At 41.3% G+C, this 219,564-nt stretch overlaps 7 protein-coding genes and 1 long non-coding RNA gene across 9 annotated transcripts; 5 read left to right on the forward strand and 3 right to left on the reverse strand.

Moving 5' to 3' along the window:
• Positions 1-4,486: 4,486 nt before the first annotated feature.
• Positions 4,487-9,040, reverse strand: LOC135454157 (parvalbumin, thymic-like). Its single transcript, XM_064726026.1, is given in 7 exon segments — positions 4,487-4,611; positions 5,883-5,992; positions 6,214-6,346; positions 7,127-7,194; positions 8,929-8,963; positions 8,965-9,010; positions 9,012-9,040. Coding segments are annotated over 7 exon segments (447 nt in total). The 3' UTR covers positions 4,487-4,585.
• Positions 9,041-42,377: 33,337 nt separating this feature from the next.
• On the forward strand, positions 42,378-83,897 carry LMTK2 (lemur tyrosine kinase 2). The gene is made up of 14 exons (XM_064725842.1): positions 42,378-42,637; positions 56,708-56,832; positions 57,621-57,765; positions 59,503-59,576; positions 60,065-60,183; positions 60,892-60,979; positions 67,558-67,691; positions 70,804-70,888; positions 71,539-71,660; positions 73,150-73,299; positions 73,550-76,457; positions 78,019-78,154; positions 78,569-78,817; positions 79,939-83,897. The coding sequence occupies exons 1-14, from the start codon at positions 42,484-42,486 to the stop codon at positions 79,965-79,967; spliced, it is 4,518 nt and encodes a 1,505-aa protein (XP_064581912.1). The 5' UTR covers positions 42,378-42,483; the 3' UTR covers positions 79,968-83,897.
• A 1,443-nt stretch (positions 83,898-85,340) lies between these two features.
• BHLHA15 (basic helix-loop-helix family member a15) lies at positions 85,341-88,857 on the forward strand. Its single transcript, XM_064726046.1, has 2 exons — positions 85,341-85,580; positions 87,522-88,857. Exon 2 carries the CDS (start codon positions 87,558-87,560, stop codon positions 88,056-88,058), a length of 501 nt encoding a protein of 166 aa, XP_064582116.1. The 5' UTR covers positions 85,341-85,580; positions 87,522-87,557; the 3' UTR covers positions 88,059-88,857.
• Positions 88,858-90,396: 1,539 nt separating this feature from the next.
• TECPR1 (tectonin beta-propeller repeat containing 1) lies at positions 90,397-115,151 on the reverse strand. The gene is made up of 25 exons (XM_064726335.1): positions 115,025-115,151; positions 111,807-112,039; positions 109,955-110,137; positions 109,351-109,473; positions 108,554-108,679; positions 106,886-107,060; positions 106,692-106,792; positions 105,291-105,392; positions 104,714-104,859; positions 103,381-103,889; positions 102,479-102,624; positions 101,404-101,559; positions 100,749-100,898; positions 99,960-100,117; positions 99,181-99,308; positions 98,994-99,096; positions 98,208-98,304; positions 97,753-97,832; positions 97,395-97,451; positions 95,785-95,959; positions 94,765-94,900; positions 94,366-94,458; positions 93,630-93,736; positions 93,053-93,172; positions 90,397-92,383 (listed from the first exon to the last, which is right to left on the reverse strand). Exons 1-25 carry the CDS (start codon positions 115,146-115,148, stop codon positions 92,186-92,188), a joined length of 3,726 nt encoding a protein of 1,241 aa, XP_064582405.1. The 5' UTR covers positions 115,149-115,151; the 3' UTR covers positions 90,397-92,185.
• Positions 115,152-117,441: 2,290 nt separating this feature from the next.
• Positions 117,442-127,010, forward strand: BRI3 (brain protein I3). Its single transcript, XM_064726338.1, has 3 exons — positions 117,442-117,750; positions 119,216-119,330; positions 126,622-127,010. Exons 1-3 carry the CDS (start codon positions 117,582-117,584, stop codon positions 126,752-126,754), a joined length of 417 nt encoding a protein of 138 aa, XP_064582408.1. The 5' UTR covers positions 117,442-117,581; the 3' UTR covers positions 126,755-127,010.
• A 907-nt stretch (positions 127,011-127,917) lies between these two features.
• BAIAP2L1 (BAR/IMD domain containing adaptor protein 2 like 1) lies at positions 127,918-160,909 on the reverse strand. Its single transcript, XM_064726337.1, has 14 exons — positions 160,679-160,909; positions 152,558-152,633; positions 149,783-149,869; positions 137,423-137,484; positions 137,256-137,327; positions 136,789-136,926; positions 135,576-135,728; positions 134,986-135,153; positions 134,155-134,302; positions 132,948-133,155; positions 132,584-132,661; positions 132,076-132,241; positions 129,224-129,264; positions 127,918-128,694 (listed from the first exon to the last, which is right to left on the reverse strand). Exons 1-14 carry the CDS (start codon positions 160,727-160,729, stop codon positions 128,619-128,621), a joined length of 1,524 nt encoding a protein of 507 aa, XP_064582407.1. The 5' UTR covers positions 160,730-160,909; the 3' UTR covers positions 127,918-128,618.
• A 108-nt stretch (positions 160,910-161,017) lies between these two features.
• LOC135454357 (uncharacterized) lies at positions 161,018-201,277 on the forward strand. Of its 2 annotated transcripts, none has more exons than XR_010442094.1 (5): positions 161,018-161,157; positions 163,774-163,907; positions 181,469-181,584; positions 182,324-182,524; positions 200,948-201,277. It is a non-coding gene; the product is annotated as an uncharacterized LOC135454357 (long non-coding RNA). The 2 variants fall into 2 exon arrangements; XR_010442093.1 differs by lacking the exon at positions 200,948-201,277 and adding an exon at positions 184,208-184,297.
• Positions 201,278-209,299: 8,022 nt separating this feature from the next.
• Positions 209,300-219,193, forward strand: NPTX2 (neuronal pentraxin 2). Its single transcript, XM_064726165.1, has 5 exons — positions 209,300-209,848; positions 211,194-211,410; positions 214,519-214,763; positions 216,198-216,377; positions 217,557-219,193. Exons 1-5 carry the CDS (start codon positions 209,396-209,398, stop codon positions 217,782-217,784), a joined length of 1,323 nt encoding a protein of 440 aa, XP_064582235.1. The 5' UTR covers positions 209,300-209,395; the 3' UTR covers positions 217,785-219,193.
• Positions 219,194-219,564: the final 371 nt, after the last annotated feature.

Raw genomic sequence — 219,564 nt, forward strand, 5'->3', positions numbered from 1 at the left:
GTATGGGAATTAATGAATGAGTAATCCTTTTGAGGAGCCCATACTGAGATTACAAAGCATTTATTATGAAGAGTTTTGGAGTATTTCTGTGGCAAACCAGCACTTGCCCGAAGGTGGCACCAAAGACAGGCAAGTCCAGCCCTGACAGCTCTGTGGAACTGAGGGTGAGGGAAAACCGAGGACCAGGATGAGAACAGGGTAACAGGAGGCTGTTCATCAGAGGGAGAGAGAAGAGGGAACAGGTATTTAAAAGAAAATAATCTAGCCTAGGAAATCACTTGAAAGAACAGGACTATAAACAGACTAGACTGATAAATCTGAGATAATTCCTGAGGACTTTCCTTTCATGATGATTAGAAGAACGTGTTACTTCATCTGCCTAACAAAATCAGGGTTTACTGTTTATTTTTATGTTGGCTAAATTTTACAGTCCATTATGGACATCATTGCAAACATAAAATCCATTTGTTCTGGAAGCCTGGGAGTTAAAGCAGGAAGTCAGTGTCTAGGAAATACAGCTGATCAATACATCATTGTGATGGAACTGATGTGATTCCTGTTGAGTCAAATATTTGTATATTCTATATTCTTCTTGGACAGAAGTTCCTTTTGAATTAAGGGTCAATAATTTGTAACTTCAGGGAAAGGCATTGTCCAAGGGTACCTTCTTTTTCTATTGTAACTGGAATGGTGATCTGTTTTTCTCTTTTGAAGCTTGATATATAAGACTGATTTTCTTGTTTTCACGAGTGTAGGACATGCTGACAAACAAAAGTTCTGGAGTAGCCATATCTCAGCTGCTGATGAGCTCTGTAGATATTTGTGCAGAAAGTTTACCACAAAGGCCAGACCAATATAATGGTATCTTTCTGTGCTTATGATCAAAACTAATGGGGAAATTACGTTTAATAAAATGTGAACACTTTATGTCATGCTCCCCAGTATCCTCTTATTAAAATGTTTTATAATATGTGAAAAACTGAGCATGAAAATGTTAGGTATGTGTCTGTTCAGGGATTTAATCAAGATGTGTCTATTTCAGTAGACTCATTCCAGGAAATTAATCCAGCCTTGGCCCCCTCTGCCCACACTGTTTGTGTGAAGAGTTCCAGGCACCTCTGATGATGCTGCATCAAAGATTTTCCACATGGGCTGGCTGCTAACTCAAAGAAGAAACTGTACCAGCCTATGTGTGCAATGAATGTTCTGACATCCCCTTGCCCTTTCTGTGCTCTCTACTTGTTAGAAGATGACTGAGATTTCAAGCAGTTGGAGAGCTGAAATTGAATCTCAAGTTTACAAATGGCTTTTGGACTGGGATGTCCAAAGGAACATGAAGTTAGGGGCAGCCAGCTTCCACTAAACACCAGGAGGTTTTATCTCATGCATGGTTCTGCTCCTCTTTCAGGGCAACCCAAAATTTTGGTTTAAGACAGATAGTGAATTCAGTGGCTGGAGCACTAGGGTGGGTTTGGGATCTTTACCCTGGCCCTCTGTATCCTTTTTCCAGGAACTCATGTAGGACGGTAGATTTCTTTGTGCTTTGTTCCTGCTTAAAGGGATCATGGCACATCTTTATTTCATAAGAAGTATAGGGAGGATTAGAGATTAAACTGCTCCCACAGGGTGAGCAAGGGACTGAAGTGTCTGAGAAATCACAGTCCTAGTGGAGTTCAGATCTACCACTCACAATTTGGGTTGCTCTTTAATTGCCTTAAGTGAAGGTAAAACATACAAACCATGTTTCCTTTATGCTGGGAACTGTGAAGCAGTTTTATACTGAGTATTACTATAGTGAGTAGGATGCTCTCTGGTTCAGGATGCTCTCTGAACATGAGAGCAGGTGATCAATGTGAAAATACCAGGGGTTGCTAGATTCTTTCTGATTTGATGTAGCATAAACCATTTCTAACAGAATTTTAGTTTTTAACTGTGTACTCAGCAGTGTTTTATTTATTTAATTCATTCATAGCAGCTTGATGCAGAGAATTTAATCCTTATTTATCAGATGACCAGGGAGGTTATAGAACCTGTATCCCTGATGATACTCAAACTCATCTTAGTCCTTCCATCCCTCCCTTCTGAGGGAGTGACTGGACCAGAGACCTCCAGACCTTTCCATCAGGAATTACTCTCTGGTTCTGTACCTTAATTATGGTAACATTGTGATACCAACCATGTGTCTCTTTGGTACTTCAGTTGGCATTCACACAGACATCCTGCAATTGAAGTTTTTCTCTAGCATGATTGCATTGTCAAATTCACAGAACACTCCATGATGTTCCATAAAAAACTGAAAGCTGCCACTGACTTAAGTTAATTAAAATGAACCTTGCCAGAAAACATCACATTTTTTGAATTTGTTTCCTTTAGTTGAAAAATGTTCTTTTCTAATTTGGTTAAAATGTGGATCCTAATGCCAAAAGAAGCTTTAATAGAGAGTAGGTGGTATTTTTGCTGAAGCCTATGGGCTTTTTTTTTTAATTGGGGACTTCTTGGATTTTTATTATAAGTCCTTCAAATGAAATGGCTGGATAATTTTAATAAGATTTAAAACACATCTTCTTGCCACTATTTAAGAAGAATGGATTTTCTTATAAGCATAGGTGAAGTTGCAGCACACACAAGGATTTCCTGACTCTTGAGAGTGTTTCATTCCCCTGTGGCAGCACCAGGCAGTGATGTGCAGTTGTTCAGCATCTCTGGAATACAGGATGGGCCACTGAGCAGTCTTGCATTTCTTGCATTCCACATGAGAGTCTCAGAGGTGCAAGGAATGCAGTGTCAGGTCTGTCACCTCTGGTACTGCATGTGCCATCTGCTCATACAGTGAAGGATAGTTTAGTGATCAGCAGTGTGGAGAGCCAATGTATATATTACATCTGGGTAATGCTGCAGATCTGGGTTGCCCCAGGTTTTTTCTTCAACAGGGAAATAATTAAGGTAAAAAAGAACCAGAGTCTCATCATTATGCAAAATATTTCAGTGCTGCAATTAACAGCAGCTACAATTTAAGCCCAGATTTAACATCAAAGGCAGTGGGGATAGAATTAGGATTTATATTCATTATAATTCTGCCAAGGCTTCAGTGAGTCTGATTGCTAGTATTCCTCTTTTGCATTTACCATCTTAAATCGGTCGACCGATTCTCTTACATGCCTGGGAATGAGGGAGCTGTGCTTGCCTCACATAATCATCGTGCAATTCATGGAAATGCCAACACTGGCTGTTACATAAAAGTTCCAAAGGCTTTGTTTCTGCTCTTCTTCAAAACAGCTGCCAAATCATAATTATCATTCAGTTTTAGTGAAGAGCAATAAAACTACAGTCTGCTTGTGAGCTGGAGCCACAGCATGGGACATGGGGAAGGAAACAGCTAAATCAGGGTGGGGAAATTTCTGACACACTCAGCCAGAGATGCACAACATCTACTCAGCCTGCTGACATCTGCATTTAGCCATGAACAATATTTACTTTGTCCATTAATGAAGACAATGCTATAATCAACTCTAAATCCTGAAGACACTTCTCAAGGGCAGATGAGTTCTTAGTTTTCAGACTGAAGAAAACTGCTGATATTATGGAACACATAGATAATAATTCATATAATAAATGAAAGACTTGAGTAATGGCCATTATTTAACAATGTAAGAGCTTTAGGATAACCAAACAGCAAGATTGGCTGTAGTTTCATCCATAGGAAACGCAGAAATTCACAGATGAGGCAAATATTATTGTTTTGTCCATTTTAAGAGACAATAAGCAACAGGCTCATGATTCATGGAAAAACCTCCAGGCCTGTGGCCCAGGTTGTCAGGGGACCATGACTTGTGACAGTGTCAAAGTAGGATTAGACCCTTCTCCTCTATCTCACAGCTGCCTTAGATTTCATGAAAGATAAATCTTCTTAAGGGAGAGACACATTTTAGGCCATAAACACTTTCTGGTGATACGATTATGCTGTGGTCTACCTCTTTATTTTGGAAAATTACCCACAAACTTATTCTGTGCTTCGAGCTAGGTGTGAACTCCTCTGAAATGTCTTAATTTTTTCTCGTATTCTCAGGGTTGGGACTTAATATGAATTATTTTTAGCTATCTTTTCAGCATTGCTTTTCCTCAAGTATCAGAGAATTAAACAGAAATAAACCTCAATTAAATCAGTACAATTAAGCCTGAGAAGATATGATATGGTTTAAGATCATCAAAACTGTGTCTGGTGAGTCAGCATGCTCAAGCGTGAGGATGGAGAACCTAAATAAAATTTTTAAAAGCAGCTTTTTCTCCCGAGGGTCTTTTTGTTTAGTTGATTTTTTAATTGTCTTCTCCCCTCTCCCAGCCACAATATCAACATTATCAGTGGTGGAAAATCACAAAGTGCCTTCTTTACAATGGAAATGTAACAATGCCATGTGACCAAAACATTGCAAGGTTTCTCAGCAATCCGGTGTGTGAGCTTCACGTGTGGGGAACTGTTAATGCCTGAAACAATATAAAAATGTACAAACACATGCTGAGTGCGAAGTGCTTGCTGGACGAGGTAATTGGCAGAGTCAGTCCAAGGTTGCCTTTGGTCTAATGCTGTTTATGCCTTCACCAGAGACTGGAATTCTGTCAAGGAAGAAAGTGAAAAAAGCAGGGAATAAAACTTGTTGAAAGTAGTTTCTTGACATCTTTAAAAAGATAGATAGAAATGACTAAAACTCCTAGGCATGGAGGGCTCCCAAAGTTATTATAACACTGCACAAGCTACTGCTAAACTGAGATTCTGGGGGCGTAACAGATTTTTCACTCCTTAAAAAGAGTAAGTGCAGGGAGGAGGAGTGTGTCTGTAAATTTGTATTTGTGGGAAATCCTGACTTAAAGGTAAACTATCTTTACCCCATTACAAACTCTGATAATAGCCAAGGAAGAGGAGCCTGTAGCTCTCAGTGAGAGTTTTTATTATTCCAAATAGAAAATATCTGTAGTGAAGTAATTCCAGAATGGGAGATTCAATGGCCAAGATCTGCAAAATACAATGCCCTATTTGGGGCTCATAAACAGAAGCTGCTAAAGCTGCTGCTAAAGCAAATTCCTCCAACAGTGGATCTCTCTCTCCTCCCAAATCTGGCTAAGATTAGCACGTGTGTCTGTTGGAGTTATTGCCACCTGTCCTAGTTCAGCTGAGACAGCCCTGTTTTCAGTGACTTCATCTCTAATACATGATGCATAATGTCCTATTTTTCTGTGCTGCAGTTTCTAAAAGAAATATCCTGACTAGTTCACATCATCCCTGTGAGGTTTTCTTCAGGAATTTGATTGAGTTTCTCAGAGGAAACTGCCCAGTGACATGTTAACTTATCAGATAATTTTCCAGCAGAAAATCCTGTGCTGCACTGCTGCAGTTGCAGCCTTGAGAAACAATACCAGTCATATTTTACATTAGTGCATTAAGCACCCAGTAATAGAGGCCAATGTTTGAGAGGAGACAAAGAAATCAGTTTTTTTAGTCAGACATGTGTTTAAAAATGGAAATATTGTATGGCCAGAAGTGCAGAACATCTACTGCTGTAATAGAAAATCGGAGACTTCCAGGTGTTCTGAATCTTTTAAGAATCTGACACATTGAGTCTATGGGTCAGAAACACTGCAGGATTAACCCCAAAGCTCTTATCATTGATTGGAAGACCAGACTTTACACTGGGCTTAAATATTCTGTTGCTACGACAGAGATCAAATGGGAATAAAGCTATGAAAATAAAAGAGTATTTGCTCATAGAAAAATTGTGGCAGAAAGTATCAGGCCAAAGTACTCGTGTGAATTCTGCATGCCCCAGTTTAAATGCAGCCTGAAATGTGTGCATTTTAAACCACAAAGTTTATCAATTTTCCAGTCTTACCTTCCACTCCAATTTTGCCATCACCATCGGTGTCCCCTGCAGCCAGGAAAGCCTTGGTCTCTGCCGAGGTGAGGGCTCTGGCGTTTGAGGAGAAATTCTTCAGGAACAGCCTGAAATATAACAGGGTGCTGTGCTTGAGTTTTCCTCTCTGAAACGTCCCATAAGGTAATGTCTGCTCTTATTATCTGAGGGATTCCACACAGATTCAAGAAACTACCAGAATTTGTGTTTTATTTTTAAAATAAAACCAAGGGTTTCTTCAAGGACACCAAATAAGTACTAAGGTTTTTGTTTGTTGTTTAAAGAAATAGAGCAGCTGAACAGTACTTACTGCAGCTCCTCCTCTTCAATGAAACCACTCTTGTCCTGATCAAGGATTCCAAAAACTTTCTTTATCTGATCAGGAGTTTTGCTGGATAAACCAACCATGGAGAAGAAAGACTTGTAGTTGAAAGAATCATCAGCTGGAAGAAACAGAAGTTGTTAAATATTCTCCTTTGAAGTTGCTACTACTGTGTGTATTCCTTGTGAATATGTATGTCTTTTTTAAAGCATCAGCCTGCTCTCTTTCTCTTGTTCCCTGGTGTAGCAAAAGAGAAGATGCAGTGGGTAATAATTTCCCTTTTTAATCACTCTGTGCCCGTGGTCATGTTTCCTTTCAGCCAGTTTGAAGTTTTCTGCTACAGTGCACATTCTGCTAAATCAGGATTTATGCAATGTGTCACATGCAATTAATAATAAATATTGAGAAGGTGCTGCTGTGACTTACAAACAACTCCTGTAATTCTTCATTAATTTTCACAGAGTTCTTACTTAGGTGAAGAATTTGATAGAAGAGTAAGTAATTCACAGACAAACCAGATCTTTGAGTATTTGGAAAATTGGCTTGGTCTTACTGAACAGTTCTTAAGAGAAGTGAGACTGATAATTGCTTCACAAACAACACTCTCATTCTGCGAGCTGAGGCTTTTTCTGAAATTTTGAAGGACAAGGCCAACTTTAAATTTAAGTCTTTAACAGGTTTAGACACTGACAGCTTAGTGTGAAGGCAGCCCTAACTGAAATGGTGGTCATTTAATTGCTGTTCACCACTTGTGAGACCTTTTGAATTTAAGGGACTATACTGTAATGCAGCTTAGAAAGAGATCTCACAGGGAAGGAATCTGAGGGGAAAATGATAGGCATGTCATCTTAAGACATAAAAATGATATGCATCTTCTGTCTGCAGAGCAACCATTCCTTACCCTGGCAGCTGGAGAGAGCAGATTCAATATCTTTAGCAGAGAGGATGTCAGTGATGGCCATTGTTGAACTGTAAAATAAATTAAATGTGAGCTACTTAGTCATTAAAATGACTTCTGTCCTACTTTCATGGCTCTATTTGAAGTTCTGCAGTGACAGTGTGTGATAGGGGAGACATTATTCATCTGATGGCAAGTGGAGCAGGCTGTAACAGATGTCTGGAGCAGGTGCCTCCACTGAAAGCTGGGAATGAGGGAGGAATTCTGCACGCGGGAGCGTGGGGCTCCGGAGGATCTGCTGCACTGAGAGAGCACATCCAGGGTGTCCAGCACCACACAACTTCATGGCTTCTGTGTGGGTTTTCCTGGAGGTGGATTATTGCTCAGTAAAACCCAGAGTAAAATCCTGAGTAAAACACTGAGTGTTTTACTTTACACTCAGTAAAACCCAGAGTGTATTTACAGCACACAAGAGGTAGGGCTGGTATGTCCCCTAGAACTGTACCTGGAGTAATTGGAATGTGAAAAATCTAGTGTTATTATCAACAGATGTAGTGATTTTCACAAAGAATGAAAATATTAGTGTAGAATTAGTAATAGTAATTTTACTCATGTAAATTTGGAGGGTAAGTTCCTCTCCTGTTTAGTTGCAATGATAAATGTGTCTTGTTGGGCTACTGCATCACTGAAATACTACATTTCATGAGAGCTCTGTAAAAAAGGTTTTTGCCAGTATTTTCTGAGGTAATTTTCTTTTTGCATTCCATATAAGTTATAATAAACCATATTTTTGCCCAGATTTTGGCATTTTTAGTAGATTGTTGTCTTTAGAACAGAAGTATCATGACTTAATATTCATTCTTAGTAGAGTGGAGGAGGTGTTTTCTTCTGACACAGCGGCTTTTCATGTGAGAAAAATACTCTGTCCCATTCAGCCACCAACAGCTGCAAGAGTTTGTCGGTGCAATGTGTATCACTTAACAAAATGCTATAATGCCTAAATTTCTAATCAATTTTTAATGTGTTGATGCAGTTAGACTTTAGTAAACTGCACACACCAGTGCAGACCGGTTACAGTTTAAAACTTGCAATGTTACTCTTGATTCATTTTAGTGAAAGAAGGGGACTAAGGCATAGAAAAGTGATTCTTGAAAGCCAGGAGAGAATAGAAATATATTTTCATTAATCCCTAAGTGGTCTTCAGCAACATCATTCTTCCTGTCTAAGCACGGACTGAGAAGGAATCAACTAGTGATACCCATTTGTAGTCTGTGCACTGGTTTGAGATCTAAACACAGGTTTAAACTTTCTCTAAAATATGAAATGGCTGCCTCTCTACCTGTTGGTTTGCAGCAGAAGAAATTGTCAATCATTTTAATTCCTTTCTGAATATCTCTGAAATGGTTAAGAAAGTGATGGCATACGTTCCCACTGATGGCAATGGATCCTTCCCCAGCTCAGGCAGCTGGGTTACTTCTCTTTTACTACTGAATTACTTTGTCCCAGTGGGTTCTTGTGCAAAATACTTCCCCCTCTCAGCATTAGGCAATGTAACTTTGAGCTCATCCGTTCACCTAATTCTCACTGCCAACAGGATTAAAAAGGGGAAGAGTTGAAAGGTAACCTAAAAATCACAGCATTTTTGTCACGGGACATCGTTCCTGCCTGTTCCATCCTCTGATCCAAATTCTGATTCTATTCTATGTTAGCTTGTAAAGATACAGCATCCTGGAAGCTGAAATAAGTATAGATTCTTTAATTTTGCTTTTGTGTTTCTTTGAAAGCAGAAGATGTAATCAGCTTACCTTTGTGGTCTTCTTGACTGGGTAAGGAAGCAGTCAGGTTGGGAGGAAGGTACTTGCAGTGTGTCTCCAGCAGAGCTGAGCTTGCATATATATACTTTAAGTTGTATACCATATACAGATTTTAGATTTCAGCGTCACGAAGGGGGAATGGTGTCAAATGAACTTGCCTAACTAATCATCTTGCACTATTTTTATCTCAAGAGAATACATATGATATTTGCAAACGAAACAAGATAAGTGGCCAGATAGGCAAAAAGAACAGAGTCATGTCAAATTTCCTCTGATTTAAGCAGAAAACACCAGCTTCTTCATGTGATGTAGGGCAAGACAAAAGTCCCCACTATCTGATATGCTTGATCTGAAGAGTCAGATGAAATGAAGCACAATAACTTCTGAAGAAGTGTCTTTAATGACTGTTTAAATGCAATAACTTGTTATCTTACCTGTAGACACTCTCTGTGATAGAATTTCATCATTGGAGCACTAAACAAAAAGAAAAAAATTAAAAGTATCCTTTTAACTGCTCAGGTATTGTTTGCATAGCAAACCAATCAGGGAAAATAATAGCCATGTTATCTCCAGAATATCTGATCTGTTGTTGTTTGGAAAAAAAAACACACAGTGAATTTGTTGCTATAGGAGGTAAAATAATATTATGTCAATCCATCAGAACAGTTGGTTGGGGGAGGGTATTTCATCTGCTCTGTTTCCAGAGAAAATCTTACAATTCTGCAAGATTCTGACAACCTGTTTAGTTGGGTATGTATGAAGTAAAGGGGTTGTGATCTGCCCAGCTGTCTCTGAGACAAAAGCCCCTGAGCCCTACATGAAAGATCGATCTTTGCTTTCAGAATAGAGAGGAAAATTTCAATAGCAACATCATAGCTGTAGCAATTTCTGAAGAGTGTCTTTTCCCTTTTCAGCCTGTCTAGAATCCCTTTCAGAGGAGTGATTATTTTCTAGAATTGTTTGGCCAGTGCTGTTTCCCCGTGTTCCTTTGTGCTAGTTACTTTTTTCATGGATATTATCTGATCATCTCAATTTTCTTCCACGAACGTTGTAGCCTAGCTGGGTGAGGAGCCTGTCAGCTTGGATCTCACTTGTGCCTTGAGGTAGCAGAACAGTGAAAGACAAGTCATATGGATGACAGCACAAGGTGTCATTATGGCCAGGATTAAGGGATGGCAAGGGATGACAGTGCAAGTGGCATCACAGCTTGAGGTGGTGGCACAGTAAGAGGTGGCGGTGCAGAGACTGTCCTAATGTCAGAGAGAGCACCAAGGCATCTTTTTTCCAAAGCATTTCCCTCTAAGATGGAAGACAAACTTAACCAGTCACTGAAGCCAGTCACTAATAAATCAGGGTGCCAGACAGAAAAGTGACAAATGGAGAGCACCTACTGAACCTTAGTGCACCCAGCAATGGCAGCAGCTGATCAAAAGGCAACAAAAGACCATTGCAAAAGATCCTCTCAGTGGAGGAGGTGCTATTTAATTTGCAGTATATAAATGTAAGAAAAATTACTGCTACAAGTTTTTTTCTTATTAAATATTCTGCAAGTCTGTCCTCCGCAGATAATTGTTTTGCAGAGAAGATAATTTGTTTGTTGGCTAAGAATGGCTGTGGAAGATTTCAGCTTTCCCTGTTTTTTGAATGGTTTCTTGACCAGCTGGCACTGAAAAATTTCAAGAAGAATTTGATGGAGAGATATTTAATACTGGCTCTTGTTGTCAGTGGTGACATCTGGTAGAAGGGTACAAATACCACTTTCTGCCTTGAACTCTTCTTAGAAATCATTTTTATTCTAAATGGGAAAAAATTCCTCTCCCTTTTACACACACCACCCTTTCCTCCCCCTCCAATTTGGAAAATTGTTTACATAGTGCCAACAACTGATGTGCAGTACGTAGGGTGTCCAACATAAAAACTGATGGCATGAAATGACCTAATGAAGCTAAGTTAAGAGGAAGGCCAAATTCTGCTGAAACTCTTGGACTGCAGGAGTCTGCACGGGAATTTGGTCCCTGGTGTCTATTTCAGAGAATGCATTTGATTTTAGATGCAATGGCTTCTCATTTTGCCCAGAGCTAATTCCACATATGTTAACCCCTCGCCCCCACTCTTCCCTTTAAAAATAGCATTGATTGCTGTTATTTCTCTTAATGCCTGTGGGCTGTTGCCATTAGTTTGAACTTTATGTGAAGCACATAAGGATGCAGTCTTTAAAAGTGTGCTCTGTTTTCTAAGAGGCTTTGACAAGGTAATTTCTTTTGTGCCCTACGATTTTAAGGGTAAAGCATGCAGTCAAATGATTTATGGCTCTGGTCTGTTCAGCTGTATTCAGACTCCAGCAAGTTTTGGAGTCACTTTTGCAGTAAGATTGGAGGCACTAGAGACCCAGAACATGTGCACTGATGAAATGCACGGGGATCATGTAACTATTTACAACCAGCCTCCAACAACCATTTTCTTTTCAAGCCCTAAATTAGAGATTGCATACACATCTGTCTAGTCACTTTTGCTTTCTTAAATCAAATACTGTTAGGAACTTTGCAGCTGCCATCCAGCTTCACAGGGGAAGAACTGAGGAAGTATGAAAAAGTAAGGAAAAGATATTCCTTTCAGCCTGTCAGGCTGCCACTAAAAGCAGTTTTAAACCCTTGGGCTTGAGCATTTCTCTTTGCTCAAGGCTCTTCCTTCTGGAGGCATGGAATTGTTTTATTCTTCCAATTTTTAACCTTAATTCTTTTAGCATCTGAAGCTGAAGCTACCTCCCCAGTTTGAAAAGCTGTATTTTAAGTCATCATAAGTTCTGTGATTGCTCTATAATCTATTCCTGTCATTCTACTTTGAGTGCTAATATGAATTGCGTGCAAGAGAGCAACAAGAGTTGTGTGAGTGCCTGCTTTAATTTAAATAAATGTGATTTAGGGCCTCTTACATGCCTGAGATAATTTTCAGATGGATGAGATGAATGCCTCTGATAGGGGTATCCATGGTCACGAGTCAGGGAACAGGAATCACCTGACAAAATGTGTGTAACCTATTGTTAAATGGCTTGTGAGCAGTGAGAGTGGAATATTCATTCAGCTTGTAATTTGCTTGGGGAATCTATGAGATGAAAGAAGCTGTGTAGATGTAATTTAGTGTAATTATATTAATGCATCATGCTCCAGTCATTTGAGGAATGTAACTCCTGGAGAGATCTGGGAATATCTGAGAGGGGTTTTAGGTTTTATTACTTAACCTACTATCGATAGACACCTCATAACTACTCCCCACCCCGTAAAATATTGAATAAAGGAAAATGCTGGAAGGACTGCTATGAGGGGAGGAGGCTGTATGTGGGAAATACACCAAATAACATCTGGTTTATTCTTGCAAACTTGAATGAATCACAAACTTTAAGTAATTTATTTTTCACCAGCTATCATTCTAATGTCATGTGGGTTCAGCCTCTGAGGTAGATTTTCAGAGGTGCTAAAACTTTACAATGCAGCTTTTCAATTCCTGGTGCCCTGTAAAATGTTAATGTACAAAACTTTTTCAGTTATATTTTTCCAACATGCAGAAAACATAATTTTTAAGCCAAGTAGATTGTTTACATAAATCAGACAATTTGTGGTCCTCCACATCTGAAATGGGAATTTCAATCCTGATTCCAGCATTTGAAAGGAATATGGGCCAGATGTAAATTCTATGTGATTTCTGAAGCTGTAGTTCAAAACTTTTATTCCTGAATTTAACCTTTCCAGTTCACTTCCATTTCTGTTTCTTTCTAAAAATGTTCATTCAGTGGTACAGAAAGAAAAAGGCCTTTTTTTAAAGAAAGAAATTCTCATAGTCTGATTTCTGAAATGGTAGAGTTTTGGGTCTGTTAAATCTGATACAATCATTCATAAACAGACAAGATACTTGAACCTCCAGATGACTCCATCCCTAGGTTTAAATTACCTGCAGTAAGTGTAAAAAAAATAGAATAAATTTTCTTGCCTTAATTCTGAAGCAAAAAGCTTATTATTTTTGAAAGTGTCCAAACAGAAATGGCAATAACAAGGTGTGTGTAGGAATATAATGGGTTTTGTGTGGAAAATAAAATCAATTCTTGCAATCTTCTCTAGCTAAGCTGGAAGCAAAGACATATGCTGAAAACAGAACTTCTATTCAATATTTCATCTACCATATTCTGTTCTTGAGCTGTGTTCTTCAAATCCCGTGTGGTAAAATCCCTCCCCATCCTTGTTACAGGAGTTGTAACTTTACTCTGTGTGTTTACACTACGTAGCCTGGTGCAGTCCTGCTCCATGACTATGGTTTATAAGCACTATAAATAATCCTCAGTTGCAGCAAGCTCTCAAATATAGATGTGTTTGAAATGAACTCAGATGTTTTTCAGCCTGTCTGTATGTTCTTGTAGAGTCCTTATCCCAGTGTGTAAACAACAGGTCCCACTATAAACAGAAACAGCTCCTTGGCTTGTGTAACTGCAGGAGCACCAAGTAAGAACCGAGTCAAACTGGGTCACTATCTGTGCTTTGCTGATCTGGTATCCACAGTGCTGAATAAAGCAGGGCCTTTGATTCTTTTGGCAGAATTGCTTTTCAAGGAGGTGTGTGTATATATATATATATATATATTTTGCAAGGATACACAGGTTTCAAAATCCCAGATGCTGACTCAGAGATGTTTTCTCTGTGCATAAAGCTGAGCTCCAATCTGACTTAAAGGTGCCCAGTGAGGTGTGACTTAATTCCCTCCTCCTCCATTTGCTGAGACGGGGAAATGGTCAGGACTTGTCTGGGGTGCTGGGCTGCTTTTCTATGCAAATTAGAGCACGATAAGGGGCTGGTGTGTGTTTGGGTGTTATCCAAATGTGGAGTTCATGGCTCCAGGGCACAGCACCCGGACCCAGGAACTCAGAAACATTTCTTCATCCCTCATTAGACGTTGCCAACAGCACTGACAATAATTAGAATGAGGACTATAGAGAAGTAAGCTGAATGAATATGGAAATGGGTACTAGAGACATAACAGCATCGGATATGAAAGCATCAAGTCTCTACAAACAAGAATCCATTGAGCATTTGAGAGCTAAGCCCTGGTTTAACCAAATGGTGCATCAATGAAGTGATTCCACTGTTCAAATATTTGAAGGATCAGTGGGATGAAAAGACAGAAGCAGGCATTGTTCTTCCCATACAGTGCTGCATTTGTGCTGTAGTTCCTGAGTGATATCAGTGTCCAGATAATCCAGTGATTTCAAGCCTTATTGTATAGCATAGGACAACCCATACAGCAAATGCAAGTTCTTCTTTTCCATTTATGAACAAACCACATTATATTCACTGTGGATTTCATTGGCAAATTGCTGCAGTCAGGTGTAAAGTAAATTACTTCAAGTCTCTTGCTCTGAATGAAAAATTAAATTTATTGTATTCAAGTTATAAATTCACTTAACAGTCTTTCCTTGAATTGTAATGGCTTTCATCTGAGCTGAATTATAGTAATGACTGCACCTTGCTAAAAAGGATACATTTAAAAAGGAATTTGACTAAACAGGAAGCTTAATGAGAAAAAGGCTAGAAAAGGCCAGGTGAATCTCTAGAGCAGGAGGCCTGTCTCCCTTGGAACAGGAATTCAGCCTGGCTGTGCCTGGTTCATTGTTACAGCAGAAAATGCCCTTGAACTGCAGAGGAATTGAGCTTGAGCTCCTGCTCACACAGGAGGAGGTAAATGGGGAAGTGCTTGATGCACTTTTGATTCTCTGAGAGAACTCACAATTTTTGAAGGATTTCACTTATTATTTTATTTGACTTTTGCATTTGGTATACCATACAGCAACATCCATATTTAAAAATCCAGATGGCGAGAGCAGAAGGTGTCTTGCTGATTCCCAAATTCTCCATCTTGGCTTGTCCTTTTCTGAGTAGGGGTGGATGAAAGAAGCTGATAAGGACAATAAATGCCTAAGAACTTTGCTGAATTTGAGAAGTAAGAACATTTTGCAAATGTATTCTATGTCCTACTCTATGCTGAGCTGGGCTGTACAAGCTGTAGTTCTGGGCAAAATTTGTCACGTAGAATTTTTTCTGGAAAGTTAATTACTTCTGTGGCCAATGTGATGTTACTGAAATTTGATTCTTAAATGAAATGTGAAGCCTTTACTAAGAAATGCTCCAAAGCTGTTATCTCAGAATACCATGGCAAGGTAATTTCAGAATACCAGATCCCAGCTACTTCCTGAAAGTTGCAGCTATATAAAACCTTCCTGAGCAGTGATGTTGAAAAATGCATGTTAATCAGTGCAGATCTTCCCCATCACCTAAGCCTGTAATTGATGGTGCCATCAACAGCAGAGACAGTCATTTAAATTATGAATGCTTCTGGTTATGAATGATGGATTTTTTTGGCATAGGAATTAAAGAGTATGCATTATTAGAACTGGTAGAAGAATTCAAGTCATGCTTTGGAGAAAAGTACAAAGTTAGGCATGGTTTAACATTCATGAATATTTGGTGAACAAGCAGATTTTTCTATTAAAGATGTAGGTATTACAAAATGGATAGAGAAGCATCCATTGAAATAAGGTTTGAAAGTTGTTCTAAGCCTTGTTGAAATTGATGCATAAGGCCACCACTCTTAAATTAAAACCTCTATAAGAAGTTCTCTATAAAATCTCTAAAAGTCAGTGCCTTTATGGATGCAAACAACTGAAATGACCAGCCTGATCTTTGTCAATTTATTCCATTTTGATGGAGGCAGTGCTGGGAGTTTCTGGGCAGTGACTCTGCTGGGTCTGAGGGCAGTGACTCAGTGTGACCCACTGCTCTGGGACATTTGCTTGGACATAATCCATAATCTGAATTATACTTATTTGCAGAGTACATTTCTATTAAGCCCCAAGCATATGGACTGCTCAGTGTTATTAACAAAAGGAAAACATGTAAACTTCTCTTCTGCTGAAATGGCCAGCAGGTCATCTTCCAAGAGGAGGATTTCCTTTGATTGAGTGGAATTGGATTTCACCCAGTTTTAAAACCAGAAGTATAAAAAACACAATCTGATAATCAGGCAGCACTTGTATCTTGGTGTCCTAATTCTGCCAGTTCTGTAGCAACCCCTTAGAGTTTTTCAAGGAAAACTGCATAAACAACAACAATGGCAAAAATAGCAAGGCTGCTCTTAGAGAAACAAACACAATTAGTAAAATGGAAAATAAAGGTGCAATCTTTAGAGGTTAAAAAAAAATCTATAAACCTCCTGGAGACTGCAGTCTGTGTAGGGACATTGCCAGAGAGGTGGGATTTGAGAGGACAGACCTGGGAATGAGGCCGTGGTGCTTTGGTTTGTGTTAGCTCAGGTTCTCCAGGAAGCCCAGTTGAAGGCCATGGCTCAGAAGGTCTCAGCTGTCCCTGGGCAGTGAGGAGCCAGCACTGCACAGCACGCTCAGCTGAGCCTCTGCGGAGGAAAACAGCCTGAAATTCAGCTTTGCCAAGAGAGCAAAACCTGTCTGGAGACACTGTCTCATGGCTGGGCAGAGCTTGAGATTTTTCTGGCTTAATTAAAGTAATCTGGGTAAGCCCCACTGCAATGGAGCAGCCATTTGTTCCCTGAGGGGATCTGACATTGTCCCAAGTGTGAGCAGTGCCCGTGGGTCTGGTCCTACAACAGATTTACAACCCTGCCACAAGCAGCAGGAGCAAGGCTGAGTATCCCATGCTTGCTTGGCATGACATGGCTTGATGTGAGAAACACAGAATGGAGCTGATATAGTTACTAAACTGTTTGTGTCCAGGGAATGCTGAGCACATGTGGAGCAGATGGAAGAGATTAAAAAACCATAGAATTATAGATGAGAAATGTTAACAATTAAAGCAACAAACATGAGATTTCTCTGTAGTCTCTTTCCTGATTATTTTGAAGGGTGTTTAGGTGAAAAAGGCTTGACATACAAAAGCTATTGTTAAGTCAATTTACAATCAAATTAATTCAACTCAAACAATACTTTTCAAAATGATCTTTCTTTCCATTCACTCCAACCTAGCAAAGGAAAATCAATGTGTTTAACCATCATTTAATTTAGAACATTTTAAGTTTTCTGATGAATCTGATAATTCAGCTTGTCCTCTACTGTTTCAGCTACTAAGGAAATTCCAACTAAGGAGCTGCTAGATCAGATATCCTGTGTCTCAGGCGACCCAAGATCCCCATGATGGTTTTAGCACCATTCTTAAGAGAACCTTGCAGACTTAGTGAATAAGAGACTTGTTTACCTGAATATGGCAGAGCATTTAGTTTAAGGGATATTGGCATCAGTATTAGAAAACTCAGAAGTAAAGGATGATGTATTGAATATTCTTTGTTTTTGCTGCTAGTAGTGCAATTCATTAATAACTATTCAGTAGAAAACAAAAGAAAAAAGAAGCTTGATAGTTCCTTCTTGGTGGGAAGTCCACCAAAATCATGAAGTATATGTAATATGACCCTTAAATGCTTTTTTTCCCCTAAATTCTAGTTTCTAAGGTTCATGTCTGTTCCTCCCACTCTGCTCATAACTGAGCAAAGCTGAATAATCCTGCAGCAAGAACTTGTGCTTGTGCTGCTGCTCACAAGCCTCGTGGTGTGATCTTGGCACAAAAGCAACAGTACAAAATTGAAAAAGACCATGAATTTTACTCTAGCCCCAGGGTTTTCTAAAAGCACAGGCTCTCAGCCTAGTTTGTGCTAAGACTGTTTTTTCAGATCACTGACAGGGTGTAAAATTACAGACTGGTCAATGCAGATAAAGCTGACACATATTTTCAAGCACAGTGAGAGTTTAGGGCTATATTTAACAAAAACACTGAGTTCTGTGTTTGGGGAATACACTCAGCCTCCATACCCAAAAGAGTCCCCAGAACCCAAATTCTCTCTAGCTTCTGTTGATCACATCCCACACACTGGTTTCAAATTTTATCAGATTGTGCCTGTTTAGGGAAAGAGATATGTTTTTGAGGTAAATACATGGAAGATGGGTTTTTAAAATGCATCCAATTTTTAACTCTCAAGGACTTAGTGTCTTTTCTCTATAGTGCTGCTAAAAATGCAGCCTTGGATTTCCTTTTCATGCAAGGGAAAACGTGCAGTCTTGACAAGCTTGAGAGAAGGGACATATTTTCTGATGTTGCCTAGAGCACATCTGTGCACAGAGCTATTTCTGCCTTTATCTCACTGATAACATTAGACTTCTAGAGTTAGGAAGGAGCTGCAGACCAAATGCTGAGTTTTACAAATGTGTCTGTAAATATCATAGTGGAACTCCTGGTACAGTGGAAAACCTGGGCAAAATGACTCTTCTTAACACTGATAATTAGCTTCCCTCCCCACACAAATATACTGCCTGTATTTTATTGACTTCTAAATATTTGCAATTAATATTATAAAGTCCATTTCTTTGAATCATATGTGACAGGAATCTTTCCTTGGTGGTAAAGGCTATTTCTGTTCTGGGGAGCACAGAGCACTTTCCAGATCTTTCTGAGATATTTTGTATTATCTGACATTTCTGCAGGCAACATTTGCTTAGTGGTGAATTGGATTGTAAATTCTACAGCTGTGAAGTTGTAGGAAACGAGTCTTGGCAAATTTCTAAATAAAGCTCTGGTAAGGAGTGATTGGGAATTTAATGAATACAGATTGTGGAATCAATCTCTCAATGTGTTTTGATTAGGGTAAAGTGCATATATAATAGGGGTTTTTATTGCACCACTAAATATGACAACACTGAAATTTATTATGTGCTCCTATTTATATTACTTTCTTTTGCTTTTCATTCTTATAAAACCTTTCAAATACAAAAGATTGTTTGTCTTAAGTTCTTCAGCTGGGAGGATTTAAATATAAATAAAAAGTTAAGAGGCCACAATACCAATGCTGAGAAACTCAAAGGTTTTATAAGAATGAAAAGCAAATAAAGATAATTTTTTCCCTGTGCATGGGAAGACAGGCTCTGTATGTGTGTGGCACGTCAGACTTTACTTTATGATTTTTGTATTTATAGCTTTATAAAAGAGGATGCTCAGAGAATTGCTCTGGTGGTTTTATTCTGCATTGAGGAGTCTCTCTGATAAGGAGATTTTCTGGGCAAATGAATGAAGTTGAAATCTCAGCACATGTGATCCTGGGCAGCCCCACAGTCCGTGTGGGCCCAGCCATGTCCCTGTGTCCTTCTCCTCACCCAGCACAGTCACATCCCTGTAAATGCTGAGGGTGGACACAGAGGCTGCTGCTGTTGTTCCTCTGTTGTCTGAAGAGCAGATTGCGGAATGAAATTAACGTTCCCTGACAGAAATAAATACAAAACACAGAAAACACAATGTTCCTGGGTCCAAAAGAAAGAAATTCCATGGATTTCTACTGGGAGTGGAGTAAGATTTATTCTTGAAAGCAACATCATCATTTATTAATTATGGGGACAAATATCTGAAATTTATAAATGCCTACTGTATGAGACTTCCTGTTTCCATTGAGGTCAATGGAAAAATTCCCATTTAGTTGAGTGCCAACATGATCTGGACCACAATAAGCCATGTTTCCCATCAAAATTATGTTATAATTAACATTTGGAAATTGCTTAACAAGGTGGAAGTGATAGCTACAGAAGATGTGGGCCATTAGAATGAATTGAAATTGAGAGATTTGTTTCTCTACTACTGAAAATTAAGTAATGTCCTTGTTTTTACCAAGATCTGTAAATTTTTCATTCTGTACCTCATCATGGTTAAAGCCATCTTAGTATACTTTGTGACCATTGTCAAAACACATGGAAGTTTCTCTTCAAGTGATGTGGTCATTATCAGCCATATTCTTAAATTTACTTCCCAGTCAAAAGAGGAACATTTCAACATTTCAAAAAAGATGGTAATTGTCACTAGAAGGAGGAACCAGCCCCTCCTCAGGCAGCAATGGCTGCAGGATGGCCAGGAATGGCAGCAGGCATTTATTTGGCTGAATTGTTCTCATGGCTGAGTTCAGGAGCCCTGGCAGGATCAGCAGGACTGGGCCCACTCCTGCACCTCTGCAGTTCTGCCTCCAGGGAACCCCTGCCTGTGTATGGAAATTGTTTCTGCTTTTCAGAGAGAGAAATGCAAAACCCTGGATGCACTATCTGAATTCTAATTCTGAGGTGGATGTTGAGCCTCCCTGGACAGCTGATATTTATTGTGTGCTTTGTGCCAGTTTGCCACAGGCCTTTAAGTGACAGGCTTTGTCTTTAAAAAAGGGTCAAAGGAAGAGGTCAAAGCTGAAAGGGAAAATTGTTGATACTGTCTCAGTGTATGTTGAACAGATTCTTATGCTACAAACTGCTCAATTGCAAGACAGATGATTCCAGGAATCAGATCCTACTCAGTGTAAATGTATCACAAAGATGCTGTTTCCATCACTTAAGATGCTGTTTCCCCATAAGCAAAACTTGGCTAATCTCTTTGATGGCTGAAAGGTTTGTGTGAACTCCACAGTTACTATCTATGATTTCTGGACATGAAAAATTGTACTGGAATACAGGCTAGTTGGTTTTGTTGTCAGGGTGGGTTTGGTTTGGTTTATCTTTTAGCTTTTCTGTAAGTTCTTTAGTTTAGTAGAAATGGAATTTCAGTTACATTGGTCATGAGTCTTTGCTTATCCCTATATTGACAAAGTTTCAGCTTCTGCCTGATTAAGGGCTGCCTTATGGTAGATTTGGTCCATGCATGAATTTTCCCAGCTATCAAGATGGTATTTTATTTTAAACTGAAATAGTCCCATCTGATCTGCTCTGCAAGCCAATAATAAATGGCAAAGTACTCAATTCAGAAAAATAAAATAGTGGGGATTTTTTCTGTACTTCATTTTGTTCTGTGCAGTTCATCTTGGGCTGGGGAGAGAAACAAATTTTGTTATGGAGAGCAAAGAGCAGCAAATATGTTTATGTATTTCTAATTTTGTCTTGGGTGTTGAATTGCCCTGGGTTCAGTTGCATAATGATAAGTAAAGCAACTGGACACAATCCAGTGCAAAGTGATGCATGAAACCAGCACTTTTCCCCCCTAGTGTGTGAAAATTTGTATCAGCAAGAAACAGATAGTCTAACTTGTATGTAGCTGGAGAAGTGCCTGCATTTTGATACCTACATTCTTTTAAAATGACTCATTCTTGGGTGCAGACACCAGATCCTGGTGCTGACACTGGGCTTCATTAACCCTCCATCCTCGGCCTGCACTGGTGTGACCCCAGCAGGGCCACCAGGGAAACTGTGGGCAAGGCTGGGGGAGAGGCTCCTTGGCTGGGGATAAAGCTCAAAATTCCACCTCACAAATCCATGCTGGAGTCAGGGTTAGGTCTGAACTCCGCTACCTTCTTGTCACAGCCCTGCACACCAGATCCTCTCCCCTTGAACTTCACTGTGTGACTGCCTGGGGTGGTCTGGCTGCAAAACCCAACATCCTGGCCAGCCACCTTCTGTCCAGGAGATGGGACAAGGTGCTGCCTTTCTAAAGAAAAGGCCAGTCATTGCTTTTCTGCTGCTAATCAAATATATTGGTTGTTACAGGATCAACAATTATTTTTAAAATCTCCACCTGTGGTATTGATTTTGTTCTTTCAGCCTGTTTCACCAGGAAAACCTGATATGTGACTTTCTGTGAACTGTGTAACAGGAAAGACTCATTAAAAAAAAGCCTGTAGTGTTTAAAGGAAATTATATTTTAAATAAATAAATTACCTTTAAAGCAACCCTCAAGCATGAGACAGAGTAATCAAAGAATAATTTCTCTGTTTTGCCTTTTTTAAGAAAAGTAAGAAATATAAAGCATTCTGGTTTTCACACAGCACCCCAACAGGTACTGGGATATGGCATAGAATAATAGTATTTGTGTGAAAGGTGGAGGGGGAAGTTCAATTCTAGAATGAATCTCCTGTTTGGTTCTGGGTTTATATTGTTTTTTCCAAATCCACATCCAGTTTCTGGGAGGTAGATCTTGTAGCAGGATTTGAAGCAGTGCAAGAATAAGTATGTAAATAAGTCAGATTAGTGTCAGGAGTGGGGAATGTTTTAAGTAATGTTGCAGACTAAGCTGGTGTAAAAATGTGAGTAAAGATCACACAGATTTGGGCTGTTGCTAATCAGCCAGTCAGCAACCCTGCACTTTGGTTTTTCACTCTGTGACTCTTTCAAATAAGACACAAACATACAAACACATTGCAGATTTATCTGTGGTAGGTGAAGATCTGGAGCTTAATTGTAATTAGCAGTAGCTGTTTGTGGCTGGCTTACACACCTCCCAAGGCTGAATTAGCAGTGGCAGAGCGAGCACATCTTCCCCACTGTGAGAGACAGCTCTGACCTTTGAGAGTTCAGCAGGCCTTTGTGAAACTGCTGGGATTTATTAATCACTTGGATTGTTTGGATTGACAGAAGGACAACTCAAAAGATGGTAAGTCATCATGAATGTGGGAGTTCATCTCTGTGATCTCTGAATGGTGTTTAAAGGTTCATGATTTATTCCCAAGGGACTGAAGCAGCAGGGTGGGAGCTGAGGTCTTCCCATGGCTTTTTTTTTGTTGTTTTTTTTTTTTAAATGCATAGTATTTCTCTTTTGGGTGAGGTGTAACTTAAACTGTGCTGTTGGAGCAGTCAGCTGTGGAGTATTCTGCTCTTACAATGGTCCAAGGAGTGCTGTATGCTGGAAGTCATTGATGCAGCAGTAGAGGGATCAAGCTGGGCAATTGCTCTAACTAAAACCAAAGCAGAAGGATGAACACTGTCTCCTCCAGCTCAGCTGAGCTATTCAGCAGTGGCTAAAACTTGTCATCAAGGCTGAGGGGCACAGTGCCATCCAAGGCTTTGTAATGGCTTTGGTGCTGCTGTGGGGCTCCTGGAGGGTGATGCAGAGCAGTGCATTGTTATTAATCCCAAACAAGCACCTTGCACTCCATGACACATTCTGGGTATGCAGCAGTCAACAAACATGGAGCTAGTCTGTGCTAACTGTGTGTAAACTCATTGAATTCTGCACATACTTGACAGCCAGTCCTTGCAGATTAGATTATTTTTCTTGGAGCAGGCAAGATTTGCCTAAGAGGAAATGTCATAAGAATGGGATGGAAAAGAAGAGTGAATTCTGTTGCTTAAAGGCTGGTCCTGCTAGAATAGAAGGGATAATGCACTAATCAAATTTTGACAAGGTATTAAGGAGAAAAGATGGGAAAGCATTTTTGAACCGCTTGCACTAAAGCTGGATGCCTGAAAAAATAAAGCAGTTCTTATGCATAAACATAATTTTGATTTAGTTGGCATTACCCAGGGATAAGTCATACATCTATAGCAGCCATAAACGTCAGTGCATGAAAGAATGGGCCTCACACATGCTGGTGATGCCAAGAAATCAGGGAGACCACCTGTTCCAAGATGAAGTACAATATAAATAAATACAGATACCTCATCTCGCCCAGCTGGTACCAGCACAGGTAGCACGTGTTGCATGTGATGCATGTGGACATGAGTGTGTGACTGAAACACACATGGCCTGACCTGCTTGTACAGGACAAAGAGAAGTAACAGAGGAATTATCATAATAAAGAACTGTTCTGGGAGAATGTTTCACTGTGATCAGCCTCCTTCAAAAAAAGGCTGCTTTTCAGACTGCAGGGAAGGACAGGTGACCCATGAATTGCACTCAGAAGTGGGGCTCTGGTGCAGTCATGGTGGCAAGGATGGGGAGATGAAAGTATTGGACTTGTCAGGGCTTGGCTTGTTGAGTCCTCTTCCTTTGTGCTTTCTGAGAGACAATACAGCCAAAGCAGGGAATGGAAACTGAAGAGAAATAAATAGGCAGGGAGCGGAGAATGACCAAAAGACAGAAAAATAATGAGAGTGAAAAGGTGAGCAAGATGTTGTTCTGTAGTACATGGTGGAGGTGATTTTGTCTTTCTCCTTTCAGCTGCTGTTGTCCGAGCCTGGCAGGAAGAACAGGACAAGGCTGGTAGCCTGCAAACACTGACTTACAGGCTCTGGCAGGATTGACATCAGTGTGTTAAGATGTCTCTTGCCTCCCCCAATTTTCCTTCTCTTGCTCTGTTTCCTTAATATATTTGTTACATTTCATAAGACTTTTTAAAACCTAAAGCCTTTAGTCGTGGAGGATTTGCATTGATGTAGGAAACACTTGTTCAAGGGCTAAGAGTGTGCAGCCCTTACCCAGCTTGGCTCCTGGCCTCTGGCCTGTCCCCAGCCTAGTTCTGCATCGCTTTGGAATGGCCAGCCCTGCATCCTGCCCTTGGGAATGCCCAGTTCCATATCCTGGTGCTGGGAATGCACAATTTACACAGATGGGAATGCACAATTCCACATCCTTGTGCTGGGAATGCCCAGCTCCCATCCCGCTGTTGGGAATGCCCATCTCCCATCCCGGTGTTGGGAATGCCCAGCTCCCATCCCGCTGTTGGGAATGCCCAGCTCCCATCCCGGTGCTGGGAATGCCCAGCTCCCATCCCGGTGTTGGGAATGCCCAGCTCCCATCCCGCCTTTAGGAACACAGCGTTCCCGCAGTCGGAGTGCCCCGCTCCCCGCGCAGGGAGGCTGCTGAGCGCCACCTCGTGTCTGCCGTGCTGGGGCCGCGGGGTTTTTGGGAAGGGAGGATGGTTGGGGGTCCCTCGGGGCCGGGAAGCAGCAGGATCAGGCAGCGGGATCAGGTGCTGGGCTCTGCCTTCCCACAGAACACTCGGCAGCCGCCGGGCTCTGCGTGCGAGCGGCACAGAGCAGCTGAGGTCGTCATCAGGTAAAAAAAAATTGAGCTTCTAAAATTATTTGAAAATATTTTATGGAAAAGGCTGCCCCTCTTACACTGCTGAGTCAGCCAGGAGGATGGATATGAGGATTTATTGATAGGACACTAAATTCTGCTCTGCAGCGCAAAAAACAAGGAACAAAATATCAGCAGCAAGGTCAAGGAAGCTTCCGGGGCTGCCCCTTCCAGCTGCTCTGCTGTTTTGTGTCCTCTCTGTCTGTGACTCCTCTGGCTCCCTCAGGTGAGCACAGAGCTGCTCTGACATAACCCAGACCCTTTCCATCCTGTCAGAGTGTCTTGTACATGATCTTTCCTAGAGAATTTCTCCGCCGTGGAGGTTCAGCTTTCCAGAAAGATTTTTCCCTAAGGTCCTGGTTCTCTCATCAAGCTGTGAAAAGCTCCCATTGGCATCAGTACCTGAATCACATCACCCATGCTAAACCTTATGTAGATGCCTTCTATTGTGTAGACAAACATTGGATCCTCAAATCAATGAAGAACCCCATTTCAAACAAAGCAGTTCTTGGGGATTTGAAATATCCTGCAGTGTCATATCCACTGGGACACAGGAGTGTCTAAGTGCACAGGCAGGGCTTATTGGAATTGTGCTTATTCTAAGAGAAAAAATCCCCTTACTCTGACAGGCTACAACTTACACAGGATTTTGTGATTAAATCAGAATTATTCATACCAATTTCATGTTCAAAACTCCAGAAAAATAAGAAATTATTTAATGTGGTGGAAAACCCAGGCAGAATGTGTGAGAGCCCCAGAGTCAGATTATGATATCATTGGGAAGGGGCTGAAAAGCAACATAACAGAGTGAGATCAAACCATGGCACGTGTTGTTGCTGCTGTTACTAATACTCTTTCCACAAATGTTTGAGATGTTGTAGTATTTCTCAGACATAAAAGAAAGAATTACATTTGGCCAGGTAGTTCACAGTGGGATATGAGCTTTTTTTCCAGCTTGACATGGAAACAAATAAAACAAACACGCATTAGCAATTATTTGGCTTCCTGTTGAGAACATGTTATGTAACTACTCTGGCTTTCCTCATAACACAGGGTGGGGAAGATGATAACTGTAGAGAAAGGAATAATGCAGACAAACACCCTGCAGTATTTCAGGGAATCACCCTTGGCAGGTGCAGAAATGTGTCCTTGAACTTCCGCAGCGTCACAGCTTTATCACATTCCAAACTGTGATAAAAGAGCAGAATCAATAACTCAGGGAATGGGGACTGGGCAGCTGATGCTGAATAGAAGTCTTAGAAGGTAAAGAGTATTTAATCCTGTGTTTAATTTCAGTTAGCAGGCGCCAGCCTACAGGAAAGTTACTCCAGATTTATACCAATATAAGTGAGAATGGAAAAACAGGCACCTGAGAAATGAAAATTCAGCAACAAGATTGTACAGAATAAAATGTTATCCAATGATTAGTTTGGGCAATGGAATAGAGTGCATTATGTTTGAAAAGGGAGAACCACACTGCACTAGCAGGTGCTCCAGTGCTGCAGAAGGGGTCTGGAGAGGAGGAGTTGGTCCATCTACACACCTACACAAATCCTTCTGCACATCAGTGCAGCCAGGTGCAAATCCCAGCTGCCTGGGAGGAGAAGTACATCATTTGGCTATGTGTCATCCAATGTACTCTGCACTTCCCAGGCAGATGTAATTTTTTGGAGGTGAAGTTGAATAACTGGCAAAGGCCCAGTATGTGAAAAAATCCCAGAAACTAACTTGTGCAGCAATGAGGATGTGCTGGGAGGAGCCTGCTGCTCCCCTGCTGGTGAAACACTTTGGGAATCAGAAAACTCTGTGGTGAAGCATGGGATCCACACACAAGAAATACAGAACAAGAGAGATCAAGCCTTCTTTCAAGCCTCTCTTGGTATATCCCAAATACTGATTGCCCACAGACTCATTTTCTTAGTCGTGAAACTCTTCTCTCAGATTACCAAGTTCCATGTTAAGATTGCTTAGGTTCTTTGCCCTTATTCTCTCTTTGAAACACTATGCAAGAGTGTGCTCTCCTTCAATAGCTAGAGGAGTTTTCTGTAGTTTTCAGTCTAAACATTTTGTTGATCAGATTATAACAATTTTATCTCACAGTCATGTTAACCTTTAACTTAGTTCTTTTCCCACTCTATTTATCATAAGATCTATTTATAAAAGACTTGCATATTGTTCCTCCACTGTCACACTGAAGAAGTTCATGTTCTTTTTATCTCTCCCTAAGACTGCTAATTCTGTAATTGCTTTAATAGCCAGTCTGCACTGATTCCAGTTTAAGCTAATCTTTTTCAACACTGTTGACAGGAACTGTATAAATATTTCACACAAAATCTTACCAGCGCCTCGTCTAAAAGTGCCAATATTTCCTTCTCTGCTAAAAATCTCACCTAACCCATCTGAACACTACATTATCTGTTTCCACAGCTGTGTTGTGCTGGCAGATTTGGCACACTGTCGGTCTATCAGAACACTCGGATCTTTTTCCTTCTCTGTTGCTTCCAGCTGATGAATCCCAAGAACATGACTTTGCAGTTCACATTATTAAATTTCTATCACTGCAGGCAAGAAGGTCATCTAATTCCAGTGTGGTGATCTGGTCCTCCTCAGGACTGGCAATACCCTCCAGCTTTTTATCACATGACAGTTTTTGAGGCTGGGCCTGATGATGTTCCTAGTTCATGGAAATGTGCATTATATGGTGTTGCTCCAAAGAGTGATCCCTAAGGAATCTGTTGGGTAATTTGCTCCATTCTTGTAACTCCTGTTTTATTATAACCTGTTGCTCCTTCTTCACATTGTTTTTATATTAATCCCTATCACCTCCACTTTCAGTAATGAATTCCTGCAGAGCACTGTATCAAAGGATCTGTTTGAACTTCAATAGACTGAGTTCACTGCATTATTTCATTCCAGAGAGACAATTATCTTACTCATGATACACCAGCTCAGTCTGATATCCTCTGCTCTGGTAAACCATGTATGTTTTCTCACATTCTGTTTGCCTCCCTACAATTAATTTGTTCTAAGACTTGGCATTATACTGAATTTTTAAAATACATTTTAGAATATGTATACTTTCTAAAAATACACTTCAGAATATAAACATTGCATTTGCTATGCTGAAGTCCTAGGCAAGCTTTCATTGAAATTCATTAAACACTGGTTGCTTTTACTTGTAAATTCATATACCAGTCATTTCAGTATGCTAGGGAGGAGATTGTATGTATTCCTCAATAGTTTTTTGCATGAAGAAATATACTCTATTTTTCCTAAGACTTGTAATTTCTGTTAGACTACTGCTTCCTTTATATGTCAAACCCATCTGTTATTAGCCTAATGTCAAAGCAAAGGATCATTGCTTATTCTCAAGCAACACCATGTCTTGTTTGCTGATTTATTATTTAAGAAAACCACTTTATACCATCTCTGTGTCTTTGATGGAGCTTTGCTATCACTGGTGGCATTAATTTTCTGCTTTAGGTCTGGGAAGTGAAAGTCTTCCTTAAGCAAGGAATTGCAGTTCTTACTTTCCTGTAATTTTACCTCTCTTATGATTTATATTCAAGTTTGAATAGAGGAAAGAGGCTGTAAAAGATCCCCAGCACTGTCCTGCTGGGGCAGTTTTTGTCATCCCTAGTCCGAGTTATTTCCACCAAACAGAATTTGTTTGGTCAGTGTGATCACAGATTTCTTTAATACTCTGTCATTTCCTCAACATTCAGTGACAGCCTCCCTCTCCTCTCATTTCTGTCTTACTTAGTAAACTCTCTACATACTGCATTAGTGGGAGTTTTTTGTTCTCAGCAGAAATGCAGAAGAGCTCTCCATGCTCCAGCAGAGTCACTGATGAGCTCCTGATACCTCACCTTGCCTTTGGCATTGCCATTCTGTCTTGCAAGGCAACTTCCAAGGGAGACAGGGCATGTCCTGTGTGAGGCCCAGGGGGAGGCTGTGCCCTGCCATGCCCAGATGATAACCAAACACTTTTCACAACCAAAGACGACCTGAAAATAGACATTTGATAGCTTAGCTGCCTGTGTGAACCTCCTGACTCCACAGGCCCTCAGGCCCTGACTACACCCTCAGGATTGTCATAGAGAAGTATTAATATGAAGAAAGAGTACAGACACACTGATTTTTCTGCTTATAGATTTGTTCCTCTGTGGATGTCATATTTCCAGTATTTTTCTGGCATTCACAGCCAATGAGAATAGTCAGAGCACCTCCTATGGAGAGAGGAGCCATCACAAAGCCATTCACTGAGGTTATAAATTTCAGCAGAGCCAGGGGACAAATATGCTCCTACATACTTGATCTCCTGAATGTATCAGAGATTTGCTTCTTGGCACTGACTGCAAGATCAAACAAAAAATAAAGGACTTGTTGAGAAATACCATTGCTGGAGTTCTTTTGGCCCAGTCACTTGTGTCTGCACACACCCAGCTGCTGTGGCTGGGAGTGCCTCCAGACAGAGCTGGGTGATGCAAAGCATTTTCCAAATGTTTGCACAATGAAGAATTGCCATGATAGGCTCAGGAGCAACTGTTTTCAGAAAGTAAATATTGTGCATTTCTAGATTAGATAATAGCTAAGGGCAGCACGCCTTGTGGCTGGAGCCTGGAGGCAAAGCACAGCAGCAAGTGAAGAGCAATTCTTGTCTCCTACAGGAGGATGAGACTGGGGCTGTGCAGCCCAAGGAATGCTCTCCCTTTCAGCCATTACCAGTGGCTGCAATGCATCATGCCTAATTTTTCAGAGATGTAAAATTAAATTAGACAGGAGGACAGCAGTAAAAGGTTCGGTGAATTGGAGGAAGAGTAATAAGTTTGTATCTGATTCATCTTCAAGCCATTCCATCAGAGCAAAAGTAGCCCAGGTCTCTTCAAAGTGCCAGCAGTTTCACAGTGTTCACAGTTGAGCAGCTCTGGTCAGAACTTCTGCCTTTCTCCATGTAGCAAGAACAGTTCTTTAACTGCAACATTATTAATTCAGATACAATAGCTCTCCTGTTGTCTGGTAACATTTTCTGACTATGTTTCCTTATTACTGTTCTCATGCCATTCCATTGTAGTATGTTTCAGAAAGGATTGGCATTTACCTGGCATATTGTATCTGCAAAACAATTTAGTAGCTCTTAATTAGTAGTTCTCAGAGAGTATTAGGGGGTAATTTCTCAATAGAGAGGATAGGAACAGCAATTTCTGTATTGAAATGTCCCATTGGTATTTCTGTGGGCTGATGCTCAGAATATTTTTTTATTCTCAGAATATTTTTTAAAGAGATATTTGGTCAGAGGCACATCTTCAGAAGAGTTTGGGGATTGAATGCTGCAAAAGGACAATATGGTTTAAAGTCACACCACCAGTGCAGTAGTTTCTAAGATAGAATGTTTGGCAAAGAATTTTTGGTCTACTGGTAACAAAGTGTACAGGCATTCTTCCCATCAGCAGAATGTCAGGAAACAATCTGAAATTTCTTGTCTTGGCAGGGCACCTGCATCTCTAAGAGTTCTTTTTGCTTGTCTATGTGGAAAGGTGGCTGAGACAGGAGGTTGTTTCACCTGGGGGAAAAATTGCACGTGGGAAGTGGCTGCTAAAATAAACACTTGATCTTGTGTCTGCAGTTTTAGGATGGAGAGTGAGCAGGAGTCTTACCTAAAGCTGGTCAAACAGCCCAGCTTGTGGGATTCATAGCAGCAATTCCATGCAGGAGTTCTGTGCTGCCTGTACAATGCTACCTGGGCTGGAACCCCCGTTGGGTAGACGGGGTTTTGTCCATGATTTCAGCTCTTAGGCAGAGTGTCACTGCAAATACTACCAGAACTGAAAATTGGGCAAATGTGTGCTCTGTTTCTGAACATCATCTTTCAGCTCCAGCTCAGGGGGAGTTTTGCACATGCAGCAGTATGTGTGACAGCTTAATAGAGATGGCAAGGATACAACAGTATTAATGACACTGTAATTAATACCAGCAGTATTTTAATAGTACCTAACTGCCAATATATGTCCCAGGTCCAATTCAGGGTGACTGATTGGTTTAGAAAAGCATGTTGTTTTGGTGCCTCTACAGTCAAGGCAATTACTAGTTCAGCTTGTAGTCTGCAGCATCAGTCCAGCTCTTTTCAAGGCATTATATTCACATTGGTTTTTTGATAAAATGAACTTTGCAATGGAAACTCTTGTTCTGGCTGCCAGGCAGTATTAGCAATTCAGGGCTGTGACCCTGTGAGATGCACATGAGTCAGCATTGGGTTCAAGTCCTGACTGCAGAATCAAAGTGCAAAGACTTATTTGGCTTGTGGGAGAGAGAAGCCTTATTCAATATCTCACATCTCATTCTGTAACCTGAAGATGCACAATGTGAGTTTCCAGGGGATGATTGCTTGAGGGTTAAGCAGAAAGCAAGGTCCCAGCATCTTTGCCTGTTTTTTTTTCACCACAGGTTCATTAGCATTTAGGGAAAATGCTTTATGAGTGATCACACACTTCTTTGTTCCAAACTGTATTGTAATGTGAACTACATGTCACAGAAAATACAGAATAATCTTTTTTGTTTACAGAACTAGACAGTCTAGACTTCAATTTATTTATGGTATTTATTTAAAGCTTCAGTTTTGACCTAGATCCAGTTCTCATGTCTGAAAGATACATAAGTTCTGACTTTTTTCAGCAGCAATTTTCTTCTTAAGGCTGTTAATGTATATTTATGTAGAATCAAGAGTTCCAACCTCTTATTACATGAACCATGTAGTATTTTTAACAAGAGTCAATTGATTCTATGTAAAATTATGCACAGGATACTGCAGTCAGGGGGAAAAACCTTCTGGTCCACATATATTTGTTATTAACTGCTTTAATTTGACCTACCTGGTTTTAATAGCAGCAGTGTCAGGGGAATTATTTGCATCAGAGTCTGTGGAGAGAAAAATCAAGGAGGAATTCTATTCACCCCAAATTAAGCTTTAATACTGCAAAGCTGTCATTATGTGTATCAAAGGCTGTTGAAAGTCATGTTGCTGGGAATAACTAGGGGGCTTGTTAATGCAGTCATGATCATCTTTCTGACAGAAGCTCACTTTCAGGAAACGTGATATGAAATTTTCCTTAGGTTCTCATCTCATTCCCATACTGTGTTTATTTCACTCTTAGTGTGCTTCATCTTTAATTTCTCAGTTAGGAGCTAATTATCTACAAAACTGTATAAGGAAAGATGAGCAAATCTGAAAGGAGTCTTAAGTGAATGCAAGTTACATTTTCTTTTCCTAATTTTGGGAATGGGAATTTCCTCAACTTATTTGGGTTGAGGCCCTTGCATAAATAGGATCATATTGTGCTTCTAAACATAGCCAGAGATTCTGATTTCTGCTCCTTGTAGTTCCACTTGAAAGGCACTGTTTTCTTCCATGTTCTTTCTAAGTGGGTGTATTTCTTCCTTTCAGTAATCTCTGCAGTATCTTATCAGTCTCGGGGCTGACCCTTCCCTGGGTGAATGGCCGGAACTGCTGTGGAGTCTGCAGCATTAAACAAAGGGCACAATCAATGAGGGATTCTCCTGGCAGCTTAAAGGCTTACAGAACTTGTAGCACTAATGTAGACATTGTTTCATTGGGATTTTGAATGCATTCTTACACATGTATGTCTATCCTGTGCAAATCTATCCGTGCAATTCTGTTCCATCCTTCCTCAGTAATTTTAAATTTTTTTAAGATCAGGCAGGAGCCTGAGTTCTTCTGCTAAATATAGTTCCATGAAGCAAAAAGCAAAAGCATATCAATAATAATGCAGTAGACAGAGAACACAGGAATGACTGTTCTATTTCACATCCATTTGACATTTGACTGTGTCTCCTTTATGCTGAAATTACTGCACAAAACAATCAGTTGCAGTGTAAGAGTCTCTTTCTGCAAATAAATGTGGCTATATATGATCACTGTTCCCAGGCCAGATGATGAATTACACTCAAAATTACATACACAAAATGCATGACCAATTGCATATTTTAATTTGTAATTATCACAAGTGCTTATGCTAATTGCTTGTTGTGCAGTAGCAATAAAATAAAACATAACTGGGTTAGTGTTTGCTGTCAAGCCATTTTCAGTGTATAACAACTGATTTATTGGTCCTCTGAACCAATGAATATTCTTTCTCTATGTGAATGATCTATATATATCTAGAAATCATTAAATGCAAGATTCCTTCATCATATAATCAGAAAATCTGTAAGTTACTATCTACATGCTGTGTTCCAAATGGTGACCTTTGTATCTATGTCTTATTTAGATTTTTGCCTCTAACAGGGAGCATTGTGTTTTCATTGCACAGCACTAAACACACTTTCCCTCATATTCTGTAATGTCATGCAGTTCTATGCAGCAGCACAAAACTCTGCTTAAGGGAAGAAAATGGCCAGAGCCATCTGGAGAGCACTGAATTTCTCAGTAGTGGACAAAGTGCATCCCAGACAAGGACAGGAAAGAGCAGAAAAGAAGTTACAGCACATATGGGAACAATATTCCTTGGTGAGCTCTTTGGACATTAAACCAACCTGTGGCAGAGCTCCTGAGCGTTTCTCACCCAGAGTTTGCTCTCTAAGGAGAGCTGTGTGCATGAATTGAGCCACCTGCATGAGTGTCACAGCACCAGAGCAGAGGTGAGCTGGGGCTCAGGCTGGAGCTGGTGCTGCCCAGATCTCTCTGGGAGTCACTGGCAGGTGATGGTGGGGCACAGACAGGATCTGCTGCCTTGCAGTGATCAGCTTGATGTTCTACAGACCTTCCTTCTCATTGTGGTTTGACCCCAGATGGAAACTCAGCCCCATGCAGCCACTCACTCACACCTGCCTGGTGGCATGGGGAGAGAATTGAAAGGGTGAAATTGAGGAAATTCCTGAGCTGATATAAAAGGCAGTTTAATGGGTAAAGCAAAGCAAAGCAAAACAAGGAATTCATCATGGGCAGTCAGGTTCAGCCACCCCAGGAAAGCAGAGCTCCATCACATGTAACAGTGATTTGGGAAAGCAAATGACACCACTCTGAAAGTCCCTTCTTGTCTATTCTTCCACCAGCTTTAGACATGGAACATGGAGCCTTGTGATCTGGGACATCCCTTGGATCAGTGGGGTCACCTGTCCTGGCCGTGTCCCCTCCCAGCCCCTCGTGCACCCCATTCTCCTGGCAGGTGTGTGGGGAGAGGAGCAGCAAAGGCACTGACTCTGTGTGAGCTCTGCTCTGCAATAACAAAAACATCTCGTGCTATCAACACTGTTTCCAGAACAAACACAAAACACAGCCCCATACCAGCTACCGTGATGAAAATTAACTCTATCCCAGCCAAACCAGAACACTTCTCCCCTTTCTCTCCCATTAGCACCTTGTCTGCAGGATAAGGCTCACAGCACATGAGACCAGGAATCCCAGAGTGGATTTCCTCTGCAGTGGGTCTGCCCAGGCAGGGAATCTAGATCAGCAAGGAGAATGTTAACAGATGGCTGCCAGGCTCGTGTTTGCCAGCTGGAGAAAAGCACAATGCAGCAGGGATGTGTGTCCAAGCCCTTTGCCAGTGGTGGGACCAGCCAGTGAGGAGCAAAGCTCTTGTAACTGTCCTGATCTCCAACAAATATAAGCAAATCTAGGCAGAGGAAAAATCAGATATCACACACTGATGTTACTGCTTCTGCACAGAGAGCATTGCAATATTTTCTAGTACAACAGGAGTATTTAATGTGTAGGAATTTAATATGACTTGTGTTAATTTGTTGGATAAAAATAATATTTTCTATACCTACGTTCAGAGAATCAGCTTTTTGAGACATGTCTTTAAGAAAAATAAATATATCTAGTGGTTTGTGTGGAATGAAGATTATATTTGTGTCAAATAAAAAGTGGTCTATACTTTGGTGGGTAGTTAAGCTGTAAAATTTAACCAATGAAAGGATAAAAGTGATAATCTTGCTTTTACCAGCTCAGCAGTAAGCAGAGCAGGTGCAAGCCATGTTTAATCCATGACCCCTGGGAAATGGTAATGTTCATTTCTGTTGTGTTCCTGTGCCAGATGCCAGGCTCTCCAAATTTCTAATTGAGAGCACTGACTAGAGAGAATGACAGGACACAACCGAGCACCTGGGTCACATCAAAATGAGAAAAGCTCTTTAACTGCTGCTTATTGTAATGTGCCACCGTAGGCAACACCTGTGGTGGGACTTTATAAATAGATAACCTGAGCTGTGCTCACACAAGGGCGATTCAGAAGCTGTCAGCTTGTTAGGCAGTTTTCCAGCAGTGTGCTGATGGCACAAGCCCATAATCCAAGAGGAAATAATTCCTCATGTTTATATGGCACATCATGACACAAAGTTGTGGGGGTTTTGTTATCTTTAAAATTCCCAGTCTGCTTTGGCATTAAAGGAAGTTCCAAGCAGATGTGTCATGAGCATTCCTAATGTGTTGGTGCAGGTATGTCACCTCCCATGTTCTAAAATATTTGTGTGGTCAAAATTACTTAGCCATGGTAGCACACACTTGCAGAGGAATTAAACCTTTGGCAAAGGTGCTGATAACTGTTTTCATATGTAGTTTAATCTCTTACAATATTTTTTCTCAATTTGCAGTGGTAGTCACTGTACCCTCGAGTTCACAGCACTGAACTTCACATCCCTTTTGTATAGTGTACAGATATGAAAGAGATCCTCCTGCTGAACATTCTACAGCCCCTGGGCTTTGATTAGCTTTAGACCTTTAGATTGAATTTTCTTCATATTCAAATAATTTACATTTGAATATACGAAGAATAAAATGCATTTTTCAGCTACCATTGATTGCTGATTACTCAGTGTATATAGAGTGTATATTAGAGATTCATATATAGTCAGCAAATTATCATCAAACTCCTTTCTACTCTTCAGAAGTCATTTAGATTCTGTATTGTCTGACACACCAGAAACACCCCACTAAGGTATATTTGTTGGTTTTTACATTGCTTTGATATCAAAGGGAAACACCAGCTCCCTGTGAAGATAAATGCACTTTTTTATCTGGACCAATTTTTCTTTTATGGCACTGGAGAGGAAAATTGTTAAATTGACATTTAATGAATAAGATTAGACCTTTTCACTTTGGTCAAAGCTTTGAAAAGCAGCTTCATCTGTAAGACTACAAAATGTAAATAATTTTGTAAACCTGTTTCTGTTGAATTAGCTTTATTAAAAAGATAAAGGGATTGTGGAAGATAGAAGGCCTTTGGTTCTTGGATGATCTTTGGACTCTCAGACTGCAAGGATAAGGAAAATGAGCTAAATATTTCAGGTTTGTTTTTGTAAGTAACCAGTTAATAAGTAAACTTTTAAACTAAACTTTATAAAATGGGCAAGGTTTTTTAAAATGCATCTGATATTTGGTTTTAGTGAGTTGTTCCTTGTCTGTGGCATAACCTTTGCTCATTAGCTTTTATTGCTTTCTCTAATAAATTTGCACTGAAGTATATTATACCTCTTTCTCTTCTGATTAACAAATAGCACAGACATTTATAACCAATTGTTACCTTCTGTAAATGGTTCTTGTTCTGAATATGGTCTTTTGAACCAATAATTATTAAAAATAATGAAAATATTGAAAATATTGTTTTCCAGTTTACATGTGCAGGATATATTGGTTTGTGCTCCTTCCTCAATTTACAAGATTCTTCCTGATCCTGTTTAAGTTGTCTTGGTTCACCTCTGTGAATCCTCTGTGTAATTGTTCATGTTGAAATGTCAGTGCTCTGGAAGACAGCATTCATTAATATAAGAAAAATACATAAGAAAGCATAAAATTTCAGTACAAGGTACATCCTTCCCTTGCAGTGCAGCAATGAGCTGCACCTTCCTTTAAATCCTGGATCCTTGTGCTTTTCTTGCAGGTGAGCACTCCAGCTGAAGGCATTGAGACACCAATTGTCTCTGTTAGCAGCTTCCTTCCTCTCTTCTTTTATCCTTTTCTGGATCTGCCCTCCACATCCAAGTGCTTCTGTTAAAAATTCCTTTTGTCAGTATTACAAATGATTTTCAAATTGGGATGAGCTTCCCCCCCATACACAGGGGGTCCTCAGCCTGAACTCTTTGCTTGTGCTTTCACTAAAACTGAGTGTGGAAGTCAGTGAGAGACTTTTGAAAGGAAATGCAAGTGCTCTAAGGTAATTTCTGTTTAATTTTAGAGCACTTGCATAGGATTGGGTTATAAAGGCTATTGAAAATGAAAGGTGAGTGCCTGCATATGTAAAAAAAGTCCTTTAATCTTCAGTGAATTTCAGCTTGCTCAATGTTAATGAGTACTTGTATGAGACTTTTTCTTGATTGTTTTCTATAGTTAGGTACAAAGTGGTATGGAAATGGAAAAGACTACCTTAATAGACAGGCTGATCAAGAATTCCCTGTTTGGTAGGACTCCAAAGTATTCTTGGCTTTCAGTAGGTGACAAATTCAAGTAGTGACATATAACACTGATCAAAATTTAGTAGTAGAATTCCTGTTTAGACAGACATGCAAATCATGTTTTATCTTGCACTCAAAAGTTTGCCTTCCTTCATTGGAAGGATTTGTGATGAAGAGATTCCTGCTGTTCAAGAGGTCTAGAAGCAGATAATGCTTTTTTGGCATTTTGTAAGCAGAGTTTACATCAGCAAATACTTAGTTGAACATGGCTGATGACAGGAGCACTGCAGCCTGGGGATGGTTTGTTCCTCAGAGGCACTGCCTGGTTCTGTACCCTGTGGGCAGCTTTACTCAACCCTTACACTGAGGCAGAAGTGGTGCTGAGCTGCTCCTTTGCAGAAGCGCTGTTGTTGTCACCTACACCTCCAGTGTAAAACACCCCGAGCCCCACGAGGTGACATTTGCTTTTCTGAGCCAGCTCACACAGGACAAGTTCCTGAGAGCTGCTGAGCACCTTCCCAGCTCTTGCCTTCATGCATGAGGAGATGCTGAACTGCAACCTCCTTGTTTGATCTCCTGCTTCTTACTTGGGCTGTTTGTGAGAATATTCTTTCTGCTTTGCTTTTTTTTTTTTTTTCCCTTGACACACATACAATGTATATTTAGATCAGGGCTGCATTAGGTATTCATTTGGTTAAATGGTTTCTCACTCTATTCAGTCCTGCTTTGCTGCATCTGGAGCAAAATGTAATAGTCCACAGAGTTTAATATTTGCTAAAAATAAATAGGAGAGGGTGGAAGGAATTTCTAATGTAGCTGAGAAAGTTTTACAACAGCTTCTTTACACAAAAATCAAAACTTTGCATTTCCTTTTGTGTAATGGAAATTAATTAAACCTCCTGTACATGAGGAGGGAATAGTCACATATAATTTCTCTCTTACAATTTTGGAGGAAGCTTTAAAATAGAGATTTATCACCACAGACATATCTTTTTATTTCAGCATTAGGTAGTTGTCAGTGGCATAAAAAACAGCTTCAAAATTGGCATGAATTGACAGTTTGGATGGTAACATCATGAGAATAACATGTGGGGAAATAAATTTACCCACTTGTGACTGTTTTTTGTAAATCAGGATGGAATCTTGTTGAGAATAAATTTATACTGATGTTGGCACTTATACTTTTTTGAGGGAGTACTTAAGTTCTCCTTCACAAAAATTAATTCTTTTGACTAACTACATTGATTCCATATAATGGTTCACTGGACTAAAGTGAAATGAATATAATTTAATAAAGTAAATAAAGTAAATTTAAATTAATTGAATGAGACACATTTACAATTATAATCCATTTTCATATCTTAATGTTAAAACTTACTGAAAGTCTACCTGTTTGAAGTCAAAGGAAGCAGAACCTTCCTAATCCAGCTCATAAAAATCTACTAGGTATTCCTGAGTCGACATACATGAAATCTGTACGAAATTTTGCTGGATGTTAGTGGCAGATGCAAGTCCAAATATTAAATATTTCCCAAGAAGAATGTAATTCCTTAATGATTTATAAGGAATGGATTTAAAAAGAGCTGTTTTATCTTTATTTAACACATTTTAAAATTAATGCAAACTGAATTTTCTACCAGCAATTGAAAATATGCAATATCATATAATCCAGAGGTTTGTTTCTCCATATGCAAGTTTAATCCTTTGTGGGAAGAAATTCAGGGTGTTCTGACCTAGACCCATTTTAGAATGACAGATAGATACAAAGGGAAAACAATTGACTCAAATGGGAAGATTTCTTTTACTGTGGAACTTTTAAATGAAGTTTTCTTCAGCCAATTTTCCTTAAAATGTGAAATTCTGGATGCTGGATTTTGAAATGGAGAAAAAAGCCTCCAGTTATATAAAAAAACTATTAGTTCACTGATGACTGAAGGTGGAGGTTAAAACCACTGATATTTATTTTGTCTCTGTCAGGTGGAGAAGCAAATCACTTTGTTAAATACAAAAAGACAGCACTGACAGGGAAAGAAAGGTTATATTTGAAAGCAGGAGATGTGATTCTTTTGTGGGGAGGGAGAGCAGAGTGTGTCTCTCAACATTCCCAAATGGAGAAGCCAATCTTTGTGCTTAAAACAGTGATCTGGAACAGGAGCTGGGCCCTGTGATCAGCTCAGCTCCTGGTGCTTGGGGATGCTGTTTTGTAGTAAATGAATTGTGATTTTGTGATTCTTTTGGGGCTTTGTTCACAGTTACACCGAGGACCTTTAACACCCCTCTGGCAGCTCACCGAGCCCACCAGACAAATATTCCTTCTGCATGAATAATGTTATCAAAAATATTGAAGAAAACCAACAGAAAATCAAACTATCAACATCCTCTCCTTGATCCAATTATCTGTCTCTAAAAAAAGGTTTTAACACCTCCCACGCTGAACAGCAGCTTCAGTAATTTGGCCATGATAACAGTGCATAATGAAGAGACACGAGGCAGTGATACGTGGTGACACGTCCCATTTTGTGTACAGGAAGAGTTTGGTTGAAGTAAATATCTTTTCTTTGTAGGTACCTTTCAGATTACTCACTATTATGTTGCTCATCCCATTAGTCTCGTGTAGTTACCACAGATGTTTAATTGCAGAAATTGTAAATGAGTGAATCTAGCATTCCTGAGGATGGAGATAGGAGATGAGGCTTTGCATCCTTGGATTTTTTTTGATGTTTGTGGTGTATTTGAAGATGGGGAGTAAACTGTGACTAAGGTGTAGAACAAAGGATTGGAAGGTTTGGTTATTTAACTTCTACCAGTGACTAATTCACAGCCAACCTTAAGTGTCCCTTCATTATAGAACAGTGCTCTAACAAGTCCCTGTAATGATATGCTGCCATAATGCCCCAGATGATATTACAACACGATGTTTTATCAGAAAATTACATCAAAGGCCCAGCATTCAATTATGATAGGCTGGGTTGGGAAATCAAGCAGCCTGCTGTGCTGAGGTGCAATGAATTGTTTTCAGCAGTGAAATGAGAACACCCTTGCACTGTAGACCTGCTGGGAGGCTACAAAGGAAGGTTTAAACTTCATGTCTGTAGCTGCTATCAATCTCAACAGTTTTCTGTGTGGAGTTTGCATGAGGTCAGTGGCAGAGCTCAGAAGTAGCTCAGGCCCAAGGCTCTGCAAGGATCAGGGCATGGGATCTACCTGTGTTACACCACAGGAACACAGTGTTTGTTTGGTGTTGTTTGAATAACCATCTCTACAAAGTGTGGCTCTGACCTCAGCTGCAAGGAGCCACACTGTCCCCATGCCATGGTGTCCATGCTCATGGGAGATGGCATAGAGTGAAGGATAAATTACTAACTTTGATGTTTCCACTGGATATTTACAGCACATACAGAAAAAGACCCAGCTTTGTCATCACCAGCCTCAGTACTACAACAGCAAGGAGCTATTTAAATGGACATGGTGGCTGTTTGTACATGAAAAAATTATGTCATACATATTATGTATTGTATATAACATATCACTAATTTTAAAGGGAAGGGATCACATTTTGCCTGCCATCCATGACATCCACATACAACCAGACAAACAATATTCTGGGATTATTTTAGAGAGTAATTCATTATAAATAGGATAATGAATTAGTAATAATTTACTAAAGCAACAAAAGAGATGATTGTATTCAATTTATTATTCAAGTAAAATATTTCCTTTGGAAGGAAAACTAATTAGAATGTTTCAAAAAATATGGGTCATTTGGTAACATAATTAGTGTCTTCAACCAGACAGAAGATAGCAGACTGAGGTTACCACACACTTGGTAAGAATAGTTTGATTCAAGTATATCCCCATGGTAGAACAAATTCAGAGGGACAGCGGGGATTTAGGTTTGTGTTTTGTCTTCCTGGACACCATGTTCCAAATACTGCTTTGAACACAAAACTTTTCTTTCATGTATTCCCAGGGGTGCACTCATTGTACATTTATCTGGACAATCTGTGCTCCCAAAGTCATTATATAATCTTGACATAATTAGCCTTTTTGTTAAATTATTTGGAAAACGGAAATCAGGTTTGTTAGTCATATGGTATTTCCCTGTTTCCTCACTGCAGAGAGCTCTGATTGCTTAGGATTAACACTTGCATTTATGCTGCTTAGAGCTGACACCTCATTTTCATGTACTCCAAGTTCAGCATAATCACAGACCTAAACGAGAATAATCTTTATTTCTAAACCCCGCTGGTATCAATAATTCAACAAGGTCACCTCCAGCCTTGGAAACGCTCGGGCTGCAGAGGGAGGGTGGTGTGCCCGTCCCAGTGTCTGACCTGGGGCTCATCAGCCCCGCAGAGCAGCGGGAACGGGCCGAGCTCATCCCGAGGGATGGAGCAGGGGCTGCGCTTCCCATGGCTGATCCCAAGGGATGGAGCAGGGGCTGTGCCCTGCAGGGCTGATCCCGAGGGATGGAGCAGGGGCTGTGCTCCTAAGGCTGATCCCAAGGGATGGAGCAGGGGCTCTGTGCTCCCCATGGCTGATCCCGAGGGATGGAGCAGGGGCTCTGTGCTCCCCATGGCTGATCCCGAGGGATGGAGCAGGCTCTGTGCTCCCCAAAGCTGATCCCGAGGGATGGAGCAGAGGCTGTGCTCCCCATGGCTGATCCCGAGGGATGGCAGCAGTGGTTCTGTGCTCCGTAGGGCTGATCCCAAGGGCTGCCCGGGCTCTCTGCTCCCGCAGGGCCGGTCCCGGGGCAGCTCTGAGGGGCTCCACGCCCGCCCCGGCCCTGAGGAGACACTCAGCCGCCAGGGGGAGCCGCTCCCGCTGCGCCCTCGAGTCCTGCGCGCGGGCTTGGCCAAGTCCCGCCTTTCCCGCACCGCCCCCCCAGCCGGTTGGCGGAGCGAGCCGTCAATCCGAGGGACGCCCCGCCCCCCTCCAGCCGTTCCGAGCGCGGATTGATTGGCAACCGCGAGCCGCTGCTCTCGCGCCGCAGCCTTCCCCCGCCCTAGCTCGTCCTCTGCAGATCGATTGGCTGATATGGCTGTCAATCACGGGTTAGCTCCTTCCCAACCAGTGGAGCCGCCTCCTGAGAGCGAGGCGCGGTTTGATTGGTGCTTCGGGCTGTCAATCAGCGGCGCGCCCCGCCCCGTCGCGGTCAGGTAGCCCGGAAGATGGCGGCGGCGGCGGCCGGTGGGGCTCTGTGAGAGGAGCGGCGGCGGGGCCGATGCCGCGGAGTCGAGGGGCGGCGGCTGCCGCGGGGGCTCCCCGGAGTCGCTGAGAACCTCGAGCCCCTCGTTCGGCGCCGGGCCTCGGTCCGGGAGCGGACGGCATGCGGCAGCGCGGGGGGCTCGGCGGGAGCGCCGGGCGGCGGGGGGGCGGTGGCCCGCGGCTCCTCGGGCCGCGACACCTGCTCGGGCTCGTCCTTCTGCTGTGGCCGCTCGCGGGGAGCGGCGAGGCGGCTCCGCTGCCGCCAGCAGGTGCAGGTGAGCGCGGGGGAGCGGGGCCGGGGGCGCGGCTCCGCGGCGGGGCCCGGGAGCGGCGGCACTGCGGGTTTCCGAGCCCCCGTCCCTCCCCCGTGCTGCGGGCACGGCTCCGCCGAAGCGTCGGGAAGGGCACGGCGGGCGGATGGGGCTCCCCGGCTGTAGGTCACGGCTGTGCCGCTGGCAGCGGGCGATATCCCGCTGTGGATCGCTCAGAGCCTGACACTGAGCTGCGGGATTGTTCTGTCTGTGTTTACCGCAGACCTTCTGCCCGTGGTGCTGCTGCTTTCGCCTGCTCTGGGCTCGGCGGGGTTTTTCTGTTTTCTGGCTCTGCCTGTGAATCACCGGGACTCCCGTTCCTGGGTGGAGGCTCCTCGGGGCAGACGGCACTTCCCTGTTTTCCGGTCAGATTAGTCGGATTCCCCCCCGGCCCCCCCGGGCCCGGCTCTCTAAATAGTCCTGTAGTTCACATTTATTTCTCTCGTATGTCAGGTAACGCTGAGTTCCTTCGATTTTCCTGCTTATTTTCCTGTTTGTCTTAAAGGCACAAACTAAACAATATGTCCTCGCAGTCGTAGGACTGACTGATCAGAGGTTTATTAGGATTCACAGGTACCAGCTATGTGTTTGATTAATTTTTATTGTTGGTGTTTCATTGGGACTTGGAAACATAACATTGTATTGGGACTGAATTTTGTGAGGGCTGGGTTGGTTGCAGTGTGTGCTGAGATTCCCTTTTAGCCGTGAGGAGTTGTACAGCTTAACTAGACAAGATGTTGAGGGAGGAGCAGGAGCAGTGGGGAGGGAAAGATACGAAGCACAAAGATTAGGTAATTTGGCTGCTCTTCCACACCAAGTATCAGAACTGGGAGTGGAACCCATACTTCCTTTATTTTTGGACCTGTGTCTCTTTCCCAGTTTTTCCTTCCCAGAACATTTATGAATTCATAAGTCACTCCCTCCATCAGCTGGCTTTGAGCTCTTTCATGCTTTGTGTAAAAGTGGACTTCTGAAAAAGAGAAAACTGTCAGTCAAATCTTTATTTCCTTTGATCCTACATGATAATATTTTCATTTATAAAATACTTCAGGTTTATCCAAATAATATTAATTTGGAAATAATATTAATAAGGGAAGACAGCAGAATCAGTTCTGTATGAAGGTTTTTATAATGTCTTTCCTGGGTCTTACTTTCCTTGAAATGCAGTTAATTTTCCTATTTAAAGGGAAATGTCAAATGTCAATTTTTTTTAAATACAATTTTCTCTTTTCTATGAGGACTATGCATGTACCTTACACAGATGGGAGAACAAAGCATAACTTCCATGGCAGTGGTAAAAAGCTTTATTCTCAAAATAAAAAGCTAATTGGACAAATTGCAGGACATAGTATTAAAGTGTTGTTGTTGTTTTTTTTTTTAATTCTATAATTTAAAAGGTGTGCTGACTGCAGTACTGCTAAGAGAAATATTTCTGATGCTGTGATATTGGGCTCATACAACATGAATGAGACCCTGTAATTTTATCCGTAGGTTTTGGTTATATTTAGGCCACAGCATGTATACATGGGATGTTAGCTCAGGTTCAGCCAACTGTCCAGATGCTGTCATGGGAAACCCAGTGAGCTCCAGGAAATGAAGCTGCTGCTTTCTCCTGTGTCTTTGCCATGTAAGAGACCATGTATTTGGGTTATTTTATTGATGGATATTTAGGATTGAAACTTTAGGGCTTCATTAGGTGCCTTTTCCAGTTTCACTGGCATCACTTCTGCTGGGAGGATTTCCTCCTGCCTGAGATAATGTGTGCCTGGTGGCTTTGAGTGCAACAGGTTCTTAGGCTGCAGCATGTCCTGTACCATCACCTGTGTGAGCAGCAGGAAGTGGGGAAAGCTACAAGGCCTTTGTTTTTCTTCCTTCCTGAGAATGACAATGAGACTGGTTCAGCTTGAACCTTCTCTGTCATTCTGGGCAGGTTTTAAACCTGTCTGAAGACAAACCTGTGGTGTTATTTTGCAGGGTTAGGAGTCATGGGTTGTGTTTAGAAACAATTCAGCCACGTTGTGAATGTCTCTCCTGTGTCCCATGACAGGCTGCTTTGATTTCCTCTGCTGGGGCTGGCAGGGGGTGGTGGGCTCCGTTCTGGACCTTGGCAGTTCTTGCAGTTGACTGTGACACTTGGTCTGAGACACAGGGATTGGAAACTTGAGAGGAAATTAATGGGCTTTTCATAGAATGATTACTAACTGGTTTCAAAATTGCTTTAGAATCCCACAATTCTTCACCTAGCAAGAATGGCTGCTTCTTTGGCAATGGAGAAACATTTTTGTGTGTTGCTTGTAATAGGAAAGATGGGATCCACAGAAAAGGGAGGAAAGTGCCTGTAGTTATTGTAAGGAATTTTATAGAATCTTTCATGAAGTATACCTGTAATAAATTCTCCTGTGGGGAGGAAGCTGGAATGCTGGAAGTGGTGATGGGCAGGTTCTAGCAAGACTAGATTGGATTCCTTGAGCAAAACTGCTCCAGTTTGTGGGCATGCAGTGGAAGTTTGCCAGCCTGGGTGCCTGGGAGCTGTCAGGTGCCAGGGCCCTGATGGAGAGGAATGATGCTGCTCTTCTCAAGTGTGGCTTCAAATTGCTTGCATTGACAAGGTGTTCTGTAATTTTTTTTTTTATCCAACAATAAGGAGAGAAGGTAAAGGAAATCAAGCTTGAACTGTTTCCTTGGTAAGGTTCATAGCAATTGTTTAGGAAATATGAAAAAACAAGCTGTTGGAGATGCTGCTGCCTAAAAATACTTTACCCAACTTAGATTTAATTTATTCTGGGAGTGGAAAAAAAGGATACTGATATGTACTGTGCTAGTTCTGAACTTAGGGTTTGACCTTATCCTGGAGGTAAGAGCTGGGGCAGTTGTGCTGGAAAGGAGTTTCAAGGCTGAGGTGTTGAAGTTGGCTTTCACCTGCAGAGCATTGGGGATTTTCCCCAAGTGCCTCAGCCTAACGTGGCTCCCAGTCCCAGCTGTGTGGCTGCAGGAAGGACATTCGGGCACTGCCTTCCTGCAGCAGTGTTTAGCAGCATCACAAACTGCCATGGCTGCTTTGCTGTGCTAAAGCTGCACATGTACATTCAGGCTCCCAGTTCTGACTTGGATTTCCATACTTGACCTTAATTCCACTGAGCATCTGAATCAAGTGTGTGTGTGATGTCAGACTAAGTGTTTTCATCATCTCTGTGCTCAATGAAGTCTTTGCAAATACAAAGAAGAGGGACTCAAAAATACTTTTATTATCTTGTAGAACTTGAATAGGTGGTGGCATTTTAACAGGTGTGTTCAGTTTCACACTTGTGATGACTGCACAGTCTGATCAGTTGAGTGAGGAGCTGGACTTGGTGCCTGCATCATTGCTTTTTGAGAGCCTTGGCCAGTTGGGTGTCAGTGGCAGGGAGTCTCTGCTGGTGGACTTGGTCATGCAGGATCCAAGAAGAGATTATTAGAATTTGGTATATAATATCCAGAGATGTTCATCTGGAGTATCTAAATATTCATGCAGCTGTATGAATCTGAAGTGTCTAAATATTCAGTCAGCTGGCCTCAGATGACAAGTAAAAACTTTGAGATGAAGTCACATTTTTTTGTTTTGCATGAAGATGAGCTCTGTAGTACATACATACTCCTGGGAAAATTGTTGCTTTTGAGTTGCTTTGGCTTGATGTTTTACTTGGAGCTCTGTCAGACTGGGGCCAAGTTGCAGTTGTGGCCTGTGGTTTGGTACAGTGTAAAATGTCTGTGACTTGCACACAATGAGAAAAGCCCTTTTCCAAGTGTATGCAAGTTAGCAACTCAAATCACTGGAAGTTAAGAAGAGTCTTGCTTTTACAGTGGGGATTTTAATTGTGGTCTGTGCCTTTCATGGGAATTGTCTATGCTTCCTCCCTTTCAAGCTGAATTTGTTTACTTGGCCCTGTATTTCATTTTATAGTTTCTGTCCCAGGAACTAAATAATCATAGAACTAAACAAATTGAACTGGAAATTTGTCTTTTATCTTTCATTTGTATCTGTGAGGTTGAGGTAAGAAGCCAGCCCTGACTCTGGCCTGCAGGGATGTTCCATGCAGAGCTTTGTTCACAGCCTTGCTTTGCTTTCTCTGCCTGTGGCTGTAAAGTGTCTGGACTTTGCTACAACTAAAGAGTCCTCATAGCACGAGGTCACTTTCTGAAGCAATTTCTCATGTCTTGAATGCTTGGGTGTATTTAGTAATTCCCCAGGTATCATTGCAGCATATTAAGATAGCGATGATCAGAGAGTGTTTGAAGGTTTGTTGGCACAGCATCAGGTGCTGGGCATTGGTTTGAAAGGGCCCATTGCTGGCTGCTGGTTGTGCCCCTGCATAAAAATATAAAAGATCCACCATTCTGGATAGGTAAATATGATTGGGAGTAATTTTCTGGGTGCTTGCTGTAGTCTGGTTCCAGTCACTGTTCACACACAGTTTATCTGCGTGGGATAAAGGGACCTCAGGCTGTGTAATGCCAGAGCTGCAAAAATCCCAGTTCTGTTTCAGCACTAACACTGCAGCTCTGCAGCAGAAGGACAGCACATGGAGTACTGGAGTCGTCCTTAGCTTTTATTTTGGGGCTGCCTTCCTGTTTGGTCTGGGCACTTAATGTCTGGGGCTTGATACAGTTCTGGATACAATTTGCAAAAGCTTCAATGCTTTTGTTACTCTGTATGAGCTCTTTGTTTTCATTGTTCTGCTGTTATGAAAGGTCTTGAGCAACGTCTAGATACAAGAAACATTTTGTCAGCTTTTATAAGCAGAAATGTGCAAAATGTGTCAGGATAGTCCTTTCAGGCTGCACGTGTGCTTTAAGTGCTGTCTGTAGCAAGGTGCCATATACAGCTTAGGCAAGGTAGTGGTGGGGAGCACATTGTCAGGAAAATGTCTTCTGAGTGATTTTCAGCATGAAATGCTGTGCAAAGTAACACCTTGTCCAACACTGCTGCACTTACAAAAGTTTCCTTCCTGATAAGAAAACATCTCTGTAGTGACTTAACAGTGACATGACTCTTTTGGGACTGCCACTGCAGCGTGGTATGAAAGATGTGTAGAAAATAGTAACAGGAGATTTTTTTAGTGCTGACTTTTAAGCTTTCAGCCTGTAGAGCAGATCCAGTTCTCCAAAATCAATCACTTTCTCGATGGCCTCTTCTGCCCAGGGATCCTTTAGCAATGAATAGGGATGAGAAATAGATCTAATAAGCTCTTTTTACAAAATGCTGCTGCTTCCTTTCTCTCCTGCATTTCTTAACTCAGCTGTACTTGGAGTTGGAAAGGCATCAGCTATAAAATCAAGATTCTGGAAAATCCCATCACATGAAAGTTGCATTTATGGATTTCTTTCCCGTGAACTGAAATTAGTCTCTTCAAAGGCATTGTATCTTAATGGCTTGTGTTGCTGTCACATGGTAGGAGAAAGAGATACTGTCCTTTTGGTTTCCATGCTGCAGATAATGCTTTTCTGGTGCTTGGAGGAACCATGATGTGTGATCATCTCATGCTACTTTGAATTATTATGGTCTATCCTGTGTTAAAAAAACCCCAAACTGCAACTCCTGTGCCTTGTTGTATAGCAGATGAAAAATAAAAAAAGTACTTGAGAAGGAATTGTCAAAACCATCATCTAGCAGTACAGAATAAAGTGTGCTCAGCAGAATTTTGTGAGTGTATGTACATGTATGCACATACATGCAATTAAGAGTCAGTGATACATTTGCAAGAGGATAATGCTACCCAGATTTTCCAGAAACACTGCCATGAAGGCATAAGGCACATAATTATTTAACATGGATATTTTTTGCCTTGTCTTAAGATGCCTTTGTGCAAACATGAGATTCTAGCACTGAAACTTCAAACAGATCTCACTCTGTAAACACTTGAAGTAGCAGCCTATATTTAGTGCTTATTAAAATTGAGCAGTATGCTGTTATGTGAGTAATTCTCTGCCATTACTGGGAAGACTTGTAGGATAATAGAATAAGGTCAGTAATGTAAAACTAATCCCAGCTCAGAGTTGTGCTGGTTACTGACTGTTCAGCCAATATGCAGGCCAGGACAAGTGCTCAGGAGCAGGAGGAGCAGAGCAGTGCAGTTCTGGGATGCTGTGCTCCAGGAGATCCAGCATTGCCCTGGATATTCTTGCCTTAGGATATGGAGCATGTGCCACCCTAACACACTCCGTGGATTTAAGCACATGCAGAAGAAACTCATTTGAAGCACATTGTAAAAGCATTTAGGGGAACATGGGGTAAAGTAGTTTGAAAAAAATATTGGCTTATACTGCAGGATATACTCCTGTTCTTTTTAAGGACAAAAGGACAGAAATAATTTGCCAAGAATTCTTGACGTAGAATTACACATCCAATTGTGATATGAAGTAGCTAAGGTTTCTTCTTGAAAATATTGTAACTTATTACATAGGACAGTGATATTTCAGGGTCATGTGTCCACAAAACACATTTAACTGTGCAACTGGCTTTTGGCACTATAGAAATATATCCAGAACTCAGGATAGGCTGGAGGAGTGTCAGAGGCGTTTTTATTGTTTCATGGGGAACACTCTGTAAGAAATGGCCTTGTTGCTGTCTTTGTTACTCTTTTTGCTGATGGTTAATTGTTGTAAAGAAGAAAAGCTGTTGGCTTTTCAGGAGAATTGTCTCTGCCTGTGCCTTGGCCTTTCATCCCACCCACCTGCCCATGAGGGTCCTGGTGGAGTTCCAGGGTAAGGGAGGGATTGTCATGGACAGGTTGAGTAGAGGGATGAAATGTCTCAATTTCTGTCTAGAGGAATATGGGAACAGACTTGTATTTGACTTTTGAGTTTTTCCCCACACTACTGCTGAAGTCTTGTCATTTTACTTGTATCTTTCCAAGTGCCAGACTTTGATTTGGGCCATGTGGCACAATTCAGGTTTAGCCAGGAAATTGTTTTATTGACAAGCTGTTAGTTACGGCTTCTTGTTTTCAGAGAGGAAGCACAATTGTGCACAAGTAACTTGGATAGCTGTAGCTATAAGTCCCTAAGAGTTTTTTTTTTCCTTGAGACTATATCTAGAAGTAGAATTTTTCATAGAAAGAAGAATAAAATCAGTGATAAAGTGCTTTTGCAAAAGGGTACATAATAGTGAGGGTTACTGTTATTAGTAATGCATTAGACATTTGCATTATCCAATGTAAGGGTAGCAATAATGTCATGGGAAGACAGACTTTTGAAACAACTCTTCAGTTAATAATATTTTCAACAGTTTGTTCTAGGTTATTGTTGTAAGATAATAAACATTTGTGCTTTAGTTGAGTGTCTTAAGTACTAAGGATGTGAATGCTGAAAATTCCAGGTGTAGACTGAGAAATGTTAAAGTTCCTTTAGCAGTGTTGTGTGTCTGTTCTTAGAGATTTGCTCACTGAAGGAACATTTCCAGTCTATTCCTGAAATACTCTGGGCATTTGGAACCATTTTAGATTTCACTAAGGTGCTGCCATTGTGTTGAGGACAGCAAGCCAGTGAATATCTGAGATCCTGGGAATGTTTCTTCCTGTAGTACTGGTACTGTACTGGTAATGGCCATTCAAAGCAAAGGGCTGATTGGAATTTGGAGTGTCTTTCTCACACTAAAATTCTCTTCATTTTCTTTTCAAAAGAATGTCTGAAATGCAAATACCACTCCTTCAAAACTTCTGTTTGCTTGTGTTGTATCTCAGCTGAAGGTTGGTGATTTAAATGCCCTTCTAATGTGTTTTAAAGCCCATTGTGCTATAGCATTGCACAACTAAATAATGGTACTGCACCCATTTCTTCAGAAACTTAATCTTGAAAATGATGCTTTTTTTGGCTCAGTTGTTAAATGGAGCATAGCAGGAAAAAATTGAGATTACAGGAATGTGGTAACGAATGGAATGTGCTTGAGTTTGGTTGGGTTTTTTTTGTTGTGAAATGGAGGAGTTGCAGTGTCTGTTGTGCTTTACCTTGTCATACAAATCAGGCATTACACAATAGATGTGTCTAAAATAATTTTGAGTAGAGGTTTGGCTCAGTATTCTGCCTGTTACCTGCAGGCCATCTGAATTTATAAGCCTGGTTCTGTCTGTATGGTTTTGTGCTTATTAGTAGCAAACCTCTGAAGACTTCAGGGTGTAAATAAATGCAGGAGAAACTCTTTATGAGGGAAAGATAATGATCTGCATCTGACTTGTGGAGAGCTGGGTAGGAGTTGATAGCACTTTCCCACTTAATTGCTGGCGTAGAACAGAATGACAGCATTATTTAGGAAAGTTGGGATAGCTTTTAAAATCACATTTGTCAAAACCACTATAAATTAGGGTGATATTACACTTTTAAATGTGGTTGCTTTAATATTTGTTAAAAGCAGAGTAAGTAAACTGACAAAGTTTATGAAAGATGCCCTGGGTTCAGCTAGGGAACAGAATTAGATTTGGTCATTCATTAGTATTTTAAAGACTGTGCTGTTCTGACTTGGTGTCATAAAACAGCATCTTAGTTCATGATCATATAATTTGAGTGTGTCCAAGAGACAGTTTAAGTGACTGCTGTCATGCTGGATTTGTGCTGGAAATAGTTCTAGCTATTAGTGCCAGTTATATAGCTGCTCTTGAAAGGAAATGGGCTCTTGCTTATGCAGTGGGACTGTTGTTGCATAGCAACTACTGTGCTGAAAGCTTAAAATCAGATGCTCCCTTGAAGTTCACAGTGCCCCAATAATGCTTAATTTATCTGTGCCTGACGCTGCCTTTGTGGCAGTGGGGAACGCCTTTATGAGGGCACTGCTCCTGTCTGCAATGTGCATTTACTGCTCTTTCTCCCTGTGCTTACAACTCTGCAATCATGCATTTCTAGCCCAGTTTTCTGAAGGTGGAGACCTTAATAATGTGATTACTCACATTGAACCAAAATCAAGAGTTGAGGCATCCTGGCCTTTCCTAATCTGTGAAAGAAAGGCAAGCCCAGCATCCCTCATGCATGGGCAGCTCCACCTGGTCCTGTGTTGTCCTGAGTGGAGGCTGTTGCTTGACAAGTAACAGTAGATGGAATATTTGGCTAAGTTGGCACACTCATTACTTGTAATTAATGATACCAAAGGATGGTACAGGTGGATGACATGAGGGTATCTGAGTATCGGGGACAGACTGAAAAATGGGATAGAGAAGGGAAACAATCATGGAAAAAGAACCTGGGTTTCCTTAGGTGTTGCATTTGGTGGTTGGAGATCTGTCCTATGAAGAATGGAGATGTAAAAGAAAGGAAGGTATAGGGAACCCTGGCCTATGGAAGTTACTTTGAAATGCTTTGTATGAAAATAACATTTTCCAGCCCTTGAAACGTTGCAATAAACCCTGCTGGGTGTGCTCTCAGGTCTGTACTTGATCCTGAGAATGGCAGCACAGTTCATCATGGCTGTTTCCTCAGTGAGCCCCTTGGTGTGCTTGCCTGTGTGCTGCCTTTGACTTCTCATGTGCTGTGCTCAAATTTAGGCTGTAGTGAAGAGCTTGCTTGGGAAATGGCATCTTCAGAGGTGCTGAGGAATGTGCTTCAGTAGCTGCTAATTAAATATCTGCCTCAGCCAGGGCTTTCACTTGTTTATGATACTGTGTACTTCTAAAATGTGGGTAAATAACATAAATACATTTATTTAATCCTGTATAGCTTTGAAAGAACACCTGATTTTCTGTGCTGCTAATTCAGGACCATCTAGGTGCCATTTTGGGATGGACACGTGCTGCACAGAGCTTTGTGGAGCATTCTGTGGTGCTCACCTTGCAGTAACACAGTGACGCAGCTGCATCATCTCCTGCTTATTTTAATACAGGGCTGATACAATCCAGGCCTCTTCCTCTGCCTTAAGTGGTTTGGATAGAGCAAAGCAAACCAGTCTAGACTGTTTGTATTAGCTGACTGGAAGCCTTTTACTGTTGGCATGTTAGAGAGAGTATTTTTTAATCTGTTTGGTGGTTCCTTTCCTAAAGAACAGATTCTCACTTCTGGGTGGATATTAAGATGCCTTAAGTTGTTACTGTATAGGGTTACAGTAAATATGGCAGGGTTTTAAACTACTGTGCTAAGTAAATCTCTTAACTTCTCCAGAATATGTGATATTAAGAGTCTTAACTTCTGCAATAATTATGAAATTAAGTGTTTATTGGAGTTTATCCAGGTTTATATTAAAGTTATTTCAATTTACAATGTTTGTTAACAGGTTTTTTAATTTAGGAACATTCCTGTGTGATGACTTTATAAAATGGTCCCCTGCATTCATTAGAATGGATTTCTTGCTGGTTGCTTTTTTCAGTCAGGACCATAAAATAAATGTCATTGCTTCATACTTCCACAATTTACAAACAAAAGGGTGTATTAAACATCTTCTATTTCCAAGTCATTTTCCCAAGCTCCAGTGAATTAATCATTGGATGGAAATAGTTGAAAAATGCAAATGAGGTTATACTGCAGCAGATTTTCAGCACTTTGTCACAAAGACCAGTTCCAATACTTAATCAGTAACTTCTGTCACTGAATATGTATTCATGCAAGCTATTAAAATAGCTTCACTTAAAATAAATTTTAGCCCAATTACAGGTTGCCATAATTTAATACTTAACTTTACATTAATTTTTAAAAAAAACCTGCAAATTAAAAATATTACTTATTAATTACTATGTAAGAAACTTCAAAGTTTATCCAAACAGAGATGCGTTCTGTAATTCTTAGTAAATGGCTTTTACTTGTGTGAGTCATCAGGAATGCTGTTCTGTAACTGTTGCAGAAACTTGCCCAGGATAATTGGCATTTTTCTTGTATTAAAGCTTCTGTTCATAATTTTCTATGTGAAAATTGCCTTGTGCTTTTGGAAGTTTAGATGACTTCCATCTTACCAGGCCATTAATGAATTAATGATTAGCTCCCTTTTCAAAGGTGATCTTTGCTTTAAAAAAAAATAAAATCATTACTTTCTCCAGTTAATTGCTGCTCCTTCACACAGTTTCATTTCTAGGGAATTATGAAAGGTTAGGAGGTAGCATAATGAATATTTTTCTTTTCTGTATTCTTTCCAGGACACTTAAAAGAGATGGTTACATTATGGGGAGCAGTGTAACTTGCATGAAAGGCTTGGACTTTAGGCTTGATAAATGTGTAGTTTCTTTCACAGAAGGAATTCCAGCAAAAAATCTTATCTTTTTCATATACAGTGTCTGAATACATGTGCAGTGTATCTAACATGTGCAATAAATGCAGCTTGTGATTGATAGTGCTCATTATGTCTCACTTTGAGTTAAATAAATATCTCACTTTATTGTACATAGGATCATCAGGAGCTTGAATCCTGCTAGCTGGATTTGCTGTGGTAACTTGTAACTGCTGGGGGTCAGAAGTGGGGATCCATGGGAGTGAGCATGGCAATATTTCTGTTCATTCCATCTGTGCTTGTGCTGCTGGAGCTGGGATAGAGCAGGGCTGAGGGTTTGTGGGTAGAGGGGCCATCATGGCCAGCTGATGAACTTCTGGGGCACAAACCCCTGGCCAGGTATTGAACACAACCAGCAGAACTGAGGGAAGGAAAGCAGCTTGAAGGCTGCTTCAGGTTTTGGTAGGGGCTGCTCAGAAAGGCCACCTGGAAGGTGATGTGGTGTTTGGAGCAGAAGGTTCTGCTGAGAAGGGAAACGTCCCCTCAGTTTGTGTGGGGAACAGGAAGTCACTGTAAAATTCATGTTAGCCAAAAGAGTGACTAGAAACCCAAAATAAAGTTTGATAGCATTTTTTGGTGTTTTATACACTTGGTGCTTTACACGTGCTCTCAAGGAGCTGCTCTGAGGGCCTCAGACAGCAGGAATGCTTTGTGTGAGTGGTGACAGAGCTTGTGAGCCTGAGCTCAGTGTGCAGGGACTGCCTTGGCCAGCTCTGCCAGTGCATGGAACATTTGAGGGGCTTCAGGAGTCTTGATCTTTACTGGGAGGAGTATATTGGGATTGTGGTGGTGTTAGGGGAAATCTGCATCTGTTCATTAGGTAGTCTGAGGTGAGCTGACTTCTTGTTTCAGTGAAATTGCTGGTGAGGAAGTTGTTTGGAAATAAAGTGTGGTGGGTTTGGAAAAATGTCTGAGAACTTCTAATTTGTAATAGCTGGTAATGTAATTTTAGTTGGTGGTGTTTTTTGGTCTTTTTTTGTTATTTGGTTTCAATTAGGAGTTGAAAGGAATTCCTTAAATTTTTTCTGCAGCTATATTACCTGTGTCTGTTTGTTACAGTAATTTAGGTAATTAATGACTTCACAGAATGTTTATATTTATAACAGTATATATATATAACAGTTCAGGTGATTTTTAATCTCCTAATTAAGGCTACTGAACACCTGGAGGAAGTAAACACATGTCAGTTGTTATCTCCCCTTTTTTCTTCTTGATGCTTAGAAATGGGAAAATATCCATTGTGTTACATAGAAGACTTGATTTAAATGGATATAAATTGTTCAATTAAGAGCCCTCTTCAGAGATACTTTGTTCTGCTCAGAATTATGACTAAAAGCTGGTGAGTGGCCTCACATTGTTGTTGATCTGTGGTTGAACAATGCTCAGTATCTGCAGTGAAGTATTCCCAGTCCCTAATGGAGTTAGAATGCCAAAGCTATTGTGGGAACTAGAAACAGAAACACTTGTTTGAAAACCTTCCATTTTTGCTAACTTTTATTTTTGTTGTATAGGTAATAGTCCTAATTGTGCAGAAAATGTGACCTTCTGCAAGTGTGCTGACACACTTTAAAGCAGGATTTTCATTATGTCAGTTTAGTCTTTGCATGTAATTAAAATAAGTAAATATTCTATAAGTGTTCAGTGAAACATGATGAAAAGCTTTTTCTGCAAATCTCTCATTTTTTGCAGTTTTTTGAAGGTTTAAGAGGTAGGTGGCCAAGTTTGTGTCCCTTGACAAGTGATCAATTTCTGCTTTTCTTGTTTTTGAGGCTTCATTTACACCCTGTCCTGTTGCCAGACGTTCCCATTGATACTCAAATGCTCTCCTGAAATCCAGTCAGTCCAGGTCACCTGACATTGTTGCACTCTGGCAGTGATGTAATAGCGAAATGCATTTTAATCAGGTGTGGTCCAACTGCTCCTGTGATCCCTGTGGCAGTACCTGTTTGATAAGAAACAGCAACAGCAAAAACAACTCCTCCAGATGTGTGCTCTGGTCTCCTAGGGAACCACATGTCTTTGTTCTCTGCTGAAGATGAAAACAGGAATGAAAATAGGTTTAATACCCCTGGCAATAACTTAAGATTTTCCTAAAATGCCATTTGAGGCTTTTGATCCCATGAGTAATAACCTGGCTTAATATCAGGAAATGTGTTGTAGGATGTTTATGTATAAAATTTTGGGAAATTATTTGAAGTGTTTGTAAAACAGCTGGAAATCTAAAGTTCCTGAAATGAAGGCAATCACCTGGTGAATCACAAAGACCAGAAATGGTGTGGAGCTGATTCCATCCATTGCTCTTGTGACAGCAGCTTGTGTGTTTGGCAGGCTGTCACAAATGCATCTATTGAAAGAGAGAATACTGTCCTGTAGTGATATATTTTACATTTTGTGCAGTTTAAGTGAGGATTTCTTCTAGCTGCCTCTTCCTGTAGGTCATGTGTTTTAGCTCTTGGGAAATATCTTCCAAAAGACCAGATTTCTACTCTCTGTGTTTGGATATTTGTATTAATTTATTGAGTTAAACATAATCCCAAGACTTGGTGCTATCACTGTTCATCATAAACTTCAGCAAATCACTTTGGCTGAGGCCTCTTAGCTGGGAACAAGTGAGTCCAGAATGGTGCAGGAGGTGGTGAAGCACAGATGTATTTTGCCAGTTTGTCCTCTCTGTTCAGTTTCTTCTTAGCTTTGATCACATCCATGGGATTCAATGTTCAGACTCCCATTTTTAAATAAATGCAGGTGGATATGATGTTTTGAAGGAACTTGTTGGGGTGCTAAACATATTTATATAATACTGTATACATGTTTATTTCTAGGAGAAGGAGCTACAGCAGAAGTTCCTTCATCTTTTGTGATTCTGTCTCTGTGCACTCTGGTAGTCCTGGTCATTCTGCTGGCAAACTGTGTCTCCTGCTGTAAAGACCCTGAGATAGATTTCAAGGTAAGGCCTGAAGTGATCAGGGTGTGTACAGGTGATGTTCTCAGCTGCATCCTGCTACCCAGAGCACTTGATGAGAGTTCTCTCACTCTGCAGTGTCCCTGTGCATCCGGGAACAGCCAGTGCCTGTGTCCCTACAGCCTGTGGGTTTTAACTAACTGCTCCCTGCTGCACTAAGGATCTTTAATGCCTTTCCAAAGTAATAACTAGCTATCAGAATTAGTAATAAAAGTTACACCTTTGAGGCAATCTGCTGTAAATAACCTTTTTGTTGTTTTTCTGAGTTTTGTTTTTTCTTAGTCTGCAGATTGGGTTTGTCAAATAAGAACACTGAAGATGCATATCCACTGTAGCAAAACTCTTGAGAAATTGTCATCAGAGAATTGTTACTTTTGGAACATCTGTAATCAGTGTTCTTAAAATTGAGTTTTGCTCTTGTTACTAAATGGAGAATATTTGGCCTCAGCAGTCATGGTAATTCATGCAAAGCCAGGGCTAGCATTTCAAGTGAAAACAAAACAAAGCAAAAAAACCAACAACACCAACAAAACCCAAACCACCAAACCCACAAAAACCCAACTAAGCAAAAACCCCTTGATTATTAAAAGCAATGCTTTAATATCCTAAAGACAGCAATTAATGGAAAGTAAGGAATAGAACACTAAATATCTGTCACCATTCTTGGAAAAAAGCTCAACTTCCTTAGCAGTGCTCCTTCAAACTGAAAGAAATGTATTAGTGCTTATTTAAAGGCAAGGATCAGCTTGTTTACTAAGGCTTCTTTTGTTTAGGAATTTGAAGATAACTTTGATGATGAAATAGATTTTACACCTCCAGCAGAAGATACTCCATCTGTGCAGTCTCCAGCAGAAGTGTTTACTCTTTCAGTTCCCAATATTGCTTTACCAACTCCCTCCCAGTTTCCATCTCGTACAGGTAAAATTCTGGGTTGCAGTGCAAAAACAAAAGTAAGCATTTCAGTGTCTAAAATGGAGTGTGGCTGTTTGTTTGATTTTACTGTAATAAATAACTTGTTAAGAATTTCCATAAACTGAGCCAATGTATTTTGTAGGGTAAATGATATAAGGGACCTATTAGTTGTAAGACCTTAACCTGTGGCAGGGTAAGAGAGCTTAAGAGAACAAAACTGCCTTAAAAGCCCCTCTCTAGATTGCTGTCATTATATCTCTATGTACCTAAAGGGTTTGAGGTACCTTGGGACATTAGTGACTGCTCTTTAGTGCTTTTCTTCATGGCTAAGTTGTCATTGGATTTTAACCACCACCCTTAAATAGAAATAAGAGTGAATCCTTTGCTTGACAGCAGTGCTGCTGCTCAGCTGCATCCCTTCCTTGATGTCACTGGAGGCTATTTGTGCAGTAAATGTGATCTGGGTAGGACGGAGCATTAGGTTTCATCCCCCTGTGTGGAAGGGGTTTTGGAATGTATTCTTTAAAATATAATTTTTGTAAAAGGAAACTTAAGCATCTTATCGTATTATAAGCAGAGTTTAGCCTAAAGTACTTACTCTCATTTTGTGCTATTTCACATAATTTTACATACTCCTTGTGTTGCTTGATCATTACATGTCCAGGGAAGCTTCTAGTAAAATTCCTGTACAAATTTCAAGAAACAGTGTGCCTTTAATACAAATGGCACAGTTGTACAAATGACTCAGTATTCAAAGAGCTGGGGAAAATTGAGTGAAAAATTTTGTCAGCTCTCTGTGTAGCCATAATTGTTCCAATGAAGCTGTCACAATGAGTGTTTTGCCAGAAGGAGGGCAATGTGCCTGAGTACTTGGATAAAATGTGGTTGCACTGCTGGGGCCTTCACCATGCTTAGGAGCACATTTCCAGTGATTTATACAACTCTGCTCTTCCAGTACCACAATTCTGCTCTAAATGGAGTTTATGGAAATAAATTGTGGGCCAGAGTTCTCAGACAAGAAAAGGTTTTTTTAAAATCAATTAGTGCTCCTCACCAATTGCCAGCAGAGGGATCAACACTGCTGAATCTCTTCTGGTGAATGAGGTCTGCCATTGTTACTGCCCATCCTCTGCCAAGATCTGGGTTTCTTTTCTGTCCTCCTCTCTGGGCTCTTATGTGAAGTATTTTTAGTTGAAAAATGTCCTCCTTCCAGATGGCAGCTACAAATAGGGCAGTTGGGCTGAAGAATAAAGCAGGCAAACCTTTTCTCTTGAAATGGTAACTCTGTATAACTATAGTTAAGATATACAAACAATGAGTTTTGTCTTGGTTTTCTATTTTATTTACATAGGAGACTTTTGTAAGTAGGTTATTTTCTCTACCCTGATACAGGCAATAGTACAGTTTTATATTGGAAGCAGAACTTGGCCCTTTTGCTTTCTTGCTGAGTATGTTAAAAACCTAAATTCATGTTAAAAACATGTAAATTGACATTTCATCAGGACAGTTGCTGTGGTTTTGTTGGGGATGTGTTCTGGTGGAGTTTAGAAGCTGGACCTGAGAAAAGTTTCACTTGAGTGCTGTTGTCACAACATTACCTTCCTATTTTATCTACATCTGACTGGGGTTTGGTGCTCCCAGCTGGGTATAAATCCTGCAGAAGCTTGCACTGCTTCCTCAGCAGTTGCCAGCTTTGCCCATCTGAGTGTTTGATAGTGTTACCTTTGTTTCCTTGTGTGACAGATGGAACAAAGTCTCAAGTTGCACGTCAGAGTCTAAACTACATCCAGGAAATTGGAAATGGCTGGTTTGGAAAGGTGAGGAGTTATCTCTTCATATTGCACAGATTCTCAGGTGACTAGGCCTCTGTATTTATTTTAAAATGCTACTCAAGAAAGAAAAAACCATAAAAAATTTTAGTTGAAATTTAGATATTTCCTTGCATGCATTTTTTAGCTGTAATCACGGCACTAATCTGTGCTTTTTAAATTTACCTGTAGATTCTTACTAGACAGTAGTTAGACGTTTCATTTCCATGGATTTGATTTCATACACTCCTGTTTTTACCAATTCTTTTTAGAAAAAAAAAAGTAAATAAGTGGTCTTCACTAGAAAATGTTTTCTGAAAGCTGTCTTGTAGATTAGCTGTCAAGATTAAAGTCTGTGTATTTAATTATCAAAGTTCTGTTTGTGTTTGTAAAAAAGCCAGGAAATCTTTCCTGCAACATGTTTTTAGCTCTTGTTTTTCTTTAAAGGAAGACTACAAATGTTTTTCCCCTCTGATTTAAGACAAAATCTCTTTCAGGTTCTCCTTGGAGAGATCTACACAGGCACTAGTGTAGCAAGGGTAATAGTGAAGGAGTTAAAGGCAAGTGCAGGTCCCAAGGAGCAAGAACAATTCTTAAGAAATGGAGAACCATATTAGTAAGTAATGTTTCACAGCTTTATTCTGCTGCAGATAAATTATGGATATTGCTTTTGTTCAGTGTTATTGTCTCTACTTGCCCTCCCATATAACTGTAATGTTTTTCTTTAAAATGTGAAATGCACTCAACCCAAAGTGAGCAGAAGTTGTGTTCACATAACTCAGTGTGCTTTACCTTGCCTGGGTGTGCTGTAAAGGCTTGGTCAGTGAGGAGCTTTCTCTTCTTGGTGCTTTCTGACATCCTGGCTGTATTTGCATTTAGGCTTAGGCTGTTGGCATTTGTCAGGAGAAACTTCATGCCTTCTGCTGCATTGGCACAAGGGGTTTTGGAGCAATTTTGGAAAAGTAACTGATCTGGCTGGGAACTAAGCTGGCTAAAAGAAGGTTTATCTTGTAGCCAGCTCTGTACCTTGGTGTAGTTCATGAGTTGCATGCTTTTATTTTTGGTATGAGGGGTTGTGGGAGGATGAGTGTGACTCTCATGTGGCAATCCTGGCTTTTGTGGGATTGAGATCCTGTGAGTTTTGGCTGCTGTCAGTGATACGCTTCAGCAACACCAAGGTACAAATGGGATCTGTGCCTTTGGTACTTGCACCTTCTGTTCCTGCCACCCCTTCCCATGTAATGTGTTGAAACTTCTGGTAGGGATTTCAGTGTGTTGCATTCTCTGTGATCTTCCTGGCTTTAACTGTATTTTTTCCCTCCAGCATTCTTCAGCATCCAAATGTTCTCCAGTGTATTGGGCAATGTGTGGAAGCCATTCCTTATCTCCTAGTTTTTGAGTTCTGTGACTTGGTAAGTGCACTTCCACTGGTGTAAATTGTGTGTGGTATATTTACTGCCCTTTGCTCATGAAATTATTCTTTTGCTTTCTTGTTTTTTGATTAACCAGAATTTTAAAAGTCTTTTGTTTGTTTATTTTTAGAGGAACCACGATTACAATTTTTTGTTTGTACTCTTTTCAGTTCATCATGTATGTTCTAAGTGCTTGTGGAGGCAAATTGTTGTTCTTTGATAATGGAGTTACCAGTGTCTGTCTGCCTTCAGCAAGGAGCTTGGAGGGCAGAGGGGTCATAGCAGGGAGCTTTTTATCACAGTCCAGTATCACATGCACATCCAAAATATTTGCTGTCTGCAGTCTTGATGTGCTTTTATTACCATTTCTGTGAAAATGTTAATTTAGGAAAATGGAAGGATTTCTTCCCTTCTGCCTTCTCCCCCATCTCCAGAGTGCCCAAATTTTACCCATGCTGTGCTGCTTTGTGCTAAAATGCAGTGGAGGGCTCACTTCTGATATCAGTCATGGATTCTAATAGCTGGAATTTTCAGTTTGTCTTCATTCTCTTCCTGATCCTTTCTCTTATGGTACTCTATTTTCCCTGCATTCTTATCCTTTTATTTCCTTTCTCATGCCCTTTTTACCCCCCAAGCAGCTGCCTTGTGCCTCCAGGGCACCAAAAGAAAAGCCAGGAGCCCACTGAAGGGTGAGGCCACTGCTGTCAGTGCCACATGGTCCCTGCAATGGGAGGCACAGCTCAAAGCCTTGCTCAGCCACTGCAGTCCTTGGAATGTTCCTGAATGTTGGGAGGAAGGGGGAGCATGTACAGAGCCTTTGAACTGTGCCCAGAGTGCAGAGCCATGAGAGGTGAAAATTTGGATCCATGGGCTGGAAAGACTTGAATTGTTTTCTTGTGGCATAACACATCACTAAAACCAGACAAACCCCAGAGCCCAAGTGTTTGTCTAAACATTGGCTCAGTGGCTGCCTTTAAGGTTTGGTGTGCAGATGTCACCCAAAACAGAGTTCCTTGGGAAATGTCAAGACAGAAATGATGTCAGAAGTGCACAGGTGTTAGCAAGGAATGAGTCTTTCAGAAATGAGACAGTTTGCATTTATAAATTTCAGCAAGATCTTTTTTAGCAGTTTCACTACTGCAGAATTTCCCTTTAAACTCAGGTGCAAAAATCTGTTTCTAGTTGCCTCAGGCAATTTAAATTACTTAGCATGAACTTGAGTTTTTGGAGAAATATCAATTAATCTGTTACCTTAAATAACTATATTTTTCCATGCTGCTCTTTTGCTAAATGTATTAGCTGTGGTAAATTAATGAGGCAGAAGTGCTGATAAAATCCTTCTTTTCCAAATGGAAGAAATGTCTGAACTTTTTAAGTGACTGATCAAAGTGAAATGTTCTGGGTTTGCTAACAATTAAAAACTCTGTGCCTAAGGTTAACAGATAAGATTTTCATAGTTTTTCAGTGTAGAAATAGAATACTACTTGCTGGTTTTTAAACCTGCTATTCAAATTGGAACTTCTTTAAAAGGATCCTGGAAAGTGAGTTGCATTTTATAGAGTCTATCAGATATACATCCAAATCAGATTTCATTGCTGCCATGTTTTCAAATAGTTATGTGATTTAATCCAACTTTAAATTTGAAGATGGAGTAGCTTTTAAAGATTGCCCTACTTTAGGTGCACAGGAAAAAATAATATCCTTGTTTGATTCATCATTTTTATGTGAGAAGTTGTCATGATCCTGCAGAGTAATCTGGAAAGGATTTTATTTAAGGGGATAAAATAGATTTTCACTTTAACTGGGGGCAGTAAGCTTGACAGTTAAAGTGGTAGTTTTACAAATTTGAGTGTAGTTAGGTAATTTCTGCGGAATGGAAAATAAATGTCTGTGTTCATTATTCTATTCCAAGTGAACTAAAACTTGGTTTTAGAAAATTATATATTACAGTCAGTTAAACATAACTTTCATATTAAAGTCTGGCTCACTTAAATAATTCTTACTTGGTAGCACTGAGTATCTCCTAGGCATGATGGAGTGAGTTTGTGCACACAAATGCTCAGGGGCTGGGCACACAGGGCAGTGCTCCCTTTGCAGGCTGGTGCAGAGCCTGGGCCCAGAGAGCAGCTCAGTCCAACTCTGATTCTTGTTGTGGGCCAGGACTGGCAGGGGGCAATGTTGGAGTAAGTGCAGAGAAGAGACAGAAGAAAGGAAAGTAAGGGAAGCATGATGGAATAGAAGATATGGCTAAATAGGTTTTTTTAGTAAAAAGGCTTTTAGGGGAGTGTCAGGAAGTTTTTTATCACTGCAGTTGGAATGGCAATTATTTTGGTTTTTTGGACTTCTAGTAATTGATCTCAAAGCTCTGTTTGTATTTTTTCCCCTGAAATTGGGTGAGTTGGGGTGCATGGAGGTACTTCCAAAACACACAGGAGTGATTCTTCAGCAGAAAAAGCTTAAGGGCAGGTGGAACTGAAGTGGTGGACTAAAGGTTCCAGTGGCTGTGGTGACTTGTTCAGGTGGGGAGGGTGAGAGCCGTGGTCCTGTTCAGCTGTCCGTGCTTTAATGCTCAGCTAAAGCTCTTTCCCCTGTGTTATGGTGGTGTCTGTGTATATCCAGCAAAGTCAACTTGTTTTAATCCCCTGTGTATTCAAGAATTCAGTAGTTCTGGAAAAACATGGCAAGAAAATGAGCTGTGTTGGATAGGAAATTTCAGTATTTTCAGGTGATAAGTTCTTGTGAGGCTCACGTGGCACTGTTGACCTTGTTTAGCAAATTTGGCATACTGAGTAACAAAAATGTGGCTGTTCTGCTGACCAACTCAGTCTGGAGGGTACAGAGGTTGTTTTATTCACACTCCTTCAAACTCATAGCTTATCACAGTGTCCTCCTGTGAGTGATTGCTGCTTCTCTTGCTTGGATTTGTAGCCTTTTTAGGGCCAGCTGACCTTGTCTGGCTGCTCAGGCAGCCCTGTTGGATTATCAGTTCCCAGACTCCTTGGCATTGGAAGGTTTTGATCAGAGGCACTGGAAACTGTAGTGCAGAGACACCACAGCTGTCAGGGTGGCAATGCTGAATGTCAGGCAGGCTGGCTGGCTTGTTTTCTTGGCCACAGAAACTCCTGATCCATTTCTGTTACACAAGATTGCTGGTTGCATGTGCAAGAACTGTTTTGGCTACCATTAAGTCTATTTTATAATGTAACCCAAGTTGCTCTGTATCCCTTGCTTTGCAGAGCTGGGAAAGAAACAAGAGAAGTCAGTTGCACATAAGTGATTTAAGCTGTTAAATTCTATGCTTTGCCTGTGCTAAAATTATTTAGAAAATAGTAAATGTAAAAAGAAATGCTCAAAAAGGTCTAACAGCCCCTTTGCCCATATTAGTTGTGTTGTATGTTGGTGCAGCCTGCTATGAATAGTTAACTGTTCACTGTTAAACATTGCAGAATGATGCCAGGTTAAAAATAGTGGTTGCTGTCTTATTAACTTTAATATATTACTCAGCCCTGAGTGTGGCCAGCATTTTGTCAGCACAGCAAATCCTCTAATGGATTGACATAATTTATGAGTAAAAGGAAAGTTATTCAAATGTGGAAGTTGCATGTATATTGGGAGGCTGATTTGCCTATCAAATTCTTACAGAAATTCTTCAAGACTTGCAATTCCCTGGGCAGATGAGATCAGCAGCATGCAGTATTTGCCTGGAATGCTCTGTAGCTTACTTTAGGGATGTTGCTGTTAGGGGAAGTGATTGGTTCTTTTTTTAATTACTGCTCCTTGAAAGCATGTTCTAATCAAAAAAGAATCTTTGCAATGAAAACATCATAATCAAAGAGTTCAGTGAATCTATTTAATGATCATGGCCAGTATGGGTATGAGCCAAAGAGCAGATTTATCAGTGGTGTGTGGTTTAACAATAAAGGGGGGACGTGTCAGTTTATGACAATTTGGTAGAATGTGTTCAGTAGATGTAGTTTGGTAACTGCTTCACATTTTTAAAACCATCAGTTTTAAAACTGTCAGTGCCTCTGGTTAGAAAGTCATGTCAGCATTTGAGTGTTCACATGAACCCAGTATGGAATTTGCACAAACAAAAAGCTGCCAGAGAACACTGACTGTAAGTGTGCCCCAGCTGCTGGCTGTTACAGAGAAAAACTGTATTAAAATTTACAAAAATGGCTGAACAGAGAAGGATGGGAAGAAAGGCAAAATTTAGTTCTTCATGGAATCCCAGGAGAGGAGGGGAAAGGCAGAGTGGCAGAGGAGGTTGGAGAGAAAGTAGAGCCTTCCTCAAGCATGATTATTGAGCTTTTTATATTTAGACATCTCTGCAGTGAATTTTGCAGAACTGCATTTATTCAGATATATATAACCTTTGATATTTACTGTGTTGAAAAGTCTGTCAATAAAGGGCCATTTTGTGGCTCTCAAAATAGTGCAGGGATAATGTTGCTGTTTTGCTACTGTCTGCTTTTAGGCAGGGAAGCATCATAGGGTAATTCAGGCTAGCAAGGAGCTCAGGAGGTCTCCAGCCTCCTCCTCAAAGCAATATCATCCTGAGGTCAGACTGGATTTCTCTGACTTTGTCCAGCTGAATCCTGGGAACATCCAGGGATGGAAACTGTATGTTCTTTCTGGGCAGCCTGCACTTCTGTTCATGTCCTTATGTGAAAAATTCTTTTCTTTACACTCAGTCTGAGCTGTCCATGTTTCAGCTCATGCCTGATCTCTCTCATCCTCCATCCATGGAGGAGCCTGGCTTAATAACTTCTGTTGGGCAGTCATTGTGCTGAAGTCTTTGTCCATGAGTGAGCCTGGTTCCCTCAGCCTCCCCTCATGGGGAAATGCTCTGAGCCCTGACTTGTGGTGGCTTTTTGCTGAACCTGCTCCAGTTTGTCTGTTCTGGGGCAGCCAGCTCTGAGCACAGGCTCTGTGTGATCTGGGGAGGTGCTGAGAGCTCCCCTGGGCCTGGCCCTGCCTGTGCAGCCCAGGAGCTGCTGCCAGGGCACTCAGGGCTCTTTGGAGCTCCCAGCTCCCTTCCTGCAGAGCTGCTGCCCAGCTGCCTCTGCTCACTGTATGCTGTTGCAGGGGATTTTTCCTTCCCAGCTGTGAGAGTTTGCATTTGTCTTTCTGGATTTTCATAAGGTCTCTGTTGGAACATTCTTCAGCTTCTCCAGGACCTTCTGAAGGGCAGTTCAGCCCCTGAGTGTGAGCATTGGTTCACCCCAGTTTGGTACAAGCAATGTTACCAAAAGTTCCTATTTTATATTTTTAACCTTGATTGTAGCCTTAATAAGACCAGAATGGGAACATATAGCCAGTATGTTTCAAGGTGCTGGATTTAATAAAAGTTGGTTTTCCTACAAAAATATGTGCCTGCATGAATAATTTACTAAATAAGGGATGTCACACAGCACTGCTGTTGCTAATGTATTTAAAAATTAAAAAGTAATTCCTGGGTGCATTTCAGGCATCCTAGGAACTTAATCCACCTGGGACAAGCCCTAAGCAAGCAGTTGCTGTTTTAATGAATGACAATTTCAGAGTCTGACTTTCTTCAGGCTCTTGCTGCCACCTACAGTCAGCCCAGCTGGGAGTTCAGGGCTTGTGTTCCTTGGGTCTGTCATTTGGAACCCGTGTGTGTCACAAACACTGTTCCTTTCCTGATTGTTTGGAACTCTGCTCTGGCAAGAGCTTCCTGGCCCAGGATTTGGGAAGACAATGGACATGGACAAAGCCCAGGATGTTCTGCTGGTGAAACAAGCATGATATACATTGTGCAGTCTCAATACAGAAATGTCTTTAAAATAATTTGCTAACCTTTCAGAAAGTCTATATTTTAAATAACAAAAATACAGGACTGGTGGATTGAAAATCAAACTGTGAGAAAATGAACAACAGTGGCATCAGAAATTTGTTTTTTTCCCTTGCTTGAATTCTCTTACTACATAAGTCTTCCATTTCCTGAGTGTTTGGACAGTATTCAATTATTTTCCTCTATTTCAAAGCTTTTTTTTTTAGTAATTTATGGAGTGCTTCTGTGGGCTCATTAATTACATATCTATTGCTCAGCATTGCCTGGGTTCAGTAAAAGTGCTGCCATCATCAGAATTCTCTGACTGGAATGGGCTCTATTACCATGCTTTTTATACAGAGAGCTGGTGAGCTGGCAATGTCTGAAACTCTTCTCCAGTCTCTCCCTTCCAGCCCCTTACAAATTTCCAGACAGACAGCTTTGCTGATTTGGAGCACTTGAAAACTCATCTCATTTAAAAGCAGAGGCTCATCAAACTCTGTTTTTTTTAATGGAAGTTATTAATGCATGACAGGCTTTATGTGGCAGTCTGATTTAGGATGTTAATTACTAAATGATTAGATTAAAAACCCTTAAGGACAATACCAAATGCCTTAGATGACTTTTGTAAGATCCTTTATGGAGACTGGAAACTTGGAGCTTTATTTTATTGGGCATAAATGTGATAAATAAGTAATGTGGTCAGTTGGATCTTTATTAAAAATAATTTTTTTCAATTCAACCACCATATAAGGCTAATAAATATCTTCAACTTCTTTTACAGGGTGACCTGAAAACTTACATCTGCAATGAGCAGGAGCCCATTAGGGGAGAGTCTCAGATAATGCTGCTGCAGAGGATGGCGTGTGAGATTGCTGCTGGCCTGGCTGTAATGCACAAACACAACTTTGTGCACAGGTAGGCTCAGAGAAATGCCTCAGTCCAGTGCACTCTGAAACTCAGCTGGGTGTTTTCATTAAATCCGGGGTGTTGAAGGCTGTGTTTGCACAAACTGTGAAATAGCCTGAGGCACGAGGTGTGATGCTGGTGAAGGTGCTGCCTGAGCTGCAGGGCTGTGGTGTTCAGCTCCACCTGCCTGAAAGCTGAGCAGCTGCTCTTTGGGTTTGCAGCCCATCCAACACAACCTGGTGCCAGGCCAGTCCACATGGAGTTGTTTGATTAATTCTTGGCCAAGTCAAATTAATTTCATTTATTGTGAAAGGAGGAATGTTAAAATTCAGTTACAGTGAATCTTATGGGCTGTGAATTTTTATTAGATTGTAGAAATTTAGAACTTCTTTGGTAATGTTACCTGTGTTACTAAAAATGGGAAAAAAATCCCTTTCTAATGCAGTAAGGAGGAAACTGAGTTTAGAAGGAAAATCTGACTGAAAGGGGAATTCTCTCACTGATGTTGTTCATGTAACATTTAAAGCTTCACTAAAGGAAGTAGGCACATTTCAAAGCAATCATGCTAGGAGAAAAATCTTGTTCCCATCAGGGGAAATGCCTAGATTTATTTTTAATTAATATAATTATTTTAAATTAAAGTTAATGTAGTGAATACTGAAAGGATGGCAGTAGTTGCAAAAGGCTGAGAAAATTCATTCATGGAACAAGTTGCCCAAAAAAATACAAAAATTTTTTTTGCTTTAAATGTAAAGGTATTAAGGAACTGGAAGTTATTAACCTCTGAGATTACTAAAATATCAAAGAGTATTTGTTCTCCAAATGTGGCTTTTGTGGTGAAACCTTGGGTGCCACAAGACAGTTACTTTGTCAGTCTGTTCTCTGCTGTGAACCAGCACTTGCATCGCCCTTTCAGCAAGGCAGGAGCTTTGTGTTGGAGCTTGTTAATGAGCCCCTTGCTGCTTAGGGAAGGCAGAGGTCTTGTTCAGGGAGAAATGAACTCTCAAACCTAAGTCTTAAAAGTTGCAGGTTTAAAACAGCAGCAAAACCCTGAAAAAGCCCCAAAGCCTGGACTCAACTGGTGGCTGATGAACAGAACTCTTCTTTTAACCTATTTAACATTTTCAAATGACTTGAAGGTAATACCAGTTGTACCTGTCTAACAGAGGGATCAGTTGCTTGTCTTGCAGCAGCATGGCTCTGTAGGTATTCAATTTAACAGTACATTCTTAGTGAAATACAGATAAACTTGGTAAATAATTAATCTGTGGATCTGCAAGATTCTCATTGCAATGTTTACTTCTAGCAACACTATCCTGATGCTGTCAGAGTAAGTGGTAAAGCTCCAGCATCAGTGATTTTGTTGTTAGTGGTAAATTCAAGCAGCCAACAATTTTTCTCTTCCAGGATATTTATTTAAATAGTATAAAACAATTTGGCAAGCTCTGGGACATACTTGAAGGTTATAGATGTGTTTCTGACCTGTGTAGTTCAATGACTCTGGAAAGGAAAACATCATCATCTGTCTTTGTAGCAGACAAGCTGTGGCTTTCAGACCATTTGTAGCTCAGAGACTTTTTTTAAGCCAACAGAAGGAAAGGTAGAGTTCTTCCAGGGCACTTAATTGCCTAGTCCCCTCTGTGAAACTGAAAAGTGAAATATTTGAGCAATTAGTCTGCTGAGCTCTTTGCTGTCGCAGCCACAGTTCCAGCTTCATTAAACTTGCATAAATTTCTGAGTTTGCATGATGGGTTTCCTAAAACTGTCTCTTTGTATTATTACAGCAGCAGTGCTGGTTCATGAGCTTTTGTGATCTGGTTTATGGTAGAAGCTGGAAGCAAATTCTGGGTCTATTCAAGAGCTTTGTGATTTGTTTATTGGAGGACTTCTATGAAATATATTATTTTTTCTGTTGGTCTTTTTCAAAGACTGACTGTAGTTCTGGCTCACATGTAATGTATGGGTTTGTTACTTGAGGAACTTAACTGCAGATGTAAGATATTACTGGTTGCTCAGCATGATATTGTAATTATTATTTCATCTGGGTTGCTGATAGATTTTGCTTATGGCAGTTAAAATGCAAGCCATGCAGTGCTAGGGGGTGACATCACTGGAGCATGTGAACAGCCCACGTAATCTCCAGGAGAGGATTGGGAGCAGAATGCAATAACTGCATGGAAATGCTCTGTGTGGTTTGAATGCTTGAGAGTCTGCACCACTGCTCTAGAGAAGTGACTGCAGCTTGAGCTTTTTTCTACAGGACAGCACAATAGTCCAGGGTTTTTGTATGAAAGCTTTAAATGGGATTGCCTTGTCACTGTGTTTAGTTTTCTTTGGGTTCCAGAATGCAGAGTGGCTCTGTGGCTCTAAACTGATTCTCCTTTGAAGCAGTGGGAGTGCCCAAGGGAAATCACAGCCTTTTGACCAGAAAATAAATCTTGTCCAATACATCCTCTCTAAGGAGAAACCCTATCAGTGTTTGTTTTTTCTGGAGGTGATGAGTGTTTGTATAGAACTGTAGTGACCACAGTATTCCAGTGAGATAGGGAATCAATTGTTGGCATGTGTAGGTTCTAAAACTTAATAAAAATACAAGCAACAAAAAAACTGTCTTGATGTTTGGTTTAGATCACAGTTGTACTTTAGAAATTCCTTTCCCCAGCTCCTGTGCTTGGGTTTGCAGTGCATGTGAGTTGGTTTTTCAGAGTGCAGGGACTGGTTTCATTTGCTCAGAAGAGGAGCAGGGAGCTGCAGGAGCTCCAGGAGCACACCTTGCTTGCCCCCAGCTTGCCTCAGCCTCCAGCAGGGTTTGGTCTGTGGGATCAGCCCTTAGCTCAGGCACAGAGATTGCTGAACTGTGTCTGGAGTGGATGCTGAGTGCTCAGCACTGTTTGTGTTACTGATCTGCTCCTGGTACTTGCAACTCTAACCTGTAACTCTGCATAAGTCCTTGACTTTTAGATTGTAAGTCTCTGAAAAATCATTTTTTTTCATTTGATTTTCATTTGATACTTCAAACTGTGACCTGACTGTTCTAAGAATTGAAACTTCTGCTAAGCCATTTGAGTTTGCCTTGAAGACCTCCTGGTTTGTCTCACTGGTTGTTTGTTTGCATTTGCAGTGACTTGGCCTTACGGAATTGCTTCCTCACATCCGACTTAAATGTCAAAGTAGGAGATTATGGTATAGGATTCAGTAGGTATAAGGTGAGTTAATCTTGTCATGGACCACTTTTTTAAAGGATTCAGGGGCCAAGGTTACAGCAAGTGTGCTTGAAAGTTGTGAACTGCTTCTAGCTTGTCCTTTATTTGAATAATGAACTTTGAAAGTATTGCTGGCAAATAACTGTAGTGAGTTCATGTACCAGAATAGGTACCTTTCTAGAGAGGAGTAGAGTTTTTGCTTCTGGAATCTTCTGCTAAATCTACCCTTTTTTGGTCCTATTTACAGTGGTCCTACAATATGAACAAAGTAATTTTAATGTGTTTTAAGGACACATTTGAAAGAAAAGTTAATGTTAAAGTTAATGTTTCTTAATGAAAATATTCAAAATATTAAAGTATATCAATAAAGTGAAAAATTAAGGCCATTATTTAAAACGTTTTGTAAGTACCAAACCTTAAACAATAAATTGGCATTCAATGTTCTGCTATGCAGTGACCAGTGAATGACTTTCCTCCATAGCATTATTCTCTGCTACATGGGGAAAACAGGATTATTTTTTTTAATTATAATTTTTTTTACATAGGCATCACTGAAAAATGTATTAAGGAAAGGATTGTCACTGTCTGGAACTTAATCCAATATATGTTCAGCCTTTTTATGTTTTTTTTCTTCATTTTCATCAATAATTTAGGAAGATTATATAGAGACAGATGAGAAGAAACTTGTTCCTCTACGATGGACTGCACCTGAGTTAGTAACAAGTTTTCAAGACAGACTGTTATCAGCAGAGCAAAATAAATACAGTAACATATGGTATGTAGAAGGCTTTAAGAAATTTCTATGAGACATCTGTGAACATATTTTCAAATGTTACATGAAGGAGTAAATAATATTTGAATTAGCCTGATGCATCAGATGTACAGTAGGTGAATCACTGTAAACCTGAAACTATATCCTGCTTTGGAAAGATGCTTAGAAATCTGTTGAGAGAAAGCTGGAGCAAGCAAAAATGTTTAGCAGAATAATAGGTGTTTATAGTAATAAACATAAACATTTTGTAGTCATTAATAAACAGAATTTGTAATTATATTAATTAATTGTTATTAATTAATAAACATTTTATATTAATAAAAATACCTTCAGATATTTATAAAGAAATGGTAAATGATTTTTCCAAGAATAAGTAGCTCTGAGTGACATAAAAAGATGATCCCACTAGAGCCTGATGAGGTTAAATTGGTAGAACATTTTAATTAAAATGCTGTGTTCTTGCTGCAGCTTTTGAGAGCAGCAATTAACTGATGGTTTCTGCTGCCAAAGGGCTGACAGACAATGGCTGGTGAACTCTTGAGGATGAACATTTTTGCAATAACCAAGTTCCACTTCAGTTCTCAAGCCCCAAGAAATTTGGATAATGGAAATTGTGGATTAGGCTAACATTTCTGAAAACATTATAGTTAATTCCTGCTTTATATTTGAAGGATATTAAATAGTAAACTTGGGTTTGTTTGGTGTTTTAAAAGTAGGGTTGCAGAAAGCAAGTGGGGTATATAGAAATGATATAAAAACTTCCTCAGCTCATACTGTTCATCTGGACTGCAAGCAGCCAGGGCCTTTAGGTTTCCAGTTTGTGTTTCAGTGCCTCTTATGCTGAGCTGCTTTGAACAGGTTTGAACTCTGTGATTCCAGACCCCCCTTCCAATCTAAGTTATTCTATGTGCAGAGTCAGTTACTTTGCATTTTGAGCCTAGAAGGATTCCCCAAAGATTAGCATTGACTGTACTCAGTGAAAATGTGGTTAGTGTTGGATACAGTACAGAGGCAGCTTTTGACCACTGCAGCGTGACAATAAAGAATTCTATGAACTCTGGAAGAAAGATGAGTTTTCTAGCAGTTTGACCTATAACTGCAATTTTTATGAAAAGAAAATGAAAGCTTTTTCTCTTCTATTGGACTAACTGTAAGGTTTTTTAATCTCATTTCTATACACTATAGTAAAAAAAATATATTTTTTATTTTTAAATTGTTGAAAAGATAATGTTTTATTATATGTAGACATTTTCCATGATCAAATAATTTGAGACCTTCTACATTTTGTTGTCTTCATTGTTGTTGCTTTCAAGCAACTTTTTTCTTCAGGGTTTTAGCATTCTGTCAAACTGAAATAAGTTCTGAAGTTATTCTAGAGACAATGGGGAGTAGTATTTATTTCTCCTTGCCAGCTATGCTTTGCATATCCTTTCTGAGAAAAGCCACTCTGCAGTAGTTCTGAGAGTGCCCATCCTGTGCTGCTCTTTTGCAGGTCCCTGGGTGTGACGCTGTGGGAGCTGTTTGAGAGCGGCGCTCGGCCTTACTCAGACTTCTCTGACAGGGAGGTCCTGACCCATGTCATCAAGGAGAAGCAGGTTAAACCCTTCAAGCCACGGCTGGAGCAGCCATACTCTGATAGATGGTAAACTTGAAGTGTTTCTATTTATTCTTAAAGCTGCTGAAGAAGTTTCTGAAATGACTCAGTTCTCTTAAACATGTTGAAATTGCTACATGGGAACTCAGCAAACAAACCCTAGGTAAAGGGAGTAAGGGGATGTGCTGGAGATGGAAGTTCTGCCAGTGATACTGGTGCTCTGAGGCATGTTAGGTATCTGAATTCTATAAATTCCTTTTCAGTGTGAAACCTATTGAACATGTTTTTATTTGTGTAGGTATGAAGTTCTGCAGTTCTGTTGGCTGCCCCCAGAAAAGAGACCGACGGCAGAAGAAGTGCACAGACTCTTAACTTACCTCCGCATGCAGAGCCAGAGGGACTCAGAGATTGACTTTGAGCAGCAGTGGAATGCTCTGAAACCAAACACCTCAAACAGAGAAGCAAGTAATTCTGCATTCCCAATCTTGGATCACTTCACAGGAGATAGACTTGGCCACGAGCTGGAGGAGGTTCTGACAGTAACTGAAACAAGCCATGGGCTGAGCTTTGAGTACATCTGGGAGGCAGCTAAACATGATCACTTTGATGAATGTGGTCATGTGAATCCTGATGAAGCCATGAACTACACAAGTATTTTCTATCCAGTGGAGGTTTTTGAGAGGTCACTTTCAGAGCAAGGACCAGGAGCACAGGATGGAAGTGGTCAAGAGGCATCGCTTGCTGTCCCTGGGGTGTTACCTGTGTTTGATGCACACAAACTTTCTGTTGGAAATGACTACTATATCCAGTTAGAGGAGAAAGGAAGTGGCTGCAGCATGAATTTTGATAACCAATCAGTTGTGTTAACCACAGAAGTTGATCATCAAGAAGCTGTACAAGAAAAAAGTTCTCATTTCACGGTTCTCAGGGATCTTGATGTTGAAGAATCTAGTACTGATGGGGACTTCTTCCACTACAATACAGATCCTAAAGAGGAATTTTTGACTGCTGCCAATAGTCCAGAAAGTCCTTTCCAGAGTATATTTAATGATATTGATAGAGCAGAAGAATTGACAAATAGAAAAATACTTGGGTTTTCTGAAACAAATGATTCTCCTAAAGACTTTAAACCAGCTGTTTTGAACTCTAACACAGATGCTAGAAAGGCAGTGGGCTCTTCTGAGAAGGAGCATTCTAATCATGCTTCTGAAAATGAAACTGTTTCCTTATGTGAAAATATCTCTAACCAGTCAGAGCTGGTAACTTTAGAAGAACTTTCTGATAACTTCTTATTTCTTCAAGAGAAAAACTTATTAACAGGGTTATTGCCTAAAAAAGACAGCAGTGACTTTGGGCAGTACTCAGAAGATGTTCTAAGAAATATATTAGAAACCTCAAAAAGAAACTCTGTAGAGCCCGACCCTGTGCTGGCTGAAAATGCACAGGTCTTTTCTTTAATACATGAAAGTCTTAGAACAGTGAAAGATGAAAATTTTAACCCAGTGACAATGAGTAAAGATCCCATTTCCCAGTCTCAGACTCCTGTAAAAATGCAGGCATCCTCTAGTCCACCCACTGCACATAATTCATCTGATAGCTGTGCAAATCTTCCTATTTTGAAGGATGAGGAGACATTTCTAAATGTAGAAGTGAATGAAGTCATGTCCTGCAACACCGATGTTCTCTGTCAGGAAGAGCTGTCTTATAATGCCAAAAATAATAATGTTGGAAACAGTCCATACAGTGTTGCTATTGAAACAGAGGAGTGTGATGCACAGATAAAACAGGGAATGCTCTTCAAGTCTGATGAAACAACATTTAACAAACAAAAATGTAGTGATCAGGAAGATAGAAAAAGAAATGTGCAAGATAGTTCTCCCATAATTAAAAAGAATGAATGTTTATTGGAGGAAATACAAGAAACATCAAATAATTTTGAGAACTGTAAGGATATTCCAGAAGAGGTGACCTCAATTTCTGTTGCTGCTTCAGATTGTACCAGTCAGGACAGTCTTTTGGAGGACAGCCCATCTCCTATACAAACTGTAGAACCAGCCTTAGAGACTCCTGATTCTTTGGATTCTTTAGATGTAAATGAGGTTTTAGAATCTTTACAGGCTCAAAGTCCTCAGAAACTTTTGCCACCAGATAAACCTGCTGACAGTGGCTATGAAACAGAAAACCTGGAATCTCCAGAATGGACTTCCCATGTTCCTGTTGAGGACACTTCCAATGTGGAAACTGCTCTGTGTGTGAATGAGAACAGTGTCAGTGCTTTGCCTTCTAATCCAGTCATCATTGTGTCAGAAGCAGCAGCTTGTTTGGATGCAGTGAACAGCAATTTAGAAATAACCCCAGTGGTTTTTCTGAGTGGAAATCAAAACTCTTATAGAGACTCAGCCTATTTCTCTGATAATGATTCTGAGCCAGATAAAAAACCAGAAGAGTCTGTAAATCTGTCCAGAGAGACTGTGTGTGTTATTTCCTCCAACAGAGGAGACAATCACACTGAAGAGGTTTGTGGTTTTGAAGAGAGACAGCAAGCGTGTGATGTGAGGAATTACCAGAGTGATGATAATCAAAACTCAAAACTGGAACTAAACCACAATTTAGAGATCCAAGAGATGGATGAAAGGATGCAGGGGTGTCCTGATGAGTGGGCTGAGGCAGCTCTGACTTCCCTGGAAATAGTGATGGAAGGTAACCTGAGGGATGAAATAAAACTATCTGAGACTTCCCATAAAAGTGTCTCTTGTGTTGGCACGAACACTTCAGAGCTCCTTTCACACAGAGACTTAAAGCCTGTGCACAACATGGCTTTAGATCTGAGTAACAGTGAGAAGTCCTTCTATCACATGGAAGGACAAAAGCTGAAAGAGCCAGATATTGAAGGAAAATACCTCGGCAAGCTCAGCGTGGCTGGGATGCTGGATTTAGAGGACGGTGATGATGCAGATGAGGAAGATGAAAACAGTGATTCTGAGGATGACATGAGGACTTTTCATATGCATAGTCTGAGTTCTGACAGTGAAGATGAAACTGTTCATCAAGTACCTGAGATAGTTACTGAAAAAGATGATGGAAAACATTTGAGAAGCTTGTTGAAACTTCCAAAACCTCTTAATGAAAGGCAGCCTGAACTTTGGAAAGATGAGAAAAAGGCTGTAACATTCTTTGATGATGTGACAGTCTATTTGTTTGATCAGGTACCTTTCTTTTTAATTACTAAGTAAAATTTTTGTTGTCTTGCCTTTTTTTTTTTGTTTAAACAAGGAGAAATTGAATGAATTGCTTAATATTTGGAAAACCTTGTTACAAAAGCACCTTTCTTCTTCTTGTTTTGGCAGGGTTACAGCTTGTTCATGATGTAGGTTATTTTTTCTTAATATATAAAGGCTTTGTAAGAATTTATGAATGTAAAAGAATGATATTTATATATAAAGAAAAAATAACTTTGTGACTTGGCTAGGTGCAGTTTAGTGCTGCTAAACTGTAGAATATCTGCACTAATCTGAATTGAAGGTGGATTTTGCTTTGGTTTCCAAATCATGAGTCTCCTTTGCTGTTGGACCCTTGACTGCATGTGCTGAATGAAACAAATTTTAGTGATGTTTTCCTGCTGTTTATAACACGTATTTAATTTGAATATGCAAGACAGCATTGCTATGGACAATATTTAATTATTTTATTTTGACAGAATATTGTTGCAGCTTTATAAAAACGGCTTATCTGTTTAATGAGTTTGAAGTCTTTAAGATGCTTTATAGAAGAAAAGAAGAAAGAAAAAAATCAGTAATTAAATTTAAAAAAACAACCCCAAAACTCAAACTGAAACCTAACTCTGAATCTTGTTAGTTAGCACTAAGGTAAATTTATCTAAGATCATAATCAAAGATAAGAACAGTATTTAGATGGTAATGCTAATTTTTATTAATCCTGTGGAATTCATGTTCAGTGACACAGTGATCTGCTTATAAAATTCAAGGTTACTTTTGTTTCCCTATCAGCTTTATCAATTTTTAACTTCTGTAACTGGATACAGAGGGGATTGTATTTTAGCATTATGGCAACTGAACTAGTCCAGTGAGTTTAAAAGAACAGTCACATTGTCAAGCTTGGGAAATGTTGCTTATGATGACGCACTTTAATATTATAGTTAACTGTGTTTTGGAATAGAAAACATGGTTTTCTGTTTGATTTATTTGTGTTTAGGCAGGCTGTAGAATAGTAATCCTTTTGTCAGAGGGGAAGGAAAAAATCAGCTGTGTTTAAACTGTTCTTAGTTGTTGAACTCTTTACTTTTTATTACAATAACTGATAAAATGTTGGCTGCTTCCAATACCGGCTGTACAAAGTCTGGCTCTTTATCCTGAACATGATTAGGGGATTAAAAAAAAAAATAAAATGTTGGGATAAGGCTTTATTAAAGAGTCAAAAAAACCCCTACCCACATTAAACTGATATGGGAACTGTTTTCAGCTGGAAGGTATTTGCTCCTACAAATATGAAACCATTTGATAGAGTAAATAATATTTAAATAGTAGTTTCCTGTGTGCATTTTAGCATAGATTTGATGCAGCTTTCTTTAGAAGTACTTGCATGTGCTAATCTGTAACTCAGAGTCTTGTTGTGTTGTTGTAACAGTTTACAGACCTTTTGATTCCATTTGATGGCAGGATGGGGAAGTGTATCTGTGGGTGCTGGCATCTGAAGGCATGGAGACATTGTGTGTAAAAAGAGTTCAAAAAGTGGCTTTGTTTGCCTTAGGAAACACCAACGAAGGAGCTGGGAAGCCACGGGACAGACGTGAACGGGGAAGGTGCTGGCAGCTCTCCTGTTCCATCTACCAGCCCTGGTTACTTAAACAGATTTGCAAATTCAGAAAGCTCAACAGATGAAGAAGGTACATGAATATATTTATGCACAGCAGGGGCTGGGACTGTTTGATGCAGAGCCTTTTATGAGAAGTCATTAAACTCTGTGTGATCTGTAAATTCACTGGACCATGTTGGCTTCAATCTTGCATCCTAAGCACACACTGCAGCTGGGCTCAGATTCCCTTGGTCCTGAGGAGCAAAGCTGGGATGTGATACTGGTTCTTTATATATTGATGTGTCCAGGGTTGCCTGAGAGGCAGCCAAACTGGGTGACAAATGTTTGTGACTCCCTGGGCTAGAACCCTGCCCAGGGACACAGGTTTTGTTTGGGGTTAATGCAATCTTCCAGTCTCCTTGTACAACTCTGGGTGACCTTACATGACATTACTGTAATGCTGCTTTTTTCTTCTTTCTTACTTTTTTTTTCTCCCCTCCCCAAGGTGGAGGTTTTGAGTGGGATGATGACTTCTCTTCTCCAGAGCCATCCTTTATCTCCAAGGCAGCTAACAGTCTCATTGGTTCTAAAGCACCCCTGCAGCCATCCAAGTACTTCTCTCCACCTCCACCGTCCCGGACTCTCGATCAGAACTGGTCACATTCATCCCCTTATTCCAGATTCTCCATTTCTCCTGCAAACATGGCAAGCTTTTCTCTTACACATCTTACAGATTCAGATATAGAGCAAGGAGGTAAGTGATTTAGTCATAATAATTACTTTAAAGATAAAAATTAAAATCGTTATGTAAAGATAAAGGAACAAATACAAGTTTTGTTCTATTTAAATACCAAATGTAGAAGTACATTTTTAACACTACGAAAGTTCATGTCTGGTCTTGTGTTTCAGTTAAGACATAGTTTTCCGTGGAGATTGAGATTATTTGTGTCCAAGTTGTTACAAAATTGTGGTAGAACATTTACAGGACAAGCTCTCAGTTTTTGTGTTAAAAACCCAAGAGCTGTATTTGGATGAATGAACCCTCTGCAGTCCTGCAGCACTGCTGTTGCACCTGCCACACTATGGCAGTTATTAATTCTGGTTATTGCACTGTCTTAAGTCACAATTGTGTTTTCATTGCACAGGATGAGGATGCCAGGAACATAATGTTTCTGCTATTATTGTGTAAGCTTATTTTACAGTTTAGTTTTCTTTTCATATTGCTTTTTAGACATTGCATTCTTGACATTCTCTCAAGAACTGCAGCATGTTTTCTAGAGCTGTGAATAGGATAGCTTTTGTTAGGAGACCCAAACAATCCGTTCAGAGCAATATTGAGTACTAGCAGTGTTTATTAACAAGCCTTCTTGTCAATAACCAAAAACTTTTTTAACCTTTGATATGTTTTGAGGGTTAAGAGAAGCAAAAATAACCACACTTGAATTGGTCTGGCATATTATTAATCTTGATAACACATTGCATTATTAAAAATAAATATTACTGATAGCAGAGCCTTGCTTATGGTCAATGTCTATAAATATGTAATCAGTGTTATATAGAGTTGTATTGTTCTTGTATTGTGCTTATTGATTAGATAATATTTGCTGCTTAGTAACTTACAGATAAGAGAGATTATTTTGGAGAGCCTACGTTGCCTTATGTGTCCTAAGAAGTGACATTGAACTGTGTGATTGAGGCAGATGTCTATGAATAAATGAACCAAATGTTTACAGTAGTTGAAGGTGTAGGGAAAAATTAACCAAAACTTGGAAGGGCAAAACAGCAGAATGCCAAGTTCTAGCAAGGGTCTTACAAAGAAGTGAGGGTTGTGCAGAAGAATCTCACTGTATCTTATGACCTTTCCTTTACTAATAGGAAGCAGTGAAGATGGAGAAAAAGATTAAATCAATTTAAATGTGCTTGGACTCCATACATAAAACACATAGACTTTGTGTTTGAGACTTCTTTATCTAAACTCTGGATCCTCCTGGAGTAACACAGGTAATCAAGAAGTACTGAGAACTGGAAGTAAACACTGAAAGCAATGTTAAATCAGGACATTAATTTGAATGTGTATTTAACTTTGTAATGTATTTTTAAATCAGTGCAATTTTGCTTTTCATTGAAAGACGATTCTGCCGCTGTTTTCAAGTACTTGAAGTATTTTTCAGATAACTTAAACAAGTAAAGCAATTACACTACAGTCTGGTTTATGTATGAGATTGTATAATATTCTTTTTATATTTTTCCATGTAGTTCATTATCTATTTGAACATACACCTGTTGTAGAATTGTGTATACCTGTCCTGTGCAACAGGTGGCTGTGTTGATGGAACTGTTTGAATGATAGTTGATCAGTAGTGAGCCATATTTATTCAAAAAGATATCACTACATATTACTTTGCTTATTACAATTGCACTATGGATTATTCTTCCTTTATTTCCTGATGATGTACAGAATCAAAATCTTAAATCTTTCAAGGAAAACAAGACAAGTTGAATTGGCCCAGTTATCCAGTTTAATTTGTCCTTTTTGTAGCCTTTTGCTATGCACGGTACTCGTAAAACGTACATAACTTCTGAGTATTATGTTAGACTTGCTGAAATCTTATATTCAGTACCATTTCTAAAATGATAATGGTTATAGAATGGTTGTTAGTGTTCATGTTTTATAGGAAACTGGAAAAGAATATATGATATACTCTGGAATTTTTAGATGAAAGAGATAATGTCTCTTAATTCCTACATATGATCCTACTGACTGCTTAAACTGTAATAGCATCTGACTATATCAAAGTTAAGGGCCTTCCAGTTTTTACTACAATTTCTGCCTTGGAGAAAGAAGAGGGAAAATTGGTTGTACAAAACTCTGGAATTTATGAATCTTACATAAAGACTAATTTCAATAGACTGGATTTGGGTACACTTGGCCCTTTAGTTGTACATTCTGTGAATTTTGAAGCTCATTCTTCTGCTGACTGCAGATCTGGGCTCCATTCAGAGGCCTGTGGTAAATCTACCTCTTGGTGATGTTATGACAATTTTGATTAATGGTTAATGCCCAGTTCTGCACCCGTTATAGGGCCAGATCCATTTTAAGATGTCTGCAGAGCTCCATGGTACATCTTGAAATGCATTCTGAACAAAGGCTGCAGTGCAATAGGTTTGCTCTGAAGCCTGTAGGGAAGGGAAGACAGTGGGGGGCTTCACCTTCCTGCTGTACCATGCATTTAGCTGATTTAATCCTCTAAACTGCTTGGAAAAAGATATCCTTGATTATTACTCCAAAGTGAGTTCAGTTGAGACACAAATCCCTGACTTCTTGGAATGCCTTATGCAGTTCAGATCTGTAGGAAACACTGATAGAAGCAGTTTACCTGGCTTTGTATTTGTTTACTTGTACTAAAATACAAATGCACTGAAATCTGAAGTACTTTGTATTTTAGTGGCTGTTTTGGCAGGGCTTGAGATTATGGTGGTCCAAGTGCTCTGTGTCCAGATCCAGTCACCAGAGAATTTTCATCATATGGAGATGGGAGGACTAGATATTTTCAGATGTTTTCTTTTTTTGTATACCTCTGTGTTAATTTTGATTTTTAAGTCTGTTTTAAAAATGACAAGAATATGTTAACTGTTTTTTTTCCAATGTTATTTAGCCCTTAAACCAGAATGGCTTCCATACTGATTAAAAGGGAATGATTTAGTTAATAATGTTGTTTGAAGTTGCCAATGAATTGAGATATCTTTTTCTGATGAGGCACTCAGGTTCAGAGTTAGTCAGAACTGTTCTTCAGTATGAAGTGAGGAACTGAATTTTCCTATGGACCTTTCCCAAAACATTATTTAGAAGGCAAAGTCAAGTAGTTCTTAATACAGGCTTACAGTATATACTGTAGAGGGTTTAAGGAAGCTGTGCGCGACTGAAAATATTTTAAAATGTTGGTAATAGACCTTGTGCACAAACTATTGCTTAGGAACTCCATAATTCCAACATTACACTCCTTGATACAGCTAGATTTAGGGTACCTCATCTGTCTTTAAATTTTCACCATAGTAAGAATGAAACTCCATAATGGTCTGCAGGGAACACGTGGGCTTGTCTGCCTTATGTGGTGAAAAACTTGTCAGACCTGGAGTTCAGCCTTAATTTTGAATCATTTTATTTAAAAAATAATTCTGGGTTAAATAAAAGCTTATGCTCCAGAATGTTGTCATTTGGTTGTGCATTTTGTTCCTTGTAATTCTGGAAAATCAGATGTTTATCTTGCACATCAGGAATTTCCTTTGCTTGACGGAAATCTAAGATGCTTTAACTGGGTTTAAAGAAAAGCTTACACAGGAAGTAAAAGTTTACTCCTTTGTCCAAATGGACTCATTGCTAATGAATTGCCAAAGGAGCATTTTTTTCCAAAACAAGATGTGTATGATATTAAGCAAGGTAATGTCCTTTTTAGCTGTACAATGAAGAGAAAGAAATATTTAAAGTTAACTCAGATCACTTAAATTTTAATTTCAGTAATCCAGTAGGCTGGATTGCAATAATATAAACTATCTTTTGGGGTAAAAAAATAACACTTAAAGATCTGATCAACTACTAGCAATACTTAAATATCTGCCTGGCAGTTAAGTGGCACAATGAAGATGAATCAGTAATTCCAACATGTTACATTATAATGAGGGGATTTGTTCCAAATCATTCATTACATTCTATGTAATTTCTTGCACTAGCTACTTAAGCCTGGTCTCCATTTTAGAAGTACATGTATCTATTTTCAATGGTTTATTATGAGGACTGGTTACAGCTTAATTCCTTCTCTAGTAGAATACCTGGATTGTTTGAATAATGAAGGCATTGTCTCAATTTGGCTACTAAAGGTATTTAAAAGATCTGGTTTTTCCCACCTAAAGAGGTTTATTTGAACATCAGGATCTGTAGTGAGAAGCCAAGAGAGCAACAAGTGTGTCCAGTTTCAGTGGGAACACCTGTACTCTCCCAAATGCCCCAGCTGCAGATACACTGTGTATAACTGCATTTATGGAAATGAGCAGATTTAAATGTTTTTTCATATCCTTGTTGATGCACTACTGAAAGCCATTTAAGCCTCATTCTTTTTATCAGTATTTTTAGCAGATTTTTATGTAATACTCAATCTTTCATGAGGAGGCTGGTTGGTAGAAAGAGGTTTTTTTCACAATTAAGCACTATCCTAAAATGTCAGCATTGTCAAGTGTCAGTGACTTGGCTATTTGTGTTGGAGTTGGTGAAAGGTGGAATTCAAGTACATTAGCCTTATAAGAAATAGCCTTAAATAAGAATGGAGTTACTTCAAAAAAATTACTTCAGCTTTAAGTCATACATGTTAATGGTTTTGGTACAAAATGGGAAGAAATCTAGAGGAGAGTCAAACATCATATAAACTTATTGAAAATAAGTATTTGTAATACCAGCAGCCTGTTTTTCAGAAACTTGAATATGACTTACAGTTAGTTTTGTTTATGAAATTGTTTGAACTTGCACAGATGTAGGTGTAACTTAAATGATAAATGGTACTGATGTGTGTGTATATATAATGTTCAATTCTATTTGTAAATGAGAAACTATGTAACAAAATCATAGGTATGAGGTTTTCCTATTGTAATTTAATACAGGTATGAGGTTTATGGCAATATATCATAGTTAATGAACTTTCAGGTCAAAATGTCTTTAAATTGTGTACATTTTTAAATTGTAATTTCTACTGTATATTGATTATCATGCATAGTGTGATTCAAGAAACTGCTTGTAATTTAAAAATATTTAATATTAAAAATAAAATACAGTTATATATTTATAATCTCTTTGTCTGTTTGTTCATTTTTAAACAGATGCCAGCAGTGTAGTTCTACTGTAAGATATATTTATTAGTCTCCTGAGGTTGAGAAAGTTCCAAAAGTTCAAAGCCACAGTCCCAGCAGATGAGCCCGTGCTAAATAGCGTAGTCACCTTTAAAGTCTTCCAGTATCATCAACCTTGTGAGAATTTCAGGTAAAGTGTGTACACAGTCAGTAGAGAAGCAATAATTAAAAAAGAAACAGTGTCATTCTGAATACTGAATTTTGCTTTCAATCATAGAATTAGAAATCTGTAGGAAGAATGGGAATTTTTGAAATTTATAACTTCAGAAAACAGGTTAATGATGTTTTCTCAGTGTTCACTGAATTTCTTCAGAGTTGCTTGGTTTTTTCCATCTAAGTGCATGTGCTGAATGGACCAAAAATCACCAGGTAAATAAATGAAGTGCTGGTGTTCCCTGGGAGCTGCCTTGGTGAGATGCTGTGGCTGTTCTGGGTTGGGCAGGAGGAGAGGGCAGTGCTGGTGTTCCCTGGGAGCTGCTGTGGCTGTTCTGGGCTGGGCAGGAGGAGAGGGCAGTGCTGGTGTTCCCTGGGAGCTGCTGTGGCTGTTCCGGGCTGGGCAGGAGGAGAGGGCAGTGCTGGTGTTCCCTGGGAGCTGCTGTGGCTGTTCCAGGCCGGGCAGGAGGAGAGGGCAGTGCTGGTGTTCCCTGGGAGCTGCTGTGGCTGTCCCAGGCCGGGCAGGAGGAGAGGGCAGTGCTGGTGTTCCCTGCTCTCCGGGAAGGAGGGGACAGCCCAGGCAGCCCTGGCAGTGTGGATGGAGGCTCTTGTGGAAGCCCCCACCTCTCACGGCAGCTGTTGAGTGCTGGCACCTGTTGTGACCTGGGAATGAGAAACTGATATCAAGATGACTTAACTTCATTAGGTAAAATATAACTACTGGGCTGAAATTTGACCAAGGCAGTGGTCATTAATGAGAACAGATGCAAAAGATCCCATGGCACTAAATTGGTCACCTTATATAGAACTTATTATCAAAGAATTTGAGAACTTGCAGTCTTTATGAGCAGCAAGTTCTCAAAGAGATGGCAGTGCTGTGTCTGTGGGGCTGTGTCACACGGGTGCTGTGACAGCATGCAGAGCAGAGCTGGGACAGACCTTGTCCTGCAGCCGGGGACACCCCACCTGCTGAGGAGGCCTGGGCCGGCCCTCCCGCGGTGACAGCGCTGTGCCTGCCCCAGTGTGGGTGACACCCGCGCCGCCTCCCCATGCCGTGTGTCCCCCGTCCCTGTGTCTCCCGTGTCACCGCTCACGCTGGAGCCGTGAGCGGGGCGCTGCGGCCGTGCCCGGCCCCTCGGCGCGGTGTGCGGGTCCCTGCCCGCCGAGGCACCGGAGCTCCCGCCCGCCGGGCCCGCCCCCGCCGCTAAAGCGACGTGTCCGGGACAGCGCCGGCCGAGCTGCGGCTGCCTCCGCCGGCGGGGCTCGGGCAGCGCTGCCCGGGGCTCCTCGGGCCGGGGCAGGGCCAGGCCCCTCGCACGCTCCTGCTGACAGAGCCTGCCTCCCTCAGAGCACACGCCGCGTTCCCTCCCTGTTGTCCCCGCAGCCCTTGCTGCTGTTCCTGGCTTCCCCTGGGTCTCAGCCGCGTTGCCCTTTGGGCCCCAGGCACCTTCTCAGCAGCGGGTGGAGTGGTAAGTCACAGAAGAGGGATGCCAGCCCTGTGGATGGCTGCACAGGGTGTTAAATGTGTTGGTATTTGGCTGCTCTCTTTGGTTTCTCTTCACCACTCCAGTCTGTTGCTCCTGATCCCCTCACAATCTGTTTGCTCCTTGCACACTCTGATAACACCTTCTTGGGACTCCCAGCAGCTGAGCTGGGGCTCTTTAAGGTTACTTCTCCAGATTACAGCAGTCTAAGAACAAGCCTATCAGCTAGTTACCTTGTTATCCCATTATTCCCCATTTGCTTTTGCCCAGCCTGTAGTTTTCAAGACTACTTTACTCTCGCAGTTTGCTGAAGCTTCCCTTCTCTTGGATCTTCTTCCAGTGTTCTCTCCTGGCTGTGTCCATGAGCCTCCTCTTCACCAAGTCCTGTGGGCCGTTTTCTTCCAAACAGCAGCACTCCCCAGCAGTGCTTCTTGTGCTTGGGCAGGGAAGCTCCCACTGCTCTGTGCTCTACTGTAGCTGTGCCTTTTCTGCCAAGTGAGTTACACAGAGGCTGCAGAACAAACTGGTGCTTGCCTTTGGACCTGTTTTCCTCTCTGAAGATAGCTGTGTGTCTCCAGCATTTTTTAGGCTCCGACAACACAAGCTGCTTGGTGCTATCTTAGAGCTGTCATCACCTGGGTGCTACCCTAACCCAGCTGCTTTGTGAATTCCTGTCCTGTTTGGTAAAGTTGCCTCTTTGGTAGTAAGGAACCTGGGGATGGCCAGGATGTCCTCCCAGGCAGAGAACTGAGTCAGTGTGCAAGGCCAGCAGCTAAACATGGCTTTCAAGAAATGAGAAACGAGACAGGAGGGGCTGTTTACCACAGCACAGCCGGGACCTGCCAGACATAGCCACCACCTGCTGCAGCTAAGGTTGAGGTTGTGCTGGGACAGTCTCACATCTGGGGTTAGCATTTTTGTTCTTTTTCCTTCATTTTTTATTGGCTCACTAACTCTCAAACTGCTCCTACACAGTAGTATCGGCATAAAAATATATTTTGTTTGCAGCAAACCTTTGACTACATGAACTGGAAGGCTGTGGAAAGAACATGTTTTGGGAGTGTCTCTTAGTAACACTGATCGTTGGTGTTAGAGGCAGGGTTGCTGTAGTGCTGTTGTATTCAGATGTAAAAAAATGTGGGCACAGAATATGGGCTGAGGGAGGTAAAATATCAGTGCTGTCACCTAATGCAGAGGAAGGAACATTGCTGTGTCTTTTTGGATAACTTGGAAAATAGCCTGCTCTGCTGCTGTTGATCTGGGGCAGTAACTGCAGTTAAGCCTTGACATTACTGGATTTTTGTTGGAAGAGGGAAGTCCTTTTTTGTGTGTGTGTGTGTGTGTTGAGGACAAGCCCACAACACAGAAATGCTGCAGCTGAAAACACGTGGCTGGCTCCGAGCTTCTCCCTGAGAGTGTGCCATGTTTCCCTCTAGTGGACTCCTCCTCTCACAGTGGAAACCTGTGCCTACAAAAACCAATTACCAGGAGTTTAAGGAGAAATTACTTTGAGTAAGAGCCTGAGGGTCTGTCTAATACCCACCTAAGCCAGCACATGTACATGGAAGCTGCCTGGCTTTGTTATAACATGGGGGAGTGAGGAACTGGGAGACAACAGCAGCAAAAGAGATCAAAGAGAAGTGATGTGTAACCAAACCTCACTGACTGTTGTATTCTGCATGGTTTTTGAGCTGTGGTTCACTTTTCTACAGAAAGACTGAATCGACTTGGATACCACTTTCTCTTATGTCCAGGGACAAAGGAAAAACCTCTCTGCTTTGAGGCCTGTTTCTAAGAAAGCAGAGGCATCTGTTTTTCACCAGTAGGTGATTCACTGCATCCTTGTTTCACTGGTTCCATTCACTTGCCCTCTGTTCCCTCTGCAAGCCCTCCTCCCAGCTGAATATTGGTGTTATGTTTTTACAGCACACTGACCATTAATACCAGTCCATCCAACACAACATGAAGACTAAAACCAAAGGAAAGAAACAAAGGCAAACCGCTGACAAAGAAGCGTTTTCCGAAGAGCCAGCAATGAGAAAAAAGGAACTGGTGAAATGTCTGCGGCGCAAAGAAAGGAGGAATGGGGGGAACAAGGAGAGCAGCAAGAGCCCCCCAGGCAGAGGCAGGCGTGCTTGGAGCAGCAAGGACAGGCTGCTGAGGAGGCTGGAGAGCAACGAGCGCGAGAGGCAGAGGATGCACAAGCTCAACAACGCCTTCCAGGCCCTGCGCGAGGTCATCCCTCACGTGAGGGCCGAGAACAAACTGTCCAAAATAGAGACTCTCACTCTGGCCAAAAACTACATCAAATCCTTGACCTCCATTATACTCAATATGTCCAACGGACACTTCCCAGCAGTAGAAGGGATGGGGGGAGCCTGGGGATCCAAATTGTACCAGCATTATCAACAGCAGCATGGGGAGGATGACCATGAGGAAAATCTACAGAAATATTCCACATAGATTCATAACTTCAGCCAAAACACCAACTGCCAGCTGCTACTGTCATTGTTTTTCCTTCTTACATCATAATACGTGTCATTACCTAGAGGTTTAAAAAGATTATTTTGGCCTCCAGTCTCTCCTTTTTTTTTTTTTCCCCTTAAAAAGACAAACAGGTAACACTCGTGACTGTAGTTTACATGGCACATTAAAAAATTACCTTAAACCCTCAGAATTTTTCAGAGCATAATGAATGTGTTTGTGTGGTGTGCCAGGGTCTGGAGACCTATCCTGTAACACTGGAGTTGACTTGAAAATGTGATTTAGTAACTTCTGAAAATTATCCCACCTGGAGTAGAGTGAGTTGAACCTTTAAGGTCTGTGTCATCTCAGTTCCTTGGAGTTGAGAATCTTGGCTGTAGTTCTGTTCACCAGCCTTTCAGTGACTCATCTGCTGTGCTAAAGAGAAGATTAAAATTGATGACAGCATCTGACTTGGTGACTGAAGTGGCACATAGGGGAAACTGGTCACCAAATCTGAATATTCATCTTGATCTTTAGCTTTGGTGGATCTGCCCTGGTAATCTTGAACATTGCAAGGCATAAAAGCATCTGTTGATGCAAACATCTGCAAAGCTTTCTTAGATTGTAAGCTCTCTAGAGTAAGGACAGTTCTGATCTGTGTTCCAGAGCATCTGGCCTCACAGAGATTTTCTCTAGTGGGTGTCTGGGTGCCATTCTAATACAAATAATGAATAAGGAACAAATTACTTACTTTTGCCAAGACGATAAAAATGCTTTCATGTAGTCTTAAGTTAGACAATGCTCTGGCCAGTTTAAATTACTTCCTAATGAAACCTGTGATGTGATCAGGTTCTTTCTGGGTTAGTGTTAGATTCTGATACTGTAAAGCAATAAATGAAGCAGAAACTCTTCAAAAGGAAAATAAGCTCTTTTTTTCCCCTCCCTCTATCCCCTTCTGTGGTAAAAAGTTTTATGTCACTGAGGAACTCTCATTTCCTCCTGTATTCTCTTACCTGGAGCACCTGAGGCTGGAGTGGCCTCAGTTGGAAGTGTGGTGCCCACAGAGCCCCCATGTCCCTGCTCCCCCTCCCCACATGCCCCATGAACAGGAGCTGCTGCTCTGTGCTCTGAGGGCACAGGAAACATTTGGCACCTCGTGCATCACTAGGATTGATAATGGTTTGTGGCCTGGTCCTTTTCCAGCAGAGAAGGGTGTCCAAGGAGGAGTGGGGGCTGAGGAAGCATTTATCAGATCCATCACAAAAGGATCGTGCTGCTCTGTGCAGTTTGGAATGTGTTTGTAGTTTGCTGCAGCACAGCTGAGGGGATGACAATGTAATTGAGAGTGAAAGGTGAGGATTCCCACACAGGCTGGTAAGGGATGTGAAATGTGAATTCTCTTTCTCCACCACAGCAATCCACAGCTATGATGTAGAACAACACAACAGTTTATACATGTGGTTGCCTTACTGGATCCTGCCTCAACTGGAATTTTCCTAGTTGTCGAACTTGATTCACATTAAAATAAATGTGATTTAGCCCTTCTCATACTCAAGTGTTAATGAAAGAATTGCAGAGTCTCTTAGAGATTTAACTTGTCATTACAGTGCTGGATCTTACTCCATTCACCAGCAGCTCTGTGTGGGTAAATGAATCCTCACTGTGTTTGTGCACTGATCACAATGGGTCAGTCAGTAACACCAAGGCCTTTTCTTCCAGTTATTCCACTCAGCACCTCCTCAGGTAAGAGATGTTGATGTTGTTTGGTTATTTCTCACCCTAGGTCACTGCAAACTGTGGCTCTGTGTGCCACACAGTCAGCTATGACCAAGCACTTGTAGATTATGGTAATTTTTTTGGTAGGATTCTTTAAAGGTCATTGTCTGAGAGCTTCCAGCCAGTAAACATCCCTGGAATGCTTTTGTGGGATAGTTATGTTTGAATTGCTGTTTGGCTGCATTGGTGGAAAGAGGGAACCAGCAAGTTTAAAATCCAGTATTTTAACAGTGCTCTTGATGAAGAATTGCACTTTAAGAACCAAGTATGCAGGTATTGCTCCTAAATATACAGAGTTTAATGCTTGGGCTGTGTATTTTTGACTTTCTGCAACCAGAAGCATTTCAAATATTAAGCCCAGAATGGCACATCATATCTGGCTATAAATACAGCAGCCAAGGAGGCAGGTGAGAGTCACCCCTTCCCTGAACATATTCCCTGAACATATTCCCAAGGGACAGTCAGGCATTTTTTGGACAAAGGTATTTTTATGGAATTACAGCTGCTAGTTCCACTGCGTAGCAAAGTACAAAGTGCTCTGTTCTTGGACATGTCAGAAGGGATTAAGAAGCATGTTTTTCTGATAAATTACTTTTATTTTTCAAAATTGCTTCAGTTTAAAGTCACTTTTCCATACATTAACTAGCCACAACAATGACATTATATTTTTAAATTAAATAATTTTCTAAATAATATTTTAGAAGGCAAATACTTAGTACTCAAACATAAACAACTTATAACTTTTTTTTTTCACTTAAACCCAAAGTGAAACTTGGCAATGTAGGGAAAAATGCAAAGGTACATTATAAAGCTTATTGTATGCAATCAGGTTGATTGTTGGAGATGTAAACACTGACTATTAACAGGAAAAATCTTGATACAATGCAGAGAAAAATACAATCCTAATAATTCTCTAAAAATACATGTAATAAAGTTATTTATTTGGACAAGATACTGTGCAAGTTATGCAAAACCAATTATGGTAATTAATGCAACACATGATTTATGCTTCTCCCACAGTGAATGTATAAACCAGAAATCTCTAATCACATACTGGAAAGATCAACAGGTTCTTTTTTTAACAGTAAAGCATCTTCAATCTTCATTCACATTTGGACTTGGAAACAGTGCTTTCCTTGGCATTAAATACCAAATATATTCCTTAAATACGTGCAAACATAAGTTTTACTTCTACAAATACAGTACTGAGACCACACCAAACTGTTCATCATATAAAAATAGCTTCATGTGGAGTCACACACACAGAGGAGAAATGAATGTAAACTGTCCAATCATGATAAATAAGTCAGGAAAAAAAAAGCTTTTTCTTGAGAATAGAAAGTGATTTCATGTTGGAAAAAGGGATGGATAAATCACTTACTCAAAATGAAGAGCAGAGCTTCATCATTCTGAACTGCCATCTGTGTACACTGGCAAACTCCACTGCTGTCAGTACAGTTGTTTTGCATTCCTACCACTGTAGAGTCACCTTAAGACCTTCCTTTACCTTCTACAGTAGGAGAGCATAATTTGCAATGATCTGGAACAGCCTCCAGAGCCCTGTCCCTTGCAGCCTCCTTAGGAAGGCATCTGTGTCCCTCACCTGCCCCAATTTCAGTTCAGCTGAAGACAGAACACGATTTCCCAGTGCCTGCAGTGACAGTTCAGAGCTGAGCCCCACTGAGCAGGCCTGGGCTCTCCAGTGGCTCCCTGAATCCAGGGGTTCTGCTGCCTCATTAACACACTGTGAGAAAAGACAGCAAAAACTGGCCCTGCCCGCTAACTGCAGCCTAAGCAGAGTTGTGCAGAATTTGATTTTGCTGCTGGGAGCAAGAACAGCCTGAGCCAAGTCTGTCCTTAGACATGGAGCCCTCCCTGAGCAGAGCTCTGTGCCTGTGTAAGGGCTCTACAAACAGGACCAGCTGTGTTTGCCTGCATTCATTCAAATTGAAACAACATTTTCATCTGTGCTCAAAGATGAATCTCAAGGACAGTGTGCAAGATGTGTGAATATGAGAGAAATGTAGGGAGCACAAAAAATAGAAGTAAATGCAGTGATCATGGGAGCAGATATTCACATTTGCATGGTGTGTAGCAGCTATGACAAAGGGTCAGAAATACATTATGGTTAAAAACCTTGCCTGCTTTGACAAAAGTATGAACTCTATCAAGTCACATTTTACACAAGATGCATTAGAAGGATTCAGTACTTAAAATACCCCATTGCAAAATCCAGTTCAGTCAAACATATTAGTAGCACAAAAATGTTTTTCTCTCCAAGCAGTAGACATCTATTTCTTTTCCAACTATTGCCTACTGCTTGTTAGCAACACATAGATGGCAACAATTTAACAGTTAACAGAATTTCTGTCCAACTCTTGACTTTCACTGACCATCAGAGGGGTCTTGGAGTGTTCTGTTTTCCCTTTACTCTCCTCATCTTCTCCCTCCTTTGGTGCTGTGGGGTTTTCCTCTGCAGTGTCAGGCACAGCACCCCGAGATGCTTCTGTTGCATTTCCTCTGACTGTAATGTGCTCCCACCCACCCTGTGAAAAAGGGACACAGAAACTCAAAAGGAGAAATATCACCCTGTCAGTGCTGGATGTGATGCTTTATGTGCACTGCTATTGTTCTATTTGTTCATGAGGAAAGTAATCCTGCTCTGAATCAGAAAAAAGGCTCTTTGTAAAATGAAACAAAACACAGCAAACCTCCCTGACAGGGAGTTATAGTGGCAAACTTGAGGATTGTTTTTTATCACATTGAGAATTGAGATTAGTAGGGTCAGGCATTCATAACAGAGCCACTGCAGATGTTCCACCAATTTGAAAGGTGGCAAAACATTGAAATAGCCTTTCTCAAAACATTGAGAATATTACAGGGTACAACAATGAGGAGTATTCATGTGCAGACTAGGAAGGAATCCACTTTCTTTTAAATGGCTCTTACTCCACTAGTTTTTTCATTGTAACTTTTAAATTACCTATTTAAAATGAATACTTATCAAATGCAAATAAAAAACTTCCCAGCTATGACTGCACAACCCATTATAATAACTTCATTATAATAAACCTGGAGGAAAATATCAGTTTCCTACAGGTATATCCAAGCTTTCCCATGCTGCCCAGCTGGGCAGGATGGCACTTCCCTTTCTCTGTGAGCCTGCAGACATTGGGATGTACAACTTGAGGCTGCTGTGTGCCCCCAGCACTTACCCCAATACCATAATCCCAGGAGAGGCCTTTGGGCTCCAGGGGCTGGACACCAGTCCGGTGGCAGACGGTCCCACAGCTCAGGCTGTGGCTGCCCTGCACTTTGTCAGCTATCACCCACACCTCAAGGAAGCAGAGAGAGGCAGTCAAATGTGCTGCTCTTCCCAGATGTCAAATCTCTGTCTGACCCCTTTCAAAAATCAGGCTTTTTCTTCAATAGGCTGAAAATGCTTTCATTTAGGCAGAGAGACACTCAGACAAACTATAGAGCAGTGTTGTAATTAAAACATTGCCAGATAAGACTTGGCAGGAAATAGATTAAATATATAAAAGCCTTTTTAAAATATATAGCCTTGTTAAAAAAATGGGAAAATATAGTGAGGCTTTTTACAGCAGAAGGCTTGGCTGTATCACTATTCCACTGGTATGATTTTTTCTCTTTTTATCATATTCCAACATTTAGACCAACATTTGTATAATGAAGTTAAACAAAACTAAGACTGAAGAACATTGAATTATTAAAGTATATTCTACATAATTTTTAATAAACTCATGAGATACAAGGAAGCTTAATACACACCTGGTCCAGGGGCCCCACAGACATTTTACGGATATTGTTGGAAACGTGATCCCAGGTGGATCCTTGAGGGTAGCTGGGAGTGATTCCCTGCCTGTACCAGAGATTGCCTGGGAAACAGAGAGTGCTGGTTACAGCCCAGCATGGCTGCTTGTCTGAAGTGCTGCCAACAACATCAATAAGGAATTAATTCTTTCTGAGTTCCAGGGAAATGCAGTTTTGGCTAAGGCGTTACAGAGATGGACAAAATGAAGCTCCCACTTTGGAATTTGTATTTCTGTAGTTATTGCTTATAAAAAATAGCAAATCCTCTGTTGTAAAACTTCTTAGGGAAGAATGCTCATATAAGGAACTAGGCACTAGAAAACAAAATGAGATGAAGATCCCTGAATCTGTTGTTAAAGGCTTGTTTCTTGTACAAAAGATGCTTCATGATTTATCTGCTTTGGAGTCCAGACAAAACCCAGCCATGCAATTCTCTGCCATTCATCTGTGTCTTCCCCCCCCAGAGCAGATGCTGGATTGTTGTTACCCAGAGCACTGTCAGATACAACAGCCAAGCCTTCAGAAGCAGAACTTAATGCACTGCTACTCCACATCCTTCAGTATGAAATATTGCTCCCTTTGGAGCACCAGTATTCATCTGTCCAGTTCTAACTTAACCTCTTCTTTTTAAATCACTCTGGTACAGACTGATGTACTTTTTGTAGCACTGACTAATAGTTTTTTAAATCCTTACCATTTTTATCCAAGACAAACACAGATGTTCGTCCCACTGAGACTTGTTTTAGCTTCTGTTTTTGAGGTGAAGGGATATGGTACCAACAGTCACCTAAAGGTCACAAATCTTGAGTTAAGCATTGCAAAAATAGAATTAGGTATGGAAATGTCTGCAGCTGAAATCCATTGCTGTGCAGGAAAGCTGTGAATGACATCACACTTCATATATTTTTAACAGATTAATTTTTACAAATGAACACTTTCAATTACACAAGTGCATAGCAAATGAGCTGCTATAATTATTGCATTATTTGTATGCACTGTTTTGCACAGCCATGGGAAAGGCCTCTGTGAAACAGATTGGACTTTTTCAGACATGGCAGTGGAGCAGAGCAAAAGCCAAAGTCCGAGTTCTTACCTGCAGGCTTGTTTGGAGACACTGAACCCCGGTAGAAGGCAGAACCATCTCTGGCAATAGCCCACACTTGGTAAAATGCTCCAATGGAGATGGAAATGAAGGGCTGATCTGTTCCCACGTGCAGCCAGGATGTTCCCTAACAAATCATGGGAAATTAATTGTGAAGCAGTGCTTAAAACCTCCATGACAAAATATTGTTGACTATTACCAAATGAGAAAAAACCCACACGGTGAAAAATGTTCTGGAGAATAAATCTTACATAACTTTATGACTGAACAGAAATGATCCTCAAAGATATTTGGATATACAACTCTTTGAAACTAACTAAGTTGGACCATGGCCTTTTATATTAAAATCACTGCATTTTAGGCATCTACATGTCTCTGAACAGCTGGACTAGAGTCTTCTTTTTTTTTCTTTAATTCCTCACAAAAATCAGCTGATACAGGATTTCATATTCCAGACACAGTATTCCAGTTCTCAGTGCTGCACAGCCTAACAGATCAGGAAGGAAAAAAAGAATTAATTATTTTTCAATTTCTTGTAGTTTTTCTCCAAATTCTACTAAAGCATTTTCTTTGATGTTTTTCCTGGTTTTTATCCTACTGATATTGAGGTCCTAGAGTGGGACCATGCTTCACAGAGTCCATTCCTCAGCAATTCCTTTCAGTGGGATACACCTGTTATCAACCATTTCAAAAAACAAACAAAAAAAGAAGAACTAAGCTGCCAGGGCAGAAAGTGGAAGTAAAATGCTTCATGAGGAGATGGCCAGGAGCTGAGAGAGGCTCCTGCAGGTGGTGTGGCACAAGCTCAGGTGGATTATGCAAGAGAAGCACTATTATAAGGAACGTGGGCAGCAAACTGTGCTACAGCTGATGGACAGGCATGTGAAAATCTGGGACACATAGGGATGAAAAATCACAAGGTGCTTTGAGAGAGGGCTCTGTGTGACTGTATGTACTTGCATATCACATTAAATACATCAATAAGCAGTAAAAACAAACAGGGAGCCTTACAGCTGGATTTTGCTGTGTCACTCCAAGCCTGCAGAGCACGTCTCCTTTGTCACTGATTGCCCACAGTGCTACTGATTCTTCATCGTCTGCATCTGAACTGGGAATTATGGAGATGTCCCACAGGGTAACAGGAGGCACTTCCAGCCATGGCCCGTTGGTGACTATCTTACATTTTCTGAAGCAGAAAAAGCCCAAACCTGTCAGAAGTATGTACTTTCTATAACTGGTTTCCCAGTTTATTGTTGACTTCCAGTCCTAAAGTTTTTTTCATTAGGTAGTGCTTTTCATTAAATATTAGTATTTTTAATTTGAAAGAGGTTTTTAACAATTAATTAGGTTTTTAAATTTGAGCTAATTTTGATTTCTCGGGGTTTTTTTTAAGTTACTTTATAAAACCAGGACCACCCAAGAAGTCTGCAACTGGTGCTACACTGCTCCATCGCTCTCTCAGACTCACTGGGCAGCAGCAGGATTGTAAGTTCCAGAGAGAGCTCCACACCCAGCTCATTCCTTCCTCTGTCTTGGTCAAAAGAATAACTTTACAATTCTTTTGTGGTTGGTCTGTTAAAAAGGTTATGTAGCATCTTGAGGTAGGCAGAGGTAAAGCAGCTCTAAATGACAGACTTGGTAAGTCATGCTGGGACTTTGTGTACTTCTTCTGCGGAAACTGCACCAAAGTAGTGCTGTCAATTATTATGTTAGACTCTATCCTCACCACAACAATTTCATGTATGAATAATGCTCAAAAAACATCAGGACATTCCTCTGTTTTCTAGTTCTGAAAAACCACATCCAACCCTGAGCCAATTTGTTTTCAAATTTCAATTGGTAGTTAAAACAAGAGGAAGTATTTAGACTAGAGAGTATTTCTAAGTTGCAAATTTTATTTCAATAATAATATATTGATTTACTGGGTTTGTTTTGCCGCATATCCTGAAATAACACTTTTGATACTCCAGAACCTCACTCACTGCAGAGCTTTTTGTACAGGGGGCAAAATACTTTGTAGCACCAATACTAAACCCAGCAGTGTGTGAGTTCACGGCAATTAATTAGTACAGCTATTAAATGCTCTAGTATAGAAAGCACAGAAAAGTTGGAAAAACAAGGAATGCACAGACTTCCTCAGCTTATAGAATACAGTGGCAGTTTGCTGTTTTCTGGGTTCCACCTGGACATTTCCTCTGACTGAAATGGAGTTGGAGTATCTGTGGCCCAGCATTCAGTATGTGGAATTCATAAATTGAAACTATTAATATAGAAGGCCTATTAGCAGCAGTTACAAGTGATGTAATATATACTGAGATACCCAGTGCCTACTATTCCTCAATCATTTACCATAAGGAAAATCAGATATAGAGAAGAACTGTCTGACTTTATTATCTACAGATCCCACAAAATCCAAGAGGGTAACTACCCATAGAGACTTACAATTAGATACATAATGTTAAAGGTCATCAGTTTCTCTGCTGGGTTATTTATTTCAGGTTTATTTACTTTTTCTTTTGTTGATTGGGTTTTGTTGACAAGACTCTTGACCTCATAACAAAAGTAGACTTAGTGAGCAATTAGATTCAACTTCAAATCTTATTTATATTGAGGTTCCTCACCTGGCCCAGCGCCTCCGTCGGACAAAGTCTTTCATTGTCTTGTGCCCATGGTAGGACCTACCAAAACAGATTTAAACAATGTTCATGAGGATGTCAGAGCATCTCCAGTGTCAGTGCCAGCCTGAGAGCACTGCCTCCATCTGCCCACCAGGCACAACTGCTGATTTTAAAATTCTTCAAGTCACAGTTTGCCAAGTTCACCTTGCTGCCCTCCCTCCCTGCAAATATCAGCATGGCCACAAAAAGGGGGAAATGAGGCAGTGTTGTGTCTCTGGCAGAGGGCAGTTAATGTGCAAACCAGAAACAAGAAGGAGTGAGGACTGGAGCCTGGGATTTGGCAGAAGAGGAGTTTGCTTACGCTGGGAAGTCAGCTGCATACTGCCAGCCCTCCCGGTCCGTGCCGCCCGCCGGGCTGAAGTCGATGTACCAATCTGAGACCTGTGGGCAAACAGGGACACTGGCAGTAACAATCAACACCTAATGCATCATGAACACCCCTTCTTCTATTTACCTCCCCCTTTTGGAGAGCAATGACTTGCTAGAAACCTTCTAACACTTGAAATACTTTTTAATTTTTTACCCAAATCTTTTAATTCAGCGGAGGAGAAAATTATCTAAGTCACATTAAACAAACACCTCACTAAATGCTTAACATTCTTTTGACTATGGAAGATTATTGCTAGCTATTAATGGGAAAACAAGGTTAAATGTTACAACAAATAACAGAAGAAAATCTGGGCCCCTTGAACTCAAGTCTTATATCCTACTTCCTAAGCCTGGACTTTGTAAAAAAATTTGTAAGCCAAAACTTACCCAAGACCACTGTGGAGAAGGAGGCTTGGTATTGGTCTTTGTACATTCCTGCAGGCCAGAGGCATCACTCCACATGTATCTGTCTGTGGGCAGACCTCTGTGGTGGTGGAACAGTGCACAAGGAATGCAAGGTCATTTACAACAGGGAGTTTAAAAGGCAAGGGAAGAAAAGCCTTTTTGTAGCACTTTCTGCTTTCACACACAAAACACTGCCATCATTAATCTCTATTTAGAAATATCATGTGAGTGATGAGCACAGTGGGAAAGAATCTGTGCAATTGCTTCCAGTTATAGCAAACTTGAGGACCTTGTAAATGTTTTCTCTGTAGAGTGATATTCCTCACTACCATATAGAACTGGAACGTGAATGCCATATAATTGGATATATATTTTTCTATACTTTTGGTCAAATATCCTATTCAAGGACACAGTGTATTTAGCACAATATGTACAGGAATATACAGATCCTAATAACTTTTCTGTCTGGTCTTAATAGTGAAAGACACTGCAAGTAGGCACACTTTGTGCAATCACAAAGCACAAATCTGTAACACTTTGCCATAATGGCATTTTGACATTTTTGATAATTACAAATTAGAAAATTGAGAAATGCTGCTCCTGCCATCACAGGTTAACTATGAATGTTGGAAGAGACAGAAGACAGAGTAAGTGTAATACAGTATTACACAGTAAGTGTAATAATTCTTCCAAGCTAGAACAAAGCCCTTGTTTCATTTGACAGTAGTAGTGTTAAAGTAAATAAATGCAATAAATGGAGTAAATAACCTGCTGCTGTATCCAGTGACAGGGTTCCACCGTTGGTTCTCATAGATGTAAACACATTTCACATCTGACTGTGTGTAAATGTTATCAGCACTACTGGCCAGTCCTGTGAGAAATAAACAATGTGGATTAGAATAAAGCCAAAGCTCGAAGACATTACATTTTAAACTCCATCACTGCCAAGCTGTACCTTGGATGAAGCCTCCTCCATATCCACCAGTGTAAGCCCAGGCTGTGTGGTCGTAGCCGATGCCCCACACCACGCCCCGGCTGTTGCTCTCCACCAGCCGCAGGTGCCCTCCCACCTGGCGCCAGAACCTGCCAGGAAGGACACTGCACTCAGCACCACATCCTGCAGGGATGCTGCTTTCCCACCAACAACCCCATGATCTTCAGCACAGGCAACTGCTCTGCTCACTTGTCCAACCACTGAGCAATCTCTAAGTGAAAGCAGCTGCCAGCTGAAAGCATTTCCCTCTGAACAGCTCCCAAAAAGCAGATGGCATTGTTCTGCTTGAGGAGTTTGCAGTTCCATATTGCCACAGTTGTCATAAAAACTGTCAAGAAACTGCTCCTGGACTGCAGTGTCTATGGAAGACTGAGAATTTCGGATTTCTTGACTCAGATAAAACTGAATGCTCAAATTATATTCTAATTACAGCGATTAAATTTACTTTCAGTTTAGGCTATCTCTTATGACATTAAAGATACAATTTTAAAAATTGGGATCTCAGTGAGAAAGGCTTTTGAAATCACAAGGATATCTCCAGCATCCAAGAATTAAAAAATATGATTTGGTGAATTTCTTCACATGCAATCAAGAGTAGAAAGGCAGCCATTAACCCTGTCAGTGAGAGACATCTGCAGTGTACTACACCCACCAAGAGCCCACCAAAGCCACTGAACTGACAGGACATTCTTTGCTGGATGGCATCCCATGCAGAAAGAACAGCTTCAGAAGCCTCTTACATTTGGTCACATGGCATCAACTGGGGTCCAGCCTCCAGCTCAGGACTTGGCTCACTAACAAAGATGTCTCCTTTACAAGTGACTGACCAAATGGCATGGTGAGAAGGAGGGCCTTGAATCCGTCTGCTTTCACAGCAAGACATGTTCAGCAAAGACAGCTATAAAACAAGAAGCAAAAAAAGCTTCCATTTGCAGCGAGAACAAAAATTCCCATAGAGATGGTCAGTACTGCAAAACAGAATTTTACCTCTGTACATTCTTGCCAATCATCAAAGTGAATTTGCAGGTTTTTCTCAAAAGGCACTAGAATTCAGTGGTTCAGAAATTATTATACAACCACTGGGACTGCTGTGGTTTGCAGGAGCTGATCAGGATGAAGCATCTCTCAGGTTTGCCCCTACTCCAGTGTATCTATGCCTGTCTGCCTGTACAAAAGACTGCAGCAATGAAAACAGAGAATGGTTCTTCTACCAATGCAGACGAACACAATAACTTCATTCAACTCCTATTTCATTCCTACCCTAATCTATGTCCAGAGATAGGAAGAGAATGTAAAGCAATATTGGTGTTGCTGTGGATAACTGCAGCACGAGAAAGCAAACAGGCTTCAGAGGAGATAACAAGCCTCAGGTGCCTTTAAATAAGATTGATCAGATGGTTTAAATACCTACACTTAAAAACCAGATGAGTAGCCCCAAGAGTTTAAATGTAATGCTGACATTCCAGAGACTGGATTCTATGTTTAGTTGCAGATACTGCCAGCCTGAAATGAGAGATGCCCAGCATTACCCAGTCGTGCATTTCTTGCTCTGTTGCGGCTGCCAGGCGGATTGGCCATCGCTGCTTCGTCCTCTCAGGTGTGTACAGGGCAAAGGAATGCTTGGCTTCATTCAGCACTTCAACTATTATGGTCACTTCATTCAGGAACACATGGATGTACTAAGACAAGAGAAAAAACACCTGTGACTAAGGCAAACCTTCCACAGAGCCAGCATTTTCACACTTCTGGTCTACAAACAAGGCATTCCTGCCAAGGACAGCAAAGAATCAATTCTTGGCGCAGAGGGAATGAGACTCCACTTCCAGCCTCCCCCTACCTCTGATTCCTATTGCCTGCAGGCATTAACCCTACTTGGGAAGACTCTATCCAGCCAAGCTGGGTTCTTCACAGTCAAGAACACTTTGAATTTTCAGAAGAATTCCTAATTAGTGCAGAACTGATAGTTTAAGCAATGTGAGTGGTTTGTGACTGGGTTTTTCTGACACAGCACTGACACAGCCCAGAAAAACTTGGGGTTTGCTGGTACCTGGAGTTACCTTTGAATTGGCTGCCAAACCTCAGAGCAGCAGGTGCCATAGTCTGCCTCCTTAAAGAAACTGTTTCCCTTTCAGAGGCTTCCCTTTGCCAAAAGCAGCTCTCCCAGGGGCCTGCAGCTGAACACACCTTTTTCTCCTCGTGGTACATGTAATAGATGAACAGGATGCTGTCACGCATCCCATCACTCCCCGTGAACTGCTCCAGTGCTACTCGAACATCCATCCACTTATGAGGCTTCCAGTTCCTCCACCACTGCAAGGCTCCAGTTTTAACCCAAACTGACTGCAAGGCAAACACAAAAGGAATAAAGAAACTGCATGACTCTTTTTCTTTCTCCCAAATGCTGGGTTTGTGCCCACAAGTTGTGTCTGCTGCAGGTTAGTCTGTATCACACCTTATCACACATTCATACACCTGTATCACACATTCCCATATGGAAACAGTGGATAAAAAGATACTGAGTAGCACATGTACAACAGTAGTAACATTTTTACCCTGCAAGAATGCAGTAGCACACAGGTAATAACTGACTCAAGTCTGCTCTTGTTATAACACAACCTCTCTTTGGAATTTAAAGGTTTTTGATATAATTTTTTTAAACATGATCAAACCCCAGGACTCCAAATGTTTTTAATCAAATAATTCTAGATGTCATTTGGCAATTAACAATGAAGGGACCAACAATATGAATGAATCTGAAAAGAGCCAAGGAGTCATAACAAAGGGAACATCAAACAAAACTGCTGCTATTTATGTGCTGCCATTGACGTTTGCACCATTTATTTACGCAAGTTGAATTAGTCCTAATGGCCACAGAGAGGGAAGCTCACCTCCTTGAGTCACTGTTTCAATTAAGATGCCTCATCTTGTGGTGGAATAATTCATACAATGTTCTGCTGTTGCAACCATTTCTCTGAGGATTTGAGGTCTCACAGTACCCAAATAATGCTGATCAATGCTTTGTTTCTTCCTCAACAAAACTATCTGATAATGCTTTTAGATGAATACTGCTGCTCCATCTTTGACAAGCTGTTAATTTCCCACAGGGAGCTCAGACATTAATAATCCAGGAAAGTTGTCACAGACAGAAATAAGGGCAAGAATATAAAGCTGACAGTAAGCTCAAATCAGTATGTCAGAAATGTATTATTGATTGCCAGATGTGTTTAGAAGATAAGAGATAAATGTCCTCACTGCTTACCTGCTCAATAGCCTGCTCATAGTGCCTGAAATTCTCCAGTTCCCGCTTTGTCCTTTCACTGAGCTGCTGAAAAATCTGCTTCCTCCAGGCTGCTGTCTGTGCAGGAGTGATGGACAGGGACAGAGACTGCACAGATGATGACAAACCTGGGACAGAACCAAACCCAATAAACTCCAGTGAGCTTTGAGCACAGTTCTGTGAAAGGTAATACACGGTGCTCCTTAGAACACCAGACTGGAGCAACCCAGTCTAACACCATTTTAATAATAATTTGGAATCAATGTATTACAGTCAAACTCTGTAAATGATTAATAGAAAAAGGATCACTAGATAGATTATATAGCTTTTAAAGCCATAACCTTGTAAAAATGAGAGATTTGTCACTAAACTGTAAGATAATTAGATAATATACTGCAAGATAATTAGATAATATACTGCATCACCAGTTAGACTGTTAAATACTGGGATGCCACAGTTCATGGTTTATTTTACCCATTTCAGTAGGAATGGCAGAGTGAAGCAGTTATTGCCAGCATCTGCACCTCCCAAGAGAGCCCTTTTCACTCCTTCCTGTTACTGCTCAGTGATATTATGTGTTTTGCCTGAAGCTGCAGTTTCAGTACAATTAAAAATGAGATGGAGATCCAGCACAGATTACTTTATGAAATTGCTACAGGAACTCAAGAGAAAATATCAGATTTACATTTATTTATCTCAAGCCCAAAGTGCTCTACAGCTAAATACTGCAGCACTATGCTCAGACATGAACCCATTAACAAACTGCAGTAAGAGAAAGTGGGTTAGCACAAGTGGCTTTGCTCAGAAAAAAACCCAACATTTTTCTTAAAGAGCATACTGAGCTGTGAGTGGAACTGGGGTGTGCTGTGGTGACTGGCCAGTACCTGATGGAGCAGTGAACCACTTCAGTGGGCTGTGCAGATCCACCAGGCAGCCTCCCCCAGACACCCAGGCCCACAGCGGGTGCTCATCGGCTCCGTACTGGTCCTCAGCTGCCACCGAGAAGGCGCCCAGGGAGGAGAGGCTGGATGTGTCTGCAAAGCTGCTCACAGACAGCACTGGATGCTTCTGAGCCTCCTTCAAGTCAATGTTTATCCACTGCAGTTCTGCAGAAGGATTTGGGTTTGCAGGAGATTTATTCATTTCAAGGTTATCTTTGCCATTACTAGCTGAGGCAGCAGTGGCTTCTCCTTGCTCAGAGTGCAGAGGATCCACAGGCAGCTGTGCAGATGTTTCAGCCTGGCTGGCTGGGCCACTCCCAGCAGCTGCAGCTCCCAGCAGGGCAGGGCTGGCAGGGCTCGTGGGCAGCTCTGTATCAGAGGAAGGATCTGCATCACCCTGAATGACCGCGCTTGTTTGGTTCTGAATATCATCAGTAAAGAAACAGCCAGCACTGAAGGACAAATAGATAATTAATTATCATCCAAAGCATTGTAAATCAGCACAGGCCTTAGATTGCACACACACAGAAACTGACTTAGTGTTTCACTGCAGGAGAGAAACAGCAGACTTCTCTTTTAAATGTCAAATTGTATCATCAGAGGAACAAGTCCAACACAAACCTGGCAAACTGGTCTAGTAAATCTGAAACATAGGAAGGAATTGTACTGATCTTTTCAAACAATTGGTGGTGTTGGCTGCCTACAACTCTCAGGAAAACACATCTCATTTTCTGAATACAAAATAACAAATGGGATTTTTTAAAGCCCATTATTAACTTTATGATTTGTCTTTGCCAAAAGGAACTTCTCAGCACACACTCTGGCTCAAACAAGTCAGATCCATTGGTATGTGTGGTACAGCCTAGAGGCCAGCAGACAGGGGGAGTAACTGACTGAACCTCCCTAGGAAAAGAAACATACAGTGACACTCAGGATAATTCCTAAGTGGAGTTGACACTCCTTCATGGTATTTCATAAACAACATCTTCTCTTACTAGAGACTACTTCCAGATAGAGCTAGTAAAGCCAGAGGAACATGCTTTACTGCAAGCATGCAGTGAATTCCAATGTGGGAGCTTCAGATTCTTCTCTGAGTGCAACAACTGCTGCTTATTGTTAATTTTAATGGCAAAAATGCAATTTCCTTTTGGCATACATAATTTTTAGAGATGTCTTCCCCACTCCTCCTTGTCTGTACCCCTTGCATGTAAAGAAATATCTCCTAGCATTGAAACCCTTGCTGTACAAAGTCTTGAGCAGGTATTTCATGAAGTACCTGAGCAGACTTGTTGAGCTCCCAGTCTGAGATCTGTCACTCTCCCTGCCAGACACAATTGCCTTCCACGTCTTCCCACTGAGCTCACTTGGTGTGACACCTTGACGGAAATAAATCGCTCTGTCATCGCAGCCGATTCCCCAGACCTAGGGAGGAAAGGGCTTGGTGAGGGAAGTGGCTTGCAATGCAGCAGGTATCAGATACAAGAAAGGTGCAGTGGAGCAGAACTGAGCACAGAAAACTGCTGGACACAGAATTTTCCTTTTGTGTTCTTCCTTAATGCTGACACTGTAGATGCAGAACAAAATTCTGTACCAAAACCAGTCTGCACCTCCCTGTGCCATACAAGACGTGCTGGCTGTCACCTTCAGGTCACAACTGCAGAATTCAGCCTCTTTCCCTCCCAGCAGTTTAAGCCCAGGGTCCCTTTGTCCAGCCAGCCCTACTGGCACTGCTGAGAGCCCTCCTCACTGTGAACAGCTCCTGCACTAGAAGGAACATGCCCCTTAGAGGTAACATTCCTTTAGAGGGGAATGTAAATATAAATACTCTCTCAGCTGCTCCCCTGCTCTCTTACCTGGTTGTTTAAGCCTACAGTTACCATCATCATTTCTCCAACCATTTCAATCCAACTTGTCCCACAAGGATTATGTGAGTTCACTCCTCTTCTAAACCACACCTACAACAACAACAGAAAGTAAATTTTTGTCCTTCTGCTCTAGCAGGAATTTAGTTTCTTTAGTGGATTAGTCTTAACCTCTAAGACTGACTTGCCACATTGTCTTAAGAAATCAATTACTTCCTTGATTCTTTATCAGATAAACAGTTCACCCAATAGTACCCACATTGTGTGTCCACCTGCAGCCAGAAAAGCCAAAAAAGGAGACATTTTGTAGGACTTCCTGTGGCAGAGTTAGCTTTTATGCTCTTGGAAAAATACTTTCTATTACTATCACCACATAGGCTGGTTTTGATCACTCTGAATGGACTCCTAAATAGTGTTCTTACATTCAAACCCTAGAAGCAGAGCTGCCAGAGGGAACTGTCAGGAGGATGTCTTTAGCAGTACAGCTCTTGACTTTACCAATCTGAAAGTGTCTGTGGGCTGGGCACCTGGAAGAAGTTCCCTGTGTATGTAGCATGCATCCATACAGTCACAGCAGCAAGCAGCTCCCTTAAAGCTGTTGGCTGAATCCCATAACGTCAGGATGCTTGACTGCCCTGTGGCAGATCTGAAGGAAAATGCAGCAGCCTATCTCCATTTATTACAGTGGATTTATGTGGCAGATGGAGCAGGCTGGGCACAGCCTGTTACCATGGCTCAGCTGGCAAGTATTGACTCACTAAAGCAGAGAAACTCAACAGAAGTGCTGCACAAGCACAGAGCTCAGGCCTGGCTTTGAATTCAGTGTGAAGGAGCAGGGAGTGGGACTCCATCATCTTTATGGGTCCCTTCCAACTTAAGACATTCCATCATTCTAAGTTAAAACTCTGGTAAGAAAGTAATCACACATCCACATAAGAGATATCTCACCTAATTAAATACCAAAACCCCCACATTAAAAGACTGATGAAGAGGGAACAGTTGCAGTAGGAAGACATGCAGGAGAGTGTAGATGAGAATACTCCCCCTGCTGCTTTTGATGAAAAATTCAGTCTTTGTGGAAACAGGAGTCACTTCAATTTTGATGCTTAATATTCCTTAGAAGAGGCTCCTCATCCAATCCCCACCCACATCTCCATCCACCTGCCAAATCTGTCTGACTTGGGTTTAGAAAATTCCTTCCAAAAGAAAAGAAACCACAGAGTCACAAACCACAAAGCATTCCCATAACAGCAAGGGGAGCCAGAATTCCCCAAACCATGGGGACAGAGAGTTCAAATCACCAATGCTTCCTGTGCAAGTTACACTCCTGTTTGAGAGCAGCAGACAGGGAAAGGGAAGGAAAAAGCAAAAGCAGACCATGAGCCCTCTTACTTTTCTGTCCTTTGTGACACACCACACCACATCAACACCCACAGAGACGTGCATGATCCCATTTTCAGAGCTTGGAGACTCCACAGTGCTCCAGGAAACTCCTGCAAAGACAGAACCCAGAAGGCACTGTAGGTTAGTTTCTTATCCAACACTACAAATCAAAGGGGTTTCCAGCCAGATTTAAGAAATTTTACCTTGAGGGTTATTCCTGTCAATTCCTTCTCTCACAATAGCTTGCCCTTCCCAGAGAGTTGCCCAGAGGAGGTCATAGGGTCCACAGCTGATCTGCACAACTTCACCAGGAGTGGTGACTAAGGACCATGTGGAACCTTCTGGATTGTGATGGCAGACATTTTCTCTGTACCATACCTAGACACGTTTAAAAAAACAAAACCAATTAAAATAAGGAAAAAATATCACTACAACAATGAAACCATTGAGACAAGAGTAAAGACAAACTGGAAAGAACAGCTCTCCTTTAACAAGAGGATTGTTTTATGTAGTGTATGGCACTCTGACCTTTAAAGGTATGTTTTCTTAAATGTTGATTATGCAGTTGAAGCTATTTCCTTATGTACTAAGGGAGGAGGCTGTTCTACAGAGCAGCTTTTGTCATGGAACTACATCTGGATTGGGTGCAGTAACCTATTGCTACAAGTTCTGTGTATATTTCAACATTTAAACCACTTCAGTGTATTTCAGGGCATGTTATATAAACCTAGAGTGAACAAATACATAACAAAAATGTTACTGTTAGCTGAGAGCCTGGCCTCACTTTCACTGAACACAGCTTGTCACAATATGGGGGAAAAATTCCATTCTCTGTGCAGCCTTTGGTGACATTCAGCCATTTGTTAGTCTTGGACTGCAATTTTCTGTAGATCACAGTCAAAATAGAAAGGTCAAACATAGAAAGTATCCTGTGGCAGTCATATAAATGCTCCACAGCATGACTGCTGAGTGCTGAATCTTCGTTTTTAGGAATACTTTATTTCCCTGGGGACTTCCACTTGGGAAATAAAAGCATTTTACAGTGGCAGTCAAGTAAGGCTTTACACTGGGATGCTTGTCATGTATTACTAGAAAGTATGAGCAATAGGGAGTTTTATTTTAAACAATGTAAGCAGGATTGCTTGCCTCTCCAGGCTGTGCCATATGTGACTGAAAGCTATGGTTAAATAGTATTACATTCTGAGACCACAAGTTAGAAAGTGTCTAGACACAAAGGAATATTAGATACATGCTGTATGAAGGAAGAAAGAAGGAAGAAAAGTAAGAGTCAAATCTTCACAGGATTGAGCAAAAGAGGAGACCCCATGGAGGCTTAAAACCAACAACCACAGAGAAAGATATATAGTTTTCAATAGAAAATAAAATGAAAACATGTCAGAGCTGGATGCCACATTGCTAGGTCAGGAGGTGATCACTTTCCAATCAGTGTCTTTGCAAACCATTTTGTAAACTCTTGAATCATCCCTGTCTCTCCACCCCAAAGGCACAGCCCAATGCTCACCAGAACCTCTGTCAGGCTCCTTCTCCTGGTTCCCAGCACCACAGTCAGCATTCTGGGCATTTTTCAAGACATAATACACTACTACTGAGACCCAGTTTTTAAGGTTCACCTGTTCATAGAGGTTAAAGGCTTCCATAAAACAACAACCCTAGAAGTACTAAGCCTTTCCATTTACAACACAAGTTGTTACATAATGTAGCCCCAAAGCAGCTTTTCATCCTCTGCCAGATGCACAAGCAGTGCATTTCCTTACCAGTGTAAGACAATAACAACCCTGCCTTGCTATACAAGTATTTTCACTCCTTTTAACTAGTAATTTTATTAGAAAACTTAGGGAACACACACATACCCTTCCTTGCAAAGAAACTGCCCACACGGAGAGGCGGCCGAGAGGCTCGTCCGTGATCTCCCAGCCTCCGATGGAGATGTCATTGAAGGGGTCTGGCAGCTGGTCTGGTTCATCATGGGACACGATCTGCAGCAAAGGGAAGGAAGGTTGGAGGAGAGGAGACACTGCAAAAGGCTGGCTTGGCTGGTGGCATGACCTGTGTCTTGCAGATTGGTTCTGTATCACCCCTAGAGTGGCTGAGCAGGGAGATTCTCCCTCTCACTCAAGGCCTCCATATGCAGAGAGGGGAAATGCTGCTAAGGCAGCATGGAGAAATCTGTGTTTTGCACCTTAACTAAAGGAAGTTTTTATTCACAGAACAGTGCATACAGAATTAGAAAGCTGAAAGATCACAAATTACAAATTTTGAATGTTCTTAGAATGGAACAACAATTATTAAAGAACACTTATTCACACAGATAAAGCATGTAGCTTGTGAATGATGCAAGGCAGGTACCACCTTAAACGAGAGTGCCTTGTCACAAAACCAAAGGAAGTTAAAAAGTTGATCTGAAATTTGCAAAGGAGCTGAGCATCCATCTCTAATTGCATCACATAGGATTTGGCACCTTATTACCACAGGTTTCCATGAAAAGTCCCAGCCTGCCATTTATGCTTACAAGAATTGCAAGTTGGAAGTGGAAGAATCCAAGTCTAGCTATGACTTCCAGAGAAGTCATAAAAAATTAACTTCCCCGCACTTCTAATTGATTATTTCAGACAATCCGTTTATTTAGTATGTAAAAGAGATCCAGAACCTTTGCCCAAACGTCCCGTGATTTGTATCTCCTGTATCTGATCCATCTCCTGCGTCTGACACAAGAATTCCATCTCTTATCCTTTGTGTAGGTGCTGGGGAAGTCTATGGCATAAGTCCAGCCCTGCAAACAGAGGTTTCCTTGTATGAAAAACAGGATCAAGGGAAAGCTTGAAGTCATAACTCAGAGCAATTCTGCACAAGAGTCACAGCACAAGTCACTCTGTGTGTCTCTAGAGCCCTGATTAACAGATCAGCTAATTCCATGAATGATTTATGAATCATGCCCAAATTCCTCTGGGTGATATACACACAACAAACAAGACAATAAACATTTTACTTTCTTCATATAAAGACCTTAAATAACAATGGCATTCAGTTGCCAGGATTTTGTGGCCTGATCAAAAGTAAAAAGCTTCTATAGAACTTCAAAATTCTTCAAACAAGATCCTTCTTTCTGTTGTATTAGAGTTGAGCTATTTCCCAGAAAGAAGTATCTATGGCAAGTTTTATTTTTACAGACTTTTTTACACTTCTATAAGTTCCTTCCATTTTACAGAGTAAGGATTCCCAGAATAGATCTCTTTTTGGTATTGTTCACCTACCCCTTTCTCTGTTGGTTCCCCTCCAATATTTTCATCCACATACCAGTCAGACTCCCACTCCCAGTGTGGTGAAGGCAGTGTGAAACTATCGAGCTGCTGGTGTTTTAGCCCGCTCACATCACTCCACTGCCAGCGGTCACTGGGCAGTAATTTCTCACAAAAGCCACCAACTGGATTCCAGCGCTGCCAGAAATAATAAATAAGGATTTTCTTTGAGATCACATTATCTCCTTGCACACCTACAGGGAGTCATGACATGTTTCTTATTTTCTGCAGTAGAAGAGGAATAAATTCCTGGGGTGAATGAGAAAGTGCTCACTCCATGAGCCCCTCCCTGACACAGCCTTTGGAGGAAGCTTTTTTAAATATCAGAAAAGGGCTGACTGCAGAGCTTGTCCCAACCAAGTCATTTCCAGCTACACAAATAGGACCATCTGATGCTATATTTTACCAGGCACTGGGTTTTTTCTTTGGTGATGTATGGCACCATGACACTGCAGCATTAGGGTAATGCTGCATGGATGGCCTTGGTATCTCTAATCTACTCCCAGAGAAAGATGATTCATATCTTGTCTGCACTAGAAAAACAGCACTGCCTCTGCCAGGAACAGTGGTGAGAGAACTGTATCAGCAAATCTCCCCTGGATCTTATATTTTTTCCCTAATCTGCCTTGAATCAGTTACAGAAGTGATAACACAAGGATTTTCACTAATACTGTCATTTTTTTCCCTCCCACACTCCTACATACTATAGAAATACTGTCAAAATCTGTCTTGTAATACTGTCTTACATTTTAGGGCACATGGAAAATGAGTGGTGCAAAATCTGTCTATAATCTTTACACAAAATATTATTTGCTGTTACTAGAAATCTGGCTGAATTGCCTTGCACATTATCTGCAAACTACTTCAGTTTAATTTCTTCATTGCTAGCTCTTGTAGAGTATTTCTTTTTGTGGTTTCATTACCTAGAACAAACAAAATGAGAGTTTTAAAGTAACAAATAAAATTTTAAATTTTGCATTTTTAAAGAACATGTTTACACAATAAAAGGAACAAACTTAAATGGCTGAAAAGCTGTATCAATATTAAATATTATATAAAATTAATTTGTTGTACTTTTGCCCATGCAGGTAAGTTAATATATCTTCCCAATTTATATTCATTCTATTACCCATTAGAAATCAGAGAAGCATGCTGAAGAAAATGCATCCATTTTCTCTCCCAATTAACTTTTTGTTAACTTATAACCAAATTTGATAAATTTCCTTTAAAATGCTGTTTAAAAGACATTATTTTGAAGTGCATCAGATAGAAAGGATGACCTTAACACTTATATGCAAAAAAGTTGGAAACATTGTACTTTAATGGAAAGTTATGCCTTTATTAGAGAAGTCTTTGGAACACTAAGTAGCATTGTTTAAATAACAATATATTTTTGATAATATATTATCAGAATATATGATCATATATACTATATTTCTGATCTTAAAGTTACATGGGACATTTTCTTAAGGGGATTGTGTATTTGTCACTAAGGAAAGGAGAAATGGAAACCACTCAGTGAAAAGGGTGAATGCTGAGTCTGAAATGGCTCACACAGAACAGGCTGGAGTTCACACTGGCATTGTTTTTGCTAGGAACAGGGAAGTGTAACTCCTTTGGGAATTTAAATACTCCAAGAATAACCCAGTATTTGGCACATATATGTACTCTTCAGAAACTTCTGATAAAAAATGAAAACAAATAAAACTGATCAATCCTCCTGTGATAAAAACACACGAGACAGCTGATGCAGGAGGTGCTGTCAGCCCAAGCAGTGGCTGTGTGAGAGGTGCTGTACCTGCCATACCTGGTTCTCATAGGTTTCCTCCTGGTATCTGATGGGAACATCTCCTGAGAACACGTAGGTGTACACCTGGTGGTCACAGGCTATTCCCCAGCAGCACTGTTTGACAGCAGAGACCCTCTTGAATTCCAGCTGGGTGTCCTTGCACAGCTCCCAGTACTGGCCAACAGTGGAGAGAGTGTAAACCCTCCCAAAAATGTCAACAGCCCACAGGAGGGAACTGGGCATGGCCATATCTGAAAGGCAAAAACAAGGTTATTGCTGGAAATGATGGGTACAAAAATGGATCTTGAATCTACTGCAGATCAGTCATGCTCTGAGCCATCATCAGTCAAATTAAATAAAGATGTAAGGGATGACTTTTTAAAAAGAGCCTGTGCAAAGCGGGCAGCCAGACCTCTTTGTCAGAGCTGTGCAGCCAACACCTCTCAGATGTCCTGAAAAGCCATAAGAAAGATCTTTACCAGACCTTTCTACTGTGCATGCTACAAAAGCTCAGAAATACACAGGACAGCTCTGGCAGGCTGGGGACAGACATCAGTTGTGAACTGGGATGAAGCAGCACAGACCATCCCACAGCAGGCAGCTCCACTCCCAGGGTCTGGTAATGCTGCTGGTGCTGCACACCCTGCTCATCTCAGCTCCACAGTGCCCTGACATCCCCTGATCCTCCTTCTCAGCCTCCTCTCTGTGGAACAACACACCTACACTGGCACAAAGGCAAGGATGTGAAAGGGAGCTTCTCCAAAAGCACACATCTGGATTTAAACCATGGACATCCTGCCTGCCTCTGCCAGGAAAGCTCTTTCAAAGCATTCTGGAGCAGATCCAACTGCAGGATCTTTACACGTAGGTGTGATGAGTTTAAGAGCATGGTTTGGCAGCAGAGACCTGGTTGAGTTCCATTCTGGGTCTGTCACATAATAACCTGTCATTTTCTGGGCACTGCAGCCCTGCCCTTCTCAGAGGGGTGAGGCAGGTGCACATCAGTCCTTTCAGAAGTCAAGAAAGACCAGAGTATTTCTGTCACTTGACCTTCTGGGTGCCATCAAAACAGACAAATTTTGATAGTTCTGTATGTTTGACAGTCAGAATTGCTAATGAATGTTTTGAACTTTGCCTTCAGCTTCTTTAATTATGGAGTAGGGAACTGGGAGAGGAAAGGAGGAAAGGGGACTCAGATCCAACACAATAGAAGAGGAATTCTTGCTTGCAATGAGTGTGGAACACTGCTGCTTTGCTGTCAAATGGCAACTCTGCTTTTAATACAAGAGCCTAAGGAGAGCTGCCTGCCTGCTTTCTGATAAAAGAGGTGGCACACAGGGACTGACTTGCACTCTCTATGTGAATGGCAGTGGTGAAACTGTGGAGAATCTCACACAGCTGGGTCAGTGTCAAAGAACAGCACAGGAAATTCCCCTGGGATCCCAGGGAGAATATATCAGGAGTCTTTGCTTCATAGAATTGCTGCTGCTAAGTACCTAAAAACCTGGATCCAACAGGTGAAGAACAGGTAACAGTGATAAGAAAACACATAGTAGCAGAGAATCAGTGATACCAGGGGAAGGTCATGAGCAAAATTCTCCTATTAGTTGTAGCATAACTAAGATGAATCCTCTGGTTTTCAACATTTCCCCTCTTTGTTGCTGGGACTTTGAAGGCATGAATCTCTGTCTGCTCTTGGATCAGCCATTTATCTTCTGTATATCCTCCTATAATGGAGTACAGATGGACATAACGTGGAATAATGCAACAAAGTGAAGAGGAGGTGAAAATTAGTGTGGGTATCACTGGGAAAATAAAGGCCGTGAAAATAATCCTTCAGTATTGGCATTTAAAATTCTCCAAAACAGTGTTTACAGCAGAAGACAATATTATATACTTTATCTTAAATAACCAGAATACCAGAGAGTCTGGAGTGAAGGAAGCATTATAGATAATGCAACAATGACAGCTACCTAGCCAGGTAACAAAGAAAAGTGATGCTTGGGTCTCTTAAAGATGGGCAAATATATAAATGAAGGCCTGTACCTGGAATGATAGTCCAGGCAGGCAGGAAAGTATCTGGAAAGGTTCAGGAAAAGGTGATGAAAATTCCGAAGATTACGAAGTTAAGAAAAACATAGATGGGACAAATAAAATAATGCAACTGGTTTAAAATACTTAAGGCAGCCAAGACAAGTGAGAATTTCTACACATTCCTTCATCTGAACATTTGAGACAGTGTCTGGGGAATCATGGGAAAATCCCAAATGCATTTGGGATTATAAACTTTAAAGACTTCACTTTAGGCCCCTGTGCACTGGCTGTGCTGCAGAAGATGAAGACAGATACTGCCCAGTTTTGAAGGATTCTCAGTGCTGCTGATTTATGTGCTTTTCAGTGAAGGCAGAAGTTGTCAAGTAATCTCAGGGGCCTGGAAAAAACCTGATCTGCTGAATTATTCCTCATCCCACAGCTCAGCCAGGTAATTTTGGAAATGCTTAAATGAAGAAAACATATTGGTAATTAAAATTTCCAGTGGCCTGGCGTATCACTGATTGCTACAGAATTAATGAAAAATATCCCAACTCCTTGCACATAAAAGCAATGACGTTCCCGGGAGAGCAGGGCCCTGTCCCCGAGTTCAGGCCGTGGCGGTGGCAGGATGTGAACCACCCCAAGACTGGACGCGTTCCGAGGCACACCGCGCACACATTTCTGCTCGGTGTCACACGAACGGAGCGGGGACTCCTCCGGTACCCCCGTCCGGCCACGGCCGCGCCGCTCGGAGCCCGCGGGGATCCCGGAGCGCTCCACGGACGCGGCAAAGCGCGCACCGCGCCCGGCAGCGCCGCTCGGGGCCCGGGCATTAAGGCCGGATCGGCTCAGGAGCCGTGCGGGGCTGCGGCGCCGCCGGCCGCGGGCGGCCCCGGGCTGGGAACAGCCCCGCTCCTCTGGGACGGCCCCGGGCCGGGCACTGCCCCGCTCCGCCGGGCTGTGCACAGCCCCGCTCCCCGCGGGCTGCGGCGGAAGGCGGGCGCGGGGCTCCTCCGAAACGAAGCGCCCCAGGCGCCCCCCACGCCCTCCCCGCGGGGGCTGCGCGGAGGCGCCGGCACCTCCCCACGGCTCCGGCACTGCTCCCGACGGCGCTGGAGCCGCTGGGAAGGGCGGCAGGGGCCCGACCTCCACCCACCCACCCACCCTGCCCTGCCCGGCCCGGCCCCGGGCTCGCCCCTCACCTGCCTCCCGCCGCCCAGCGCCGCTCCCGGCGGAAGGAGCCGCCGCGCCCCGGCACGGCGGCCCCGCGGAGCCGCGGCCGGCGGGGAGCGCCGCGCCCACACCGGCTCCGAGCGCCGCCGCCATTGGCGCGGGCCGGGCGCGTCACGGCCGGGGCGGCGGGGCCGGGACCGCGGGGCTCCGCCGGGGCCCGGCTTGGGGAGCGCCGGGGCGGCTGCTGCGGGAGCTCAGGGAGGGCGACAGAGCCGAGCAAGGGACTGGAGCGGATCATGTGAGGGAAGGCTGAGGGAGCTGGGCCTGTTCGGCCTCGAGAAGAGACGACTGAGAGGGAACCTCACCCATGTGCAGAAATATCGAAAGAGCTGTCAGGAGGAGGCTCTGCTTGGTGGTGCCGGGCAATAGAACGAGAACCAGCGGGCAGAAACCGATACAGGACGTTCCACCTGAACATGAAGAAGAGCAACTTTCCCGTTCAATGACCAAGCACTGTCACTGTTTGCCCAGAGAGATGTGGAGTTTCCTGCACTGAAGATACTCAAGGACTTGTCTGGATGCCGTCCTGTGCCATGCACTCTAGAACAACCCTGCTTCAGCCAGAAGGTTGAACCATGAGCCACTGTGGTCCCTTCCAGCCTGACCCATTCCGTGATGCTGTGACCCTGAGGAAGGGCTCGTGCAGGCAGAGCCTGTCCGTCTGTCCGGCTGCTCCGAGTGAGCCGTGGCTGCAGCCGGAGTGAGGGAATCCAGCCTTTGCCTGGAGTTGCCCTTTGCCACCAGTAAATTCCCTGCCCGAGGTGTAAGGAAGGATTGAAGGCCTTTCCTGTCATGATCTAAGGCAGTGCAGCAGGAGCACAGTAACAATCCTCCCTCTCTGGGCATCACCAAAGGCGCTGCTTAACATTTATTGCAGGATATCACCCACTTGCCCTGCTACAAACAATAACCTCCCTTTCAAACTGCTTGTTTGTACATCCCAGCTTTTGCCATCAGATGCCATTTCATTTTGAAGTGAGGCAGAACATCTAACAAGATAGGCAAGGACTTTTCAGGCCTGTCCATCCAAATATCTGAACCAAAAGTATCCCAGACCTTCATATGTCTTGCAGGCCAGTACAGGAGCTGAAAAAGCATTGCAGACCTCTCTCAAAGGGAACTGGCTGATCTCTCGTGAGTCTTGCCTGAGGAGTTTCTACTTGCTGGTTAAGGAGAATATGTCTGCCTTGCTCTAGTCCTGTGGGCTGTGGGTTCAGATGGTTTTGGTGTGCAGAGAGTTGTGGTTTGGAGCATTGATGCACCCATGAAATTCTCTAGAATGATTCCCGTGTGAAGCAAAGCTATCCAGTCTGGGTTGTTTCCTGCTGAGCTCCCAAGACATTTGACTCACTGCAGTGGTTTGGTCCCTTGCACAAACTGGGGCCTACCTCAACGCAAAATTTTTGCTCTCTAGTAGTGTTTTGATGATTTGATCATTGTAGCAAAACATATTTATCAGACTAAATACAGTTTAGATCTTAGAAAATTTGCTTTGCAAGATTTTCAGTGGATGTGACTGATACAATTGATGTGTACTCAAACCTGTGGCCACTATTAGTAGAAATAAGATTTTAGTTGTTTTCCATGGGAACTAGATGGCAGAAGAATTTATGGAGCATTTCCTGGGTGCTGGAAATGCTTCCACATTAGGAACGTGAGTTTCAGAAAGCAGATGAATCTGGTGAAAATGTTGTTGAATTCATTCCTGTAGTTTGCAGTACAGGAGGCAGCAGCATCCTTTGCTTTCCTCTTCCTTCCTGTAGTGTTTGTTTCTTAACTTTAGTGTTTCTTTGAACCATCAGAGTTTTCTCCATCCCGGAGCTCTTCTCCCGTTCACGCTCACGTGCGGCTCTTCGCAGTGGCGATGTGAGTTTGCAGAAGTCACTGCGATAACCAACCTCATCCTCCCCGTTCCCATCCCGCCGGCTTCCAGCACGGACGGCATTTCACGGAACGGCTCGGGCTGGAGGGGCCCTGTGGCTGATCCGGGCCAGGCGCCCTGCGGGAGCAGGCTCACCCCGGGGCACAGGGCTGGGAGAGCGCACGGGCGGGAGCGGTGCTGAGCGGGGGCTGAGCGGAGCCTCGGGCACTGCCGGCTGCTCCCGGTGTCCGAGCGCGGAGAACCCGGTACCCCCAGCTAGGGCAGCGTGCTCACGGCCCCGCTGCCCGGGGCACAAGGCTGCGGGTCAGTCGGTGCCGGTGCCGGTCCCGGCGGGGCGCGGCCCCTTTAAGGCCTTTAAGGTTCCCTGCGCCGCCCGCCGGAGCCGCCGCGCGCCGCTCGGGGAGCGGCGTCACGTGGGGCGCGGCGGCCTCGTGACCGGCCGCGAGCGCAGCACCGGGGCCGCCGCTCCGCGCGCGCCGCTGGGGAGGGGCCGCCTCCGTCCCCTCCCCCCGCCGCGGGCCCCTCACGCCGCCGCCGCCGCCCCCGAGCTCCGGCGCCCTCGGGCGGGGCGGGGCGGCCGGCGCGCGCCGGGCCCGGCGCCGCTTCCTGGTCGGCCCCGCGGGACGAGGCAGCGCCGGCCCAGCATGGACAGCAAACCGCTGCTGCAGGAGCGGCCCCCCGCCTACAGCCCCGCCGCGCCGGGCGCGCCGGGCTACGACTACGGGCACGGCAACTACGGAGCCATCCCCGCCCCGCAGCCCGGCTTCCAGCCGCCCCCGCCGTACTCCTACCCGGGCGCCGCGGCCGCCCCAGGTGGGTCACGGGCGGCGCCGACTCCGGGGGGCTGCGGGCGGGGAGTCCCCGGTGTGCGGAGCGGGCGCCCGAGCGCCCCGCTGCCCCTTGGCTGGGGCGGGGAGCAGCTGTGGAGAGCCCTCAGCTCCCGGGACCGGGCTGGGGCGGTCGGTGGGAGCGGGGAGCTCCGGGCCGCTCCTGCGTGCGGCTCCCCCGGCACCGGGAGGCGCTGGGGCTGCCGCGGCTCCCCCGCTCGGAGGGGGCGGGTGCGCCGGGATCCTGGTGTTCCGAAGCGCCATCTCCCTTTGCCCTCCTTCCCTCGGGGCCCGTGAGGTGTTTGTGTTGTGCTCGCCCCAAAATCCCGGCTGGGATCGCTGCCGTTCCTCACACGCGCGGCTGTTCTGCCTCGGAGTAAAGGCAGAGCCACAGCTGTGCTTGGCACCGAAACAGACCCCGAACTTGTTCTTTGCCTGCACTCCGCTGTACTCTGGTTAATGTTTGGTTTTTCTGATACACTTCAGTAATCTGGGAGAGACTTAGGCAGGTGAGTAGGTGCAGTACTTTCATTAACAATTAATACTAACATCTGCCTGAGAAAGAAGTAGCCTCTCAGGAAAGAGAAGTGCTTCAAAAGTTACAGAAGTTACACAGCAGACACAGACCCCAGTCTTTGAGCCGAACCCTGAGGCTATAGATTGATTTTCCTGTTGATAACGTAAAGCTTGTTTTCCTGTAATAAGGTATTAGTGGCTATTTTCAGTTTGAATAGTGGGGTTGCCAGACTTCACAGAGAGATAACTTGATTGAAGAAAGTCTGAGAACTCGGGAAATAAGCTCAAAATGGATTATAACTGGGCAAACTGTGCCTTTATTACACTGCATGCATCTAACCATCCATTTCAAAAGCTTTTTAAAGATATAACTTAAAGTTTTTAATAAAGCATTTAAAGCCTTCTGTCTTCTATCTACAGCCATGAAAATTACTCATTCTTTTGCTAACAAAATGGACTTTCTGAAAGTTGGAATTTTTTCCTATGCTATTTCTTTCTACTTGCATGCTATCACTCCTACCTTGCTTTCCAGATAGAAACTTACTATATGGAATCAAAGCTTGAAACTAGAGGAAGATTTATTCTGTTTCAAATCATTTGTCTGCTGGAGTGGGGCGTTCTTGATATATAACATCCTAAGGGAAAGCTATGGTCATTGTTTAAACAGTTTTTCCTGGGTGCTCAGCAGCACTGAAACAAAATCTTGAAGTTAATTATTAGCTCAGTGTCCTTTTGGGATGGTTAAATTGATACTTGGGTTTATGAAGTGGCTTTGTTATTAGATGTGCCAGGTGTTCCAGTTCTGATTTTTTCTAAAGTGCTTAATCAAGATTGCATTCCTGTTTATTATTTTCTGTGTTTTGTTGTCATACTTGTAAATTATCATTGTTCTGTGTGCCTTCTGTGTGGTGATTGGGGTTTTTTTCTTATTTTAGGGTATGCTGTTCCTCCACCGACATCACAGCCAAACTACTCGAGCACGTACACCATCATCCAGCAGCCTGCCACCACCACCTCTGTGGTAGTCGTTGGTGGCTGTCCTGCCTGCAGGTAAAATGGCTCTTGAGGAATTAAAATCAGTCTTGGGTTTTGTTATTTAAAATAGAGGTATCCATATGGTTCCTTGGTCTTCAGTAGCCTTTCTTTGTGTGTATTACAATTAACTGAAAAGGCACTGAGATCCAGGAGTGGAATGCTTTGGTTTGTGCAGTGTGAGCTTGTCCTGGTGGGCTCGTGACATGGGCTATAAATAATGCAAGACACTTCAAACATGAGTTTGTTCTTTAAGATGGAGGAAGATCAGTAAGTGATACTTTTAACAAAATGGCACTTCAGTAACAGATGTAACAGGTCAGTTCTTGGGGGAAAGCGTGACAGGAAGTCCTTTCTGCTGTGTTTATGCCTGGTGATGGTGAGTAGTATGATTTTATTGTGAAACTCTGTCATCTTTGATCATAGTCACTTCTGGTTTTCTGGCAGTACTGTGGAAGAACTTCTGCTGTTGTGGTGTGTGTTCCATTCCCAGTCCAAACTTTGGAAAACCGGGCAGAGTGATTGTCAGTATTGGCTGAAAGCTTTAAAAGGTCTCTAAAAGTCCTTTAACTGCAGAAGAGCAGAGAAATTGATAGACCAGACCAAAAATGTCAGTCTGCTGCAGTGGTGAAAACCAGAAAAAAGTGGTCAGCTGTTACATGGAGTTGCAGCAAGAGAACAACTTCCCCCTTGGAGATCACAGCCATAAAAAAGGAAGGAGGCACTCAGTTTGCTCACTAGTGCTGTAAGTCAGCTGTAGTCCCTTTCACTTCTCAGTTCTCCTCTTCCTGGGGTATTGGCCATGGCTGAGGGCAGAGGGATTGCTGCTGGTGCAGCTCAGGCACAGCTGTGGCTCAAATGCAGGCTCATCCCCTCTGCTAAAGTGTACAGGAGTTACCCTTGCAAGGAGGCACTTGATCCTCTGCAGGTCTGAGCCCTTCCTTGCCTTTCAGAAGGTGCAGGGAACCTGCCTGAGTAGCTGAAGGGATTCCAGTGTGGTGTGTGAGCAGTGTGACAGAGGATGTCATATGGCACAGGCTGTAACCCAAGTGGTAAAGCTGCTGTTTGTCTGAGAGTCAGTACCTGCCTTCAAAGGTGGATTCAAATAAGAAGCATCCTGTGGTGTTATGTAAAAATGGGTGCCTGTTGAAATGGCACTAGTTAAGGCTGAAAAACCTGTACCAGCTGGAGCTATTGATCTAGGAGGTGTGTGTTTTACACTGGGGGAAAGCAAGTGCTGAGCTGTTCAGAGGATGTGGTAGATCCTGCCACCTCAGTGATTGCATCAACATGCTGATGCTGTAGCTCAGCCAGGAGAAGGGCAGATGTTGTGCATGGCTTGGAGAGAGGCAGGCAGGGTATTTATACACACAGGTTTTCTGGCCCTGACCCCATGACAGCTCAAAGCATTTCACTGGGGAACTGCTCTTGGAAATAGCTTAAAATGGGTAGGCTCTTGTTGCTATAATTTTTTCTTTTTCTGGAAGTCCATAGAATATGCTCAGTTGGGAGGGACCCATCAGGATCATGTAATTCAACTCCTGGCCCTGCACAGGACACTCCAAGAATCCCACTGTGAGCCTGAGAGTTGTCCAAACACTTGCTGAACTCAGACAAGCTTGAGGCTCCTGGGATGGTCCAGGAAAGACTTCTTAAACAATCATTTGCACATATTATATATAACTTTGGCCAAATTTTTGAAAATGAGCAGTCTGTTGTTAGTTGTTTTTAACTGATCTCACTTGAGTAGCTTTCTTAAGTCATCAGCTATGCCCAGGTGGAAGTACCCATTGTGGACTCTTTTCTAAAGCAAAATACTCTCTACAAAATCCTAGTTTACTCTTGAATCCTTTGTTTCTGTTTTAGGCTTTGAAAAAAATAAATTGTGAGGAGAACTGTGAAATATTCTGGATCAGGGAATCCCAAGGATGAGTAACTGTATCTAGTCATGGTGTGTCAGTCTCCTTTGCTCTATTACAATGTTAGTTCCTAATTATCCTGATTGAGAAAAATCTCAATCCTCTTTGACTTCTCAAGACCTTAAACACAGTTCTAGTTTACTTTCATGTCCTGGAAACCTATTTTATGATGAATGCAATGTGCAGCTACACTCTGAATACTGCCCTGAACAGAAAAGATGTTGAAGGGGCATCGAGAAATATTAAAAGCTATTAATGGTACATAAAAAACTTTGTTAATAAACTGCCAGGTTGTAGGGGGGTAGAGTATAAGAAAACAAAGATAGTGTGGAAAGTAATCTCACCCCTAAGGAGTTGCAGCTGGGCCAGTTATCAAAGATCAGGAACAGGTGTGAGTTTAGCAGGCCACAGCTGTAAGCAATGAGAAGCAGAGGGCTATAAAAGAGTGGGGTGGCTGGGTGAGAAGGGAACTGGTGTCCATTGGTTACTTTGTGAAGAAGAAAGAGTCAGTGCTCTGAGGAGCTGCCCATGAGGAAACACCAGAAGGTATGGAACTTTGTGATAAGGAGACACCAGCACGGAACCCCTGCAATGAGATGACAACACCAGGTCAGTTGTCCTGGTACTTTCCTGATTTGATGGTGCATGAATGTTAGAGATGTCCATGTGCTTTAGATCACCTGGAGGAGCCTTGTGTGTGGCTGTGGGATGATTTAACTCATGGAAGAACCTAAAGGCCATCGAAAGGATTTCTGCCATCAGAAATACAAAGCAGTCTGTTGCCCTATGTATTTGTGGTGCTGATTGAAATCAAAACTATTTCCAGCTTAAAATATGTGGTCTTGAGGAGAAATATGCAGTACTGGTTTCCTATTTGAATTGGTGTCTGTTTTACTGCAGTCATGAGTGCTCTTGCAGTTAATAAGCTGGCTCCAGTACAGTCCATCTTTAGGCTTTTTTTATGGTATTTAGTCATAAAAAGTACAAAGTTTCTCCAGCAGTAGCCTCTCTGAAGTTGGTAATATGCCTGTGGTGACTGGTAATTGCATTCCTGCCCTTCTCCCTCTGAAGCACTGCTGCCATCTGAGGGATGACTCTCCTGGCTCTTGCTTGGAGCTGTTCCTCACGTTGAGCTCATTCATCACTGGTCAGTGTTGCTTTTTAGTTACAGACCCCGGTTTTAATGTGCTCCATCCTTCCCTGCACTCTCAGAATGGCTTTGGTGGTTGTATTCTGTTTTCTCAGTGTGTGTTCTCCTCCCTGCCCTGATGTACAGGGAATTAAACTGAGTTGCACAATCTTGTCAGCTTTATGGCTTCTAGTTGACATTTAAGGTTTAGCCAAGTCCTGCTTTTAAACTATTTTATGTTCCTGAGTGCGAGTTGAGTCATTACGGGCACTGCCTTTAGATATCCTGCTGTGGAATTCTCCTTTTAGCTTGGAGAATGCAGCCTGGCTGCTTTACTTGTGGCCACTTTCATTTTCTTTTTCTCTGTCTTTTGTTGTTGGCGATAACTAACTGCTAGGAATGTTTTCTTTCCTGTTATTTAACAGAAGAAAGTTCCTTTTAAAAACTGCAAAAACATTTTCTTGATCTGATGACTGCAAAAGCCAGTTCCCTCAAAACCTGGGGGAGAGCCTGTTGTGGGTCCTGTTAGGTTTTTATTATTGTTTTTTTGTTCAGCTGGGAGAAAGAGCAGAGGAAAGGTCCTCACACTGCTGCAGCTTTCACTTCTGACAGCTACAGTGCATCTGCTGGACCAGCAGTGTAGTGGGTTTCAAATTATGGCAACACTGAGGCTTCTTCCTGAACTGGAAGATGAAACAAGTTTAATTAAAATTGTATTTATTCTGTGATGTCTTCCAGCATTCTCCCTGCCACAGGTGCTGTTTTGTTGTTGTGGTGTTTTTTTTTTTTTAATTTATTGGGGGTTTTTTTGACTTGATAAAGCTGTAACTTCTCAGGTTTCAGTTGAAATTTTGTTTTTGTCAATTACACACATCTCCTGAGGAAATAGACTCTAGAAAAATTGCACTTAGATGATCAAGTCCTTCCAAATTTCAACCTTCTGGTCTTCCATTATTTCAGTCACAAATGATGTGTTGGCTTTGCTAAAAGGCTGCTCGGGATACAGTCTTTCTATAGTTGTTTATTATTTAAACTTCATGTAAATATTCTTTAGATGTAGTGTGTAGCTGCTATAGTCCATGCTTGTCCCTGCTCTGATGTTCCCATCCAAATCTAAACTTTGAAACTCAACCAGCCTCTGTGGCAGAAGATGGGATATGATGTGAGAATTCCAGGTGGTTGGTCAGTGATCTTTGTGCAGGATAGATAGCAGTTTTCTTCTGTGCAGTTTCTTTTCATGTCTTGCAGAGTTTGTGGTACAATCAGCCTGTCTCTGATTACCTGGGGTGACCCTTTGAATGTATCTGTAAGGTCTAAAAAATGCTGATAAGCCCACATATAAATACTGTGATGTAGTGATAAGTCTAAAAATGCACGTGTTAAATCAGACCAATGCTGTGTTCACAGATCTCATTATCAGCCCTCTCATCCTGAGCATTTGACTTAAGATCTTAATGTGAGAGTTACTTTGAAAAAAGGGGGTTATCTGAAAAACAAGTTGGTTTCAAGTACTTGTCAGTGGGCATAATTGACCTTACTGTATGGAGTTGGCAGCTGCAGTCATAGCTTAAATGCAAGATGCTGCTTGCAGTATAAATAAACCTTTCCACTTTATTTTTAGAGTGGGAGTGGTGCAGTTATAATCAGCTTTTATGTGGTTTATGCTGTAGAAGAAAATTTATGTTTGGTTATGTTGGTGAATCCACAGTTTGAATATGGAGTTTCTAATTGCTCCTCATCTCAGGTAAGATATACAAGCAAAAAATATCCATAATCTCCCTTATAAAAAGTATTTTTTTTTCTTTTTAAATTTAGTAACTGGCTAAGCAGTGGTTGGGTAAGTGTTCATCTAAAATTAGGTGCTGACATAAATCAGCAGAAGCCAAGAAGTGTTTGTGTGGCTAATGCTGTAATCACTGTCAGACATGATAGGAGCTCAGAAACATCAGGTGTGGGGTCAGGCAGGCCCAGCTCTGCTGGGTGTCCCTGCAGCTGCCTTGCTCTGCTGCTGGCCTGCTGTTGAATATGAATGGCAATTTTTAAATTTTTAGTTGTAGTTTGCACTACCACTGAACACTTGGGAGTAACTCTGTTTAGGAGGAAGGGAGTTTAAAGCAAATTCTGTTTAAAGTGTCAAGGACATGTGCTGACCAGTGGAATTGGGCCCTGCAAGCTGATTAAGAGGAGGTTGATTGGAAGGGGTTGGGCTGTGCCCATCACTGCTGGGGCTGACCAGCAGTACCCCACTGATCCCTCTGTGTTTGATCAGTGTGTTTATTCTTTAAGGTCACATCAATAGACTGCTTATACTCTTAACTGAGCACACTGGCTTACTTGTCACAAATGGAGGTGTCAGGGCAGGAACTGAATATGGAGTTATTAAGAGACAAGGAGAGGATTTCAAACCAGCAATTAAGCAGGAGTTGGGTGCCTGCAGGAGGGAACTGCTCAGTGTGTGTGAAAGGAAAAGAAGGCATTAGTGTAACAGCAGAGCAGGAAATGCAACAGCTGTAATGTGCTGTGTGCAGGTTCCAAATAATGCTATTTGTGATGTCATTGAAATGCCTGGAAAAGGGGCTTTGCCTGTCTTGGGTTGATCTGCAATGTGAAAACTGAATCTTGAATTACTCAGAAACCTTGAGAGTATGTCTGAGCCTCTCCAGACATCCAGTGTGTTACTGGGTTAACCTGGGGAGAAGCAGAGGCCTCACCTCCTGAGCTTGTGCTGCTGCTTTCTGTTTGGTCTGAGGCTGGTCAGCATTTCCTGCATGCCCCAAGTGCAAATTGCCAAATTCAGCTGCTTCATCCAGACCTGATGGTTCTGGCTGGACACTGCAGTGTCCTTTTTGCCCCTGTGTCTGTTACTGGTGTGTTCCAACAGTCCTGAATTTCTTTGCATTCCAGCTCCAGTAGCAGAGGGTTCCAGGAGATGGCACTTCCTGAGCTCCAGCTCTCAGGGCAGGCACTTTGTTTTGCCACAACAATGCACGATTACTTGAATATTGAATTGGATATCTCTGTGCCCAGAGAGATTAGAACAGTGAGAGATGAGCTCTGAAGAAGTGTTCTGCTTCAAGATGCACTCCTCATGAATTCAGATCTGACCCTTTACCCTTTTTGCCAGAGCTGAGCCACATTTTGTAGAGTGAGTTTCAGTAGTGCAGGTACTGCTGTTCTCTCCCCAAGGCTCCACAGCCCTTCAGGAGAGCCTCCTGTTCTCTCCCCATGGCTCATGTTATGCTGAGTTTATGAAAATAGCCACAATGTCCAGCACAGGCTGCCCAGCTCTGAGCTGTGGGACACTTTGTGCTGAGACTCAAATCTGTGTGGTGATATGAACTTGGTCTGTGTTTTTTAGTTGCCTTAAAAGGATGTTATCTGAGGACATGAAATGATCCCAGAGCTACTGCTGGGATCAATGGTAACCTGACAGTTCCTTTATTTTATACCAGACACAGAGTTAACTTCTATCTCTGCAAACAGAAATAAAGTGCATTAAAGTGAGGGAAAGCTTAAGGGGAATATGAACTTGTGTAAGCAGCAGAATATCAAGAACACTTGGAAAAGCCCCTGGCTCCTGCTGGTGGCTGAGGGGAGGGGGATGGTTCCCAGGGTTAATGAGGTTGCAGAGGTTCAGGCAGTTGCTGTAAGGAAATGGTCTCTTGAGCCTGCGCCTTCCTTCCTTCGCTCTATTTACACATCGCAGAGCTTGTCCCTGACTGCTCCCAGGGAACAGCAGCTTGTTGGCCTTGGCACCCTGCTCACAGCCTGCACTTCAGGGTCACTCAGCTCTGTTTGCCTTGACTTGCACTGTACCAGGAGGATACATCTTGTTCCAGTGTTTTGCTAAACTCCAAATCTTGACTATTTATGTAACTGCACAAATTTCTAAAGTCTGAATTCTCTGGTTTACTGTCTATCTTCATTTTGGGGGATGCTCAGATACAGCACTTCAGAAAGGAGTCAGGGATTGAAATGGAGGTGAATTTCTGCTGTCATAGGACTGTGCTGAAACCAAATTTCCGTGTGGTCGTGGAGTTGGGAGTCAGCTGGAGCCATGTGACATCAATAATCAGTTCCTCTGCAGTTGTAAAGAGAGATCAGTTTTGAGAAGTAAAAACCAGGAACAAACTCCAAACCTTGTACTTTATCTTGCTCTATTAAATGGTGTGGTTTCTCATGACTGCCAGAGCACTGAGTGGTGATTTGAAGGCAAACTTGTTGAGTGTCCTTTGACTGAGTCTGTTTTCCCTTTTTGCAGGGTTGGCGTGTTGGAGGACACCTTCACCTGTCTTGGTGTTTTGTGTGCCATTGTATTCTTTCCAATTGGGATTCTGTTCTGCCTTGCACTGAGGCAGAGAAGATGCCCCAACTGTGGGGCAGCTTTTGGCTGAGGGGCTGAATGTGGACGTGCTTACTGAAGCTACAACTGTTAGCATACTCTTTCTAATGTAAATGTCATGTACAATCATTTTATTTGCTTCAGACCTGTTTTGTAAAGTGTGAAGGAATTTAGTCTCTTGCATGTAATTTAAACTTAATCTTTTTTGAGCATGTGCATTGCAAAACATGAAAACCTGACTTGTTTTCCATGTTTAGTGGCACCTGTTGAAAACTAAATAAAACTGCTTTTCCTTTTGCAATCCTCAACTTGTGGCTGGATTATTAAATATGTTACTGACGTGTTTGGTGTAGTCTGAAATGAGAGTAGTAATCCTAGCTACAACAAAGGATGTTTGCCAGAATCCTTGTGCTGATGATAAATGATGTTTGAGACTGTACATGTTTAGGGCATCAGGTATTTGAGGGAAGTGTTGTAAGTGCTGTGAGTGTTACCTCTGTGGCAACTGCTCCTCTCCCCCACTGCAGGCACAAGTATTAACACACAATCAGAGCCCTGTTTTAATTAGCGAGGGTTGTGCTTCATGCAGGGGCTGCTGTTGGTTCACAGACAGCAGCAGGAAGAGCCTGGGGCACTGCCAACCGTGAGCTGCCCTGAGTAAAGGCTTTTGCATCCTAGATTGTTGAATTCTGATGCTGAATTATTGCAAGCTCAGACAGGCTGGGTTGAGTTGCCTGTGCTGTGCTGTAGAAGGGGGGCTCAGGTGGGGGTGCCCCTCTGGGGAGCTGCTGCTTCAGAGGGGATGGGGGTGCTCATGCAGGGTGCTCTGGCAAACTGTCCTCGGCCTTGAACTTGAACGGCAGGGTCAGAGCAGCCTGCACATGCTCATATACTATTTTTTGATATTAAGTAACTGAAAGGCATTTCACATGACTTGAATTCCCTGTTTGTAGTAGTAGAAGTAGGCACCACTAAAGGAATGAGCCAGGGGATGCTGCAGGAAACGTGCATGTGTAAAATAGAATGGTTTAGAATAAGGATTCTGCTCTGGCTGAAGTTTAAAAGCTCAGTTTCACTTAACTCAGCTACTGCACTGTACCAGCAGTCAGGCCTTTGCTCAGCTCCTTAACTAAAAATTTTCAACTTTAAGCTGTTTTGTTTTTTTTTTTTTGGGTAGGCTACAGTAATGGAGGAACTTCAAAGGCAGATTTTTATATTGGCATTTGAGAGAAAAACATGGCACTGCTTTATTATGACCTTTTATCAGACTAAGTTTGACAGCAGTTTTTAAAGACAAAATTATCACTGAAGAATGTGTTGACAGTATAACATTAGACTGCAGATGAGTTTCTGTTGATTTGAAATTTGTGTAATGAACATTAAGCAAGGCATTACAAGTTGTCTATTCTTAAGGGGATAAATATTTATTTATAACCTAAGGTATCTTTCTTACACAAAATAACATATAATCATTTATACAGGCAATTCTCTATTCTGGAATAAGGCTGTTGTTACATTCTTCTGTTTGAAAAAAATCACTGTTATCTTCTTTAGGTGGCATATGCAGGTTTATATTCTAGAACTTACCATTGCAGCTTCCAAGTAATGAATGCCAAAGATTCTGAGCTATTACTTATTCTGATTCACTAGAGTATCCAAACTATCTCCAGTATTTTCACAATTCCTACTACAAAAAAGGCATACTGTAAAATCAAGCCCAAGTGCTCAAACACTAGCCCAAAGCAATTACCTCATGAGAAACTACAGGTTTAAAAAACATCAGAGCTCCATTCCAGTATGTGTCTATTGTACAGTAATTACATTTAAATAAATTTTTAGGACAAGTTGAGATAGTAATTGTCATTGCTGAAACTGGGTGTAGATGAGGAGGAAGCAGATGTGTCTGACCCTTGTGTTCATCGGATAATCGGTGCTGATCTGTCATTTGTAACTGTGGGTCTGAGTTTCACTGTTGCAAAGGGGTTTTCTCCACTGAAAAGAAATTCATCAAGTTACTTGAAGGCTTTCTGCAATCCAACCCCAAATTTATTCATCAGGTCCTTCACTGTCAAACAGTAAATTATGGTTCTGAGACTCAGGGATTCTGTGCAACTCTTAGTTTAACTTGAATTTTTAAAATGAGGTTACATATGAAGAATCACTTTTCAGTGAGCCAGAAATATGGGAAGTTAATGCCCAGTTACATCTGGACTTTTTAAATAGCTCCCAGTCTTCAAAGATTTTTGCTTTTAACCCTCAAAATTAGTTAAAGAAGGATTTTAAGTCCTGCTTCCTGTCAAGCTATTGGAGAAATATGTTTTTCTGAGAAGGGCCTGTGTATTGTGCTGCACTTGATGCCACCCTTGAGGAAAGTCTAACTAATTTTAGCCATATTGTTCTAGCAGTGACTGGGAAAGGTCACAGAGAAATTAATGATAAACATCCTTATTTCCCCTTATAATCAATAAAATAAAATAAGCCAATATAAAAACACAACAAAATCAGTGTATAACTATTTTACCTTAGAAAAGGTGGTTTTATAATGCCATTCATGTCAGGTTTCTGTAAAACAAAAAAAAATTCACATGAATTTGTAGAAATATGCTACAGGTGATCTTGCTGTCCTGCTAAGGGAAAGAGACCCTGTAATTAACCTGTATGGCCAGTTTGGTCTTAATACTTCAAATTTCAGTGCTGAAGCAAAGCCTGCCAGGCTTCCCATTCCAGACACGCTGTGTTTCAGGGCCTTATTCAGCAAGTTCTTAACTCATGCTTGGCTTGACTCCAATGAAATTGCTCAAGTACATCAGCTGTAGATAGACCTTAGAATTAGGCCTAATTAACCCTTAAAATTAAGAAAAATGAACATGCCTGAATTAAATCTTACTGAACACCAACCCTCCTCAAAGCTATGTCAACTATAAAGTCTTTTTTTTAATAATTAATACTGTTGTGATATTACTGCCTTGTGTAGCACAGCAGGAACAGTTTAACTGTCAAGGACCATTCCTCATCTCTCCTTCTTGAAATCCTGAGCTATTTTTTCTGTGTATTCTGAAACAAAAATAAGATGCCTTGAATCATTTCCTGCTTCTGCATAGGAGGCCTGGTGAGCAGCCTGTTTGACATGTCTGTAAATGCTGTAGGAATGTCCAAGGCAGCCCAGGATAATGTTGGGCTCATTTCCAAAGCCTATGGAGATGTGGGGCTTGGGGACTTGCACGGAAGCAGGAAAGACAAGGAAGTTCTGCAAGAATGAAAATAAACAGTGACTTTGGAATGAAACACTTGCAAGTGCAGCAGCTCTCCTCCAGAGCTGTCCTAAGATGGGGTCACAGCAGCTGCTCTGAGTTGGGAGGTGCCTCAACAAAAGTGGTCATTGTTCTGTACTCCAGAAGTTCTAGTTTATTTTAGTTTTTCTTTCCCTGTAGAAATTTAGATTATCAAAAAAAGATGTATTTGTTTTCCACTCCTAGGAGCTATTAGTTTCCATTCTGGCTTCCAAAGAGATTGTACAGCTCTAATTAAAGCTCTGCCAACTGGCTGATCTGCCATTTCTCTTGAGTTTCTGGTTCAACAGGAATGTTAGTCCACAAGCCTTAAATTTATTCCTAAACCCCCTGACCTAATGCCACAAACCAAAACAGCCCTTAAGGCGTCTGTTCCTGAGAATGGAGTGCCCCCATGGAGAGCAGAACAGGGCAGGGATCCTGAGACCATTTCACACATGCTGTAATTCTTTAAGCTCTTTAGTCAGTCACCTGCTCCCAGGCACAGAACTCTCCCTGCTGGACTGGCAGCTCCCAAGGGTTTGGACACAATCACATTTGAAGGCCGTGTGGATCCTGCAGGCTTCAACAGCAACACAGGCTGAGGGAGCCACCAGAAATTCTGACCTTACACCATTGCTAATGCCCATGGCTTCTTCATTCAAAAATGAAAACCACACATTTGTCAAAATACAGATGCTGGTCTTCAGAATCATTTTAGAAGTTCCCAGATATTTGTTTTGAAAGTAACTGAACACTGAGATTTAGATATTTCTTGATAGTCATTTTATGGAGCAGCAAAGCTTCATTCCTCACAGAAACACTGTCCCAGAAACATCACTGCACAAACTACACACTTCTACCCCACAATGTTCATTACTGAGAAATAAACCCACTTACTTGAATGTAGATTCAAATATATATGCTAATATTAAACTGTTCTGTCTCCCTCAAAAGTACAAATCTTTTCTGTAGGAATATTTATATTGGGAAAAAAAAAAGGGTATCCCAAAACATGACTCATACTGAAATGGAGTAAGATCTCTAACTGAGAGGAGCTTCACAAATCTCCAACAACAACTTTCATACTTTCTTTCACGCTTTTTATATTTGTAAAGTGAGGTAACCTGTTCTTTTAAGAACTAGACACAAGTCTGTGATTTGATTACAAAAGTGACTGTGAAGGCCACTTCAATATCTACTCTAGGATTCACCAGATTACTTAGAAAGCAAAAACATCTGTCAGCAGGTCAACCTAAAAATTTGTTTGGATCCTAGACTGAGAGACAAAAAATTTTAGTCAATAAATAATACCATTTTTTAGCTGGCAGCCAATTGTATTATTCTTTGATTCCTGAAGTTTCCCATGGCACTGACTAATGGAATTTTGCATCTTACTTTGGTACAGTGTCTCATATTTTAGCAATGCTAACCTTATTTTATTTAATTTGGTTTTTTTGCCTTCAAAATGTGATCTCTGCTTCAAGAGGCTTTTTGGAGAAAGTCTCAAAACATCACCCTTACATACACATCAGCAAAATACTTAAACAAGCAGCAAGAAAGAAGCTTGTAATTGCCTAATTTGATTAGTCTTCATTTTGAATCAGTTTGAATGCTGCCTAAACAGCAGAAATAACAGCATTGTTATACATTATCAGGTCATAAAAAAATGTATTTTCACTTAGCTGCAGCTTTGCTGAAAACAGCCAGGAGTTGGTACAGCTCTCCCCTGGCAATAGCTGCAAACACAGAGTTTACACAGAGTTTATTCTGCTGTAAGCCCCTGTGTCCCACAGCCCTAACATCACTGGAGGTGATGGATCTGTACTGCTTTCTGTGAGAATTTCTTTTCATGTTGAACAGATTCCATGGCTGAGAAGTTTTGCTGTGCAGGGTAAATCTCCTGCTCCTGTCAGTGATATCCCTGATCAATTCTTCTCCCTTCCTGTTAGGATGGATGGACTGAAATGCCAAAACCCCTGATATTCTGCAGACAGATGGGTCAGAGGGCTGAGGTCCAGCACAGGTAGGTGAGGTGGGAGCTGCCAGGGCTCATTTCAGAGCAGGGTGAAATGTTTGGGTTCCTTGGGGCTCCCTGACTCACCGGGCCCGCCTGCTCCGCTCTGTCCGTCGGGGTTTTCACAGCAGCACCTTTGGCAGGCTCCATCCGTCTGTCTGTCTGGGCAGCCCCCAGGTAGTCTGGTGGTGGGAGGACAACCTCCCCCTTCTCCACAAGGTTCACAGAGCTGACACTTCGGATGGGTGCAGGGCTGCAAGAGAGAACCCAGCAAATTCTCAGGTGCCAGAATGCACCCTGCACTTCCCTGCAGCACCAGGGGAGCTCAGACGTGCACGAGCTGGAAGTGAATAATGGTGCCATGTCCTGGAGCCAGGGGGAATCTGAGTTAAGGCTGTTCCAAAGCTACTCCTTGCCTCTGTGTCTGACCATTAAAACACATTCTTGGCATAATTAAGGCATTGTACCACAGACTATTAGAGAGTATTTACTCTACATTTTACTGAACTTTAAAAACCGTGAGCACAAAAATAACATTTTAAATAAATGTTAGTGAAGATCTGGGCATTTCTGCAAGTGCCACCCAAAATGTTACCTTGGCACTGGGGCAAAGGCTTTTTCTTCTGCTGATTCATCCAGTGGTCTGGTGTATGATGATGGAAACCATCCTTTTCTGTAAAAGGAAAGGTCTTTTATATTATATAAAATTGGAAAAATCTTTCAAAATACAACAGTAGAGTCAGCAAACAGATTTGACTTTTGAAGAAACCAATTTCTAATTATGCCAAATTAGTGTGTAAAACCAAATATGTGCAGAGATTCTTCCTTAGAGGGAAACCCCAAGTCCCTCATCAGTGACAGCCAGTAAAAAAGGTGGAAAACCATTTACTAATATCTGCTAACATAGTCTGGTGAGACACATTTTACTGCATGTTCAAGGTGGGTAATGATTATCTTACAGTCTGGTTGTGTCGTGCTCCCCATAGAGCCAGCCATCCTTTTCCTCAGCCACCAGCAGGGTGATGACATCCCCCTGGGCAAAGCTGAGCAATGTCTTGTTGCTTCCAGCAGTGTGAGGGAAGATTGTCTTCACTTTTTGCCTTTTCATTATATTCAGTCCCGTGGCAACAGAAGTTGAGCGTGATAAACTGGCATCATCTGAATTCTCTGTCAAAAAAAAAAAAAAAAAGAGACAGAAATAAATGCAATTAGTAATCTGAGAGGAAAAAAATAAAGGAAAACTCAAGTGAAAATGGAGACTTTGTACTTAGACCCTCTCACTGCCAATGTTTCTTATCAGCATGAAGTTCTTAACTGCATATGCCTTTATATGCACACACCCAGCATAATAAAGTGGAACCAACAGGCAGAAAAAGTTCTGTGAGTTTTAACTGGCTATTTCTTTCCTCTTTTGCCATGAAAAGTACTAAACAATCACACCTGTAAAAGACCTTTGAAAATTTTCCCTTCTGAAAAATGGAACTGTGTATAAAATCCAACTGATGCTTTCAAATGTGCCTCAGCACTCAGCTTCAGCATTGAGAAGACTTGAAGATACTCAGCACTTTCTGGACACCAGACGTTTACCAGAAAAAATATAAAGGAGGACTTAAAACTGTATGTTATTTGACTTATTTTTAAGGAAGAAATGCTGGAATTTCTATTACACATTGAAGAGTTCTGTATTTCTTATCCCGTGGTCTAGGCCCAGTTGTTTTGCATATCACAGAAAGTATAAAAATCAATATATTAGACACTTGGGGAGATCTTATTAGGATTTTAAATTTCAGGAAAAGAACTACAAGACTGTGTGCATCTTGTCCCACATGCATTTCTCCCTTACTGCTCCGTGCCCTTAAAGTAAGGCAGAGTGAGACTGTCAGTGTTTGTGCACTGAAACACTCAGATGTGTCCTGTTAAAATCATGGAATGCCTTCTGCTGGTAACATTTCAGCCATGAGAGCAATTAAGTTGGGTTAATCAGTGACACACAGAAAGTAATTTAAATAGAAATGCCTTATCCTGACCTGCATTTAACACATCTCTCTCTCCTGTTAGGTAAATGATATAAATCCTCTGTAAAGGCCATTTCCTACTCCCAGCCCTGAGGTAATTTTGAACACTGCAGGCTGTCATCCACACTTACCCAGTCTGCAGGACACTCACCTGCTGAGTGATTCAGCTTTTCAGAAGGAGCTTTGGGAGCTGTTGCAGGATTGTTGAACATATCCACGAGTGGGCTCGTGTACGCCCTGCCTGTGGGGGCTGGGGGCACTTTGGATGCATTTTCTTGAGGATAAAAATCATTTCCAATCTGGAGTCACAAAAACAACAGTATCACAATACTGAGGGAACAGCAAGAACTTTTTTGCAAGATTAAATTCTAGAGAGCAATGCTTAAACATTCCTAAAGGATACACATTTAAACATGACATAAAGCCCACGTGTTCCTATGGAATTGCTGATTGAAGGTTTGTAAGTGTTTGATAAACACTTGCTACTGGGAAGGCTACAATAGCCTTTTATCTGAAAATAGCATGATGATCTCCAGATTTTTCTTGTTTAGAAGTTTACTCTCATCTTTTAGAAATTCAACAATTAATGACGACATAGCTAACCAGCAGAAATGAGAATTTCACCTGTATTCCAATAAGCTAATAATCATGACAGGAAGAAGGAAAAAAAATAGAAAATCACATTTTTCTTAAGTTTACATTGAACTACTGAGTATATAATGCTATTACTTAGAGACAAGAATGTAGGAAATGGAATGGCTGGAACAAAAGTGCTTCAGGAGAAACCCTGGGTGCCCAGCTGAGAACTGAGCCTTGCTTGGACACGTGCTCCTCCCTTCTCTGCTGTGTATTTTCCCCATAGAGCTTCAGCTTAGTGATCGTGGCTCTGTGCCCAAGCCCAGCATATTCCAGCTGAGCTCCACCGTGCTGAGGTCCAGCAGAACCCCCTGAAGCCTCTCCACCCCCATGAGGAGCAGCTTACCAGGGTGTTTCTCTTCACCATGGGCGAGGGCTGCGGCGTCCCCGAGACCGGCGTGGAGCCAGGGGTCCTCATTTCATCTATCATCATTCTCACTTTTTCAGGCACCTTGGTGGCATCACTACAGATTTCCTCCCACCCAGGCAGCTTGGATTTTAGGAAGTCTGCACACTGCATCCGAATTAAAAGGTACTTGTCAAAGATAGGCTTTTTCATAAAATTGCACAAATCTACTGGATAACTTTCATTATACCAAAATGGAAGTACTTTCTAAGATTCTTCTGATGAATACCTTTTTGAAACAAATAAGATGTTGTAAAAACATCTCTTTTGCAGGGTCAGATATTGGAAGTACCTGATGAATCCATGTGTTTTTTTCTTAATACATGATTAAAAAAAATTCACAGTAACCCTTGATTTTTGCTACAATACATTTCATAGAACAGTGTATTGTAAACATCTTCTGTGAACTAGGCACACTTGTCTGGCACTTCAGTTTTTCTTAGCTATTTCTGACAGTCTGGTGTACATGCTGCAGGAAACATTCAATACTCCTGTGTGCCTGGATTTCTGTTTATGCTCACAGCACTGACCTGAACGTGGTAGAAGTGCATGTGCTGGGTAAAGCTGCAGTGCTTGTCAACCAGAAAACAGAACCTTCTTTTCTCTTCAAGGAGAGCTTCTCTGCAGCCTTCTGCAATAAATCTCTGAATATCACTTTGTCGAGAGCTCACGGTTTCCAAATACTGAGGGAAAAAGGGGAAAAAAAATCACAGAGAGCCTCTGAGTTTTATTTGATGCTATATCCAATTAGTTAAGTAAACTCTAAAAGCCTTAGAAAAGCTTTTGGAAAGGCAGAGTGGGATAGGGTGGCTCTACTTCTGAGTCCCTCTCTTTCCCTGCACAGATCTGACTTCCCTGATCTCATCAGGTGAATGTACATTGTCCCTACAGGCAATTAGCAGCCTATTTAGGGTTGTGAGGGGGGGGTGGGTGGTGTGTGTTCAAATTAGACTAATGACCTTTGTCTGCACCACCACAGCTCCATTTATTCACACAAAGCTGGGATGAATCTCTGCTTCATTTAAGGGGGGAGGGTGTGAGTTACTAAAAAGACTGAACTATATTTATCTGAGATTATGAGCATTCATTAAATGCTAATCCTTGAACTCAGACCCAGAACCTTCAAAAAACCCTCAACTCTTATGAAAGCAGGTTAAAAGACAGGCAGTAAGAAATAGGAGGTACTGTTACCTACACTTACTGTACTGTGTTATACACATAGATGTCTTTGAAAATTAAAATAGATATGGAGAAAAAAAATATATAAGCTAGCAGGAAGTACAAGTGTCATGTAAATAAAAATATCTATGGCAAGTATTTCAGAGAGACACATAACAATGAGAATCTGATTTACTAATTTTACAACAGTTTCCCTTCCGTGTCTTGCCATTTCAGATTTCACCTCAAGATGGCAATGCTGCATTAAGGGCAGTAGGAAAGGCACTAACACAAGTTGGCACTACCTGCTTAGGGAGATGACTCTATAGCAAATTACTACCGAATTTGCATAGTTGAGCTGGCTCCCTGGGTATAGGTGCAGTTACAGATCAACTATTGGTCAAGGGATGAAATCTAGGAACCAGAGGTCTCTGAATATGTACACTGGAGCAGTGAGAGCTCAATTGCAGCTGCAGTACAAACTCCAGGAGTGCCTTTAGCACACACCAGCTCTGAGGAACCATTAACTTTTTCTGTTGACCAGTTCTCATACAGAGAAAAACAAATAAGAGACAATGCACTGACCTCCATTTCTTTGTGCTCATACTTCGTTACATTTCGTGCTCCTTGGCTTTTCCTTCTGATTTTTTTCAGCTCAGCTTGAGACTTCTCTAAAGAATCCAGTTTGCTTCTGTGTTCAGTTTGGTACCTTTTTAAAGTTGCCTGCAATCAAAGCATTTACATCACCTCATAAAGCACTCAGCCCTGTATCTGGGTAAGGGACTGAAAAGCATGACTGTGATCTCAGATATTGCTCACACACCCCAAATGACTTCAGCAACTGCTGTAGTTCTATAAGGAGCTATGAAGTCATACAGGGCTTCCCTTTTTAACTTTAATTAAGCATGAAAATTTTGGCCATCTTTATATGTATAAAGTGCATTTCTATTAAAGTTGTATCAATTAATTAAATCTTGGGAAACAACATCTAAAAAATTCTTTGACTAGCAATAGACAAATAAAATAGGAGTTTTAGAATTGAATGTACTTACAGTCATATATTTTACATCCAAGTCTGTTTTCTTCTCCAGTTCAGATATAATTTCTTTATGAAATTTTTTGAACTTTAAAAACAAATGAATTAAGGGTTATTAAAAATTAGCAAAAGTAGTTTATAATTTCACGATCAAAATTAATTAGAAGAAATCATTTAACTTACACTCTCCTCTAGACTGTCATTAAGTTTCTTGTGTGTTCTTGAGATTTCTACCAGAACTTGGCCTGTTGATAAACATACAACTATATTGGTTTCTTTCTTAGACTTCTGAAGTTAGTTAACAAAGAGCAGTAATAAAATACATTTAACTAAATACTCATTAATGGTTATATTAAGAGGGGTAGGAAATTTCTTGCTCATCACAGCAGCTGAAATGAATAATTAACTCTGGCCACAGACAAACCAAGCAGTACATAAGTGATAGAAGAATAACTAATCATGCATTGTTATGCAAAAGGGCCCTGGAGTGCCAGGCAATGCTTCCTTCTCTCCAGAGCAGCTCCTGTTGGTTTGGTTAACAGCCTCTTTTTGTGCCAAGTCAGAGAATAGCACACAAGTTGTTCCTACCCAAATAGCTGCTATCCATTTCATAGTCTGAAAACTAAACTTCAATATTTATTAAGTTACTGCACCTTCAGAGTCAACAAAGCAACCTTTCAGTTCCCTCACTGCACACCTGCTAAAACAGACCTGCTCCACACAGGAATTCCCACCTGTGCTGCCTTAACCAGCAGCCAAGGCAAAGCAGATTCCTCAGCATCCTCACAGCAGACCCTGAGTATCCCACTCTGCTCTGCATAGACTTAACACAAATTCACACAGCCCAGTCAGGACTGTGAGCAGCTGAAAGCTGAACTGTTCCATTTTGCTTCAGGAGGATACAGAGGAAACATCTCTCCATCTTTGGGTGTGGCTGTACATGCAAAGCAGTGAGAGCCACGGACTGGTGCTGCCCTGCCTGTGCCAGCCACACCACCCTGCCTGTGCCAGCCACACCACCCTGCCTGTGCCAGCCACACCACCCTGCCTGCAGCAGCCACATCACCCTGCCTGCTGCTCACAGCCACACCACCCTGCCTGTGCCAGCCACACCACCCTGCCTGCTGCTCACAGCCACACCACCCTGCCTGTGCCAGCCACATCATCCTGCCTGCTGCTCACAGCCACACCACCCTGCCTGTGCCAGCCCCTGCAGCAGCCACACCACCCTGCCTGCAGCAGCCACATCATCCTGCCTGCTGCTCACAGCCACGTCAGCCCCACGCCCTTCCCTGCCCTGGCAGGGGCACACAGACAGTGCCAGCCCTGTCTGGGAGGTGGCAGCACTGTGAGGAGAGCAGCTGAAGGGCCCAGATCAGAGCAGCTGCTCCCAGCTCCTGACCAGGGGCCGCTGCCAGAGCTGGAACTGCTGGGACCCTGATCAGATCCACAAACTGGGCTGCATGTGGAGGCCTTGACTAGGGATGTGTTTTCCTGGCACTCCATTTGCATGGCAGGACTGGCAGGTTCAGTTTGACAGCTGGTTCCCTGGCACACCTCCTGCAGTGATCCTTGTATCCCTCAATAACCCTCGCAGCTGTCCCAGCTGGATTTGCCACAGGCACCTGCAGTTGTGCTGTCCTTGTGCACAGGCAGGGCTGCAGTGACCACCGTTCTGTAATTCCTGCACATCACTGCCAGTCACTGCATCGGGCTGTGTGTCCCTCCTATTTGCCATCTTGTGCAATTCTAGTTTCCTTTTTTTGAGTTAAAATAGAAAGGATGCATTAGGTGCTCAACATGCTCAAAATATGAATTTTGTTTTCTACCATCTATATTCTTTGAGAATCCTTGAGCAAAAACTTATCATCCCAGATCATTCAGCTGTTCAGAAAAGCTCCCAAAAGATGCCAATAATTTTAAAAAATGGCTCAATAAATGAATGACAGAACTCTTTATGAGAACTTTCTTATTTTCTTTCTCATCTGCACAGACACCCAAGCCTGTCTCCCAGAGAGCAGGTTGGTGACTTGGTAACCTTCTCAGGCAGAAGCATCCCCATGTCCATGGATGTGTTACCACCTTTCTCCCTTCTAATTTATCATTCTCCAGTTACATCATCTCAAAATCTTCGCTTCTTTGAAATAAGGACCACATCTCTTGTGAAACAGCGTGACACAGCAGATTTGCAACTAAATCTTATAAAATATGGGTCTGCATTGTTGTTTATGGGGAAACACACGTGTCTGTCCTGGCTTTTCAGGAATCCCTCTTCCTGCTCCAGTGCCCACCCCTACCTCTGCACAACACACTGCAGGACACTTAGAGGAAAGAATTGGAATGCAGTGAGAACAGACAGCCCCCTGACTAGCAGGAAAAGGAATTCACAGTCACAGAGACAGAAGAGTGCTTTTTATTTTATTTTTAAAAATATTTATAGTTTTTCTGAGTTCTGTACAGCCCACAGAGTGCTGTGGGTTTTTTGTTTATATTTAAAGTTGCTGGTGACTATAGCAATATAAATACTCTGAGAAGTGAGAGGTGCTACAGTAATTAGTTGCTCACATGCAATAGGAAAGTAAATACAATTAGTTACACAAACACTTGAAGTAACGGAGGTGAGCAGTGTTATTTTAAGGCTCCAGAAGTGAATGCACTTTGTTTCTGTTTCACCAACTCAACTCAAAAGATACATTTTAGACTGTAATGGACTTTTAAAGTTAGAAGAGTTTTGTGAATACTTATCTACAACTTAAAAAGGGAGATGTTGATAAAAGAAAGCAGGAAAAATTATCAAGAAATACAAACAAAATGATAAAATTTGTTTGGTTTTACATCACAGACTAGAGAGCTGTTTGGGAAGCTGTTTTGTTGCATCTATATTTTCTATTGAGAAACTAATACAGACAAGAATTTCATTAATGATGTTGGGTTTGTTACAAAAAACCCAAAACAACCACGAGTCCAAAAGGTGCAACAGTCATTTCTCCATATACAGCATCCCCTGAGCAAGAAAAATCCCTGAAAGGCTGTCTTGCCCAGGAGATGAAAGCCAAGGAAAGCAATTTCCCTCAGAAATACTCATTGTAAGGCCAGGACTTCTGCAGAAGTTACACTTCAACCTCACTGTTTGCATTGGCTGATTGTTCAGGTTATTTACCTTTTCACCTTGTGTTGACTGTTCTTGTGAAGTCTAAAAGAATTTGTTCAAGTTAGAAACAAAAATGGAACTCAATCAATAGAGTTCTGTCATAGAAACAAGGATCAACAGCTACCTACAAAATCACTTAAACTTTTAAATACCAAATAGCTACATTAGAATCAATAAAAGTATTAATTATATCAGCTTACTTGAAATATAATTCGATTTTGTTTTATTAAGAGGAGGTTGCTCTTGAAAAAATTCAAGTCTCTTAATAGTGAGACTTTTTTAGATGTCTGGGAACAGGCAAAATGCTTAATAATATCACTCATTTACCTCCTGTTGTCCTGTTTAGTATTCAGGGCAGGTTGATTACCTTTGTGACAGAGATGAAGCCACATAATTATTTCTATTAAACAAGAGAATGAAAGGCTGAGTCAAAGCTGCACATGGGGACAGCACAGTCCAAGTGTGCTATTAGCTGCTATTGCTGGCAAGATGCTCTTTTCTCCAGGTCACCCTCTGCCCAGAAAAAAGGCATTTATGACATGGGAAAGTTAGAAACAAAGTCCTTCAAAAACTGTAGCCCCCAGGAGGTAGTAAAATAGGAAGTTTCAAAGGAATACAGTGTAACAAATAAATAAATATGATGGAACAAAACATCTGCCAAGCTTCAAACATGTTAAATTTATCATTCTGTGATAGGAATGATTTAACTGTGCAAGAGATGCTTTAATGAAACCAAAAGATTTAATGGAATTTAACATATGAGGGAAGAAAATCATAAAGAAGGATAGGACAATGCAAAACTTGCCCTGCTCTAAGTGCACTTTTCTTCTGATACAATTTGTCCAGAATGCTTTAACACACTCTGTAGAATTAACAGTAATATGCACATAAATCACTAGGACTAGGTCAAGTCTGCCTTTCCTCACTGCATGGGCAAACATGGAACAGGAATTCAGGAGTGAATCTCCCTGTAATTCATTTTACAGAATGGCATTGACACATGACCATCCAGTGCCATTTTGTGAAGGTGACTGCAGAAGGTGAAGGAGAGGAGATAAAAAATAAAGAATAATCAAGAAAAGGGGAAGAGATTTTAATGTATAGTAAGGTATTTTAAGTCCACTCTACATGCTAGCTATAATACCTGAGGCAGCGAGAGCCATACATAAATAAAATAAAAATAGAAGTAAGGAGAATTTCACATTCTAAATGGCATTCTGAGAATAATTTTAAAATATGCAGAGTTCTCATGAAGGCTGTGAACAACACAAATGTTTCTTTGATATAACAAGCAAATAAGTGAGTTAATTTAAAAGAGATTAAGGGTTAAGGGAAATAAGTAATTACTTCCCAGTCTCATTGATACAGAAGAGATAAACAGTCCTGCAGGATGCATAAGCAGTCTCAGTACCTTGCCTCCACGGCCAGACAGGGTAGTAAGCAGTAAGCAATAAATAGGATTTATTGCTGGACACTGTTGCTAATTCTGTGGGCTGGGCACTGGTGGTGTTTGAACTGATGAACTCCCAGGGCTCCACTTGCTCCTTCCCACAGGACTTCACTGCTGTGCTCCTGAAAGATGTATTCTAGCCCTTGCTGGCTTCTTCAGTGTCTTTGACCACAATCAAATTTTCCTCTGATTCAAGTGAAAAATACCCCAAACAACCCAACCCAAAACAGCCTAAAACTTCAGCCTCTGTTTTTATCCAGTCCAATTAATTCTGTCCAGTAATATCACAGCAAACACACTTGGCCAGGAGTCCACAGCTGCCTTACCCAGCACACAGAACTTTCTAGGCACAAGATGCATCTGTAGGACCAAAGGGGAATTTTAGCATTTTACTTTTACAGCAAATGCTGTACACTGAGTTCTGTCCTTCCCAAATATGAGCTTTATTTGCAATGTACATGTTTGCCTGCACATCTAGAACCTCCCCATACAAGTGCCTGTCTGTTTCTCACTGACACACACTTGGCAATGCTCTCTTGAGCACTTCCCTGTCATTAGGTTACACATTGCTCTCAGCATGGCACACAGCACCAAAGAATCCTCTTATTCAAAGATCCTTTTCCCATTTCATAATTAAACAAACAATGAAGGAATAGAGCACAGTTCACTTCTATTCTAGTAGCCTAGCACCTCTTATGATATCATTTCCTTTTGTGGCCCAGGATCAGAACTATATATAGTCACCCTTTTCTTGTCCTAAAACTTCATTGATGATCATGTGAAATACTTTAGGACCACATAACAAAGGACTTTCCTAGTACAGAGGACAGAATTTTAATTACTTGAATTAAAATTATTATTTTTCTTTAAAACATTGGGATATTTAAATATTAAAAGAGACAGAATACTGCTCAGATCTTTATACTTTAGAAAGTCAATGCCTGTTTATAAGCTGTATTTAGTTAAACCTGAGGATCAACTTGCTTTTTAAATATACTTTACCAAGATTAAAATTAATGCCAAATTCTTTCAGCTGGACACAGGTGACTTCAGAAAGAACTACGCAGTTCATACCATGCTATAAAGTGGGCAGTGAACTGCTAATCCTTGACTTATTCCCACATAAGGCTAGACAAGAGTGAGAATTTATGAGATTAACAAGACCATTTTCATTTCCAGTTACTCAGTTTGTTCTTGGGGTGATGCTCCTATTTTCCTGTTTGAAATGGAACAAAAACATCAACTCACATTGTATTCTGAAGAGGAATGTGACTTTACTGCAGATTCAGCAAAGTTCAGTCTGCAGTCTAGTTCCCCCATTTCTCACAAGATGTTTTGATCTCTCAGTCAAAAAAAATTCAGAGATTAGAATTTTTTTAAACATACTATATCATTGAACAGATGATAATCAACATGAAATATTCAGCTTGTCTCAGATGATTGGTAAGCATAGAAACTAAATTTTAATGTTATAAAAAAGGAAAAGTATATGCCATGTAAATGATGCATGAAAAATTACAAACTTGTTTTTCCACCTGTTACTCCATTACTAATATATATGAAGTCTGCTGCAGGCATTTTTGTTATTATTTTTTTTTTACCCAAACATATAAACCCATTAAAGTGTGGATGTCAGGGACTCGTGTTTCTTAGGGCCTTGGAGGCCCTGTGCACCTCAGCTTTTCATACCTGAGCTGCAGTGGTGCACAGGGACTGGTAATCTTCACACAAGGCAGGTGAAAAGAAAATAAGTTACAATAGAGCCACAAGCCTGAACTTGCCTGGATGAAACCCTGCTGGTTTGAGGCAGATTAGTTAAGGAAGATCATACAAGAGAGATAATCCCTGTTTTACAGCAGGGATGGAACAAACAAATCATGCTAACCAGCAAAAACTGAAGTTTTTATGGGTTTCCAGTACCAGAGAGGGTAAATATTTAAGTCATCATTATAAATGCTGCATGAAATGCAATGAACCACAAGGAATCACTGCAACTTTCATTACAGCATCTTGGAACTGCCACTGAGTTTCACAGTCTTAGCAGTGACCAAAAAAAAAAAAAAACAAAAAAAAAAACACCCCATATCTAAATTGAGTCAAAAGTTTTGATAAAATTCTCTTACTCAGAAGTCCAAGACAATTGGTTTGGTTCCCTGCCCTGCCCCGTGGGACTGTTGGTGACATCTACAATGGATACTGGATTATTTTTTTTGTTGAGAAATAATTCAGCAGGAAGAGCTGACTGTACAAACTAAATATATCCTTTCACTACAGGATTTACAAGCTAGCTACCAATATGACGTTATTTTCCTCATTTTCTTTCCATTTTTCCTCTCACTGAGAGCACAAGAAGTACATTTTTCTCAACACAGGCTTATTTCACCTGGGGCTGGTGGTGAGGAAAGGCAGGGAGTGCTCAGCATCCTGAGCTTAGAGATGTGGGAGAGAACAACCTCCTGCCCCAAAGGAGCCCCCGCTGATGGAGCTGGGTCTGGGGGTTCAGGCTGGGGGAGAACACACCGGAGTCCCTCTGGGCCAGCCCCAGCCCAGCAAACACAGCATGGACTCACAGGGGAGCTCAGAGCATCCTGCCCAGGGCTGCACTGCAGCTCGAGAGATGTGAGTGAGGCTCACCTGGAATTTACCCGTTCCAGCACAGTGAGAAAACATTCTTTAAGGAATCCCTCCACTACTTCCTCAGGCCTTTGAGGCACAGCAGGAAGATGTCAAGCCTCACTCGTTCAGGTGTTTTGAATATGGATTTTCCCTGAGGGTGTGTGCTCATGAGCACCATCAGGGGTTTCTGAGCTGAAGCCCAGTCAGGGCACACAGGCAGGTGCTCTCCCAGCTGCAGCTGCCCACACACCAGCCCTGGTGCCAGCACCACCACACAGCCCCACACAGCCACTGACAGGGCAGGGCTGCAGGGGTGTCCCCAGCTTATCACTCACTAAAACCAGGAGAATCAGCTTTGGTTTGTAGGGTGCAGTAAGACTGGGGCAGGTGGGGAATAAAATATTAACATTGACTGAAAAATGTAACCTATTATCTAACTTAAAATGAAAAAATAGCTGGGGAAAGATCATTGAAATCCTAGGAATATCTGTCTTCTTTCTTTGCTCTGGTTCTACTGCAGTCTTCACCAAAGGCCTTGTGTATTTTCACATTCTGCTTCCTCCCATCAGCCATTTCTAGAACCTGAAAATGTGTAACTCATCTGGAAGTCTTCATAAAAAAATTTACAATATAATTGTATACAGAACAAATTTTCTTTGGTAGTTCTGTAAGAACAAACTGCAGTATCTGTTTCTAGACACATTCTTTATGTTCAGTAACAAACCCACCTCTCATTCACTGTGCTTCCTGAATGCATCATTTCTGGTTTACATTCCAGCAGGGAATTATTACAGAACTTACACCCAAGACTGGCTCATCTTTCTTTCAGCAGACTGGAGGTTTGTATTGCACAAGCCTGGAATGTTACTGTTTAACTGGAAGATACAAAACCCTATTCCTGTCAAACCCCACAAATACTTTGTATTTCCCTTTCAAGACAGCTCTCAGTGTAGTTTCCTTTTATAGCACAGGAATAAAGTGGCTTCTTCATATGAAATTCCATTATAAATATAGCAGAATACTCTTTTATTAATGCTCCATAGGAAAAGCTGGCCTGATTCTAATTGCTTAAACTGCAGCCTCTCAGCTGGTTTCCCAGAAGTTTCCACCAGATGAGGTGCTAAAGGTTCTGCAGCTGCTGGCACACTTCACTCTCCTTTCAGGCCAGCACGATCCATCCCAGAGGCAGCACACTGGGATGCAGGGATGCCATGGATGGATGCAGTGAGGTGGGCAGGATGGCAGGGATGGCAGATCTCTCCTCCAGCTGAAATGAGCCGGAGAAGGGAAGAGTGCCCGGTGTCATCTTTCCAAGTGAAATAGGATTCCAGCTGACAGGGTCAATGTATATGTGTTAAAGTAAGCCAGCAACTCTCCTCCCTCCCCTTTTTATTTTAATGGAAGCTGAGCTAGCATCATTCATCCTAAACCATGGGATTTTCTATTTTTCTGCTTGATTTTCTCACTAGTGAGAGTGACACAAGTTGACAGTTGCGGACAAAGTTATGGAGACTTTTAAAATTACACCACTTGACAGGAAAAAGTGTTTTATGAATGTGTTCAATTCCTATCTTTTAACCTGAAGGACAGTCTGTTCTTTTGTGCTTGAGAGGAACATCAAGTTCAGGGCTCATCCTCTGTCAGGAAAGAATTCCACTTCCTCTGTGCACCATGAGCAGTTTTGGGGTTTTCTCCCCTCCTCTCTCTCTCTCTTGTGACTGCTACAACAAAGACCAATCTTTGGCTTCAATCCTTGCTTCTCTAGATCATTTGTAGTAGTGTTTAACCAAAAGAATTCTTCTGAAGGGAACCCAAATTTTTCCAAATTCTTACATTTTAGACTGCAGATGAGCATAAGCTCTTGCATACCTGTTTCCAATTAAGTTTTAACACAATGCAACTATAAAAAACAAGACTGTAAACCAGAGTAATCTTTAAATAAATTATCAGTCTTGGTTGGATTAGGAGAGACTTTTGTCTCCTCTGATTGTTCTATTAACATACCGATCTTCTGCTGTTTAGTTCCATTGACCAAAACCATGCAATGCAATATTTTTCTTTCTTCTTCTATTTGGACAAGCAATTAATAGTTTACACTCCTTAATTCTTGAGCAACAAGCTCTGGGTACAGATCCATAATGTAATTGTTGGTGACTGCTGTAGATACCGTTGCTACACAACAAACTGAGTGGGACTTTACACCCACACTATAAAATGAGATGTAGCTACAATGACTGTCAGGTGCTGGAGGAGATAGGTGGGAAGATAGGAGAAGCAGAATTCCATAGGCAAGCAGGAAATAACTTCCTAATTCCTTGTGCAAGTGAAGCCTACCGAGACAGCCTGTGTTACTAGAGGAGATTTTATTTACATTATAAGCACTAAAAATTGACATGACAAAGCCTGACAAGCCTTTGTGTTTTGGGCAAGACAAAAACAATCGGCAACACTTGAAAGTTACTATTTTAACAACATGGTGAAGTGTCTGTGTGAAATAGATTTATTTATTTTATTGCATTATTGAAACACAGCATTTAGTGCTGGTGTGGTATGCTGAAATTTGAATAGTATGAAATCTTAACATTTTTAAACATGCAATTTCTTGTTTTCTATCATTTGTTCCTAGAGGGATTTCCAAAAGGTGCCTAGCAAAAGAGGTATGCAAATTCCACATTGCAGAATAGCTTGAAGCACATAAATTCAGATTCTGTTCTTTTAATCCTCATTGCCAAGTCTGAGGGACTGCAAGCTCAGAAATTTAGGGAAATACAAAATTAGAAAAAATGTTGACTTAATCAACTCATCCCTTATTCATAAGGATTGTGTTATGACTGCAGCACATTCTTCTACTTCCTCAATTTGCTTAAATTATTCTGTATTAAAATAACGCAGAGAGCTTCAACCAGACTTGAAAGACAGAGATACTTAGTACAAAAGCTCTGAATCAGCTGGAATATCCAGATTTCCTTTTCATTCTCATTTCCCTCTTCTGCTCCAATCTCATTCAACAGAAGAAAGGATTTCTGGCATTTTTACTTGATTTTTTTCCCCATGACTTCTCCAGCCTCCCTGCTTTCAACCCTCTGCTTCCAAAAAATCTCCTTTATTTCAATGGTTTCTGTTTGTCCCCTGCTGTGGGGCTGGTGTCCCTTTTACTGTCTCATGTCAGAAGCCCATGATCTGTGTTTCCTTGTGGGGAGGAAGGATTGGCTGTGGTTTGATACCAATCTTTACATCACATTGGCAGTGAATGCACTCTAGGTCACCCAGCAGGTTTGGGTTTGAACTGTGAAACCACCTCTAATTTGGCAGAGATAACAGAAGTATTATGCATGACAGAGCTGCTAGTGGTCAACCACTTGTGTTTTGGCAGGTCTAAAGGAATTCCTGGATGAGATTTGCACCGGGGGCTGCAGCAGCTCCCCTGGAGTTAGAATGGGCAAAGTTTGATCTGTCCTTACACACCCCACACTGCTCAGCATGCACTGCAATGATGTTTTAATAATTAAAACACCAAAGTGTACAGTAAATACTTTTCTTCTCAAGCAGATACTTTTAGAGACACCTGGGTGTATCATATTTCTTTGGTAAATAGTCCAATATTGTCGCCCAGCTTCAGAACTTGTAAGACTTTTTCTTGAAAATGCAAATGATCTGTCACAGACTCCTAACCACATTATCCTGCCTTTTCCAGCATTCATTGACTTTCCTTATCTCTAAATTAAGTATTCCATTAGAAAGTGTGTTGGAAAAAATCCAGGGTTGCTGTTTGCCTTAAGAAGAATAGATTTTTCTGTAGTAACAGTTAAAGCAGCAGGTGAACAGATAGCAGGGAAGAAGGCCATGTTTTCCCAATATGGTATTACAAATTTTGAAAAAGATGTGTAATTGCAGGATGGAATCCATAGTTAAACAAAAATACATTCTCAATCATAATTCTGTGTTGTCCAAAATAGAGAAAACCAGCTATTTTCAGAAGTCAGCAGAAGATTACCCAATAATAATAATATTTCCAAATAAGCAATGTCCCACAGTGACAAGTAATAGATCAGTCACTTCCATGCATCTGACCAACTGCTTGATTGCAAAAAACTGTAATTGTGCCTTTTCTGCTGTTTCATAAGAGTCTGCACAGCCATTTCTTTTAACTGTTCTATAGTGTGACAGCAGCAGCTCTGCTTTCTGTAAACAGCCTGCAGAGCAAACAGAGGAGCCGCTGTCGGGGCTGTTTGCTCTGCCCTGTTTGCTGTTCCGCCACTCCCAGCCCTCAGCACTCACCCGCCAGTGCTGTCAGAGCAAACCACGAAAACGCAGCAGCCACACAGAAACCAGGGCCCACCCTTCAGCAGGGGTTTGTCCCCTCAATTCTACTTCTCCAGAGATATGAAAAAAAGAATTGCTAAACCTATCCATGGTAATCAGCTGAATTAACAAATTACAGTGAGTTACAGAAGGAGATGCAAGTTACATCCTACATTGCCCAAAATCAAAAGTTCAGAGGCAAGACGCATCAAGTTATTTTTGTCAAACAGCAAATGAAGGCATTAAACAAATGTTTATTCTTTGCAGTATAGGTTCCAGTTATTTGCTTTGCAGTGACATGAGAATCTTTTGTCAGAAATATCACAAATACTTTGTACTCTCTTGCCCAGTATTGTAATTATGCTGCTCAACCTACAGAAATGAAGTGGTCAAGGTCAAGTGCTGCTGCTGATCTTTCAAATATTCAGAAATTATTTTCAGAGAGTACAGAACTTGAAGTGGATTTATATTAATGTAAAATTAATCTGTCTTTGAGTCTACAGTTTCTCTTTCAAAAGCTCAAGTAGAAAATAAATATAAATGCACCTGAGAACTTCTAGTGATACACTTGATCAAAAGTAGTGAAGTAAAACTGAACCCTTCACAATGACACTCAACCAGAAAATTGTTTTAGTGTAGAACTGCTGTTGTACATGAGGACTTCTCACACCAATATTCCATTGCAAAAGTATTTCAACATTCACCTCTGCACTAAAAATCAAGATATATGTTTTTTGGTACTTACTTTAGAATTATATGAGCATAAAAATACATGATTTTGAATGCATATGAAGATATATTCACCAAAGGAGGGAAAAAAGAGCTAAATTTGTCAAAACATTGTAAGAGTCTTGAGAAATAATATGCCTTAAAGGCATCTAATCCCTTCCACCCGTGTTATATAAAAGTAGAACATACTTTAACTGATCCTTATCTACTTCACATTTGTTCTGTGAGCTGCCAGCAGGAAAGCAAAACTAAAGGTTATACTTTGGAGTAATGTAAAAAAGAAGTTTCCACTTACCTAATTCTTTAGAAACTGGAGAATCTGCTGATATGTCCCCGATCTTTGCAAGGCTATCATAATATGCTCTTCCAGCCACTACCATACCTGGGGGGGAGTGAAAAAAACACAACTGTTAAAAAAAATCAAAATATCTTCCATTTTTATTAATGTATGAGCCTATGAAGTCTTGTCATCCAGAGCACAGAGTAAGAGAGGGGTACATGGCTACAAGGAACTCCTTCTGTCAGAGAGTTACCAAAGCTCCCTGCTGATGTGTGACACCAGGAAACAAAGACAGAACTCCAGAATACATTAATGAAATTTCAGCCTGTTGTTTAGCTCCAGCCTCCCTGCATACCCACGGCATCCAGCCTCTAGTGGGAAGGCTTAGCCATAAGCTACTGGTCAGGACACAGCAAAGTTCCTTGGTACAGAGAAAACTCTTGGAAAAACCCAAACTGCAATCCCAAAAAGTGCTGAGCCAGAGCAGGGAGCTGGGAAATGGCAACTGGCCACGACACCAGGGACCTGCAGCTGTGCCAGGAGCCCCTCAGGAACAAATCATCCTGTCCCTCTAAAGCAGGAACCAATAATATAGACCACGAGGTTTCAGTGATTCCCAGTTAATCATTTCCTGGTCAGGGCTGATTTAAACAGCACAGCCAGTTTCACTGGAATGAACACAGAAATGTGGGGATTGCAGCTGCAGGGAGGCCAGTGGGAGAAACATCTCACACAGGGAACAGAGCCACAGTGGCTGCTGTGCCTCTTCAGTGCCTAGAACTGATCTGCACACCACAAAGAAAATAAGGAACAAGGACAAACTGGCAAGCTTTAATGTGAAAAATAACTTATTGAAGTTATTTGTCACAATTTTTTTGTAGTAGTACATTCTTGACCTAAAGTGAAAGTCAAGCAGAGCCTCGCTGTTGACTTCTGAATGCTTTTTTTCCTGAGAGGAATATAATTGCCAATTACAGGTCTGTATTTTATAGCTTTTACTAGCAAGGTGACATCTTTGGTTGCATAACAGTATATTCACTGAGAAGCCTGAAAATTTTCCAAATCAAACACAGATTCTCTTTGAGGCTGTTGCATTAGAAAGGGTGATTTCTGTCTAAGCTGTCTCACAGGTGCTCTGTGTTCAAACTTTCTGAGCAGAAGAATTATCCTGGTGCTACTGGTGGAGCAGTGTGCCACCTGCACAAGAGGATTTGATGCCAGTCCAACTCTTCCTATCTGTGTTTTTTCAAGACAGCCCCAAGTCACTCTTTTCTCCTAATAAAAGCCCTTAAAAAGGAAGGAAATGTGTGATGTTCCCTGTGCTACTCAAGCTAAATCAAGAGCCCTGCTTGCTAGCCCCTTCACCACTATGGAATATAAATTATTTCTACAGAAAGGAAAGGTTTTTTGACCTTTTGTCCTCAAAGTGTAGAAAAATACATTATAAACATATCTGGAATTCTTGTAAGTTTTATGTTCTTTGTCAGCATACTCCAACTTTTTTAAAAAGCTTCAAAGTGTTTAATTAGCAACAGAGTATTTACTCCTTGTTACAGATCTATTTACACCACTCAGAGCTGATGGTGAAAAGATTACCAATTTATGGGAGTCCAAAGATGACTTTGCAACAGTTGTTGCAACACTGTAAATATTCATTTGAAATTAAGCATTCATGCTAGATATGCCTTATCAGCTAGGCTTGAAGGCAGATGTAACAAGAGCCCAAATGTAACATATCAACAGCAAGGTGTGTGAAAAGCAGAAACTGGTATAGAGATATTTCAAATGAATATGAAAACACTTGTTATTCCTTCTGGTACTACCTGTAATTCCTAAGGTCAGGTAGGTAACCACATGTTAATCCATCACATTAAGCACTGCCACAATTAAGTCAACATTTCCCTATTTTCATCTCCAGCAAGCTTTGGTTTTATCTTTTTCTCAAGCCAGGTCGAAAATTTGCATGAAGAGAGATTTCAATGTCTGGCAAAACACTACTTCTGCAGGATCCCATTTCTCAGAGGACTGAGGTGCCACAGGCTTGAGTGAGGCAAAATTAGAGAGATTTTACATGGTTTTAATATGGTATCAAGCAGTTTGACAGGTCTGCATGGGGAAATGGAGCAGGCTCTGACAGGTCCCACAGTGCAGGCTCTGGCAGTCTGGAGCCCAGTCCTGGAAAGCCCTACTTGGATTGTTTCTGTGAAGTCAATTATATTCTAAAATGTTGGAGAGACTGGTCCTTAGATTCAAATTCAAATTCATTCTGATTTTGACTCAGTGAAAAAGATAGCATCAAGATCAGTATGGACAACAACAACAAATCAATCCACTCCTGCAACTTGAACTAATTCCCATTGTTCTGTTCTCAGGGTTACTTAAGTAGTGACGTGTGTAGGTGAGCAGGAACAGATCTAAGAATGTGAAATATCTCTGGAAGGTATTTTCAAAGAAAAAAAAAACCTAATACCTAATTTACATAACTTTGGTTTTTTAAAATGATTATTCCAATGTGAGTTACTTAAACCCACTTTCAGTTTATTTTGCAGGAGCTCTGTGCTTCAGTGTTTGTGATGCAGCTTCTCCAGGACAGTGGAAAAACCCCAAAAGGCTGGAGAGAAGGTGCATATATTTGTATATTTGTGCTTGTTGGGGTTTTTTTTCCTCTTAATTAAATACATCCAAAGTTCATCTTGGGAATTAAGCCTATATACACAACCCTCATATCCAGTGTGTACATTTCAATGGGAATTAAACATTCTTTCTAAAGGTAGCACCTGGAAAACTTACCATTAACAGCTTTTTCATAATTCTTCCCCAGATTTATTAAATTCCTCAGCCCGGGATTGAACTGTTCCATAACATTCTAGTGAAAGAAAACAAAATTTGTGTTATAACCAAGGCAATTCCACAGAGGGTGTCAGTATTAACCTCAGTGTCACTCAGGGCTAGTTCACAACTGAGAATTCCATGGATGGATGAAAATTGGAGGATTTGAGAGACACAGGAAAACAAAGGATGGAAGGGAGAAGAAACTCAGCATTTAATATCAACAAATGGGGGGGGAAAAAAGATAAATTAATGCAACAGTGGGTAACAAGGAGTCTGGCTGTTTATAATAGAAAAGGATATCAAGTGTTTGATCAAAGCTTGTGCAAGGTCATCTTTCATGGTAGGTGATGTTGGAATGAGAGAAAAACCTTTATCCACTAATTGTTTTATAAATTCAGACAACTTTCTGACAATGGTTCAAGATTTGCGTTCTAAACTTAAAAAAATGCTAGAAAAGAAAAGAAGAAAATTTCACCAGATTTCTGGTTCATATACTTTGTGGTTTCTGTGTTACAGATGCATTTAGGGAAATTGGCCATTTTGGGATTTTTTGCTGTGTTTTTTGTTTGTTTGAAATTTGTGCAAAGCCATGTATTTTTTCAGAAAGAAAATGAAAATGATGACCTTATTTAAATAGAAGGGGGGAAAAAAAATCCACTGCAGCTGCTTTCACTGTCAAATACAATTACTGCCTGAAACAACCAGAATCTGAAATCCAGCAGCTCCAGGCAGGACTGCTCTCATTCCTAGCAAATTCTACAACCTGCAGATTCTGGACCTCCTTTTCCCAGAATCTTCCTAACAAATCTATGGCTCTGACATTACTCTATGAAATTATAGTGTCATGAAAAGAAGATAACGAGATTCCTGTAGACACCATTCAGTTATTCTTACTTTTTTTATGGCAATACTTTTATGACACCACTCACTGCTGTTCACACAGCAGAACTGTCAGGTTCAAGGAATTCAAAACAGATGCTTTCTGTTTACAGGAAATACAAGACTCGAGACAAGTGAAATACTATCAAGCTTTTGTCTGTTGTACTACTAACAGAATGAAAATATTTATGTTTAGTACACAGGTGGACCCAAAGAGAACAGCAATACTGTCACATTTGTCTGTTTTCAGGCAAGGCCATGCAGACAGAATTCTATTATTTGTCAAAGACAGCACTATACCTGGATTCTGCTGAACATAAAAAGTGAAGGAATAAGTCCAATAACACTTTAACAGTCATATAGAGTGAAAATATAGATATTTAAAAATATATATTAAACTATTAGATTCCAATACTAGTATAGCATAAATTACATCAAAAGCAGCCACAGAACAACAATACCTGGCCTCACTGCCTTTGTGTACAAATTAAATGCAACTGGGATTGTTTTCTGGTCTGTCCCATTAAACTCTCACCCACCCAAATGCAATCACTGCAAACAAACCAGCTATTGTCCCCAGGCCCTTGATTTGTGTTAACTCACAAACCACATCCAGAAATCATTTGGGAAAGCTGTTTCAGGTTGAGCCAACAATGCCAAGGGCTATTCTAACAACTGAACAGGATGGATATTCAGGCTCTGGTGTCTGGGAACATCCCTCCTCCTGCCCCAGCTCTGGAATTTGCTGTCAGTGTTGCTGTGTGGCTGCTGCTCTCCTCCTTGCTGAGGCACTGACTGAGAGACACTTGTTCCAAGGAAAAAGTTGTTTCTTCCTATTCCAACTTTTTGCTATTTCTTCCCAGCTGTGTACTAAAGACGGTGTCTGTTGACTTACATGGAGTCAGTGAATCACAAGGAAAAACATAAAAAAAGATGAATTAGGGGATTGTTTCAGGATAAAGAGTCCTGTATGTTCAAGGATATTGGGAAAAAAAGACGTATCATGATGGGGTGTGTCCATGGCAAGTAAGAATCTCAATGCCACCTTGAATTGCCACTCTATACTGAAAATAGTCTTGAAAGACTCTGCCTATGCTCTGTTCCTCAAAACAAAAAATTACAGAGTAAACCCCCTTATTGCCACCTTCTCCAAAATTCTAAGAATAATGTGATAATTATTGGCCTTGAAGTACTGATTTTTGGAATGACTGTCTTAAGCATTCAGGGCTAAAGATTCCAGTTTCCCTGACATCATCTAATTCAGATTTCAAACCAGTGATTGCACTTGTGTCAGTTGTTTTCATTCAGAAGGAAGTGAACAAACCCCAATAAAATTACCCTTAACAGCTCCTCTCTCTGCAGCAGCTCTTGTTTGTCACTGGACCTCTTGCCCCAGAGCAGGTGTTTGTGTACAGCACTCACAGACCACGCTCTGCAGACACAGCAGGTCCAGTGGAACACAGAGGGAGAGCTCCAGGACATCACACCTGCTCAAGGTGCACAAAAACCAGTGGGAAAGGTGAGGAAACAGCTTACAGGCAGTGCCTGCAGCTGCTGGAAGGAGCACAGCTCGTGGATCTTTTCTCCTGCAGCCCAGGCCGGCCCTGGAAGGGTTTCAGGCCACAGAGGTTGATTGTCAGCAGAGCCAGCCCCTGGATGTGAACGCCCCAGAAACGGCAAAACCCTCGGCATGGAAATTCCCCTTTGGAACCTTGGTTTCCCAGTCTGGTTTATGGGGATCAGCTGATCCTCCCAGCATGGGCAAGGCTCATCTCAATCAAGGGTTTGTGTTCAAGAGAAAAACTAAACTCTCCCTGACCCCCCTGCCACGTCTCCAAGATGACCTGATGAAATAATTCTCAGATTATTTCCCTTTCATGCATTAGGAAAAAAGCATAATGTGTGATCTTTTTCCTTTCTACTGAAGACTAGATTCCCAAGGCAAACAAAAAACCTGGCCATGCTTCTAGTGGTCCTTCAATAGAGTTAACCACAGGTAACCACTGGCTGTCTTTGAAGTCCAGGAGAAGTATCTAGAGCACTTTACCAAAAAGGGAAACTGTCACAGGCAACTCCCTCTTCAGAATAAGCTATAGATTTGATATTACCATGACATTTCAGATAAATTAAAATTACTGTAGTATTTTATTCAACTTCAGAAGTTATAGGGGACAAGTGCAACTCCAATCAATTTGTACAGCTACTTTTTCTCTTTTTCTTACCATGTCTTACAGTTTTATAGCTTCTCTTTTAGCCCAAAGAAAAGGTCACAAAAATGAGCGGGACTGAACACCAGTGCAAAATTTCAAGTCACACAATAAAGTCAGATCTCAAAACTTCTCAAAAAGGAGGACAGAGGAACAGAGAGAAGTTTCTCATCAGGAGAACAATGAACTTAAAATTGTCAAAAATCTCAGAAAATAACAGTATTTTTATCTGCCTTGGTGTACAAGGACATGCAAATAAAACCTTTGTCTTAGTCCAAATAAACATCACAAAGTGAGAGCGAGCTTGAGAGGGATAAAGTGGTTCACAACACATCATTTGCCCATAGAGTGAGGCACAAACAGGGCCTCCTAATTGTCAATCGTGTGTCCTATATTCCAGTGACACACTACCTCTCATGAACAGAATAATTAACGAGAAGAGGAGGCACATGATCAGATCCTACAGCTTTCTATTATTTAGGATGAATGGAAATAAAGGGAAACATTTACAAAACAGGCAACTGGAAACATCTTTTATGCAGAGACCTTCAGAGCTGGCAAAAGCGACCTTCCAAGGGAAAAAAGCATAAGAGAAACCTATTCTGGTGGTTTGAGTCATTAAATCCTCAGAGAATCTGTTGTAAGAGCTGCTGTGTTCCTTCCACCACATAAAACCAGTGTGAGTTATCCAGCCTGGTAGCAGGGAGCTGGCTGAAGAGGAAGAAGCCCTGAATTTCCACTTGTTGTGTGTGGGTATTAAACCTTCCGCAGTTCCTGATCGTCACATAAACAAGGCTAATCTTCAAACCAAATGACAGCCATTGTAAAAGTGCCTTCCTGTAAATGCTCAGCTTTGCTTTTTACTTAAAGACACACCTCACTGAACAATGGCTCAGCAGGTATGAACACAACTAAACAATGCATAGGCTCCCTGCAGTTTCAAGTTTACATCCTGCAGGCACTCTTGCAAGAGTGAATAACAATGTATTTGGGTAGAATTCTGAAATTAGAAAAGTACCAGAGAAAAGTAGATCTTGATGTCTACCCTCACTCCTATTACCATCACTATAGCTATTCATAGCTAAGCTCTGTATAGCTACTGGTGATTTGGTTTAAATTGTTATTTCTCAAATTGAAAATGAGTAAATTTTTTAAGAAGTCCCTAGTGTTGCCACACTATGTCTGAGACCCTCCCCTCCTTGAGAAGATTCAAAAGGTGTACAAAAGGGAAATAACACTGTGCTCTACTGCACTTGAAGCACTTTGTACATTTCATCTCCTCCTTTAGCTCCTGAAATTCATAATGCAGTTTTCAGAAGGGCACAGTTGAGCCCTCAGCACATCTCATGCTAAGATATCCCATTTGTATATTAGTTTAATATTTTAGAACAGGTTTAACAGAATGGAAAAGACTAAATCAAGATGCCAGTGTTTATTCAAAAAGACTAATTCTTATGACTAAGTATTAGTCGTCTTGGTGGAACATTTCTTGTTTAAGAGAAACATTAATACATCATCCATCAGGGTGTTTCAAATACAAACCTTTCCAGGTTATGAACACATGCCCAAGGATAGACCTCAAATAGGCATAACTCTAAATAAGGGCAGAAGAGATAATTTATACTGAGGAAGAACTGGATTTTATACAAACTCCCAAAGGCTCCTCTTCCCCCACATCAGATTTATAATGCAGGGATGCAAAGCAACAGCCTGACTGCAGCTTGTGCTGGGACCATAGGTGAATTTGAAGTTTGATACATAAATCCAGTAGCATAATATAACTGTGAGTCTTTTTAAAATACAGAAACATGGAATTTAGGACTTTAAACTGAATTTATCAGATCTATTTCTGTGATAAAACAATATAGCCTACCAAAATCTCAACGCCTCTGGGGAGCACAAAGTGGTTTTTATGGGCGAAGGAGGTGTTTTGGGTTTTTTTAAATTGTGCTTTGGTTGATAATCAAACTTTCTGGGTACAATTCACTTGAATACGGAGAGATATATCTTAGATCCAAGATAAGCAGCAAAAATAATGCCATTATCAAGATCTCTGGAAACCTCACCCCACAGGAACACCGTGAGCTGCCTGCCCAGCCCTTGGCCCATCCAGGCAGAAGGACAGGTCTGCACCTCTGCACTTTCCTGTCCCCTTTCCCCTGCACTCCGCGTGTCACAGCCGGATGCCAGCAGCTTTCCCCACCTACAGCACAAAGCCTGTGCGGGCTGCAGGGACACAGCCACGCACAGCACATTGCTGGGGTGAGCACCTGAGTGTCAGGGGGTCCCACCGTGCCCCACGTCCCACAGGGAGCTGCCAGGGCAGGGCAGTGTCATACCAGGGAAGGCAGGAGGAGGCTCTGGCCCTCTTTAGTCATAGGCTCCCACACCCTTGGGCTTCATTGTGCACGTGCCATTCCTATCATGCATTAGAGTGATTCTCCAGATCTTACATAAAGGGTAAATGTCAGCCCTGGTTTTGGTGTGTGCACACACATTTGTGAATTATGCTGTTTATTTAGTCAGGTTAGCTGGAAAACATTGAGGTATTCACTTTGTGGTGTTGTTGCCAGAAGAAAGGAAGAACAAGATAAAAATAAAATGGCATTACTCAGCCACCTGATGACTTCTGTAAATATATTTTGAAGCTTTGTATAACACAGGTTACTAGGTATTTAATAAATCCAGTGGATTAGCACTGCAAGAAAGAAGGAAAAAAAAAAAAATCACACAACGCTCCCCCACCCCCCTGAAAATAGCAGGCCAGCAAGGTATTCAATTTAATTTTCTATTATTTTTCCAGGTCACCCAAAACTTGATTTTTTTTTTTTTGAGAAGTCTTAAGCCTGTATTTGGTCCTGCAGCACAGATGGCATCGCTGCACTGCACTGAACTGGATTTTCCCCAGACCAAGCCTTTCTTACAGGTAGGAGAAGCCCAAGCAGTGCTCTGGGTTTTACCATCCAGCACGGTGTTTCAGGCAGGGCAGAAGTGCTGAACAAAGGAGAGCACACTCTCCACTCAGGCTGGAGCACAGCACAAAGAGGTGTTCATTTGTTTTACACGGGGGAGCTGTGATTACAGTCCCAGCCAGTGCTGAATACACAGGCTCCTGCTCCCTGCCCCTAAAGGGTGACCAACTGTTTTCAAGATTTCAACTTCGATGGAGAAATAAGTGCTTTAAAGTGGACCCCGAATCCATCCTCTATCTGAAGCAGCCTTTATACCTTATCTGGATAAAGTTTCAATTTTTAATGAGGGCAGGGCAGGAGGGTTTCCAGGCCTGTGAGTACGAGCTATGTGATGCAACATGCCAGACCTCTCAAAATACCTACAGAGGAGACATTTCATCACAATGTCAACATTAACTTTGTATTCCTTTGTGGTTTTCCTGGTTATTTCGATCTTAAAGACCCCTTTGAATTAGTTGAGAAAACAAAACTAAATCACAAACTTTCCCAGGAAATAAGTACTGAATAACAGGGAAGGTTTTGCTATTTAGAGGTCTCTCACTCCTTTAAAGACTATTTTAAATTATATCCATTGAAACACACAGGAGATCTTCTCCCCTGTCCTCTGTAAAACTGTTTTGACTGCATTCTGGACGTCAATAGACAGAGTAGAGCATTCCTTTGTTGGCACAGCCCTGAACAGTCAACTTCCCAGGTTTCTCCTCTGTGAGCCAGTATTTACAGGGTGCTCTTCTGAGAGGGGAATTTATGTTTGCTTATGGCCTTGCCACAAACGTAACTGATACCAAAAAGCACCAGACTATTTAGATTATCTGCTCTGGTTCTAGAGGACAAAATTTATACCCAGATAACCTCATTTTTTTCAGTAGTTTTGCATGAATTTGATATCTAAGTCCAAAGAAAGCAAACAGTAAATACAACATGACCCCAATATAACTGGACTACTTAAAGGGAGGGGTAAAGTTGACTTAAATGTGTGTTGAAGAACAACAAAAGTAACAGTAAAATTTGCTCCTAGTAAATGTTTTTGGAAATCTTTAAGTACTGATGACAACATCTTCAGAAATAGGAAAACATTTGATAATAAACCAGAAAAATTTAGTAAATAGTGAAATAGAACAATCCACCAGAAAGTTTTCCTTAGGGCTCAAAGGTACAAGTGCAGTGCAGCTGTAAGTTAAATTTGCAAATGCATTCAATCATGCAAATTTGAGTGCTTTCTCTGGTACAACACACTGTACAGAATGAGGACTACAGATGCAACTATGGGTTACTTCACTACCCAACCAAAAGTATGATTCTCAAGGGAATTTTTCCCAATTAGAATTGCTGCGTTTTGAAAAGAGTGCGTTTATAGGGAGAAAGAGTTCAGAGCAAATGTCTGGTGCCCATAAACAAATTTTAAAACTACAAATAACAAGGCATTTTGGAAAGTTTAAAACTTCCCAACATGTATTGAACTCTCCACAGCAGTCGGCACTTTGAGGCAGTGCTAGGGCGCACCATCATAAATCTGATTATCAGCTCGGGACGCTGGCAAGCAACTTAATTCAGCGTTAAGCCATTTTTAGGCGCTGGCCCGTATGGAGAAACGGTTCAAGCAGAGGACCACAACCACCAGGATCACCAAACCACCTTATCCCCAAAACACACGGAGGGATTTAGGGCTGGCTGCTGAACCGAGCCTGCCGGAGAGGCAGGAACCGGTCTGGAAGCCGCCTTGTCCCGGGGGTGCCGCGGCCGTGCCCGCCCGGGGGCTGCGGGCAGGGGGAGCGGCCGGACGGGATACCCCGGGAGCGGGGAAAAGAGGGAGAAAGGGGGAAAAAACAACAGACAAGAAAAGAAGAAAAAAAGTAAAGAGAAAAAAAAAAAGAGAGAGAGAGGGAGAAAGGAAAGAAAGTAAAGAGGAAAAAAAGATAAAAGTTCGCTGCGTTTCCGCGTGAGGAGCCGCGGCTGCCCCGCGCCTCCCGCGGCCCCCGGGGCAAAGGTGGCCGGGCAGCCCGTCCCCGGCCCGCACTCACTTTGTACGTGTTCTCCGTCAGCCTGTTCACCTCCTCGGGGTCCCGGGACATGGTGCCGGCGGGAGAGCTCAGTGCTGCGGAGCGCCCCGGCCCCAGCGCAGCGCAGCCTCGCGTTCCGGGCACCAAGTGTCAGAAACTTGCGGAACCAGCCGGGCAGCGCCGCCGGGGCGGGCCCTGCGCCGCCGCTCCCGACGCGGCAGGACTGGCTCGGCGGGCGGGGAGGGCCGGGCCGGGCTCGCATCGCCGCACTCGGCTCGGCTCGGCTCGGCACGGCCGGGCGGGGCGGGCGGAGCGCTCGGACCGCCCCTACCTGAGCTGCCGCCACCGCCCGCGCCGAGCGCCGCCTCCATCCCCATCCCCATCCTCATCATCCTCCCCTCCTGGGAGCCCCTGTCCCGCTGCCAAAGCCCGGCCCGGGCCGTGTGGAAGGAAACCCTCTGAGGAGGCAGCTCTGCTCCAAGTGCCCCGAGAAGCCGGAGGTAAACTTTTCCTCCCAGCAATTCAGTGAGGGCTCTGTAGGAATTAATTAGTCAGTATGAATTAGCGTAGCCCCGGTGAAGGTAGTGTGGTGAGGGGTGATCCCCCTGCTTCCTTCCACAGCAACCCTCATGAGGGAGAGCAGAGGGGAGATTAGAATCCCGAGATTCCTATTTCTGAGACCCCCATTCCTGAGACCCCCTCAGGAATGGACACAAATATTTTTCCCCCAAGTCCTGGTCTAGTGCCCTGCCCGAGCTTCCTGCTCCACGCTGAAGTTTTCTATTTGTTTTAAATACACACCCAATAAAACACTGCCCTCAGTCATGTCTCCTCTGTGAACTGACTTCAAGTCCTTCATGGAGAGGGGTGGTTGAGGAAGGCTGCAGGAAGCTGTAAATATTTGTGGACCATAAATTGTCCAGATTGTGAGATTTAGGTATGCCAGTTGGAATATCTTTGTGATAAAATAATACAGGCACTATCTTAAAGGGCTTTGTGGGAATTTCATAACCTTCATAAGTAGGTTATGGTGCTGGGTATCGAGTGTGTGAGGTGTAATTGCCCTCCTCGCACGCTGGCTGCCCTGCTCTTGGTCGCTCTCTTTACCTCTGTTTCCCTCACTTTATCACACCAATAAAAAACTGGACTTGGATCAGAATCCTAGATATTGGACTCTGGTGAGGGAGGAAGCTGTTATGGAGTTTTGAGAGCTGCAAAAATGTTTTTGAGCACGTGGAGGTACCTTTAGAATTACAATTACAATTTACTATCTGGGGTGGTAAAGTGCTCTCTTGAATGCAGCTAAAATGCTGGGCAGAAAGGGGGTTTCAGGAGAATTCATACTCCCAGCTGAGGTCTTTACAGACTTCTGGTATGTGTGGTGTTAATTCCTTTTAATTTGTAATGTTATCCTATGGCCATAATGGATTGGTTTGGGCCCAAGTCTACAACTCATGTTCCCTCTAAGCCCTGTTTGCTTGTGCAAACAGCCCTGTCAAATGTGATGGGGCTGCTTGCCTGAGCATGGCAGGAAGAGTCACTGTTTATGCCCAAGTCTTTTGTCTGCAGAGTTTGTTACAACTCTGAAAACAGACTGGGTGCTACCAACTTTTGTGTTAACCATATGCCAGTGCCTGAAAAGCATATTGCTCCCTAATAGGCTGGTGTTCAAATTTCAGGGAGCAGGTACCCAAAGGAAGATGCAGAAATGGATTTTCCTTCCCTGATTCCTGCTAAAGGAGCTGGGAGTGTTTTATTCCTGTTAGGGGCACAGGATTTCTCTTTCCTCTGAGTGCTGTGCAGCTCTGGGAGCTCACCCAGGATTCAGGGTGTTTGTTTCCAGCTGGCTTGCTCAGTTCAGTCACACCGGATTACAATGTGAGTGTAAATGGAGTACGCATATCAGACAGAAACAATATGGATAATTTATTTAGGCAGAAGTGTTTAAGTTGTTACACTTAACAGGTTGTAGGAATTCTCAGCATTTCAAAATATACATTTGTAAAGGTCTTTCTTTTTACCTTGTAAGCAGATGTAAATATTTTAAAGTTCTACTGAATTTCCTACTTCTGTGTATGACCTTTGGTCTTTGGTATGATCTTTGGTGTTTGTTTCCGTAGTCTTTCTGTGCATACGTTTTTTTAGAGTTTTTAGGTAATCTTTTATTTGGTGTTTTTAGAGCTGTTTGGTATTTAAAAAAGAAAAGGAAAATAAAGGTGAAAATAAATAATATGGTATTATACCACTTGTAAAGCTGTGGAGAAAAGAAACTTAGAAAAAACAGTCTTTGAGGAATACCTAAGTGGGAAATGAAGCTAACAGGCTAGAATCCTTAATTTGGGGTAATGATTACATCTATTATTTCATCTATCTCCAGACTAAAATAAAAATAACCGTAAATAGTTCAGATATTTAACTTTACTCTGTGACTGCAAAACTTGAAACTTGACAGCCAAATGCAGTTCTTTGAGTATCCAGGCCTTTTCTATTTATCATAAATTTTCAAATTCACTAGGAAAAGACTCTGCTGGAGCTTGTAATTCAAATGCAAAGGCTTTGTTCTCTTAATAGGGGATTTTTATCTTACATTGTGTAAAGATTAGTGTTATGTTACTGACTGAGCTGGAGTCAACCCTGATGTGTGCAAACAAGAGGAATTTGGAATGGTTGAATGAGGTTTCATTTTTACAAGTTGCTTAAGGATGCTCTTACATTTAAACATGAGTGCAGCAGTCTGCGAGTAACACTGTGGTGTGATCAGGACAGAATGTTTAATAGCTTGCAGAGCTGAAACTTTAATGAATACCTCTTCATGCTCCATTGCCTACGTACTCCTGTAGGCATTTGCAATAAACATACTATTGTGAGATGTACTGTTTTATGTAGCCTTTTCTGGTTTATCTATTCACCAATTACACTGAAGTTTTGGTGTTGGAGTTTTCAGGTTTTGCATTTTGGTATTGTTTCTTAGGGACTCTGAAGAGCAGTTGCTGTCTTTGCTCTGGAGAAGGGTTCAAAGCAGGAGTCTAGTTCTGATCACCAATCACATCTGCTCTCTGAACTGACTGGAATTAAAAATAATCTGATTACCTTTTTTTGATGTTTACCTTTAACAGATATGGATTTGTTGGCCAGAAGAGATGAAGAAGGAAATATTTTTTCTTTGATGCTGAACCCATCCTGTGGTATAACTACATTTTTTGTCTCAAGCAAAAGCTGCACCTCAAGAATAGTTCAGGGAACTTGCCAGGTTAGTAGCTTTGCTGGTCCAGTCCCCATCAGAGAAGGGCTAAATTCAGCATTAGGTTGCTCAGGCCTTCATCCAGTTAAATTTTGAAGGAAAAGTTGAGGAACAGAACTGAAAGTTTTGTTTGAAAGAGCCTGTAACTTGACAAATAAATATGACAATCCTCCATAGTGTTATAGAGACAGTGTTGAACATTTGTGTTGGTCTATGTCACCTTCCAGCTGAGCTGCCTGTGCTCATCAGGATCCTCTGCCTTGTAAACAGAGCTCTGACTGTAATGTTCCTATTGAGGAAACAAAACTCCTTCCTCACTACCTGCCATTCTGCCTCACTTTACAGTTCCCTGATGTTAAACTGAAATGTTTGAAGGACTGTAATTATATAATATTTATAATTTATACATATCATTAATTATAATTATATATATATTATAGCTGTATAATCCCAACAGTTCCCCGTGACACTGGCTGTTTGTAAGGGCTGGCTTGGATTTCAGCTGTCTGGTGTCCCCCTTGCAGTGGGTCGGGTGCTCCAGCCTGGGCTGCCTGGGGCTGAGGCTGCCAGCGCCCGACCCTGCCTTTCTGCAGCTCTCGCTGGGAGTGCCGCTCATTCCATGTGTGCCAAAGGCAGAATCACACAGATTTAGCAAAACTGCTGTCGAGGGACTCACTCAAAATAAGGGCTTGTGTTTATTCCCTCCAGAAGGCAGCTCTCTCTCGTAGGGTTTAAGCTTTGGAACATGAATAGCCGCAATAAAAATTTCCCCGTGTGTTGCCAGCCCTATATAACAGACTGTAATGAGAAAAGGGTGTTGTTGATGCATGTTTTGAAAATGTACATGCTCAGAAATATTCTCTTGAGTAAACACACGTGTTTCTTTAAAAGCAGTAATATTTTGATGTACAGTAATTTTCTGCATGTGTCCTGTTTGTATGTCAAACATGTCAGAGACATATCCAAAAATTCTTTGGGAAGGATTTAAGCTTGCTCTGAAGACCTATTAATATCAGCTCATCATCAGATCTTTAACATGTGTTTTAAGTAGCTTAGTAGCACTGTAACTAATTACACAAATTGTGGCTAAGCAGTAATCACATGTGCATGATCCAGCCAGCTGTGGCCTATTTCATTCCCCGTGGTCATTAGCAGATGTTTAACTTGATTAAGGAAAAAAATTGTACACAGCATGTTATTTGATGATTTCAAACTACATTGAGAGTCAGAATATAATTTTCTGAACAGGAAATTAGAGGGACTCTACAAGCTCTCTTTTCTGATTGATGGGTATTTTTTGCCCTCTGTTGACTCTTATAAGGAATTTTTCAGGTATTTTAATCCCCTTGAAACTGACAATGCAAGAGCACACCGAAACTTACACAAAGTGTCTTTGAAAGAATTATACAAAACTTTGAAGTGGTTACTGACCCTTTCAGTCTGATTCAGCTCTGCATCATTTAAAGGATTGACTCCATTTTTAAATTGATGCAAGCAAGCACAAAATCATTTTGTTCCCTGCTGCTCATTGTCCTGGGCTGGTTTCAAAGCAAATGAGCTGTAACTCAGACTCACAGGTCAATAAGATACTGAGCTCTCTGGTCAAGGAGGACACTTAATCAAATGCTTAATTTAAACATGTAATTAATTGACTGTACTTTGGGGGGTTGAATCAAGGAAGTGCAAGACGCTTTTTATTAACTCTTCCTTCTCCAGGCTAAAAATTAGATTATGGTTTTGTCTTGAAGAATAAGGCTTTGGATGCTTCTGTTCTGTGTCTCAATAGTCTCATGTTGCAAATTATCTTGGCAGTATTAGAAGATGAACTATAATCTGATTTCATCACTGTGGTTTATTTTGTTTTTGTTTTGTTTTAAAAAGAACATATGGTATGGAAGAAAGTGTTTTTTAAAAGGTTTCCTCCATGAGGTTGCCTAGGACTTGGACAAAATTTAGCATTCAAGGGAATCTAATAGGCAGTCCTGCTAGCTATGATGATAATTTTCTGCTGCTAGCTGAAATATTTAATTCAAAGCTGTTACACTCACACATTTTGTGACTGCTCATTTCCTGCTGAGAGTGGCTGTGCCTTAATTCACGTGCTGTGCCCACTAGATGGCAAGCGAGCTATGCACCATGGAGGGAAAGAAATACACATTATCTGTAGGCATAAGGCTTTTTTCAAGAGGTTTATAATGAAACAAGATAGATATTAGTGGTAAGTGAATGAAACAGCCTTTATATTGCTCAGACACAGCCTTGGAATTTTTTCTCAAGAGTGTAAGTGCAGTTAGTATGTTCATGCTATTGAAATTTAAATATGCCTTGGGATTTGTAACTTTATTTTGGAAGCCAGCCCTAGTAGTGAGCCAACATCCTGATGAAACTCCTGTTATAAACTTCTAATCCATTTAGGTGCTGGGGGTTTATGAGGTGAGTCATGCTGAAAACACATTATTTTAAATACCTACGTGTTTGTTATTCTCCCTTTTGTAATTTGTCAGCTGGGGATTAACTAACAACAGGTGTGCACTGTCCCAAATGGATAAACTGGTTTTGCCTGGGGCTGGGTGTAGAGTTGTGCAGCTAAACAGAGATCTGCTCATTGCTGGTCCTAGAAATGTAAGGGATTCTGTGTTGGAACCAGAGTAGGAATTATCAGTGTTTGTTGTGGGGTAGAACATAAAGACGCCTCAATTGTGATGATGTTGCTGGGCTGGGAACAAAATGTGCACCAGGTGTAAAGCAGGGCTGCTGTGAGGATTCTCAGAGAGTTTTGGTGCTGTTCTTACCTCTTCCTTTTCACAGTAAGGAAAAGAAAGACCAAGCACGTATAATATTGGTAATTTGTAGTTAAAATTGGCAAAACTCCTAGAACTGCATTTCTGTATTGCAAAGAAATTTGTAGCTCATTAACCCCTCTCTTTCATGCAGCCTTACTGTCATGGAGAATTACTAGAAAGGTGGTCAAGGTAGATTGTATTACTAATAAACTGTTAAAAAATACATTTAGCTTCTACCCATATTGCCATTTAATTGTGAACAGCTTTTAGTAGTGGTACTGATACCAAAAAAGCAACCCATGTCTATTTGTTGGTAATAAAAATATAATTCCAAACGCATGCATGGATATTCTTGGATTGAGCCATACTGGAGTTTCTCTGTATGGACATGCTGCAAACCTGCCTTCTCCTCTTCTGTTCAGTTGCTGTTCCAGGAATGGAGCACTGCTGTGCCTGCCCACTCCTCGTCTCCAGACACCCACTGGCCAGTGACAGCACTCACAGTGCTTTCCAGAAATGCAGGGGCACTGGTGGTTGATGTGAGCAGCCTGTGGAGGGTGTTTATAGCCCTGCCTGTGCAGCCTGGCCGTGTGTCCCGAGGGTGTCTGCCCAGCTGCTGGCAGTCACTGTCCCCATCCCTGAGGAAGGAGGTGTCTGGGGGCTGTGACTGCTCTGCAAAGATGGGGAGATGATGATTAGATTAGATTAGATTGGCAAAAGGCAGTCTTGGAGGTTTGGATGAAAAGGATGATTGATTAATGACAGGTTGTCTGAAAGGTGATGGCTCTAGGGTAAAAATACCTCACTTCCAGTCCCACTGAGATTGGGAAAATAACATGTTTAGGGAAATTAGAGTGATTACGAGTGGTTCTCAGCTTCTGATTAACTGGCTTCATTGAAGTCAGTTCCTATGAATTTCCTGAAAGTTTGGCTTGCCATTCCTCATTTCTGCTCAGCTTTCTCATTTGAAAATCAAATATATGGGCTGTTGCACAAGGAGTGGTCCCTAGCCTCAGGGCAGGGAGATGTGGGATGGCTCAAATCCACCAAAAATCAAATCCATCCGGTTCTGGGCGGGTTTGCTGTGGGACTTTCTGGCTGCATCCCCGCCTTGGTTTGGGTCATTGCTGGGCGCCACCCGTGGGCTGCAAACCCTTAACCATTGCTTTATTTCGCGTTTTTTGGTTCAAAGTGCCTGAGCTAAGCCGAGGGCTGTGCTGCAGCTGGCCTGAGAAGCGTTTGCAGGGAATGGGAGTGCGGGCAGGGTGCGTGCCCTGGGGCTGGGCAGGGTCCCAGCAGAAGCTGCCGGGCTGGGGGTGATGGACACGTCTGGCCTCTAAGGTGGGTCCTTGCCATGAACTTTCCTCGGGGACAGCTCCAATTTCTGCTGAAAGGTAAGGGGGCAGCAGAGGGGATCCTGCAAGGGAGTGGCAGGGGTTGTGTAGGTGATGGAGTGTGGGAACTCAGCACATCACTCCCGATGTCCAGAGTTGCTGAGGCAACCCTTGGGGGGCTCGGAACCCCTGGAACGTTGCCAGAAGTGCTTGGTGGTTAGACTTTGATCCTACATGGGACACAACACCTGTATGAGGATGGGAGGATCACACGGGGATAAGTGGTGAAGGGATAGATTAATTATAGAGTGAAAACACAGGTTTTGGAATCTCGGTACAGGGGGATTCTAGGAGACAAGGTGGAGGAATTAGGGCGTGTCCTGTCCTTCTTCTTCTTCTTCTTGTCATCCATCTTCGATGGTGATGGTGGCACTTTGAGATTGGTTCTTACTGAATGTGCACTTGTCAATAAGGGTGAAAGGTATTGGGAGGAAAAGGTAAATATCTTACATGTAGTTTTTGGTATAAAAATAAGCGGCCGCCCCGAGGGAGGTCAGTGTGCCCATGGCTGGCTTGCTGTGCGGACCTCTGTCGGGCTGAGAGAAAATATTGTAAATAAGAATTAATAAACAACACTGAAGAACTGAAAAACCTGAAGACTCCTTTCGTCCTTTGGAGCCCCAAGGCCATCCAGAGCCTTTCCAGGCCATTTGAACAGCCCAGACAGGACAATGGAGAGCCCCAGAGTGAGCTCCGGAGCTGGTTTGTCATCCTTACCTGAGTGTGAGGAGAGGGAGGCACTTGGCTTCTGACAACAGAGCCCTGGGCACTGGCATCCCACAGGGTTCTAGGGCAAAACCCTTCCATGTTATTGAGCCAGTGAATGACTGGAGTTACAGGTAATTGACTGGGTAAGAATTGTTTGGGTTGTGATTCAATACAGACATTGCAGCTGCTCTGTTGTTTGGCTTCTGAGGAAAAAACATTTTATTGTTTCTTTTGTCCATGTCACAAAAGGGCTGTAGCTTCGGCTGTTCCTGGGGATATGTTGAAAATAACTGTTCTGGAACCAGAGAATCCAGTTTCTGGATACAGGAGATGAATCAAGTTGCTTCTATGCTGCATATTGCTGCTGGTCCACCCTAGAATTCACTGAATTAGATATCAAGAATTTAATAATTTCAGGGTTTCTAAGTGTGTTCTAAACATAATAAATTTTGAAGCTCTTTTTCATATAGAAAACCTATATGTTACTGCTGCTCCAAACTAGGAGAAAATGGATGTAGTGGACCTTCTTTTGACCATGAGATTCATGTCTTTGTCTTAAATTTAGGACAAAAATTTGGTTGAACTAGAATTGATGGGAACTTTTGATTTAATTTAGCAAAGCCCAGCTTTCTTTTTTATACTCTTGATTTTTTGTTAAACTTCAAGTAATGTGAATTTTTAGAGAGAAAACAGTTACTCAGAAAACTCTTACACTGACAGGATTTGTGAAACAATTTGATAATACTTCCTCTTTCTTTGACTCCTAAAATACTGGGAGCTTGTTGTACATGACACAATTTTATTACCTGCTCTTCATCAGTCTGTTGGTTGTGCTGTGTAGATGTTTTTTGTTATTATCATGGAATACACGTACTTGCAGCTAAACATTACATAAAGTTTCATATCTCTACCCACATTTGTTACTCATGTAACCCTACTTGGCAGCTAAAAGTAAATCAAAAGATCAGTAATGAAAATAAAACCTCTCAATTTCCCTCTTTACAATAGAGAGGTGGGTCTAAGCTGCAAAATTCTGATATTAATTTAGTTCTGAAATTTTCAGAAGATGAGGGATCTGACACTGGTTTTATGTTTTTAAATGTGAAAAGTCATTAGAATTACCTGGTTCTGCTTTTGAGTGTTCTGGATCTAGTATTTACAGACCTAGGCACAGGGCTGAACTAAAAGTATTACCATACATAGTAGTGAATTAAAGAAAAAGACAATTTTGATTGTCTCCTTTTTTGGAATATCCAGAAAAGATGTAATATTGCACCGTGAGTTTATTCTAGATCAGTATCCTAAGTCCCCTTCCTCCCCCAGCTGACAGAACAGATGGTTCATCTCTCTTCTACAATTTCTGCATCCTTCCAAATCCCACCGTGAGGAGCTGGGGAGAGGTCTTTCTTTAAGAAGTCCTGTCCCTCTAGTGCATTTCAATTCTTAATTCCATGGCTAACTCTTCAAATAACACTTCAAGTATCACCCTGTCATGCTGATTTTTCTGGAAATTACTAAGGGCTGAGATGGTGTGTAGAATTAATACTGCAGATGAAAATATCAATACAAGTAGTACTTCAGCAGGAAGGGAGGAATGTAAAGGGCGAATGTCTACAACCATTTTCCCCAACTTTTTTTATATAAGGCTGTGGTCTTTGAGCAGTCTGTGAGAGCTGTGGGCAGTGTAAACAGTTTAGGTCTGTTTATACCCATGAGTGGCACTTCAGGCAAAAAAAGATTTGCAAATTATACAGGTGAGATAAGAGCTGTGACAGTGTCATGAGAACAGCACTGCTGAGGGGAGGGCTGAAATCTTGGGTCTATTATGAGTGACTCTGTATTCATAGTGGAATAATGCCTATAAAAAGAATGAAAACATCCTTGACAGTCAAGGACCAAAATCTGCACTCATGGGAAACAGGAAGGTGAAAGAAATGCAGAGCTGCAGCAAATGGACAAGGAGATCTTGAACACCTCCATGGTGAAAAATTAAATCAGTTACTACAATAACTGCAGGCAAGGGGGGTGGGCAGGTTGTGCAGAAAGACAGTAAATTTCTTGTGAATTTCTTTCATTGTTGGGAACTTTCCATGACTTCCAGAGAACTATGGCAATTACGTAGCACAGGATGTCAGGAATGACATCAAAATGACCAAGTCAAGTGGGCTGTGTGACTGGGAATTTAAACCCATGCATTACTTACATTGATGGATAACTCTTTAGAGGAATGAGCATTTTGTTATGGTGATTCACCAGCTAGCAGCTGGATGCTTTTCCCAAAATATTCAGAAATATTCATCTTGCTAAGTGCAGCCAACAGTTTGTGCTGTTTGGGTAATATTAATGTATTAATGTAAAAGTGTGTTATATTTTGTTAGTTCTTAGTTTCTAGACAATGTGGGCCAAAGCCACATCCTTTTTTCAACAGCACAAAGTAGTTGAAAAGGCAGAGAGTAGCTAGGTAGGAATCCCACTTACACAGGAGGAGTCCCTTGGTAACAGACAACCACCACAGCAGCTCGATTTCAGCTTTTCTCCAGTGCCAAATCAGTTGAAATTTCTGAGCAAAACAGGAGTTGGAAATTGGTTTTTGCTTCTGAGATACTCCCAGCTGTCAACAGTCCACCAAGAAGGTGGGTAGCAGCATATGAATGAGGGCAGTGCTGCAGCTTGGATTCTGTTTGATGTTCGTGCTGCTCTGACTCAGTGTGATCTGGATTTCAGCACAGCTGAGGTGGAGTTTGAGGCCTGAGGATGGAACTCCCTGGCTGCCACCCACCTGTAGCAGCAGCAGCTGCAGCTGGAATCAGGTACAAATCAAATTCAGGCTTTCTTCATGGCCAATTTTGTGCCAGTCTCTTATTCTATTTCATTAATTTCCAATTTGTCCTGCCCCACCTATGGGTGCTATTTGCCAATACAATAAAAAGAAAATACTGTATAAAGCAAAGCACGTACACACAAAGTAACAGAAGTCCAGTTTCTCATTTTCAGATCTCTAACATAATGTTCCATTTCTCCTTGCCTTTCTTGCTCATTTTATGACTCTTTCCCATCTCAATTTCTCTCTGCAGTCATTGATTACTGATGTAATATTTCCCATATCAAATTCAGGGCTATAAAAATAGGCTACAGTGCAGAAAGTATTTTAGACAGAGGCTGGTTTAGTTGAGTTAGTGAGGTTATGTGTTGGAGAATAGTGACACATTCATTTATTTATCTGCAGGGAATTGTTAGTGAAGTTTCTTGTTTATGCCCTCTCAGTCTCTCTCCTGATTCATTCTCACCTGTTTTGAGAGACTGCTGTGACCGTGTAGAAATGTAATGTGACCTAAGCAGCTCAAATTCATTAGGACATGAGGATCATCAAGCAAGAGGTCTAGCAGAGGCATTTTAAATGAGGATGTAATATGGGTAGCTTTTTACTTTTAAGAAAGTGTGAAAGTATGAGTTACATTTTCATTAAGTTAAGGCAATGAGGTCTTCAGCATGATTGGTGTACCTGCTGTACAGACAGCGCTGTGAAATAAGCCAGAAGCAGCATTCTTCCCACTGCTTCCTCCTGCTTTTATTGATTTAACTGAGGCTCTGGGGTATCTGATCCTATCCTGATGCCTGAAGATTTATTCATATAACTCCCCATGCATCAGCATGATATTATACCAGTCGTTCTCTGGAGAAAATAATTAAGTGAATTACTAACGCATAAAATGCTCAAGTTAAAATGCTTAAATATTCCATTTGATGCAGTTATATATAGCTTAATGTAATAAGTGCTGTATCCTCTTAGAGTGCCATGGCTTTAATCTCCATTAAATGGAATATTAATTACCAGTTGATTCCAATTTTGTCAAGGTTGCTTTGTTGTTGTATTCTTCAACAAGACCAGAAGGTGAAAAAGGACTAACCTGTATATAAATTAAAAGTAATCAACAGAGGTCAGAGCAATGGTGTCATTACTTTGGGGTTGCAGTTATAAATACTTTGCTATCACAGAGTTTTTAAAATGAGACAGAAACTTGATCTGTTGACTTGTAAGAGAAGTTGCTCGTGGGGATGGCAGGGTAGTTCATGCTATGGGCAGGTATTGCAAAGAAAGGGAGAGTAACCAAACACAACCAGTGGTGGAGTTCAGCCTTTCACTGAAGGAACTGCTGTGAAAATGCAATTCCAGAGCAGCTCCATGGAGCACTCAGCAATGAGTGGATGCACATGAATTTCCCAGTATCCTGCTCAAAAAGCCATCAAATAGCTTCCAAATGAGTGTAAGCTGCTCAGAGCTGCAACAGTTAATTCTTTTTCTGATCACCTTTTTCATTTTTGCTTTGTCTGTTAGAAAGCCTAATCCATTGACATTGAACATGAAAGATTGTTTAATTTTTTGGGGAAAAAAAAAGAAAATATTTTTTAGTCCTAAAGTTGCTTAGATTTCACTTGTAGTAAAACAAAATGTGTGGGTTTCTCTATATCGTTTTAAAGAAAACAAAGATCTGTAATATTTTGCAGCATTTTATCTTATTTACATCAAATGTTTTCTTCTGCAGATACAGTTTTGTTTGTCTGGGAAATAGAGCTATTAGTCCCAGATTTTAAGCATGTTTTAGTTTTTTCTAAATGTTTGCCTTTTTGTCTTGTTTCACTATGGAAACAAGCATTTTAGCCCAACAAATTCATAGTGAAAATACAGCTGAAATTCACCTTTTTTTTTTTTTTTCAAACCACATAAATATGTGTTTATGTATTCTGCTTCTATTGAAACCAGTTGCCTCTAAACACAAAATCCACTTCAAGGGCCAGATCCTAATAAGGATTCATCCATCTTCATGATTCCTGCTCCATCCCTTTCCCTTGATACAGCTGTTATATAAATGTCAGTGTATTGTGCTGGAAATTGAACACTGGCAGTGGAGGAGAGGCACATGAAGAGGAGGAGGAGGAAGGATTGTTCCAGCAGAGTGCTGTCTGTGTGTTTGGGTGGTGCAGGTGCCCACTTCATTCCCTGCATCCTTTCAGCACCAGGAGTTCAGCTCAGTGCTGGCTAATTCCAGGAACTGAGACTGTATCTAAATGCAAATCTCATCCTTTGGAACCACTTTCCTTTGGGTCCTGGTAAGAAAATTCAGTTTTGCTGTCTCTGTTCCTGTGTATTGTTAGCTGGGAGCTCACCCACCCATAGCCCATCAATGCCTGGGCACTTACTCCAACATCTCAGGTTTTTATGCTTTGGCTCAGAGTGAAATGATGGATAGATTAAGTTCTGCTCTTGTTGATTCACACTCCCACTTTACCTGCTCTCCATGTAACAGGGGTTTTGATCAGGATCTCTGTTACAGCAGTTTTACAGCCCCGCTGTTTAGCAGTTCTGCACCAAGTTTGGTTCATCTTTCAAGCAGCTTTTGCATCCTTCTGCCTGTCCCCCTCCCTGATATTTTTCTCACTTTGATGCTAATGAGGGGCCAGAGAATCCAAAAGCTAATTAACATTTCTGGTCATAGATGTGCAAACGTAAGGAGAAAATTGCTCTGCCAGTGTTGATCTGAAGTGTAGAAAGTAGAGATGCATTGCCAAGGTATCTTTCATCTGAATAAAAAGGAGGATTTTTTTCAGGAGCTGCTGCTGCTTTTTCCTGCACTATTTCTCATCAGCATATTAAACCTCTTCTTCACAGGCTTTGCTCAGCTGCTGCTGAACAGCATTCTAGGTTGTGTAAATTCATGGGAGTGTGGTTTGGGGAAGAGTTGGCAAAATGAAGCTGTAAATTGTTGGGAAGTGTTTAAATTGAGAACAGTGTTGCAAGTTTCCCATGGAGATTTAGGTCTGATTAACTTAACAGAACTGAAATATATTTTTCAATTTATATTCAAATAATGTTCATTGCTATTTTCTTTAATATGAACTTTTAAGATCTCCAAGGGGAACATTTCTCCACAGATAGCTGTCTTCTTTACAATAAACCCCCATATTGCCATTGACCTTGAGTATTTTCAGGAGAGAAGAGGAGGCAAATAAGGGCAATTTCATTCCTTGTTTATCAGTCTTCTCTGAATGTGCCAAATGTCACAGCTGCCCCTGACTTTGCATGGTCTGAAGTCCAGATATAACATTTGTTTTGATGGTATTAGGAAATGACAGTTAATGTGTTTCAGTCATTCAGGAATATAATGTAATACTATAAAAGTGATTCTAGGGTGAGTAAATTTAGCTGTTGTGTAGGTTCTCCTGTCTATAATCCTGATCTTAAAACTTTCCAGGGCCTCAACTTTGGGGTGCTTCAAGTAGCGGTTTGTGGTCAGAAATGTGTTCCTACCCATGAAAATGATTTCATAGAATCATAGAATATCCTCAGTTGGAAGGGGCCCACCAGGATTATCAAGGTCCAACATTTTTGGAAGAATGTATGGAGGTGTTTTTGTAATTCTCATTGGAAGAAAACCAGGAGGATTTAGGAGATGGCACTTTGGAAGGATTAGTAATTCATTCAATGTTGTTAAGGGAAATTGGAGCAACCAAGGCAAGGGGAAGGTCAGGGCACTGCTTGTTCATGAATTGGTAGGGAGCTTAAAGAACAAGTTCTGTGACTGGGAAGGACTAGAAAGAAGTCAAATATTGGAGTTATTTGAGGCTTTGTACACTGATTGATACATTATTATATTATCTGCCTAGGGTAATGGTGAAAAGCAGGGTGTCAATACATAGTAATGCCATAAATTTATATAAATTAGGCAATTTTAGAAAAGACTACTAAGAGCTCTAGGAGAATGTAATAGAACTTGGTAATAAGATGTCAGATTAAATTCAATTTAGATAAGTGCATGGGAATTAAAGTATAAATCACTTCAGTGTGTGCAGTTCTAAATCAGTCCTTAAGAAAATGGCTTGATATTATATTGGAATATTTGAAAAACACTACTTTGATTATGTAGGTAAAGATTATAATAAAAAGTGTGACAAAGGCATAGGTATTTTAAAATTGTATGGGCTCTTTTATTGCACTTCTTCATTCCTGGTCATTGATTATAATGGTTCTATAAAGTGTTCCAGGTACATGGGGTTGTGCCAGACTCCAGTGGCTTGGTAAAAGCACAGAAATCCCATTCACACTGGTGGCTCTGGTATCTGGCTTGTAGATTTAAAACTAGAGCTTTAGATAGTAATGTAAATTTCTTATTTTTTCTCCCCAAAAAGAAGGTTCTTGTATTTTTTAAGTTCTGCTGATGAGTGGGTTTTTGAGTTTCATTGAATCTAGTTGAGCTTGGGAGGTTATTTCCATAAAGGTGTGCAAGATCCAAAGTGTCAAATTCCATGAGCAGGGTGTACCCTTACAGGTAAATGGTAATCCTGTGAGCATCATTTTTCACTTTCCATAATGAAATGATGGCTGTATTAATCTCTCTGAGTGTTTAAATATAACAGCCCTAAACAGAAACCTAGTTGGGAAATCTGATGAAAATCAGCCTTTCCCAGCCTTGTTTAATTCTGCTGTTTTCCTGAAAGCCCTGGAAACTGTGGTTGAGATGGTGAGAGCAAGATTATCACCTGCAAGACTGAGACTGTGTGTTTGAATAAAGAAAATTCTGATGAAAATTCCTCATTGTGGCTGCAATCTGCAGTAAGACCACTTGTGACTAAATAATTGCAGATTTGACCATAAGTATTTTCTGAATTCTCTACTAATCCATAGAAGAGCTGATTGCACGTTGAATTTTTGCTGACAATTTCTCCATTGTTTTATCAATCCCTGCCCTCTGTGTAGAAGTCTTGAAGAGAACTTGTGCTCTCTGTAACTTTGCAGCAGTCCTCGTGTTGTCCTTGTAGTTCTTGCTCAGTGTGAAATATTCCCTTTCAGAATTAGTTTATAATTGAGCTCCTGTAAGATCACTCACCTTGTCACCTGTTAATGTGAGAAGTTCTGTATTTTAGAGAGAGGACATTGATCACTTCATTTCTGTGTTAATAATAACAACTACTGTCAAATTATCATGGATAAAGGATGTCTCTTTTTTTTTTTCATTACTGGCAAGAGAAGTATGCTTAGTCACTGCAGTTAATTTTGGTTATGGTTACAGAGCCTTATAGTGAGTAATTTCAGTCTCTATTTTTGGTTGTCTCTGGAGATTTAAAAAAATTTAGAACAGTTTTTAAAGCAAGGTTTTGATGTCATCTTAAATGACATTGGTTGCCTTTTTCACATAATTTTGATGAAATCCTTTGCTTTTGTACTTTGTTTCACCAGTACAGCTAAATCTGTCACTCACTCCCAAATAATCCAAGCCCAACTTGCTTTGCAGCTCAGAGGATTAATATAGACTGCTCAGTGTTACATGCTTTAATACTATCTGGGGAAAAAACCCGTTTCCTCACTATCTGTTTCCAGAAGCATTAAAATGTTTTACAATTTCAGTCCTTATACTTTGTCTTCGACAGCTCTGTTGTAAAACTGTGGAAGCAATAAATCCTTTCTATCTTTAATTGAATCCTTTGATATCACTCTTCAGGGCAGCCTGGGCTTTGCAGTTATTTGCACATATTCTTGTATTTGCACATACAAGAGTAGGAAAGTCTGTTCTTGTAGCTTTTATTCCTTGTCCTTCAACATTGTTGAATCTCGTGGCCACAGATGTTTTTCATCTTGTGTGGTTCCTGTTTGTGCCCTTTCTCTTTGCTGCTCAGAGCTCGTGTTGGCTCCTTTTTTCCCTTTAAACTCCTTGAAAATAATACTGGGGCTGTTCAAACCAGCTCAGTTGCTGTCCTTGCCAGCTCTAGCATTTAGCCCTGGCTGTGTGCAGATGAAAGCAGCCTTAGTCGTGTGGCCAGAGCCCTGCCCTGGCCCTGCAGGGAGGGATGAGCCCCGGGGAGGCTGCACAGGGAGCAGAGCCCTGCCCGGGGCTGCGCCTTCATCTCTGCAATTTGCTGCTTCCACTCGTGGTCCTCCACACTCACTGCCTGGAAATGGGTTTTTTCCCAGCTTCAAACAGATTCAGAGCTGTTCTGCAGGGAAATATTGCCAGTTCAGCATCTTGAAAAAAATGTGCATTTTTCTGAGTTTCTTAGGAAAACCTTGTGTTTTAGAGATAAGAATAGTTCAACTTTTGCACCCAAAAAGTGTTTGCAAATGATAACAGTTGTCTGAAACATTAGGCTTAAGAGGTTTCTCTATTGTGTTGTTTCTTTTTTAAAAAATGAAGCTAGGGCTGCTATGCAAAATATGGCATGTGCACTATATCCTGCTTTGGAGACTTTATAACACTACTGTGTAGGCAGGAAAGGGATTTCTTTCCCTTTGCAATCTCTTTTAGTTTGATTTTTTAGGTAGCAGAGAAATGTAGCTCAATTCCTAACCAAAACACTCTGTTGTACCAACATTGTTCATATGGTTATTGAATTTTTTATATTGTATAAAACCTTGAGCAATATCTTTGCTATTCACATGCTGCTTATTCTTTGCAAATTTTTTCCTTGTAAAAAACAAAAAGCCAACACAAAAACCTCCTCTAGAACACTGTAAGAAATAAAGTATAGTAAAGTAAAGTAGCCAGTAACTGGGATGGATATGACTGCACTGAGTAAAGGATGCCATGCTCCTTTAGGAATTATCTTGTTTATATTGCTTTTAAGTCACTGAACATGTTCATGGTGAAATATAGACTTATATTTACAGAACTCTGAACAGTGTCTAACTGAGTTTCAGACTTATGTAGTTAATAAAAGAACCTATTCTCTTCAGACAGCCTTGAATTCTTATTAAATGTATAAGTTTCATTTTAGACAGCAGGTTTCTACATACTGGAAGCCCCAGGCTAAAGCAAAAAGCAAAGGGAACTTGTACATGTTTGTAACTACAGTGCAGAAGGGAAAATTCCTGTTTCTGCTGCTAGGGCTCCAACCAGTTTATTTGTAAGTTGGGCCTTTTTCTCTTTAAGAAGGGCAGGTAAAAATACAACTTATAGAGAAAGTAGTTTTATTTCTGTTGCTCTCAAGGAGCTAATGTACTTTTAATTAGAAAAAGGCATTGAAGGCAGGTGGGAAAGGGGAAAAATTGTTGTTTCTTAATGAAAAATTTTCTCTGTCCTGCAGAAAGAGCAATAGATATCCTACTGAGAATTTTTACTAGAATTAATGGAACTAGTGGTAGAAATGATGCTGTAAGGAATGAGAAAACAAGGCCTGAATTAATAAAGCATTACAGTACAGTTCCATGCAGTAAGTGCAGAAAATTAGTGTTTTTCACAGTCTGAAAACAAAAGCAAAGAGAAGTCATGCAACTTGAATATGGCATACTTTTTCTGTTACTGTCAAATTGTTAATTCTTGACACTGTCTTAGACCACAATTAGAAAACAGATTTTTTTTAAAGCTTAGAGGTGTCATTGACATATTTGGGATAAAAGGCCATGTAGACAACATTGTCTAATTTGAAAGGCAGACCTGAATCAAATGAAATAACACATTAAAAGCTGCATTTTAGGTATGGTGATCTTCACAGCCATGCCACTGTACTTGTAAAACCTACAAAAATCAGGCATTTTTTGCTGTAACTTGGTTTCAGTATTTCACTGAAAAGATATTCTCATAACTGAATGGCTGCTGTGAGCTTTGCCATCCAATGTAATTGCTTCCATTTCCAGGCAAAATGGCTCTCCTGAATTCTGCTTTGGGTTTTGAGTTTGTTTTATTTTGCTTAGTAGAAGGCCAAAAATGCTCCCTCATGGAGGCAATCCCATACAGCAGAAGGTGAGAGGGCATTTGGAAGTGGATGTTTGAAAACTGCTGATCTCACCTGCTGATGGGTGGGAGAAGTGAAGCAAATTGCACACCAGGCAAGGAGGAAATGCCTGTGTGTCACTGGCACGTCTGCCTGAGGCTGGGTCCTTCCAGGTGCCCAACTCAGCACCGATTCCTGGAGCAGCTGCTGCTGTGAATAAACATGTGTGAGAGTATTTATCCAGAATGCAAAGCTTAAAAAGCGTTTTGGAACCATATCAGTGACATATGGCACAGCAGTTGAAATGAGTGGAATCACTGCTCTGGTGCAGACTTTACAGACAACAGCAGGAGAAGCAAAACTCAGGAAAGGTGCAGAGCATTATGGGGTGATTTACAGAGGAACTGGGTGTGACAATGCCAGTCAGTCTAAAAAAATTAACAGTTAAAACACACACAAGTTAAAACAGTGGAACAGGTTCTCCTCAGAGTGAAATGATGAAGACAACAGACGAATGTAGGAGGAATAAAATAAATCAGCTGTTAACTGTTCTCAAAAGTGCTATCTTTGAAAGCACTTTTAAAAGGGAATAAAATTGCTTTTTAGATTTCTCATCCTTTTAAAGAAGAAATTAAGGTGTCTCTTGAATCTGTACTTAAAATTGAAGTATGTTATCTGTACATTAAAAATGAAGTGTTGCCTGATTCTGTGAGCACCTTCACATTGTGAAAATGACAGCTGATAGTTGTGAGAACAGGTATTTTTCAACCCTGTTTTTAACAAGAGCAACAAGAAGACTTAACAGCTGTCAGCTCTCAGAATTTGGCCTCCAGTCCAAATGCAAAATTCTGAGAAGGAAATGGGCTTCATGCTGGGAACAGAGAATTGAGAAATATGGGTTAGAGGGTGATGGTTCTGTGTCAAAAACAGTCTGCAGCTTTCTGCCTAGACTTTACAAATGGAAAGCAGCATCTGTATTTGGATTCTGAAGCAAAAAAGAGCACAGCATAAATAGTCCTGATACAAGATGCTTAATATGTCAGTTCACCCAAGCAAATGATCCCATAATCTCTTCCAAATCCTCACAGAATGTTTCTGACCTTATCTCCTCCCTATTTCTACAAAAACTAGTGCTCTTTTTGGTTTTGAATTGCAAACATGGTTTCCTGGGTGTTAAGCAATTGCAGAAGGTGTGAAGTTTTCTGTGTCTGCCTTGCCATGAAGAGACTGTTTGCAGGATTGAAATTTATAATCATGAAACTGAAATTATGATCTAGACTGTGTAGTTCTGGATAAATGTAGAACAAATGAAGAACCTGCCGTGGCTCAAGGCAGACTCAAGGCTTCCCCAAGGCTCAGAATGAGTTTTTTGCTAAGGTCTCATTTACTTCAGGAGTAATGAGAGTACAGTTCCAGTTTTAAAACAGAAAATGCCATTGCATAGGTCTTGAAACAAAACACTGAAAATTGAGTGTTGAGCAGTAATCTGCTTTTTTGTTCTATCTCCTAATCTCACAAGTTGATAATTACTTTGTAATAGCTGCCAAATCATTAAGGAGTGGAATATATTTACCTACCTGTGCTGATAAATGGTAAAATCTTTTTATTTTCAATTTTTATCCATCTTAGCAAATGTATAACTGCATAAAAGATTTTGTTGCTATAGCCTAGTGGATGCTTAAAAAACTTGAGGAGATTAAAATTAATTTCTGTATCTTATTCATGTGTGGGTGTTTTGGGGGGGTAAATGTCTATTATCTCAGTTTGTTTTCAGTGCAATGTAAGACATCTTGCAGAATTGTGTTACAATCTTGGGTATTTTAGAGAGTATTTCCTCCTGCATCCATTTCATTCTCAGAATAATTAAAAGAGGGAAAAGGTACCAATACTAAGATGCTTTTTGAATGATATTGTAGACTTAGTTTTCAAACAACAACAGAAAATACTTATGCATACATGAAAAAAACTTGGTTTTTATCATCAGAAACGCTGTGGAAATGGCAGTGGATATTACACAGGATGGCCCTCACCTGCTCAGCTCCTTTAGTATGGACAACTCCAGGGGATCCCAGCTGGGTTTCCTGGCTGCAGGTCACACAGGTAAGAGCAGAACTGCTTCTAGAGCCACTTCTTAGCAGCCATTCCCTCTCTGAAGCTGCAGTAAAACTTGGCAGCACTGTGCTCCCAGTCTGTAATATTTGTTTCTTCTATTTAAACATCCACATTTGAAAATCACTGGACTTTGTACTTTCTGGTTTTTTGTTGTTTTTTTTTTTTTTTTTTTTTTTTTTTTTTTCTGCAATTTGCCATTTTAAAGTAGGCTTTCAAATCTATGGGCATATTCTGGTAATTTCAGAAAAACATATTGCTGACTAGTTAAAAAGATGGAGTTTTGATCATTGCATGGTGGATGAGGTAAAATGAAGTGTTGTTATGGTATAGAATCTTAATATTTGTGTAGATGTTTCATTTGATGACTGCCATTCTGCTTCAGCTGTTTGTGGGGTTTTTTTGCTTGTTTTGCAAGCCAATACAGGGACCCAGGTGTACCAGGGGAGGCTGAGTTATATTGCCTGTGGTTTCACAGAACCCTGTTAGTGTTCCTTAATCACTAAAGCAACATGAATTGTGGTCATATATCTTTCAAAACAACCCATGATTATAGCCAGGAATGCATTAAGAAGCTTAAATGTGAATTAAGTACATGAAAAGATTGCTTAGATCTTGCAGGCTCAACTGCATTGTGAGCACTCAGTGGTGGGAAAGGATAATTCTTACAATGCTTTCTGTCTGTGGGTTTTAAAAAGGCTTTATAGGGGGTTATTGTACCTGTCTGCAGGTCTGAAGATTGAAAGAGAGAGAAAATAAAAATTTTTCCAAGGTCTCTTGGAAAGCAAATGGTGCTGCTGGAGGGAAAACCAATCAATTCAGAGGTCTGGGCCAGTTCTCTGTTCAAGTGCTCTGCTCCCTCCTTTGCTTCCAACTGTTCCTGTTTCCCAAGAAAACAAACATCTCCACTGCAGCTTCCAAGTAGAATGTGGTAAGTGTTCTGAGAAACCTCTGCTAGGAACTTCTCCTTTTATTATTTGCTTCTAGCCGCATTACACTCATAACCACAAGCCTACTTTTTTAAAAATAGTTGATGCCACTATAATTTCAGTGTTCCTTTTGAAATTGTGTTATTCTGTACTTTTGTATACAAAAATGAAGGCAGTTTACCCCAATTTTCTACATTACAATTCTTAATATTCTGCTTTTAAAAAGAGAGATGTTCCTGGTGCAATATATCTCATAATCTGTTTATATGAATAGAAATTGCATCAAATGCAAAATTAGAGGAATGGCATTAGCTTTACATTAAGTCCTTATTCAGATACAAGTTATTAAAAAAGGGAGGAAAAAAAAGGGAAAAGGGAATTATTTTTCTTTTATTTGTTGACTATACATGAAACTGTTCAGTTTATTTCTGTGAATCCTGCTCTTTGGCCAGTTCCTATAAGTGCCATCATACAAATCTTGGTTTCACCAGGCCTGTCTCCTCAAGACCACCCTGCTCTTAGTCTGGCATTAACAAAGCCTGAGTTTATAGCTAAGCTTTCTGATGGATGCTATGCTGGTTAGAGTTGGTTGAAAATCTTTAGACAAAAGATTTCCCCCTCTCTGGTGGAGCTGGTAAACTCATTTTTTTGAGCTGGTTTCAGTCTGTGGGACTGCTGGGGCTCCTCAGGTGTGTCCCTGTGGGACCTGAGCAGTGCCACACACCAGGGCTGCTGTCCTGGGAGCAAGGGGAGCTTGTCCCCCTACTCCAACCCTCTGCTGCTGTCAGCACTATTAGTAAGCCACACAGATCTGTAGCATTTCAAGCAGGATTTAATATGAATAATCATCATCCCACAGGATTTGACTGACATTTTGGTACTGGCTTCTGTGCAGCAGAAATAAGCCTTTAAGAATAAAACATTTTCTATATGAAAAGGATACCCATCATATAACTGCAGCAAACCTAATGTGAGGAATGACTCTTGTGCACTAAAATTAGAGATTATGAGGCAGACAAGGTAAGAGCCCAGGGTTCCAGTTCTACACAAGGATTTGCTAAATTGAATAAACACAAACAGATCTAATTCTGATGCTTTCTAACTTGTGCATGCTCAACTTTAGAAGTCAATAATACTTTTCAAGACAGAATATATGAGCATTATCTGAAATTGAATAGGTGCCTTTGTCTGCTTAGGAGGTTGGTTTTTTTTTTGAGACAATGCAATAATATACACAGAGTATCTGGACTTGTTAAAATGTATACTCTTCCCTGAAAAGGGCAAATTAAGTATTTCATATACTTTGAAAATACTAATGCTATATTTTTCTATGAATACATAATAACATGATTTTTACTGACATCCAGATGTTGCCTTTGCTGTCTTTGAAAAACAGATTGTAGTGTGTCCTGCTTGTTAGTTGAGGCCATCTTACTCTGTTTTTATTTCTGAAATCCAAGTATTTTCATATAAATCTAAATCCATAAAATTGATGTAAGAATTACTTTGGTTCCAAGATTACAGTTATTTACATGTGTGCAGACTTGTAATTTTTTTCATCATATTTTTGTTGGTATCCTGTTCCTTGTAATTCCTGGCTAAATCTGTCATTCCCCATCATTTTGTGTGGCCTTTTCAGGGCTGCTGGTTGCTCTGTCTCAAAATTTCCTTTCCATTTTTTTCAGTGCTGTGTATTATCCTGAGACCTGTTCTCTACAGCAAATTTCATTTTTAACATTCTGGTGCAATAAATGGCAATAAAAGAGGGTGAGTTTTCTAACTGTGTAGGAAAACCATGTCATGATGCTTTTTATTGAAGAAAACATTTAAATACTTTGAAAAGGTGTTTTAGTCATCTTGGCAATGTGCAATGTGTAGAAGCTGAGGATATGTGACTCAGGAGAAAATGTGTTGGTACTCATTTAGGGAAAAAACTTGGTTTGTATTCATACAGAGCTTGAGCTGAGACCCAGGGGAGCAAACAGAACTCTCTTCATCACATCTGGGAGGAAATCTGCAGCTGATGTAAATTTTTATAACTCAGTTGATTTCAGAAGAGCAATGCTGATTTTATAGGAGATGAAGTTTTTTGCACAGTGATGGTATTTTCTTTGTTTACTTAAAAATCAACCATGCTTAATATCAGGCAGAGAAGCAAAATCAAGTTCCCTGTCCTGCATCCCTGTCCTCAGCAAAGCTCTTCTGGATTTACACTCACCAGACTGGCATCAGTATCTGCTTCAGCACATGCCAAACACCAAGAGGCATTTTCTGTTTTAGAGGCATTTCTAGTTTTTTGTTCTCTTACTGCTTTGAGCCCCTTTGTTGGATCAAAGCAAGCTGAAAGCTGGGCTAAGCAGATGGTTTGGGGTTTCTGTGAGGAAGGCTGTCCTGGGGAGGCACAGAACCAGAGCAGGGGATTTGCTTGCTTGGGGAGTCCCTGAGCTGAGTTGGGTTGGGTTTGCTTGGGCACAGGTGACTTCAGCTGGAACAAAGCCAGGCCTGATGCGGAGCAGCCCTAAAGCTGGAACAAAGCCAGGCCTAATGTGGAGCAGCCCTAAAGCTGGAACAAAGCCAGGCCTAATGTGGAGCAGCCCTAAAGCTGGAACAAAGCCAGGCCTAATGCGGAGCAGCCCTAAAGCTGGAACAAAGCCAGGCCTACTGTGGAGCAGCCCTAAAGCTGCCCTTGGCTGCACCAGGTCTGAGATGGCTGTGGGAGAGTGGATAGAGGAGGGAATGTTCCCTTTTCTCCCAGCTGTACAGGGTGCATTCAGCTTCAATGAAAAATTCAGTCTGTGAGTTACAATTTTTGCTTGAGGAGCCAGATTTCTGTTTCCATTTGAGGAGTTTTGTATGCAAGCCTTCCCAAGCATCAGGATGAGAGTATTCTCGAGGGTGTGTTCCTGCTGCTTCAGCTGCACGGGTTTGCAATTCATTAAACCCTGCTGTCTTGCATGGCAATCTCAGTTCCTGCCCAACCCAGTGATGTTCACTTACAAAATGGCAAGTGCAGCCATGTGACAGACCAGCTCCATGAAATTTATCTCAGTTCCTGTGCAGTTTGCCAACTTTACAGGTGTTAAACAACAAACAGTGTCCTTTGAGTGGAAGGTCCCTGTTCATGGCATCATCTCCATCATCTCCACTGCCTCCTCAACCCAAACCATCCATGATTATATGGGTCCATGAATACCAATTAAGAATTTTAGGAGCTCTTCACAGTATTTTTCAATGGTTAAACTGGTTTACCTGTTAAAACTCTAAGTCACAGCATGAGTTTAGTTTATAATGACCCAAAATTCTTGGCTGTATCTAACCCAGACACCACATTGCTCTCCAGGGAACACCATGAGTGCTGAAATTTGTGAAGAATTTGGGCAAGTTGTCACCATGTGCAAATGGCTGAATCCCATCACAGCTGAATGGATGATGTGTGTAATATTGGGGGATGATATAGGAAAATATGTCAAATACAAATTTGACATATTTGCAATTTTTTTTTCTCATACCATTTGTATTGTTAAAAAGTGTGTCTCAATTTAGATGCACTCAGCCTGTACTTCTGTTGTTTATTTGAGTGTGAATTGGCACAGTTGGGATAGCTCTACCCTAGGTACAATTAACAGAAGAAGGAATTGGGTGCTTAGAAATTTGAATAAATTACCCCACGAAGGTTGTACAGAAATGTAATTCCCTGCTGCAAATATTTAGAGAAAATCCTGGCCAAGCATCTTCTTTGGTGGTAGAAGATCACCCTTAGAAAAAGGATTAATGTACATTTCAATATTTATTTATGTGCGATTTTAATTTTTAGTTTCAGCACACATCCACAGTTGCTCTCAGTCAAAACATCTGTCTTCATATTAACTCAGAGTACTTCTGATTGTTAAAAAAACAATGTTATGAGATGTGGGGGTAGAATAATTATCTCTCTAATACAGCATTAAGAAATTCTCTGCACGGAGAAAGACAGATTTACATTTGCTTTGTCTTATGTGGGTGTAAGAGATAATGGGAGTATAAATCTCTGTAGGATAATAAAATGTATAATTTAGAGTCTCTGCATAAGATTAATGCCACACAGTTTTTTCTTCTTCCCCCCCCTCTTTAAGTAATAAGATTACTATTTTCACTGGTTACAGTTTCATTATCAACCAAAATAATCAACTGACCATAGCATATTTATGGGATTTTTGATCTAAAAATGTAATTCTTAGGGTCATTGTGATTAGGAATAAAATTTCTTCTTAATAATAAATTAGACTTTTAAAATTCAGTTTTTATTTGGTTGCCAGGACTTTTTATTAGTTGTATTTTATGATAGTGTTTTTAGTTTAGGAATTGATCCTTTTTTTGAAATATGGTACCTTGTGATAATGAAGAAGGGGAAATACAAGAAGAAAAAGTAAAATGTAAAGAGGGAATAGGGTTTTTTGGTATCAATATTAGCGCTGGTCCCCATCATGTAATAAAATACAATAATTTTGTGAGATACTTTGTATTATCAAGTCTATTACCAGGTGTTCATGCTTCTAAAAATAAAAGTTATTGTGTTAGTGAACTCTGTGCAGAGAGGCTGAACATCAGGAGCCTCTCAGAGCCCTTTGTAAGAAATGTTGGAAGGCAGTGGAATTAAGGGGTTGCTTCCTAGTCCAGGTCATCTCGAGTGCTTTGGCATTTCCCCTCATTTTCTGTTTCAGTTTACCCAGTGAACACGAGGGTCACGGTGCAGAGCTGCTGCAGATCCCAGGTGGTTTGGCAGAAATGTGTGATGGGATGCTGTTCCCTCATTTTGCTGCAGGGAGTTCATGTTCAGCATAATTGTTCCAGTAAAACCTCATCCTGTTCTTATTTATCAGCTTCCAAGCATTGCTTCTCATTGCATGAGACTTCCCTCAGACAAATGGTTCCTGTGAACATTTTGTCTTTTGAATCTTTGGATTACTTACTGTCTAATTTCATTTTAATGCTTAGCAATTGAATTAGATCCATTTTCTTTTATTTTTTTTTCCTTTTTGAGGCTAAACTTTCACATTCAATCTATAATTAGACCTAATCTGGAATTTTGGTTTTATTTTGGAGTTGAAGATAATTTCCTTTGCCAGGAAGCCATTTAGGGATACCCCTTCTATACATTTTACATGCCTTTTATATGTTCATTTAAACTACTCAAATGAAAGAAAAGCTCCAGTATTCTCTGGAATTCAATGGCATTTAAACATTTCTTGTTCACACCATGTGATGTGTACTGTAGTACCCTGTCCTTAAAATCTTTTCCCATAAACTCAGACTTCATGCTATTTATTTTTAGAACCTATTAGAGAAGTGCTTCTTAAATATCCTTCAGCAGAGGTGGGTGTGTGAAACATGCTGCAAAACCTCAGTGGTTCCAGCAGTTGGGAAGCACATTTTGGTCTGTCCAAGAAAGAATTACTCAGTTATTTTTCATGTTTCCAAGCAGAGTGCCCTGAGCCTCACTGAGTGTCCTCTCCCTTCACTCTGCCATCTTTGTCATAGGACAGTGATAATACCACTATTTTGGGAACCAGTTCTTAACAAAATTAGCCATTACAATCCAGTTACAGGGAAAAGAAATGCTTTGAAGGTACCTGGCGTGCTGTGTTTGCTGAGCTGTTGCAAAGACAAATGTTTACACCTCATAAGTGAGTTTATGAGTGTATAATTTCTGGCAGAGCCCAGTTAGAATAGAATTAGAAAAAGTGGAAATACCATCAGAGGCAAACAAATTACTTTATCCTTTTCCTAAAATGGAAACTGAGAGTACTCTGAGCTGCTTTTTAAACATTTTTACTGCACATTGTATCCTGTTTCCAGGAAAAAGAACAGACTCACTTTGTTCCAAATATCTACTGTAATAGGAAACATTACCACAGAGATGCTTCCAAACCACACTCTTCAAGGTCTGAAAGTGCTTTTTTTTTTTCTAATTCTTCAATCCATCTCTCTTTTAAGACTGGAAATTACAGAGCTTTGTTTTTTAATTCATGTTTCTTTCTATTTATGCCATAAATGTGCCAGAAAATAGCTGTACATACTTTCTTTAATTTAATGCAAATTCTGCAGCATTTTCTTCTTTGGTAAACTTGAAATTGAATAACAATAATAGTTTTACTTAGCTTTTAGGTTGTGCTTTACTGGGTTAAAAAAGACTGTGTAAAAAATCAATTAGGAAAGATTTAATGAATAGAATTGTTTTTCCTTACTTATGCCTCTCATAGTGATAATTAAAAACGCTTTTGTTTTTCTACTGTGAGAAGCTGCACTGCATCAAGGCCAGCAGAGTGTTTACAAAGAAGTGATGTATGAGCTCTGTGAAGCCATAAAATAAACTGCAGCAAGCTGACTTTGGGTTGGCTTCTCTAAATTTCAATTATTACAAGTTTGTAATTTTACTTGGGACACGGGAAAGTTTATTTATATAAATACTAGTGATGTTGTTAATAGTTGAGTCCAGAATCAGCATAGAACATCATTGATCAAACCCATTGAGGCTTTGTTTTAAATCAAGCGTGAGAAATTTGACAAGTCCATAGTTGTCTAATATGGATTTTTTTTTCTGATATGCTTCAGGTATCAAAGTTAGAATTGCAGGAACATCAAAGAACGAACTCCAATTTACAGATCTGTCAATATAAGCAACCAGCAGCATTATGATTGATGTGATTTATTGTAAGATTACATGGGGGAAGCTCAGCACAAATGATTTCTGCAGCACTTGTAACTTATAGATTTTACAAGCAGTAACATTTAGAATAATGACCATCTAATATACTTCTCTGCAAACACAGATAATAAATTTCAGTTATTGGTTCTACTTGTGAATTGGTAGCTCATATTGAGATAGTTACTGCTGACAATTCTTTAGGTGCCATAGTCAGAGATGACAATGTTTAATTTTGACATCACACACCTTGTATTTGGCTGCTTAGAAGAGCCTCTGAGTTCAGTTTACCAAGGTAACTTTGTAGTTATTGCTCACTCATTTCCATTCTATCCATCCTTATCCTTTTGGAAACATGATCAGCTTTAATTGTATATTTGTATTAAAAGAATACATCATGTCACGGGCTGAGAATCAGTCTCTAGGTGGCTTTTCACCCCAAGTAATTGATAATGACTTGCTAAGAGGTGTAGTGTGAAGAAAGTATTTTCCAGTTTGATGTTGCCCTCTAGCTTCTGGGTATTCCTGTCTCTTAGAATCAGCAAATTGTGTGGTATCGAGTTCAAAGCCTAAAACATGCTCAGAAATATGTTGTTAACAATTTCTGCCACTCTGTCAGTGGGAGTATTTGATCTGACAAGACTTATGTTCTCCCAAAAGCTGTTGAGTACTATAAAAGAGAATTAATCCTCTAAGAGTAATTAATAATCTTTAATCAGATATTGTATGATTTTCCCTGAAATCAATATCCAGGTGGATGACTCAGAGCAGTATGACTCACACTATTTACTCTTTTGAAATATTGACTAAACAATTTGTTTTAGGGGAAGTATATAATTTTTCTGAAATTGAATAAACATGAAAAAATGGTATCTTGAGACCTGTCTAAGATGCAGTCTGTCTCCTGTTGGCATTCTGCAGGAATAAGGAGAATTGAATTAGGTTTGACATCAGCAAGTTTGACTCAGAAAGGATTATTGGTGGGGGTTTGCTTTAGGAATCAGAACTTGTTGCTCCCTTGGAGGTGCCATAGGAACCTTGTGGCTTCCCTGACCTGCAGCAAAGCACTCCCATTCACTGGGCTCTCAGAGCTGCTGCCTTCCCTTGGGAATAGATCTGAATAGAAGGAGGGTTACAGATTTTAATGCTGATGTTGGAGATTTGTGTTGCTATAATCTTAATAGTCAGGGTGAATTTCTGTGGGCAATGAAAACAAAATCTGGAGAAGAAGGGGAAGAAGCCTGGCATTAGATACTTGTGCTCATGGATTGTCAACAGTGGTTGAAGCTGAGGTGTGAAACAGGCAGAGGCACAGGCCTCCCAACACTTCAGACACCCATTATTTCCTACAGATAAGCAAAAAAGTCCTTGAGCTGGAAAATCAACCCCTTTCCTTCAGTGTGAGAGAGATTCTGCACAGATCTGAGAGCTTGGCATGTGTTGTTGTGCCAGAGTTGGGCATGGCTGCAGTGGGACCCTCAGCAGCTGAGCTGAGACCTCGGCTCCTCTCTCCTGAGAGAGCACAGGGGGGAGCTTTACATTTCAGTGACAGCCCATGATCCTGCAGCAATTCCAGTCCTGAACCTCTTGTACCCTGACAAGATTTGTTGTAACTTGCAGTAGTGTCAGAAGTACCATAGAGGGGTTGCAGGTTTTAGGAATACTTTTCACAGCTCTGCTCCACATCTAATATTGAAGATCTTCCTCTGCATGGGGACAGCTTTTTGTTTTGTACCACAGCAATTTTAGTAGGTTTGGAAGCACAGTATTTTTCTCAAAGATATAATAAAATTGGGTTGTTGAGAACCTATAAGCAGCATCTATCATTAAGATTTTGATTTAACATCAGTGAATACATATCTTTGTTCATAGCCACACTACATTGCTTTGAATTATTTTAATGCTATAGTCATTTGAATAGCAGAAAATTATTTTGTGGATGACCTCAATTTCAGCTTGGGGAGTGCTTAGAAACATTTAATCAGAATTGTCAGATCAATGGAAAGAAGTTTGCATAATGAAGACTAAAGAACTTGCAGTAGTATTACTTAAATCAGATAGGGGAGTTTAAATGGATTCTTATTTGTTGTTTACTGTTTCAGCTTTGTTAAGCTCCAATCTGGTTTTTAACATTATTTGCAGAAGTCAGTGTTCTGGCTTGTTGTTGTCCTGTTTTTATGCAGTTATTTCCAATTTTAAGCATTACTTTAACTTGTCTAGAGTCTCCTAACCTGGGTGCTTCCCTCCACTGATTATATTTTAGAGAACTTCAGCTCATAATTTATTCTCCAAGTTCAAAGTTGACTCCTAACAGCCCCCACCAGCCAAGCAGACCCTGTCTCCTTCCCTCCCCCTCAGGACCCCTCAACATTGATGTGCATCAAACACCCAGCATCTGTCACAACTCTCACATCACCTGATGGAGAGCTGATGTAGCTGTAGGTGATGAAGGTGGTGACAGGTGACACATTTCTTTCATTCCCCAGAATGTTTAGAACATTCAGTGCTTTGTCCTCACAGCCTGGGCTGGAGACCAGGGAGCCCGTCAGTGAATTTCAGTGAAATTTGTGGTTGTAGCTGCACAGGCAGGGAGCGAGGGAGGGATCCACGTGCAGGGACGGGAGAGGTGCCCAGCGAGGGCACTGCAGGTGCCCCTGGCCCAGCAGCTCTGCCGGAGCTGTCACACACAGGTTGCTGTGCTGGGGCTCCCTCTCGCCTCTCCCAGTTCCAGTTCTGGTTAGCTCACTGCTCCCTGCAGAGCACACCTGTGTGCCCTGCTCACTGCAGCTCCAGATCACTTCTGAGACCATATTATATAGGATATGTAGTATATAAATATTAGATTTGGAGGCAGAATTTTTCATCCTCTGTTTGTGTGATGGAGGGATGAAAGGGGTAGTTGTTTCTGAGCACATATTAAGCCAGACATTGAGTGTTCTCTCTTTATAATGCATCTTTCCTTTTTTTTCCCCTTTCTTTCTCCTAAGTTAGTCCCTGATGCCCAGTGTAGATTTGCTTTCGAGCTAAGTATAATTTGGTATTTTTCCAGAAGCATAGTTATCTGTAAAGTACAGGCTCTGACTTTCTAAAGAGATGCTTTGGGATTGTGTTTATCAGATTTGGGGAAACCATACCTTATTAAGTGTTCTTTTTTCCCCCCTGCCTGAAGGTTGAAATTTTTTTTCTGAAGTACATCAAAGCTGGAAAATGACAGGACAATTACTTCTTTTAAAATTTATTCAACAGTAATCAGTAAACAGATACTGTCTCATACCCACTCAGCACGTTTTGTGTACGCAGTTTGGTTTTGTGGAGGCAGATGGTTGTCAAGTTAGAAGCTCCAAAACCATGAGATTCTATTGACAGGAATTTGATCCCATAGTATTAGCTGAATCAAGGACCAAGTTTTGGCACTGGCAATGCTATTAGCTGTGAAATAGTTGCTTTTTTCCTTCAGCTGATACCACCTGGCATATAGTTTGTGCATGATAAATAGCCAATGATAAAATAGTTTTTGATTTTTATTTCATAATTTGTATGGGTGATAGTGTTCTGTTTGCTTTTCCCCTTTGACCTGTGAGTCCTGTGTGCTTTCTGTGCTGCAGAACAGTTGCTGTACAGGAAAGGAGGCAGCTGCCTCCAGGATAGGCATGGGCTGGGAGCTTCCCTGGGATGGTGGGAGATGAGGTTTGCTGCCCTGGGAAGGTGGGAGATGAGGTTTGCTGCCCTGGGATGGTGGGAGATGAGGTTTGCTGCCCTGGGATGGTGGGAGATGAGGTTTGCAGCCTTCCAGGATAATGAGGAAATGGATTCTGGCTCTCCACTACTGGGAGGAGTTTTCTGATCTCCAGGCTGTTCTTCAAACACCCATATCAACATAAGCACTCCCTTTTTGGAGAAAAGCCCTCAGTTAACTCTGTGTTACTCTGGCCACAGGATGTCTTGAACATCCCCTGAGAATAAACCCCTCACACCTTTTATGTGTGCTCAGAGTGGGGAAATTGGATCACAGAGAAGCTCTGAGCATTCAGGGAACCTTAAGGGCAAAAGTGAAGTGTCTGGGAAGCAGAGGCTCATCACTGGTTGGGAGGCACCTGTGTATATACTGATATAAATATGTACAGAAATTGGTCCAAATGGTACAACCTTTTTTTCATAGAAGTGTGGGTATTCCACTATTGTCTTAAGGGTCACAGGACAATTTGCATTTTTGCAGTGTGAAATAAGTGAGGGCTGGCTAGTTGAGATGACAAATGCTTTCAGCAGCTTTATCCGCTGGCAGAGAGTTGAATGGTTCTCAAGAGTGACTTGAAATGTTTTTTCCGGTGCATCTGAGTCCATCCATAATTGCAGTGCAGGTATTTTATTGCTGTGACTGATAAAACACAAATTATCCATCAGATTTTTAAATGACTGTGTGGTTTCATGCAAGTTTGTTAACTTTTTATACTGTTGGCTTAGGATGATGCTCTGAGCAGTCACTTGTCATGCACCCACAGCCCAAAAACCCCAGACAGGTTTTTGTGTGAAAAATTCATGCTCTGTATGTTGGACCAGCAGTTAAATGGATAGCAATAAAAGCCTCTGTGGTGGGTTCTCTGTTGTGGGATACAATACATTATTCATGGCACCAACCTGCCTTGGCAAGCTGAAATGTATTTCCAGCATTAACTCAGATATGTATCCAAATCCAGAAACTATATGTGGCATAGCATCTAGCACTTTGATCCAAGCACATCTTGCTGAGCCGCTCACATCTCTGTCAGTCACTTGGGAGGAAGGATGGGGATGGTTCACCTGAATGTTCCTGGATTTGAAATTTATTGTGCAAAAAAATTGTCTTTGGCTGCTGCCTTGCTAATTTATCTTCATTCCAAATGGTAAACATGTTGGTAAATGTGAATGAAAAGCCTCCAGAGTATAAATAATAAATGCTTCTTCCAGCTGTACTGAGTGCTTTACATTTCTGAAATGATGCCAGTATTTTTTCTGTTGTTTTTAAATGGATGACATTGTTACACTGCTCTCTGCCAGGCTCTGTGAAGGCCTTTATCTGTGTTTGTAAGTGTTGATTTTATATAATTACTAGCATAAAACATCATATGCTGCAAATTAAATACAAACAAATGAAATGAATATTCAGGGAATCCTTAGCAATTTGTAATGTTTTGTACAAGCTCAGTGCAGATGTTTAAGAGTTTCTCAGTTCTGGACAAGTAATGAATGATTTTGTTTAAAATGTCTGAATTGTGAATATATTTATGTGTTTCCTTACTAGGATAATGTTTGTGAATTTATCTTACCCAAATTATAATTATTACATTAAACCCACACAAATTATTACAGTGAGTGAAATTAAAATGTGCAATTTTGAAGGCACTGACTTAGATTCCTTCAGGAGGGAGGAATTCCTTTACCCTCTCCAGTTTGGCTTCCTGAATGTATAAAATTCATTAGGCACAAGACAAAGGTATAAATTAGCTATTTTTTTACAGTGCCTTTGAAAATCACAGTATAAGGTTCCAGCAATCACTTAGGGAACAGACACTGACTTTTCTAACAGTGGAAAGGGTAATGCCTATCAGAAAAAAACACCAAGTGAAATGTTGGGAGCAGAGATTGACCTAACCTTGGATTTTCTTGGCAGCTGCTGTCGTGAATTTGCTTTGTGTAGATGTGAGCAGGAATAGCTGCTGTTAACAGTGCAGAGCATTCAGGTACATGGCATGGTGGGTCTGCAGTGTCTCAAAATAAAACTGGGGGTACTGCACATTGTAATAAAGGGGAAATAACTCAGTGAAAACAGAATTATTTTCCCAAAGTAGTCAATTTATATGATTCCTCTTTTCAGAAGTAACTTCCAGTTGAGGACTAGAAAATAGGTTTTATTGTCTGTCAGCATCCTGTTGAGCTAGAGCTCAAAGCAAAGCATATAAAACCAGTGATAGGTTTCTCTGCTGAAATGGTGTTTGTTCTGTAGACAAGGTGAAAAGGTGTAAGTGTGTAAGTGAAAAGCTGTGTTGGAGAATGTTTTGTGGGAGTCACAAAGAAGCCAAGCCATACCAGTCTTTAGCTTTTGCATGGTTTTCCTTTTTAATGGGAATAAATCTATTGCTAAACCACTGTCTACAATTTCTTTCCTGAACTGTCTCTGTTTTAACGTGGATGAAATTCCAGCCAGCCTCTTTCCTTTCCTGAATGCATGATCATCTAATATGGCTCTGCATTAAATAGTATCTGCAGATAGAAATTTGATAATGCCACGTTAAAGATTATTATCCCGTGGAAGTAAATGAGTATTTGAGCCATCTGTATCATGGGAAGTGTGGTTAGGGCAAAAGTGCAAGAAGTTTTTCAAAGAAGTCAAAGATTCAGTGATGAATGGAGAATCTTAGCTGTCAGAAGGCATCTGATGTGGAGCTGTACAGCGAATTTAGAGCAGAGACTTGATCACATTTCCTTTAAAAGAAATTCCCTCTCTCTTTTTTAGGTGTAGGAAAATCTCATGAGGAATTGGTCATCCTTAGACTGCAGAATGAGGTTCTTAGCTGCTGTTTTGCTGTATTTGCTGCTCTCTGGACATGTATTGCCTCGGGCTGTTCATTCTCAGCTTGCCAAGGCATTGAAGCTCACAATTTCTTATGCTCCTTTTGAGGGCAAAAGTATTTGATCTCTACTTTGTGCAGTGCAGTGTTCTGGCCCTGTTTCATCATCATGAGTTAAATCCTCTTCAGAATCCCTCCAAACCTCAAAGAGCCTTGACACAGCAGAGCTTTTGGAGCTGAACTCCATTGTGCACCAGGAGCATATCCCTGGTTGTCCTCAGAGTTTTCTGTTTTCCAGCATGGGCAGGGCTGAGCAGGCAGCTCCAGAGCTGGGTCTGGAGAAACCTCGAGAGAAAGTGAAGGAATTACTGAAACCATTACTGGAACCAAGTGGTAATAGTGGAATAAAACCACGCAGTCAATAGACACAGACAAGGAACAAACAGACACCAAATCTGTGAGCTCATTTAGGGTTTGGCTCAGCAACTGCAGTAAATGGGAGCAGATGATAATCAGCTCCTGAGCTGCTGCTGCTGCAGAGGGTAATGAATGAACACAGCCTGCTGCTGCTCTGAGGAGCCCTGCTGAGGGAGCAGCAGCATTTGGCCAGCTTGGCTTTGATTCCATTACAAGTGTCAGGCGCTGGTGTCTAGACTGGTGCTTTGGCAGCTAATTGATCTCCAGCATTTGATATGCTAATTATTCCTTTCATAATATGCTAATGTGTGTACAGTGAAAAAAACCAGCTTTTAAATGCTACGAGGATCTCAGAGGCATATTTGGAACTGGGAAGTAGGAGCTGAAAATCTTGATTTATGTCAGGACAATATACAAGTGACTGAGGGTTTCTAGTTGTGGGAATTTAGTTGGAAAATGAGAATGTTAAGACAAATTGTTTAGTCAGGCAGTGACTGTACAGGGCATGTAGCAGGCCATCCTGCACAGCCCAAACAGAGAAAATTGGTGTGGATTAGGGAATTTGCTCCTCTGTCCAACACACTTTGTTTTTGCTGCTGCTATGTGGATATTCTTTTGCTGTCAGTGATTTGGATGTCATAGTTTTTATCATATTTCCTGCAGTGAGAGAAGGAAAAACAAATAGAGAAGTGTAGTTGAGTCACTTCCCAGTTCTCCTCCAGGGTAGTACCTCTCTAAATTACAACTACTTCTCCAGGAAATTGTTACTTGCTGGCTCTCTAAATTCCTGCCATTTGACCATTCAAAATCTGATGGTAATTAACTGGTTTATATTCATTCCCAAATATTTTTTGTTCTTTTCCTCTTAGGATTTTCTTCACCCTCTGGGTACTTTAAAAAAGAGTCTGATGAGTCTCAGTCACTACCTCTCTGAAGCTCCATGTGGAATTTTAATTGTGTGTGTTCTTCAGGCTGTGACAGAAAGGAGCCATCAGGGAGGGTTTCCATACACATTTACTTTTGTCCATCTCCACTCAGACATTCTGAAAAATACTTTTATTAAATACATATTTGATAGGTTTGAAAGCTATCAAAGAAAGTTTGCTGGAAGATAACTGCTGAGGAGCCCTCCAAGGATAGAGCTGGGAGCACACATTATTCATGCAGGACAGAGCCAGAGGCAGAACCAGGATCCTTACTGACCCTTGGAGGGCGGCCTTGCTTGGCAATTGAACAATTTAATTGCATTAAATATTTTTGAAAGAAAGCTGCTGGAGTTCCTTCTCTACAGACAGCTTTTGCACAGACTAATAGTCTGTCCCAGTGCCACTGAGTAGATAGTAATTAGATTACTGATATGTACTTAAAGTTTTAAATAATAGGGAAATGTCTGCTCTAGGTTTGGCTCCAGTCCCTGGCAGCAGATTAGATGAACACCTATCAAGTGTTATAAGTGCATGGGCAGACTGTGCAACCATTACTGGGAATGGATTCCTGCTGTAATAAGCTTATCTCCATGCTCAAAGCCCTAATCACCTTCTTGTTGACAAGAGAGAACTTCAGTTTTACTCACAGGGGTATAAGGACCTGATTACTCAGCTCTGCAGACCAAACCAACCCAAATAAAACCACCCTTTCATTTTGGAGAGCAAGGAGAGTAAACTGATTGATGAAAAAAGTCAGTGGGGCTGTGTTTATTGAAATCCAAAGCAGCAAATCCAAATGCTTCCTTATGTCAAGAGATGCCATGTACAGTTAAATTCAACCAACAAAATTCTGCAAATGGTGTGGAATCACAGGAGTGTTTTAGGAAAAGACAGATTTATTTTTATAATGGAATTTTGTGTGTTATTCATAGTTTCACTTTGAGCTTCTTCAGAACTCCTTGAAGCTGGTGACAAAGGAAAATTTCTCGCCCTGATACAAGTGTAGGTGATAAAAGGATCTGGTCCACCATCAATGACATACCTTCTTTCTTTTTTCAAAAATTTTAATTTCTTCACTTGCAAATCTGATTTTTGAGAGCAACAAGTATCTGATGTCCTGAATCTCCCTCCTTAGCTGGATTTCTTGAGGGAGGAGTTTTAATTGAAATTGGCAAAATGTAATTTTACATTGAAAGAAGGACTCCTTAATAAATCTTATTTGTGGCCCTTTACTTCTGCTTCAGAAAATGGTTTCCAGGATCCACTCAAACCCTGCAGCAATGGACTTGAGAAATAATGCTTGGAATAAATTGTGGATTTTTTCGTCTTTTAGCCTAAAGGATTCCATCTGGTTGAAGCCATGTAGTTATACCATAACTGCCCCCTTGAGGCTTCACTGATGAGGCTAAAAACTTTGCCACTTTCATCTATGTGCAGAATATATTACAAAAGCCACAGAAAGTAATGCCTTGATATGCTTGCAGCTTGTTCAGACATAGCACTCAGAGGTGTTATTGATGCAGTTTTTACCAGGGACCTACTAGGGCTGGCTGGATTATTGAAATATACCTTAAAGAAGAAGAAGAATTAAAAATTTTAGGTGATTTGAAGTTAAATGTAGTGACTTCACTATAAAGAAACCTTACTGCTTCAGAAGTATCATATGCAGCTACATTGACTTCAAACAAAAATGTGTTTGGATGTTGAGTTGAAATTATTTTAGCCATGTTGGTGCCTCATGAAATTGCTTTCCATAAATAACCTACACATTTATAAGTGGGAATGTCCACCAAAAAAATCATGGCACAACCGTTACTAGCACAGCAATGACCTCCATAAGATACAGCATCCACATGGAAGATTTGCTATTGTAAATTTTGTCCCATCAACAAGAAACAGGAAATTCTTCTTTGAAGAACTTGCAATGCTAAAAATGTGGGAAAATTCTAAAATGAGTAAGTCAGTGGGGATGAGGAGAGTGGGCAGATAACTGATACTGCAGGACATCAATAAATGGTCAGGAAGAAAGAAATCACACATAGAGCATGAATTCTGTATAAGACTTGTGTGTAGAAGAGTTAACAAATTAATGAAAGCATAGAAGGATATCAGCTAAACATGGAGAACTCTTCTCCAGAAAGCTCATGTGCAACTATTATGTCCTTTTAATGTGCTTTATAATGGCCTTCAAATACCACACACCCTGTTGAAATGGGACTGGGTGCCACACACTGACTGTGCAGTGTGTGCTGCCAGGAACACCCCCCTCAGCAGCTGCATTAATGGCACCCAGTGATTAATTAGAGCCGGCTCTGCTGTGAGTGTGGAACGCTCTGACAGCTCTGTGATGCACCTTGGATACATCAGCTTGTGTTCTGCAAAGTGGAGTATCCCAAAATCATTCTCTCATGTGTGATTTTTTAAGTAGTGCGTGAATTTTTAAACTTCTCTCAACAAAAGCTTTCAGATAAATCAGGGACCTTTTCTCTGGCCCCGCTGAGCTTGGAGCTACCCTGCCTTCCTTAGGTTCATTAAACATCTGCTGAAAAATGTATATAATATACTGAATTATAGTGCTTCTGAAGGAACAGCAGTAGGTAAATAAGCCATGTCATGAGCTCTCAGCAAGAGGCATGAGCCATGATTTCAGCTTGGGCACGAGGATTACTGGCTGGCCCTAGGAGGCAGCTCTGCCCTGGAGCTGGTGGCATGACAGGCTAACTCAGGGCTGTCATGAGTGCTCCCTGCCTTTGAGTGAGTACAGGTCAGAGATAAATACACCTCCCATTTTTACACAGTGCCTTTGAAATTAAGCGTCCTATTTGGCCCTGTCCATGATTTTTGAACAAATAGAAAGTAAACACCTGCAATAATGAAAACCATGCCTCAGGAGAACAGGGTTGACGTGAGGGTACACACTGAAATTTGATCTGTAATATTTCCTCTGTGTTACTAAATGCCTTATAAATTCTGCCCAACCTTCTAAGGCACAGAGGCCTATGCTGTAGATAAAAGGTCTTGGTGGTGGTTGCTTTTTAAGTGGTTCTTACTGGGATAATCTACTTGTCATAATCTGGAGCCCTCTGGTTGCTGCTCAGCACTCCTTTTGTATCCAGCTTCCACTTACTACAAGGATCAATCCTTTTATTGAAGAGTCCCAGAGCTGCAGCCAGCAATGGTATTTCCATGCAAGTTTTACCTTTACTGAAACTGGAGAGAAATTGTGGAGTAAATCTGATTTGTAATGAACCTCATTCACACGAGCACTCTGCCTTCTCCACAGCAGGGCTTCCACTTGTTCTCATTTGGTTTTACTGTGTCTTTATAGATCCCCGGCATTCAGAGCTGGTATCAAATCCCTCCAGGGAAAAAAAGAAAAAATAAGTTATCAATAACTTATTCCACACTGAAACTTAACAGAAATATTGCAACCTGTAACAATAGTTAGTTTTTTAATCATGAGAAGATCTTTAGTTTTCCCAGCAATTGGTTTCATCGCTGTTGCACTGACTGTACCTGTAGCTTGGCCAATGGAGAACAGGTCTGGTGATTGAGCCCAAAGCAGTGTTTTATAAAGCACAATTCTGAGTGGGGTTTGCACAATGGCAATTGAGTCAGACAAGGTTTTAAAAATATTCCCTTTACTTTTCCCTTTATTTTTAGAATATTCCCTTCAGGGGCATTCATTCATATACAGTATTTCGTGTAAGTATGACGCAACAACATTACAAATTAAATGTGGATGCGAATTAGTAAATATTATTTTGCAGAAAAAATGATGTTTCTCATTTATTCATACATTGGGGATGCGATTCCAAAATCTCCTGGTTTTAACTCTCACTCATCTCCCCACAGCATGGGGATGGGAGATCAAGCCAGGCCCGTCTGTAACACTGCTGTGCCTGGTGCTTTGACTTCAGCTCAAACAGCCACCTACTCTTCTACCAGTGCTCTGACTGAGCCTGGGCTTTGGCACAACACCCAGCATCAGATCTGAACTTGCACTCCTGGATTTGCAGCATTTCCTTGAGCAGCTCTGACACTAAGCCTGTTATCAGATGAAACAACGGAAACGAAATTCCTTGGCTTATTTGGCTGTGGTGGCTCAATGGCTCTGTACTGAATTATTTGCCATTGGTCCAGACTAAAACAGAACTGTGCATCAGCTCCTCTGTGCTGAATGACTTTGAGGCATAATTTTTGGAAGGTATCTGGGTGAAGTCATGTTACAAGCTAAGGTGATTCTCTCACTTTTATCCTTACAATTTTCACAGTCTATGAAATATTACTGTATTCCCATAGTCACAAATAAAATTTATTTTGGTGTATGATTAATGATTTTCAGAGTTAGGAAAAATAGCTAAGGCCCTTAGCATTGTACAACCTGATTGGATTTTGATGTACAGACATCTCATTATTTTGAAATGTAAGTGCTCTACTTTATCTTTGCATCTCGTTACCACTTACATTTTGGATAGTTTTATGAGAGCTTAGATTTCACTAATCCTCAGGTTTTTTTAATAATTTCATTTAGAAGGGCTTTAGCTTCATAAGAACTGCTGAGAAAATGATCTTTAGTTAAACCTGTGAAGTGCAGAAATCATCTGTCAAAGCAGATGTACAACATTTCCACTGTTAATATCTCTTTGGCCTTTAATCCTATTTTTCTGGTTTGTGTGGGCACTGACAGTTAAGTTTCAATCAAACCTGGACAAATAGGATTTTTTCCTGCCCTACAGTCGGCTAGTCAGACAGCCAGTGATTTTTTTCACACTGTTCAGAGACTCATTAGACCTTTGTTCAGACTGGCTAAGGCACAGCAAGGATGTAGAACCTGCTCCTTCATAGTCCACAGTATTTTTCACAGGCTGAAGATTAAGGTTTTATAGGCAAAATATTTTCCATTTTATTTGAAAATTTAATCTATGTAATTTGCAACTGCAAAATTTTGTCATGCCTTAGAGAATGAAAACATTGAAGTGGGCTCTGTTTCACAAATGAATTAATTTAATGCCATTCAGTTAATGATACCTGAAATGTTGCTAAGCACTTAAATGCAAAGGACTGAAAATTTTAACACTGCATCATTACTATTTCTTTGTATGTTTTCTAATGAATACCCATTGGTCTGCAAAGAAAGAAATTTAGTTTGTGACATCATTTCCTGATGGCATACTGTGTAAAAGATACTGTGAAAACCAATTAAATGTAAAATTACCAATGACTTTAGATTTAGATAATAGAAATGTAGATAGGAATAACATCATTACAGTGCTCAGTACCTGTATTTAATGTCAGTGGGGAGTTAGCTGAGTACTGTAAAACACACAGAAAATGGCCAATCACTTCTCCAAAGGTCTTGTCACCTTAAATAATGAAAAGATAACAGATTAAACCAAAATGGAAATGGGCAAATGGCAGGAGGGGAAAGGTAAATCTGTTATGAGCATTAAAATCAAATAACATTATTAAGCTCTACTTCACTTAAAATATGATTGCAGCCTTGCCAAGTAGAGCTAGTACAGTGACAGAAAAATGCATTATTGACAATAAAAATGTACAGGTTTTTTGGCTGACTAACTCTTCTCACACTCAAGTACCTCTTTGTACAAATAACCTTTCCTGAGCCAGGGGATGAAATACCCTGCACAGGTCAATAGTGGAGCTGCTCTTGAAGCCCAAAAACTTCACAATCTCACTTTATCTGGTGTAAATGAATTAATTTCCAGGTTCACTATCAAATCTGGCCCCAGGTGTTTAGTCTGAAGCATGGTGCAGCATCCTTTGCTGAAGTTATATAACCCTCTATTTTGTAATCTTCCTGTGTCAGTCTTCTTCCATCTGTGCACATTCTAGTTTCTTGCAAAAACTACCTCCACAGACAAATGACTTTTTTTTTTCCCCTCAGCCTACCAGAACTTTTTGGATCTTCTCCATGTATCATTACTTTGTCACACTCATTAGAACTTGAAATGAAACCTATTGAGGTGACTTAACATCATCTCAGAACACCTGGTGCTTTGGCATTTCACGTGTCATATGGGTCATGACATAATAGCATTTCTAATTGTCAGTCACAGAGCAAGGCACAGAAATAGGGAGTGGAGAAGGGAAATCCCTGGTGGGAGAGCTCAAGGTTATCTCTCTGCTCCTGGCAGAACTGAGAAACAAAATCACCCACATGAAAGGCTGGGCTACTTCTACAGTAATGCTCTGTAATGGAAAAGCACAGAAAGGTGTTCTGCCTTTTGTCCTGGATTTCTGATCTCTTGTATTCTTTTCTCTCTTCCTTTGTCACAAGGTGGGTACATTACATTCTATTCTCTGGATTCCAGCTCTAAGTCCAAGGGTGTATTTCTGTATTAAAAAATACAGTTAGTGTACCCTATGTCTGTGAGTGTGTGTGAGCATCTTGCACACACACGTAGAAATATGAATAACTGGTACAAACATATATTTTTGTTTTATGTAACTGTGTAATGGAAAGAAAAAATACAGTTCTAACACCACAGTAACAGTGATTGGTCAAGGGACACAATTTCCCAGCCAGCTACAGGGAAACCATTCACCTGCCACTGGACTTTAAAGTTTGCAGAACTGGAAAGATTTCAAAGGACTGCCTTAAGCTTATTGCCTCTAGAAACCCCCCAAAGCATGGGCTGTAATAATTATCCACTCTGCAGCATTTGGAGGTGTAACAGGAGGCACTGAGACACCTGCAATGGAGTGAATAGTTCCAGCTCCTGCTCTGAGAGCAATATTCCATGTGGGAAGTGGTGCTAATGGAGTCTGCAGAGAGGAAATGCTCTCACGAGCCACACAAACAAGTGTGATATGAGGTCTCTTCACAGTGGCCTCTCAGTCTTCAAAAACACCACATCTAACTGGACTTAGAATTTTGAAAAGAAAAGTGAGCAAAAATATCCAGATCTGAATGAATTTGATACACTGCAGTATATTTTGTATGTATGCAGACTTTAGCTAAATTCTGTAATTTGTCTTGCCCTTGGAGCTGGACAAAATTCACACAATTTCAGGGAGATGTGCATTAATAATAACCAAGTAATAAAGGTGAAGCTCTCAGGGTTTGCTCTCCACATAAGTAACCTATTCCACTTCTCAGGTGTATTTCTCAGGCTGACATTTTGGGCTAAATGTCTGCAGAGTACAGGAAGGGAATGGGTCGTGCAGAGGCTGCCGGGCTGGCTGGTGAGCAGTGCCAGGGCGACAGGCAGCCTGTGTGCACTCCACAAAGGCTCCTGCTCCTGTCCCTCAGCCCCCAGCAGCAGCTGGGAGTGCTGGAGGCACTGAGCTCCCTTTTAAGTACCTGATGTGCTTTCAAAGTTCCTGCACTGAAGCTCTCTGACAAAGTTAATTTTTTTTTCTGTGAGTTTTGTTGTCCTTCTGCTAGGAGGAAGATCGTGCAAATTAATGATTCTCAGAAAAGTGATGTGTCATTTAAATGATCTAGAGAAATCCTGAATTTATTCAGATCAATGGAAAAAAACCCATTGGCTTAAAAGGAAATACATTTTTCATTTATGATTTTCACAGACCAGCCTAGAATATGAAAAGAAAAAGGGAGAATGTCTCTTAATGGTTGGTTCCTTCTAATATTCTATTTTATCTATAAAAACTATGTAAAATGGGAATATAAAGAACTCCTAAAGTGTGTTGAAAAAATCCTCATGCTGCAATACTCCTGGATGCTGTGACTTTTAGTTTCTCCCGGCAAACCAGAGTTTCATATCTTTTCCTGAAACTGGTTAATTGCCTCTCTTCCTCCTACATTTCCTGGTATTAACATTTGCCAGGTACCAAGTTTCTGCATGCTTAAAAATATCGGAGTTCACTTTTGTGGCACCCCTCTAATCAGTGGCCCGGGGACTTTTATGCAGTCAGAAGCAGAATTAAAGAATAAATACAGAGTCAGATCATATCTGATTGCTTCAGCAAACATATTAAGGAAATACTGAAAAAATTGCATAATTTCAGGTTTCATTGCTGGTGAATAGTAGTATAGGTAATAGAGTAAATAGCTAAACTTGTCATGGAAGAAGTGGATTGATGCATTTTGACAGTGATACATACTTAAGGAATTACACAAATGAAATATTTATTTTTTCACCTTTTGGAAGATGTAAATGGCAGCCCAAGTAGCATTTTCTTCGAAAAAAATGGCATAAATGAATTAATATAACCTAGCTGATATAAACACTGCTCTGATACAAAGCATAAGCATTGAGTCCCATTGTGATGCACCGACATACAGGAATAGACAAATTTTGCCTGGTGTGAGTTTATAATCTGAGAAATGCTAAGGGGATGTAGACAAATTTGGCAAAGTTGGACAGCTGGCAGTTTCGAAAATTTCTTTAGCCAGTTACATGCTTGACTGCCATTACAGTAAGAGCTGAATTTCTAAGTCACCTATGAAGAGGATCTTAACCTGTGTCTTAGGTCCAGCTGAAGTCAGACCTTTCAGATATTTTAAGTGAATAATTCACAGAAGATCTGGATAATAATGAGTGGAACACACCTGAAGTACCAAAAAAAAAAAAAAAGCCAATCTTTCATCTAAAGTCACTCATACACTGCCTTTCATGTGCTTAAGCTTCACCTTAAAAAGAAGGCACAATCTCCTAATTTATTAAGAAGTTTTTGCAAAATTGTGTTAGTGACAGTGGTCAGACAGATGTGTGTTAACAAAGATCTGTGCCGGATCCCCTGAATTCCAGACCTTCCATCCTAAACCCCAACCCTTTATATTATTGAGAATCCCAATGCATTTTACACAGACACTGAATTTCTGGTGTTAGACACTCCAGTTAGGCATCAAAGACAAATAGCAGCTAGCATACAAGAGCTGCTTCCAAAGAGAATAAAGCCCTTTTGAAGGCAATAGAAACTGTCAAAGTTAAATTAAAAATTAAAAATCCATTCTGTGGGCTGCTGACACACTAGGCTGCCTGACAGCCACAGAGGCAGAAGTTTCAAAAACCTCTCAAATGCAACTGTAAGTTGCCTGTGCTCTCTGTGCTTCCCCCTCTAACCCAATCCACTTTTATCCTACAGTGAAATATCATCACAGTGCCTATGAACTGATCATTTTGGTCATAAGGAAAAAAAACCCCATTTTTATTTTAAAATATATCGATTGATCAAGTATTCAGCTAGCTTATGCTTTAGTATGTGATGTATTGATGTAAAAATGATAGACTTTCTCGGAATTTTAATGATTTATTATTTATGATAATGTACTGCTGCATGCCAGTCTCTCAAAATGAAGATTTATATGGCCTTCAACATGAAAAAAACACTGCCTACAGTCACAAGAAGTGTCTCAATAAATTATTACCTGTGTTAAATTTAGGTCTTAGAATCTGCAAGTAGGGTAAAGTGGGGTAATTCATGTTTTTTGGGGTCATGGAGTCATAGAATCATAGAATATCCTGAGCTGGAAAGGATGATTGAAATCCAGCTCCTGGCCCTGCACAGGACAGCCCTGACAATGCCCTAAATGTCACCCTGGCCCTCAGAGCTTTGTCCAAATGCTCCCTGAGCTCTGCTGGGCTGGTGCTGTGACCAGTGCCCTGGGAGCCCATTCCAGTGCCAAACACCCTCTGGGGGGAAATTTTTTTCCTAATATCCATCCTGATCCTGCTGCAGCCATTCCCTTGGGTCTGTCCCTGGTGACAGGGAGAGAGACTGGAGCTGCCCCTCTGGAGGGTGTTGGAGACCACACTGAGATCTCTCCCCTGAGTGTCCTTTCCTCCAGGCTGAACAGACCAAGGATGCTCAGCAGTTTTTCATACAACCTCCCCTGCAGACCCTTCCCCATCCTCCATGCCTCCCTTGGACACTCTCTATTAGTTTAATGTCTTTTTTATATTGTGGTGCCCAAAAATGCACACAGGACTGGAGGTGAGCAGGGCAGGGCAATCACCTCCCTTTATTCTGAAAGCACTGAAGCACCATGGCAAAATATTAAGGATATTAAGAAGCACAGTGGATAATACCTGTCTTTCCCTGTGTCCTCCACATTTATACCCCATTGTGTGGTAACTGATGTTTCTGAGTGTCTTTATTGGGATTCTTTCCTTTTTTACTGACCTCCCCTGTCAAGAAGAAACAGTAGAGTAATAAAGGACAATACTTTTGTTGTCATGAGCAATTTACCATCATATACCTTACAGGACTCTGAAAGTCAGATGTTTATTGCTTGCTGCTGCTTGTGTTACTCCTCAGCTTGTCTGAATAAGAGATCTTGACAAAAATCTATCTATAATTAAGCAAAACCTTCAAGCTATACATTGCCTGAATTTAAAAGGGTGCAAAGCCTTCATCACTGTCATGCATTCAGTCAAAACCTGTTTGGGATCAGCTCTGAATTGTAAAGTGGGCTTTAAAATCAAGATCAGGAGTTTGAAGTTTATTTTGAAGTAATGTGAGGTTATTTGCCCAGGATGCCATCATAATTCATATTATAAAGGGTAGAATCAAGCTGTATAAAAGCAATTGACTGCTGTTTTCCTACAGGCTAAATCCAACATTTTACAATTATTTTATTACTTTTTTCATACTGCTTCACATGAAATCTGGGAGAAATGAGCTGCAATGCAATACAGATGGGACTGATTAATCTTACATGCAGAGCAATAATTCTGGTACATTATTCTGTATAAGCTTTAATATTTTCTTGACCTGTGTGGACTGGAAAGACCCCGTGTTGACAGGTGAGATGTTCCTGGTGTGCTTGCATGGTGCTCCTCACTGCAGCACCCAGAATTCTAATCAGCCAGGTGATGAAGCCACTGAAGACACGATGTGCTGTTGATTGTGATGGGAGTCAAATGTGTGCCCAGGCATTAGTCAGAGCCTCTGCACTCGAGTGGGTACATTTCATTCATTCAGGAAGCAGCACAGTCTCCTGAGAGCTGGTTTCCAGACAAAGGGAGCTCAGACAGAAATCGGAGCTTCTGGTTGCATTTTGAACTCTGCCTGCCCCCGGTGCGCTCTCCCCTGAATGAGCAACAGGAGCTGCATCCCAACCACCTGGCTGAACAGCGCCTTTGACTCGTGTGACTCTAAACAGGACATTGCTAGAAGACCTGAACAAATAAACTGGACTCCATGAAACCATCAGATTTAACTGTCCCTGTGGTTGGTACACACTCCTGGAAACTTGTTAAGTCATTTTGTTACAAAGCAATTCTCATGCTGACTGAAAAAAAAAGCTAAAATTATTTTCAATTACATATTCTTATTCATTATTATTTAAAACATTATGTATTTCATAGCAGGAGCTACTTACCCTATGGTAAAATGTCTTTCCATATACCAACTTTCTAAAAATCTGAAACTCTACTCAAAGATTTGGGAGTCCTAAGAGCAGCCTCTGCTGATGCATAAGGAAATTGTTTCTGAGTTTTTCCAGTCGAGTAAGAGTTTTTATTGCATATCCACAAGAAGTTTGTAAGAACTGTTCGGTGTTTGTTTGTCACTTGGAAAACATAAAAGCCTTCACGAATTATAAAGTGACTGAATAAGAGGATCAGCATTAAAAACATTGGATGCCACAAACAATGTAGCTGAAACCACAATGCTCTTATGGTCCAGCTATAGAATTATGGTACTCTAATAGATGTCCATGTCTCTTTCCTCTCCATAATCAGTGTGAATACTGATGCACAGCTTGAACCGCTCCCGTTTTTCTGATGGCATTGTCCTGTAGCTCAAAGAGCCGCTCCAGGCCGGCCGTAGGGGAAGAGACACGGACAGGGACAGGGACAGGGACAGTCCCTTGGCTCCGCACTGCTCGGATCACCTCGAGGCGCTGGGTCCGCTCCTGACCCGCTCAGTACCAGAAAGGCACTGACAATACGGAGCGGGATCGGCAGAGCGCACCGAGGTGGATGGAGCCGGGCTCTTTATGGCGGACCGTGCTGCGGGGACAAGGGACAAGGGGTGTCACAGACCCACGGGAGGTCAGGCTGGGCACGGGCGATGGAGCGGCCCCGCCGCGGGTCCCGGTCCCGGTCCGGGAGCGCTCCCGACCCCGCGGCCGCCCGGCCCCGGCCCGGCTGACGTCACACAGCTCGCAGCCAACCAGCGCGCGCGGCGCGAGTCGGACCCCGCCCCCCGCGCCCTCGCTGCCTATAAAAGCCGCGGCCGGCAGCGGACGCGGGACCGGCGTGCGGGGAACGGGACGGGACGGACGAGACGGGGCGGCGGGACCCGCTCCTGGCACCGCGGCTCGGCCCCGGCCGCCCCGCCGAGCGGGCGCTCCGCTCGCCAGCCGGGATGCTGCTCGTGGCCGCCGGGCTCCTGCTCGCCGTAGCTGCGGGCGGGCGGGGGTCGCCGGCCCCGGAGCAGGAGAGCCCGCCGGGCAGCCGCTTCGTGTGCACCTCGCTGCCGCTGGACGCCGCCGGCGCGGGCTGCCCGCTGCCCCCCGTGCCCATGCAGGGCGGCGCGCTGCCCCCCGAGGAGGAGCTGAAAGCCACGGTGCTGCAGCTGCGGGAGACCGTCCTGCAGCAGAAGGAGACCATCGGGAGCCAGCGGGAAGCCATCCGGGAGCTCACCGGCAAGCTGAGCCGCTGCGAGGGGGCCGACGGCAAGTCCGCCACGGGGGCGTGGAAGAACGAGGTGGGCAAGGGCAAGGACACGATGGGCGACCTGCCGCGGGACCCGGCGCTGGTCATCGAGCAGCTGAGCCGCACCATGCAGACCCTGAAGGACCGCCTGGAGAGCCTGGAGGTAGGGCCGGAGCCGCTGCACGTCCAGCGGGCACTTCGGGCACGAGTGGTGCCTAAATCCCTGTGGAGATGGATCCAAACCGGCCCAACCCACGGGCGAGAGGCTCGGTTTGGCTTGTCCTGGTCTCTTGGTTATTTATCTCCTCTCTTTAATAGTAAATACCTAAGGGGCTGCTCTTGAATGTGTGCTCCCACTGCGTGGGGGGAGATTATGGTTTCCCTGCTTGTCACCAGCTTAGTTTCTGTACTAATAATGTGTAAATCTCCCTTTCTGGGGATGTGACTTCATGTGGTTAGAGGTACAAAGCTGACGTCTTGGGCAGTAAGACCTCGGCATATGGTGCTGAACAGAGCAGTGGTAATGAGGAGATTGTGTTGGGCAGATGGTGCAGATAAGATGATGCACTCAGGGCTGACACAGAATGGAAAGAACCCGATTCTGTGCGCCTCTGAACAGAAAGGGGATTTGGTCCAAGCCCACCGATAAGTGATTTCCATGAGCCTTTGGACAGTGCCCGTGGTTTGAGTGCTGCTCATGCACTCATGTTTTGTAGAGAGGATTCTCACAGGATTTGTGCTGGTGTTTTGCTTTTCACACCCTGAGAGCCTCACATGCTGCTCCCGCTGTCCTCCAGTCAGTGCTGATGTGAGGGTGGCGAGTAACTTCCCAAGGGCTGTTCTGTGAGCGCTGCTTTGCAAGTGCAGTTCTGAATGAGCTGATAGTATTCATTCCCTCCTTTTACCACTATTGCTGTCTTCCTGAAGCATTCCTTTTAGCGTTGTAGAAGAGAAACTCCTCTAGAATAACGTGGTAGGTGAAAATGTTGTTTTTTTAGTATCTTTAAAGATACCAGTGTTATTTGAGAGTGTGAGGTGCCTCTTTTTTCAGTTTGAATAGGAATACTTTCACGGCTTAGTACTTAGATTGATTTAAGGAGCATCTTACTTTGGTAAATCTGCTTTCAAAGTAGCTTAATTTTTAATCTAAAATGAAGTGATAGTTTTTGTGTTTACTTACATTGGCCATGTCACTAACATAAAAATTGACCAGTGTGCCACATGTATGTGTACTAATAGAATTACATTAGACCTGGTCCCTACATTGATTTTATTGAACTTAAATGTATGAAAACTCTTTCATATAAAGTGCCCTTTAGTTTCAGGACCTGTTTAGCTCCAGTGCTGATAAAAGCACTGACCATGACAAATGCTAAAAAGCAATACCTCTTCTATACTTGCTGGAGAGCTCCATGCTCTTACTTTGCTGCTTTGGGCCGGGAGCATACCTGCATTTGCCATTTCTGTGTCAGGAATGACAATGTTTTCCCCCTTGTTTTGCCCTGAAGCACCAGCTCCGGGCCAACGTGTCCTATGCAGCGCTGCCCAGTGACCTGCGGGAGATGCTGCAGCGCCGGCTCGGGGACCTGGAGCGGCAGCTCCTCAGCAAGGTGGCCGAGCTGGAGGATGAGAAATCCCTGCTGCACAACGAGACCTCAGCCCACCGGCAGAAGACAGAGTCAGCCTTGAATGCATTGCTAGAAAGAGTGTCTGAGCTAGAGAAAGGTAATTGCTCGGCATCAAAACGCTTCCCCATCCTGGTTAATTTTGTTTACTCCTTTCTTCCAGAGCACTAGACTAAATGTGGGCCTTGAGGGAAAGACACTGAGGTACTGGACTGAATAGTAGGTGACAGTGCAAATACTTGGATTCTCCCTTTTCTTTTATCTCAGGCTTCTTGCTTGACAGGCAGTTGCCTGGCTTTGGCTTCCTGTCTCTTAATTTGGCGTGTGTGGGTGGCTAGGATGAAACTCTTAGTGTTTGTGGGATGGAAAGATCTGTAAGGAGGCAAGTGGAGATAGGAATAAGTATGGCATGGGTGTAAATAGCTACATAATGTCAAGCATACATCTGAGCAGAGCTGCCTTTATTGGGACTGAGAGTCATAGGGGCTAAATTTAATTAGCACAACTACCTTTGATGTAATGAATGGCGTTTTAGACCAGCTTTGTTTCCTGCTGCTTTGGAAGTATTGATGGTGGCTTTTGCTTTTGTTACTGGTTATGACTTTGGATAGCTGCAGCTACTTGAATTATGCTCTATTCTAAGTTTACAGCCTTCAGAGTTTACAGTAGATTACACATGGCCCACTGGGGGATGCTCTCATAATCCTAGTCATTCATTCTGATTCTTGCCTTAATTATTACTGAGACCTCTCTGCTTGAGTGGAATCTGTTTATTTGAATTACAAATGTCTGTGAGCACAGAACTCTTTCTGTATTGACTGTGTCCATGTACAGAGTGGACTGTAGAGGGCTGGAGTTACAGTAAATCTCCCTGCCCAATCCTTAAGTGATTTCCCAAGGTGAATAACTGCTTAAAAGCAGCTTAATGGGCAAGTCCTCCAAATGGTGCAAACATGCACATCTCATGAATTTAGAAATGCAGCTTAATGGACTTGTGTGTAATACTGGATCTATTCTTCTAAAAGAGAGAAGGAGGAAGATGATTTTCTACTGGCTCTGTCTTTTGGTATTTCCTGAGAGCCAAGATAAAGCCTAACTTGCAACCAAAGTTATGGAGAATTAGTGGCCTGTTAATGTCTTATGAGTCAAGTATAGATAGTCCTTGTCTCTGAAAGATGTGACTCATATCAGAAGGAGAGAGTGGTGGGAGAACAAGAATGTGTAATTCAGCTAGGCTAAAAATAACCTGTTCCCACCTTTATTTTTTTGTGTGGTGAGTGAGGGCTGTCTTAAGTCTCTGGGGAAGTGAAGAATTTGGGACAGGAACCAAGATACAGTCTTTCTTTTACTTGTGTAATTTGCTATTACTGTACAGCTTAGCTGTTCTGGTTCCTCTGCCAAATCAAAGTGAGGGTAATAATGATGAAAGAACTTTTTTTTTGTATTTTAAATACAAACAATAATTAGTCTGGTCTCATTTGAAAATAGTATTCCTGTTGTGCTTTTATTTAAAATGCAGTATTGTTTAGCATTTCTTCCCTACAGATAACTGGAGTGTCATAAGCTCCTCATTGTCCTGAGACTAAATAGAGGGGAAAAATCTTTATGAGGTGTCTCTGTAAGCCTTGGATTTTATCTGTAGCTGTGACAGCAGTTTTAGTTAGCAGTAGGGCAGAAGAGTTTAAAACTTCTACACCTGTTTTGATTCCCAAAGTTTTCTGTTATTTCCTTCAGTGGTTGTCTCCACTGACAGCAGAAGAGGATGCAGTAGAAAAAGCAGGAGGCATAATCCTGCAAATAGTAGTGCCTGGACTTCAGTGTGATTCCTGGCTTTGCTGGAGGAACAAACAGATCATTTACTACATCTAAACTTATTTTCTCTATCTCTGAAAGGGATTAACAATATTTCTTACCCATCTAGCCCAAAAATAATTGCTCTTTTAATGGGGCATGTTTCTGTTTTTTCTGTGTGAGATTGGTTGTAGCAGCCTAATACAGGTTATTCAGTATTATCCCTGAGACCCTGGTGTTTATTTGCTTACCAGTTAGAACATTTCAGGTCTCTAAGGTTCCTCAAGACAGATTCAAGCCAAAGAGAAGCTTTTTCTTCTCCCACCCCCTCATTCTGTGAAAAATGCAGCCAAAACACTTCAGTTGCTTCTGAGAAGGGGAAATGAGAGAATGCCAGTGATTTAAAAAATACATATGAAAATTGTGACAATCTTTTGTGGCAACAGCTTTTCATTTGGACTGGAGTGTGAAGTTTGGCAAGAGGATTGAATTTGTTTCAGGAATGTGAGCAAAGGAAATGAGGGAGACTCAGAACAGGCTGTTGAAAAGTTGAGGGTGGCATTACTACAGAACTGTGGAGTTCAATTTGTGGCACAATGTGGGATTTATTTCTTAATACTTGTAGAAAATTACTTATGAGCATCTGAATCAACTATATGCTACAGAGTATTGCAATTTCAGAAAGTTTTGGTCTTAAGGTTCTCAATTTTGTAAGCATGTCTAGAATATCTCACTGGTTTTAATTTTTTTTAGAAAAAGCTAAATAATAATTTCTGCTTTTATAGTAAATCAAGTGTCTAATCTTCCCATAGTTCATAGCTTGATATTGCATTTTTAATTCAGATCACTTTGAACTTTTCAGATCTTGTCCTGTACAGTTGATGGGGTAGAAATCAGTCCTACTCAATGTAGCTGCTTTCTGGACTGTCAGTGGACTCTTATTTCAGGTTTGCTGCTCAAAAGGTGTTAATTTGTGTTAGCCTGAGATCTTAACACAGGTACTGCTTGTGTAGCAGGAGCAGGGAAAGAAATCCTGGTTGTGAAGCACTGTGATGCTTTAATGATGAGCATAGCAGAGAATCCATTTTACTGACAGTAAATGTCTTAAACCAGTCTGAATTGTTTGAAATAGGGAGACCTCCAGCCATGAACTAGGCAATGAAAGAGATTGTCTACCATCTGTTCTCTTGCTCTAAATGAGCAGAAATAAACTAAATTATCACAATGTGGATAAAATCTATTTGCATTTTTGTGTGCAGCAAAATCAACATTCAGTAAATACTACTTCAATATACTTTTTTTTCTGTACTTCTCTAAAGTGATTAAAGCCAAAGATTGTCAATATCAATTGTGTGTTAGCCTTATCAATGCATTGTTTTGCTCACAGTTAAGGGTTTTTTGCTCCATGTGATTCCAGGTAACAGTGCATTTAAGTCACCCGATGAGTTCAAGGTCTCGCTCCCTCTCCGCACCAATTACCTGTATGGGAAGATCAAGAAGACCCTGCCAGAGCTCTATGCTTTCACTGTGTGCTTGTGGCTCAGGTCAAGTGCTTCTCCTGGCATTGGCACTCCCTTCTCATATGCTGTTCCTGGGCAAGCCAATGAAATTGTCCTCATAGAGTGGGGGAACAATCCAATTGAGCTGCTAATTAATGATAAGGTGAGATCTGATGAGCTCTTTGTTCTCAGTGTAACCAGAACAGGGCCTGACCCCTTGGTGCCTTTGCCCTGGCTCCTTCCCTCCCTCTGGTGCTGCTCTCTGCTGTCCACTGGCTGATTGCAAGTCCATTAAAGCACTTGAAGCAGAAGTTAAATTGTACAGATATTTGGGTGTTGGGACCAAGCAGCTTGACATTAGATGTGCACACACTTGTGTTGTCTGAAGTTACAAGCAGATCTTGGCTTCTTGGGTTTTAATTTTTTTTATTTTATGAAACACAACCAAAATATGAAGCCACACCATTGCCAGACCTGTGAGATCTAAGCCAGTTGCAGTATTTTTGTCTTTCTAATTGTAGAAGTTACAAATGTTAAATGAATTTTGCAGAAGACAGAGCAAAAGGCTCTCCACATAATGGTCTGGTTTTGTTATGCTCAGTGACTGAACATCAGTTTAAATACAATTTTTCAGACTTTAGACACAGCTACTTCATACCATTGATGGTTTCTGACAAGCTGGAAAAAAATATTGAAACTCATCATTAAACCAGTATCCTTTCTTCCCACCTTCAGTTGGGTTTCCTGGTAACTCACTGCTCTCTGAGGGATCAGGTGTTTGCTACACAACTCAGGTGGTTCATCTTGTGGCTGATTATGGACTTTTAACAGTCCTATCATCCTCCCAGATCAATAACCAATTATTTTTAATGGTTTGTGGAAGAGAAGCAAACTTGACTCTCCTTATGTCTGTAATATCAATTTTCTGTGAGGCTTTTATTTCTCCCACATCACAGCTCCATAGCCACGGCACTTGTCTTGATGTTGACCTGAGAAGGTTTTCAGCTCAAACTCCTAAAGGAGCATAATTCCTCCTTATTGTGAGGCCTAGGGAACAGTTCCCACAAGTTCTCCTGGTAGCAGACAGATCCATTTGTCAAAGTTGTTACTGCAGATGGTGCTGGCAAACCCCAGATTCTGAGAGGAACTTCATGTGAGCACTGGATGGAATCTCACTAAGCACTGAGATTTAACAACAAATGTCACAGATTAATGTGCAGGATGGGGGTTGGTCTCTACTCCCAACAGGAAAAGGAAATGGCCCCAAGTTGTGCCAGGGGAAGTTTTAATTGGATATGAGGAGAAATTTCTTCACTGGGAGGGTGGCAAAGCACTGGGACAGGCTGCACAGGGCAGAGGTGGAGTCACCTTTCCTGCAGGGGTAGATGTGGCCTTGGCGCTGCTGGGTGATCTTGGAGGGATGTTCCAACCTAAATAATTTTATGATGCTGTGGGATCCTACAAAGCAGGATGTGGACTAACTCTTGTCTCTATAAAGTTTTTGCTGTTGAGGACAGAGTAAATCCTGTTCCTCTTTACATGCTGGGCTTGAACTGCTGGATTTGGGTTGCCACATGCATTATTCTGGTTTTTGTAGGTTGCTCAGCTCCCTCTCTTCATCAGTGATGGAAAATGGCATCATATCTGCATCACATGGACAACCAGAGATGGAATGTGGGAAGCTTTTCAGGATGGAGAGAAGCTTGGCACTGGGGAGAATCTTGCTCCTTGGCATCCAATTAAACCTGGAGGTGTCTTGATCCTGGGTCAGGAACAGGTGAGTGAATGACAGGGTGTTCCAGGGTTTAAACAAAATCAAAACTCCCCAAACCAACAAGAGCTGTGAGAATTTAGTAAAATCTTGATCCTGTTGTATACACAGTATCAGACTGAAACAAGGCAACAAATACTTAATGAAATCCCAAACTGGTATATTTGTTTCACTTATTAAGTATTCAGAATATTCATGTTGGGGTTAAGAATAAGTAATTTTAGAATATTGAAAAAAAAAAAAACCCAGAGGAATTGGAAGTTTGCCTTTCGAGTTAACATCTCATAAGTCATGAATTGTGTGGCTCCTGGCTTCACAGTATTTCCCTATTATTATTTCCCTACTTACATGATACATTTACTAAAAAAAGCAAATATTGTAACAAGTAGCAGGAAATAGCCTTTCTTCAGGATTCCCAGGTTCACAGTTGGAGCAATGATAAATTAGTTTTGTGTGTATTGATTTTAGTAGATACTTATCCATGACAGAAATGACAGAATGGCAAGTTCAGTATCCTAATGCACTCTGCAGAGCTCACTGCTGAGTGTCTGCAGGTTTCCTTTATCTCTGCCTGCACTGTGCTGGGGTCTGTCCTGTGCTATCAGTTCCAAGTCAGTGGAATGGCTGGATTCATTCAAAAATGAGTGATTTCTGTCCTTGGGTAGTGAGTGGAGCAAGCAAACACTTCTAGACTTATGCAGTGGCAGTTTGAATCACTCATTTACAGCCAGACAAAGCCTGGGTGTTTATTTAGATCCAAAGATCACATCTCCCAGTGCCTGCAGACAGCTGGGCAAGGGCTGCAGTTATGGTTTAATCTATAGCCATAAAGCTTGCAGGGGAACCTTACACATCCCTGCAGCTCTCCTGTGCTCTTAAATGAGCCTCAAAGTTTAAAGCTGCCTTCCTGCTCTACTGCTCCAGGGCAAGGCTGGTTCTGTGCAGCCTTTTTGTGGTGTTCTGCAGTCACCACTGCTTGCCCTCAGTTGCTTTGACACAATCCAGGTTGGAGCTTGTCACTGAATGCTTTGTTCAATGTAGCCCTTGTGAAACTCAAATTTGTTCACTCTGTGACCAAACTCTGCACCCCTCTCTAGCAGTGGGGCTGGGTGGGGAGGGACTTCAAGTTTGAGAAGTTAATTTTGGTGTTTTCTTCATCTAATCCTCACTCTCATGTGCCTAAAGGACACAGTAGGAGGAAGATTTGATGCAACTCAAGCCTTTGTTGGGGAGATGAGCCAGTTCAATATATGGGACAGGGTGTTAAGAGCTGAAGACATCATGAATATTGCCAACTGCTCCATCAACATGCCTGGCAACATCATCCCCTGGGTGGACAACAACGTGGATGTGTTTGGAGGTGCTACCAAATGGCCTGTGGAGACCTGTGAGGAGCGCCTGCTTGACTTGTAGCTGTGATCACTTCCCATCCAAGTGCCCCCTTTAGTAGGACAATCTTCTGTGCAATCTGAAGCACTTCTTTTTCTCCTTGCCCTTCCCCAGTCTTAATTCCTTGAAAGAATAAAAAAAAAATTGAGTAAACTGCCTCAATGCAAAGATAGCTGCTAGTTTGGGGCATTGAGCCTGGCTATGAAAGGAGCACTTCTTGACCAGAGCAGCCCTTGCTTTCCTATGGCCTGATCCAAAAATGTGCTTTGGCCTGCAGAACCCTTTTGGTTGGGCCTGAGCTTAGACATCAGCTCTTCTGCAGGGAGGGAGAACAGTGTGCACACTTCACTCATGTTCCTGAGAACGTGCAGTGCTGACAGCACCAGGAATAACAGACTAAATGTGAACCCTTCCTTCCAGTCTATTGTCTCCTCTTCAAAATAAAGCCATTCTTTTTTTAGCCCTTTTTTAAAATAAAAATCACTTAATCCTTACACTGCAGTGGTTATGGTGCAGCTATGGGTAGAGCAGAACAGCCACTGTCTGAGTGCAAGGCTTTTGCTTCTTCATTTGCAGATTAAAAATCCTTATTTATGATAAAGGGGTGATGTTTGGAGACACATTGTACCAGTTCAATTTGAAGAAAGGGCTGTTGAATCAGCACAGCTCCATTGAAGCTGAGGTGCTTCAGGTGAGGTTCTGTCCCAAAGCCTGTCCTTTGCTAGCCAGGATCCCAGCATAGGTGGGTGGATCAAAGATTGTACTTGTATTTTCTGTAGGCTGAATGTACTGAATTCCTAGTGACCTGGCCTGTACACTTTTCTCTATTGTTTCCTTGCTTCAATGTCTTTATTTTTTTAAATATACAAGCTGTGATTAAGTGAATTTCCATTTTGTTTTGCTTTGAAAGGCCTTTTTATGAGCAAGTGCCAAAGTTCAGTTTCTGCTTGCTGAGAATTGGTATATATTTTTCCAGCAGAAAAGTCTTCTGCACTGGTTTATATGTTATTATAATGGTCCTATGTAATATGAAAATGTGCTGCTCTTTCAATTCTTGTTGACTGTCTCTTCTGTAAGCACTGGGCTGACTATTATATTTTTTTATCATTTTCTCTCAATATTTTGCAAACAATGTTGCTGTTTCCTTGGCGTTGCTGTGAATTCTTGGTTTGTGGCTCGCAGATAGCAAATGCACTGTACTGGGAAAGAGTTAATACTTTTGTTATTTAAAAGAAAAAGGATTTAAAGGGGGGGAGGGGGAATTTATAAAGCTAAATATCATATTTTATTTTTCATATGTTTGAATTGTAAGAATAATATGGTGACAGTCCCATTTGTAGGGTAAAGTTACATATTTCCATGAATATGTAGTATGCTGTTCTTAAAAGAAAATTCTTATAATGAACTTTTAATTAAAATGCACTGTAAAATGAGTCTCTTAATTCTTTTATAGCCACACAAGACACTGAATATTCTCTTTCATAGCTTCTATGAGTTCACCTGCTGTCTCTCTAGACTGGTAGAAGGACAGTCTTGTAAGGAGTTTTCTTTATTCCCCAAATGTGTCAAATTTATTACCAAATTCCTCAAGTGTTCTTGTCATGATTGGCTTTAAAATGAACACACACACACTGCACCCTCAGCCTACAACAGTGCTTTCCCTGCCCCAAGGAAAAAACAAACACAAAACTCACTTCATGTCAAAAGAATCTGTGTTGTGAGGTGAGGAAAAGTGCAGAATTCTCATCTCCCATGGGCTGGTTCCAGAAGAGGCATCAGCCCTGCAGTCAATGCTCCTTTATTT

The sequence above is a fragment of the Zonotrichia leucophrys genome, chromosome 14 (assembly GCF_028769735.1).
Source record: "Zonotrichia leucophrys gambelii isolate GWCS_2022_RI chromosome 14, RI_Zleu_2.0, whole genome shotgun sequence".
Taxonomy (NCBI): domain Eukaryota; kingdom Metazoa; phylum Chordata; class Aves; order Passeriformes; family Passerellidae; genus Zonotrichia; species Zonotrichia leucophrys.

Excerpts from the sequence above, each read along its gene's own strand:
- BAIAP2L1 (XM_064726337.1), bottom strand. The coding sequence starts at position 160,729 with ATGTCCCGGGACCCCGAGGAGGTGAACAGGCTGACGGAGAACACGTAC. Across the intron at positions 137,485-149,782 it reads TCCAGTTTCTAAAGAATTAG|GCCAAGTTCTGGTAGAAATC; the intron begins GTAAGTGGAAAC and ends GTTTATCAACAG. Across the intron at positions 136,927-137,255 it reads TGGATGTAAAATATATGACT|GCAACTTTAAAAAGGTACCA; the intron begins GTAAGTACATTC and ends CTTTGATTGCAG.
- BRI3 (XM_064726338.1), top strand. The coding sequence starts at position 117,582 with ATGGACAGCAAACCGCTGCTGCAGGAGCGGCCCCCCGCCTACAGCCCC. Across the intron at positions 117,751-119,215 it reads GGGCGCCGCGGCCGCCCCAG|GGTATGCTGTTCCTCCACCG; the intron begins GTGGGTCACGGG and ends TTCTTATTTTAG. Across the intron at positions 119,331-126,621 it reads GGTGGCTGTCCTGCCTGCAG|GGTTGGCGTGTTGGAGGACA; the intron begins GTAAAATGGCTC and ends CCCTTTTTGCAG.
- LMTK2 (XM_064725842.1), top strand. The coding sequence starts at position 42,484 with ATGCGGCAGCGCGGGGGGCTCGGCGGGAGCGCCGGGCGGCGGGGGGGC. Across the intron at positions 60,980-67,557 it reads TTTTTGAGTTCTGTGACTTG|GGTGACCTGAAAACTTACAT; the intron begins GTAAGTGCACTT and ends CTTCTTTTACAG. Across the intron at positions 71,661-73,149 it reads AATAAATACAGTAACATATG|GTCCCTGGGTGTGACGCTGT; the intron begins GTATGTAGAAGG and ends GCTCTTTTGCAG.
- TECPR1 (XM_064726335.1), bottom strand. The coding sequence starts at position 115,148 with ATGGCGGCGGCGCTCGGAGCCGGTGTGGGCGCGGCGCTCCCCGCCGGC. Across the intron at positions 99,097-99,180 it reads TGGAGGAGGCTTCATCCAAG|GACTGGCCAGTAGTGCTGAT; the intron begins GTACAGCTTGGC and ends TATTTCTCACAG. Across the intron at positions 97,833-98,207 it reads CTTCTCCACAGTGGTCTTGG|GTCTCAGATTGGTACATCGA; the intron begins GTAAGTTTTGGC and ends GTTTGCCCACAG.
- NPTX2 (XM_064726165.1), top strand. The coding sequence starts at position 209,396 with ATGCTGCTCGTGGCCGCCGGGCTCCTGCTCGCCGTAGCTGCGGGCGGG. Across the intron at positions 209,849-211,193 it reads ACCGCCTGGAGAGCCTGGAG|CACCAGCTCCGGGCCAACGT; the intron begins GTAGGGCCGGAG and ends TTTGCCCTGAAG. Across the intron at positions 214,764-216,197 it reads AGCTGCTAATTAATGATAAG|GTTGCTCAGCTCCCTCTCTT; the intron begins GTGAGATCTGAT and ends TGGTTTTTGTAG.
- BHLHA15 (XM_064726046.1), top strand. The coding sequence starts at position 87,558 with ATGAAGACTAAAACCAAAGGAAAGAAACAAAGGCAAACCGCTGACAAA.